The 288,358-nt window shown below is 39.3% G+C and overlaps 6 protein-coding genes across 15 annotated transcripts; 2 read left to right on the top strand and 4 right to left on the bottom strand.

The window, feature by feature from the left end:
* Positions 1 to 6,726: 6,726 nt before the first annotated feature.
* On the bottom strand, positions 6,727 to 13,644 carry spry4 (sprouty homolog 4 (Drosophila)). The gene is made up of 2 exons (XM_026329059.1): positions 13,408 to 13,644; positions 6,727 to 11,143 (listed from the first exon to the last, which is right to left on the bottom strand). Exon 2 carries the CDS (start codon positions 11,090 to 11,092, stop codon positions 9,965 to 9,967), a length of 1,128 nt encoding a protein of 375 aa, XP_026184844.1. The 5' UTR covers positions 11,093 to 11,143; positions 13,408 to 13,644; the 3' UTR covers positions 6,727 to 9,964.
* A 42,287-nt stretch (positions 13,645 to 55,931) lies between these two features.
* On the bottom strand, positions 55,932 to 60,131 carry LOC113142976 (putative fibroblast growth factor 1). Of its 6 annotated transcripts, none has more exons than XM_026328376.1 (4): positions 60,052 to 60,131; positions 58,403 to 58,619; positions 57,775 to 57,878; positions 55,932 to 57,602 (listed from the first exon to the last, which is right to left on the bottom strand). In XM_026328376.1, the coding sequence occupies exons 1-4, from the start codon at positions 60,091 to 60,093 to the stop codon at positions 57,417 to 57,419; spliced, it is 549 nt and encodes a 182-aa protein (XP_026184161.1). In that variant the 5' UTR covers positions 60,094 to 60,131; the 3' UTR covers positions 55,932 to 57,416. The 6 variants fall into 6 exon arrangements, with proteins under 6 accessions (XP_026184161.1, XP_026184163.1, XP_026184162.1 ...); XM_026328378.1 differs by having other exon boundaries at positions 58,403 to 58,674; positions 60,052 to 60,122; XM_026328377.1 differs by lacking the exon at positions 60,052 to 60,131 and adding an exon at positions 59,252 to 59,603 and having other exon boundaries at positions 58,403 to 58,674.
* Positions 60,132 to 64,501: 4,370 nt separating this feature from the next.
* LOC113142756 (rho GTPase-activating protein 26) lies at positions 64,502 to 127,692 on the top strand. Of its 4 annotated transcripts, none has more exons than XM_026327959.1 (25): positions 64,502 to 64,755; positions 64,915 to 65,101; positions 93,158 to 93,253; positions 94,965 to 95,026; positions 95,147 to 95,218; positions 99,920 to 100,021; positions 100,137 to 100,247; positions 100,781 to 100,885; positions 101,262 to 101,391; positions 101,994 to 102,094; positions 103,704 to 103,801; positions 105,767 to 105,845; positions 108,281 to 108,317; positions 108,552 to 108,617; positions 109,254 to 109,328; positions 109,412 to 109,496; positions 110,279 to 110,337; positions 113,588 to 113,693; positions 115,775 to 115,934; positions 116,852 to 116,984; positions 117,150 to 117,333; positions 123,037 to 123,072; positions 123,200 to 123,310; positions 124,310 to 124,401; positions 125,655 to 127,692. In XM_026327959.1, exons 2-25 carry the CDS (start codon positions 64,948 to 64,950, stop codon positions 125,741 to 125,743), a joined length of 2,343 nt encoding a protein of 780 aa, XP_026183744.1. In that variant the 5' UTR covers positions 64,502 to 64,755; positions 64,915 to 64,947; the 3' UTR covers positions 125,744 to 127,692. The 4 variants fall into 4 exon arrangements, with proteins under 4 accessions (XP_026183744.1, XP_026183743.1, XP_026183746.1 ...); XM_026327960.1 differs by lacking the exon at positions 64,502 to 64,755 and adding an exon at positions 92,703 to 92,774 and having other exon boundaries at positions 65,003 to 65,101; XM_026327958.1 differs by having other exon boundaries at positions 64,502 to 65,101.
* A 727-nt stretch (positions 127,693 to 128,419) lies between these two features.
* Positions 128,420 to 184,860, bottom strand: LOC113143022 (glucocorticoid receptor). Of its 2 annotated transcripts, none has more exons than XM_026328441.1 (9): positions 184,402 to 184,860; positions 181,445 to 182,694; positions 148,825 to 148,994; positions 143,695 to 143,811; positions 140,058 to 140,327; positions 137,955 to 138,099; positions 136,571 to 136,701; positions 133,249 to 133,406; positions 128,420 to 132,844 (listed from the first exon to the last, which is right to left on the bottom strand). In XM_026328441.1, the coding sequence occupies exons 2-9, from the start codon at positions 182,683 to 182,685 to the stop codon at positions 132,692 to 132,694; spliced, it is 2,385 nt and encodes a 794-aa protein (XP_026184226.1). In that variant the 5' UTR covers positions 182,686 to 182,694; positions 184,402 to 184,860; the 3' UTR covers positions 128,420 to 132,691. The 2 variants fall into 2 exon arrangements, with proteins under 2 accessions (XP_026184226.1, XP_026184227.1); XM_026328442.1 differs by lacking the exon at positions 184,402 to 184,860 and adding an exon at positions 183,604 to 184,347 and having other exon boundaries at positions 132,692 to 132,844.
* A 20,338-nt stretch (positions 184,861 to 205,198) lies between these two features.
* On the bottom strand, positions 205,199 to 210,410 carry yipf5 (Yip1 domain family, member 5). The gene is made up of 6 exons (XM_026329180.1): positions 210,294 to 210,410; positions 209,163 to 209,280; positions 208,861 to 209,033; positions 207,440 to 207,585; positions 207,058 to 207,239; positions 205,199 to 206,627 (listed from the first exon to the last, which is right to left on the bottom strand). Exons 2-6 carry the CDS (start codon positions 209,270 to 209,272, stop codon positions 206,465 to 206,467), a joined length of 774 nt encoding a protein of 257 aa, XP_026184965.1. The 5' UTR covers positions 209,273 to 209,280; positions 210,294 to 210,410; the 3' UTR covers positions 205,199 to 206,464.
* An 11,724-nt stretch (positions 210,411 to 222,134) lies between these two features.
* On the top strand, positions 222,135 to 281,477 carry kctd16b (potassium channel tetramerization domain containing 16b). Its single transcript, XM_026328800.1, has 2 exons — positions 222,135 to 222,966; positions 281,020 to 281,477. Exons 1-2 carry the CDS (start codon positions 222,135 to 222,137, stop codon positions 281,475 to 281,477), a joined length of 1,290 nt encoding a protein of 429 aa, XP_026184585.1.
* Positions 281,478 to 288,358: the final 6,881 nt, after the last annotated feature.

The following is a 288,358-nucleotide window of genomic DNA, read 5'->3' as shown; positions in this document are numbered from 1 at the left end:
CACACACATACACACAATTGCATATGTGCACATGCAAACATGCAGAGAACAATCTAACCACATACACACAAACATGCACACTAAAACAGCACACACTGTTATCACACGCATGCGTGGATGCGCACACACATTCACACATATGTATATAAAATATACAAAAGCCAGGGAACAAGCAAACACAAAATGGCACTGACTTCCTGTGAAGTCATACCTGTTACGTAAGTCTGTGGCTGCTTTGAGTTTGTTGTGACATAACAGAAACTGGAGCACGGACAGGGGAGCAGAAATGTGAATGAAGGACCTCACTAACAGATGTATTGCATGCACTGCATTACTTTGTATTGTGTTTGTATTTTACTCTACCACCCACTGTAGCTCACTAAGTTGTTCTGATGATATTTAATGACCCTTGATTGCATGAAACATTTGTTTTTTGTTTTTTTTACCAAAGCAAAACATGAGAATAGAAATATTAACAGATAGTTACCAGCATGTGGTGTCGTGGTTATACAGATATGGAACAAATTTTTTCTCTAGTGTTTTGACCTTAAGCTGTATTTCAAAGTCAGTTCATTTCAAGATTTGGTTTAATTAGACTGACATCAGCTTGGGTTGACCAAAAGAAAATGAATCAGTGATAGTTTTATTCTGAAAATTCCAAACATTTGCTTGTCAAAGCTTCTCAGATGTGATTTTAGACTGCTGATGAATTGAAAGGATTCAGTCTAGGAAATGAAGCTAAGAACATTTCATTAGATGTTCTGGCATTTTATAGACAGTAACTGCTTAATAAAAGTTTATATAATAATCAACAATCAAAATAATCATTAGTTGCAGCCCTAGTTGATTTGATTCAATTTAGGCTATTTGGGTTTCACTTTGCACAGCAGAGGAAAAGTAGGAATAATTAGCAACCGTTAACAAGCAGCAAATCAAAACGACTTCATAGCTCACAAGGAAAGAAGGGAAAAGGAAAGAAAAATGGAGAAATACATGTTTTTTAATAATTTTGTTCACCATTGTTGGTTTTTATTGTTTTATTTCTTATGTGGTATCTGCTGCAGCCTCAAAGACACCGACCTCCTATGAAGGAATTTTTGTCTGTGCTGTTCAGTGATGGTGCAGTCTTCAGCTTCAAAATCTTCAGCTTCACCCGCCTTAAATGAATCCAACCCAAGTCTAACCTTTTCCCATAAATATTTCACTAAATCAGATTCTTGCTCATGAGAAGTTTTTAAATTACTGATGAACTTATTTTTACAAGGATGTAGTAAATTTCTCAAACTGAAAAGTTTTGAGAGCCTATATGAAGAGAACAAATGATGCTGAGGATGGGATAGGATATCTGCTGTATCTTGGTGGTTGAAGGTGATGTTATTTTCTACGTGGTGAACTTGTGTGAAGGAAAAAAATTCAGTGTAACAGTTTCACAACAAAATTAGAGAAAGAACATAGATATGAACATGTACGCGGACAAAAAGTGGGATATATGAAAACAAAGTTCGGAATCAAAACAGCGTTTTGCAATACTGTTCACGGTACATGTGTGCACGCACATACACAGTTTCGTCCTTGTGCGTGTGTGTATGTGTGTGTGTGTTCAGTGTTTGTGTCAGTACTGAGTGTAGGACACTCAAGCCAAGAGATAAATGTATGAAATGTTACTGTGGTGGAGCTGGCTCTGCTCCATAGGAAGTGCTTGGCTTTGACAGTGCTCTCACCAGGAATGCACTGCAGGCCACCGCCAAGTGGGCGTGTCGCTGCTCTGGGGTCAGAAGCCAAGTTTGGTCGGTTCTGTTTTGGCCCCTTCGATGCCTCGGGGAGCCGTCCTGCTCGGCTGCTGTTCATACGAAAGGGGAAAGAGAGAGAGGGGAGGGAGGGTGTAGGTTTTTGTGTTCTTGTAAGCCTGGCTTGTTTGAATGAGTGCATGTGTGTTGTCCCTTTAAGAGGAGGATCTGAAAGGAATGCAACTGTTCTTTACACATGTCCACCCCCCTCAGGCAGCCACAGGGCCTGTTGAAAACAGACACGCATCCATGACACACACACACACACACACACACACACACACACACACACGCGCACACACACACAGAGGCTGTGGAATGGAAGGAAGTATCAAACTACACCGGCAGAATACTTATCAAGACTGAGGAGCAAAGCTGCCCATTAAGATTCCCGACTTTCACTGCTTAACTTCTGCAATAAGAAAATAATAGGATCACAGCAGAAGAGAATTAAATATACCACATTTTTATGTTTCAAATGTTTCTTCCTCAGTTGTAAATCCAAGACTGCAGTCTTGAAGCCAAACCTGAGGGAGAGAAAACATTTTTCCATTTTTATATATTTTGTAACATCGTTTTTTTAGAAGTGTACAAATATATGCACTTCTGTTAAAGTCAAGTGGACAATATTTCCCTGTTTTATGGATGTAATGTGTTTTCCTATTAAATACTACTTTTTGGATTACACCCCTGAAAACTGAAAGAAGAGTCTTCAGTAAAATGAGAGCAAAATGGGCAGTAAAGAGGCTGGTGTGGTGGAGGCCTTGGTGTGTTGTTGACTAGCAGTGCCTGGTGATAAGAAGCTGTGGCCTGGATGACCTCTCTGAGGGGAAATGATGCAAGACAGTAGCTCTTTGTTTAGTGGCATTACTTGGTCCCATGCCAGTGGCCCTGCTGAATGAAATAGACCGGTTGGCCTGTTTGCTGGGTGACTGGCTTCATGGTGGACAGGCTGACTGCCTGGCTGACTTGCTGGTAGGCAGGCAACTGCTGCACTAAAAATCGTGGCTAATCTCTCTTTTCTCTTCGTCTTTCTCTCTTTCCTCCTCTTTCACCTCCTTGGGCTCAAAAGATCATTTAAGCTGTGAAGTGGGAAATATTTTTGTTCCACTGAAAATGTGTGCTAGCTCCTCTGTTTTGGTTTTTGACTGACTGGAAGGGTAAACTGGATGTTTGACTAAAACCATCAAGGTTTAAATTATTCATGAAAATTTTCTAGACATTTTTATTTTAAAATCTTTTATTAGAAGCTCAAACACACTCAGGCTCTTACAGGCCATTTCAGCATGCGTGTACATTAAATCAAACAAGCCTCTCAGAATCCTGAACAACCACTCCTCCTTTGCTCCCTGTTCTCCAACTCCTCTGAGTGCTCCAGCAGCTCGTGTTCCTCTTCTCTCTGCTTTCTATACCACTTTCCATGTGTTGAAATGTGTGTTTTTCCTGCAGCTGAAGCTGTCCTATCACACTTAGGTTCATTTTACTTTTGAATTCCACAGAGGAAAGAGAGGAGGGGAAAGGAAAGGGCAAAAGGGGAGATACTGTGTTGGTTTCGAGTGCGTGTGTGTGTGTGTGTGTGTGTGTGTGTGTGTGTGTGTGTGTGTGTGTGTAGTGGGAGGCGACTGTATTTTGCAATCTGCAGGTCAAATTGTCAGGGGTTCCATTCCCAAACAGCGTGCACTTGCCATTTCTGACCCCTTTATATGACTGTGCATTCCTTCTGATTTGCAGTGGATCTCATCCATACAAGCAATTTGAACCCTTCCCATAGTCACATGTACACTCACACAAAATGCTTCTGACCTGTCACCAGTCACCTGCAGGCAGGCAACCAAGTGCATTTCCATCCGCCAGCGTGTTAACCCACCATTTGCACATGAACAGCCTGAGTAGAATTGCAGTGGAAATAGACTTAGTGATTAAATAATGTTTGAAGCACGTGTCTTAAATATCCACTGACACTTCTTCTCCACTGAAGAGATGAAAAGTTGCAGCAATTAAAAAGACCAGATCAGTGCGATGAAGAGACTATAACATTCCTCAGGTTAATAGATGAAACAAACATGATTTATTTATTATTCAATGTAATGTTGAAAATATGTTTTAGTTACATTTTTTATGTTATGTTACCTTTTTTGTTTCATCCTACTTTTCAGTGGTTTAATGGACCAGACTAGAGGATTAGCATCTCCAGCTGTTTTTCTGTTTGCAGCCAAATTGTAATATTTGCATAAATGCAGTAGATGGAAATTAATGTTTATTTGCATTTTCTTTTGCCAGTGTTGGGGAATTTGGTAAAAATGCACTAAATTTGAATGGAACCTAACCTCTGTCGACAGGTTTTTAAAGAGAAGCTTTCCTCCAATTGCTATAGTTTGATTTTGTGACTGAGACATTCAAATAACCAGATTTTAAGCACAACCAGTTAAAAACTTGGGCCCACTTTCTCTTTGAATTGAAATATCCAGACTTTTGACTGATAGTGTATATTGTGTTGGGGGTCTACCATGACCCATCAAAGGTTATTAGTTCATAGGAAACTTGTCTTATGACAGAGTCTTGTGTGATCTGGAATGCCAATAGTCGTTGTGCATGAAGCATCACAGTGAGTATTAAAAAAGAAAGCCCTGAAAATTTGTGTGTGTGTGTGTGTGTGTGTGTGTGTGTGTGTGTGTGTGTGTGTGTGTTTGTGTGGTGCACGTGAGTTCACCAGATGTGAAATATGTCATCTAAACAGCAAACTGCAGGGGATTAACCTGAGCTGTCTTGAAGCACATAAGTGTTAGAAAGTCAAAATTACAGTTAGCTTCTTGAAAATTTCAACCAGCAGAAAGAAAACATCGTTCACTGTAGGAACCTGGTGTGTGTCTTTCCCCATTGCGTCAGAACGTTAGTTTAACAATATGTTGCTGAAATGCAGATTCATACTGAAAAGTGGCCTTTCAGCTTTATCTCAGGTCCCATCGATGAGCAGTGACTGTTGTGAAACAAAGCAGATAAGAACACAAACATGAGATGGGTCAAGTCTGATTATGCTGCTTGGAAGTTTCACCTGCTGATCCCTTCGTCCTGTGTTATCGCAACACAACCGTACACACACACACACACACACACACTAGGTTACATGTGTTCTAACTGGAACAAAGTCCCTCCTGCCTGAGGGCCACTGAGACACTCTACAGAATGAAATAACCTCTCTGTTACTCTGTCCTCTCCATTTCTTTCTCTTTCCAACCTTCATTTTTTTTGAAAAAATAAAACGTATATGGATCACATCTTATTAATGTTTTCCACTGAGTTGCTCTTCTAGGTAATTCAAGTTATTTTTTTATCATGGACGTTCATGTAATGGTTTCATGCTTTAATTTATGAATGTCTACATTTGTACGAATTCACAGGCTCAACAGAAATACTTTGCCACAACAACAGCTGATGTGTGCATGTTGGGTGTGGCGACCTTATTCTTGACATTGTACAGTGGCGCTGCAAGTGAAGCAGAGCACAAACATGCAGCCACAGCAGTCTGACATACTAGCTTCTCCCCCACACGGCTTAGCAAATTTAAAAAAAGACAGTAAACATTTAAAAATAACTATTATTTTCAACCATTTTCTGGCTGGTGTTTGTTGCATTGTCTCCTGTGGTAAACTCAACTCTTTGGTAGCACAGCACGCCAAACCACAGCACAAATAATTATTTGCAGTTTTTGATCCAGGACTGGTTCCTCTGTGAATCCAGCCTGGCATTATACTAGCTGATAATAAATGGTTTCTTCTTCACATACCTATGCCAAAGCTTCCTGTGTTGATGATATGTATGTGCCCCGGTGGGGTGGAGATGACAATGTAGGTGTGGAGGAAGTCAAATGCAGGTGTTTGGCAGGTTGGTCTGTGATCTCACCTGTTGGAGCAGACACAGCAGTGCCTGCAGGGCTTCTGCAGCGGAAACCTGTTCTTTATGTGATGCTGGAGAGCCTGGTCAGCTCTTTTCTTCTCTTTCGTCTTTTCTTTCCTAACTTGCAGTTGCTTTTCTTCCATTTTCTCACACATTCTGTGTTGTCCATTTGTTGCCCTCTCCTTTCCCAGGTGTTGTTGGGTAAACACCCAGGAAACAAGCATATAGAGAGGAAGGAGGGGAAGGGCATGAGGGAAGGAAGAACGCCTTAGGGTAACAGCAGCACAGGTGGGCTGTAGGGTGGGAATGATGACAGTTTTGTGTGTGTGTTTGTGTGTGTGTGTAGCTGTGTGTGTGTGTGCATACACACACTTTGGAGAGAAAGGAATGTTACACATCCAGATTATAACAAACCACCCCTATAAACTAAAAGGAAGTCCGTTTAACCTGCAAGTCAAACACACACACTAACACAGCAGGCGTTGAGTGTACGCTTTCACATAAACTCAACATCCGACTGGTTTATGTCTCATGTTACATCATCCTGCGGAAGTCTGTGAATTATTTCCTATTACTTATGTAATATTTTCTTTTAGTTTAAGGTCAAGCTACTTTATTCAGCCTTCACCATCCTACCAGCGTTTTATTGAGCACTATCTATCCAGACACATGAAGAAAGGACCTCAGGAAGTTGAAGTGCTGATGTAAAACTATTAAATGTGCTTTTATTAAATGCTAATAGTTAAATAATTTGCATGTAACAAAGTTATATTCATAAAAATTAAATGTTTATTGTATATCTGTAGAAATTAAAAATAGCATGTTTTCTCTTCAGAAATGTACTTCACATATCTGCAGTTACTCTAGGATTTAAAGTCTGCTCAGGGTGTTGGCTTCTGAGGTGATTTGTATTACATGAAATGTATATACTTGTTCAAAATACCACTTAATATTTATCTGTATGTATCATCATTCTGATGGTAGTGTGTGTGTATGTGTGTAATCTTTTTATGCTACCCACAAAAATAATGACACAACAGCTTGGTATATTTAACAATATATATTTCCATTGTCAATGTACATTCCATTTCGACATAAGCTTTCTTCACAAACAAAAAGTTGGCATCTAAATAAATACTATATAAAATAGAACTTCAAAATAAATATATCTATAAAGGGAACCTTTTATATGAGAGACGTCTTTCTTTTTGTTATATCTAAAACAAAACAAAAGCACAGATCTCATTTCTTAATCTCTAACAATGATGTTGCAAAGGCATAAAGGAAAGGAGTAGCTTCACCCAGCTGTATGACACCTTTTGTCTTGTTTGGGTTGGAAAAAAAAATCTGTGCCTGCAAATGAGGGACACGAGGGGATAGAGGTGTGGAAAAGTCACAGCATTGTAGCAAAGAAAAAAAGGTTTAAATCATTCAGCTTTTGTTGGTAAGTATTTCATACCTTGAACAGGCTAGTGAGCACATGTAGAAGTGTAAAGCTAATTTGAAGTGAAAAAACATGACTCTTGCAGTGACAGAGCTAAAGAATAAATGAAAAGAAAGGCAACGACTGTTGAAGAAAGAGGTCCATTGGTTTAAGACATGGCACTAAAAACAAAGACGGGGAAAACTGTGAGAAAGGGAGAGAAAGAGAGACAGGCTTGTCTTTCTCTCCTGTCTCTGTGGTATGACAAGTTTATGCACAGCAGCTGTGTTTGTCAGTCAAGGCCAGGGGTGTTTGTTGGACAATGTCTCAGGGAAGAAGAGGGAAACAAGGAAGGGAGGAAAAGCAAGAAAGAAAAAGAGGGAAGAGGGTTGAGACACTGAGCAGTAACAGCAGGAAATGGGTTGATCTGGATAGGGGTAGATTGTGTTCCCTGTGTGGATTCAATGAGTCCACAGTCTTTAGGACTCGGAGAGGAACCAGGGAATTAGCTTAGCCTCTCGACTGCTAATGAGCCATGGATAGCATAAACAGCAGGAGTTTTTTTTAATTTCTTTTTTTTATTGCCAGGAACACTTTTCTAAATCAAGTGCTAGTAATAGAAAGACCTGTCATTTTTTTACCCCTTCCCAAACCTTCCTCTCACCACCCTCTCTCTTTTCTTTCTCACAACCTCAAAAACATCTTAATCTTACCCTCAAAATATATATCTAATAGATTCTCTATATATTTTGTACTGAATTGTAGTTATAATGTACCATGCAATCTTTCAAGGACATTTAAAAGTCTCTTCTAAAGAACACAAATTTGTGAAACTATTTACAGCAAATAACATTTCACCTGCATAGCTCTATTACTAAATATATTGTCAAAACATTTGTGATTTTTGCTGCCCACCTACACCTACTAGGCCTCTGCCCAGTCACACAATCATTTTCAGTTTTGGCACCTTTCTTTCGGACTGAATTGCTAAGTTTCAAAAATATTGCCTCATACATTCAAGACTAAGGACTCTGTTTTTTTTTCTTTCCTTTTTTTTTCCTGTGTGGTATCAGTTTTGTGCAATAAGACAAATACAGGTATGAGCAAAATTAGGCACCCTAATGGAAGTTAAGGGTCCAACATGAAAGCGAGGTGTGTGCCATGGAGCAACAGAGACAGTATGCCTTTATGCCAAACAGAAGAGGCCGTTTGTATTAAAGGACAGCATGCCTTTAAGAACCAACTGCCGTCAACTCCACTTGGCAAGAGTCCATAACAACTGTGATCACTCAGACAGTAAAAACATGCTACTGTAAACTAGCTTCCTTTGGCAAAATCCTAAGAACATAACGCAAGCCACAGAAGTAGACTTTTAAAGACTATCTGACTAACACATCTATGCAGCATAATGATCAGAATTTGATGATGATGGTGATGATGATGTGTGTGTGTATGAGCTAAATGTAGTGCACATCACCATAATGTGAGATAGTTGAGGTGGTTAATACTGTGCTTTAGTACATCCTTTAAGGGGGTTTGCGTTTTCCTAAAAAGGTTGTGCAAGTGGCAGATTTGATTGGACAAAGGCTGATGAGATACAAACATAACAACAAATTTGCTATGCTTTCTCTCCCCCTCTTCGCCGGCGATCACTTGCATCCTCTCTCTTCCAGAAATGTGTTGTTTTTTTGTTTTTTTTCCAGGTCAGTTTGTCTCTCACTTAACTTACTTGTTTTAAATGATTTACTTTTGCCTTTTTTGCCTCTAAATTTTTCTTTGCCTTGTTGTGCAAAGAGGAAGTACACCAGGCTCTTAGGCAGTTTAGAAATCATGCTGTAAGCCTAGTTCTAGAGAGGATCACTATAACAGTCCCTGAGAAGGTTGGGTGTACACGTTTCTCTACGACACATCGACTTCTAGCACTGTGGGTAACCATTACACTAGAGCATGCAGGTCATGACATGCATTACCTCTGAGGTGATTGGTGAACAGCATTCAAAATCTTTAAGAATGTCTGGGCTTCACCCCCCAAAAATAGAAAACACACAGTAAAGTGATTATCTCTCACTTGCAGCACAACTGCTTACATACAGAGTGAGAAATATGGGAAATTACTATTATTAATTACTATTATTATCTCAAAAGGTTTGTTTTTTCAGCTCCTCTATTGAGATAAAATGTGATAAAATGTTAGCAATACCAAGCTAGCATGTCAAAGCTATAAGAGGAACAAATAGCAACACTAATAGATGGTGATCATCATAATAGTGGAGTGCGCCAGTAAGTGTTGCTTTCACTTTGTCAGTGGTCTATCATAAAACCATAGTATATATATATATATCACTGTTGTTCAGACGGGGGGGGGGGGCTGAATGGGCTGTGCTTTTGCGGGTTGGAGGGGTTGTACAGATATTTATCTCCATCGTATCACTTCTGTTATCTGAGGATCAGCAACCAGCTTCTGGTTAGTTAATGTTACTAAATTAGCTGAGAAACACAGAGCAGCAGGGAGGTACAATGACTTTGTGCCTTCGGCCATCTTCACAAAACATCAGTCCCAAAATCTAGTCTCTTTTTTTGTGTCACCGCTTACAAAACTCAACACAAACATCACAGAGGCCTGTTAGCTTTTTCAACTGGCCAACTCTCTCAGATTAGGCCCATTAGGATCATCCAGCCTATCAAATATAGGTCAAGAAGCCATTTTAAGTACCTTTGTTATACATAAGTCATCTTCCAGCAGATTAATGGGGTAGTTTAAGGGGTTGTTCTTGGATTGTCCTGTCCAGAGAGCGAGCGTGTACGGTGTAGTCTTATCTGTTCATGTAGCAAGGCCACTGCCGTCCAGTTTGGTCCTGTATCATGAGCCCTGCTGCTGCTTCTCTGGCATCCCACCCTTTGCTTCCACACCTCCATTTTTACACACGCCACCTTGCAAGTTCTTGCAGCGGCAGCCTGGCCTGCTAACATTGTCGTAACACTTCTGTCCTAGTTTAGCCAAGCCCATAGCTGGCAGATAGCAGACCAGGCATGGCAGGACAAGGGAAAGGGCAGCCATGAAGGACCAGCGTGCGCAACAGTTGGTCTGGGAGCATGAACAGGGTTTGTCGGCACAGGAGCCCTCGTCATCCTCATCCTCAGTGCAGTGGTAGAAGATCCCTTTGACCAGGCACATGCAGGTGGCAGTATCCACCAGACTCTGAGCAGAGCACAGGCACTCCTGGTTGCAGACCCAGCAAGAGGGTAGGGTTCTGGGGAGAGTACACTCTGTGCAGCGGCACTTCCCACAGTGCTCACAGAGAAGGAGGTGCTTCTTCTCGGTCGGGGAAGAAGGGATCAGCACCAACCCCTGCTGGCCTCCAGTGGAGCACACACCTCCTGCAGGCATCTGTGTAGACTTGAGGTCCAGCTGTTTTGAGGGGCAGGAGGAAGTAGAGGAAGATGTGAGGACCTTAGATTCAGAGGAAGTGAAGCAGCCTGGAGTTCGGGTAGTGATTGTGTTGATCGGACCCTGGTTGGGGTGCAGATTTGGGTGGTGGTCCACTATTGGGGTGGGTGCAGCGTGGTCCAGCAGCCTTTGATCAGATGATGTGCTGCTGCTGCTGCTGATAGAGCTAGGCCTCCCGCTAAAGGAAATCCAAGGGTGGGTGGTGGAGTCCTGCTGAGGTTGGGGCTCACACCTGCCTGGCTGGAACTGCTGGTGTTGGTGATTGTGATGACGGTTGTGGTTTGCTGCTGGGAAGGCCTCCTGATTCTGACCAAGCCAGGTGATTCTTCTATTTATGGACTTCTGGCTTGAAGGCTGCTGGGACACAACTGCTGGACTGTCAATGTAGTCATTCTCCACATGTGAAGACTTTATCTGGTCAATGGGGTAGATGGTGAGAGGGTGCTGCAGGCGGCCATAGGGCACTCGACTATCCAGCAGAGGTTGGGATATAAGGGAGGAGGACACTCCTGGGATGTGGTGGGGAACCCTGGACTCCATATGTAGGCTGGTGCCTTGCACGTCTTCACTCTAAAGCTGCATTTAGCAATACTGCAAAAACAGGTACAAGAGAGACCGTTATGACTGGCTACAGCTGCTGTTATTCTTGCTCTTACTGGTTTAATCCTGTTTCATCCAAAAGTCTTATCTTGAACAACAAACAAAGTATATTCTGAAAAGGATTTGCTTTTTAATAAAACTAAATTTTAAGCATTTTACATGAAGATAATAAATTGCAAAACGCTTCAAATAATTACAACCAGGTAGGGTATGAGAAACAGAGTGTATGAATATGTTGCTTCTACTAGTTTGTGTTTGACATTCTTTGCATGTTTACAACATTGTACTGAATCACGTATTGGAAAGTGAAAGTTTAAGCCTCCGTGATAAATTTGGCTTCACTGTGGATAACTAACCACTGATTTATCTCATGATTAAACCACTATTTTCCCTACATCACTGGCTTTTCTATATGAGGCAATAAATCACAGGGCGACTACCCAAGAGCTAATTGGATTACTCAATTTCAAACTGACACATAGTGTAGTTCACTCAAAACCGTGTTTAAAAACTCATGCGTTTGAGTCTGTTAACAGAAATCTCTTTCCACACTGGATCTTAGTATTGTTTCCCAACAATCTTGATTTTTAGACTGAATACCAACAGGGTTTCAAACCTCCTCTATTCTGACTTTGACATTAGAACAATGGAAGCTGGGTTCTTTTAGCCTTCCTTCCAAGGAGCAGAGAGCACCAGCGAGCAGGGCTTGCATGCAAAAGACTCAAAAGATGCAAAACAAGGCTAAGCACAGAGGTGAAGGTTGCCAGGAAAGGGACTTCTACAAAAACTAAATAAATGCAATTGCATAGAATCGCATATCATAATTATTACCTAATACAAAGTACTATGAATTTTATGGATTTCAGATGTTCTCTCTCAGTTTATAGGAAATAGCTTAAACACTCACAAACAGCGCGACCTTTGTTTTTGTGAATGAAACTGATTTTGTGAACTCCAAGGTTTTGTGAACAGCTATTGGCTGTAGGCATGAAGCAATGCGCTCCAGTCATGAGCCTGAATGAAATCGGTTTCAACCATTTTATTAATGAGCGCTGGGCAGCGGCAAAGATCCAGCATAACCTACTTTACAGAAAACAAAAAGCTGATTGAAAACAAACTGCGCAGCATAACCGACATTTCCACTGACCCATATCTGTGGCGTTACGTTACTTTACCCAAACCTCAGTTTATTCACACCATAAATTGCGATATGTTGATGTTGATTATTTTTTCAAGGCAAATTTACAGCAACCTAAAAACTACCATGGTATGGTTTATTAACGCACATTAACTAAAGTGAGGACGTGGTCGACGCAGTTTTGCATTGCTCGGCCGTCGGCTCATCTTATTCTCGTATACCTCTAATGTGCAAAAGCCTGGTTGAGAAACCTGTTGCGACATTGCTGGCACCGACACACGGGCTTGTGATCATCAAATCTAGACTATTATGAGCTCCAAGCCGGAACTGTGCGTCTGTGTGCGTGCGTGCCTCCCTCCAATATGTGAATGGACTGAGTCATAAAAAACCGGAGGTGGCAGCTCAGCTTTCTCAAACAGCGTGTTAATCTAGACACTGTAAGCACATATATGACACCTCACTCTTCATATCTGGAAATCGACGAAGTATGCATATAACCTTGATAATAAAAAGAGTACAGTGTGTCATCACCACAGAAGATTGTGGTGTAGTATACTCGGCAGTTAAGTGCGTAGTTTGATGCGTAAACCTCGATGTCATCGCATGAGAAAGTAGCTGATTAAAGACAAATGTAAAAATGTTATCGCCCGTAGGACGGATAAGATAAAACATGGAGAGAGTTTATTGCAAGAACACCTGACACAACCGATGTGGGGTGTCAACCAGGCGATCGCTGCAGAGCGAGAACGAGACATGCAGCCGTGTGAAATAAAACATATAGAGGCTTCAGAGCGGACGAAGCTATAGGTGCCTTATAACAGGCGTTTCAGACTAGTTACTCTTTAAAGTACGACACCGTTTCCACTCTCTGCCCCATCAACCTCAGTTTTGGTTAAAAAAATATTGGTGGTTAAATATTGACTCAATGTGTAAACACGGATCGGGAAACTGCTTCTTGCAAAATAGAGTTTGGGGGAGCGTTTTTATGCCTGTGATCCAGAGGATTGAGAGGAACAGTTAGCTCAGGGATTAAATAAACTCCGCTGTGGGTTTGTGCAGTCACACGCTCAAAGTAACAAACATTCAAGAAGAGCAAATATCAGAGGCGATCACTTACTGTGGTTTCAGGATAAAATTCTCATCTCTTCATTGCGCACGACGTTTGCGCACAGTTTATAGTCCGGTCCAAGCGCACGATTATCTCCACAAATGTTGAGTAAAGATAAGTCCAGATATTGGGGAATAATATGAGTGACGTTAAGCGAAAGGAGAGCGGGTCTCCGACACTATTCTCCACTTGCTGATGCGTAAAAGGCGACTGCGGTTGTGGACGCAGAGCTTTGGATCTGATGTTGCAACCATCGAGGGGGAGGGAAGTGAGTTTTTATGAATGGGAGGGTAGAGGAAAGGAAAGGGACGGCACTGCGCAGATGCCTCGGCTTTTTTCTCCGCTTTGTGAATGGGAGGGCTGAGCGGCTCGGGAGGGCTGAAATGCGGAGGTTACATTTTTATGAATGGGGAGGACTCCGAATGGCATTGCGCATGCGCGATGTCGAGATTTTTATGAATGGAAGAAATGGCGAATGACGCGCGCGCGCGCGCTCGTGAGATAGGAAAGGGGGCGAGGGAATGAGGAGGTGGGGGCTGTTTTTGGTCACAAGGGCAATGTCAGGCCTGATTAACATAAATAGTCGGCTCATCGGCTGTGGTGCCACTCGCTTTATTTTAATCTCTTAATTTATTTATGAATGCATGTCCCGCTCCCTGCAGCATGTTAAAGGAGACATGTTTATGCCATTGTCTAATGAGAGACAGAGCGAGATGTGAGTGGGCTGAATCTGCAGTTTATTTATTCATTGCTGGAAAATCTTATCTCTAAGATGTTGATGAATTGGTGTCGAAATGTTAATGAAAAACACGAAGTCGTGGTCTGTGTTTTGGAAAACATGGCATCTTAGCAAAGCTATATAAATCTGCTGGAATATGATAGGCCCACCAGAGCTCTTAACAAATAACATATCGCGGAAGTCTGAAGGATATTTAATCATTATAATCACTATTCATCCTCGAAGAGGATATCACATGTTGCTGTCCAATCTGAAGCCATTTATTGCGAACAAGGACGTGCCCTTCCTCTCTCTGCAACAATGTGAGGTATGACTACAGCTCTATGGCAGTGTTAAAAAAAGGAGGAGGAGGAAGGGGAGGGGAGGAGAAGCCTGGGGTTGGATGTAACGGCCACTCTGAAACGCAAACCAGCATGAGGGCAGGCAGGATTCACAAAAGGACAGGATGTTGTTGATTTGTACTGAAACCACACGGAGGAAATAAGTGTGAATTTCCTTTCTCTCTGACATCCCAGTGTGTGTCTGTGTGTTTCCCTGCAACCCCCCTGCCACCCCACCTCTCTCAGCTTGGGGCTTTTAACCAGTCAAAGGTTAACAGTTGCCCCATTATCCATTTGCACACATCACCATGGCAACCACTACACCTCCAAATTGGGATTATTGTTTTGGAGAAAGCTTGAAACAGAGAGAAAGAGAAATTGGGCAAAACACTGTAATCAGTTTGTATTTGGATGGATCAAGGACAGGTTCTTCTCAATAAACTATAGCAGTGATGCCCATAAAACACTGGCCTACTGAAAAGAAATCAAGCTTAATGAACTGAATTTGAAAAGGCTTTTGATGGCAAAAAGTAAAAAGGCAACATTTGCACAGACTAGCCCTGTAGTTAAGTTGCATAATACTGAGTTTATCACATGATGTGCCATTTACCCTGCGGTGTTATTGTCAGGTTCTTATTATAATCTTGTAATATTCAGATTTTAGGTTTGAACGTCTGTTGTTCTCAAGAGTAAATGTCTGATCTCATGATGCAAAAAGCATTTGTTTGATCTGTTTTAGCACCTGTGATAGTGTATTGTTATGTCTTAATTCTAAAGTTAGCAACCGGACGTGCTTGAGGTTCTTGAACATCAACTCTAATTAGAGACGCTCCTGTAGCTCTGACTGACTAGTGGGGAGTCCTAGGTATTTAACATATGTAGAGTCTGTGGATGTTCCCATTCATCCAGGTTATTGCATATCTACTGCTAAATTTGACATCTGGGCTTGTCTGAGGTTTTTGAAAACATCTCACCTTCCTGTTCAACTTTAGCACTTTGGATAAACATGATGTGGATGAATAAGACCCTCAACAGACATCCTATTGTTATATTATTCATAATATAATTATATATTAATACAATAAATAACCAGTAAGTAAAAAAAAGTAGGGGATGTTATATGCTGACTGTGAAGTCCTGCTACAATATACAATATATTATAAAATTAAAATATGCCTGTACTACTGCATTTATATAGCAACTAAATGCTGTGGTGATCAAGAGATGCAAATGGCATTTTGTTTTTCTCTCGTGGCACAATTTCAATATCCTGTCATTACATCAGCAATTCTATCATTGTATATTAATATAGTAAATAAATAATCAGGAAGAAAGAAGATAAAGCTAGAGGGTGCTGCATTGTATTTTAAATAGTTGTACTCTAATTCCTGCCTTATTCTATCACAAAACAGTTTTGTACAAACACCAGTAAAAACTCTCTCTCTCTCACACACACAGAATAGAGATGCACACATACTGTAGATACTTGCAGATTTCTGTCCGCAGCTGTGTTGCTTGCAGGCATGGCCTACATGAAGTGCTTGTTGAACTGTAGATTTCTTGTTGGTGCGTTCATCCAGGCATACATGCACGAAAAGGGAAGGCCCAGATTTCTCTCCAGAGTCCTCCCACCCAGCCTTACTTCCTGCCACATCTGCTGGCTACTGCTGTGAGCTTGGGATTATAATGGACAGCCCCATCTGCTTCCAGAGCAGTTTGACATACTTGGTGTTAAAAGTATTTTTTCCACCCAGTTGAGCAAACCTAAGAAATTGTTTTTCGTATTTTAATACTTTGTATTTTAAATTCATACGTAAATATCCAGTTGAACTGTCATCCCTGCTCACAGGTTTTAGCTCCAGTCTAATCCACATTTCACTCTAAATCAAATTACAATGTCATTAGGCTTGTTGTTATCACTTAGGTCTGTCACCTCATGTATTTCACTAATCTATTGGTGTTCATTAGACAGGAGTTTCCTAACACTTCCCAAGACACAATAACTTGAGAAAAGCTGGTAATTGTTCAGTGTGTGTGTGTGTGTGTGTGTGTGTGTGTGTGTGTGTGTGTGTGTGTGTGTGTGTGTGTGTGCGCGCGCGCGCTCCTGTGAGCTAAGTGACTTAAATGCAAATCACTGATAGCTCTACAGAGTGCTTTTCAGCTTGCATCAAAAGCTTCCTGTTAAAGGTAAGTCATCATTTACTTCAACCCCCCACTGACGTTTTACAATAAGCATCTCTGACTAATTAACAGCTATCTGGGGCTGTGGTTACACTGTGAGAGGTTGAAGTGCATTTTACACAAGGTCACCATGTCTGAGTGACCCCACCTTTTCTCACAGACATGAAATAAGAGAAGTCTGAGAAGACAAAAACTGATTGTATAAAAGACTCATGAAAGAAGAAATCTCCTTTTTCCTTTTTTAAAAATTCTTTTGAAACTTGCGTCTATTGAAAAGTGCTGTTACTGAAAAGGTCTATATAATCTTGTCTTTCTTTTAGCAGAGTGCATTTTGTTTGCAGTTTACATGTTTAGCCATGTTTCTGCAAAGAAAACTTAACTGAATATACTAGAAAAAATTTGTATTTCAAAGTTCGTAAACACTTTTCCTGCTACAAGTAACTGAAGGTCTGTCACTGCTGGTAAAGATAGCTCTAGTTAAAAGTCAATGCAGACATTCACAAAACAGTTGCTATCCTACAGAAAACTCCATTTCTCTTTGGAGCTCTGTCCCCGACTTGGCAAGTTTCTTTTGCTTGCTTCCTGTAAATATTTGTGTTGTTAAGGAGCATTGAGCAATCCTATTCTACCTTCTAGCTCCGAGCGTTGGACCCTTTGGTCCATTCAGAAGGGTGACTGTCCCTACGTATCACAACGGCTCAGTCACGATGTTCTGCCTGATTGTGGAGCAGAATGTTTGTTAGTCAAATTACGAAAGGATGTTGATGGAGAGATGGATTAAAGGGAAGTTACATATCAGCGGTGTGTTTTTTTTTCTCTTTGTTTACATCAAAACTGAACGTGTACTGTTGCTGTTAATTTACACTGATAACAACTGCCAGTTAACTGCCCATCAATGAGTCTGTAGTTAGGAAGGGAGCATTTGAAATAGTTTCCTTAAAGGCAAAGTGAAATGGTTGTAATAATAGATAAATGTGATGGATTAGCGGTTTAAACAGGTTGCTATTTATGTACTAATCCGTTAAAAATTTTAGGCTAGCTAGGCAGTTGTAGTTCGCTAAAAGTAAACAAAACATTTGAAAGTTTTTGTTTTGCAAATATGAAGATATACCTAAAGTTAATGGTGTTGAATACAGTCCCAGTAATAAATCAATGTACTGTATGTTTAGCTTGTCTTAAAGGGCTGCTGTGGTAGGTCAGATGAGGAGAGGTCGTGAACCTGAACATCATCAGTCCTTGTGTTTTCGTGGAGTGTTAGTTTTCTTTCTAAGACTAGGTGGCTTATAGCCAACTGAAACATACATAGCAAATGTAATGACGTGTTAGAACCTACAGGAGCACTCAAACTGAACAAGCTGAGAGTTGCATTGTAGAAAAGTCTATAGTTTGTCTACAGTAAGAGGTGTATCTCGACCATGAGGCCAGGTAGCTTCAACTCCTCAAATATTGACTTCCTTCCTCGCTGGCGGCCTGGTGAGGAGGTGTGCTTGTGTGCTTTGGAGTCAGGAAAGGTGTGTGGTGAGAGAGGTAGGAAAGGGGGTGGGGGTGCATGTGGTTGTGTAAGTCTGTGTGTCCACATCCATCAAAATAAAGAGTCTGATGACTTTGGCCTGCCTCATTGCACCATAAAAGGATACATTAGACCTAATTCACTTAGAACCATTAGAGAGCTCAGAAATCTCTGTACAGGGAGAACAATACAGAAGCCAGAAGGGCCACACTGGCTCTGCTGCTGTATGAATTTTACAACAGGTAGTTTAACAGAATGCTAACTATTATCTTTAATCAATATGTATTTGTGGACTTAGGAAGATCAAATTCCTATGTAAAGTTCTTCATACTAACCACTGTAGTTTGGATTCATTATATGTTACTAATCTACCAATAAGTTTTTTATATTCAAGTTAGAGTGAATGAAATATTGGCAAAACAATGTATTCTAGAGATATTACTCTGATCATGTCAGTTTCTCCCTCTGAACGCATTACTAAAGCCTTGATTTTGGTTACATTTACAGTTTTCAGATGTTCCTTTTAACTTTTTTTTCTCTGAAATGTAATTTTGCTACTTTGAATTAATACATTTTCATTCTTAATCAAGGCATATGCAAAGAATACATTCAAAAAGTCATCATCAATATTCAAATATTTCCACTTTTACCCCAAACTAACAGTTGTTTGGTCAATCTGATTCCTGTGTATGACTATTTTATGTCTGTTTAAAAGGTTTCCTGAAGCATTTTATATTTTGAAAGGAAAGATTCTGATGGATAATTTGACACAGTTATACAGGAGGAGGCTTTTGTGGCTCTAGATAGACACACCCATTGTGAGAAAGGTCTTGAGTCCCTCAGTAGCAGTCTGTCCAGGTCAGTGGTGAGCCCACAGGATGTTGTTTTTGTTTTTTTTCCTCCTGGGCAAGCATCCCAGGAAATGTGGCCTCACCTGGTTTGGGTTGGTTATACTTAAGACAACATCAAGTGGCATATGCCATTTAACAAAGCTTTTCTTCACGGTATTGGCCTGAGTGTTACATTGTGCCCTCAAAATAGCGACCTTAAAATAACTACAAATAGGCTATAGACCCCTGCTAGGAAGTGTTTGTGAAGGCCTGCTGGAAAAAGAAGAATGAAAACGATAAAACTAGCAACTTTCACAAATGGAAAAATGCCTGGACATCAAATAAAAGTGACACTAAACCCCATCAGCTTCATTCTGCTGTGATTCTTAGGGACACTTGAAGAGCCCTAGTTTGGAAACCCCTGACCTTAAGGTCAGGTAGACTATATTTTCACAGGATGACCCAAAGTCAGTGTCCATGTTGACAAGTATCTGCCCTGCTGAAAAGCTTTCGAGCGAGACCCTGAATCCATGTCAGCTGCAGGGGTGCTGCTCTGTCACTGACCCTGACCTCTGAACTTCCTGAGTCTGGGGAAAAGTGATGAAAGAATTTCCCTGTAGGGATCAATAAAACCATCTCATTAAATGCTGTGAAACATTTTTAGTTTGGGTGGTCCCAGGGAATCATAGGATTGAGTGGGCCTAGAGTCTAGGAAAAAATGGTCAATTGTCTAGGCCCCAGACAATTGACCATTTTTTCTGAAGTTTAATATCATAACAATTGAACTCTAATGAACTTAGGGCTGTACTTGAAACCAGTAGTGTTGTTATGAATACATATATCTGTGTATACATCCCATTTCCTATTTACTCTAGTCCAGGGGTGGCCAACCCTGGTCCTCGAGAGCCACTGTCCTACTTGTTTTCCAACCAACACTCCCCTTCCAGCTTCTGATTGGCTGAACACACCTGGTTCAGGTAATCAGCAGTGGGTAGGGGAAAACAATATGATTCATCTCAAGGGGTTTATCCTCTTAATAAACAAATGTCTTCCTAAAACAAGCAGGGCAGTGGCTCTCGAGGACCAGGGTTATACAGGACACAGTATAATTCTTTGTGTTCAATGTTCTTCATCAACACCGGGCACCTCCATTAGGCTACCCACAATCTGAACCCAGCATAAATGAAGTACAACACGAAAGCCCCACATCAGTACTTCCATGACGTATATAAAAGTTATATGACTATAAATTAAACATAAGTATATTTACTGATGAATTTACAGACTGTGGAGCAGGGTGCCCAACCCATGTTCCTCAAGGGCCACTTCCCTGCTTGTTTTCCAACTGTCCCTGCCCTAGCCAATATTGATTACCTGGATCAGGTGTGTTTAGTAAATGTGAGGCAGGTCAGCGGTGAGCCCACAGGATGTTTGCCCTGGGCAGGGCAGTGGCCCTCAGGGAACAGGGTTGGCCACCCCAGCTTTAGAGGGTACACCAACAGCAGGTGTGACAAAGCAAAGTTAGCAGATCTGATGTAATTTTAATAATTTGTTCAATTTTCAACAGCAGTTCTGCTGCAATTTCCCAGTTGCACTGCATGTCTAAAATAAAAATACCACTCTTGACGTGCTGTCCCAGTCTTTTCCACATTTTCCTGCCATAACAGTTCCAGGCTCACACTTCTCTCTGTAGATGCCGTGGAGCTACTATAAAATACTTCCCTATGTAAAACACTGGAAACATGAAAACGTTGGTTGAATACTTGATGCAACACATGATGTATAACAGAACAGTTTATGTTGTGGCATCAAAAAAACTATTATATATATATATATCCTTTTATTATAACTAATAGGAAACTATTATATCAGTTTGCTTTCTAATCTTTTCCTTTTAAGTGCTGCTGCTGTTTTCACATTAGAGTTCTCATGTACAAAAACATCTATAAACATTCATGAACATACAGTACGTCTATAAGGCCTACACATGAGCACAAACACACACTAACTTGGACTTCCATCATTGTTTCCATAGTCAACGGGCTGGCTGATATTATGTCTAATTTCAGGCATGTAATTAGTGTGTAGCCTGGTCTGGTTTTGTCTGGGTCAGTGTCGAGACTGTGAGTGTGTGAGAGAGAGAGAGAGAGGGTAATGTGCGTATGACTGGTTTGTGTATGAGTGTATGACTAGTGTGTGTGTATTGAGTCTGATGCTAGCCAGCACCACAGGATGGGATATGGACTGCGCCACTCTAAGCCGAACCACAAGTGGAGGGCAAATTAAAAAAAACACATTACCGTTCAAACACACACTCTCACACATATGGACTAGGTCCATTCTTAGTACCCTTGTGCCACAGATACGCAAGTTGTCATAGGCACAAATACAGAAATAGCAAGAAAAAACAATTTGGGGAAATTCTTTTTACCAGGCAGCTGCACAACATGCACATCAGTCATATTAAAATGCTAGAATGTGCCAAACTAAGCAGACCGATGGGTGGCAGAGTTTGATTTTCAAATTTAGATTAAATGCTCATGATTTATGTCACAGTGAGTAGTAAGTGAGTCAGATGCAGCAAATAAGGTAGATCAGACAAAGAAGGGTGAAAAAAAACAGCATGTGTCAGCTACATGCATGAGCATTGATCTCATTTGGACTATTTTATATACTGTTGGGTTTCATATAATTTATATGGAATGTCTTAATGCGTAAAGTATCTATAACCATTACAGAAATCTAGTGGAGTAATACTGTGTTAGGAAATTGAATGGAGTAAAAGTATCTTGTAATTGAAAATATTTAAGTATAGTTACCTAGCACTTAGGTGCTTGAAAAAAATGCAGGTCACCACCAAACATTTATGTGCAGTACACATATGGTGATACGTGTTCACAGAGGTACTTGGAATGCCCAGAATGTGAAAGGTGGCAGGGAGAAGTGAGGGTTTTTGTAGCCGCACCTCTGATGGCAGGTCGTGCTTCAGCGAATGGTTGGTCTCTGAAGGTCGGAGTGCAGTCGGGGTCCTGTCACTTCTCTGAGGAAAGGTCGAAGGTCAACTTCCTCTGGTACTCTCCTTTCTTCCCCTCGCCCAGTGGGGTTCTTCCAGCTTAGCCGAGAACCATGAAGTCAAAAGTAATCAGTTTTTTCTAAGGCATTTTGAAGTGAACTGAAGAGAATGGCTAACAGCTATACTTCATAGATTTGTCTTAACGTTTGTTTTTGACTACATGTATATAATGTAGTTATACAGTCATAATACAGAATCTAAGAGTCATCACATATAAACACCTCACTTTGGTTTGAGTTTAAAGCATCAATAATAAAATCTTAATATGTGGTAATGACTAAATTATTCCCTGTCAGTGCATCTGCTCCATCGTAGGTGTTTCAGTGTTGTGTTATTTTCCAAAAGGGCAGCGTAGTTGCAGCTAATGTGCTGCTGAGGAAAGGTGGCATCATAGTAGTCACAGAACAGACAATTATCTGACCACAGCACCTTCTGTACAGCCTATCGCCAAAAATAACTCCTAAAATCTGGCCCTGTTCATTCGCAAATTCTGCAAGACAGCCGGTGTTAGCCAGAAAGCCAATAAAAAATCTGATGTATTTTATGTTGATGTCAATAAACACAGTATGTTAAATGGAACCGTTTTAATAATAAGTTCTGTCTTCCCAGGCAGTCATTGCCTCCCATTTATCACAGTTTAGTTTGCTCTTGATTTGAGATGTGTAAATACCTTTTATTTTAAGTTACAGTATCAGTCAGTACAGGGTTACAGTCTTTCTATATTTTACATAGCTTTCACTTTTTATTGGAATTCCATTGTTGATAAACAATGCTTTGACTGCAATTTTTATTTCTACATTAACTACTATGCAAGTTTAAACTCATTTAAAAACATATTGCACCACATTTGTATAAACTGATGTTTCAGCCTTGGCACAGCTGGTTTCAACTTGTTCCTGTTGTATGTCACATGATCAAAGAAAGCCATAGTCATCTGACATCCACTCAGTGTGAAAACCGGTGACACCTACACTGCAGAAAAATACGCATAAAGCACACTCGGCCACTACTGGGCTAAATTTAACTGCCCTATAATCAAACAGTATCAGTATCACTTTCTGAGCATGTCATTACATGTAGTTGTTTTGAGGTTTTTGGTATATTTAATAAATAAATAGGCAGACACTAGCCAGGTAAAGAGGATAGATTAGGTACAATGGCTAATCCTGTTAATAAAAGTATCAATTGGACAGAACATACTCAGCACAAGAAAACACTAAAATGTAAATGAAGAACAAACCACCAAATACAGACATAACCTGTAAATTCACACAGCACAAAGAAAAGCTGCAATTTGCATAGAACAAAAACAATTTCCATGGGACCTTAAAAACTGATGAGCATGCCCTGGCATGCAGGTTTCTGTCTAATAGTAACTTATTTAGTGAAAAAGATTGGATTCACACAGACACAGTCCAAAGACAAAACACTTGCAACTGTGATAATGGACCAAAGTTGTAAAAAGCGTATCAATATATATTACAAACCAATATGCTGTGTTATGACTTTTAATTAACTTTATATACATAAATCTGTTTCTCCAGCTGTACTCTATCATATTTCATTATCTCACAGGTACACAAAACAGCATACCACACAAATACAGCCCCTCGTGTTTATTCAGTGCAGGTTTCTTCTTTCAGTTTCTTCTGCTTATCTGGGGGAAGGTGGCGGGGGCAGTATTCTATAAAGTTAAATTACGTTTCAAAACATAATTTAACTGTTGTCAAAACTGATTGACAACAGTCAGTTTCAGTGTTATTTGCAGGTGTTTTGTACATTTGCATCCTTTTATATGCCATAAAAGCTGCAGTAGTGTTGAACTCATGAAAACCTTTCTTCATTGTCTGTTAATGAAGCAGTGTGATGACTTGCTATTGTATAACATTACCAGCAGTGAATTAAAAACAGACTCATTTAGCACCAATTCTGTTTTTGAAGTTTAATTTAGAGCCAAGTCTGTCTCAGTGCCATATAACACCTATGTGAAATGCACACTAAGTCTACAATATGTTTTCCACTTTTAGGTTAAACTGAACTAAATGTATTTTCTGTTTTTCACATATTTGTTTTTGCTCTCGACAGCCTAAAAAGGTGAGAAATAATCACTTTGTCATGTGAAACAGGAACAAATAGAGACCAACAGCAGTCAGGTTATCACCACATCACTATGGCAAGGGCCTCCATAGCATCCAACTTCTGCTCACAGATACTCTGATGACAGGTTTAAATTAAGCCTTCGGAGGAGGAACAATGGGACACGAGGAGAGACGACAAGACAAGAGGATCAGATGAGTAGAAAAAAGGAGGTAAATGAGAGGACAGGACAGGAGGCCAGAGGAGAGAGACGAAAAGAGGGTATGAGAGTGAGGAGATCAAAGAAAAGGAGGAAGATGAGATGACAATGAGGAGGAGATGAGAGGAGCATAAAATAATTAGGAGGAAGGAGGTGAGAACAGGAGCAGAGGAAGGAAACATTGCTAGATGAGAGAAGACGACAAAGGGTGAACTGCTTCAGTAGATTCCTGTGAGCCATCAGTCTGGAGAGGAACATGAGGAGGATAAAGTGGGTGGCGGACAAAGGATAATCAGTTTCATCTTGGGGACACACATTTTATTTCCCAGTTTGGTCAGATCTGACCTGGTCATATTTAGAGAAGCAGGATGCTGAAAGGAGGGTTAAACTGACATATTAGTCCGATGCGGGTGGATGCTGACACAGTAGAGACTTTATTTTTAACAGCTGCAATGAAGTTTTATTTTCAATACAAATTTAATTTCATGTTAAAGTGACCCTGAATCTGAATGAGCTGCCAGCTCAGACACAGCCCCACTAACATAGGTTTCAGTTCTAAGACTGAAAACAAAGTTTGCTCTCCTCTCTTGCCACTCTCATATCTGTGCCTTTGTCCACAGTTTGAAGCCAGAGTCAGGACACAATTAATTTATCGTAGGATAAAGACTGGAAGCATGAGGAAGCAGATAGCCCCCCCACCAGCAGTGATAGAGCCTCCGGGGCCCCAAGGCCCTGAAACAACAGAGGGTAGGAACTAAGGCTTGATGAGTGATAATATCATTTCTAAAATCTCTTCATAAAACCCACTTTTGACTGAAAACTTTTTTGAGTCCTTAAAACAAAAGTGCATGTAAGTAGTAAATCTTATTCTTTTACTTTCAGTAACTTTTTTTATTCAACTAAAGGTCTGCGTGTTTTAATCCTGTCTTACTCAAAGTCTGATGTCATTATTTTTCACCATCATAAAAAGTGACATTTAAAAAATGACAGAACATCTAAAGTCTCATGATATTTCTGTCCACTTATGGAGAAGTGTTAGTTTAGAATATTTAATGAGTTGATGTGTTTCATTTATGTGCAGACGTGAGTATAGTGTGTGCTTCACATACCTCTGATTAATGTAACAAGATCTCCTCGTGAGCTGAGAGGATCTGGCTCAAGAGGGATTCTCTGATTCACCAAGGTTCTTTTGTTGTGATGCATGATGAATTTCCAAACACAGACCCAGTCAATGCAGGATATGAATCACGATCTGATTCGGTATGAAAAAAGAAATTCACTATTAGATCTATTTTTATATGTTAGTGTTCTCACTAAAATGAACCATTTCAGCTTCAGAAGCTGTTGGTGATAATGATTGCACCCTAGCAGCCAGTTTCAGTATATAAAGAATATTTGACTGCATCAGTTTAATTTTAGCAAAGCATCTGTACATTCAGTGAATCAAACCTACATTCGAACAAAAACCCAAACTGAAACTGAAAAAATAAACAAATGTGCAGACATTTCCACAAAAGAACAGTAGACCGTACTGTCACATCTGGAGTCAGACCATATGCTCCAAACTGAAAAAAAACCCCCAGAAAAATAAAAAAGATAACAAATAACTACAATATACTGTGCTATTATAAACATGTTTGCTGGGTTAAGGAAAAGTGTTATACAAATCTTAAAGGGGCTTTGCTTAAATTACATTTTTATTGAAGTAACATACAAATATATGATAATTATTTAACATTTATACTTAAATTCTTTGTTTTTTTCTGTTACAATGAAATCAATACTGTTGCAACAACCTCCCTCAAACAACATTTATTTGCTACCACAAAGTTTACATGTTTCTTTCACCTTTGTTTTGTAAAAAGAAAAGAATTTGCATAACTGACCTGTTGAGTGAGAGTGAGATTTCATTCTGGGCCTCACCTTTCTTTTTGCCTCCTTCCCCACCCCTCCCTTTATCACCACACCTTCATTTCCTTAATTGATCCCCACATCCTGCATATCAGGCAGATTAGCCTCGGATTATCCAGGTAAACACAGCAGTGTGTGTGTGTGTGTGTGTTAAACCAGAGGGGGAAGTGGAGTCTTTGATCAGGCTAATGAGCTGCCAGTCCTCCCTCCAGGGCCTGCTTGCTGGCTGGGGAGGGGGGTGGGGGTGGGGGGGTATATGGACACCTGAAATAACATGGAGACCATGCATAGCCTCAAGTGGCATGCACACACTCACACCCGCGTCAATACAACACACCCGCATCCTGCCACCATTATTGTCTGCCTGCCACCTCCTGCTAGTTGTCTCTATCCATGTGTCACACCCTCACTTCACCTCCAATCTCCTTTGCAGCTTCCACCCAACTAACTGCACCCTAACCTTTCACAATGGTCATACCACCCACCCACAGCCTTGCCCCCTTCCTATCCTCTGTTTCATTACTCACATAGTCTTACATGGTCACTCACCATCCCCTGTTCACATTCATGCACTGTTTTTCCTCCATGAAGCTTAACGCCAAATGTCAAAATGTCTCTAAAGGGCATTTTGGTTTCTTGCTCTTGTTTGTTCTCTGTTGTTTTTTGGCTTGAATACACACATATGGGCTTTCACATATGTACGAAGGCATACAGTGATATGTAACCTCTCACACTAGGTTGCTTTCTTCCTGTCCTCCACCCGTCTCGTCTATGTTAAAATGCGGCCAAATGTGCCTTTAAATGTCACCCTTTCATTGTTTCCTGTCATTTCAGCCACAGGCATGAATCTGAAAGCTTTGCTTCCACTTAAGTGTTAGTGTTTTTGAGAGATGACCTTATTCCTGTTTCTCCACAATCAACACTGACTGCCAAAATTGCTAGTTTCAAAGATAAAAAGACACAAGGACATAGAAAAGAAAAATCTGCACTTGGTAAAATGAATATATGATGTAATTTTTTTTTATTCCTCAAAATCCAAGTTAACCAAAAAAATTTTCAGGAACTCAGGACTTTTTCAACTATGGGAGTGTATTGTCGTTCCAGTTTTGGTTATTGGGCTCCAGTTCTTGCTCTCTCCAAAAATGCTACTTCAAAATGCTGCAGCAGGTAGATTTGGCAATGCTGACAACTGCAAGCAAAGCTGTGTCATATCAGCAGAATACAAGCAGGAACTGGTTGACTGTGATCAAGAGAATTTAGGATAGGAATTTTAGTGTAGTCTAAAAAAAGAATGATGTTTTTTTATGTGGCAATGTTTGGTCAAGGAGGCGCAAACTTGTCCTGCAATCACTGCTTTTATTGTTCCTCTCTGAGGAAGTGTACAGTTTCTCATGCACACACACATATACATACATCACACGTCCTCACCCTGCTGACCCCCCAACCCCAATGTGTGTCACTCAAGTGGTGACTGTCAAAGATGGCGCTGCCAACACAAGGGCACTCAAGCGATAAGCATTTGTCTTTGCCTTCCTGCATCTTCTCTTCTCTCACTTCCTCTGTGGCCTTTGCAGCCTATTGGTGTAACCAACTGACCCATGACTTGATTGGTCACTGACGGCCATCAAAGCACTGTTTTATTTTACAATGGCAGATACAGGACAATATATGACTTGGATTTGTTTGCAATACTTAAAAAAAATAGAGTTTGAATCAAAGAGCAGCTGGGTGATCCATGTGGTCTATGCTTCTTTTTAAAGGTGTAACCTAGAATTTATTTGACCATCTAAAATTGGCTTGTAATCACATTATGCTCTTTGCCATGCGTTTATTATGTTATGTGGCCCATGAACTTCCTTAACCTATCATAACTCAAATTACAGGTTTATAATGATCAGGAGGAGAAGCTTAGTATTAAGGTTCAAAACCCCTGAGCCTTCAGTCCAGTGAATCACATGACTTCTTCAAATAAAGCCACATCGCCTGAATATACTTTAACTTAGACATCATCCCATCTGGAACCCGTCTAACAATAACTGAGAAGTTCACATTTTCACAGCCCACATCTCTGCAAAACGCTTATCTGCATGATTTCAAAACCCTCTTACCACAGATGTCTTTGTGCTATATTTAGCTCTCTGGTGTAGCAGCACTCTCAGCTGTTTGCCACTGACACAGGAAACCAGAAAAGTTTCCGATGTGAGGAAAGTGGAAACAAAACGCAGATAAACTATATCTGCGGTCAAATATCGTGTCAGGATGTGTGAGATAAAATGTAAAGGTTATCTCTAAATGATGATTGGTTGTGGTTTGTTGTACATTTTGTTCTACTGAAACACAAAAGTGTCACTTGACTCATCATTTAATGCATAAAAAGACTGATGCGTAGACGTACTTGTTAAAAAGATTAGCACTTATGCTAATTTAGATTGTAATTCTGATGATTCCTTCACTCCACTGGTTGAACTATTACTCATATTGCAAAGTTCAAGTGCTTGTACATGTGAGTTTGTGAGTGTGCCTGTGTGTGTGTGTCTGAGTGCACGTTCAGAATGTTTTCACAGTGCTAAGTTTTGACGGGGTGATTTATATCCTCTTAGACCTTCTTAGTGAGAAGACACACACTGACGCACACAAAAAAGCCACACAAACCGACACTCTACAGAACGGAGAGCGGAAGACATGCTCAGCAAGAAAACAGGTTGATGATCAAACTGGTTTAACAGAGGCCTTATGATGTTTGTATAGAGACATTGTCTTAGAAATCTGTTTCACATGCTCAACCCTGACAGGACTTCCGCTGTACTCTGAATGTGATGGTGATGGATATTTCAGAAGTTAGTGGGGTCCTGTCACACAAACATTTGGCTTTAAAGACTGATTTCTTGGCAGTAGATTAAAACCAGTTCTAAAGCAATATTTCACTTTGATAGCAAACCAATACTTCATTTAAACACACACCTTGACATATTTTTTGCTGTACCAGGAACACTATAGCATCAGTGGTATTAATAGCTGCAAAGGTTAATGCCTAAGGCAAATTGCAATTCGCAGAAATGATCCGTTTGTTTAAACTGTGTAAAATCAAAGCAGCAATCTTTAGATTATAATAGTTTTCTTGAAACATATCCAAGAAGCCCTTTTGCTTCCAGATCCAGGCATGCTACTGGGCTTTTTAACCTGGAGTTGAATGCTTGCACACCTGACCTGTAGTGCTCATTTGAAGCAAAGGAATATGACTTAACATGCATTTCAGAACTGTAAACTCACCAACTAACATGCTGATCAAATCTCCTCTATGTTTATATTCACTCCTCTCTGGCTGTCTAACAACCTGTGCCTGTGTTATCCCTTTCTCTCCCTGTTGTTCTCCTGGCTCAGGTGAAAAGGATCCTGGGAACAGCCAGGTTCCAGCTTCCCTAAAAGCCTCTCAGTGCTCACAGCTTACAAAGGAACAAAGATGCCCTCAGTGTTGGGATGCTTATGGGAAACCCAACCCAGATTGTAATGGCCAGAGTTTGACAACTAGGAACTAACATGCGAGTGGAGCTAGGATATATCTACTGAATATGTTGTTGTTGTTGAGAGATGATATTTTTACATCCTAGTGTTTCACACAAAAATAGAAAGTCTTGTTCTACAAAAACACATTTAGGATACAAAGTAGATACTAAGTATTTTCAACACACTACTATACCAAGGCATTACATTTTTGTGATAATCTGATAATCACCCACAGGTGAAATCCATTCAAAATTTGATTATCGTATACCCCACAGATCCTGTGCTACATATTCAATCAGTAGGAACCACAGCAGTGTCGGGTAATCCAACTTCTGTTCAATTGAACAATCTGCCAAGATAGAGGAACTATTTCTAGAAATTTAAAATGGGTCTATGTAGGTCAATCCATGCCATGATGGCTTGGCTTGGCATGGCACAGAAAAGCAGACTGACCCCAGCCTGTCATAGTAAATCATGCCATCCTATTCCTTGTCATACTGTTTTGCATACAGTGTTGTAATATATCACAATGGTACAGCATTTCAAAGTATGCTCACATTTCAGTGCACTGAGTTGTGATACTTAACAGCAAGTTTAATGCCAGTAAAAGAGAGCAGAGGAGAGCCAGTCAAATTGGACCATATTACAAGAAAGCCATGGTGTCAAGCTATTTTAACATAAAAACTTCAATATCAAAGATAAAGTGAATCAAGAGAGAACAGATGGTAAAAGTGATCCAGACCCATGGGTGAAAAAACAGGTGACGAAAGGCAGAAAGTGCATTATTCACAGGGTGTGACAACACAATAGAGACTCCAATGGTAAACATGTGTGGTGGTTTGGGGCCTAGTTCCTGCCCCAACTCCCAAACAGGTTGTCTGGTTTTGGGTTAGAAGCTAGTTCAGCATCTCTGCACTGACATTGATTTAAATATTTTAGTCAGTACACAACAGATAATGTACTTTGCTATCCAAATGCTACAGTTTGCCAAACTTATTCAAATTTTGTACATTTCACTTCCAGTGCTTTCAGTATATTCTGGTATACTGTGACTGCCTACCAGATAAATAGGCATGACAACTTAGAGATGGCAGTGTTGAGCCGTCCCCCCCCCCCCCCCCCCCACTTTGGTCTAAACTTAGATCGGTTGATATAAATCTGGTACATATTCATGTCTGCTTCAGAATTAATTGTAACTGTCATAAGGTCAAATTTTTATTTGCCCAGTACTTCAGCATACTTTATTATTCTAACATGCTCAATTAACATGTAAATGAACATGGGAGACATATTTTCTTTGTTTAATCAGCATCTTAGCTCTGCCACTGTGAACATCTCAGCATGCTGATGTCTGAATTTAACTTAAAGTAGCTTCCACTGCAAGAGGCAAGTGTCATAGGGCTGTTTGCTTCGCTGAAGGCACTTAAACTCGTTTAGTGTATTATGTCTGAAATTCTTACTGTCATTCATGGGATCTATGTGTCTGTCTACATGGGTGTGGTCATGCCTGTGTGAAGTTTCTGAGGCTCAGAGTGGAGCATTGTACAAAGTGACAACCCCATCAAAGAGACCGGGCCTGCATAAAAGGAAGTTTTATGACTGTGCCCTTCAAAAGAACAGTTTTAGGAGTTCAAAGCACACACACCAGGAGAGGAGGGCTGTGGATGGAAAGTTCAGTGCAAAACCAAGAGTGAGACAGAGGATGGATGAGTGAGACAGGGAGAGAGAGGGAGAGAGACAGAGAGAAACATGAAAGGCAAAAGAGGAAAACCCTCAAAAGCCATTTGATATCTCTCATCAAAGAGTGATACTAACCTGCCTCACTTTGCATTTCAGCTTAACGCTAAAACTTCAACATGAGGTTGTCATTCTCTCTATGCCCGACACACATTAAGCCCAGCCGTGCTGTTTGATCGATCTCACCTGTGTCTTTTTACATGTGTCTTTTTAGGGCACACACCTTCCAACCACATGCTGTGGATTTCTTCAGAAGACAGGAAATGTCTTTTATAGATTTACAGTGAGGTATTGATGGATGGTTAAAATAGGAACAATTGTCAGTGCTGATGGACTGCACCTATCGTCTGTGGTGCGAAGATGTAAAGCTTGTTCTAGTACAAAGGCATTCACAGTCACGTACTGTGTTTTGAATTAGTGGATTATCTGCAGTGTTGGAATTACTTTCATGCCAGTAGCAACCGCTCCATTATCTAATTTTGGAATCGAAGTCTTCATGTTCTTGTATGGTTTGTCATTATTGTTTTTGTCCACAATGCTTAGCACCTTTGCCTCACAGCTAGAAGGTGTTGGGTTCAAGCCAGCGGCTGACAGGGCCTTTCTGTGTGAAGTTTTCATGTTCTCCCTGTGTCTGCATGAGTTGTCTCCAGGTACTGACACTGCCCAAAGACATGCAGGTTTGGTTAACTGGTGACTCTAAACTTTAGATGTAAATATGAGTGGCTTAACTTCAAAGGGTATTATCATCATTAAAATGAAATTAAATTTACCTTAAATAATGAATACAAACTTTCAAATTGTGATACAATGTTGGCAAGCCCACATGGACTTACAAGACACTGACTTAAACACAGAGGCCAGTGAAAAAAAAACAAATTGTATCCATGTGTTATCTGATATTTCATATGTTGGTGATAAGGCTTTAATAAAATCTGAGTTAAGTTGATGCATATGGACTTGTTTACATTTATTGGAGTACAACTTTCCAAGAATGCAGAAGAGGGCAGGGCCACAGAGATCAAACACATTAATCTGCACATATTTATACTTCATATATCGAGTATTTAATATACACATATATGTGTGTATATATATATATATATATATATATATATATATACATATGTATATATATATATATATATATATAGGTTTTGTTTTGTTTTTACACATAAATCTTTTCATATATCATTGTTTTTATTTGCAAGACTAGCTTCTAAATCGATGTCACCTAAACATATAACAAACATTCAGCTCACTTTTCTAGATTGACCTCAAGCTAGGCAGCTGTTTCCTTCTTGTAAAAAACCTTTTGGCCCATGTATTAAGTTGGTTTCAGTCAGCTTTTGTTTAAATGTATTCTCTCATGTGGTGGTAACGCTAAACACAGAGTAACACAGTTGTAATTAAAGAATGAATCCAGTGGAAACTAATCAACACAATATAACAAAGAGGGAGAGAGGTTGGAGTCAGACAGCAAGTAATGGCTCATTCATTATTCATTATGAAGAAAAATGTTGCCTTTCTTATTGAATCAGTGTTGAAAACAGATGGTCAGGTGGTATAGTAACAGTCACTACAGTGATATAATGAATGCAAGAACTAATACTGATTTGCATATAAACCCCATCACTTACATCATATTTCTACTTTTCAGTCCTGGAAAGCATCTTAAAGGTGTGTGAAGGCAGTGAAGTGTTTTTATTTTAGGTGTGTGTCTGTGTGTGTGTGTGTGTGTGTGTGTGTGTGTGTGTGTGTGTGTGTGTGTTATTGGGTGTGTTTTACTGCTGGTGGTGATTAGAGGTGATTGTAAGGGGTACGGTGTTGGAGGTGGCAACCCTACCCTCACTTCCCTAACTAATCCCCCTATAACAATGGTCTGCTTCTCTGCTCTGCTGGACTCTCAGTCCTGCTGTATTCTGCCCCAGCCTCCAGGCCCAAAATCCTGCTGTTTACAATTTCCCTATTCCTGCTTTAAATGTTGCTCCGCTCTGAGAGAGGGGTGGGGGTGGGGGGTTAGAGAGATGGAAAGAGAGGGCCAGAGAGGCCACAAAGGTGCTGTTTTGTCCGGTGGGAACAAGGGAGCTATTACACGAGAGATGGCGAAAGGAAGGAAGGAAGGGAGATTCGGGGGGGTGGGGGCTGGAAGAGAAGGAGGAGGAGTGGGCCCCGTTGAGGATTAGCTGGCCAGCTGCTCCCTCAGGGACCAGACATAAGAGACTTTTATTCTGACAGGAAGAGTGACTTCAGAGAGCAATGAAAGAATAATCGAAGGACAGACATTGAAAAAAAAACAACAACAACAGAGGAACAACAGAAGCACAAATGTAGAAAAAAGGAATTGACCAGATGCCATTTACAGTAATGAGTGTACAAGAAGCCAAAATCAACCACCATCTCTCAAAAATTAAAGCACACATTTTATGCACTGTTCACCAAATGAATCAGTGTGTTAATTGTGTTAAATATGTTTAGTCTGATACATGAATATCCTGTAAAATGAACCACTCTAGAGGACACTTTAATGCTGTCAGGGGATTTGCACATCCAGTGCTAATAATCATTTAGCAAATACTCTTACTATCTACAATATCAGTGTATGGCAACTATGGTAAAGCTTTGAAATGTTGCAGTTAATCCAAATAACCCATGGTGCTGCGTTTAGGGTTACACAGCTAAAGATTTTTGTTGAAACTAAGGCTGAATGTTAATCGCAGGCCTGTGACAAGACACAAAGTCTTTTCTCTTGCATTGAAGTCGGATGCTCTACAGTGCAGTATTGATAATAGCTCCACCTGATCTCTGAAATGAGGGGAAAAAATCTGAGCGATCCCTATAAAATGTTTCATTTAGTCAAAATAGTAGCTTTACATTTATGTGCCATAGAAATGCATTCCTGTTGACCTGTGAGTGTGGTCATGGTTTACAGCCCACAGAGGTTACAGTGAGCCAATACTGATATCACCATCATCTCAATGAGACAGCAGGCAGCTCATATATGCATACTATCATCCATGTAGCACAAAACTGTCCAAGAGAAAATATTTAACACAGGCCAAGTAGTGTTGTCATAAACTGACCAAACTTTTTAAGCACCTGAAGAAAATCTCGCAAGGCCAGAGAGAAAGAAGATGCAGAGAGATTTTTTCTTCCTTCTTTCTCTGCCGTTCTGTCTTTCTTTCTTTCTCCATATGGCAGTAATTTGTCTGGAGGAGGTCTGTCAGACATAAATAATAGGTTATGAAAAAACAGAAGGAGGGAGGGGAATGCTTGCTTTCTTCCTGAGGGACAGGATCTCCAGAGGCCTTGTGTCCTTCACAGCAAAACAGGGAGAAAGCGAGTCAGGAGAAGAGAGAAGGAGAGCGATGGACTGAGGGAGAAATTGAAAGACGGAGAGGGAGGACATGCAAACTGCTAGCACATGGAATGGATAGTGTGTTGTCAAAAAACATACTGACAAAAATGCATGACAGCAACCACGGCTTTTACTTCAATGCAACATTCTTGAGTTGTGACCTCCATGACACTTCATGCAATGCCAGCACCAAAGCAAGATGGAGTTTTCTTAACTGACTGATCAGGTTGGTACAAAGACAAGTCAGGAAGAAAGGGAAAGTGATGGAAAGACAGAGAGGAGGACGGTGTTTTGTGAAGGGGAGATGTATAGCAGGGCAAAGAACATTAAGGCCTTCTCAAGTTTGTCTGCGCTGATTTTCATCTGAAACCAATTAGTTCCAAACCACGAAGACAACACCAAGCCTAGTTTTTAAAAACATCCTCTCTCTCTCCCAATCTTCACCCCCTCCTGTCCATTCATGTGTCAGGCTCTGCAGCTCTCTGCTCCATGTAGACTCCTGTGAGTGCATGTATACAAGCAATGTGTGCGTGTGTATGTGTGTCTGAGCGCGTGCACTTAAAGGCATCGTGATTAACATTCGCCCCAATTCGCTGAGGGACATGCATTCTAAGCCCTTCCTTCCTGCTCTGAGTGGAATTCTCATTAGCTGATAACTACTTTTCAAGAGACTGCTGCATTCCTCTGCTGGATACCAGGGGCCTTACAGGACTCCAAAACACACACACACACACACACACATGCACATGCATACACAACCAAAGCCACAGATACAAACAAACGCTGGCAAACTGACAGACAGAGACACAAATGGATACACTTGTTTAGCTTGTAAACCTGATTTTGGACTTGCTTTCATTTAAAAGAAAAGTTTTATGGGTATTTTGTGCAGTAACAGCTCCATAGCATCAGTCTCAACCCAAAAGTTTCCACAAGCACAGACAGGTAGAAAGGAAATAATAATGACTGATACTTTCCTTTATAATTCTGCCTTCCTGAGCTAGAGGAAGAGAGCACTTCCCTTATTAGATTCTCACAAGAAGTTTATGGTATCTGTTAGCAATGAAACCAAATGCTCTCCAGCATCTCTCACTCGCTTCCTAGGACTATGTGGCTGCCAGGCAGACCAGGTGGAGAGCCAAGCAGACCAGAGGAAAAGAAGAAGGAAAGGAAGAAAAGCAAGAGGTGAGTGTCTGTTTTTAAGTGGAGGCAGACAGAGGAGAGACAGGGACACCTGGTGCTCAGTTTTCTCATCATCATCACACCTCATTTGGTTTCATCTGATTTTGAACTTTGGGGAGAGCTGTGTAAGATATTGACTACAGTCAGAAGGATCTGACATTTATGATGCCTTTGGGGGCAAGAAACCTGTTGATGGTGTAAAGAAATAGGATCATATGTAATGACATGGAATAAAAAAACATATTAGAAGGGATGTGAAGGCCACAGTCATGCAAACAGTGGAAAGAAAAGTTACTTATGTCTTTAGTCAGTCATGACTGGCTGGAGTGTAAATGTGCAAAAGGTGCTTAGAGAGAGATTAGTCAACAAATGACCATCTGTCTCATATTCTTCTTGCTGTGCATATGTAAACTCATCTCCTTTGCCTCGCCATCTGCCTTTTTGCTTACAGTAATGTCTGCACGGACCGCTTTGTTTTACAACATTCAGTTCTCCAACAAACCCTTACATTTCTCTTGTGCTCAAGTGCACCACGTGGCCTATGCTTCATGTCAACACATGGAACTATTAATTTATAATGTGGAATGCAGAGTTGCTTGGTTATTACTGAGACTGGAGGGGGAACTATCTGTAATGATGGAGAACAGAGACTTTTAAAGAGGATGACAGTGGGGAAGATCAGGGCTTTGTTGCTTCAGATAAATCACTTAAAAATCCAAAATTAAATTTAAAAGCAGAAGCTTTGATCTCTGTGCACATGAATATAATGTAAGTGGACACAATCTATTGACAGAAAGCAAACGGTTTGGTGCGAGGTTGCAGCTTACTAACAAATATGAATCTAAAATTGTTTTTAATTATATGAAAAGAGTTCAATGTCTTTAAATGCAAAGAAAGTGATTCAGGTATTTTCATTTCAAGAGCGTGTAGACCAGTGCACTTCCCACAAACACAGTGGTAGAAGCTTAAATGCAGTTTATTTGGTGACTCTCAAGAAAAATGACAGTGTGAGTCATTTCAGCAAAAGCCCCAAAACAACACTTGATTAAGTGTAATTATGACTTTTGTCCACTGGAGTAAGGAGGAAGCAGTGTGACATCGTCAGAGCCACAAACAGGTGGTTGGAGTGGACGGATGGGTCAACAAAACACTGGACTTCAAAATGGGACACTGTGGTTCATTTTCTGTTTCAGTCAGAGTTGGTTCTTATTACACTGTGAGCCTAAACTGATGGTTATGATTGTATCCCTGATGATGAAGGTTTCCTAATTTTAACCAAGTTATTTTAAAACTTACCAAGTTGTTTTTTGTGCCTAAACCTAAGTAAACCATAACTATAGCAGTGTGTGATGAGCATGCCACCCTGAAGTTCAGTTAAGGCAGCTGTTTTACTGTTGTTCTGAAATAATAAATTGTTGACTATTTTTGCTTGACATGGCTCTCTGTGGGTATTTCTGTTTGGATCTTCACCTGTAAGTAGTAGTTTACTTCTGCGATTCCTGTTGTCTACCTGTAGGACAGATAAAGCCCAGTAAATCTGTAATAGGCTGGTCTTGCCACCCACTTTCAGTCATTTGTCTGGCTCCTTCCCCTCTACAGGAACACTTCCTCTCAGCCTGTAAAACGATCACCGGATGGCCACTTGATTTCCCTCTCTTTTTCTCTGTCTACTCTCCTTTCCTCCCATCCTCTCCTCACTTCTTATTTTCACTTGCTTGAGCCCTCCACTGCGCTCCAGCTCACCCACCCCTTCCAACCCCAGCACATAACCTTTTAGTCCTCACTCTTCTTTTCTCTTTCTCCATTATTTTGCCGTTCTTACAGAGTGCTCTTTTCCTCCCTAAAATGGATGCTGTTCCCTTGGGAGTGGTCAGTGGAGAGCAGAGGAAAAGCCTCTGGTGCATAAAAACTGATGCTCCTGTAAAAGGAGGCTGTTAATTTATTGAGGTATTACGAATGAGAGACGTGCTGGAATGAGTTCCTGTCTCTTAATTAAAACTGTTTAAAACAGCTTTTTGTATTCAGCTTGATCAGATACAGCGAAACTATCATGGTATGAAACCATGTTCTCATGTTCTGGTTTTTTGTATTTTGTTTATCACATCCTTTTAAAAATACTTCTAAGCTCTTTGGAATTATTTTTGCTTTTTATCAATATAACTTGCTTTTGTTGTGTTTTGGGGTAAATACAGATGTTTGAGTCACATTTCTGAGTATTTATAGTTATTATAACATATGAGATATCCAAGTGCACCTAATGTCTAACAAAACTGCAGGAATTTTGGCATTTGTTTTCTCCTCAGGTAAATTTTTTATGGAAGCTGGTTTGTGGTTTTTGCCAGGCCTCAAGCAGATGTTTATGGAAGGAATTGCACTTTCCATAATGCATGCTCTAAAGTAAACAGTAAGCATTTGTTTCCAGTAGTCTACTTGTGAGGGCTTTGATTTAAAATTGAAGTCTATCTCCTGGTAATTGCATACACACACATACTATATGTTCACTGTGGTGAGGTGAAATGTTCAGGGTGAACCTTTGTAATGTAATGTCATTTGTTTTTGTCTGTGTGTACTGGCTTGGGTGTACTGGTATTAATATATCTCACTTATAGGTAATGTCTCCACTGTAGGGGAGTTTGCACTCCAGAAGAACAGATGTGGACTAGCACAGAGGATATGTAGGCTGCCCTGTCTAATCCCAAATTATAGGCTACTTTCTGCAACTGATGACAAACCATATGCCCAACACATCCAGTATAGTATAAACACATCTGCAGGTATGTACACTGTCTGTTTTGGAATCTATCCAGCCCTTTATACTATGTTGGGTGTCACCATGTGCAGCTTGTGTGTTTGCAGACCTGTCTATAAATGTTTAGTTATAGATTTTGGGCTGATTGCAGACACCTGTTAGCTTACATCCAATTGACACACACTTATGCAGAAAGACTTATGAGAGACAAGATACATAAATCTGAAAATGCATGTTTATCTGACACATTTTCTACATTCAAGCTTTTCTAAGTACCTTTTTTAGTCTGTCACTGTATTCCTGTCAGTTATCTGACAACAGACACAGAAGAAGATGTCTGTCTGACAAGCTAAACTGTGAGTTAACCTGCAGACATGATAGTGTTAAATGTTACTGAAAAAGGACCGAGACAAGTTTTTGCAGTTTTCCTAATCATCAGCCATGCATTCCCCATACGTTTTTCATTTGAGGAAACAGTCAACAGCCTCTTACTCAAACCATACCATGTCATCTGGCTGCATTACATTTTAGCATAATCTACATGCAACATGATGCTTAAACAAATGCCCCTTTGAGTCTCCATTTATTGTTGATAAAGCTACAAGGAGACTTTCTGCCACAACGTCCATGCTGATCCTCAGAACATCCAACCAGCCAGCTCGGCACCAATCCTGAGCCTTTTGTGCCTATTGCAGTGTGATCAGACAGGCTCAGGGGCCCCCGGTTGCACTGGCTGACTCCACTTCTTTCAATGGGATCTTCCGCTGTTAGAGTCACCGTGCCCCTAAATTCCCTGCATACACACACATGCACTGTCCATACCCATACCCAAAATCAAGGGTGGTAGAGGCTGGAGCTGGAGCGGATGGGAAGGGGCGTGGGGTGCATGGGGATAGCCCTGACCGGAGGCACGCTTCTAGACTTGTGGATGAGGCAGAAAAGCCATTATGGATTGTTATGGTTGGCTGATCGCTCCCTTTCAGCTGCTAAGCTGCACACAAAAGCGACAGGCAGAAGCTAAAATAATGGATCTCTGTTCCACACACCCCCTCCTGAGCATATCTGAATTTATGTGATCTCAAATGCATGTTGGGTGGTGGAGTGTGGTGTGCATGTGTTTGTGTGTGTTTATGAGTGTATGTGCATATGTGCATGCCTGTGTATGAAAGGAAAACAAGACAGATTAGGGGATATGATTTTTATGAATCTTTGAATATGTGGATCAGCATCTGTTCAATGGGTACAGAAATGTTATATTTTCATTGACAAAAATGTTCATGAGTGTTGATGTGATAAAGGTATTAGTATAATCCTCAGGTGTTACCAGGGAAACAAAGCTATATTTAGCAAAACACACACGTTTGCTTCCTTTTCTTGTGTGGACTTTGCATTGCCTTACATTCATTTCCTAGAGATGCATCCTAAACCATAACCATAACTACTATTTGCCCAACCCAAACCCTATCCTTAAAACCAAGTTTCTATTTCATCCTTTCTGACCGCCAGAGGGCGGTGCTGTAAGCACTGAATGTTCCCTTCGCGCATGCGCAGTTCGAGTATTTATACCAACAAAGTCACGTGTGACCCTGGATGACCCCCGGAGGTGATATATTCCGGCGTCATCCAAGGAAGGCTCTTGTCCCCTTTTCTTCTCGCGCGCGGTTCGCATGGGGGCCGATTGCTTTGCAAGTGGCACATTCCTTACCAGTTGCTGGGAGCCCCGTGACTCGAGTGGTCGGAGAAGCGGATTCGCCCTCCAGGGGCTGCGACTGTGGATTCGGGATCTTCCCGTTGTTGCATTACCCGGGAGGTAATAATTGTACGCTCTTTCGCTGTGGGTGCACCGCAGCAGCAAAAGCTGCTTTCTTTTGGAGTGCTATTGCAGTGCTGGTGGTGACGGTAGCGTCTCCCCTCCCCTCTCCCACTGACTGTCGGCTGCATAGTTTGATTGCTCCGCCGCCATAGCGGTGTTTCATTTGCCAATATCAAGGACATTTACTTGTGTTTTCTGCTGCGGCTAAACCGCCGCAGTTGTTTTTCTTTAACGACGCTACGCCTGTAGCCTCTGCTGGTGACGGCAGCGTTCGCGCTCCCCTCTCCCATTCTTTCCTTTTGCTGCATCGTCTCTCCATTGCGGTCGGGATGATGTAGCTGGCTTCCTAATCATATAATAATATAACAAGACAGAGAAAAACGAGACAAGAGGAGGGACGGACAGACAGTATCTCCGACCTCTACTGGTGACAGCAGCGTTCGCGCTCCCCTCTCCCATTTTTTCCTTTGGCTGCATCGTTTCTCCACTGGTCGGGACGATGTAGCTAGTTTCCTAATTATATAATAATATAACAAAAACAAAAATGAAAAAAAACAAACAAAAACAAAAAAAACAAAAGACACGGACTTCTACTGGTGACGGCAGCGTTCGCGCTCCCCTCTCCCATTTTTTCCTTTGGCTGCATCGTTTCTCCACTGGTCGAGACGATGTAGCTAGTTTCCTAATTATATTATAATATAAAAAAAACAAAAAACAAACAAAAGAAACGGTCCCGCTCCCACATCGGCTTTGCCACATCATTTCTCTCCTGCAGGTGAGTTGTGGTACCTGCTCTTTCTGTGAAAACAACAAGAAAAGGACGGCAGTGCACCCGCTTTCAGCCTCTATTGGTGACGGCAGCGTTCGCGCTCCCCGCTCCCACATTGGCTTTGCTACATCATTTCTCCCCTGCGGGTGAGTTGTTGTACCTGTTTTCTTTGTGAAAACAACAAGAACAGGACGGAAGTACACCCGCCTTCAGCCTTTATTGGTGGCGGCGGCGTTCGCGCTCCCCGCTCCCACATCGGCTTTTGCTGCATCATTTCTCCCCTTCGGGTGAGTTGTTGTACCTGTTTTCTTTGTGAAAACACCAAGAAAAGGAGGGCAGTGCACTCACCTCAGCCGCCATTGGTGACGGCAGCGTTCGCGCTCCCGACTCCCAATTGGGTTGCTGCATCGTCTCTACCTTGCGGGTGGGACGCTGTGTCGGGGTTTTTCTTTGAAATAATAAAAAAAAAAAAAAAAAGGGGAGACATACAGTCAACACTCTCAGCTGCTACTGGTGACGACAGCGTTCGCGCTCCCCGCTCCCAGTTTCTGGCGCTTGGATTACTCCCCTGGGCGGCGGTTGCAGCGTCAGGGGCGTATCAGCCCTTTGGTACTGGGGCAAAGCCTCTCAGCATGGAGGGGGCTCACTGCTGTGTGAACTGTGGTGGCAGGCTTCAGCCGGACGATGGGCACGACCTCTGCCCGGCCTGCCTCGGCCCGGATCACCTGAGGGAAGGGTTGTCTGACAACCCCTGCATGAACTGCAGCTACTTGCCTCGGGCACAGAGGGTAGCCAGGTTGGCACTGCTGACACCGGGGGATGAGGGTGACCTCCCCCCCTCAGGACGAGTGGCGCTAGGGCCCCCTCGGCGGTCAAGGCGCCTGGCGGAGCCCGTGGTGACAACGGCCCCCCCTAGGAAGAGGGCAAGGATCGGACGTGGGATTTCCTCGAGAGTTGACAGGCTGTCAGCAGAATTAGCGGAGATGAGATCTGCGTTCTTCACTCAACACGCAGACCCTCCAGCAGCGGCGGCAGTGCCACCCTCTCCGCCTGGGCCCAGTTGGGCCCCGGAGGAAGATGTCCTCTCATTGGCTGCCTCAGCTTCTTAGTTTACGGATGATGCTGAGGAAGGGCCCTCTCAGGCTTCAGGCCCGAGTTCGGTATCCTCTGGTCACAGCTCGGCGAGTACCACAGGGGACACTTCAATGCAAGACCTCATGCGCATGGCGCTGGGGTGCTTGAATATAGAGATCCCACCTTCTTCGCCTTCTTCAGGCGTGGGCGCCCTCCTGCGGCCTTTGTTGTTCCTGCTCCGCCACTTCAGGCCGGGCAGGTCACTGCCCTACATCGTGTTTCTCCGTCTTCTGGGCAAGCTAACCTCTGTCTCGCAGATTGTTCCTCTGGGCCTGCTGTACATACGCCCCCTTCAGAGATGGCTGAACGGCTTCCACCTGGATGCAGAGCGCCACAGGCGACAGAGGCTCCGGGTATCAGGGCGGTGCCTTCGTGCCCTGGCTCCTTGGCGGAGCAGGGCCTACATGTCCAGGGGGGTCCCCATGGGCATTGTAGTGTCACGGAGAGAAGTTGTCTCTACGGACGCTTGCCCCACAGGATGGGGAGCGGTGTGGCAACACAGGACGGCACAGGGGCAGTGGCCTGTCAGGGAACGCACCGACCACATCAATGTGTTGGAACTGCGAGTGGTGCACCGAGCCCTCGAGTACTTTTTGCCATGTCTAAGGGGAAAACACGTGCTTATTCGGTCGGACAATACCTCGACCGTCTATCACGTCAATCATCAAGGGGGGACCAGGTCGGCGCAGCTTCTGAAGGCGTCCTGGGACCTTTTGGTGTGGGCCGCACCACGCCTGGCCAGCCTGCGGGCAATATACCTACCAGGAGAGAAAAACCAGCTCACAGACTACCTCTCTTGGCAGGTGCTTCCTCCAGGGGAGTGGCGTCTCCACCCGGAGGTGGTTCGCAACATCTGGGACCTCTACGGCAGGGCGGAGGTGGATCTGTTTGCCTCGCAGGAGTCGACGCACTGTCCCCTCTGGTTTTACTTGATGGGGCTGACAGGCCCCCTGGGCCAGGATGCTCTAGCCCATCCCTGGCCCCGGGGTCTTTTGTATGCCTTCCCGCCGCTATCCCTTGTGGTTCCAACACTCCACAGGGTTCTTCGGGAGGGTCACAGACTGTTGTTGGTGGCCCCCTTCTGGCCAGCACGGCCATGATTCCCACTGCTGTGCGAGCTCTGTCGCGGCAGGCCATGGTGCCTTCCGCACAGGGCAGACCTTCTGTCCCAGCTGGGAGGGAGGATCTGGCACCCCAATCCTCGACGTCTCCAGCTGTGGGTTTGGCCGCTGCAGGGTCCGAACTGCAGCGGACAGTTCTCTCGGACCCTGTCTGGCAGACCATCCTGAACGCGAGGGCACTGTCCACTCGCCAGCAGTATGAGAACAGGTGGAAGCTGTTCGCACAGTGGTGTGTTGAGCGTGCGGAGGATCCGGTATCTTGCCCAGTGGCCACGATCCTGGATTTCCTTCAATCCCTCCTGGAGAGGGGCCGTTCCCCCTCTACCCTGAAAGTTTATGTGGCTGCGATATCATGTCACCATGTTTGGGTGGGCCACAATACGGTGGGACGTCACACACTGGTATTTCTTTTTCTGAAGGGCGCCCGGTGCTTGTGCCCTCCGACACGCCCACGTGCACCGGCATGGGACCTGCCGCTGGTACTGGAGGCCATGTGCAGGCCTCCTTTCGAGCCGTTGCTACAGGCGGAACTGAAGTGGGTATCTTGTAAAACCGCGTTTTTGCTGGCCATTACCTCTGCAAAACGCGTCAGCGAGCTGCATGCCCTGTCTGTCAGTGACACATGCCTGAGATGGAGTCCAGACGGGTCCGGCGTTACGCTGTGGCCAAACACAGCCTTCCTTCCAAAGGTGCTGTCTGGTTCGCACCGCAATCAACCCATACGGCTTGCCCGGTTTGACCCCCCACCGGAATCAGGTGGGGACAAGCTGAGATTACTGTGCCCGGTACGCGCACTGCGGGCATACATGGCAGCTACAGCGGCGATACGAACAGCTGATCAGCTGTTCCTGTGCTATGGGGGACCTAAGAGGGGTCGCGCTCTCTCTAAGCAGCGCCTCTCCCACTGGATTGTCGAGGTCATCTCGCATGCCTACACGGCAGACAATCGCACCCTGCCGCAGAGCGTGACAGCTCACTCCACTAGAGGTGTCGCAACATCATGGGCGGCCTTGAGAGGAGTACCCTTGGCCGATATATGTGCTGCGGCTTCATGGACATCACCCAACACATTTTCCAGGTTCTATAGGCTGAATGTTGTCACTCCTCAGCCGCTGGATGTGGTCCTCCGGACGGAGGCCTGGGGGCCCTCTCCGTGAGAGGGATGCTCAGGATTCTGCGTGACTTCGCTGGTATAAGTCATTCAGTGCTTACAGCACTGCCCTCTGGCGGTCAGAAAGGATGAAATAGAACGAAAGTTACGCATGTAACTGCGGTTCTATGAATCTTGAATGACCGCCAGAGCTCTCTTGTCCCTCAGAATCCTCGCGTTCCCGCGAGAAGAATCTGTAGGGAATAGAGCCTTGGATGACGCCGGAATATATCACCTCCGGGGGTCATCCAGGGTCACACGTGACTTTGTTGGTATAAATACTCGAACTGCGCATGCGCGAAGGGAACATTCAGTGCTTACAGCACCGCCCTCTGGCGGTCATTCAGGATTCATAGAACCGCAGTTACATGCGTAACTTTCGTTTTATGCTAACATTCATTTATTTACATGTTGGGTACCAGGAAGTGGTCCTCAGAAGTAAGTTTAAATCCCCACAGTAATGCTAGGTACACACACACACACACACACACACACGCACACACACACACAATGAATGTGAGCACAAACGGCCACACAAACATGATAAAAGAAACACATCTCCTTGAACGTGAAGCTTCACTGCCCAGGTCACTTAGGGTAAATTGTGATTTCCAAAATACTTTAAATGCTATTAGGAAGAAATTTGGGTCATAGAAATGTAAATCCTGTAATTTACAGGGAACTCAACAAAATATAATAAAATATGAATATTATAATATCATACATATTATTGTAATGTTTTAATGTACAAACAGGCAGCCCTATTTTTTTGGAAGATGTTGTCCTTTTCTTGCTAACATAGTCACAGTAGCACACTGGCTCTTGTTATGTCCTTCGGCTTGAGTGACATTGAGGGGAGTTCCAGCCATCCATTAGCTCCAGATCTATAAATAGACCTGGAGCTATTTATAGACCCATGCCACGTGCAGCTTGGCATGTCTCTGTCCCTCTGTATGTTATTTTTTGCAGCTGTTCTGATGCAGAGCAACCACACCTTCATTCTTCTAGTGTCTTAGTGAGGAGAATAATGAAATAGTTACTCTTCACATGGCCTACATGCTTAGTTTGCCTGATAATGTTGAGGCCGTTCTGTTCAATCTGAACAGAAACATCAGAGATGTTCACTGTATCACTGCTGACAAAGTCTTTGTGGTTAATGCCACTCATTTACTCCACAGTCAAACACAAACCTGGGTGGTATCTAAAACTGTAGGCTGTGTTATTTATGTATGTGGTACATTCCCTTCTGCTGAATGTTTTTTCACCCACATGTGAAGCAGGCGGATGAGAAAGTGAAGCTATACAATAACTAAATCACAGTGGTAGAGAGCACTGAATTACAATTTAACAGGCAGATGTCAGAGTGCAGTTGACTGACAACGTTTACTGTCGGGGATTGTTGGATTTCAGCGGTGTTATGGTTTGGACCAGGCTTTTTAGCTTGTCCCCACCCAGTATGATAAAAGAACTGGGCTGACTGAGTGCTCCAACAGTTATTTCCTCTCATTGTGTGTAATTCAAACACACTCACTCACACAATTGAGTGCAGATGATGAATTTTCCAGTGAATATGTTTTTATGTCTTTTTACACTGAAATGACGTTAATCAAATATATTTTTATCCCGTTAATCTGTTGTCAGATCAGGGTTAAATATAGATATTTGTTATGCAACACTAGTTGAGCCTTTTAAATTCATATCAACAAATCTATTAGCAAGACATTTATTAATCACTATGAAACTATATTGACGTTCTGTACTAAACAAGGAAAATTTTATTTCCATTTCCCCAATTTTTTTCATCTCGTTCTGAAAGACACCATTTTAAAGATCCACTCAGACATTCACATACTGTAGCTTTTAAAAATGTTTTAAGAAAGATATTTAAGAAAATCTGCTTTTTACCTTTGAGAAAATGTGGCCTAACTGAAAGAAGTCATTATCACATTCAAGGCAAAGGAAGTGCTAACAATCTGTCCTTTCAGGACTGTTATGTAAGAATTGTAAGCCTGAGAGAGTCATGCCAGTTCTTGTTCTGGGCATTTAATGAGGTGTTTGATTTCAAGTGTTTATTGATTTCAAGTGTTTATTGATTTCAAGCAATGTAATGGTATGTCACATCATGCTGACACATCAGATAATAGGGATAATAGGAAAAGTGCTTAGATATATTGCACTTTATCCCAAAGTCAAAGAGCTTTGAAGTAGTAAATACGAGCAGCTTGAGACAGAAGGATGATCCAAACTTTTCTTTTTCTTAATCCTTTCATTTTAATATGGTTCTTGAAATAAGATGAATATTGTAGATAAATAAACATTACTGAATAAAATAATTTTATTTTATTTTATAATTTTTTAAAAAGTGAATCCTATCTATCTATCTATCTATCTATCTATCTATCTATCTATATCTATCTATCTATCTATCTATCTATCTATCTATCTATCTATCTATCTATCTATCTATCTATCTATCTATCTATCTATCTATCTATCTATCTATCTATCTATCTATCTTGAGAGATTAGCATTTATTGGTGGATTTCATACAACATAGACTTGAGCTCTTAAATTGAGTTAATTACTTCTGTTGCCAGTCTAACCTGTTATATTCAGTTCAGTACAGATCAAGGCTTATACAACAGGGCTCTCCATTACCACTTCTACAAGCTACTGATTCAGTCGTTGAAAAGAGAATAAATTTATAAGGATTTGTTTGTAGATGTACTGAACTTTTCCAAATGGCAGGGGATGATCTCCAGCATTCACAACAAAGCCAGGCGGTGGTACAGCCATACCTGGAGGACATTGAGAATAAGACTATATGTTGTGCAAGAACTTGGAATTACTTTAATTTACTAACTAATTTACAGTACAAAAACCTAAGATGGGAAAAATAAACAATCATACATAGTGCTTATACTGTGTGCTGCTAATTAAGATTATAAATGCTTTGCTTCAAGGTATTGGTTTATTCATTTCAAGAAATATCTCTTGTGGTTTGTCTTTAAGTGTGGTGTAAAAGAAAAGTGGTATTTTGGCATTGATTCTAATGACCTGAAGGTTAAACAACATATCGGTAACATTATTTTATCCAAGTGGATCCCAGTGTACTGTCAGTCCTGATAAGAGTGCACACAACTAGAATTATTTCTTGGACCACAGTGATTGTTTTCAGAGGTTTCAGAATCCAACACACATCATAAAACTTTGTACTTGTACAAATACATAAGTACTTTGTTGTACTTATGTATTTGTATCTGTGTGCATGCATGCGTGATTGACAGGAACAGCTTTGATGCAGCAGTTGTATAACAGGAAAACAGTTAATTCATCACATTTTACTGTGACACAGAATCCCCTTTGACACATTTAGAGACATCTCACCACTTTTGCCTCTTCATTTCCTTTCTTTTGTCTTATCTCTCGTCTGATATGTTTTTTTCTTCTTACACTTCATTCTGTTATCTTTTCCTTCCTTTCTCTCTCCATTTCTCAGCGCCCAGCCTCTCACAGTCTCTCTCCCCTCCGGTCTTCCCATGGGCCCAGGGGAATGATAAGGTGATGTCATACCTCCGCTTCCTGGGGATGTGAGTAACTGTACACTGTGTGCCTTGGGCAATGCCTGTGTGTGTGTGTGTGTGTGTGTGTGTGTGGATCAAGAAATTTGTGTTTTAGGGAAAATGGAGAGAAAGGAAAATCTGCTTAGACACAAACTTTTTGAGTGGTTGATAAAACCTGCTCTGATCGATATCTTTATGCATTATTAACACTGGAGCCCCTTGTAATGTGAAAAAGGATCTCTATAGTGATAGAGCCACAGAGAATAACACCCAGAGCGTTTTAGGGTTTTTTAGCTTCTTGTTTTGGTTTTTGGGGCTCTGTGACTTCACTGGCTCACTCTCTCTGCTATGATCAGAATCAGTTTTGGACACAATAGTCAGTTGTTTTTCACAGAAGAAAAAAAAAACAGCTCAAGAACCAAAAAGCTTCCTGACCAACATCAAACAGCGCACAAAAATAACACAGTGTTAGCATCTAGTTGGTATTTAGATATTTCCATCAGGAGTTGGTAGAAAGCAGAGATCACATAAGAGTGAATAATGGACTTAGACAACTGGATGATTTTAAGTTAATGCTAATGTTATTACTTTCCTGTCTGTTTCTCTCTATTTTTTAATTTGGCTCTTTCTCTAATTTGTTGTAGAGCTGTCCACTGTAACACGAGACACACATGTATGAACGAGAATGAACATTACCTCTGTTAGCTCAGTTCATCAGAATCTGAAATCTACTCTGATGTAGTGACTAACTTACATAATACATAATGAGATCAGTGGCTTTTCCACACAGTAACTCCAAAAGCTGGTCCCCATGTCTACAGCTCTTTTTTGTAGTTTATCCTGTTTATCCAAGCTTCTTTTGTGTTCCTGTCAATCCTGATAATCCTGAGGGATTGGAATAAGTAAAACACTGTAGCATTCAATCAGTAATGTTTCTTCTCAGCAATATTTATCTTATTTTACATTAATTGTAGTGACTCCACATTGCATATATGTTATGTGCTTATATATTAATTATATATATTATATATTATTATAATAAACTATTATAAAAACAGAATATCTAATAGTTTACACTATTTTAGATTGGTTTCTGGGTGGTAAGAAATGAAACTATAAATAAGTAAGATGCTACAATGGGTAGCACTGGACCAGCTACAATGAAAGGCAGTTAGGAAACAGGCATTTAGAATAAAATATGATAGAGGAAGCTGTGTGTTCTAGGTGCTTCAAATAAAACAGAGTTGAGTTCTCTTAACTCCTTGTTGTTGGACAGCTGACTAAACCTCCCACTGCTTTGTTACAGTAACAGACGCACTATTTTGAGCGAGACGTACTTGGCATTCATTTTTAGTAAGATTATACGAACAACATTACTGGGATGGAAGTGAAAAGAACAGGCTGAAAGGAGCCTGAAAATAACTAAAGGACTGGAAAAGGATTTCCTCCTCCTGTTTTCCCTGTAAGACCTGCCTGTGCCCTGAGCCCGGGGCAGGTACACTGGACACCAGCATGAAGCTGTAAAAGAGTGTGCTTGAAGCAGTTCCCTTATAAATCAAAAATAAAACCATGCTGGCACTACAGTCCGTCTGGACCTGGGAGCAGCACCGTGCACCACCATCACCTGGCACTTTCACTTCAAATGAGGGCAGACTTGCATTTAGTTTTGACGGTGCATTTAAACAAAAAGCTTGTACCCAAAAGTGCCCAAAACAGATAATTCAAATATTCTGAACTCATTTTTGTCATAGTTCCTTATTTTATTGTCTTATTTACTGGTTTTAATTGTGACTGTTTCTAAGTGTTTTCATGCCACTTTCATGCCACAAACTTTATCAGGGTTTTCCAATGACAGGTATAAGACAAGGTGTACAGACATTTTTTCCAGTCACAAATGGCAAAAAACAAGGAAAATAAATAATTTTTTACTTCTCAAAACTGTAAATCTCTTTTACATTTTTATACCAATAATTTACAACAGAAAATATGTTGTTTATCATTATAATGAGGAAATGATTATCATAGGTTTGTACTGAAAGTCTCTACAAAACACATTATCTGTGTTTGGCCACTATGGCCATGTTTAAAGTTAATTGTTCAATGTTTTATTAGTTTTTTTTCTCACATCTAATCAACAGTCTTTCCCTAAACCTGATCTTAATGCCCGTCATCTAGATTGAACTACACGTCAAAATGAGCAGTATCTGCAGGGGAACTTCCACCATAAGTTTCCACAGTAAATTACAGTAGTATTTCTTTTACCTTCTCACACAGCTTCATTTATTGTAATCTCTCTTTTTCTGTCCAACCTTTCCATTAATCTGTGCTTCTCCACCCCCTTTCTCCTCTCTCTCCACCACTTCCTCACCTACTGAAGTCAGCAGACAATGGGCTACTTCAAAAGGCTGGTTTGCTTTAGACATTCTTTTTGAAGAATGAGAGAGCAATTATAGCTACTTCTCCGGTCTGGGTTTGCACAAAAAAGGAGAGGAAGCTGGGACAGAATTAAATAGAAAATAAAAAGAAAGATAAAGAGAGGAAGCCACAGTATCCTGCAATGACATGGTCACGGCCACAGCCAAACAGTTGGAGATATCTGGGATGTGTGGAATGTGAAGCATTTCCCATAAATAGGCCTCAGCCATTTGTTCAGAGGTCTATTTTTCTCTCAGGTGGATATGTTGTTTTCTTTGTGTTATTTTCATGTTCTGAATGACAGGAAGGGGAAAAGGAAGAGGAAGAGATAAGAGGTTAAGGTTGGACGTTTCTTTCTCAGAAGGGAGACTGGGCAGCAACACAGAGAAGAGTGGGTGTAATGGCTTTGCTTACGCATTCACCACCAGAATAAGAATTATTCCATGATGACTTCCAGGGAAATGAAAAGAGGATTCTGTAATGCCTTTTGCATCATGTCCTTGACACAGTCAAGTACAGTCATGTCATCATTATTGTTATTTTTATAAAGAGCAGCCTGAAACCTGTTTGTACATACAAAAATACACATTCAGCTGTTTTCTGATTCAAACTTTTGTTTATTTTTTTTATTTTCAGCAACAAAATTTCAGTGGTATGACTTCACCGCTGTTCCATTCAGGATATTTTTGACCATCACAGCCGTCATCGCTGCAGTTGGTCTGTGTGTGAAAGTCCATTTGTGTATGTGAGACATCACAGCTGAGTAGACAGGCCAGTTTCCGGTCTCGACGAGGTGTGTGTGTGTGTGTGTGTGTGTGTGTGTGTGTGCGTGTGCGTGTGTGTGTGTGTGCCTACTCAACTAAAACAATGGATGATGGTTCTTCCATATTTCCAGACTCACAAGCAGTGATTTGGAGTCACATTGAAACCATGTGAGACTGTGTGTGTGGGCATTGTGTGCATGTGAGAGAGAGAGAGTGTGTATGTACAAGTCATACTGAGTGCAGGTGTCACAGAGGAAACAATTACCCCATTTATTATCCCCCATCCCCCACAGTTTTTAGGACATTTTTAGGATCCTTCTTACATTTTTTAAGTGCAGAGTCAATAGAGGTTCATCCGGGGGCACTTTCCTGTCTGTCAGCAGACGAACAATTCTCATTCTATGTCACCAAACAAGTACGTCAGTTTTGGGATGTTTCTGCAAAACCCTGGATTACATTCAGTGGTGTTTTGTCCAATGCTATTGTTTATAAAATCCCTGTACAATAACTGCAATAACTACAATACAAATAAGATCCTTGATGACATCCTGTTTACTGCAAATACAATAAAGTTAGGTATGACTGGGAACAAAACAACGAGTTAGGTTGATAAAAAACCAAGAATTAACAAGCAAACTCCTTTCTCACAGAATAATGTGCTACATACTCATACACAACGTTGACTTCCACTGGGGGCTAAACACCTAGGGAGCAGAATCATATGTTACTGAAGTAATACTGGGCTGCTCCACAAAAATGACCTAATTTCCCATCTAATGCACTCCCTATATAGTAAGAAATAAAAAAACTCAATGGAAGCGATGTGTCACATTTATTTAATTCATGCAGCTAGAAACATTAAGTTTTAGGTGTAGCCTAGTTATACTTGTCATTGAAATAACAGTATTATAAAACCAATAAAGCTCCTGAAAAGAGACAAGGGTTACAGTCTCCCCCCAGATACAAACATTTGTTATTATGTGTGTTCTGTACTTAGACTGGGGAGGACAAGTGAGCAAATTACATTCACTGAAGAAGAACACGCTGTCAAATACAGGGCAAAGACCTAGTAAGTGGATACTGAGTGTCGTGTATTTTATACTACTCGGGTTTGAACAAGCGCAATATTTTTTCTTCCAAGGATAAAAGAAAAGAAAAAGTAAAAACTGTTCATGGCAAGGTCTTATGTCTTAAGCAAACAGTTCCTGGAAACATATTTATCTTTCTTGTCTGTTTTTTAAATATCACCTTTCATTGCTTTGAGCACCACAAACAAAATTCCAACCATTTTGATTTTACAGTGATATCAGAGTTCTCAGTTCTTCAATTCCTCATAAAGTAAAACCAAAATTATCCACCTGATTTAGATACTTCATGTAGTACGTAGGATTTTTTTTTGTTTATTCCTTGTATATGTTTTGGAGTCCCTAGTCTGTACATATTCACGTACTGTGTGAGAACAAAAATAAAGCTCAAATCAAATCATCCTGGGAAAATACTAGTAAAAAGTCACCCAGTTATCACTAGTACTGTGATGGTGTAGTGATTACCTGTCAGAAAAACGGATTCAGCGTCTAATGTGGCAGCTTAAATAAATTCCTCAAAGTAAATTGGAGACTTAAAGCTTCAGCATTCAGTCGCTTCTTCATTTCTTATTTTGTTATGGCAGCACAGTGCAGCATCTCTCAGCTTACATACTTACAAGCCAGTCACATGCCTCCCTGAAATGGCAGCGATATTACCCAAATGAACGCCATAAAAAAAGTCAACCATTAAACATTACCAAAGAGATGCGTGTACTGTATTTCTCTTAGGACTCTGATTTTACAGGTATTCCTCTTCTTCTTCTTTTGTCATGAAGAAACAACTGTGTCTTGCCCTTTGCTGTGCTCTGTGGCCACATCTAAAGGGGTCTACTGGTTGACAAATGCCATTTGCTCTCTGAGGGGAAGCTGCATATCTGAAGCCCCTTCAAATGTGTCTATCCAGCACAAATCACCTATTAGAAAAGCATTTGCTTCAGAGCCAACCACAAACATCCAGGCAATTCTCTGGGTTGTAAAAATGGTTGCTCTGCCCCCCTTGTTTTTCTTCCCCACTCTTTCCCCCGTCTGCCTCGCTTCCCCTTGTGTCAGAGAGCAGTAGCAAATGGGGATACCAGTATTAGCATTTCCAGCTGGATCAGCTGACATATATGCACCCCCTGTTTCCGTTCCTGTTGGTGTTCGTGAGTACTTGCTGCGCGGAGGAGAAAGGTGAAAGGAATAGCATGCAAACAGTAACGTTGACAAAGCATCTCAGTTTTCATGATGAGGCCACCAGAACAGGATGAGAGTGAAGAGGGACTGCTGAAGAGTAGAGCAGAGCAACCACAGCAGTTCAGTGACTTCTGCTTTACAGGAGCTTTAAAGGAACATTGCAGTAGTAAAATGAGAAAGAAAATTTTATTTGGTGAAATATGTGTATTAATAGAAGAAAAGACAATGCTGTAAGATAAGGTGGTACAAAAAGAGGACCATAGTGGCAGAAAGGAACAAAAGAAGAGAGGAAAAAAATAAAGGCTAAATGATGATGAGAAAGCAATAAGACAGAAGTGGAGGAGTCTAGAAATAGAGAGACAAACAGGAAGAGTAAAAAATTGGAGAATTGAAGAAAGAGAGACGAGTAACAGATGAGAGAATGTGTCCCAGTTACAGGGTGTGTACACGTTGATATGTGTGTGCATGTGTGGGTCTGCTAGAGTGGTTTGTGTTGCATGGATCTTGGCTGCTGTCAGCCTCGGGGACTCCCAGAGGAAGCCAGTCCTTGTTCACTTTACAGTGAATGATTCCCTTCCTGCCTGCACAGCCATGCAGGCCAATGGCCAACCAGGGTTTGTGTGTGTTTGTGCATGTGTCGTGTTTGTTCATAGGTCGACCTGGTGGAAGAGGGAAAGAGACTCTTGTAAATGAGAAGCCACACGTTTCAAAAAAGTCACCGTTTGTCCACCAACATCCATGTGTCCGCTCCATGGCCTTAAGGTGGAGTCTCTTATTTGTTAGTTTGCTTTTTGTTTTTTCTTTTCTTTTGCAAACCAGATGATACTGGAAACAGGTAGTTCACTAGAAACGTTCTTGTTTTTATTCAATTGTATTTAACTATAAGTATTAACAAATACTTCATTAGGCTGAGGTACTAGCTACTACCACGGATACTTCACTGACAGCTGTAAATGTAAAACATAGTTCTTCAGCTGAGTAAAGGAGGAAATGAAACAAGCCAGGGGATGAAAAGCAGGATTAACAGAATTATAATTCAGCTCTGAGCTGACATTTACAGAAAGGGAGAGTAAAGAATTGGAGAATTAAAGAAATACAGAAAGTATTTTTTTAAGTGGGAAAATATAAAATTATTGCTCAATTTGAAACAGAAATTTGTCAGACTCTTGGTACTTGGAAAAGTAATAATCCTACTGTAATATTCTACGCCAGCTTTATTTAAATCCCACAATAATATGGAACGGGTTAGAGCCATGAATCTGGTCCAGTCCACCTCACCATGTTAAACCACGTTCCAGTGTTTCCTCCAGGATCTTTTTCCTGGCAGCGCAGCCTCTGAAACAGCATTTCAGGCCATGTTCTGTTACATAGCTACACAGTTTTTAAACTCAGATCACTGCGTGTCATTTGGTTTCTGTAATTTCATTTCTTCAAATTCCTACCACTAAAGTATAATATCTTCTGGGGTTTGCATTATTATGCACTGTTGTTATTTTACTTTATATTGCATTTGCAAGGTGCATTTTCAACAAATTACAGAAAGAGACCTGGTTGAGTTTTGAGTATCTGTACAAAATATAGTGAAGCTCAAATCTATAGTCTGTATTATGTATTTGATAAAAACCTATACAAAACACAGGTATAGGCACAGGAAGGTTTGATAATATCAAACTTTCATTTTTAATGAAAGTTGAAGTAAAGCAGAAGTTTAAAAAGTGAGAGCAGAATAGGTCCTGTTGTGGGGTCAGAATTGAGAAGTTAATAGATAGCTTAAAAAACCAGCCAGATAAAATTTTAGACTGTGACTTGCTGATTGTTTTTTATTTTCTTTGACATTACATTTTGTTCTTGTTTCCCATACAATGGGTTAGACTATGTGTGTTTTCTGGACATCACTCATAATACATACATATCCAGTACTTTATAGCTGGCTAAACCTGAAATAGATGGCAGATGTGTGGTTTCTTAAATTACTTAGGATTTATTTTTAGTTAGAAACAGGTGAGACCTCAATGTTAAATGATAGTAAACTGAGAATAAAACACTCAAAGCTTTCCCCTTAATGCCAGCCTGAATAAAAGCACTGCTGAACTTAAAGTAATGCTGCCATCTTGTGGTAAAATATTATGTTTGCGTCTTAGATTTAAAACTGTCTCTGGTAAACATCTCTAAGTGTGTAATTTATTAATATAGTACAAACACAACAGTTCACATACAGGGCTGGAAACAGACAGACATACACATACTTCAGGTTGATTAGGAACAGGTATTGGCCACTAGACACATATTCACTGTAAAATAAACTTTTACTTACTTACTTGCTACTTTTTAAAAATAAATTACGTATTATTTTTTGAAAATGTGACCATACTAACTTTGTGCTTTTTCGCAACATTCAGTAAGATTTCATTTTATTACAAAGAAAACATTTTAAATAAATAGTTACAATATGATTTAGTGTAGTTTGATGTTACAGTAACATGTTTTCTTCAAAAAGAAAATAAAAAAGGTTTGTAGAAACCTCAGGACCTTGAGGCCTAATCTCTGTGTGTCCCTGACTCTTTATAAGCCAAAACAAATAATCCACACTCGTAGATCCTGATGGTAAATCTGCAACCCAACACTTCAAAGATTACTGAAACAAAGTTTTCATATTTGTGAAGACTGCCAGCTAATGAAGGTCCATCACAACGATATAATAATACAGTATAATTATACATTCATAAAAATGTTTCACTGTTGTTGTGACTAACCCTAGAATAAACAAAGGTGCTGTTTTCAAGTGCAATACCTGACACATACTAAAACTAACTAAACTAAAAGATAACTCCAACCACTTTGATAGTTCAGATTTTAGATCCTCCAGCTGAGATTTCTCATTTTCCATGAAGAAAAGACATTTTTGTCTTGTCTGCTGCCGATATTTCACATAGAGCATGAATGATTACAGAAATGGGCAATAAACACACAGTTATTTGTAAGATTGACAGTCATTCAGAAGTCAATAATTTTCCACCCTGCTGTTGAACACAGCAGTGAAATTACATTGTTGTTATTATTCCATTACTAATAGTCTTCCCGGTACTGTAGACGCTGCATTTGAATTCAATACCAGATGGTCAGCATTTTTTCTTTTTTCTGCTTCGTTGGTTTCCTTTATGTCAGATGTGATCAATTGTGGAACCATTTCTTGTAAAAGCGGTGCTTTGCTGTCTTCCAGCAGTGGTATTTCATACCAGGGTTCAAAGTGAAGACTCATTTATCAACGCTGGCATGCACTGATACCACACATATTTTCTGTCTGCTGTGAGAGAGTGTACATGTGCTTAGAACTAGGAGGTATTCTGGATATTATCCCTGTGATGATTGTGTATAAGCTGTTTACATGAGCTGGAGCAGCCTGGACACAAACTTCCCGCAGAAACAAAAGGACTAGATACACTTTCAGGTTATTCAATATTAAAAGAGAGATTCTAAACTAACTGTAAAAAGAACATTATGCATTTGCCTCAGGCTTTACCGGCCTGGTGTATTGATTTTCACTGACCTTTAAATAGGATTCTTTGCCCAGTGTAACATTGCACTATTAATGTGCATTTAAAGACTTCGGTGAGCGTGTCCATGGTTCCTGGTGCTGTCTTACTTTACATGTTGCCTGCAGGCCTTGGCAGAAAAAAGATGGCCTTCTGACCTTGGTGGGTGTCTGGTCCTGCTTTGGGTTGGCCGTTCCTCTTCAGTGCAACATACCAGTTGTACTTCTGGGAGCGATATGTGCTGTAGTGGTTTTCTTCGTACTTCTCAAGGAAATAACATTCATCATTTGGTTCTTGCTGAGACAAGAAAAGGAAGGGGGAGAAAAGAGGAGGGAGCAGCAACATTTGTTTTATTGCAAGTCTTTTAATTGTTCATGAAAATCCATTTTAAAACTATTTATAAACCAAACCAACAAACTTTCTGTCTGAAATAAGTCATTTTGTCAAAGTTCAGAATGTAAAAACTTACTGAGCTGTAGAGGTGTCCATTTTTGTTCATAGCCAAGTACCTTCCTGTTTTCTCACCCATGATGACCACCACTCCCGTGCTCACTGCCTTCAGCCTGAGGATGTCTGCAACACAAACATACGATACTGTTAAACATTACACAACTGCATGATTTTTGTCTTGTCTTTCCAAAGGTAAAGTGGGCGATAAACATATGTAAACATGATGTAATCATCGATTCCCTCCTAAAATAAATATTTGGCTATTTTCAGGTCCTGTCAGCTAAATGTATACACATGATAGGCACTTATGATCACAAAGTTACTTCACTGAGCAGCTTTACTGCAGCTGCTGAATATAAATACCATGCTCAAGATGACATTAATAGTTTATTAAATTTCCTCTCCTAAAACTGAATGCTCTTCCGTGTCTAGTTTAATGTCTAACATCTTAGACTTGCTTCTTGTAGATTCATTAAGATTTTGAACAATCAATAAAGTTAAACTTTCTCTCAAACTTACATGAATTTGCTCAGCTTCCTATTTTTTTGCAATAAGGCTACGGCCAAAAGCTTCTCCTCCATATCGTTTAACTTCTATTTTGCAGCCAATTACACACCAAAAAGAAATACACATGTTTTCCTCCTCACCATAGGGGTCATTTTCCTGCCTCCCACCACTCACACTTCCATCTGGTAAAATCCTCAGGTGATATCCTCCATTCTGGCTGTAGAGCCTTTTCAGTGTCTGGGGTTCCTGTCTTGACAGGTCAAGAGGTGCAGATCCAAATGGCAGCAGTGTAACGTCTCCCTCAGACATCCTACAGATGCTTTGAGGCTTTGACAAAGCAGAGTGATGTCCCTGAGTCTGGAAGGACAGAGGAGATCTGCCATGTTCACTATTCATATCACCTGGACTGTGTCTGAGACACAAGAGAAAACAGGAAGACAAGAACATCAAAATGGTAAAGCTTCTCTCCCCAGGCTTCCTCAATCACTTTTTCTGTCTCTGTTTTTCAATGTCGTCCTTTTAAGATGCACTTTCTTTTATGAAGTGATGAAATGAGCCAGAGAATCAGATCTGGGTGGATGCCAGGTGGAGCCACAACATGACTGAACTTGTTTTTGACGGAGCATCACAGATTTTTTTCTTTGGTAAAACAACTTCCAGATGGCAGTGATGTAACTTTCACCTGAAATCAGTGGAAGGCCAGACAACTAAACAAACAATATGTGGACACAGAAAATTTGCTGTAATGGTTTTACTCTGCTGGAAATGATGCAAGTGCCAGCAGAAGTCCTGCAATAGCCAAACACGTATATCCAAACTGTTTAACGTGTGACATTGGTATCTACATGTTAACCTCTTTTCTTATGTATTAACATCCTGAATTCAGATGGATTTATCACAGTAAATCAGTCAAAAAATCCTCCAGCAGTCAAACACTTAAACTTGTTGCTGTTTCGGAACAAACATTCATCCATTTCTGTCTGTCTTACCCTGGCGCTGCCTGCTTCCTCAGCTGCTTATCCAAAGAACAATCAAGCCAATAATGTGACAATGTCAGTGTAATCCCAGAGCAGTATTAACTGTCATGAAGTCTGAACCTGGAAGCAGTGAAGGACCCAGTCAATGGTGGCACTGGGCAACTCTGGTCAGGCATAAAGATTAGAGGGAGGAAGAGGAGAAAGAGAGAGGAAGAAGGAAAGTGAAAGACAGAACAGTGTAAAGCCACAAGTGGAATGTGAAGCCTACCCCCTCTACTACCCACAATCTGTTTTCCTGACAATAGGAATGTTGTATTACGGGATATGAGAGGTTAGTTAGTGCCAGATCGGCCCACAGGGACCTTCGGACACAGCTACTGGGGGGTATGACGTCAAAAGTCCAACCAATGACCAGGTCAGAGTGCGGACATATTGGAGATTTGGGCTAAAGTGGAGAAAAGTCCTGTAAGGCCAAAAACATTGTTGAGTGAAATATGTGTTATTAAAATTCATTCAAATTAAAGTAAAAAAAAAAAAATGATGGAGGGTAAACAGAGGTCCAGCTTAGCTACATTTGACCCTTAAAACACACACACACACACACACACACACACACACACACACACACACACACAAAAGCCAGATCAACTGAATCAATTCAGTATCAGTATGAACATATTTTCCTGTCTTCCAGGTTCGTCATCTCTTATTAGTAAATCAGCTGCAGTGATTACTATCCAACTGGATTCCCACACAAACATCAGGGCTCAGCTTACCCAGTCAGTCAGTCAGTCAGTCAGTCAGTCACCTACCTGTGAGAAATTCATGGGACAGTGGCCCTGATGAGCCATCATGTCTTCCCCTCTTTTAACTGAGAGTTGGGTGAGCAGAAAACCTGTTGTGCCTCTTGTGCCTCACGCTCTTCCTCCTTTCTCCACCAGAGAAGTCGTTGGATTTAGAGCCATAATTATGCATGTCTGTATTTGTACTCCATGTACCCTCTTTCACCTCACTATTCATCCAACAGCGTCAGAAGACTCATTTTAACAGACCAACGTCAGGACTAAAATTACTGCGCTGGAACAGAGAGACGGAGCTAGAGAGAGTGACGCAAGTATCCAGGCCATGGGATCCAGCTAGAGCCTGGAAATGAGCAGGAGTGACTGACTGAGCACTGATACATTCTTACAGGCTGGTCCTGCTGGAGACACTGGTGAGCAATGCAATATAAACATTTATAAAAGACACAAAGACAAAGAATCCAATTCCCAGAATGAATCTTTCATAAAGCCGGTGTCCAAGCCAGGTCTCTGCTTAGATGCTCAGCCCATAGGATAGTAAGGACATTAGAGGACATGTTTCACATTCCTGCAAGTTTAAGCTACTTACTCATGAAGACTAAAAATACATATGACAATAAATAATGTCACAGGGAGGGAGTAAATGTCCTCAGTATCATTCAAAGCAACACTTCATAGCCAAAGGCATATTAGTCGTTCATATTTCAGAATTTTTCAAAACTCACTAAAAGCTTTTCCCAAAGCCCTGTGATCTACAACATGCTAATGCTCTAATTGCCGGCACTTGGTTGAAATATATATATTTAGATACTTAGTATGCAGTGCTGACATTTCTCAACATCGTGGAAAGAACAGCTAAGAAAGAATTATCTTTGCACATTTTCACTGTCTGTCTTACACATACATGGCCCTAACTAGCAGTAGTGTGTAGGCTCTGTAAATTATTCACAGTGGATGCCTTGTTTCAGTCTTCCTCTAATGGATACTTCAAGCTCGTCTGTCTGCAGATGTCTCCTGGAACACATCTGTAAAATCAGCCTTTTTAATTTTTATATCTACATTAGTCTATCAACAAAATGTGCAGCCCAAAGGATGACAGTGTCCGAACATGGAACATCTGACTCTCACCTGTTCAACCCTGAGTTTCCTGTGGTTTGGAAATATCTGCTTTTCTTCTGTTTACCACGAGATGGCAGCATAGTACAAAATCAGAATATAAAATGGGTGCCACTGCTTTGCAGTACTATAGTGCCTAAGACTCCAGTCCAAACTCACAGATAAAGTGGGAGTGTAAAATGAAAGTGAGAATTGATTTGGCTAAAGTTTCTATTGCATAATATGTGAAAAAAAGATCAGCTGTTGCTTCGTTGAGTAGCTCAGTCAGTGAAGAAATAAACATTTCACTCTCAGTTCTGCTTATGTTTACATTTAATTTAGTTTTAAACAAAGTTCACATTGTATTTTCCTGTAAAAAATCATATGATTGGGAAACAGTTGCCAATTTACATATCCAGCATGTGTAGAGTAACATTTGGAGTTTTGTTTTGGCTCCACTTGATGAATTCAAGTAAAATATCCACTCTCCTTTTAGTTGTGTTTTGCTCTGTGTTATCATAGAAAGGCCTCTCCAGCACATTCAGTCATGTGTATTACTGAGGGGAGCAGTTTTATTATTTGGCTCTGGACTGTTTTTCACCTTTTGTTTTTTTTTTTTTTTTCATATAATGGCTATAGTTTTTCCAGTTTGCATTACTCTTTAATTCACTTAAATATATACTGCATCATCACTCAGCATACTTCTGAGAAGTTCCACCTAAAACCCTAAGTAGTCATGTGTCTTACAGAAATCAACATCTAATATGAGTTTTGTGTGTTTTCACTCATTCCCATTGGAAGAATATTGTGCTCTGAATCAACTAGACATTCCTGTCCTGTTTTCAATCACTACCCATCTACCAAGCTTGTCCCACAACAAAGAAATGTTTTTTCTAACGTTTATATATCATAAGGTGAAAATTAAGGAGGAATCTGAAGTTTCAAAGGGCTAAAAATCCCAGTTGTCAGCTATCATTTGTTTCATGATTACAAATAGGATGAGAAAAAGTCCATGCAGATCTTTTTTTAGCTGTTTCATCAATAAATATGTTACTGTGTTGTCGACAGGAAGCTTTCTTCAGGAGAGGCTGATGCAATAGATGAAATTTGAGAGGACCAGGAAGATCTAATTAACAGCATCTTGATGCCCATAAAGCATCCTAGCATTGAAGCTGATTAAAACCACCCTCTGGTAATACATTCTCTAAGGCGAATGGAAATTCTTTTTCATCTGATCCCTACAGGGAAGTCAGAGTGATTTAAGAATGATTCTTTTATTTTGAAATGATTTTCTAATTATTGTGCTTATGGTGTTTAAACCATGGCCTCACTACGGACACTGAGACAGTTTCCTCAACATAAATCAACTGCAGTGCATGAGCTCACACAGAATGTGGTTGTGTGTCATGGTTAAACATGAACATGAGGTTTGTTTTCAAGTTGTTTAAATATTGAAATATTGTTGTATTATCAGTGACTTTGCAAGACTGACTCTGACTTTTTAAATACTGTCTATATTTGTTTAAAATAGGAGGAAATTCTAAACATTAATTCTGGTTGCTGAAGCAGCCTTCTCCATCTTAGACTATGTGCAGCATAAAGCACCACACTGTGACTTCCTGTTAGTGCCTATCTCTGTATACTATACTACTGTGGCAGATGGAGAAATGAGCAGTCTACCAGACGCTGTGCTCCGTGTTGGCTGAGGAAGTAACGATTCTAAATCTGAACTGTTTTCACACAATAACCGCAAACACAAACTGTGCATGTGTCAGTGGCACGCATGCAATGTTAAAAAATAAAAATTAAAAAATGGAGTGGTCACCATCTTAGCTGTACATGAACAGTGGGAGTGACCCCAGATTCACAAAAGGTCAACTTTGTGATAAATAACAGCCTGGTCACATGAGATAAAAAGTAAGTTAATACTTTAGGGCTTTTCTTTCAGATTATAAATCCCACTATAGAGTAATTTAGTAGATATGTATTGTTAAATAAGGACTTTTTACAGCGTTCTGTCTTAAAAAGCAAATACAAATATTATGGTTTTGTTCTGTTTAAGTGTGAAAATTAAACCAAATGGATTTAATCCATCATTACTTTGTTGTTATCTTCACCAGATCTTTTCTTATTGTTTCCATCTGAATCTTCAAGACGTCAGTGACTATGGACGGAGTAGCGCAGCATTGCGCCAACAGAGGGCGCCACAGCGTGACAGAGGCTTTAATCCAGGTCAGCTACTGCTCTGCAGAAATTCCGCGCTCAGGCTGAAATGACATCAGAGTCTCCTCCCACCAACCAGGTTGCAGGCTCGCTGCATGCAAAGCTTGTCTATACTACGGAGGATGTAATACTCAATAGCTCTTTGGTCCTACTCATTGACATACAAAACCTTTACTTTAGTATTTCTGAAGCAGTGCAACAGCTCATGAATGGGAAAGATCCGTTGACTTGCTGTGACAAATGTGCGACTGGTCTGTGTATTTAATTTATTTCTGTAGAAAGAAACACACTTTATTACCAATACAGATAAGAGTATTATATGGGATGTTGGCCTTCTGAGGAGGAACCTGTGACTTTAGCTCAAAATAAAACAATCCAGCCTCAAAATGGCCAGTGTGCATGGTGTATGATGGTAGTCCAAGGAAAATTTTATAAGGTCAGAAATGTAAAGGTTCATCAGCAGTAAGTTGCACTTTAACATGTAAGGAAGTGGTAAATAGAGTAAAAGTGGTAAACTACAATTGTTCCATGATAACTAGTTTTGGTGTAAGTTATTTGCAATGGTTTCTTCCAAAAACGTGGTCATACTATTATTTTTCCTGACATTTTTTAAATAGATTTGACTTCAAGTCTTTCAGACCAATAGATTCTTGGAGAGAGGTGAAGGATGGGTTGTCTGATGGTGATCCCCTGACCTCCTTGTCTTGTTTAGAAAAATACTTAAAATCAATAATTGAAAATAAAATAAAAAACAAACCTTTGGATAAATGATGGTTAGGCTCTCATTTAGAGGAACCTATGGACTGACAGAGATGACAGATGACAGATGACAAAATCAGAGATGATTTTCCAATAGTTGGAAAAACAAGCAGGGCAGTGGCTCTGGAGGACTAGGCTTGGAGACCCCTGCATCAGTCGAGCTCAAACTCTTTGCGGACATAGAGTTTCTAGAAAAATGATCAGAGTGAACCCTCTTCTGTTTTTTCTTCGGTTTGCTCTACAGTAACTTCATGTAGACCCGCCCCCAACGGTCAGCTCTCCTCTTCTCATTGGCCAAGAGAGACGTCAATCAGAGGATTATCCGTGTCGGGGTAGGTTGATTACGGTCTGCAGCGCTGGGCTGACTAGAGAGCCGAGCATTTAAAACCGCCCAGGGAAGACGCTGCGTTTACGAGCCTGTAGTTCTGTTTCTTTTCTGCAGCCTCACTCCTTCCTCGCCCCTGGTTGACTTTGTCCGGTCCACAATGACTGGGTGGACAGCAATGCAGCACCGGTCTACCTGAGCACCTAACGCTGCTGTGACTTTTTAATGCATTTCATTGGATGCCGTGTCGGACTCCTGCTTATGTCAATTTGAGTGTTTATTTTTACAACAAAAAAAAAAAGTAGAAAAGCAAGGTAATGTAGGAAGACTTTTCTCTCCCACCTCCGCCCCGTTGTTTACATGTTGTAATTGGATTTTCCATCATTTGCAGCAGCAGCGGTCACAGTACTATCTCAGGTTTTCTCCCTGCACCACCTCCTCTTTTTTTTTTTTTTCTTTGCCGGGTCTTCCAGGTTGTGTGGAGGCCTGTGGTGCTGCACAAGAAGATGGGACTACCTGCCCTGGAGTTCAGTGACTGCTACCTGGACAGCCCGCAGTTCAGGGAGAGACTCAAGTCCCACGAACTGGAGTTGGACAAGACCAATAAGTTCATCAAGGAGCTGATTAAAGACGGCAAGGCGCTCATCCAGGCTCTGAAAAGTAAGTGGAGGTGGAAATGTGTGTGTGAGAGTGAAGGAGAGCCCATGTTGCCCTTACAAACAAACAGAAATGTGTTCAGGCGCATGCAGCTTTGACAGAATGAGTCACAGCAGCCTCTGCCAGAGTTCAGAAGCCTCCAGGTATGTGTGTGTGTGTGTGTGTGTGTGTGTGTGTAAGTAAAGGGGAGATATCTTGGGAGTGTTATCTCAGTTATACTGGAATCATCTGAAAAGCTCTTGTGTGTGTGTGTGTGTGTTATTGATAAGACCCATAAGTTAAGAGGCAAGGCGGATGAGTTTGAGTGAGCCTTGCCTGCTGCAGTGCTCTCTAAAGCTGTCAGCACATTTGTTCCCATCAGCTTACATTATGAGCCATTTAGAGGGTGTGTGTGTGTGTGTGTGTGTGTGTGTGTGTGTGTGTGTGTGTGTGTGTGTGTGTGTGTGTGTGTGTGTGTGTTGATAGAGGCTCTGACTACCAGAATGTGCTGTTAAAAGTGACTTGATGAAGTGACTTTTTTCATGGTGTGAGCCAGAAAGTGAAAGCAGTTTATGTTGGCATGACAGATTTTCTTGTTTTTAGTGTTTGTTGTTACAAAATAAAAGCTTAGCAGGTGTTTACCCTTGGGGACCACAGTGTGACAGTGCTCAGAAATGCTTCAAGTGGCCCATTGAACTGAAGTTTAGGTTTAGGCATGGGAAATCAAAATTGTTATATTTAGAATAATAAGACTTGACATGGTTATGTTTACATAAAGTTAAACCAAATAGGTCCAAAAATACATGAATATGTTTACATCATGCCAAGGCTTGCTCCTTGCTTAGAGAGTTAAAACAACAATAAGCAATAAAAAACAAAATGTCCAATTTACAGTCAATACAGAATTAAATGTACCAGATTTTGGGGTGAGCAGTCCTATGGAGGCCCAGTATTTATGTTAAATGATGTTTTCACTTTTAACTGGGCCCCATAACAAGTGACACAATTCTCCACATTTAAACATGCTATTAGAAATGATTTTTACCATCTACCCTGACGTGAGTAGAGTAAATCCAGTCTTATAGTGTATATTACATTGTGTCTGCTTAAGCTAAACTGCAGCACAGTAGTCCAGCTTCAATTCTTACTGTTCTCTACTAGTCCTACTAGTTACCCGTTATATCAGAAATGACCAAACTCTGACCCTCTGCACCTTTTAAAGTCTTCTTAAGTCAAGGTGCAGAACTAGGTGTCACTGTATTTGCTCAGGTTAAGCTACTGTGGCTGATCAACCAGATCTTAGTCAACTTTGTCAGAGCCCCAGGCCGACTCATGCGTCAACACAATGAACCTCACATCAAGAATAACATCTTAACTAAATTTATCTCTGCTCCAAAAGAGACTAAACTAATTAACTATTGACTTAAATATAAAATATGTGGTTGTCTAAACTTTGCTGAGAATATGTCAACACTTCTTTCGGTTTCAAAAGTTATACTGCATTTTGGAAGTTTGTTACAAATCCGAATTAGAACATCTGCAAGTTACTGGCATCGTGTCCAGTGTAAAATTGTTTTATTTTGTTTTGACATAAAAATCAGTGATGGGAAGATACTGAATTTGTTTTCTCAGCTTTTAAATACACAGCATGTCTTTTCACTGTGGCAGTGACAAAAGTGGAAGCTGTTTTGACTCTAAAAAACTAAAAACAGTATGTATGTAGCTTCCATGATGCAACCCTGCACATACTGTACACGCCCTCATACTGTGGATACTATTGTGTTTTCGTAGCTGGTATATACTCATGGACAATACTCATATCCAGATAGGACAAATCCTGGAAAGTTCAGGACAGACCAGCGTGCCAGCTACCCTGAACTTTCCACCCCAGTGTTATCGCATGTACCTTTAAAACAAAATAGCTCAGTCCTGTCACCACAAAGCCGTGTCAGCTAATTTGCTGCCTTTGTCTATTGACGAGATCTAGAAATCAAACAGCGTTGCCTGTTTCACTGAAGCTGGGACGGGGGGGGGGGGGGGGGGAGTGCTTGTTCCATGTGATTGCAGCAGGGTGGTGCCTAATAGACAGCAAGTCATCAGATGGCTTTTGCTGGCCAATGAGATAAGTTGATTCAAACAGGTCTTTATACTCCAACAGCATTTTGAAGTTCTCTGTGCAGCTGCACTGTAAATCCTGCTGTCTCTTTTAACACACCTCCTCTGGATTTCTTGAAACACTGGGAGGTTTTGTGACTGACTTTCATAAGTATTTTTGTTGTAATGACTACATGAGTTTACCGCAGAAGGTAAAAGTGGCACAGTAACAATCACCATGTTCCGTACAACTCCAGGCCTACACGGTGTTGGACTCACTGGAGGTTGTTCTTTTCAGAGTAAAGACTTGTACGAGCGTTTTGACATGCCATTGCTCATGAGTGTAATTTTTCAAAAAGAGGAAGGTTTCACCGAGATGCCATCATCTCTGTTGCACACTTACACAAGCTCCGTCCTGTTTGTGGGTGTCAAACTGGTTTATTTAGCAATGAAATATGCAGACACATTCAAACAAATGCTTTCACACACACACACACACACACACACACATGCCTTTATACAGACACATACACACACACAAATGCATATACAAAATCTGTTTCAGAGACTTTGAAAACCACAAAACCCCCTTTGAATAAGCACTTACAAACATGGCAGATGCATATATGCACACTTGTGGATGCACAAACAAATGTGTTTGTGTGTGTTAACCAGATGTCATTTAAGGCCCGCTCTAGGTTGTTAGAGCCTGTAGAAATGTTTGGTTCAATCATTCCAAACAAACCCTAATTAGCAGCTGTGCATTGACTGGTGCTGTAGTGGAAAAGGACAACATGTTCAGACTGTTTAAATGATAGTCACTATGATGTGTTCTTTAAGTTCCTGTCACCTGGCAGAGCAGAGTGTGTTTATGTAAGTGTCTGAATGACTCCTGGTCTTTGTTTTGATGCGTTTATTTTACATAGCATCACTTTCAGTGTGCAAAGCTGCAGAAATGGCATAAAAGAGCAAATAAAACTCCTAACCAGTTCTGTTCTGGAGTCATTGCCATAGCAAATGAATTGTATTAACTTCAGTAAAGTATCAGTAGTAAGGAAAGGTTGTATTGTAACAGATACTATAATTGTTATTGTACTAGTATTATTCTACTGACAAATTAACTGAACAACCCATGACAGATTTTAATGAAACAATCCTTGAACCTCTAACTATAGATATCTAGTACGTATTACTAAATTGGAGTCCCAGGGCTCAGCTGTCACGGGCTATTTTTTCACAATGTGGTCATCGTCCGCTGCACTGACAGTACTGCTCCTGAAGTAAGGAATGTTAAACAAGTATTTTGTGTAATGACTGTGTGTGTGTGTGTGTGTGTGTGTGTGTGTGTGTGTGTGTGTGTGTGTGTGTGTGTGTGTGTGTGTGTGTGTGTGTGTGTGTGTGTGTGTGTCCTGACTGTTAACAAAGGGGATGAAGTGGTGGATGACCCACAGAAACAATGTGTGTATTCTATCATTAAACTTCTCAGATTCAGTCTTTATCATTGATTAGTAACATTTGAATGTCTGGAGGGAGACAAGGTACAATGGCAGTGAGAGTGTGACATGCAACAAAGGTGCCCCAGTTGGAAATCAAACTGTGGACATTGTGGTTAACCATTGGTCGTATTGAATAAAACTGTATTGGTTTATTGGTGGCTAGGTCATAAGAGGAAGTCTGATTTAGGTTGGACAAAGGACTGAACCATGAATTTCTTTTAACAAGCTTTTTATCTTCATGTAGTGTTAGATTTAGGCTGTAGATGTTGGGCCTTAAGAGAAATGGCTAATTCCTAAACTTTTACAAACCTGGACAAAACAAAAGTGACCAAGAACTACTGCTATATGAAAATGGTCTGAACGGCTGTCTGGCCTAAAAAGTATACTGTATATATCAGAGGCATGACCCTAAATGCACACACATTGTTCAGGCATGCGTGCTTTGTGTGCAGCTTGTTACTGGTTTAAAAACAGGCCTCCACCATTAGTGTCATCTTGATAATCGCTTAGTTTTAGGCATTTGCTCTGACTTCAAATTGAACCTTTAACTACACCTGGCAACCTCTCAAACAAGTTGCTGCTTCCCTGAAGGCTTGTCTGTAAATATCACATACAAGGAGAAGCAGGAATTCCCTGCAATGGGCAATGCACTGTTACAGTGCACCTCTCTGTCTTCTTTCTTCTTTTTCCTCTAGTTTAGTTCTTCTGCAGTCACCCACTGTGCTGTTAGTAGTAGTCATTCACTGACTCAACTGATAAATGAGGGTCACACACACACACAAATGCACATCAAACCACAACTAATTCTCAATTATGGCTGATGGTGGGACTGAACCCTCTTTTCAAAGGTCCAGGGCAAAAGGAGAGTATGTGCCAAGGGGCAAAAGAAGGAGGAAAAAATGTGTGTGAGAAAAAGTAGGAGGTGGGGGGTGTTGTCTTTCACAATGGTGTTTAAAAGCTGACATGACCTTATTTTCTAGCTGCCTATAGAGGAGCTTTGAGGAGAGCAATCTGGGTTGTGGAGCAATGAAGAGTAGGGAAAGGGAGGAAGATGATGGCAGGGGAGCAGAGAAGTGAGGATTAGGGGAAAAGATACAAGGCAGGGTGTCACACTGTCAGAAGGCATTCCTCTGCATCACACATGAACAAAGAGGAGAGAAGGGTGTGTGCATATAGTGTTTTCATGCATGCAGCATGTCGTCTACATGAATATTTTGGAATGTACATAGATATCATGCAACATGCATGTTTCCTATTAAACTCGTGAAGGTGTGTGTGTGTGTGTGTGTGTGTGTGTGTGTGTGTGTGTGTGTGTGTTGGGGGCTCAGTGAACATGTGGATGTGTGCATGTTCTTTGCACAGTGGGGGTTGGGGGTCTTCTGGCTGTGATGTAGTGTGGAGGAGAAGGAAATTAGGGCACAACTCAGCCCGGCTTTGATGGTATTGTTGCCTTGCCTTTGTTAGGCCAGACTGACACACACAAACACAGTAGCTGACTTTTAGCATCACACTGGATCAAAATGTAATATAGGCTCATATATCCTTAGAAAAATGAAAAGAGCACTAAAATATTCAGAATTTTGCAGGAATTGAACACATTTTATTTACTTATGTGATGATTTGTTGCAATATATTGAATTGTGGTAATAATAAGACAGTACAACTTAAACAGTTTGTAAAGGTTTTCTTGCACGTCACCATGCTGCATTTTGCATGAGCACATTTGACGTAATTGCAGAGTAACAGCAGGGGCACAGGGAAACTCCTAATGCTTCATCAATGGATTGCATTCATTAGAAATATCTGGTTATAATTAATACACTCCTGAAAATCTGTTAGGGTGAAATATCAGGTCATCAGATGAAATCATAATGCACTCCTAGGCAAACAGATTTGTTGCAGAAATTGCAGAAAATTAACATATACAGACTGAAAACTGAAAGATTAAAACAGTCCCCAGAGAAGTAGTACGCCAGCCAGTATGCTGCTTTGTCTCATTAGTTGATTCTTTGATGTGGAGTATTGGACTCCAGGCTGGACTGAGCCTGGTAAAGATTTTAGCTCAGTGACTTTAGTTACTCTGCCCAGCAGTAATATAGTGACTCCCACCATACTATGTGTTTCTCTACTGACTATGTTGGACTTAATTTGGTGATATGCCAGTTTAAGTATAGCCCCTATAGATGCATACACATGCAGATTTTATTTCCTTATGCCTGTTGCTATTACATGGCTAAAGGTTGCTCTTCTGACAGTGTTCAGATATTTTCAACTACATGTTTAGTGTACAGTATATCCTGGTTTTGAGACAGAGACAAGAGAGGGGGATGTAAATATACTCTAAACTAAAGTGATTACAGATTTACAGGTTTGATTTAGGGGAACTGAAAGAGGGAAGTAGGAGACCAGGTTATTTTCTCAGCAATAAATAATCAAGCAAAAAATAAATTGAGTCACGGTCACCATTTAACTGTACATGAAACTTCAATGAAGGAAGTGGAATTCACACATAAGCACCCCTGTATGTAAATCTGAATCTCTTACACTTCATCTTGAATATATCACCTTCTCTAAATACTTTGGCACTTACAGTAAGTTAATGGCAGAAGCATCAGCAGGATCTGCAGTGTAGTTTTGCATATGTATGCATGCATTTGTATCATCATGCTGCACATCTGCTTGGGTACAGACAAACTCTTTAAACAGTGAGACAATTTTAATGTATCTAACACCGTCATTGTACAGACAAAGTTGAAAGTTCCATAAAATTATGTTCATGCACACTCATCTTAAATTCAGGTAAATGTGAAAAAAAGAATTTATGCATGTACAGCACTCTGTATAGTGAAGGTCTTATATCCAAGTTAAGGTACGATAATAAAAGACATATTTTTGGGTGCATGGGGCCTTTAAGGAGAAGCTGTGGTTGAGTACCTGGAAGAAATGAATACTGGATTTTCAAAAGTAACAGCTTTTTTATGCATTGACTAAAGAAGAGCAAGAAATTTAAAAAAAAAAATGTTTGAGGAAGTGAAGTAGTATGTGTTACACCTTCAACTTTATCTTTACTACACCTTGTATCACCTGACTGTGGGTACTGAAGTCATAGTGATACATTCATAAATATAGTCCTGACATGATGATGTACTGAATTTACATTGGAAAAACAACTTGAATCAAACATTCTTCTTACGGCTGCTGCTGTTTGCCTCCGTTGCAGAAGGAAGCGACTTTGTAAAATCAGAAAATGCAGCAAAATGTGATTAGTTTCAGTCAAATATGACTCCAAGAGTAAATTTGATGCTTGGGGGCCAGGCATAGATAAGCTGGCTATGCATTAGTTTGATCACTTTACAGGACTCCAAAGACCATAAGAACAGGGAAAGGAGCAGGAAGAGGGAAAGTGCAGTCTGAGGAATGCTCTTTAACTCTGTTGCACATGGCTACCTGATCGCTGCTGTTGGGTCATAAAAGACACAGCTGCACTTTTCACAGCTGTTTAAAAACCACTTTTACTGCAGGTGGTTATAGGAGCAAATTGTTTGTGCTGAATTACTGTACCTGAAACCCTGAAACCCCACCCTCTTGCAGTGCTGTGGGTGTCATCAGGATAAATGTTGAGTTTGTGTTTCACTTGGAAATTTACATGGAGACAGAGAGAAGCAGGATTTTATGGTTGATTAGCACTTAATGCACCATATAAAAATGGGGAAAAAAAAGGAATTTTCCATCTAGCTGTTTCTGACAAGTCTGAACTCATTTTACTTAGAACTTGAATGAAGCAGAAGTTTGGAAACGTTACCCTGGCTAAATTATTATACCAGAAAATGCTTTTCTATTCCACTTGTGAGCGCAGCTCTCCTTCTGCCCTTAGATGTTTTGTTTGGCTGCCTGAAGACCCCCAGGACCGATCAATGGTCACATACATACTGTGTAGTACATCTGTGTGAGTGTGTGTGTCTCGGTATACAGTGTTAGACTTATCAGAGGTGCTTTTTATTGGTTTAGTGAGCTGTATTTGGAAGGATGTTGTTAATGTTCATATGGTGTCACATAACCTGAATGACTGTTTGGAGCATTTTATGATGGTTGAAGAGGAAAATATGCTGCTGTGAAACATTCCTCTGCCTCTCCACACACGAAGCTACTAACTAAAGTTAGTTGTGGACTATCATGGAAATGAATTCCAGGTCTCTCCTGTCCTACAGGACAGAGAAATGTCAGAGGAGGATAGGGAAATTTGCTTGCCCCTCTGGACATCTTAAAACTGAATATTCGGCTTAAGGTTATTTCTTAGCCTGCAGTATTGAGCTGTACGCCTCAGATTCAGGATCTACATGGTAATGAGCTAGAAACTCTGGAGAAAAGGTGTGGCTCTGAGTTGCTGCTTTAACAAGAAACCTTAGCCTTCTGTAGAGCTCACTGCCCAGACTTGCAACAGGTGTCGTATTCAGCAAACGAAAGATTTCTACTGGTATCTTTGAAATGTTACAAGAAGACTTTCTCTCTTAGGTGATTTAGCCTGTCATGTGTGGCTTAAATCAGGCAGAAATACATAAATACACCCACACACTCATACTCTCCCACGTCTACACATACATGCTAACACATGTTATTGATAAGATAGTTCACTCCCACATCAAAGCTGTAAAAGTGAGTCAGAGAAAAGCATGATGAGCCAGTGTTACAAGTTCAAAGCTGGCAAGGTGCTGCTGTCTTACCCTCCTTCCTTAAGGACCTGTGAGTGTAGAAGTTGTAAGGTAGAGGCAGGTTATTTTCCAGGGGGAGTGATACTGTGTTTGATACAATCCTTCCTTGTTGTGCATTAAGAAGCACCTTAGACTTGATTTCAAGTTCCAGGGTTTCAGAGCTTTGAAAGCTCACTGCTTTTGAAGACAAAGAGGTAAACAAGTTTGGTGTGCTGTGGCCCCTGTGGGTGAGGCCACTGGTTGAATATAACAAATGCCTCTAGTCAAGTAATGTACTTTACAAATTTGAGGTCAGCATTTTGTTCTTTACTTAAATATTCTATTCCATGCCACTTCAAGATTTTACCACACTGCAGTTTAGAGGGAAATCTTGCACTTTACTTCATTTATTTGCAAATTAATATTTCACATACAAAATATAAGATGAACTGCAGAAGTGTTGTTATCGTCCTGTCCCACTTAAACTCAGTTCGTCTTCTGAGTCAGTGCAGCTCTAGTAGAATGTAATAGCAAGAAAAACTGAAACCAGAAAAGTCAACAAAGTTAAGGAACTTGAATTACAGAGCAGGACATTTCATTTTTCCATTGTGTTCTATCAGGGTTCTGCTTTTTCAGTATTTTCCATGATCAGCAGTCTCAATTGCCCAGATTGTAACTCAGACACAAAAAATAGTGTTTCTTGACTGACAGAACCAGTCACTCCCTTCAGTGCTAATATCATTCCTTTATGGCTGAATAAAGCATGTTCAGGCATGATTCACTCATTGAAAGTAGTAGGAATAATCAAAGCAGCTTGAGGAGTACACCAGTATCAGACTGTAAATCACCAAGCCTGACATGAGTGAGACAGAGGCAGATTAGTGAGACAGAGGTCACGTGCTGAATTTCATTTTGATGACTTGAGATTGTGCTTAGTACTTATAGCCCGCGGAGCTGACACTAACATGCTAAAATAAACAGATTCGTTGGTGTGTTTCCAAAAACAATTAACAAGACTCCACATCAACATGATGAATCGTTGTGACCTTTTAATGGAAAGGTGAACTTACGGTTTTCCCATCCATGACTGATGGGATTAGAAAATACTATACGAACTCATATTTATGGGGTTTTAGGAACAACTATCTCCCTTAGGAAGCTTGATTTTCCTTAATAGCATATTTTGAAGAGCATTTAATTTCAGCAACCAGATTTCTCTCTAAAATGTAAAACGTATCCTTTCACCTTTAAATCCCAAGTATTTGCTCACCTTTTACTGGCACAGATATGACTCCCTCAATCCCTTTATTTCCTTTTTTACCAGTTTGAAATCCTTACTGTGTTATAAAAGTACCTGACTCTAATTGCCTTCACCAGGCCTCCCATATTACACACAGATGTGTGTGTAAGCAAAATGAAGCACTGTGTTAAAGAAGGTATAAATTAACTTGTAAAATGTTCTGTTGAAATCCCATGTTTAACCTTCAGAATGCCCTTTATCACAGGCTGATCTGCTGTCAGGATATTTAAACATATCACAAAGAAATGCTGAAAGCTTAAGGCTTTCATTGTTGTGATGGCATTGAAGGAGACAGTTGACCTTCCAAAACAATGATCCTACTTTCCCCTTCTCCTCGTCCTTCCTTTCACTCCCCCTTCCTCCTTACTTTTTAGCTGTGGTTGTGCATATTTTATTATAAACATATTAATCTAATCTCCGTCACCATCTTTTTCTCATCCTGCTGTCCCTTGTCATTTCCTTTTGTCAATCTGACATGGAAATGACTGTTACCCTTCTTCTTTCCTCCAGTCTCTGGCATCCTGCTTTTCTTTGTGAAGTAACTCTGTTTTGTGTTATTAAAATAGGATAAGTGCTTGCAGAGAAATCTGACTTGGCTGTTATTGGAAATGGCATGGCGGATGAGTGAAGGAGTGCATGTTAAATGAAGTGCAGGAGGGTCGAACTGATCACTCCCATTGTTTTGTTTTGTACCACAGCAGACACAGCTGCTTGCCCGGCCAGGCCTTATAAAGCATCTTGCCAGAGGTTGTGTTATTTTTATAACAATGAGACATGAGCAAACCTCAACTCTGGTGAAGTAATCACACTGGGCACAACAGACTAGTGTAATACTGTGATTCAGAAAACTTCTAGCTGTTGGTAGATTGCTTTCTCATTCTGAGACGCACATAGTGAAAAGTCTGTTTTCAATAAATGGTGCAAACTGATGTGTGATCATACCCAACCAGCCAGATTATGTTAAGTTATAATAGTATATAACAGTATGGAAAACTGTTCCGTTAGTCAGTGTAAAATGGTCTTAAATAGGAATGGATGCACTGAATTATTGAACACAATGCAGTGACCTGAGCTGTTGCTATTGTTGTCTTGTTTAGTGGAGATGCAGCAGTCTAGTGATAGGGCCTGCAAGCAAATACAAAGTATTTTCAAGACTCATGACACATTTCATTCGTGAAAGAGACAGTAAGGTTGTTTTTCCTACAGGCAGCAGTCTCATCCTACTATCTTAGAACGTGCAGTATACAGGAAAAACTCCTGGAGGTGGTGTATATGCATGTAAAGTCAGTGGAAGGCAAAGTTTCATGTTTCAGGTTTCAAGGCATTGAAAATGACTCAGCTTTTAATAGTTCATAGTAAAGCATGGATGTGAGTTAAAGTTGTTGACACTCTGCTTGTGTCTGTCGTTCTTAACCAATTTAAATAAATGTGGGTATTGGGTTCTGTGATGTAATGAGACAGTGGTAATAAACCTGTAATGTGTAACCCACATCAGCCTCTTTAGAACCATTAATCATTTTTATTTTCCAGCCTTCAAGCCTTTACAGTTTATTTCATTAGTACTACTCTCATTAGCCAATTTCCAGAAGTAGCAGGCAGTTTTCACAGTAAAACATACTGTGATTAACCTGGTAACTACTACCTGCCCAGCACCAAATGGCAGACGGATAAAGATACACAGTGGGACAACTACCATGTAAGAGACAGAAACAGTGCATGAGTTGATGGGTGCAGAAAGGAAAATTATTTTCAGTGAGTGGAAGTGAATGCTAATATTGCTCCATAATTTCCAGAGGTGTAAATAGGCAGTTATCTTTGGACGTGTTTGACAAATGTGGATTAAAAGGTGATAATAGATCGAAGTATGTCAGACAGGTTGTCCTAGATTTCTTCTGTCCCTGAGTGGCCAAAAAATAATTAATGCAGCTTTAAAAACATTTTTTAAAAACATTTTTAAAGTATTCTTTCTATTTGAGCAGTTAACATTAATGTGGTACACCAACTTTAAGACGTACTGCTCTTTCTATCTCTAGCTCTGAAGCCATTAAGCAGTGTTTGTTCGCGGAAGGAAGTGTGCTACTGTTCAGCTTCCACCACCTAGATTTTCCCAGCTGGTTGAAGGATTAGAGCTGGCAGCACTCCAGTCACAACCTATTATATATGTAATGCAATAATTTAAGACATGTCATTTATTATGACCCATTATGCTTCTTTACCCCATATTGATGTTCCATCCCCTTTTTGAAGAAGTCTAGACTATGCTTTCACTGGAAGACAGAATCATGTACTTAAAATTCCTCCTCTATCAGTGTAAGAGGCAGAGCACATGCAGGGTGGGCTGAGGAGAAAACTCATCTCTGTTGCTTCCCAAAGCCAACCCAAACAAACCGCAGCCCACTGGCATGGAGAGCAAAGGAGTGTCTGTATTTAACAGTGTGTGTGTCTGCTTTCAGATCCTATCCGTTTTGTCCCGCTTGCTCCAAAAATAACCCTCTGCTAAGAATATTTAATCCCCAGGTTACCACTCTCCCTTCCTTCTGTCTTGGTCTGTATCACATCCACATACATGTGCAGAGGTTGTGTATGTGGTGGGCCTCCTGTTTGCTCCCTGCTTAAACCCAGACTTAGTCGGGGTAATCTGGCAGGTGTGCATTTGCTTCGTTCTGTTTTAATGTGTCTGCTGTCATCGCTGGGGGTAGACTGGCATCGGCCAAAAAACTCGTTTATTAAAGAACCCACACAGGGTTCCCTTCATTTTGTCTAATATAAGGAAATATTAATATGAAATATTTTTTTCAGGAGTCTGTACAGACAAATGTCTTTTCTATTGTAAATGTAGATTCTTATATAAGCTGACACACTCCTTCCAGAACAGATTTGTTTTGCTGTTACTTTTTGAAGAGGAAAATGAGCACACATACCAAGCAAGGCTGCAAGACGATGTAAATAGAGGAAGTAAATAGTGAAAAATAAATATTAATCCAGCAGTACATTTTTTTTTTTTTTTTAAATTTCTATTTTTTTTAGTATTCACCATCACTACTGATTTTCACTTATACACTGAAAGGAAATGTAATATTATAGTGAACTTCTGCTCCATACATCTGCAAATAAGAAATGTTTTTAATTTAAGATATTGCATCAAGAGATGTTGACCACAGGAATGCTATAGAGAATCAAATGGTGAAAAAAAGCAAACTTCCCTGCCCAGAGCTGAAACGTCAAAACCACAATAATGTTAAGCTTGCTTGTTTCACTAAACTCTCTAGGTTCCACTAAGTAAGGTTCCTATCTACTTTCAGCAGACCATCACATTTTGGTCTCTTTATCTGATTTCCAGCCTATTGGAGTTATTCAAGATTCTTTAAGTAACTATTTATTAGACTGTTCAAAACAAAAAGACTGTCCTATTAAAACAGTAAACCAGACCTCTGTCTTATTTATAGGTTGTGCAGTGTCATTCTACAGGTTAACATTGAGGTGTTAAACAGAGATGCAGTATTTGGCCTTTACACAGTTTGAAGGTCTAGTTTCAGTACTAGTTTCAGAACAGCATTTACTCAAAAATTAATTTCTATTGAACAATGGACACTTTATGTTTGCAGCTGTCACAGGACAAATATGTTCTGCCATGTTATTCTTACATGTACACAAAGTCTGCCAGGCGTCTTGCAAAGAACAAATGTCTGATAGCAGGAACATTTTTTGATTTAGTTGAGAAATGTTCATCCTGGTGCATGCAGTACAAACAATAATGTTTTGTGTGTTCTATACCTGAAAAATCTAGCTACCCTTTGTTGACGTTGATGGCTCACAGGATTTTGCTATTAAACGTAGTGTGGCACCAGTCTCATTGTCATCTCCACAGAAAATTTCATGTTAAGTATCCCATGTTTTGGGATATAGCATGTTTTATATAAATGCGGATAAGGCTAAAATGCTCAGAAGTCTCATGAAGACAATAGAGGTAATTTCAGGGCATGAGCCTGTCCAAACTACTGGAGGGTGGAATTTGGAATAGACCGCTGCCTCAAGGCAAAAAGCTGTACATCATGTTTAGGAGGGTGCCGTTTCATTTACCATCTTGCTGTTTTGAAACTTCAGTCCTGTTTTATTTTGTCTCTCACGTCTCTTTCTCTGTGTCACACACTGACACCAGAGGAAAGACTTAAACTGACAGCCGCTGAGCATATCCCCTAGACTGCTGTGATCCATCCTGACAGTCAGAGAAAGACAGAAAGTACCAGGGTGAAGAGGGGCAGAGGGAGAGATGGAGGTATGGCTAAACTAACTAAAGACTGTAACAGATTCAGGGGAAAGGACATGAATGTTGATGGAAAAAAATATAAAAATAGTCAATGATGAAACGTTTGCAGCCCCTTTATAATCACAATTATATGTTTAATGGGTAACTTCTTTTATTTCCCATTCTTAGCAAACAGAGTAATGGTACAGATAAATGCTTGTCTCTATTTGAACAACAGCATGAACATGAAACTAAAAAAGTTATTTTAACACTAAACTTAAAAAGCCAATATTTAAAATGATTGGCAAAATGAAAAGATCACACCCTCCTTTGTGGAAACATGTGTCCCCATCAATCATTAATGCCAAATTATTGGCAATTTCAACAGACATTGTTTTATAAGGTGTTTGCAGTTATCCCAAAAAACTGGGAACAGATATTTTCTCTAGTTTGGGTTTATGTTCAGATCTTTTTCATTAGGATTATTTGAGATTTAGTGAAAGGTACCTCTATTGCTATATTGTGTGCAGGGGTGAATATCTTTTTTCCATGGTAGTGAATAACGTATTCCACTTTTTAAAACATTATCTGTCCCAGAGCCTCTGGGTGTTCTGTGATATATTAAATACATAGTACAGAATGTACTCAGTAATACATAGGCATTTCTATTAATGTGTCTTTTTGTCACAGGCTTGACTTCAAAGACCATAATGTTAATGCAGCACTACTCGATCAATATGTTGTGACTTGTCCCTCTGCCTTTCTTAACCTCACAGCAGCTTACCCAAGGTGGCAGCAGGTGTCAGAGACAGCTTGCTCACACATGCATGCATGCACACAGCAGCTTGAACACATGCACACTCAGACACACTCTTGCTGTATTAGTTTTCCTCGTGGTTATGGTCAGGCAAGGTTCAGCACTTATTCAGATTTGCAAATGATACCATGAGCCTTTCTTCTCACACAAGTAAAGAACAACATCAGGGCTTGGTAAATTAATAAAATTGCCCTAATAAACTGGTATTATCTTGACCAAAAGGAATGAAATGGGAGAACTAAGGATTAATGAGGGAAGAAATAGACGGAACAATGATTACATCTTGGAGGTGGTTGGTGTGCGTGAGGTTTGGCAGTCTGAGGTTTAGTTGGAGTCGGGTGGGGGTTGGGTGTTGATGGGAATGACTGAGGCTTATTTGTGGAGCCAAAAGAGTATTAATTTAAATGCATATCTCTTTGCCTCTAAGCAGGCGGTGAAAAGGAGTGGGGGAGAAAGAGCGAGAAAGGGGTTCATACAGTGATGTTGAGAGGCAGGCATGTTAGCTAGACTCCACATCCAAAAAAAGATCAAAGTGCAATATATTATTTTTTTTCTCCCCGATTCTATTTGAAGACGAATTTCTCTGAATGCCTCTGGTACCTCCAGCAAATTCCCTGAGCTGTAACAGATAAAAGGCAGTGTGGTGCAGGGAGGAGGTGGGGCAGGGTTGGTGAATGTCACTTGGTATTGGGTACACAAGCGGATGATTTCTCTGTCTGCTCAGTGGATAACTGGTCATTGGCCAAGTTAAAGCATGCCCGGTGGTGGCATTTATAGTGTGTATGTGTTCACTGACTGAAAAATAAAATGTGATCAGATCACACAGGTTTTTTTTTTTCTTGTTTAGAAGTAAATTATTATCCAGACTTTGTTTTTTTGCTTCAGGCATTTTACGGCTAGTGGGTTTATGCTTGTACGTTATACCTGTGAGGAAGAAGGAAGAAACATGTAGATGTTATTTGTTTTCTGTTCCATGCCAACTATATTGTTGATTGAAATGTTAAAATAATGCATCACTACAAACTGTAGCAGTTGTTTGTTACGCAGTCATTAGTTTATCAATTAGCTAATTGTCTTCAGCTGTATTTTATAATCAATCTTGTTAAGCATTTGCTGCTTCTCAAAAATGTGAATTAATTTTTTTGCAGTTTTGAAATGTCACCAGATAATCGTAAACTGATAAGGCAGCAGTTCATTCAGTTTGGACTGTTTAATTATTCCATGTGATAAATTCTGAATACATGTTTTGACACCATAGTACATGAGCTATTTCCTGTGCTACAGTATGAACAGAGTGTTCCCATGTTGGGGTTTGGGTCCAGTTTTTCTGGCTAGAAAAAAGTCTGGATATAGAACCTACTTCCTCTTCCTGTTCTTATTTGGCACTTCCTGTTTGAACTTCCCAGAGTTATGACAGAGAAACTATGGATGGTGGCTATAACAAGCCAGGGAAACTTTTGCTCCAGTTTGTCATGCAGCATGTCAAGATGCTACTATTTTGGTCAAATATTTAGGGCTGCAACTATTGATTATTTTCATTACTGTTAACACATAGATTTTCTTAACTAACTGAGCCATTATTTTGTGTAGAAAATATAGTAAAATACTGAGAAATGCCCATTATTTCCCAGACAATAACAGGGAATTTTTAAATGTGTGTGTTTTTTTTTGTGTGATCCACTTTCTAAAATCTCCAGATATTCAATAAACTGTCAGAAAAACCATGGAAATAATTCAATTTTGAGCAGCTATCACCACTGACTGTTAAGGATTCTGGTGATTCTGGCTTGAAAAATAAATTGTTTAAAATTATTAGGCAATCTAGTAATTGATTAATTGACCAATATGAACATGAAAAATAATCTTAATTCAGGTCTATTTACTGTCCTTCTCTATCTTTCAATCACTTCTCACAGTCTTCCTCAGTTTCTCCAACTGATCTTTCCCTTCTTAGCACACTTATGTTTTATGACCACTGGCCACATTATAAATTTTTCACTTTACTAGGAATTTTCACAATTGTCCAACCCTTTACTTCTTGGAATAAAACAAAAGTAGGACAGGATTTTCAGGACTAGTTTGCCTAATACACTGGGTAGATTAAAAATTTAGCAATACTAAAAACAAAGTATTTTCACAAACATGTCAAAGGTAGAAAATATCTTTCCCATTTTTTTGCATCACTTATCGTACAACTTTCAGTCCTTTTCTTATAATTCTTTTGTGTGTCTGTCTCATAAGAGTTGGTAAAATGAGGTCAGGGAGGATTTAAGCCAATCCTGTTAGAGACTGCTGATTTATTCCCTGGTTAATGTCTTAGAAACCATGCTTAGAGCTGCTGTCCTGTGTCATCTTAGATGGGGAAGATTGTATGAATGCCAAACATCTCCAGTACAGCCAACACTCACACTTAGACAGCACGTTGGCAGCTAATTCACTGGCATTTTATCCCAGTATTCAGTTGTAATGTGGCTGGCATCCATAAAAGGAAAGTTGCCACACTGTAGTGCTGGCATCTAAAGCATATTCCATTAGCCATGTAAAGTGCTTAGGACTGGCATGGCAGACATAATCGCAGCATAAAATACATGGCAACATGTTCCATTAAATCGCTTAACCCATTTTTTACTTTTATGAATCTATAAAAATGAAAGAGATCCAACCCAAAGTGTGGGCTTTGATCAGCACGAGTAACAAATAAAATGTATTTTCAGGAATATCACTTTATCAAAATTGTCCAGTGTTAAATGCACTATATATTCAAAATATGTTTAGACTTAGTCAGCGCATAAAACATGAAATGCAGGATGCTTTTCCAAGCTGTCAGACATCAGGGAGTTAGTGTGCCGCCAGCGTGAGAAATTTCAGTTTTGCAGGTTTAAAGAAACCAGCAGTAAACAATGCAGAGAGTAGCTTACAGAGAGCGTTCTAGGCAGCGTTTTGCTGTATGTTTGTGTTATTTTCTGGAACAGAGGTCAGGTTTGTGTCGGGCGTAGCTGAGGAAGTGGACGAAGGCTATTTGGAGACTCGTACTAATCTGGTTAGTGTGGTTTGCCTCTTTTCTTTCTTTCTCCTATCACCACTTTCGCCATCATGTGCCCAGCAGGCCCTCAGACCGTTAAGATGTCAAGGCAAATTTTATTTCTATATCACAAATTGCAGAAGAGTCTCAGGAGGCTTAATTTTAGAACACCAGCTTAGACAATGCTTAATAAGATATGGGCTCAAAATGTGTTAGTAACAAAGACTATCTGGGATTTAACATCTTGTACCTGCTTGGTGACCTGCAGAAGAAACTGGAGATCATGTTCTAATCTCATCTATTTTACAACAGAAAAGTCTTAAAAATTCAAGAGCCGTAACGCACAAGCAGCTGAATGACAGCTGCTTTTGAATCAATGTCAAATAAATCTGCTTCTGTAGATGAACATGTTTGTAGTTGGAGGTGGAAAGCTTCCAGTTTTGGCAATTGCTCTCATATATCCTGCAAGCCTGCTTAGAAGCATGTGTTTCCTCAGTACACCAGGGTGTATATCTGTTTGACTCTGTTTTTGGTAGAGAAAGCTGCAACTGAATGCAGGAGACTACACAGAACTGTGTTAATATCATTTGTGCAGTGTTCAACATATGTGATATGGGTACATTGTGTTATTGGGCAAGCTGTTGGAAGTTATATGTGGTCAAACTTGCTCCAGGGTTGTTGCTTTAATATGTTTTGTTCACAACCTCTTGCCATAATTTTAAAGACTAATTGTTCTTTTCTACTGTTTGTGTTGGAATGGCATTTAGTTTTGGGTTTTACCAGTGATGACCTCAAGTAGAACAGTCTCCCAGACAGCTCAGAACAACTGCAACAAGCCACAACAGAAAGAAAACCACTCTGTCATCTTCTGGCTCGGGTTTCCTTCTCTGTCTCTCACCTTGTTAATGAGAGGTTTGTTTTTCCCTTCTCGGTCTGTTACATTATGTGTGTTTTTGTCTGCATCTGATCTATCTTTTGATGCATGTTCTTTTTCACCCCGTGTTCTCTGCACGTGCTGTGATCTCTGTGTGTGAAGGGAAGGCCATATTTTTGCTAACATTTCCTGTTTTGAAGAGGAAGCCTGGAGTCTCAATGAAATCATGGTCTAAAAGTTCTGTTGATACCATGTTGGGAAGGGGAAGAAATGCCCATGAATAATTTCCCAAAGCCTGAAGTCACAGCTTCAGTTCTGTCGAATAATACAAAACACAAAGACACTGTGTTTATTAACACAAAAGCAACAAGCAAATGAGATGAAAATCAAAATGAGATGCTTAAACCTAATGTTTGGACTTTTAAAATATTTTCTGTCATAGTATATGTTCGCCAGAGTGTGATAGTTTATTGTAATCTATTTTAAAATGTGCAAAATATGTTATAAAAGTAAGCAATGGGAACTACTTTTTAGGGCTGCAGTTTTCCCAGTGCCAGCCTCGGCTGTCAGAGCTGTAAAGAAAACGATACTGGGGACACTTGGATGCTTGTGGTGTCTCTGTTCTCCACACTTCACAAGAATGCCATAAAACTAGCTGAAAAGTTGGTGTTTTCCCTTAAATTATGAGGTTTAGTCTTTTTTAGTCAGAGCAGGGCATTTCTGGTTCTTGTGTCCTCCACTCGGATTCCAAGTGAGATTGTCCCACATTCCGGCTGTGGATTTTTCCAGCGGCAGCCGGTGGTCCACAGGATGATTTCACCCCACAGATGCTCTTTAAAAATAAAAAAAATAAAAATAAAAAACAGAGAACCGAGAGAAACAGAGAGTGTGTATGAGAGAGGAAAACCTCTCTGGTTGTCTCTGTTTGCTGTGTCAGCAACAGGCGTGGCACTGCCAAAATGAGTGAGATGTTGAAAGAGGGCCACAGAGAGAAAGCAAGACAGGGAGGGGGGGGAGCCTTACAGAGCATAGAAGTGAGAGAAGCTGACAGGGAGAAAACAGATGCAACCAAAAAAATAACGAAAAGAGTGAGAGGAAAAAATTGAAAATCAAAAAGAGGAATAAAGATAGAAAACATAACGACAGGAAGAGCAGTGCATGAGACACTAAAAACAGACCGAAAGAAACTGGACTTCCTGCCCCTTGTAGTGGTCTGGCTTCTTTGTGCCTGTTGCTAAGATACGATAACTATGTGGCCTGGGACAAGAGGAGGGAAGGCGAACTTTAGAGCCTCAGTGATGGATAATGTTTCTCTCCTTTACCCCCAGAGCTGCACAGATAATTTCCAACCATTACACTTAATAATACAGGGAGTAATATAATATTATCCACGGTGTTTGAAAGTTTTGTTTCATTTTCTTGGTAAAGATTTAAGGTAAAATGGGGAGATATTTTCACAACAATAAACATGGTAGAAAAATGAAATGTTTATATCCACGTTTCCAATTTTTAAAATTTAAATAAAAAAAAAAATTAGTAAGTCCTACTGTTGTTTAATATGCCTCTTTAAGTCCTCTTCCTCTCAGAAAGCCTACACATGTATTTGTCTTACAATGGTTCTCAGCTCAGTTTCCTCTTTCACTATATGACTTTATTCCTTTTTTTCCTCCTTGTTTCCCCCAGTCTCCTCCTGCCCTCTCAGTTCATTCTAATTGGGACTTAATGGGTCATTGTTAAATTCTTTGTTCCCAGGCTTTATTTAGCCATTGTTCACTTTGTTGACCTATGAGCAGCCTACTATTACAGGGCACAGAAAAGCCACCCTAAACAGTGCTTCATTGACTCTGTAATTTCTGTGAGATTTGGGAGGATTTCTGTAAATTTGTGATTTGTGCTTTCTCTTTCTTGCACCTTCTTTTAATTCCTTCCCTGGGAAACTGTGATGAGCAGTTTGACTCTCATTAACAATGAAGAACCAAGTGTTTTTTTTTTTTTTTTTTTTTCAAGATTGTTTAGCTTGATGACAGACTGGATGTGCAGTAGTGTGTTGGAAAATAAAAAAAGTTCAAAAGGGTTTCTGGCTAATTACTGTGAACCCTTCCAATATAGAGACACACACACACACACACACACACACACACACAAAGCACTTACCCCCTCAGTTGATGCACTGACACATTCAGATGTGATGAAAGCCATCTGCTTAGATAGACAAAGGGAGACTTTCCAGTGTGTGTGTGTGTGTGTGTGTTTATATGGTGGGTCTGCTTTGTCAACACTAGTGCTGTGTCATGTGCTGGCCCATCTTTGCTTTTATAAATGGTTCCAAATGTGGTACAATGAGTGGCCCGGTTAGTTCGTCTGTGTGTGTGTGTGTGTCTGGTGTGTGTGCGTGTGTGTGTGTGCGAACGCGTGTTTACTGCCATGAATCCCACATGCGATGCAGTTCCATCACAGCTTTATGGCATTTACGGTCCACAGAACTGCTGCTGGCAAACACACAAAGGTTTTTACAACATTATCCTCGTATAAATAAGTCTTCAGAATCTGTTCTCGTAGAGACCCCTGTCTTGCACATAAAGAAAACATTACACATGTTTTGGGATTCATGAGATTGAAGTTGTAAGCTGAAGAAATATAAGTATGGCATTTTGTTTTAATCCAGTTTGCAATATATATATATATATAACTTATACTAGAAAACTGACAGTTATACAGCCAGTTTCATTGACTGTTTTGAAAAGTGGAAAAATATTTGAGTACTAAATTGTAGCTTTTAATATTACCTCATATCCTTCTGCACTGCCTTCTGTGGTTAAAACTGTGCTTAAAAATAAAATTGACATGGCTGGCATTGGGGGTCGATGAGGAGTATGACTGAAGTATTGGGTCTCAGGTCTGTGTCAGCCTATAGTAAAACCACCAGCAGGGATATTTATACAAGTGGTGGCAATTAGTGTGTGATTGAGAGGTGTGTAGGAATTGTGTGAGTGTGTGTTTTTAACAGTTTATGTGGTAAAGTATGTTTTTGCCCTGGATCACACATATGTGGTCATTGTGCTGGTAACAAGGAGTGGAGTTATGTTGGCAATAAACTGTTTTCCTGGATCCTAAATTACACTGAATTTCTGACAAATTTCAATATTGTGCAGAGAAAATAAAAGTTCAAAGAAGTATGCTGAGACTATTGTCTGGAACTGAGTACATGTGTTTGAGCATTGTTTTTACAGATGAGGTAGTTGTAGGGGGTTCAGGTTAACCTTGTAGTCAACAGTATTTTTTTTCTCTCTCTCTAACTACAGAGCTTTTAAATGCCTTGAAAATGATTATTGAAAAGAGTAGGGACACTGCATACCCTTTGCTTGTGTGAATCACGAAGTAAAGCAGTTTTCCAGCTTTTCATTTCATAAATTCAGTAAGAAAATCTAATGTACACTTGTAAGATGTGTGTAGTTTGGTCTTGTGTATAATTTGGGGAAGGAGTGGTAGATGTTTTAGCACAATGATGTGGTTTTGGCCACAGATCTCCAAGGCCTTAATTAAATTCTTACAGTCTATGACCAAAATGTCACTTCTTCAACAAATATTCAGCTGACAGTGCTCACTTCAAATTTAAATCATTTTCATGAATAATGATTTTTAACATTTACAATGGGTTTTTCCATATTAGACTAATCAGAGACTTCAGAAATTGTTTCAGCACTGCTTCTGGCAGTGTTATTTATTTATCATATAAGGGCTGTCAATTAATGGTTCCCTTTTTTATTTTAGCCATGGCGTCATGGATGGCAATGTCTGTCAGTCAGCCACTTTGGGCCAGACCAAAACATTTCAAAAAGTCTTTGTACAGCCATAAGATGGAGCCTAGTGACTCTGGTGATCCAAGTATGCAGCTTGTTAACATATTAGTAATACAACATACAGCAACAGTATTAAAAACAAATATAGTTTAGCACTAAAATATGTACATGTACTAACATGCATATTCAGTATGTGAATGCATGTGTGTAAGAAGTGAGGCAAGCATTTTGGCAGCACCTTGCCCTGATGATATATTTACTGTGCAGGCAGCCAGTTTAGCCCTTGGAAGGGGATGAGAAAATGCAAGTCTGAGCTGTTTTTCCTCTCTTTCTGCACCAATCTCTCACACTTCCTTTCGATCTCTGAGGTGACGTTATTGCTGTTGCATCCAATACAAACTTACACAGCCCTGAAACGATCTTGCGTGCGATTCCTATTGTGCCATAACAAAACTTTTAAAATTGGCTTTTTTTTTTTCTTACGCAGTTCGAATACACACTCACATACTGTTTTTCAAGCCAACCCTAAAATTAACGCCATTTGTGTCACAATATGTTCCAATGATGTGAAGAGGCTGAATTTGATTCCGCTCCGATTAGTAATCCACCTTTAACATCCAAACCCACTTTACACTGCCTGCAGGGACAGAATGATGAGGTATTGGATAGTATTGTTTTACTGGACAACAGTGAGCTTTTTTTTTCTTTTTCTGCCGTTATCCAGCTGTGTTGGTGGATTGTATTACAGACATGATGGTCCTGTAGGTTTGCAATGGGATCTACATTCATGGCCGATTTTGACCTGAATCAGTGTATGCTCCATTGTGGTCAGAGGGAGTGATGAGGCAGTATATGTTCTCCGTCAATTTCCACCAATGTAATGTGCTTCCCATAAAGTTGACTTAGCAGAATGGAAAGATGAGGGTGACCTTTGACCCATGCTTCGACCCATTCTGCACTCACCATGGCAACACTTAAAAGAAGGCATCTCCACTTTCTCACCTAACCCCTCTCTCTCAAACACACACACACACAAAAACACTTTTTTTTAGTAAAGCTTCAAAAATTCTTTTCAACAGTCATTATTAGACCCAAAGGGATTTGCTTTTGTGCATGATAATTTTTTGCAGCGGTTACAGAACTTGATTCTGCTTTTTTCTCAGTGACACAGCTGGCACTCGTGAAACCCTGTTTTGCTGGTGAAGTTGTAGCCAAATGTTTCATCCATATATAGATTGAGAAAAAGATTGGTCTTAGGCTACAAAATCTCACATTTTTCTGTAGATCCTGGATCAATGATAACCCCAAATCAATATTTATACTTGGCCATTAATTTCTTAAGGATCGATAGCATTAGAAATCATGTTTTCACAAAATAAATTACAATATGTAACTGCAGTACGTCAGTCTTTCACTATACAATTGAGTCCACAAAATCCTTTTTGCTTGGTTACTGGGTCTTGCAGAATTAGATGAGGGGACTGAAATCTGCCTTTGTCTCCACAGATGAATAGCATATATGCGTGTGTGTGGTGTGTGTGTGTGTGTGTGTGCGTTTGTCCCACTTGATGAATAAGGTTTCTATTCACATGCTTGTGGAACAAAGCTACTGCAGAGTTCAAGCTACTGCTGATATCCTGTTGATATCACACAGACCCATTCTTTCGGTTGTGTATATGTGCGTTTGTGAGTTAATACACATAGCAGCCGTTGTATAGTGCTGCTGCAGGGTTGAGGTTTATTACAGATTTCTTTTGTGTAGCTTACAGTGTTGTCTGTGTGTGTGTTTGTGTGTGTCTATGTGAGTTTTCCCTTGTGCTTTTGTGAGCAGGATGCCTCATTCCAGCAGTATCCAAGCCACTGTCCTGCAAATGCCATTGTTGAACTGAGGGCAGAGCATGTGACTGGTATGTTTAGGGTTGACAGGAGAATTACCACATGACAAAAAAACCTCTGTATGAAATATTTATGCAACTGACATATGATTAAAATAAGACGATTCCAATGACCTTATATATGTATGCCCTACTCAGCAACTCTGCTGTCCTGATATTACTGCATCTCTGTTCATTAGTTACAGAGGATGCTAAAGCACCTCCGAACACTTCTTGCATTGTGGTCTATTGTCCCCCTGTACAAAGGGCTGATCATCAGTCAATCATTTATGTAAAGTTTGATATATAAAATGTTAGGTATTTTACAGAAAAATAACCATTATGTTTTACTATAATTTAATCAATGCAGTCTCATCTCTGTCAATACGTTGTAGGTGAAACCCATGTTGTACTAAGTGGAATTTTCCTCCTTGGAAAGCTACAGCAACAGTGTGTAAATGTCCAGGTTCAGACTGATCCACAACAGTGTGGTAATTGATAATCATAAATGTGCTTAACGGAAAGCAAAAGTTGATTTGTATGCATATACTGTGGTGGAAGTCTTAAGTTCATGTGTCTCTATTGGTGTAGTTATGAACTCAGAAGGACAGGAATGAGAGAATAGGGGAAAATCTGAGAGGACAGAGAAGCGAGTGTCAGCAGGGTGACTTATTTTTAGCTGCCACTGTCTTCTGCTGTCCTTGAAGAACATGCACACACATGCACACGTATACAAATGCCTTAGTGACAGCAAAGCATCCGCTATGCATCGTGCATCTGGGTACCACCAACAATGCTTTTTTTGTTCAGCTCCAAATATAATATTGCATATTAAGAATATTTCAAATATTTTCCTTCCAGTGGTTGATCTTTAATCATATTAACAAGTGACCTACACACACAATACTAATGCAGGAATGCTGCTGTGTATAGCAGTGGGGGTCTTGTCTTGCAATTAATTTTTACTTGGTGTTTTATTTACACCAAATATGCACATTAATGAATGTACGACTAAAATGGCCAGAGTATAAAAAATAACCAGTGTCACAGGCAAAGTCAGATACTGTATAATTATTGCTCTTTATCTTTAAACATGCAGTTAGTTTTGGTTGGAGACGCTGGCTACCACCTCATCAAAAGAGGTGGATAGAATTTAGTTCGCAGTGTTTGAGTGTCTTGGTTAATAATTGACTGACCCCACTGTCAACAGTTTCCCTGTTGAGGGTCTAGTGAAACTCATACCATAAATTACTTCTTACCAATCAAAATCTTTTTTTTCTATTACTTGTGATACTGCAATTTACGTGTGAACCTTAGAGATAATCAGTGATGTGACGCTTTGATAACAAAGTCCTCAGTACTTCTGGTTTTAATTCTGTTCAACACAGAAATATGTTAAATATATTTTAAGCTGGGGCTTGAACTTGTGCATCAGTGTGAATCGAGTGTAATAGCTACCATAAAGGGTGAGGCGTCACTGATCGCTACAACTGTAAGTAAAGTAGACGTTGTCAGACATGGTGATAGGTGTGTCGTGACATGCATGCTGTATTCTCATATATGAGCCACAAAAAAATAGTACCTCATCACACTGTTTGTCAAAATGTACAGTGAGACATTCTTCAAGTACAAGAAAGCTAAACAGAAATGTTTCCTTTTCATCACAGTTTCAGTGATGCAACCTGAAGTCATTATTTCCAGCAGAATAAAGTACTGCCATCAGGGCTCCAAGACAAATAGAGATAAAGACTAAAATTGCTCCTGTTATGTAAAAACAGCATGGACCTCTAAGAGTAATCACAAGAATTTGGAATTAGATTCTTGATGAGGAGCCAGTCTAAATAGATCAGGATTGCCTACTTCTTGGCTTGTGGTTTGGTTTATGAAGGACCACTTGGAATGTGGCTGTAGTAGATAGGCAAGAATAAAAGAAACAAACAGGACATTGTGGAGAAAGTTTTAAGTTCAGTGGACATATAATCTGACATCGTTCCTGCCAGAGCTGGATTTGATTCCCAACGAAGCCACCCATGCTGAAAATAACACACTCTGCTACCACAGAACAAATTAAAGTTTCCAAAAATAAAAAGCTAGTGAAAATGTGATTTAAAAACACACACTTCAGCTGCATTAGCTCTGAAAACATAACTCCTGTCAATAATCTGTCATTTATACCTTAGAACTGTTGTAATTTCCAAATGTGTAATGTTGATTTTAATAAGATGATACGTCAGCCAAAATCAGCATAGTACTATGGTACATACTGTCTCTACAAACTGGTTTAAAAAAACATATAAAATAATGATTTATATGAGATTTTGCTGTCCTACAGCGTAACAAGACCGTGAAATGTAAATATGGCAAGTCAGTACAGTTTTCATTTCATTATAATGTGTCACAACCTAGTAATAATGGAGTAATGGGGCTGAATGATAGTTTTACTGGACATTGGCACTTTAGAACCGCAGTTTATCCTTGGTTGGAGTGTGGTCTCATTTTGGTCATACTGTAGTTATTTTGATGCTACAGAGCCCCTGTGACTCACTGCTAACTGACATCCTTAGTGTTTTTCTGAGTCGAGAGAGAGAGAGAGAGAGAGAGAGAGAGAGAGAGAGAGAGAGAGAGAGAGAGAGAGAGAGAGAGAGAGAGAGAGAGAGAGAGAGAGAGAGAGAGAGGAGAGAGAGAGGAGAGAGAGGAGAGAGAGAGAGAGAGAGAGAGAGAGAGAGAGAGAGAGAGAGAGAGAGAGAGAGAGAGAGAGAGAGAGAGAGAGAGAGAGAGAGAGAGAGAGAGAGAGAGAGAGAATTGTGTTTGTGTTTGTGTGCCAGCATGTGTGTGTTTCTGGCAGCACATGCAGAAGCTGCTAGGCCTGTGTTTCATTTCTCTGACTGGCAAACTACACCAGATCTTTCAAATCGTGCACACACACACACAGATCTGGATTGAAGACCTGTGGTATTTACATGAACATGGCCAATTACACTCTGTCTTCTCTTCTGTACTCACTGTCCTTTTCCTGACTTCCATCTGTCTTTCCAGGAGACGGTTGATCTCTCCTCACTTTTCTGTCTCTTTTTCTGCATCCTTGTCTGGATTCAATCTTAAGATCCATCCATAGTTTACAAAACATCACTGAAATACATGTTTGCTTGTGTATGTTTCATGTAATTTCTGTTCTCTGTATGGAAAAGTGGAGCTTGAGAATGACTGGTTGAATTGATTACATCATACTGGTTTCAGCCTTTCTAATCTAGTTTATCATGAAAGTTAAGGAATAATTTGCCAAAGCATTACTCAAAATTGTTGTTCCTTCATATCTGGAGCTTCTAAAAAATTATGAGAGATATCTCTGTTTTTGTGTCTACCTCTCTATCTGTACTCTCTTTCACGGTGATCCGTGTGGCTGACCTTAACCAGCCCAACATCAGGAAGAGTTGTGGTGTAAGTGACGCCTCCTTCGGTTTAAAAGAACAAGAAGCCAAACTTGCTGTGAGTGTCTGTCTCCTAGGAGCTTTTAGCGCCTCATGTATTATTTGAAAGGCATCCATTTGTCCGGGACTCACTTGGCTAATGGGACTAAAGTTTAATGGAACATTTTGGACTTTTCAGTGCACACACACACACCCATGTCCACACAAATTTAGGAGCAGTTAGCCTTCATCACAGTGCCACTGGGGATCCACTCACACTACCTGCTTCTCTGCATTTAGTTTTTTCCCTCTCACTGTCACTTTCAGTAACTGAAATCATGACAACAATATTCTCTTACATGGGTGTTATTGCATGCTTTAGGGCCAGGTAACCAGTTTTAAAAGCTGTGGCTAAAGCTTCCAAACATGATCGCCTCTTTTTACTTTTCCCCTTTCTCTCAGGTCTGTCAACAGCCAAGAGGAAGTTTGCTGACTCTCTCAACGAATTTAAATTCCAGTGTATCGGAGATGCTGAGACGGATGATGAGATCTGCATAGGTGAGCTTGCTGATATGAAATCCAAAACATGCACTGTATCGGCAGAGGAAAACTTGTAAGTAGACAATGTTCTGACTGAAACGGTCATATCAGTACTGATGCAAAGGCCAGCTTGGTTTTCAAACAGTCTCAAATTATGCCTTTGGTATAAATCTGTTCTGTATCTGTTTTTAGTATCAGAGCTTGTTTTTTTTTTTTTTGATGAATGCCATCAGGCAGAATGCATTGGCACATTTTGAAAACAAACACCCTAATAATGTGATCATCTGCCATATGATTTAAATTTTACAGTCTTTTCGTTATTGTTTTATTATATTTAGTGCACATTATGTATCTTAATCTTTAAATCCTAACATTTAATATAATATATACCATGGAAATTAACTTTATTGATTGAAACCAGACAAATTGTGGAAAATCCTCTTCTTCTTGTCTAAGAATCATTGTTTCATAGCTTCATCTCTCTTTCCATAACAAAGCGTGATGTCCTTATCTGGTATTACGAAAGCATAATAAAGTGTCCTACTTGAAGTGACATGTCTCATAACTCTTGTTCAAGCCTGTTTTTAAATATATTATTCTTTTCTGTGGTTAACTCTCCCTTCTCTAACCAGTTAGAAACCGCCTGTTGGCCCAAACACATTTTGGTTATCATGAGATTATAATTCTTAGCCTTGCACTGTTCATTTTTATCCAGGCAACCTGCTGTGAAACATGCAGTACTAACCACACCCTCTCATGCTGCCTGGCTCTGTCAGTGCAGGCTGCAGCTCTTCACTGGCCGGACCCACCCACTACTGTTGTTAAACTATCCCTAGCTATCTTTACTGAACAGCTTTCAGCTCATCTGGGCTGCACCAGGGCACTGTTGTTTTTAAGCTATTCATAGTCCTCGTCATGTCATGACAGATTGTTCTACAGTGATTATATCTCTCCATACTGATCTACATGTTATTTTATTTCTTTTTAAAAATGATTCCTCACATAACAAAAAGGACATAGCCAAAAATACTTTAACTGTTACTTTTACTGGTTCACGACAGTGTCTCATTGTGATTCTTTCTTGTTATTTTCCTTTATTGTGTGTGATGGATTAACAATGTGTGATTGATATGAAACATGAAATTGGTGACTGCTTTTTATGAGCATTGTTAAAGGGTTGTGGTGTTTTCTAATGCATTTCTTGCACAACCCTAAGGTGTGTCACTGTTGTAGCAAACATCCAAATACCTAATCCTGTATCTTGAAATTTGATGTTAAATAGCAGAGTATGTGTTCTCTCATGTAATGAATAAGGAATTAACTTGCCCTTAATAGTTTCTTTGCATGTGTGTATGATTTATTGCATGCCAGTGCACATGCTGCATATCCCCACTATGTATTTGCGCTCACTATGTCCGAAGAATGAAGGGCGTGTGAAGTGTTAGACAGGGACAATCAAAGTGGAAAATTTGACCTAAAACAATGTGGCTGTGCCTCTATTGCCAATGAATGACTTCAGAAAAAAGACAAACTTCCTTCATTACTATCACTGCATGCCAACGTTCTTCAAAGACTCTGTTTCTGTTTGCTTGTACTTGTTTGTGTCTCACCATTATTATTTGAAATAGTGTTCGTGTTAGTGTCAGTTCTCTCCCTCTTTGTTTCCCATTATGTCTTGTCTATTCTGACTTTTCTTATTTCCCTTGTCTACCAATGTGTCTGGTCGCAGCCAAGTCCCTTCAGGAGTTTGCAACAGTCCTACAGAACCTGGAGGATGAGAGAACTCGGATGGTGAGTTCTCTTTACCTGACTCAGTATAAAATTATACAGTAATGTATAGTTGCTCTTCTGTGACACTGTTTTGTGTGTGTGTGTGTGTGTGTGTGTGTGTGTGTCCGTGTCCGTGTCCAGATCGAGAATGCCAGTGATGTGCTGATTATGCCTCTGGAACGGTTCAGGAAAGAACAAATTAGTGCAGCCAAGGTAAGGGTGTGACAGTGCACAGCCACATTAACGATGACAGAAATGACTGTCCCTACATGTCTACAGTATTTATGATGTAAATAAAACATATTATAAATCATTAACCCATTAACATCACCCCTAAGGGGTAAAAAAAAAAAGCATCGGAAGTTTTTTTCTTTGCATTTTATATTTCCTTGGGGCAATGACAACAATCCATTAAAACCAACAAGCAGTTGTTTTTAGTATAGGCTCCTTGAGTTATGTTAAACACGTTTTTTTCATGTGCTCTACCAAACAGTTGAACAGAATGGAAAAAGTAAAAATCATTTTAGTCCTTCTGCAGTTTTTAGTAGGGGTGTTGATGAGACAATAAGTATACCAGAAGACAGTAGATAAAAAATAAATATATAAATAATGATCCTATCAGATTTTGGATCTTTGTTTTATAATGATGATTTTATAAGTTACACTTCTGGAAAAGATCTCAGCACACTGGCAGCATGACTTGAGAATAAGATAATAGAACAAGCCAAATACTACACACAAGCATAGTGTAGTCAGAAACTGAAAACAATGGTATTCTGTTATTTTGACCACACTGCAGACCTGTGTCATTGACATGCTGAGTCTTTACTGTGAAGTTCATTGTCACACACAAGCTTTCAATGAGAGAATTGGGTAAATCGATAGAGATTGGTTGTAATAAAATAAAATACATATACAAAATAATTAATTTATGTGTTAGGGTCCCCTCCTTCAATATTGAGTGTCTAGCAAGGTCTGTGCTGTCTTTACATGACCTGGATAGGAGATTAGAGCAACACAGTAATCCTGCCATAAATCACACTGGGGGTTCTCAGGCCAACAGTCCTCCCTCATGGCACAAGCTCAGTTTTTTTTTTTTTTTTTTAGTGTTTCAGTGTAAATCTTTGGTAGCTCGAGTGAGTGTACTATATGATATGGAAACACTGGTCATAAAAAGTAAGTGGCTAAACAGGAGGATGTTGTTACTCTTTTTAATCCTTGTATACCAGATCTGCGACAGTTTTCCCTCTGTTATCCCTCTGATAGTATTCAAAACTGAAGGACAATATCAGCTTAGAGAGTCTCATATATGCTGTTTCATTAAAATTAGTTTTAGCATTGTGGACCTAAAAGGATTATTGGCTCCCAACTCCCCTCCATCCACGACACATATCATAAACGCTGTACAAACAAAGCCAAGTCCATTGTCAAGGACGCCACCCACCCAAATCATGGTCTTTTCAGCCTACTCCCATCTGGCAGGCGATACAGGAGCCTGCGTTCCCGCACCAGCAGGCTCAGGTACAGCTTCTTTCCAGAGGCTGTAGCACTGCTGAACAAAACTTCACCTCCTGTCTAGCATTTGCACTTTAAGCTATTTCTAGTAACCTGTTTACATTTTACTATTTGCACTGTTACATGTTTACATTGACTGTATTGCACTGTTTATCAGTTTACATTACTCCTACACTGTTTCACCCAGGACTTGCACTGCTAACACCCCATACTATACATTATATATATATATATATATTTTTTTTTTTTTTTTTTTTTTTTTTAATATTCCATAGCCTGCCCATATACCCGGGCAATATATTGTACATATATATTAGTTATATTAGTTATATGGTAAACCTGTATTTATTTATCTATACACTGTACATTATTCATCTCTACTGTCTACACAACCATACTCTACCTGCACTTAGTACTTAATGCTTCTTTGCACTTCTGGTTGGATATCTACTGCATTTCATTTGCTCTGTACCTGTACTCTGCTAAATGACAATAAAGTTGAATCTAATCTAATCTAATCTAATCTAAAAAAAAAAAAAAAAGATAACCGCTCTAAGTTAAAAGATAAGTACTATCCTGTACAGTTTTTGGGTAATCCCTTACCCTGATTAATAAATATGCTGTCTTTCTATGTTGATAATCTCCTTACAGCTGGTCGTGGTGCATTTACCCTGTGCAGTCATTATCATGAGTCCTCTGATACATTTGCAGTATTATCAGTGCATACTCTCCTAATCCATCCCCTCATAGCAGGTCAATGTTTCATTGTGACACGGTGGCCAGATTAAGTCGTGGACACTAAATCTGTGCAGTCAGGTCACCATAAGTGATATACTAATCCCAGTTTAGCCCTAAAAGAACTGACAACATCTTCACTTGGCATAGTTTTACCTTGTTCTAAAGCTCTGTAGCTGGTGTTTCTCTAACAGGAAACTGTTGCACTGAGTGCATGACGAGTAATGCATAATAGATTATTTAACGAAACTTCAGGTCTAAGTTGTAATTTTCTCCTCAAAGAAATTAATGTTGTTGCAGAAAGATGGTCTCAAATACGAAACACACAAGTAATTCTTTAAATTCAACATGCACAGCAAACACAGCCGTCACAGCACTGCTTTAAGACTAAAGGAGATAGTGTGTGTTGGCAATGTGAGGCCAGTGTTCAATCCTGCAACATTAATGAATGAACATACTGGGGATAAATTCTCTGAAACTACTTAATGCTTCAGTGATTTTGGAGAGTTGTAATTTAGACCTGTCTGTAGTTTTCTGTCTGTAGCCTGTCTGTAGTTAGCATGTTTGGATTGAAGCAATCAAATTTGACCACTAGATGTGTCTGTAAAGTGTAAACTCATGTGTCACATCAGTTGCTGTAAGCAGGAACAAGCATGGGCAGTGTCTCGGTGTGATGTCATATTAACTTTTATATGACAGGCTAGGGAATGATTCTTGTGGCATCCTGAAACATTTCATTTGCTTTATTCCTCTGCAAGGACAGAAAACTCATCAGTTTTCAAACTGTGAAGACATTGCCACCTGCTGGAAGTGGACAGACGTACTGCGAAAGAAGCAGTTTTCAAATGCTTATTAACTATTTTTTTGAGCAGAGGTTCGATCAAAAAAAACAAATCTTTTTTTCTAGTTGGTACAAAGGATGCCCTTTATTTTGGCTGTGTAATTCTTTTCTTAAAGAAAGTAACACAGGCAGTTGACAGTTGATTTTATTTTTTTTTCTTTCTAGTTTACTTTCATTTGAACTTGTATCATGAAACCCGTCATAAGGGAGACAAAGAGAATAGCAGAAACAAAGATGATTTACACAGTGAATATGAAAAAGTCAAAGAGGCAAAGTTTAAACAGAGGCCTTGTTGTTTAAAGGAACTTCCTTCATCTCTGATGCATTCTGCAGCTGCTGTCTGTTCCTTCTGTGGCCTTGGGGACACTGATTGTTGTTGAAACTGGTTTGACTGGGGTTGATATCATGGACTTGTCCGAGTATAGACTGAAAAGGCAATATCTTGACCATCTTGTCATTTTCACTGATCTGGGAGTTGCACTTTCTTTCCAAATATCTTTCCAAAAGTAGTGGGAAGAACAAATTCACATGAACACCAGGCAGGAAGACTGCTGAAACCAGTAAATCACAGATTAAGCAATTCATCACACTGATACATCCTCTAAATGTACTATTGCCACATTAGGGCTTTTTCTCTGCATTTTTGCTTGTGAGAGGAGCAATGATCGTATTATTGAAACCTGTGCTTTTTTGTGACACATCAAAATCTCTATTAATCAGAGATAATAAAGGAATGGAGTAACTGCCCTGTGTGACGATGTCTCTGATGGCATAATCTTAGAGTGCGTAGACTAAATCTCCACTACACCTAATCAGGCGTCAGTAAAATCATTATAAAAACCAAATAATTGCTAAACAGTGGTTTGGCAACTGGTTTGATGTATGCACACAGCTCTTTGCTTTTGTTTAATAGACATTTTAAAATGATGGCCTTTTTTTCTTGATGACAAATTAAATCAGTTGTAGAACTAACAGATATTCAGATTTTAATATCAAACCAGACAATCAGCTTCCTTGTGGAGCTGAGGCCCTCTCATGCTACAGTATGACTTTGGGATAAAGAAAAGTAGAAACAGGCTGAGGCAGATAAAATACACTAATAATACCCTGCAGCCTCTCTGACAGAAGGAGACCCACCCTGATCTGCCTCTCCTCTGTTTATGTCTTCACTTATCTCTTTTTGTCCTTTCTGCTCTCTATACTTATATCCATGTCACATCCTTCAACTGATCTAAATTACTTTAAAATTGAGTGACTGTAACAAGCCTAATTATAATTATTGTAAAGCCAATGGAACATAGTCAGAAAAGAAACAATTTCTTGGTGTTTTCTTTTATCTTTTTAATGTCTCTCAATCTCCTTGGACACCTTTTAGTCTTTCACTGTATTTTTCACTCCAACATCCTTAAGTAATACACACCCTGCTCAATCTATCCCTGGTCTATCATCTATTCAACTGTCAGTCCCTTGTCAGTGATCTCACATTTGTTGAAAGAGCCTGTTGTTCTGTAAGCAGCTGTGTTCCCTGGAGGAGCAATTTCAAAACAGACTCTGTTAAAGGAAAATATTATGTGAAAGCTAAAAGAAATTCAGATCAAATGAAGTTTGCCTTGCTCTCCATTCTCAAAACCTTCATTTCAGTCAGTTTTTTCAACTACTCAGTGGCTGTGGTTGATAGCAGGTTGTAGTCATTTATCAAACTACTTTTTCAAGTTAATATAGTGAGAATTTGATTAGATATTTGAAGTGGAAATGACAGATGAAGCTTGATTATCCTGAGACCCAAAGAAACATTTATTCTCTTTTTGCTTAATCTGTTTCAGGAAGCCAAAAAGAAATATGACAAAGAGACAGAGAAGTATTGTGCAGTGCTGGAGAAACATCTCAGCCTTTCTGCAAAAAAGAAAGAGTCACATCTACATGAAGTAAGATATTGTGTCCATGTTTGATCTTTCTTATATCTCCCACCTGGCTGATCATATCTCTCATGTTTCCATGAATATCAGTTTGGCAGTTTCTTGGTTTCCTTCTCTGTTGTAGGCGGACAGCCAGGTTGATAATGTACGACAGCATTTCTATGAGGTTTCTCTGGAATATGTCTTCAAGGTTCAAGAGGTCCAAGAAAGGAAGATGTTTGACTTTGTGGAGCCTGTAAGATGTTTTGTAATATACCAAATTATTTTATTTATCAATTTATCACCCACACACCTATTAGCTGTTATTTGCAAGCAGTAGTTTGGAGGTTATGGTGTCTTGCTTGAGTTACTGAAGAAATAAAATCAATTTATCACTCACACACACCCTTATGATGCACTGCCTCTGTTTTAAGTTTTGTCTTTTTAAAAAGAGATTTCGCTGATGTCCACCTTTTCTCCTTTTCCTTCTTTTTCTTTGTCTTCTCCTTTTACCTCCTTCATTTGATCTTTGCCTTTACACGTCTCCTCTTCACTCTCCCTCATCTTACCCACCCACTTTCTCTCCCATTGCTCCAAATCCTCAAACCTTTACTCCTTCACATTCTTATAATTTCCTCTGTCCTCCTGGACTTATTCTCCTTCACACCTATGCTTTTATTCCCCCCTTTTTTTTCTAATCCACCTTCTTGTCTTCTTCTCTCTTTGACTTTGTCATCTTTATTCCTCCCTGTTCTGCCTTTACTTTCTTGCTGTTCTTGGTTTCCTCAGCTGCTGGCATTTCTCCAAGGCTTATTTACCTACTATCACCATGGCTATGAGCTCGCAAAGGACTTCAACCACTTCAAAACTGATCTCACCATCAGCATACAGAATGTAAGGTCCCGCACACGTCCACACAAGAATGGTATTAAATTAGAACCTGTCCACATAGATGGACACACACACACACACAGACCCAAATAAAGCACAAGTTCCCACCATAACCTTATACACTACATACAAATACACATTTATGAAATTCAAAAACAAGCTTTAGTCTTTCTGAATACAATAAAAAGCCAAATCAGAAGACACAAACATTTATTTTAGCATTTTTTGGTGGATTTTTCTCTCAGAGCCTTTTATGTTTTATCTTTTATCTTGGCTAAAAAGTAGGGAAGTAAAAGTTCTGCTGTTACAAGTTGGAACTTTCTCAGGAGCATTCGCTGAAGGGCTTAAGACATATGCACCTGTGTCTGCATTTGCACAGACAAGGAACCGTTTTGAGAGCACACGGTCGGAGGTGGAGAGTCTGATGAGGAAGATGAAGGAGAATCCACATGAACATAAAAGTGTCAGCCAGCACACCATGGAGGGATACCTGTTCGTACAGGAGAAGCGTACGTATCAATGCACCTCAGTGTGTCTGTGTCTGTGTCTGTGTCTGTGTCTGTGTCTGTGTCTGTGTCTGTGTCTGTGTCTGTGTCTGTGTCTGTGTCTGTGTCTGTGTCTGTGTCTGTGTCTGTGTTACACATGTATGTTACACTTTACAGTGAGGGCACAATTCAGGAAAAATGAACAGCTTTACAGGACTTAGTAAACATGAATGATGTGTGAGTGTCTCGGTGCCATATCCAGGTGTGGTACATGCACATTGTGTGGTTCTCACACACACATTTATAGAAACACACACCAGCAGAGCAGCAGAACAAATAAACCATAATGAACCTGTGGTTGATGAAGTCAAGTCTGATCTGCTGGAGACGTGACAGCAGCTCTGACCGCGTGCGGTTACCATGGTAATATATCTAGCACTAAAGCAGGCCTAAGACTGTTTTTTTTTTTTTTTTTTTTTTTTTTTTTAAGTACTTTTTCACCCTGTCTCCCCCTAATGGCTTTGTTTTTCTCTAACCCTTTTACAACTGCATTTACCTTTTATTCCTTTCTTAAACTGCTCTCAGTTCATCATTCTCTATGTTTTTTCTTTCTCTCTTTCCCACAGGGTCATTTGTATCTACCTGGGTGAAGTACTACTGCACGTACCATCGGGAGCCAAAGAGGGTCACCATGGTATTGTTTGACCCAAAATCCGGAGGGAAAATGGTGGGTATCTCTGGCCATCCAAACACAATATACAGATAAAAGTGTCACAAAACATCCAGGCTCTTCATTTGTCCAACTATCTCTATGCTTGTAATAGACAAACCATGAGACGTACGTAGATTCTTATAGTGGTAGAAATGTACGATGTCTTTGATTTGCAGTCGGTTCTCACCCAGTTCATTTGACAGAGCTGCTTTACAGCACTCATTAACACACTCTGCTCACTGCACAACAGGCTCCCACTGTGTGTTTGGATGTATTTTTATTAATCCCAGTACATGACATGGTGTCACAAGATATTTCCAGTGAAAATACAATGATTTTTTTGACAGAGAAGTGTTCAATGATTTTAACTCAACAGAAGATGCCTGTCGTTCAGTATCAGGGCAAAGAGAGAGTTTAACACACGTGGTACCATTTTACACCAGTCAGTTAGGAACATAGCAGTTTTAGGAGAATAAGTGATGTGTTGTATAAACAGCATTCATAAGCACTCCAACCATGTCTCCATGTGCTACTTCCAGGATGCACACATTCCCAGGGTGTTATACACTGAGGATTTGTCAGGTACATTTCGCATTAGATATCAACAAAAAGAGGTGGTTTTGGCATCTGTAAGAGACATGGAGAGATTTTTGGAGGAAAGAGCACCGGTCTGTACATAAATGTAATGACGTAGTTTTCTTTTCCCTAAACCTAACCTTGTCTTTTTTTTTTTTGCATGAACCCAACCAGGTAGAGTAGATTATGAGTATTTTTCTCTGAACTTAACCGCATAGTTTGCGTTTCTAAACCTTCCTGTACCTGTTGTTCATAAACCCAACCATGTATAGTTATAGTGGTAAAACTAACCATGTAGTTTCGGAGCTTAAACCTAACCACTGTTTCTGTCAAGTGACCTTTTGTGTCTCATCCCAAAGTCAAATACTGATGCTTTGTCAGGTTTTTTCCAAAGCGTCATTATGTCAGGCAGTGGGATGAGAACGCTATTGACATAATGATTGTTTTAGACTGAAACTGACAGCACCACTTCATGTGGTGACAAATGAAAATGAAATGAAGTTTAGTTCAGTTGTTGCATTTGCTTTGTCTATATCTTGTTAAGTAGGGTGTGTTTTGAGCTGAACAATGTGTAATGAGGTTCAGTCTGTGAGAAGACAATGCTCATGTCTTTTTCAAGTACCTTTAAATCTCCAAAACGGGACTGTAACACCAAAGTTCTTAGTTCCTATTTATACGTATTTTGATTTTACACATTTTTTGTTAGTCAGTCCCTGCAGAAATTTGTGTCGTTGCCAATCTCACACTACATTTTTGCCAAAAATAATTTCAATGTCCTGCCAATTGGAAGTTAAGCAAGTTGGAAAAACTGTTTCTAGATTCAGTCATTCTCCAGCACAAGAGGAAGGAGACCCAGTATTTTGTTTCTCGGTTCTCCATCTTGTCCAAAAAAACTTCCATAATCATCTTCAGTGTCATTCATTATGTTGTTAATATTTGCACTTGGCTATGAGAACATCTACAGTAGGGTTGCATGTCTAAATAATCTGCTGTTCTGCATGTAACAAACTGTTAGTAATAAAATATTTTTCTCTTATTCTGACTTTAGCAGGGAGAAGAGGAAAGCTTTATCCTCAAGTCGTGCACTAGGAGGAAGACAGACTCGATAGAAAAGAGATTCTGTTTTGATGTGGAGGCTGTAGACAGGTCAGTGACACTGTGATATGACTACGTGTCTCATGTTGAAACCATAGATTGTCACCGTCTTCATTTGATCCACCTCTATTGGTTTCCTTACCGTATTTTCTTACTTTATTCTACAGATCCTATACTTCAGTGCCCTGATTATTACTGCATCACTTGTACACATTTCAGTGTAATTTTTGTCAAAATCCCCTTAATATGGACCATTACTCAGGTGCTTCCATTGTCTAGCAGTTGATAGAGGTGTCCCTTAAGGATCAGTGGTATGCCTGCCTACCACCACTGTTTAATGGGCATAAGAGGTATTCATTTTAAAACACATTTTGATGCCTGTTTCAATGCTACTGATGCCCTAATGTGTCATATTGAAGTTGGAGGCAATGATTTCTCTGAAGACTTCAAGGCTTTACAAGGTTGCATTTCAAATACTATGTGTATGTGTGATAGTAGTGTTTAGTGAATAAATTAATTTGTTCTCAGGCCAAAAGATGAGAATTCTTTAACACAAACAAGATTAATGAACTTATAAATATTCAGAAGAATCATGACTTTACAATAAACTTTTGCATGTACACCAGAATTTATTTCACAAATTCAGATAGTGGTTCTCAGAAATATCATTTTTGCCATTATGGAAAAGCCTTAATGAAATGACTCAGTCATGCCAGGAAAGAAAAAATATATTTAGGGTGTTTGACTTAAGCACAACTGTGAACAATGTGTTGCAATACATTTCAGCTACATTTCTCAGATCAGCCATCAGGTCAGTACTTAGCATGAATTATTTTCATATGGTGTAATTACAGTTACCATCCACATGGGGGAGCTGCTTAGTTGATTTGGACCTGAGGACATTGCCTCTGTGTTCTCAGGCCTGGCCCCCTGCTGTGCTTTACTTCCTACACCCCTCTGCCTCCTCTTCTTCCCCCCCACCCTTCCTGCTCTTCCTCAACTTCAACCTTCCCCATGAAATCATCTCACATCGTCATCATCTCATGTTCTTATTTCCTGTTCCCCCATTGTGCGTTATTTTTACTCATGCTGTGTGTGCATTTGCTGGTGTGTTTGTCCCTGAAGTGCTGTAAGAGAATGCTAAAGCAAGCAAAGACATCTAAGGTGTGTTTCCATAGAAATGTTGTGTGGTTGTTGAACAGACTAGCATAAATACATTTGATTAAGTCACTTCTGGAAAAGTTTGTTTATTTGCATTTGTGTGTGTGTCTCCACATGTAGAGAATGTGGCTGTGCATGTGGATCTGAGTATGATTAGATGTTTGGTGCTTCATTATGATTGAAAGGCAGTGTGTAGATTGGTGTGTGTGGAGGGGGTTGTAGTGCTGCAGTGGTGACAGCTGAAGGTGAGTGTGGTGCCAGTGACAGACTGTTAGAACAGACTGAAAGACTGGGATGTGCATGACTAATGATGCTGTGTGCATCTGTGGTACCTGTATATGTGTGGAAATATTGTATATTAGGGTGATATATCTTAGCTGGCTAGCTGGATGAGTCTATGGATTTTCAGCCACAATCCTTTGTCTTTTTTCATGGGAAAGCCTGTTGGAACGTGATACTTTACTCATACCTGTGGGACACATCGATTAACATGATTTGCTTCTCAATAAGTGTGAGATTTTTATGCAGACATCTTTTTATGCAAACATCCTTTTATGCAGACATCCTTTTATGCAAACAACTGTTTTCACCTGAAGAAAAGCAACAAGCCTCTTAAGTTATGTGTGTTCTATCAAGTGCATTTTACAAGTAGAACTTGAAAGTTTACTCAATTTAATAATGTAACTGATGAATAAAAAAAAAAAAACTTTCTTCAGTCAAGTAGCTTTTTGTTTGAAGTGTGACATTATAATTACAGCTCTAGTTTGTTTTAAGGCTGTAGCGTCCATGTATTTGCATGTTTATCTTTGTGGTTGCTTGATATTTGATAAGCTAATATGTTTTGTTTGTGTGAAGGGCGGGCGTGATCACTATGCAGGCTATGTCAGAAGAAGACCGCAGGTTGTGGATGGAGGCCATGGATGGGAGAGAACCGGTAGGTTACCATGGTTACCAGTTTGTTGTTGTAACAGAAGCAAAAGAGAGACAGAGAAAGAAAAAGAACAAGAGAGTGAGTGTCGGCTAAGGAAAAACCAGAGCGCCAACATAATTATTCATTTATTAAATGTTAATTAAAAGGGCTGGCTAACACTTTCCATCCATCCATCCATCTTCTTCCGCTTATCCGGGGCCGGGTGGTGGGGGCAGTAGCCTAAGCAGGGATACCCAGACTTCCTTTTCCTGGACACTTCCTCCAGCTCTTCCGGGGGGACACCGAGGCGTTCGCAGGCCAGTTGAGAGACATAGTCCCTCCTGCGTGTCCTGGGTCTTCCCCAGGGCTTCCTCCCGGTGGGACATGCCTGGAACACCTCCCCAGGGAGGCGCCCGGTACACGACCGCATTACTGCTGCCGATGCCCCGATCAGTCTGTCAGTCTCTCGTTCCGTCCTTCCCTCACTCATAAACAAGATCCCAAGATATGTAAACTCCTCCAGCTGAGGCAGGATCTCTCCCCTGGCCTGGAGATGGCAAGCCACCTTTTTCCGGCTCGGACTTGGAGGTGGTGATTCTCATCCCAGCCGCTTTACACTTGGTTGCAAAATGCCCCAACGCACGCTGGAGGTCCTGGCTCAATGCAGCCAACAGGACAACATCATCTGCAAAAAGCAGAGATGAAATCCTGTGGTCCCCGAACTGGACTCCCTCTGGCCCCTGGCTGCGCCTAGAAATTCTGTCCATAAAAATAATGAACAGACCCAGTGACAAAGGGCAGCCCTGCCGGAGTCCAACGTGCACCGGGAACAGGTCTGACTTACTGCCGGCAATGCGAACCAAGCTCCTGATCCGTTTGTACAGAGACCAGATAGCCCGTAGTTAAAGGGCCCCAGATCCCATACTCCTGGAGCACCTCCCACAGGATGTCACGAGGGACAAGTCTACAAAGCACATGTGAACTGGTTGGGCAAACTCCCATGAACCCTCGAGCACCCTCGAGAGGGTATAGAGCTGGTCCAGTGTTCCACGACCGGGATGAAAACCACATTGTTTTTCCTGGATCCGAGGTTCGACCACCGACCGGATCTTGCTCTCCAGCACCCTGGCATAGACCTTCCCAAGGAGGCTGAAGAGTGTGATCCCTCTGTAGTTGGAACACACCCTACAGTCCCCCTTCTTAAAAAGAGGGACCACCAATCCAGGGGTACTGACCCCGATCGCCACACGATGTTGAACAGGCGTGTCAACCATGACAGCCCAACAACATCCAGAGACTTGAGGTACTTGAGATTGCCGCCACGACAGGCACCCGAGACCTTACGGCCACAGCTCCTAGCCACTGCGTCAACAATAGAGGTGGAAAACATGGTCCATTCGGACTCAATGTCCGCAGCCTCCCTCGGGATCTAGTTGAACCTCTATCGGAGGTGGAAGTTAAAGACCTCTCTGAGAGAGGGTTCGGCCAAACATTCCCCAAAGTGGCTAACACTTTAATTCTTAATTTAATATGTTTTTTGTAGCTTTGGTTTGAGTTCTGCTGCTTTTTCTAAGTACACAAACCTAGTACATACGTAGAGTCACTGCTTACATAAAGCTGTGGTGTAAAAGAATTTCCAAGATGACGTGGAGAACAAAAATGAAACACAGTTTAATCTTTTGAGTGAAGTAATGAGTTGTAAAAATTAAGCAACCTGAGAAGAAGTATCAGTCTTGAAGATTCTTGTAACTCATACAGTATACAGTGGGGAGTTGACATAGTGTTGTTTGAGGGTCACACATCAAAAAGGAAGGAAGTTGGGAAACACTTCATGTTTTCTCAATACAGAGCTCTTTTTCTCTCAGGCCAGAAGTGTGTGTTAGTGCTTCATTCCACTCACGTTTAACATTACACTCGTGTCCCAACACCTCTCTCATAGTCATGTCTGCATTGAAACAATCATAATCAGAATTCATAAACCCACTGCAAGCTGGGACAAGCAGTAGTTTGATTTGTAATAGATCAAGCGATGTTGATGTTTCTGTTGCACACTTAAGGTATTTACTATCTTTTGTTAAGACTTTCCTCGTGTGTGGTACCACTTTACCTTCACTTCTGTAGTTGATTTAGCCTCACCGTTTAACACACCTACACAATGCTACCTTTTAGAAAAATGAGGTTCATAAGAACACAAACACACACAATTTAATACCTTCTAAATTATCTCATTATCATGAAAAGCTGTTTTGTTTAGTCTGCAAAGACAGTAAAAACATGTCATCTGTACACGTTTCTCAGTATTGTCATAAATCTCAATTAATGTGTTGGTGGAAAAGGCAGATGAAAAGGCAGATGTAGGCTAACAGCCAACAGACACAGCTTATTTGTTTGTGTTAGCTACAAATGTAATGTATACACACCCCCTGCCCTCCTGATAGGTTTTATTTATTTATTTACAGGTGTACAATCTGAACAAAGACAACCAGGCTGAAGGCAGTAAGTAGTTTTAATGTTTTGCAATATTATGCGATTTATTAACCGTTGAATACAGTATTAACTATTATTATCCTCCAACTTTTTGTATTGGTAGGCTGAGATTTGCACTATCATCATTTTCAAATAGATCGTCATCTGGTTTTACAAATCAAAGCAAATGTAAAGCAAAACTCATTTCTTTCGGACTCATTTCACTCTGGTGGCTTGTGCTCTGTGCGTCTCATTGTCCATCAGTGGTCCAGCTGGATGTCACTGGCTTCAACGTGATGAAAAAATTTATCTATGCAGTGGACACTCGAGGTATGTTGTTCACTCTGGGGATTTCCTGCGTTTTTAGTTTGATGTACTGTCCTTTCAAATTAGATTTAGTTCAGACCTGACAATTGCTCGACTAATCAGCCAGGAACAGTAAAAACATATGTACAGATTGTGCTCCAACACAGAAATTGGGGAGTAAATAAAAGGTCCCTGTCAGTAGGTGCTTGAACACAATTCTGACAAAATGGTGGATATAATGATGCCAATTAAACAGCTATGGATTTGTCCCTGCAGGAGTTGCTACAAGCAACAAAAACTAATGGCTGGTGGCAGAATATACTGTGGTATTTTTTCTTACAAAACATGAATATAGTTCATTACCTTTAATATTATGTACCACATAATATGTTGGTAAAGTGGGTTTGTAAACTGCTACGTGTGTAGTGTCTTTACCTTTTTCTGTTCATCGGCTACACTAAGAGCAATCGTTACTACACACTTTCAATTAACCGACACATTAATATGAAGATTATGAATAAGAATGACTTTGTGTCAAGATTATTCTTAAAGGACATGTATGAAAATAAAATTGTACCAAAAATAAACATCGTTGATGAAGCCATAGGTTATCATTGCAGTATTACAGTTAATCTCTTTTCTCCACCCATCTCCATCTAGGTATCAATGAGCAGGGATTGTACAGGATTGTTGGCGTCAACTCCAGAGTACAAAAACTACTGAACCTTGCTATGGGTAAACACTGAAAGGCAGAGATGTAGTTAAAAGTAAAAAAGTTTATTTTCTTGACTCTAATTTTTTTTTTGTTTGTTGTTTAGATCCTAAGACATGTGCTGATGTGGAGCTAGAAAGCCCAGAGTGGGAGATAAAGACTATCACAAGTGCTATCAAGCACTATCTCAGGTTTGTGCGAAAAACTTCTCATCAGAAAAAGAAAGAAAATCCTGTCAGCTGTTATGAACAGAATGTCCCCTCTGTTCTAATCAGAAGTATTATTAAACAAATTTTGACTATTCAAGCATTAGGTTTTAACCTAAAAATACCCACAGTAAATGAGTGTTCATTCTTTCACAACTTCCTCTTATTCTGAAATTACATTACATTTCTCTTGTACTTCAATTAGTGCATACTGTTGTTTTTAGTCTCTGGTTCCTGTGCACTATTAACAGTTCTCTTTTTTATTCATACTGTTTGTAGTTTTTGCTCATAAATCGTTATTTGTTTTTTTTTGTTTGTTTGAAACTTTTAATCATCTATAGAGAGGTTGTTCTTAGGCCATGAACAGGCAACCTGAGTGGGAAAGAGCAGTTTACTGTGTCTGAATGAATCTGCTACACAAATGTTCATACATACACATAATTTAGCACACACACATCACTTCACTGGCATATGAATGAACAGATTCTCTGAGTGACCTACAGAAATGTCTACACACACACACACACACACACACACATACCACACTTGTGCACATCTACAGCTTCAGGCCCACAGCAGAAGCCATTTCAGCCTCAGGTTGCAGTGATGATGAAACTAATGTTCAAATGTGAGCTGGCATGGTGGAGAAAAGACACAAGAACGGTGTTAATCCAGAACTTTTCAGATGTATTGATTATTGTAAAGCAGCCAACCTAAAGTCAAAGATGACATTCTCCTCCTGACATTTCTGTCCTCTGTATTTTCAGAATGCTGCCTGCACCTCTCATGACATACCAATACCAGAGGAGCTTTATCAAGGCAGCCAGTGAGTATTTTACTTAATGTGTGTTATTTGCCTTTCAAATGTCAAGACAAACTCTTTGGTTTGAGGTTTTTTTGATTTTCCCAGCGGTTACCCATATAAGACAGCTATTCTGAAGATTAAAAAAAGCACAGACTACTAAATAAGGACTCATATGGTTTACAGAGTATATACAGTATGTTCTCACAACAACCGGCTTTGCAGTGGAACTCTTAAGTAATCCTTAGGTTTGCTATTGATTTAAGCTGGGTAATGTCAAATTGGTATATACAGTTTATGAATGGATTACATATTGATTAGTGGTTATTTTAAAAAATGTTTTATTAGGTTTGAAATTGAAGATATTTCTTAATCCTTTCTCCAGTTTAGTTTGGAGAATGAGGATATCATAGGAATTATTGTATCAGGGAGTTGATGACTTGCTATTAAACCAGTTGCCTGCAGTAAAATGATGGTTCACCTGCTGAGACACCAAGATACCCACTGTGCCACCCTGGTTCCTCCTGCGTGTGTGTTTGCTCTGGTAGTTGAGCCCACCAACTGTGCCACTTTATGTTGTGTGATGAGCACAGCATGTTACTGACCGGCTGTGTACAGTGAGTTCATCTAATTTGTATGAGATTCAAATTTTAATGTACAAAGAGGAAAACCTTGGGAGCGGATCTAAAAGCGATGACCCAATAAAAGCCACCACTGGTGTCATTGTACTGAATATTTGAAAACAGTATTCATTCATGTGTCGTTTAGTCTAATCCTGCACAGTTGAGAGTGCAGGCCTGTTTTGTTAGTTGCGAAGCCTCTAGAAAATGACAGAGGAATGAAGTCCAGGAAATGGCCTTATCTCCTTGCAACCCAGAAATTGTTCCATAGTGAATTTAACTTGAGAGAAAATGAGAAAAGTGTGTTCATGTGTGTGTGAGGACAAAGGAGCGGGGCGTAGCAGTTGCCAGTGCCAAGATAGGTGGTTTGATACCACATACTTGGATTACCTGTTTTATAATGCATGTATTCATGGTTTTGTAAAAAGCATCAACATGCTCTCCAGTTATTTGTATAGATTTACAGAATTATTACTCCCATCTCATGTTAGCCCTTTTCCTTGTGTTGAAATTCTACTTTTAGGTTTGCCCTGCCATTTATCAGCTTCAGTTTATGTTTGTGTGTCCATTTGATGTCTGAATTTTTGTGCGAATGCACCTCTGCAAGATTGTTTGTGTGTGTGTGTGTGTGTGTGTGTGTGCGTGTGTGAGTGAGAGTGCGCTTTGTATTATTTTCAAGGCAGAATTTTGTAGGAGCCGGGGTCCTCTGAGGACAGCGTCCTCATTTGAACTCCCTCCACTAACTCCTCCTCTCTTTCACGTGTCCTCTCCAACCCTTCCCATTACCATGCTCACGAACCTATCGTCTTCCTCATCTTATTTCATCTCAGTTTACTCTCTCCCATCTCGTGCTACTGTGGCTTAATATCTGAGCAAAGGTGAGGGTAGAAGAAAAGGAGGAAATGGAGTGGAAAAATGGGACAGTGTTAAAGAGAGAAATATGAGGTCGAGGAGGAGGGAGTGAGGGTGTGTTTCAAATACCTGCCTTAGGCATGTGTTAGCAAGAAAACACACATACACTAATTTCTGTCTGCCGGCAATGGATTACAGTATCTCTCATAAATACAGAATTTATTTTCTTCATGTCTCCATGTAGTTTGCTGTCCTGTCTAGTATGCAGATAGACTGGTAAATCGAGAGTTTAGGATGATACAGCAATGATTCTTCAGTTGATCTCACATGCCATCTTACCCTTTTATTTTCTCAGTTTTTTCTTATTATAACCTTTTGCATCACCACATTTTGTCTCTGCCTTTGACATGACTTTAGTGATAAAGACAAGAATGTCAACAATGCTCAGTGTCGACTCACATCATGGTTTGAATCAAGGCATATAATACATGTACATGTGCATGTACATATACATACAGGTACATGTGCATGCTGCACATTGAGTGTGAGCTGAGCTGAGAGTTTGGCCAAGAGTGAACTTTTTTCAGCTTAACAGAAAACCTGCTGTTGTTCCTCCCCACAACAAGACACACTGTAGTTAATAATTTAGACTGCTTCATGTGCACCAATGGATTTAGGCAGTGTTATGTTGCTGACAAATAGTTGGTGTAGTTTCAGCCTTCATCAAAAGAGTAGTCAAACATGATGTTTTCTCACCCTCTGCATAATAATTGTTGATTTCTGATGTGATGGCCATGCAGCCCTAGGCATCTATTCCAGCTTGACAAGAGAATTCAGAACACTGGAGATTTATTGTTGCTCCAAGGTTTTGTTCTGGGTATAATTAAAAACTAAGTCAAACACCTGTTGCTTACTCCGACTTCAGACACCTCCCCCTCATTATTTTGCTAACAGCTTATTGACAAATCCATTTAAAAAAAATAGTAAGTGTATTTGGTAAGTACTGTAGCATCTAATAAGACATCGAGTTTGACAACATCATAACAAGCCAGTCAGTTTCACAAGTGCTTCCTTTATTGTGCACATACACTAAGAGAAAAAATGTATCACGTGTCATTTTCTACTGTTGTGCAAATGAATCTAATGAGCTACCATGTGTTAGTTGTTACAATTTGCTATGGAAAATTAATAAGCCTTATAAGCCTTTTTTTTTTAACAGACAGGCTAGTTAAAGCATAAAATATACCACATAGCCAAAATGTCCAGTCTGTTTCCTGGCTGAGGAATCTTGGGGGAATGTCCAAACCTCTCACTCACTCGTTGTTTCAAACACCCAAAACATGACACTTCTTGTTTTGAGGGCTTCCTTGATAAGACAAATTGGTGCAAAAGATGAGATTAATGACGCACCCCACTAAGTCAGTGGTGAGTCACGTTCAATTTACCTGTGTATCTCTCTGTTAAATGTTCAGTGAGGAGTATGTGATCTGTGTGTGTGTGTGTATTGTCTGGTGCTGACAGCCAGGCCCCCAGGGTTGATCAAGTGTGAGTTTGCTGTCATCTCTCTATTGACTCGCTCTGTGGCCGTTACTTATTACAGGCATTCATCAGCAATAGTTGTCTCTGCCTGCCTGTCTGGTTGCCCTGCCTGTCTACCTGTTAATCACCAGAACACAGAGCTTCTCCACTCTGCAGCAGAATTTAACATCCAGTGACTAACACAGTATCTTTATCCATGTGTGCCTGACTTTGCCTGACTCTTTTCTCAGCCTCTCTTTCTCTTTCTGTCTGTGCCTGTCCAGAGCTGGACAACCCAGAGGCCAGGGTGACAGAGATCCATGCACTTGTGCACCGACTACCTGAGAAGAACAGACAAATGCTGGAGCTGCTGATAAAGCACCTGGCCAAGTAGGTCTTGGACACCAATGCATAATTGGTGTCAGCCTTTCATTGGCAGAATAATAATGTTTAACTTGATATTTAATTGTAGCACTTGTAATCTTCCTCTTCTTTCCTCTCCTCTCCTTGATTTTTGGTCATTTCAAATCAAGAAGCATACAGTACTGAAATGAGGAAGCATGGGGGTCAAATATTATGTTTTGATTGGTTCTATGGAATAAGAGTAGAATTTGTAACCTGACCTCTCTTCCTTATTCACATTGCTCTTATACCCCTTAGTTTGGTTGCTGTTTTTGTCTGACCCTAAATAGATTAGTGCTCTGTGTAATCTCATGCCCACGTGCAGCACAGAAGTCACCACGCCATGTCTACTGTATTTCTCGACTTAACCCTTAAAGAGAAAGAGAGATTAGTGGCCAGGTGCAGGTCTTTCTCTGGGTGATAGGAAGTGTTGGAACGACCATAGTTAAATCCCAGTAATGACCAAATCTGCGATTTGTCTTGATGTCTTGGTCCTGGTTACAATTTACTTAGATCTTTGCTATAGCAGAATATAAATGATTACGTTTCAGCCTGAAGCAACTTCTATCTTCACACTGAAATCAGGTTATTAATGCTGTTGAAATATGTAAAATTTTAAATCTTCAACCAATTTAACACCATTTGACACTGACCTGCAAGTACTGAATCACTCACCACATCACTGCTTACTGGGAGACAATAGGATGCTACTCACCCTTTTGATTTGACTGGACTTCAGTTCAACAAATCTGATGGAGGTTCTACAAAGCCCAGGATATTCATATGATCCATTCTCTGATAATTCACTCCTAATTTTCTTTCATGTCTTCAAATGTTAAGTTTGCCTCCACATTTTATTGTTATTACTGTAGGTTGGTAGCAAAATACTCTGTACACAAAAAAACTTGTGAATCAAACAGGTTGTCTGACTGTATCTTAGAGAACCGCAAACTGCTGCAACCCATAAGTAAAGAAGCGGCGCTTGACACTCTTGACTATGTGCTTTTATTCCTCTAATGCAGCCAGTTGGCACTGTGGTTTCACTAAACCCGTAGCTAAGCCTCCTGGCTTAATCAGACTATTCTTCAACAGCAGTAGCATGATATATATTGTGACACATTGAATAGGTTTATACAACATGAATGCGATCACAAATGCAGGTATTTTAAGAAGACTCTTTAACTGGGCTTAGAGGATCACAGTAAACATACTGCAGCCCTGCCTATGTTTAAGCTCCGATCAGATGAGGAGACTTATTGCCATTATTGCTAAGGTATTAAAGCAAAAGCATTTATAATCTAAAATAAACAGTTGAATATTTGGGTTTGGCTAAAGGAAAATAATCACATTGGGCACTGTGTAAAACTGAGACAAAGACAACTGTAAGTTAATAAAAATGGTTGGAGCGGGGAGTGTTCTGTGCTTTGTAAATGTTGGCATTTCCCATTAAAATTTCCAAATGTATTCCATTTTGATATACATTTTTGGCTTGTGTAACTCTTATACATTGCAATCACTTAAATTATTTGGTCAAAAACATTGAAAAAGCATATGTATGTAGTTAAACAGACGTGTATGACTGTGTATGATTTCATTATCCTAGAAAACACCTTTATGTTTTCACCTATTAAAAGTATATATATATAAAACTATATAAATATAAACTACTTTTGATTGAAAGGGTATTAATTGATTTTTTTTTTTCTGCTTCTCAGAGGCAGAGCAACAATGTGCAAAGATAATTAGATGAAAATACATCCACAACATCTATTGGAGCAACATCTACATTTACATTCTTGTTTCAGGCATTTGAAAATATCCAAGTCCTGGAAAATCCATCTTTTTAGCTTAGAAATGCATCAGTATTTCTATCAGCAGAATTTCTCTGCTGCTGTGCCGGACAGGTAGTGGTTTATTTGTAGTTTTTCTCTATAAACACCCTCTTGCTGCTGCTGTGTTGATGAGGCCAGAAATACTTATTTTACTGTACAGTGAAGTTGTAGGACTTTTGGATTAAATTGGTGCCAACCCCTGTCTCTGTTTCTTTCTCTGTCTAACCCATTAACTAGTGTGGCGAATCACCACCATCAGAATTTGATGACCATTGCCAATCTGGGTGTGGTGTTCGGGCCAACCCTGCTCCGCCCCCAGGAGGAGACGGTGGCAGCCATCATGGACATCAAGTTCCAAAACATTGTAGTGGAGATTCTCATAGAGCACCATGAGAGGGTAAGAGCGAATAAGTATGTATAAACATGCCTAAAATAGAGGTGGAAATTGGGAACAGACGTAAATGAATCCTTTGCTTTTGTCAGGGGAATTAAATTAAGTGTAGCTGTCCATTTTTCAGACATGTTGTTTGCTGTGTGAAGTGCTTTTTATTCACTTATCTTGACTTTACAGCTGTTTGGTAAAATTAATTTGTTGTAGACAGTATAGAAATGATTTACTCAAGCTGTGTGAAATGCTCATTTACTGCACTTATCACATTCTATTGTGCTTTTCTGCTTTTGAAACAAAAACTCCAGTGTGTTAAAATGAATTTTCTAGTTTATTCTGTTTCCCCTTCTTCATTTTTGGGTGGAGCATAAAGGCGATGACACAATTCTGGCATTATCTGCCTAACCCACAAACTGTAGGCTGAAGCCCACTGTTGCTAACTTTCTGTATATGTATAAGGCGTTATTCCCAGCTAAAATAAGTTTTAGAGACAAAATCAAAGAGCTTTGACACTATAAGACTAAGGTGCAAATGCTGTAATCCAATTGTATGAATCCAGAAATTAATGTTGAGAATGTTAGAGAGAATGTACCTGCTCACTGTAATATACCTGTTTCAGAGAGGATGAAGGCAGGAATTATTAGCTAGGTGATAATTATTTTTCTGTCATGCCTTTTGTTTTACCGTTTTATATGAAATCATAGTTCAGCATATTATTGCATGTATGTATATGCTTTTACATTCCAGTACAAGATTGTGACCTCTGTCTCTGCCATAAATTTCATCAGATAATCTATATTTACTACAAGTTGCAACAGCAGCCATCAAAGGCCATTTACATGTTGTAAAATTATATATTTTTCTAAAAAGTGTAAAATATTTTTGTGATTGTAGTCTCCATCTGATTATCTTACTGATGTGTGCAGATATTCAGGGATGTGCCAAGTTCTGCAGCCAGTTTGACCAACCTGTCCAGGAGAAAAAGCATTGAGAGCAAAGCTCCATCCTGCAGCGAGAGACCACTCACACTTTTCCACACACCAACACATTCCCTGAAAGGTGAGATGAACTAATTAATTTGCTTAATACAAATGGTAAAATGTATTGTTTCACGTATGGTTTAAGAACAGGAAATGGCAAATTTTTATGAAAGTGGATATTGGCGGGAAAAATTAGCAGCATTTTTCTGGCTAAAATTCTGTAAATCTTTCTTTATTCTTGTAGGTGAAAAAAGAAACAGTGTTGTCAATGCCACAGTCGGTGATCTGCAGCAGCCAGTTTCTTCTTCTGCCAACTGTAACAGCAGCAGCAGCAGTAGCAGCAGCAGCAGCCAAGGTCGAACCCCGAGACACAGCCTGACGAGCAATGATGGAGAGCAGGACACCCGGCAGATCCGACCCAGTTCACTGTGAGTGGGACAGATCGATAGCTCTGAAGTTATACTATGTAGTTCTCAGTAATAATAATAATAATAATAAATGACAATGATAATATATTGTTATTTTGAATAACAAAAGAGGACAGAAATAATATTTGCTGTGCAGATTATTGTAGTTATAGTATTGTAGAAAATCAGCACAGTATTTTATTTTCTACATTCAAAATATTTTCTGAATTATACTTGTTTACTATACGATGTGGAGTGTCTAGGAGGCCTGGCCAGTCATTCAATATATGGCAGTCTCTAAAATGGAAAGCCTTGTGCTGTTGAACTATAGCCATATTCTATTTTCATGCTTGAAAAACTGTGTGGTCAAAACTCCACCAGCTACTGAATGATTTCTTCTTAAACAATATAAGAAGATGCAAAATGCATAATCAAATTTTCTGTACAAACGTAAGCTAGAATATATTTGTACGGAACAGAAACCTTAAAAGACTGAAATCATTACAACTTGACAGCTGTTTGTAGATGCACATTACATCTCTGACAAATTGCCCTTGTTAAGAAATACATTAAATAAAAGCGTCACATTAATAATCACCACAAAGAAAAACTACTGAGAACCGTCACTTTACCTGAAGGGTGAAAATAAATGACATCTCAGCATTTTATTTACAAGGACAAGGATGGCAATCCTCCAGACAGTTTGAATTAATAGCTTTCGCCTGCATTAGGTCGCTATAATAGAAAATCTGAAAATTAGCATATAGTCCCTTCATGCATATTGACTGTGTATCCTTGAAGGATGAACCTCAGACAAAGGACAGGATCATTTGGCATGTCATTTTGCTAGATATGTGACACTTCAAATTTCTGCATGTTAATGTAGTTGTAGCTCTAATGTACTCTTTCAAACCCAGCAAAAAATAGTAAGACGGGGTAGGTGGGATAAAATGCAAGATGTTTGGGGCTTCTGGGAACGGTATCTAATCTAATTGTACACACAGGTGAGGGGGTAATCCATGTTTGCTGGTCACAGAGTACTGCAAACAGATTTGACTCCATGTGCTTTGAAGACATGTTCACATATGCAAAGACTGATTACGGATACGATTTTGTGCTCAGCAGTGAAAATAAAAAAGAATGACCACATACCATCCATAGTCATAATACTTGGCCCCAAGTGCACAGAATAAATTTTTAGAAAGTGTTACTATGTCATTACACTGAGGGAGATGTTAGTTTTGGCACCTTGACTACCTGTGAGAGTTTAGTGTTTATGGTTGGAAATGACTAGAGGTCTCTTCACGCTGCTTTCAGAATATTTATTTTAGCTTCTTTAAAATGCAAATTATATCCCCATGACTCTTTCTAGTTATTAGTTAAAAATCTATACACCCATATAGCATATGTGATGAATATAACTGGTGGTTCTGTGGACTTGACCTTGGATCTGATGTGCAAAGGTGAACGTGTAAATGGCAAATCATTGTTTTTTTTGTCTTCATTTTGTCCTTTGGGAGTCTGGATTTGAATTTATCCCTTGTGTCTGTTTGGCATTTGCAAGAAAAGGAAAAAACACGAAATAAGTAAGAGCACATCTTTGCTGAGAATGAGATAGAAACAAACACACACACACTGACATCATGCCCAGGCAGCTGAAAATACATCTCTGTTGTGACTAAAACATTTTGTAGGAAACTTGTCATAGAAATATTTACTCCCACACTCAAACTAATGGAAGCAAGCAGCGCCAGTTACTATATTATACAGTATGTGTCCGCTTCTGATGCCTTTATTGATATGCTGCTTGTTGATATTTTCTCTTGTTTTTGTATGTCTCTTGTTTTCAATCTCTTAGATCTTCAGATATTACACAGAGTACCAGTAGTTACTCATATGTAATTCGGTTTATGTTTTGCAATGCGTTTTAAATTAAATTAAATTCTTCTGTAGTACTGTATTTTTTTATCTTTATTGAGAGGCATTAACAGAGAAAGTTCTGTGTAGGCTTTTTCCCTGTGACATTTTCTGTTGTCTGCCTTCTAGAGCAACCTGATCTCATGTCTACAGTGCTGTAAATATCACTGCAGTTATGAGTCCCTGTAGCACTGACCACTATCTCATGCTGCACAATCAGGAGTGCAGCTGTGAGTTTCAACATGATTTATTTGATGATAATAATCAATGCCACATAGACAATCACAATAATAAATTGCTGCTTGTTTCAAACACGATAAATTCTCATATAAGTGAAGTCACTAATGTAGGAAAAGGAAAAAAAACAACTAAACAAATGTGCCTCACACATAGTAAACTTATTACTTTGTACTTTTCCACAGCACTATGATACTGCTCTGTACAGAGATTCCAGTTTCCACTGTATCACATTAAAAGCCTACCAATATGAGGAAGGGCATAACACCTTTATTATGAAAAATCTGGTGAGCTCCATTCATGGTAAATCAGGTAGATGATTTGGAAATAGTGAGGTTACCATTGAGGCTGATGTTTCTAGAATTCATAATAGTGCTCAGTTATATAGTAAAAAGATGTGACATGTTTCATAATGGCATCAAGCCTGTTTCATTTCTGTTCCTCCCTATACATGACTAATCCACAGCATCTTGCTCTCATTGTGAAAGCCAAATGTAAAATTTATGATGCACACCTCCACCCTTGTGTTATGTTCACTAACCCAGATTCGCTTTGAAACATGTTATTTTTGTTATTTTTGGTCTGATTACTTTTAAATGGAAAGTAAAGCAAAAAAGAGGTAAATTCGGTCATAAAACAGGAGAAAGAAAACATTGATTTTGTTTTTTTTGTTTTTTTTATAGTCAGTCAAAAGATGTTTTCTGTAAGCTCTACTTGTTGGAAGGAAAAGTGAAGAAAGGGTTAAAAAGAACTAGGTAGGATGCAAAAACTTGAAATGGAAAACAAGCTGTGAGTGACAAATGGAGAGAAAATGGTCAGATGCTTATACAATCACTCAGTGGCACTTTAATAAAAAATAAAAGCTTTTTTATATTTTATTTAAGTTGATATCTAAAATACCAAATAAAATTTTAAAAAGAATCAATCTGCTAATGTAAATAACTGACATGATCTATAGTGATAAAGCCACTTTCATAAATGTCTTAAAAGTGCTGTTTCAGCTAGTATATTGTCTTATTCAAACTTTAAAGTGCATAGTCATGTTTTTTTTTTTTTTACTGGAGCCTGTATAACATTAAAATATTGTGATTTGTCAAGGGCAAATATACACAGCATATCACTGAATTGAAAGGATTTCACTTAATTTTCATTTTCTGATCTATCTTAACAGTAAAGCATTAGAAATACAGAGGATTTCAAAGAAAAATATTCAGCTTACAAAATAAGGTTATGAAATTGATACTCTTCCCAAGATTCACAAAATATTGACAGTTGAAACTTCCATCATTCTGGAGTTGCGTATTACTGTTTATGTAATACAGTCAAAGGCTCCAAAACAGCCACTGGCTGGACCATGTGCTCAGACTGCTGTTTCCAAAGCCAGGAGAGAACTTAAATCTATTCTGTTGTATCAGTCTTCCTTAACTTGAACGTAGCTTTTTTTCTTTAGCATCTTTAAACACGTGATTTGCTTTTAAAATGGACTGTTTTGGTTCTGTCTCTCAGTGCAACAGGCAGATGTGATGAATAATGCTGCCTTTCAGTAGGAGTCAAACTTGGTGGCTGGGTGGTGAATGAGGTGCATGAAATCACTAAAGAAACAGATATAGTTTCCGGGGATTGGTGGAGGACAGAGTTTATAATTTGTCAATGCTGGACATAATTTTTTTCAGATGGTCAGAATTCCAATAGCTTTTGTAAGATGATAATATAATAATATGTTTACAGCCTGCTCTGTTGCAACCGAGTGGCCAAAAATCAATTGTTGCAGGTTTACCGATTCTTTCTAAATTTCACCATATTTCTTGACATTTAGGAAAAAAATCATGTTATAATGTCACCTTCTGTATCTGAACATTTCAACAAAACGACATTATTTTAAATGTCTTAGCCACCTTTGTTGTAAATTCCCTAGCATTTAATGTTATTAGATAGGGTCCTAGGCTTTTACATCAGGCATCTGATTGGACAGCTGCGCGGTCCTAAGGCGGGAGTATTGGTGTATTCGCGGGAGTCGTAGCTTGGCTCCGTTTTGGTCACTGTTTGTGGAGAAGGTGAGCTCGATAATTAGTTTTATTCTTATGTAAATGTTCTAGCGACAATTTTAGCGCGTTATACACGCTTTTGGTATTTGTTTAGTGCTATGTACTGTATAGTTGCCACTATAATAAGCTAGCTAGCTAGCTATGCTAAAGCTACCGAACATGTTACATGTTTGATTAGCTACGTTGTATTTTCATTTATTACAGAAAACCAGACTATAAAATAAACGACTTTAAAATATCTGACTTGCAAATAGCAAATTACATAAACCAGGCTCGTATGCTTCCACATAAAAGCAAAACAAATAGTTCTACTGCCTCACTCTCTTACTAGAGTATCTGTGTGGATGAGGTTTCCCGGTGAATAACAAACAATACAGTCCCAGCTCTCTTTATGTCTAGTCTTTATGCACCTTAAATTCAGTGATATGCTTGGTAGCTTTGCTAACTCGGGGCTTAAAATAAAGATTGAAACAGATCATGTGGGTCTGGCAAACTTAAAGGCAAGATGATCCATAATATAAAATTAGTACTCAAACTTCCAGCACTTTCTAGTTAACTACTTTCCTGGCTGCTGCATCATCAGTAAAAGCAGTCTGCGGCCACGCTGAGAAACTTTAAAATGCTGGAAATTTATACACATTTCATTTTCTGTCACTGCATTGTGCTTTAGGGTGGAATTGCGAGCAGTGAGGTGTGGTTAGATGGTTGCACTCTGCTTTTTGTTCCACTCCTTTGCTTGTATAAAACACTTCTGTGAACACAACTGAATGTCAGCACAATTAGCTGTAATAGCACCATTTACCTCACGTCTTGCAATAAAATGTCAGTGATTATAGGGGCAGTCCAAATGCCCTCAGAGTATTTTAAACTGAATAGACAGTTAAATCTATTCAGAGGTAGGATCCTCCATTTTACATCAGAAATTCCTGTGGATAGTAAAGTAGAAAAGGCCTGAAAAGTAGTTTTGTAGCCTTTGGAAAATGAGAAATTCTCATTGCAGTTCAGTGTACTATATGAACAAGAAGGCCTGTATACAAGATTACTTACAGTATACAGTGTTATGGTCTCATCTGCAAGTTTTTAGTAGCAGGCCATGTAGTCAGTGATGATGCACAACAATCTGGCTGAGTATTGTTGGTGCTGCAGCATGAATGCAATGGGGTCGATGTGGTGGGTGTGTTTGCTCCTCACTGCAGACTGTAAATTACTTCATACATTGACCAAGTACCAGAATATTTTTTTCTGTCAGGCAAAATGGAAGGTCTTCTCTGCAGACTTGTCATTTGTTCCTTATGAGTTGGAACACTAATGCATGTTAAGCTTGGTGAGAAAACAGTGAGATGGTTGAAAACCACTCCGTAAGAAAATCTCTCTTCAGGGATAATGTCTAAATGAATATGAGGTTGGTTTAAAAAAAAGTTTTCCATTGCTTTTCTCAGTCTGTTTAATAACTGTTTCATATGTAACCATGTGGCTCATTGATTTGTAGGGATAATTTTAGCTTTCATGTCATTTGTGTTGGCAGGCTCAACCCAAAGAGCCGAGGCAGCATACCAACCAGGTAAAAAAAAAAAAGTTGACATTATTCTAAGGTACTTGCCACAACTGCTAATGTCCTGCGCTGTGTACTATTCAATTTTATTTTAATGTGCAATGCTAAAATGTCATGTTGTGTATGTGTCCATCAGTGCTGCGTCTCCCAGCCCCACTTCACCACATTCTCCATCTTGGCCCATGTTCTCAGCCCCGTCAAGCCCGCAGCCAGCGTCCTCTGCCTCCAGTGACTCCTCTCCTGTCAGGTATGCCAGCATTGTTTGTGTAATCATTTCATCTTGACTTGAAGCATTGGAAGACTGTACTAGGAAACTCTGAGCTGTGAAGGTGTGTGTGCACAGATGACACAATGAAGTCAGAAAGGGAAAAAAGAAAGAAAGAAATGGAAGCAGTATATTTGTTAATCTTTCTTACAGCAAGTACAATTACTGTTGGATTGCCAGAAAATGTGATCAAGCACTGTTCATATATGATCTGAATGCTGCTAGAGAAATTCTTATACACTATTATTCACTCGAGTAGCTCCTCAAAATTCATCATACAAGATATGTAGAGTTTACTTTTAATTCATTGTCATGATTGCATCTACAAAACTTCCCATGAAAGGAAGAAATTTCAAAGCTAAATTACTATCAGCACAGTAAAATATGTACTAAACATTTTTTTTTCACATAAGAGACAGCAGTTAATCCCTCTATAAGGTTCCTTCTTAAATTGAAATTAAAATCTACCTTATTTGGATGAAGTTATGCACAAAATGGAAGACAAACTTAATGTCAGTGCTTCGGGTTTCAAGCTGTCATGTACTGCTGCAAAAGTTGCTAGCAGGTCATCTTCCTTGCCACTCCCCAGCCTGTCCTTCAGCCACCAACATCTGCAGTTAACAGATTGTTTGGCCCGATTTAGTATAAGATACAGGAATCTATAAAATCACTTGTAGGAAATGGTAATTTGAATGCAAAATATATAGCCATTATAATAACAGCACATGGCGTCCATGATGGTCCAAGAAGACCACATCCTTTAAATCTGACTCATGCTAGAAAACATTATTATGTGTGAATATAGCCATTTGGTACTTAACAGTTCGTATAAAGTAATGACCAATATGTGGTTTGTGTAACTGAAGGTGTTACTTTAAATCTAATTTGCGGTGTCTAAATGAAGCATTGTTTCAAACTCTTTTTTTCCCTGACCCAATCCAGAACCTACTGCCTCACTCTGACTTTCATTTATGTCTCCAGTATTGCAGGCAGAAAGGCTCGGGCACTATATGCCTGCAAGGCAGAGCATGACTCTGAGCTATCCTTCATCGCTGGAACCATCTTCGAGAACGGTGAGTCAGGCTCTTGACTTGCCAGCATAGAGGAAAAAATGTGGGTTGGTATTTGTATAAAAACAAACAATTACTGTCAAAACAAAAGTCAGCCTTGAGAATTTACCTGACTTCAGTTAGCCCTGATGATTTCCTCGTTGGGGTTGAAAATATGTTTACAGTGACCAATGGTTTTTGCTAATGGCTTTTAATACACTTTCCCTTAATTACAATTTATTTAGTGAATTTAATAGTTCACAGTCAAGCCTCCCCACAGCATTTTTCTTTTGTAACATGTGGTGATAATGTTAGAGGTAAGAGGAAGGTTTGTTGGAGCTGTATGAGAAACCTTTTTAGTTGGCAGCATTTACTTAATTACTGAGTCTGAATCTACAATGTGTCATATTTTTCCATTTAAACGTATTGTTATCCAGCATCTGCCTTGAAATAGGCTTGGATGTGTGCTTGGTCTTATAGCGTACAGAGTACAGAGTAGACTGTAACATGTGCAGTGCAGTGCATTGCTTTTGCACATCACTTTAAGAAGGCATGATTTTCTTTGTACCTCCCATGGTTTTAGGAAAAAACTGTAAATCTTACTTCCCACTAGTTTACCTCTGCTCTACTCTTTTAATGAAGACCAGATTTTCACAGATAATAAGGATAGTAGCATAAGCAATACAATTCAGCTGAATTGCTATTATGGTACGTTGCAAATCCCCCAGGATTCATTGGGATTCACCTTTTTGGTCATGTGAGTTAATACATAGTCTCTCCCAGACCCTAAATAGAGTTAGCTGCATAAAGACTGTTGAGTTATGTTATGCACAATCATGCCATCAGAGCCTTTTGGTTCCAATTATGACCTTGGGGATATGTAATCCCTACAGTGGTACCTCAGCACCATGGAGCATAGCCAAAGACAAAGTATCTCAGCTGTCCACATGGAGCTCATCCTGCATCATCGTAATGCTTTTTTAACACTCATAAGGATACTGTTTAATACAAGGTATAAATGTGCTTAGCTTAGCTGGTATATATGGTGTTACCACAGTTTTGATTCTTCAAAACTAACCAAGATTTAATTCAAAGATCAGGTACAGGTACTGTCAGTTCACCTTTGGTTTCGGTCTTTGATGTAACTGTTCAGCCCCATTCCTCCACTCTCTCACTGTCTTTGTGTGCTTCTCTACATGTTTAAGTGCCTCATATTTATGTACAGTTTTGACTCCAATCTGAGAACAAATTCATGGTTTCTTCCTCTGTTTTTCCAGTTCATGCCTCTAGGGAGCCAGGTTGGCTGGAAGGGACTTTGGATGGCCGAACAGGACTGATACCAGAAAACTACGTGGAGTTTTTATAGTCTGGGGCTGGAAAAAAAAAGAGACCAAGACTGGATAATATTGGACTAGAGGTGATCAGACTGTACTGTAGAGGACAAGATTTGACTGCACAAGACTGAACAAACTCTGTTTGCATATACTGTCCTGGATTAGACCATTGTTGATGAGGCCGCTTTGAAACTGGACCAATAGAAAACCATATCAAATGGATGTAACACATGAAAGAAGCAGAAGGGACTGAGCAGAGATGCGTCAATTGCACTGGAAAAAAGAAAAAAAGATGAGTCTCACTGTAGTTCTGACTGTTATCCCAAGTCTTGGAGAAAATTATGTTGTAATGAACCTGGAATGAGTGTGCTAGGGAGCAGAGAGAAAAGTGTGTGTGGTGGTATAAATTAGCTGATTTTTATGAGCTATGAGGTTTGGGATTTTTTTTCAGCCCCTGCTTTATTATTTTGAACTGCACTGCCACTGCTTCAGCATCTCCTACTTTTAGTTCTTCTGTCAGGGACTTTGGACTTTCTATTTGAAGCAAAGTCTAAATGGATGGAAAGCCAAAATGGGTCTGCTTTTTCCTGCCATTGTGTGTTTTGTACTTGTTTATAAATGCTGACTGGTGATATTAAAAGATATAAATCGCAGAATGGCAGGGAAAAGCAGATCAATTATGGCCCATTTGGCTTTCGATATGAATGATTGTGTTGTCACTGGGGGATTGAAGCTTCTAAACCAAATTTAAATGACTCAAAAAGTGTTTGTTAGCACCTGTTTGGTAATTCCCTAGGACAAGACTCAACCTGGCTCATGTTTCCAAGCTTCAGATCAGTAGCATGAGCCCCGAGGCAGATCAGCACCAGGTGAGGTCATCCTCCAGTTTGCCGAAAAGGTCAGCATTGAGTTTTTTTTTTTTGTTTTTTTTTTAAATAATACCCTTCACTGCAGACCCCTCACAAAATAATGTGAACATTTTCAAACCAGCTCCAATAGCAGATCAGCAGGTTACAGTACAGTTTAGGAGTGACAGCTGATTATTGCTGGTAAAAACAATCCCAGCTGTGAGTCCCTGGTTTACTTCCCTAGCTCAGAAATTATTTGATAATTTAATCCTGTGTCGAATATAGTGTCGATTCATGTTTGTACAGTTTCAGCCCATTCAGGGAATTTTCATTAACTAGTATGTTGTTTTTCAACAGAAGTGTTTTTTTTTTTTTTAATCATTGATGCTTCAGAAATTTATATGATCAAATGATGACACAAACATGAGATGACTACACTGTGTCATCTTCGTTGTTATTGTCATTAATTGCCATAAGGATCTTTCATCTGTGTTTGTGATTCATCATAAACACAGATAAAAGATAAACAATAATCTGAAGTGAATGGGGTCTTTACATTTGGATCCAGATTTTGTCATTCATATGTAAATGAAATGCAGATTTTTCAGAGAAAGAATTAATTTTTCAGACTTGTTCAGATATGTATATATGAAAGCTGGTCTGCTGTGGGGCTCCAATGAATGTTCTGATTTCACGAGTCTAAGCTGAACTTTTCCTTTAACCACTTGATGACCATCTGAATCAGTGTTTCTGAAAAATACTTTTTGTTGACATTTAAGATTTACTTTTAAAACAGCATTTGAATGGGAAAATTAAGTGGGAGAGTAAAACAGTATAAATGTGAAACAAGACTACTTTGTTCAAATCTAAACTTCTTATTTATGAAACTTTCTTAAAGACACAATCCTGAACTTCTTTTGAGGTGTTTTATTGAAATTGTAAATAATACACCTTTGATAAGGTATGAAATTTTATATTTTGTATGTTTAGCATACTAACTTAAATCCTTAATTTCTTCTTTGCTGCCCAAATTTTTGTATCATTAAAGTGTATCTACAGCCTTAAATATTCTTTCAGATATTTTGGTGAATTCATACGATTGTGCAGAATTAAACATAAATGTTGCAGCTGCAGCTTTGGTTGTGCGTTTTGATTTAGTACCTGACCTGAACATTTACACTGTGGCAGTGAGCACTTGTTGTAATGCCTACTTGTGTTTCAGATTGTTACCGCAAATGGAGCGTAGAATAAGACGTGTTTAGAAAAGAGTTGTGAGATCCGCATGAACTTGAATGAATTAGGTGAACATTCATTTCAGCCAATATGAACAACCAGTTTAACTTTGGGTGACCATCATGAATTAAAATAAACGCTACAACCCATCTCCAAAGAGGTATGTGCTTTAACTCTGATAAGATGGTAACAGTCACCACAATTTTTAGCTTAGAGCTGGTGTATTTTCCTGCCCTTGACTTTTTTTTGCCGATGCAATATTTTTTAGGAAGATCACATAGAATCATCAGCAAAAATATGGGCCAACCTGTTAATCTGCATATGAAGAATACAATCCTGGATAAAGGTAGGCTGACAGTTTTCCCCTCTTTTTATTCTAATTATTAGCCTCTTAGTTCTAGCTCCAAGCTTACCACACAGGCATGAGTGGCATCAATCGTGGCATCAATCGTACCATCTCATGCTCAGCATGAACAAGTTCATTTCAAGCATATTTCCCAAAATGTGTAATTTAGCCCTTTTAAATTTGAAACATTAACATGTAGTTCAGCATTAGTCTAACGTAATTATCATTTCCAAGGAAAATTGAATAATCTGAAACAAAAATAATACCACTGGCACTGAGCATTGAAAAACAGGATAGTTTATTGTGTAAGATGCTGAAATAAAGAGAAATCATTTCTTCCGAATTTCCACTTTTAACCAGTGATGAAAAAACATCATCCAAGTTGTTAACACAATGCCAAATCCAATGTCAAAGAACAACACAGATAACTTCAACATTTAATCAAATAGGTGAAAATATCGACACTGACTACAGAAGCGGTGTAATACAGGAGTAATACAAACTATTATTTTTATTTTAAAAACAAATATTTTATATTTTGTTTTTAGATTGGATTACATTTACATAACTGAAATACAAATAAAACAGACTTCATTAAAAGCCATAGCCATATATACCAGTGAAACATGATCTGCCCTTAATCTTTAAAGATAATATTTGCATTTATTTTATACAAAATAGACTTTTTCAATCAGTATGAGGGTAGTGCAATTCCATCAGGCTCTGGTAGATTTACTTGAATGCAGAGTTTCAACTTTTTGTTTTGTTTTCTATTTTTAAGTGACCAGTAAATCCTCACAGCAGTATACATGGGATCCAAAGCCCAGGCCCTTACAAAACATATCTTTCCAATAAAAAAAGAAGTACTATTAGTTAGATAAGTGCTACTTAAAATGTAACTGCCTGGATACCTCTTTTAGTTAAATCTTTTTTTCTCCTTTGCTTTGGTCACTTATATAGGCCGACAAAGGCATCTCCAGTCAGTCTCACCTTCCCTTCCTCCCTCTCCCTCACTTCCTTGTAATTTTAAAACGGTGAGCATTCATGTGGGCTTTTCCATTGACTTGTAGAATTTACATTTACTTCACAGGACAAACATGTTGAGCACTTCCCAACGTAGTTAATACATCTACCTTTATCAAACACAAGCCAGAAAAATATTTACTTTCTTAACACATTTGATGTATAAAAAAGGACTGAGTAAAATTATTATATCAAAGAAGATCAAGCTAATGTATTCAAAATCGCAGAAAATATTTTCAATATTTTACAACAGATCAATCTCCAAAAGCATTGATATTTTGTTAAGGGTTTATGTAATTCCTGATTTAAAATCTTATGTCTATGGCTCTCTGTCTCCCTTTCACAAGGCCTTTAGTCGAACATGAGGCTGAAAGGTAAAAGAAAACGTGAGAATAGAGGATATGTCTATGTAAAAATATTTGATACTCGACACTGTTAACATTGCACTGGATATGTCGGCGCTGCTATATATACCTATGGCCATTTAGAAATGAGCAGGGATATGATAACATCTACACGTTAAAGCTGGTTTTCTGAAGCACCACCACCTGGAAACAACTGTAATACTGTATGCAAAACAGTTCCCTGGAATAATTAACAATAAGCACACAAGACCAAGTTAGCAGGTGAGGCTAAAGCTTGCAATGCACATGTAACAACCCCGCTGTCAGTGACCATCCTTATTAAAAACATGACAGATCTTGCTGAAGTAGCTTGTATGTATTCAGAGCCTGCTGTGCTGTTAGCTGTTAACACACAAATGACCAGTCTCTATGGCAACCTGCTACCTGGTCTGTTAACTCCCATTCAGAGCTATGCGCTGCAGATGAATGAGTACCATTCAGAGTAAACAGCTGAAAATCTATATGGTCGACATTTTAGGCAGAGAGGGCCCAGCAGTTACAAGGAACAGGAAAACAGGAGGGGTGGCTGGGGGTGGGTGTTAAATCTACACTTCCAGCAGAACAACGAAATTATTAATGCAAATTTTTGCTTTGGCTATCACATAAGCTGGTACAATCACAATACAAATGTACCAAATCACCACCTGTTTAACAGCAGTAGAAATTACTGCTCACTTTGCAATTTCAAAAATACAATATTTTGTGTATCTCCAAAAGAAGTCTATTATACACACATAACAATCACTACTTTTAAGCTGGTGTTAGTGTGACACTATGTAAGATCTTTCTCGTAACTTTGCTTCAGCGTGCTCAGTTATAAGAACCACATAATGTCAAATCACAACTGAATAGTCACCCTTCACATCTCTGGAAAAAGAAAATATAAAACTTGCTATTACATTTGGCACTAGTGGAACACATCCAGGTGAAATAGTACTTGTAGCCTGAGCTTTATTTCACAAATTATTTGGACCAAAATGCATCTTCCAAAAATATTTATTTCAATATTTCATCTTTCCAGGTGAAAGCTTGTGCTGAGAACATAGGTTATATCATTTACTTATTTTTATATATATATTAATTTACCTTTTCACCCATGTTTAATAAGTTCCTGTTTGTGCAAACACGTGGAGATGAAGTAGATAAAAGGGTATACTTCTAAAATGGTATTTTGTGTGAAACAATACTTCTGTCACAAAATATACTATACTTTTTTTGGTTACCTGTCAGGAGAACTACCGTTAGTCACACCTGGAGAATTCAGATAGTCAACTAATGAAGCATTTAGAGTTTTGAGAATTGTCTAGCACTTATCTAAAACATCCAACCAGTTTAGCCCTGTTAGTTTACGACACAGCAGGAATTATATCCATTGACCTTGCTGTGTTTTCTGAAGTGTAAACATGCAGCATGGTTAAGTGGAGATCTGTGAAAGTACATTTTAAAATATAGCTAACCTAAGCATGAATTCAGCAAGGAATGAAAGGACAGTTTGACTTTAAGCAGGATTTACTTAAATCACTGTGACTATGTTATCAACACATAGACAGCTTGGAAATTTTCAATCTTGAATGTGTTTTTTTTTTTAAAATGCAAATTAATTCTAAAAATGTAATATTGCGATTGCGTATGAATAAATTGCAATGGTTCACCAACAAATTCCAGTCCAATTAGTAATTCACTGATTCTTTTAAGATCGAAAGTCTTGGAATGTTTGTCTGAACCTAAATATTACAAAATATCAGATGTGTCTTTTTTGTGTGTGAAGCCGGGTGCAGCTTCACACAAGCATGTGAAAGAGAGAATATTTTAACATTATATGTGTTGATATAATTTGGATACCATAACTTTTAACACTGTGATCCTGACTGAGAATTAAAATATTTTCTAAAAATATACTTTACATGTGGTAAAAACATGAAATGTTTCAGGACTTTAACAAAACTTTGTGATTATTTTTCAGTATTTTTACGTAATTCTTAAGTTTTACAAATTTTAACAATTCATACTGTTCTATACATTACTACTCTGTACCATACATGTAGGTTGTTTGCCTGTCTATCTTTCAGAACCGAGAGAGCTGCCCACATTAAAAACACCAAAATGGCAGTTTGGAAAGAAAACAGAAATTTCCAGGCAGGCAAAACTCAAACTAAAATATAATATGTGGTCGCTATGTCAAGCTTAGATTCTTATGCAAAAACAACCATTTAGAGATGACTATGAGGAGCTTTAAAAGCTAAAAGGCACTGTTTTTCCCTTCTCAGATGCATCTGTGTAAACATTTTGCTCAATGAATGGATGTGTGCATGTATATTTGTGTGTGTTAGCATGGCTTTGCATGTGTGGTTAAAAAATGTGTCTGTATATAATTCTGATTTTTGTTTTTTTGTTTTTTTTCAGTAAACTAAACTGAAAACCGTTTGTCCTCACTGTCCTTGGGTGCAGAGGGGATATAAAGTTTCTCATTCTCAAGTGTAGTGGAACTGGAAGGAGCAAAGGAGGCAAACTGGACAGGTGAGCAGAGAACGATAGGCTTGAACACAGGGCAAGCTTCAAGAGGCTGCTGCTCCGATGAGTTGGATGGAATATTTGATGTCATGATGGAGGAGGAAAAGGTGTTTCTAGGTGTTGGCTTGTCAGCAAAAACAGCAGTAAAACGCTGTAGGCAAGATAGAGTAAGAGGCAGGTGGCCACCAAGAGAAACAGCATTAAAAATGTGAGGACAGGGCTGAGGACGGAGGAGAGGACAAGAGCTAGAAAAAACAAAAAACAGAATGCATGTTGCCCACAAAACATTCAGAGCCAGAACATTTCTCCTGGATGCCAAGTCCATCTGTGTTATCCAAGAGGAAGGGCTACAGGTCTGTGTCACTTTGGCCACACCTGGGACCAGATGAGGGGGTGTAAGCCCACAGGTATTGTGCTCCAAGTTTCCACTGAAAGGTTGAGTTCTGTATGGGCATGGCAGAATTTCTACAGGAGCCCCAGGAATATCAAGGAATTGAATCAGAATGATGGGGGAGGCAGGTCAAGCAAAGGTTTAGGAGTCAGGGTAGGCTTGGGGCCCTGAAGAGGTACATGGGCAGGTTAGGATTTAAGGCATTGCTTCACAGTTTAAGGCAGTCATTTCTGATGAAACAGCAGAGCCTTGACACTCCCATCTCTGAATTTTGGTATCTGGTTTGTGATGATCTCTGCCAACATCTCTGGGAATTCCACACTGAGGGTTTTATTCACAAAAGTGTAGAAACAGATCTGGAGAAGACCCTCAACCATCTGAAGAAGCCATCCACAGGGGGATAGAAGAGATAGATTAGTGGCACTCTATTATATTGCAAAGCTTTTTTAGTTTTCAGAATTATCTTTAAATTAAATGTATGATGCTGCAGATACTTGGCCTTAACAAATTCTAATTAAATATACTTCAAGGGATCTTTGAGTGCATTTGTCAGGGTTTTACATTGGCATGATACAGGAAACGGGATGAAAATATGAGTTAGTGATGCACTTGAAGATATGAAATAAAACCCCTGGCTAATAAAAATTATATGAAAGGAAGCCATAATACACTTGTAAAATGCTACAGAAATGTTTTTGTTCCAATATATAATAAACTCTATATAACAAAGAAGAGGAAAAACAAAGCATACACTGTATCAGTGGGTGTGTGTTTCCTTTACCTCCTGCATGGAATCCAGTAGCTTAGTTAGCTGGTAAAAGCGCTGCCAGTTTTGACTTGGATTCTCCTCCCTCTTGACAATGGCTTTCCCCAGCTCCTTGATGTATGTCATCCTGATCTCATCAAACACAGCCTGGCTTTTTAGTCCATCTTTTGGTACTGCACGTACACACAAACACAAACACGGATCGAGTGACATATCAGTTTGCAAGGTAGCTGGTAATGGCAGGATTGTGACTTGTAAAATAAAATTGAGTGTCACCGAGTTAATTTGAACATTTTATTTGTAGTTAAAGCCTTTCACAACACGTAGGTCTTAAGCTGTTATTTATCCAGGTCTACGCTACAACAGCAGCACAGGGTATTAAAACTTCATTAAAGCTTACTGTGCAGGACCCCAGCAGGGACACAGGAGACTGTGTAATGACACAGATGCATGCATCTCTTAAACAGAATGGAGGCAGTGGAAAATATGCTAAACTAAAAGTAACATTAGTAGCTAATGTGTAGTGTGTTCTCTAATTGGTCTAGCCTGGATTAGAGTCTAAGAGGACCAGTACAATGTACAATGTACATAAATCATACACTCTATATGAAGAGATTTTTCATTGCACTTTCATTGCACTTCTCACTGCTAAAAAAAAAAACAAACTCAAATTGCTATTAATCAATATGCAGTGGTCATAATAGCCATGTCAACACATGGAGGGCGTTTTGTCAGTCTGGTGCCTGGCATTAAGACCGGGCATTGCCACAATCACTGACCTAGAGATTATGCAAAGCCAAAGAGGGCAGGAATAAAATGAAATACTGACTGATTTACATAATCAGATAAGTGCAAGTGCTATCTGCATTATACATTTGCAGGTCTGGCAGAGACAACTGTTTAGAGTAAAAACAGTCTGCCTTGTCTACTCTAAATTATTTATCCTAAATCATTGTTTTTTGTTTGGTTTTTGTTTTTTTTTTTTTACCAACTTTAAGTAGCAGACATGTCCCATTTGTGTGTACTTTAGCAATTATTCACATTTTGTAGAGCAAATGTAAAACAAAGTCTATAGTTTGTTTTTAATTTAACAGATACATGATAATAAATGAAGAAATAAATAAATAATACAAGAGCTCAAATCAAAGTTGTCCTGACCTAGTAGTATTTCAGTCCATCAGGGTACAGGTAGAAATAACTCTCAGGTACAAATATAAAACCAGTGCTTGCCAGAGAAATGACATTTTCTCTGCACAAGGATCAGGTGACCTCTAAAATATATCATTTTCTCTGCCGAGAGTGAGGCGTAAGGGAGAATGATCTTTTCTTGAGCAAAGGAAAATTTACATAATTGGGAAAAAGTCTGATTTAGTAGTACTTTTGTTCATGCTGTGCTGTGTTTTTCTAGTGATTTTAATGGTGCTAATTATGCCTTTGCTTCAGAGACCAGAGGCCCACGGCTTTCAAAGCTGTATTAATTTACCTTTTTCAGAAGCAAAGGAAAATTTTAGCTGCTTACACCCTTTTTTCCTGACTAGTTACCCCATTTTAATGACCTTCACCAACTTGTGCATTTTAAAATACCTCAAACAAATTACTACCAACAAATGAATTGAAAATACATTCAGAATGCAAAAACAACTCAATTTGCCTGAGTGCATGTTTTGACCCTCTTGTTCACAAAGATGGTACAACAAAGAATTTAGTTACTATTGTGCTATGTAGTAAAGACACACACAAAAAAATATATATATATGAGAGATTAAAGTAATATAACTAAACAATTAAAACTGAAGAAAAGACTTTTCAAGATCTTCTGTAAATGTAATTCTACAAAAAAGCATATTCTGAGGAAAAATATGACACCCTACCCCCTAAAAGCTAGTGATACCCTCTTTGGCTGAAATAACTGCAGTGAGATGCTTCTTGTAGCCATCTACCAGTCTCTGACAACAGTCTGAGGAAAGCTTACTCCACTACTCAATGCAGAATTCTTTCAGCTGTGAGATGTTTGAGGGGTTTCTTGCATGTACAGCCCGTTTCAAGTCACCCCACAGCATCTCAATGGGATTAAGATCTGGGCTTTGACTTGGCCATTCCAGGACGCTCCATTTCTTAGTTTTCAGTCCTTGGTTGATTTACTGGTATGTTTTGGGTCATTGTTGTGTTGCAGGGTCCAGTTCCGCTTCAGCTTTAATTTTCTGGCAGATGGTCTCACATGTTCTTCAAGCACCATCTGATACACAGTAGAATTCATGGTGGATTCTATGATGATGAGCTGACCAGGTCCTGCTACAGCAAAGCAGCCCCAAACCATGACACTTCCACTTGCTTCACAGTTGGTATGAGGTTCTTTTCCTGGAATGCTGTCTTTGGTTTATGCCAAACATGTCTTGTGTTCTGGTGTCCAAACAATTCAATTTTGGACTCATCTGTCCAAAGAAGTCCTGGTCTTTGTCAACATTCTCTCTGGAAAACTTCAGTCTGGCCTTGATGTTTCTCTTAGAGAGCAAAGGTTTCCTCCTTGCACACCACCCATGCAAGTTAAACTTGTGCAGTCTCTTTCTGATTGTAGAGGCATGCACTTTCACATCAACGGTAGCCAGAGCCTGCTGTAGGTCCCGTGATGACATTTTAGGGTTTTTGGAGACCCCTTTTAGCATCTTGCGGTCTGCTCTCGGGGTGAACTTGCTGGGACGACCAGATCTGGGCATGTTGGCAGTTGTTTTGAAAGACCTCCACTCGTAGACTATTTTCCAGACAGTGGAATGGCTGATTTTAAAATCTTTTGATGTCTTTTTAAATCCCTTACCAGACTCATAGGCTGCTACAATTTTTTTTCTGACGGCCTCAGACAGCTCTTTTGCTCTCACCATGTGGTGCTCACTCTCACTTCAACAGTCAGGAGCACACCAAACTAAATGTCTGAGATTTAGAAGGAGCAAGCCTCATTCAAAATGTAACTATCTACTAATCATGTGCACCTGGTGTGATACACCTGTGTGTGATTTGAGCCATTTTAAGTGGGAATAAATGTGAGGGTGTCCTAACTTTTGCATCAAGATAGAATATGCATTTTTGTGGAACTACATTTTACAGAAGATCCCCTCTTCAGTTTTAATTGCTTAAATATATTATTTTAATCTCTCTGTATTGTTAAAATTGAGATTAAATATCCATATATCCAAAAATGTTACAAAAATACACAGGCTTTCATAGGGTGTCCTAATTTTTCCACATGACTATATATGCTCAGTCTAGACAAGCAAATTAGGGCTGCAATAAACAAATATTGGGACAGACGAAAACAGTTTTAAAGTACAATATGTGCCATTACCTGTACTGAGCAGTAACAGGACCTTCATGCACAGGTACTCATCATAGGACACTTGCAGTCTAACAAACTCGTTACAGATCCTCAGCATTTGCTGGCACTGGTCGGTCATGAAGGGCAGCTTCATACGCTCCCTGGAAAGAGAAACAAAAGGTAAGAGGAAAAGTAGAGATGAGGGGAAAAAGGCAAGTGTAGAACAAGATGACACAGCAGGGAAAGAAACACAGGAAACCAGAGGAAATAGACACATACAGGACATGTTAGACTTCACCCCCTCATTCTGTTATTCAATTCTCGATAAATAGCCCCAGCAGGAAAGCGCTTTAACCCTGCAGGAGAAAACTGGACTGTGAAATCAGTCCTGATGGATTTTCACACCTCACTTCCACAAACACACAGCCCATATTACATTCTGCCTCTATAATCAATAAGGTAACATTCTGCAGGTACAGCCTTCAACAAGGCTACAACCAGTAATGACTTGTTTACCTTTCACATTTATTTTTACCCCTCTGTAGGTTTACCTGCCATTTGGAATGACAAGAAAAACACAGCTCAGGTCTGTGATTTTATCTTTCTAATAAAGAAAAGCTCTTTGCAGATTTTCAGCATCAAGAGGTCAGTGTGTTTGTTACACCTTAGCCATTCAATACAAAGTAAAAGAACACTGTACTTCAAACATCAGGCAGTGTTCAGGAGCCCTGACCAGAAGTACCACCAAGTATTTAAAAACCTGAAGAAATCAAGGTATGTTTCAATAGCACAAAGTATCAAATTAATTAAATATTCTGGAAAATAAATGTGTTAAGTAATCAGCAACAGTCCAGTGGGAGGTTTGACAGATTAATATGGACAATAAAGTGAGCACTAAATAAGACGACGATGTTTTAGCACCTTGGAAACACAGTAGCTAATAGAAGATGAGCATCAGCCTGATTCTGTTTCCTCTGGGGGCTACAAAGACTGCAGTAAGCACAGATCTCACTGTGGCATCAGTTGTAACGCAGGTTATTTACTGTACGGCTGATGCCTTCTCTCTTTGGAGAATGTGTTTTTCTTACTGTGCTTTTTGTGCATTACAAAAGCAGTGAGTTATTACCTATTAAACTATCTCAGCAAGTCATTTCTAACATTCTTCTGATTATTAAAATACATATTTCAGTTCACCCTTGCAAAAGACATCAGCAGTTGCCTTGGCTTCGGGGATTGAGCACATTTGTACAGTTATTATAAGTGTGCTATATCAACATAACACCAAAACAAATTAGACTTTACAGTAGTTATCTGGTACTTGAAATTGGCAAATACAAAACAAAACAGGCTGACATTTTATGTTGAAGAAAGCATAAGTATTCCGTAGAATTGCCGGGAATAAAATAATACGTACTTGTTGATGACGAGATCGGGGGCGAAGCAAAGCATGCTACCATTACACTGCTCATATGACCTCCAACCAAGACTGAAGGACATGAGAAAGAGCCAGGAGCACTGCAGCAATGTCATCTGATCATCAAGGTGCAGGTTGCGGAAGCCTGAGAGGGTCAGATAAGCATTTGAAAGAAAACATATAGTAGAGATAAAGCCAGGGACAGAAAGTGAGAGACAATCATACTTTCATAATCATGATAAATGAGTAGAATGATCTGACACTTAAAGGGATCATTAGCTTTGAGCAATCAGTTGTTCTTTATGGTTGGTCTACAGATTAGTAATGATCATACCATGGTGCTCATATAACAAATCAAGACAAGTTGAAAAATAATAGATTGACAGAGGAATGTTGCAACCTGTGATATTACCTAACAGACCACCATCTAGGAATTGAGATTATTTATCTAGGGCTATAAATGCAATGGTTTATGGCATTAGTAATGTTATATAGAAATATTATGTCTGTTTTTTTTAAATGCACAGTATCTTCATATCCTGATTTAAAGAGGCACAGCAACACTGAAGAAAGAAAGGTTATTGCTCAATACATCATCAAATTACAAAGCCAGTTTATTTTAAACAGGACCACTTAATTTAGATGATGTTCAAGCTGCAGCCCAGTTGCTTCCACATTGTCAAAGCCATAAAAACTGAACTGCAGATGAAATTCCTTTCACATTACATTTGTTTTAAACTATATCTATACTATTTATGTATCAGTCAATCCCTGAAGAGTTTTTCGCCTCATTGTCACATTGGCAGTGACAGTGGTGGACAGAAGAAGAATGGAGCCTGACTTGCACCTTGTCATAGCCAAAGAGAAAGTTACTGTTAAGCCTTTTCTGATCTTAAATCTATGGTGAGACAAACAGCAACATTTAGAGTGGGAAGAGAAAATCACCAAGCAAATACTTGGAGTGATTATGAAATCATGTGCTCATGATAAGAAACTAGAACAGGTGGTGAAAAATAACTTCGTCCTTCCATTTTGCTTTTTGTAGAGTGAAAACTGCCTTCAAACCAAGCTACTGTATTATCATTTTTCTTAATGTTTATACCATGAATTGAGATTATTTGAGACCACAGTAAATATATTCCTTTAAGAACCTAATTCCAAAGTTTTTGTTTGGCATTCATGATTTGATAGCAGCTCATGTTTAATCTAATAACAGTAATAATGATGTTTCATTTCTCACATTTTGACATCCTCTGCTGAGAAGTCTCATCATTTAATAGACCATTGTTAATGTTCTGCAAATCAAACAATCTGAAAACATAAACAGTTTCACACTGAAATAACTGACGAATGCAGTGATCTGAAATTGCTTTAGATAGAAGACAGAAACTTCCTCTCGTGGAGATTTACACTTTTCTTTACAGAGATAATGTCTTAGTGCGTTGTAAGAACATCATGCTCATGGACATGACATATAAGAGGATATTATTAAACTTGGCCATGTCCTGATCAAAACTAAACTACTCTGATGAAGCTGGGTGCCAAAAAATGCCCTGTTGTTTCTTAAGCCGCAGTCATTACATGGTTACTGAACATCTGTCATGTGGATATTCTTCCTGTCTTTTTGTACAGTCTGAAGTTAGAAGACAAGGAAGACTTCCACAATAGCCGTACTTTATCAACAACCTGACCATGATAAATAATTTTAAAAAAAGAACCTTATCTACACAATGGCTCCTTCTTTGCTTCGTATTACCTGTATAACTCCACTTTTTAGTTCCTTCACTTTAAATATCACATATTGTGAATGATTTTGCAAGTTAACCTGCAGCTACTACAGGATGTTCTTTAAATGGGGAATGGTAACAACTCTGCAAGCTCTGTTAACCAGAGGACCAAGGTCAAAGCTTTAGCGATGTGTGTAGACATTGCTCTGCAACACCACAAAAATGTTCTGTGTATTTTAATTGTGAGAAATTAGTTCATTTCCACTTCACTACACATTAAACTATATTACAAGCTGGTGATGCACACTTTACTCAGCAGAGTGGCATGCATCTAAACCAAAGCAAAGGCAACACATGGTAAGGAGCTTTTTATTACCTGGCAGTGATTTGGCCCACTTGACTGCAGAGATGACTTGCTGTCCCCCCAGCCTGTTGAGAGTGGTCATGAGCCGTGTGGAGGTGTCAGGCAGTGTGCCATCATAGCCAGAGTAGATGATCTCTGGCTCGATGGCCTTGAGCACCGACAGCATGGTGGGCACGAGTTGGGGCATGCACCTGGGGACGACTGGAACAGGTATGTTGCTGATGGTCTCCGATGGTCCAGACAACCTTTGAACTTTCTTGATCAGCTTTTTGTTTTTCCTCGCTGTGATTGTGAGAGACCAAAAGAAAAGGACAGAAGGAAGCCAGTGAGAATTTTTCATTTTTTTCAAAATATATTGCATCTGGAGTGAAAATATTTTTGTACGTTTGTTTTTTTTATAGTTATCTTTTTTTGATTGGTAGTCCTGAGGATTCTTGCCAGAACTCTATTTTTCATTTCCATTGCCCACAATGATTCAACTAAATTTACTTGGTTCTAATAATATCTTCCTGAATGAGACAAATTTAGAAGCAAGTACAGGGTGTGTTTCTTACTGAGTACCTTAAAGGAAGAAATAAATGTCTAAACGTCTAAACACAACCACCTCACTGTGGCATTTCCTCTAGGTAATAGACTCCCGCCCCCCATCCCCAGGTTAAACCATCCTTGTATTTTAAAATATATAAAATAACACAATATTGAATTACCATAGGTGGGAGAATAATTAAAGAGGGAAATCGAGTGAATGTACAGGTTATGATAGAGAGAAAACTTGCAGTGCGACATGGAGGAAGAAAGGGATGCAGGGAATGTTGCAGAGTCGGACGATGACGCAGCAGATTCGGAAAAGCAAGACATTCCCCATCCGTGGTCGTATTTAAAACAACTGTTCAACGTTGTCGGCTTCAAGAATGATTCATGGTGAATGTGTTGTGTTTTGTTCCCTGTACCTGCTCTGTGTGCAGGTTGATAATAAAAGAAGAAGAATTTACTTTTTTTGTGTCGAACTTCTTTAGTTTTGTGGAGTCATCAAAAGATGTATCGTGTATCAATGACAGCAATAAACATTTGTACTTTTAACTTTTTTACTTAAGTACATTTCAGACCCTGTACTTTCTTACTTTTACTTCAGTAAATGAGTTGAGTCAGTACTTCTACTTTTACCAGTCTTTTTTCACACAAGTATTTGTACTTCTACTTAAGTACAGAATGTGAGCACTTTTGCCACCTCTGTGAATTACACACTGAAGTAGGCAATAAACAGCTGTATTAATTACAGAAAATATTAGCCAAATGCCCCAGTAAATAAAAGTAACTGGCTTATATTTGAAGTTGAGTCCCATGAGTTCCAACAACCTCGCTAAACAGGAAACATGCTGGTTTGCAGCCAGTAGAAAACCTCAAACCCATTTCATTTATCAGAGATTTGATTTTTCATGCTTACAATTTGTTTCAGTTTCTCTAGAGTGTAAAAACAGCAAATACTTTATTCATTTATTTATTTATTTATTTATTGCTCAGAGAATGTAGATTATTTGGGCATCGTTTTGACATTTTCTCCTAGTAAATGTGAAAAACATGTCAGGGGTTGTGAGGTTACCATGAAAAACATGTTTTTTTTTTCCTACTCTACCTTTTGTAATTTCCTCTCCTGATGTTTCTATGGCAACCAAGAGACCTTCTGGTGGGAGTTAGTCTGCTGATGCACTGACGTCCATCAAATCCCTCTCTGTCTTTCTGTCTCTTCCTCTCTGTGAAACTGCCTTCACCTCTGTCTGATAAACTGCGCTGTTTATAGTCTCAACACAGATTTGCAAAAACTACCAACAACAGTTTCATGCCCTAAGGAAGCATCAGCTGAGATAACACAATAAGTTCCAAGCATTTAAGCAGTTGTTCCGTTTCTTCCATTAGCCATGTTCTCTAACCTAGACGAAGCTTATTTAATGCACGTCAGTAACATTTCTCCTCTGAAGGAGTCGGGTGAAACATGGCCATGTGATTTAAGGCTGTGGACAATGCACTGATCAGTGTGTGTGGGGAAAGTGCTCCCTCATCCTCTCTGCATAGCAGCACGCATGTACAGAACACTACATTTATAGACAACAGAACACACACACACATATTCACAGATGAGTGACTGATAGTCATTTCACACTTCGTACATTTCAAGAATTTTCAAAATCAATTTAAGAAATTGTTGTTTTTTAAACTGTTGTGTTATTTTGGAATATCTGTGCTTAGATTGAAAGATTCTCTGAAGAATACAAATTTTCTGAAAAACGGTGGCATACTGTTTGTCTTGGTGCTGTACTAGACTAAAGACTATTTATTCACTTTTGGTTTTGTCTCTCAAATCCACAGAATTCCAAACTGTCAAAACCACAAAATCAGAAAAATCCCACAGATGATCTGGTTTAATCTTTGTCTTTCAGCCAAAACTGAGAATCACAGATCACAGAGGACTAAAACCAAACAATATGGTTTCGAGATGAAAGAAAATGACAGTATAATGAGAAAAAGGAGATGTGAGAGACGTTACAGACAGTAGGTTTCAGTGATGCAGTATTTATATACAGAAATGGTCATGGGCTGGTAAGTTTTTACCTCTTTATTTATGCACACTGGTTTGTTTACGTCAGGCCAAAATGTGCAATTTTGCATGATGTCATATTCTCATCCACAGTTAAATAGTGAATAACAACATCTACAGTCTGTTCAGTTTCATCCCGCCAACAAAAACCTTCGGAGCAGCTTACAGCAACAACCATGAACCCAAAATATAATCATAGAGCATTGATTTAAGATTTAAGACTTAATAAATACAACCACTGGGAGCAGATGGAGTATGTCAAGTTTGCTATAATGTACAGTACCAACACGTGCTATGGTCCTGTAACAGTGCTGTCATCAAAAAGTCTTTTGCCTTGATTAATCACTGGAAAAGACCAATATTTAAATATAAGTAATTAGTACTGCAGTTTTGGCATTATTAGTAGTATATTAAGCACAATTTAGTGGTTTTTTTTTTAAGTATTAAGTTACACACTGGACTGGTACATTATCCCTGCATTAATTCTTAAGACTGTTCTTAGAATATCATTTCAGAAAGAGGTGTGGCAACATAACTCTTGGTATTGTGGTATTGTATTATGACCACAATGGGGCTTGCCCATTTTCCATTAAACCTGGGTGACGTAAAGAAACCAGACACACTGGAGCTTGAAGTGGAAAGTGTGCGACAGCGTCATGGTGCTACTGACATGGAAGCCAGTGAAGAGCCTATTGCGTAAGACTGCACTTTTTGGGGCCAGTTGGCAAAAGCTGTTTACATTTCAAACAAATGTGGCTGAGGTTTGATTTATTTTATTTTCCCCCTCATTCGCTGCTTCTTCATCAAACAACATGGGTATCAGTTCTATTTTATACTGTATTTGTGAAGCTGTGCTGGCATTTTGAATGATACGATTAAGTCTGTCAGTTCCCCGTTGTCATACACCCCACTCCAATAATCCATTTCACCCAGAAATACATTATATTATGAAAGATAAATCCACACTAATGTATTTCACTGTGACTTTAAAGCCGGTTTATGAGCCATTAAATGTATGAATGTATGCTTGAATTAAAGATGGACCAGACTGTTTACCTTCCAAGTTCATTCCAGCTTGAAGACATTTCCTGAAGCGGCAGGCTGGACAGTTCTTCCTGCGGATCTTATCAATGATGCAGTCATTCCTCCCTGCACACAGGTAGTTATGCTGACCTATAAAAGGACAGAAAGAGAGAAGAAAAGCAGGGTGAGCCAAACTAGCTAAGAAGGTTGGAGAAGGATTTGCCTTAGCTGTATTGTATTATGACCAAACTAACCACCTGTTGATTCTACATTAAGCCTTACATGTCTTTGGAATCCCTCTGGTGTCAACAGCTTCACTTCCTCAAGTCTGCACATGGAGCACATGGCTCAATCCATGACTGTAAACACAACTCTCACAACCCAACAATCGGACCACTTTCCCTTTCTCATAATAACTCTTTTGTCGGCGGAGTATTAATGCCTGTGTAATTGGGACGTGGAAATAAACCAGAGATAAAAGTGTGATTACATTAAATTCATATGAAAAAGACACAGCAATAGATAGTTTGCACCAGCAAGAAGAAATTATGAGCTGATACGATCAAACATTTTTAGAAGAAGTGCCTGTCAGGGATATTTGAAAAAACAATCCCAACAAAGTGTTGGGCAGTCTGTCTTTCAGAACTTTCTGACTTCCCTATCCTGTCTGTGGCTCTTTACCCCAACACTACTATTTCCTGCTGAAGACATAAATCTTCAGAGGTCAGAAAAAGATTTTTGTTCATAAAAATCAGGCACTTAGCTATTTCTTAGCAAAATGATACCCAAATAGTAGGGGATGTTTTTTAGCTGCAGAACCGGTGCTCTGGCGAGTATTTACAACATGTCAGCATATATGGGATTGAAAAATAAGACTACAATGGCTGTGTTTATAGTAATAATAAAAATGTTAGCTGTGCAACAGAGGGGTTCTTTCATGTGTTTTCAATAGTTTGAGAGTAACAACAAAGGTCTGGAATTTCTGATTAATCTATATCAGGCTTTGGCTGCACAGACAATATTTGTTATAAGGATCATTTTTGGTTGGTTGTGGTGTTTTCATGGGACAAAAATATCCAATATCACCAGACATTAACCTAATGTCTTTACGCCACAGGATTACAAGAGAAGAATTCATTTATTTTTGCCATACAAATAAATAAAGAAATAATTCAATAATTTAAGGGTGTACTACACTGGATCATTAACCCATTGATACAGTAAATATAAAGAACATGAAACTTAACATTACTGGCCTCATTTTATCTCCCATTACTGCAGTGATGTGAATGTGTAATCCAGGGTGTGTTAATAAACTGATATCTCTGTTGGATGTGGTCACAGGTGCAAAACAAACTGATCCTGTACTGTTTGTCTTTCAGCACAGAAGAGAACCTGTCTGTGGTTCTTCACCCATTATTGGAGAACAGGTGCAACAGAGCAGGCTTCTGACTATACCCTTTTTTATATTTAAAGCATTTTTTTCTGCTGTGAATACTGTCTGTTTTTATTTACCAGAGACAGTGTCAGAGGCTCAAGTTGATGTGATGATAACACAATAATGCTACAGTAAACTAAAAACCCTATTCACCTAAGATAATATACAGCTGTTCAGTACTACCATCAGGCTTTATAGCATGTCTCTGCTTTCCTCAGAAGGTTCATTATCACATTTGGTGGAAATATGGATGGGACACAATCTTCCCGGCTGATGGGATTTGCTGTTCCAGCCCTGTGATCTTATTTTCGGAAGCATTGAAGTAAATTCTGTTATTTGTTCATTGTGCCACTTCTGGGCAACATGTGTGCTTTCTCTTCATCTTCATTGCCCTGCTACTGATTAATGTCAATAGATCGTCATAAACTGATTTAAATTTGCCTTCTGATGAGTCAGCTGCACAAAAATACACCCATAACAGTACAGTACACAGTACCTCATGGTACTGTGTGTGAGTTCAGTGGAAGTACTGTGGTTTGGGCCACAAAACAACAATGTCTTGCATTTAGCGCATATTGTACTTGTGTGACACATGAATCTTATATTTCCAACATCAACACATTATGTTTCAGTCTAACCTCAAAATAATTTAAAAGATGAAATTTAAAAAAAAAGATGAAAAACACACTGTGAATCAGCATCATGGTCATCTTTTAAGTTTTACTGTGACAAACGTTCTACGAGATCCAACTGTGATGATTAACTAGAATCAGATCTGATGGGTTAAATGAGTTACCAGCCCAACAAAGAACTTCTCATCTGCTCTCATCAGGTAAAGTAATACTGTGGTAAACAGACTAATTATTCATTTAGAAAGACTAAATCTCAATAAATCTAATGTGCATGTAACATGGTTCTGCCATATCTTTCTCTTGCTAGTCACTGTTAACACAGTCAGCACAGTATTAAAACAATAATGGAATCTGAAACATGATTTTATATGAAGACAGCGATTAAAGCTGCCTCTGATGTCATATAATAAACAGGGTTTGAAGGTAGCTTCATACTATAGTCGATGTGCCTGCATTAATATGGTATTTTCAACTACTGGACTGCTTAAAAGCTTACTTAAATCCAAGTCTGACACAGAAATGTAGGATGCAATGACTACACGAGTCACCAAAGGAGATAAGAATAAGGTGAGATGCAATAAAAACAAAAAGAAAGAAAAACACTGCATCGCACCCAAGGCTGACCTATTTTCAACTTTTTCTGCTCAACCTCTACAACAGAAACTTATGACCATAGTTGTAATTTGTACAGATAATTAACAACAACTAAGATGTTAAATATTAATGTCTTATTAATGTGCATGTCCTCTGCTGGTTTTGTTTTCCCTTCACACCAAATTCTTTGAGAATAAAAGACCTGCCATAAATTCAAGGTTATGACTTAGCACCAGTTCCATCGAGGCAGATCTCAGTTCTGTACAAAGATGCACTTTCTGTAAAGAAAATAAACATTTTAAGTCTGTACCCACTGTCTGTCTGAGCTTGCAACTGCTGCTTATATTTGATAGACTGTCCATAAATAGTGCTACCTGTCAACATAACGTGAAATTAAAGCAACACTGAGGTTCCTCGTTTGGACTAATGGAACTGTAACAAAGCAGCAGTGTGTTACTTACCAAATCATATATCTACGCATAGATGATAATTATGTCAGCAGTTATGATAGTGGCAATGGAAATGCTTCTCTAGATATTTCACCCAACTGCAAGAATAACCATATTCCACATAGACTAGAAATTAATCTACTGGGTATGATGACAAGCTAGCAGTCTGGGGGGCTGCCAGATGAAGCCATCACTGATATCACAGGAAGTCATTGCAAACAAAAGCGTAACCAGCCATCTGTGGTGTCAAATGTGCCAGCTGAATCCCACTGATATCCTCTCTCCCTTATCCTGCCCTGATCTCTTAACAAGGGCCTGGCAGCACCCATCAGCACTGGCTGGGTTCGTAGCAAAAGCTGGTATAATCAGATAACATGTGAAATCTGTTACATTTTTAATTTACGCTAAGATAAAAGTAAAAGTAATTACCAACTAAAATACATGCTTCTGGTCTGCTTACTGTATGTTTTGTTACATTTAAAAACCTGCAGGTTATTTCTGAACAACCAGTTTGACTCATTTGCAGTCTTTTTTTTTTCCAGAGGACTTTATTCCTTCCATGCAGAGGAGCAATCTCATATAACATTGTTATTCAAGGCTGTTGATGGCTTCCAATGAGAAATGAAAGGTGAATGCTGAACCAAAATGCAATCTGTCAGACATAGATTCCTGTGTTTTTATTACTGATCTGAATGATCCCCAGGGTTTATTATGCAACATCAATAGCCATTTTGTGTTGTTTTCTGGTTACTCCATTTTCTGGAGCTCATCGACAACTGTAGCCATGGACTTACCCTGAAAGCTACAGTATGTTTGTCTGTCTATAGATGGATTTAAACAGGACGGTGACTTTACTTTCTGTAAACTGTAATCAGCATTTAAAGTTATGTGTGCCATTACTGTCATAATCATCATCATCATAATTACAGTTATTATTAAATGTGCATTTATTTATCATCTTGTGTTTTGTTGTCCTCTCCATGTTTCACCATAGAGACAGTGGCAGGGGGAGGGGGGTGCTAATAACAGTACTAATGTAGGCAGTACTTTTCAAAATAAACCTTACACTTCAGTTTGAGCGCTTGGCAATTTCACCAGCACCACAGAATCAAAAGCTGAAAAAGCAAAGAGTTCAAAATCATATAAGAGAGATATATTGAACCTATGAACCCAGGATGAAAGAAAAGTACAAGGCTGCTAATGATGGGACTAGGGCATAACAAATCAAGTTTACTGAGAATCATTTCTGTGCATTTACTGTAGCACCAGTATTCAATCAATAATAAATGGAGTGGTTTAGTTAATATTCAGCAAGGCATTACCTGACCAGTATTGATATTTGTATATTCGATAATTAATTAACAGTAACAAAGTCTTTTCAAACTAATGACAGATCTGTAGAGAGCTCTGGAAAAACAGGAAATAGAGAAACGGAAGCAGAGAGAAAAAGAGGGAGATGCACAGTAAAAAGCCTTTAACACAAATTACTTTGTTTGTCAGATGCATTCCTGCCGCACCCACCACAAGATTTTGTCAAGGCAATTAGAGTCAAGACAAGTGTCCTAATGTTTGCCAGAGACAATAATTGAATGCTCCTTTACAAGGTATCAAATGCTTGCAGAGAATGTCTGTCTTACAAGCTCTGTATAATAGTAGTTCTGTTTAAGGCAGTACTATCTTAGCTGATGCCATGGAAATAACATTTTCGGAAAAGGCTTTTTCATCTGCAATGTTTAGTTATTCATCTTAATTTAGTAAGTCATCTCCGATTCGAAAGAGGACAAACAGGAAAGGCAAAATGAAAGGAGAGGGTGACATGGTAGGTCAGGTCGAAGATCCAAAACTACAAAAATGTAACTACATCATGTGTCTATACTAAAAAAACAAACAAAACCCTATTATGACACTGGATTATGAGATATAATTATGTTTGTGAGTTAATCTGCTATTAGATGCACATGCATAAGGTCACAAATGAGAAATAAAGACACTGTGTCATGAGTGATCGAGGGAGTGGATGTGGTTATGTACAGTAGGTGATGAAACCAACCTTCGATGGCCCTCTTGAAGAACACCTTGCAGCTGCCACAGGTAACTACACCGTAGTGGCATCCCGAGGCCTCGTCCGAACACACCAAACAGATCTTGTGGGTCTGCCCACCGGGCTTGGATTGGCCTGGCAACACAGAATTGCTGGTCTCTCCAGTTCTGGGAGACGAGCTGTAAAGTATAGAGAGAGAGAGATAAAATGCCTGTAAAAACAGGTGACCTGCATATAAACATGAAGCTGATTGACAAATTAAAGGCATGCTACGGAGGATTGACCTATGGGTACGGACAGCCTCATGCTGTACTGTTGCTAGGAGACATGAAAATCCTTTGGAAGAATTTGGTCAGGCTAAGAAAAATACCAAAACAGAAAACTGACAAACATTTTGAACTGCTGGTTCACTAATGTGTGACGTCTTTTCCCAAGGGAAATGTAAAAAACTTAGGAGGTGAACAAAACCTTGAATGGCTTTAATACTCACAGATTGAAACTCGATTGTACAAGTTGTTCTCACAAGAACCAAGTGGTTTCAAAAGATGATAACAAATGTTGAGTTTCAGCTGCCCTATCTTACATGAAAGAGTCAAATAACTGTAACAACTCAAAAGACATTTCCTACAGTCTATACAGACTGTCCTCTTGCAATGTGATACAGTTGGCAATTTGTTCATTTTAAAGAGCTCACTCTGTCTTTTCTTTGTTCATGCTTAATGTGCAAGCAAATAGAGAACCAAAGTGAAACCAGAACTGCACTGACATTAGTAACAGCACCTTTCACAACCGTGTATGTGTGTGATTCACATCATGTGTTTAGATAAGTAGGATTTAGTAAATATTAGTAAACATGTCCCTTAAGCCCTATATGTCCATGGGCTAAATGCTGAGGGTTGACAAGGGGTTTAGGTTAGTTTAGTTTCTGAAAGAGCAATGGTTAGCTTTGATGAAACTGTGCTGCCACTCTTGTAGTTTTTTTCTGTGCTCACAAGACAATCATTGTTTACTTTAAATCACTATCACTCCTCTGTGCACTAACTAAACTAAGCCTGCAATTGTGTTACAAGGCCTTGTTTAAACATCTTGGGAAACTTTCACGCACACAGTTGTCATTATCCCTGACTGTCTATAATTAGACAAAGTATCTGAGGAACCTGAACTACACTGTGAAACATAACTAGGCACTTACACAAATTTGTCAGATCTATTGCAGACAAACTGCTAACACCTTAAGTGGGAGAGTGCCAGGATTAAGGGGGATGTTGTGGGCAAATTTATTTGGAATGTATATGAGTATTATGTATGAGAATGGTGCGATAATGGTTAATGATAATTTTTGATGGCAAGTTTATCATTATTTTCCCTGAATTTCCCTGCCTGAGGATCAATAACGTTTCATCTAATCCAATATAACATTCAGACCTATAGAAATCTTAGCCCTAGGGCTGATACTTCATCTTTATTTAATACTCCAAAGGCTGTTTCTACAGATTTTCTTCCCATGGCTGCCTAGTTACAGAGCAACGTTTGCGAGAAGAGAGTATATAAATGAGAGTTAGTGTCAATCATGTAGACCAGAAGACCCCCATGTGTCTTCCCAAACAAGTAAGACCTAATTTCACTGGGACTGGTGCTTCATGGATGTTGGAAAGACAACACTTGCTTATGTAAACTGGACTCCAACCAAAGCAGGAGTTAGAGGAGGAGGACCTTGGAAGACATCCAGGTAAGATGTCTGTCCATAGCTTCACGGTGAACTAACCATGGTCATTTCCAACACATGCGGGCAGGACTGGAAGTCATCAGGAAAAAATATACAGTCACACTGTTTCGCAGATGGCATAAACACAGGGAGAAGGGGGAGCAGGTAGCTTGACTCCAGGAGTCTGGAAGAGGGAGTGTGACCCTCACAGTGATAACATTATCTGTACTGTAAATGTGTTAAAATATATCTTGTCCAAGAGAAATTAGAAATACCTCCCCAATTGCAGTCTAAAAATAAAATCATACTTATTCATTGTTGTAAAATAAAACATTTTAAGAAAAAAAGAAAAAAAAACTACAGCGAGAGCTCCAATGTGGTGAAAAATACACCAACAAGGTTGCACTACTAGCATCTAAATGACTATGCATGGCTCATTCTGAAACTTTTTAAAGCCACAACCTGTAATTGTAAACTTTAAACTCTCTGCTGAAGACATGACCTAAATGTGATACCCAACTCATACAAATACATCAAAATATGTAACAGTAACTCTATAATGTAAGACATGGCTATATTCAAATGAATCAATTCATCAATTCATCCCAAACCTGATCTGTGACACTGGTTCACTGCAATTGTTGGCAGATGCTTTCTAATACAGACTGGTCCTAACTGTGAATAGTCAATCTAGCAGTAGTAGGATATTTATAGAAACTGCCCTCTGTTGTGAGGAGTGTCAGGTTATATGCTCATCTTTCTAGCTCTCTCAGTACTTGTCACATTAAAGAAGCTAAAGATCAAGTATAGATGGTGTGAACACTATTTGTTGCACAGTACTAGCCCTGTGATGGCTCTCTCAGGGTTGCTCAGATACTGTTAAAAACCGACAGACTGCCAGGGAAGCGGGGGATCACATGACACAACCACAAACCAGCCAAGTGAGGCAAAGTGTAAGCATTTATACTGCAGGCTTGATTTTTAAAAGTCTAGGCTCAGGTCATTAGTGTTTTAATTGCTAACAACTGCACTGCAAGACCTGAAGCATTTTGATGTTTTATTATTTTCTTTTTTCATTTATAGTTATTTAAATGTTAAAAAGCCCCCCCCCCCAAAAAAAAAACTACATATTTTACAGTTCAGTAACATGATTTAAAATAGTGGTAATGACCACAGGGTGGTGTTGGAATTAAACATTTACAACCAACCCCAACTATTGGTCTAATGCACATGCTCCTCCCATTGCTGAGCCAACAAGTGTGGCTCTGAGCCATGTAGCGCAGATTCAAGTCTCATTATGGACGCCTCCACACTGGAGCAGAGTGCAATAAACATGCTCAGTCTCACACACACACACACACACATTACGTGCAGACATGGATGAAGACACAAGGAAAGAAAATTCTGGTGCACAAAGTGTACCATAATCATTCAACAAATACACATATAATTAATACTTTCAGAAATAACTTGACCAGAAGATATGAAGCAATAACCAAGATTAATTTCCCCTATTTATTATGTAATTTTAATTTAATTTAACCATGTAAATCCCTCTGAAGTAAAAAGCTCAGACAGGACAAAATAACAACGCTAAAGCAGATAATGTATGAAGACTACAATTAAAGCTGACAACAGAGAGAATCACTGAGTAAAAGTATCATTCACCATAGCGTTTACAAATCTTACATTCAGTCTGGGACATCAGGTTCTGTAATTTCCCTCTGCAAACTAGTTCAAGTGACTGGAACGTAAAAGTTTCCTTTTCCCTCTTTGTCTCTATGTTCGGGACTGACAGGAGATAAGACTTACGAAAAGATATGAGAGAAGTTTGTCTAATAGCTTAATGAATACAAATATGCCAGTAACTCAAATGGTGCATAGACAGACAATGACAAACCAATTCTGGTGTACAGGCCACAATGATGAGTCAATTATTTTAAGTCGGTGACAAATCTGTGACGATCTGAAGTATCTCTATGAGCAAGGGTGCTGAGCTAAATAAAACAGTATTATCAGAGTAACACTGAGTATTAGTTCCCTTTGGATTAACCCCAAAATAAAGAGTGGACCAAGCCAAGATCCCCAAGGCTTAGTAGCATGAACTAAGTGCATTAAACTTTACAGCTGTACACAGAGTTGTACCTGATCTGTAATTAGTAAACCAGGCTACTTGGACAGACGACCCTGAATCAAGCAGACTTTGCTCTAGCAAGGCATCGAGCACAACATCAGAACATTTGGACAAATCAATAAAGCTGCACAGCTCAGATACTTGTCCAAAGTTATGCTATAAATGCTATAACTCACCACCTTCACTGTAGCTGAAATGGCCATATGCTTCCTAAAATCAGACTGATACTCCGACAAAATAGCATTAGCACATAAAATCACTTTCAGCTGGTTACGCGAGTGTTTCAAGAATTTTAGGCAGTGAAGACCAACTGCAGGCCTATAATTATTTAAAGAGGAAGCACAGTGCGGCCTAGCTGCTCTACCTCACTGTGTGTGTGTGTGTGTGTGTGTGTGTGTGTGTGTGTGTGTGTGTGTGTGTGTGTGTGTGTGCGCGCGCGCGCGCACCCATTTACACTGCATGTGTGTACTGAAAGAATAAATTTAATCTTGCTGTAACAGACAGTATGTTTCTGTAGGGTCTTTACACAGAGTAAATATTTCCAGGGTATAGAATCTACAACAGAAAATCATTTTTTACTTCTTTCCCCAGGCACTCAGTTCTAAACTAAACAGTGCTTCAATTCTACATTTTTTTTTGATTAGCAATTTGTTGATAAGGTTAATCCAATTATCAGGTTGATCTTAATTACAAGAAAACACCAACTGCTGCTTTTCTTTATGTCAGAACATAATTAAACCAAAAATAAACATAAATATGGTGTATATTTTCATAATGCCATAAACTTATTTGAAAAGGCAGTAAAACAAAAAGCCAGTCAGGACTAATGATACACAACTAACAGTCTGTACCAACCAAGAAAGGACCGCCTGAACCGGGCTGACCTGCTATGTCTCAGGGGAACCAAATACCAGTGACTACAGTGGGAACCAATGTGAACAACATTTTTCCAATAAGATCAAAGATGTTTTTCAGGCTAATGTGTGGGAGCAGAAGGTATTGGGCAGTGGGTGAATGAACCAGTTTCTTCCAGCAAAGTCAGATATAGAACATGAGAACATTTACAGTGCCGAGGCGTAATATAGATATGGAAGCTGAGTGAGTCGGCCAAACACATTATGGCAGACATTCGAGAATTGAAAGCATCAGAGTTGTTTCATGTTTGCTTTTAATAATAATTACAATCCACTGTTTGAAGATATTATAATTATTCCCTTAAAATAAACTTCTACATTTCTGTAGGAACTATGTCTAAAACCACTGGATAAAATCTAAAACATAACTTTTGGTTTGCTTCACATTTGACAACAAACACAGCTGCATTTCTCAGAACACAACTGAAATTCTCAAAATTATTAGTTCAACCCGGTCTAATCACCAAGTCACTTGTGCTCATCGTAAAAGCAGTTTCTCATCATTTTGAACAAACAGCGAATGCTTTTGTAAATTATGCAGCTGCTTGTGTACAATTGTCTGCTTTTTTTGACATTATCATTTGCCATTGTCATGACATTGTCTTGTTCCTTCGTTCTAGCAGTACATGCAAAAGTGTTGAACAAGTTATCATTAAGCCAAACAAATTTTGTACATTTCTATTACATTTTTTTTTTGTAAACACCATTGGGCAATGGTTTGCAGCACGACTGGATGCTGATGGAATTTCTCCCACCCTACATGCATTAATCCCATCGAGGAATTATTTTCTGCATGGAGGTGGAAGGCATAAGATCGTCATCCATATACTCAGATGCAAATAAAAATATGGTGAAAGACATCATAGCGGACTCCTGCAGAAGATGGCTACGACATGCAAGAAGATATTTTCTATGCTGCATCGGTAAATCTGTGGCCTGACAGACATGGATGTGAGGATGAGTGACTGTACAGACTGTACAGTAATTTGCATTGTACAATTCTGTCCAAGAGATGTTTCATGTGGTTTTTCTTTTGTGTAATGCAGTGCTGTAAAGCTCTTCAGTACACACAATACAGTAAAAACTTTGAATCACATCAAGTGTCTTTCGATCTCAAACAGTAAGATGTGACTTTACAGTTTTGAACACTTGACTGTTGCCTTTTTCATTTTCAGTCACTGTAAACAAAAGCCATGACACTTTTCCTTAGAAAATACTCACAGCATAAACTAATAAACTGTTCTATTGACAACACGGCAAAACATTTTGACGCTCTCATTCAGAAAGATGGCATAAGGACTCTTCATTCTGATGGCAGCGACAGTTTCATTGACATAAGTATTTGCCTCGGACACTTAGACTAGACATTTTGAGCAACTTACTTTTGCAGGTTTACTGTGTTTGTCACTTGACTGCATCATATCAACTACAAAATAAAATTTAGAAATTATTATCAAAATAGTTGCTGATTAATGTTCTGGCAATCAAGTAATCATAAATGTGATGATTTTATACTCTATTTAAATGAGCTTTGAGAGACTAAGGCAATAAACAGGCATTGTTGGCCACTGTGGTAAAGCACAGCAGGTCTTATTATGATTTTTGATCTCAGCTTTCTGTGAAAAAGCAGAAAAAAAAAAACACACATTCAGGTGTGATTAGGATCTGTTTTCAAATATTGTCAGTTCTTCAGTAACATCTGTGTTTATGTGAAATACTGTGCAGCCCCAAATGCATGCATCATCATTCCAAAACATGTCCAGCTCTGTCTTTTAAATCATTGTGTAATTTCACTGCTTTACTATAGTTGTCCACTCCTGCCTTTCCCTGCTCTCACTTCCTCTGTCCATCGCATCTGTCTCTCTCATCGACTAACTCACTGCTCATTCTGCCTCTTCCTCCTTCCTCTTCCCCTCACCCTACCTCATCTGCTAAGGTTATATAATATTTGCAATACTGCTGCTGAACACAGGCCTTCCACCCTCTGCCCCCTCTTGCTCAGCCTCTCAGCCAATCGAGTGTCACTTCTGGCATGGGATATGGAGGAGGTCAGGCGAGTCATGGGATTATCCAACTCACCTACTCAGAAAGAAGCATAAATTGCGTATGTGTGTGTCTTCTCTGTGTGTCATAGGACACATTTGCATGTGTGCGTGTGGATGTTTGTGTTGATTTGCTCTTTGAATTACTGAGTGGAGCCTTTGGTTGCTAGAGAGCGACACAGTTATAAAGCTACCGTTGTTTCAGAAATTATCATGTGATGGCTCCCTCTTTTTTTCTCTCTTTTCTACTGCTGAACTCCACTCACCCACCCACCCCTCCTCTCATCTGAGTGTCTACATCTCCTACACACTGCTGTCACTTCAATCATTACATAACATCTGCCCATTATTTCTTTTGAAGACTTTGTGAGTTGAACTGCTTCTGTTTTCTCCCTTGATGCACTTGAGGTGAAACTCGCAAGCAATATGACTGAAGTGAAAAAAACGATTTGTTTAAATTCTGTGTTTACATTCAGCTGATGAGGCCCTTGGAGCCATGTAATGCAAAGACATAAGAAGTTTTATTACGGAGCTACAAAAACTGAAAGTGAGGAGGTTCAAATGGTTGAATCGGTGGACATCGCTGTTAGCATCCAACTCTTACCGAGAGTGGCGGTCGTAATAGCGCTGGCTACTTTTAATGATGACCACGATCTTTCAAAATCTTAAGCATACCACCAGCAGATCAGAAGCCACTAGGAACACCAGATCAGAATACACCCGTAGCAATAAGCAATAAGAAATTCCCTGTTTTTACATTTTAGTTTAGAGGACATGCAAAAGTGTTGAACAAGTTATCATTAAGCCACTGAGCAAATGTTTGTCATTGAGCAAACATTTCCTCCTTTCAATTTTGCTTGCCTGCATTTCCATTAATTTCCATCCCCAAAAGCCTCAAGTCGTTTAGGAAATAGATGGAAATTAAGTCGTATAATCCAAACTATTCTGACATGAAAAAGGAACCTTTTTAAATTGAGCTGTGAATTGTCTGACGGGTCTTTTCAAGCCTCTGTGTGATAAGTAAAGGGCAAAGAGAGTGAGGTGAGTCAGAGCACAGGAGAAGTGAAACCTCGAATAAGGAAAACAAGCTTGTAATTCAGCCAAGCACTTCCTCTCATGCACAGAGTGACAGTTGATGCTTGTGCCATCCCACAATTTTTTCACATTTTCTATTTTGTCTTTCTTTCTCTGTCCTTCTGTGTTTTAAAATACACCAGCACAGATGCTCCAAAAGAATCATTAGCAGAGCCACAGTAGCATCACATTAACAGTAATTTCCACTGTGACTGTCAGTGAGCCAGGAAAACTTTTAATTCAGATTCTGAAATAAATTAGTCACCATTGTCTGCTCTGCTGCTGCCTTTTCATCGAACCTGAACACCATATTTCTCTTTTCTCCATTGGCACAATTGGCACAACTGGCACAATAGATTGCACTGTTTGCAGTTTATAGTATAGCGCATAAACAACACATACAAAAACTACAACAGCATACAACACAATGCAAAGTACTTATAGACTGTCTAATACTATACAGTATATTACAAATAAAGGTGCAGAAGAGCATCTGACGTGTGGTGCTTTTATGTGTGTTCAACAAAAGCACAAAATAGTTAAATTAAATTTAAACACCCCTGACACAATTTGAGAAGTACTGGCCTTTTTTTTTTTTTTTTTTTTTTTAAATGTAACTGAACCTGTTAAACATATGTAATCATAAAGACAACTGCAATAATTAAAAATCCTCTCTGACCACTTTCCTTATAAACAATAGTTTTGTGCATAACCACTTGTACATTTGGGGCTATTGCAAATATAGTATACACAATACATACACAATTACACAATTATGGTGTAATATATCCTGTCGCTGAATATGACAGACATCAGTTTGATTATTTAACAACTGAGTAAAAATCATTACTCTAAAATTGCTTTTAGGCAACATGACCAAAGTAAAGAGAGAATCAATTGTGAAGTGTATTAATAAGATATATGGTAAAGTTTTTATCTGTAACTTTGATGTACAAGATAATGTCCAAAACAAGAGTGAGTAGTTGAAAGCAGTTGAGTTGGGAGACAAGACTTCTAGTGTTTTTCTCTGAGAAGGTTACAGTTCAGGCTAGATGAGGTCACATGTTAAATCCCTGGAGCGTATATGCTGAACTGGAATGTGGAGCTTTACGGGAAACTGGGCCACATGGTGTAGACCACAGGGAACAGAATGAAGGGCAATGACCCAGTCTTTCAAGTTCACCCCTGTTAAACTCCATATGAGTTCCACATCATAATATAAGCATGTTTATCATAACATTTACAAGTGTCAAACTGATACCAAGTGTCAAACTGATACTAGTGCAGGAAACAAGTAGCTGCTGTCTTTTCTGTAGCTGAAACGTATACAAGCCCCATAACCATTTCAAGTATTTGTGTTGTGTTTATATTTTTCCTGATGTATGTGCCCCATTTCTGTCATCAAAATTCCATAAGGTTGTGTTCATGGATACTGCAAGACAACGCAATAAAATATTGTTACTTGCATAGCTATCTTTGAGAGGACACTCACAGACATAATGCTTTCCCTAACCCTAACCATCACAGCTAAATGCCTCACCCTAACCTAAACCTAATTCTAACCCTAACCCTAAAACCAAGTCTTAACCCTCAAACAGGAGTCTGAAAAAAGCGAGGACCAGGAAAATTAGGAAAATGTCCTCACTTTGATAGCAATATGCTAAAAATTGTACTCACAAAGATAGCTATACACACATACACACAAATGTTTGTTTTCATTCCTCATGGGGTCTTTTACATTGACTTCATTTCCTGGAGAGAGACCCTAACAATTACTTACCTAACCTTGAATTGTTCTGGAGTTTGGAGCAACACTGAACACAGTTCGAAGAAAATAAATGTTTCATTTGCTACTAAACACAGACTGTAACACCACTGAGCAAGGCCAGAATGCAGCAGGTCAGAATGTGGTTGTATTGGGCAGCTTCCAATTGCAAATTTACTCTCAGTAAGACATAATCCCCAAAGAGAAATTCAAGTAGCCCTGTAGGTAATTAGTATGTCTGTAGTGAGAATAGTAAGTAGTCAGTTGTCAAATGCCATTGGCTAAGGTGTTATGAAGCTATCCTTAAAAATACAGGTAAAAATTCACAGCCATAAACCCCTTCTTCCTTTTACAAAACTGCTACAACAAGTATACAGGATTACTTGTAGCTCATATGTGAACTATCTCTGATAAAGAAGATTAGGGGCTCTAGTGACCCACCCAGCCAGAAAGTGTGTGGTGACCCTTATCCACAACCTGTGAGGATGAGTATAACACTGCTGTAATAAACCCTATGTGTTATTGTTATTGTACAGCCTAACCTCAGCTTGGGGAAGTGGGGAAGTGTGTGTGTGAGAGTGTGAGTGTGAGTGTGAGTGTGAGTGTGTGTATGTGTGTGTGTGTATGTGCGTATGTGTGTGTGTGTGCGCTACAGGGGACCTTCAATTGCCTCCTGCAGATTCGATTTGCTGCTGACATATTGTGTGTCTTAAATCAGAGAGATGGCCAGGGCCTAAGGACAAACGGCACCCATTTCCCCTGGTGCCCTTATGTAATTAGCTTTCATTTAGCACCTTAGTGCTTTAGTCCCCACAAATTACCCCTTCTCCCTCCCTTTGCCCATTCTCTCTCTTTCTTCCTCGCTCACAACAGCAAGCTAACATGGAAAAACACTTTCTTTTATCACCAAGTCAAACAATCACAATGCTCGCACTATAATAGTGATAGTGCAACTGTCAACGTGTATTGTCGTTTTCCTTTCCATTGCTGTGAACAAATGGTTGTGACATGCATTAACCAGAATCAGATAACACAAAGGTAACCACAGTGGCATACATATTTACATAGACCATAAATGTGTTAGTAATATAAGCTTCTATTATTTCTAAAACTGAAACAAAGAAGCCAAAATACACTTTTTCCAAGACAAAATCCTCCATCATCAGAGATATTACATAAATGAAAAAGACAGCAGTTTAAAAAAATAATTGTCATTCTGCCATCTGTGTGTCATCTGATCTAAACAAAGAAGGAGGGAGTGGACAGCTGTGGCTTGACGTGGTGGGCTGCGGTGAGGTGAGATGAAAAAAAACAAACCCACAATTTATTCCAGTGTTTGGCTAACGTTTACTGGACTGGACACATAAAAGGTCTAAACATACAAAACAGCAGAAAATGAGGACTAGGGTTAACCAAGTGTTGAATGTCAGCCCATTATACATAAAATACAGCAGAAGCTGAAATCCAATATATGCAGCTAGTATCACATCAAGGTCTGGCCTCTCACAGCTTATGAAAAATAAGTGTTTGTGTCCAAGGAAATTGAGACAGAGATCTAGCTAATATTACTGCCATTATAGCCCCACTAGCATTCAGTGGCCAGAAGGTAATGACCTCAAACAAAGTTATGAATATCCTGTTTCCAGGTACCATGTTTCTGCTAAGATAACGTACTTTAATGGTGTCGCATCCTTGGAATTTCAGTTCAGTCAGTCTGTGGACGGGACTGTAGCCTACTTTTTTGATTTTCTTTACACTGATTGAGCAACTTCACAATGTAGCACTCGAAAGACTTGAAAAAGTGTTGTTAGAGATGGTAAGTCAGCTGAGCCTAACTAAACTGTAGACAGAACTGTGGTGCCCTCGCTGCCGACAGGCTGAGTGATGGTGGAAAACAGGTCACATACGCAGTCAGGCAGGAAGGCAAGCACAGTCAGTAGGCATGAATGCATAGAAAACATCCACAGCAGCATCAACATTAGAAGATCAGAGTGGTGACTAATGGAGGGTTAAATTTGCATACGCCCACAATCTCTGACTGCAAAAAGATTAATGAAGTTAAAGATGCAAAATGAATGCTGCTGACAGAGACTGAGAGTAATAAGAGTGCAAGGGACAGGCATGGTTTCTTAGGGCACTGTAAAACACTGGATATGGAGAGTAGCTCTTAACTGGAATGATTTCACAATTTCTAAGAAGCAGATATTCATTAAGGAATTATGTTTTTTTATATGCAGGTTCTGCACATATAAGTCCTCAAAATAAAAAGATCTACCTTTACCTTGTCATGGTGCATGGGTGCACTTATTAGAGTCCTGCTTTGGCAAAAAGCATCTTGACACACTTCATTTAAGAAAGTAAGTCAACAGGAGCATGAGAGTTCCTTGGAGTACAACACATTAACACAGTTATATCTTCTGGAAAGCACTAATGGTTCTGACAATAGAGGTGCAGCATTTTCGCCAGCAAGCATGGTAAATGTGAGATTCTCAAGAGTGTGTTAATGAACCCTGTCCTCATTTTAGAAGTATTTTAGCTTCACAAAGACAAACAGCTTCTGCACTGCAGCTTTGTGTTAGATTTTAAAATTTACACTGAAGTTCTGCAGGAATACTGTACTAATCTATCGAGCTACTTACTAATATGGTGCTTCCACTGAGTTGCAGCTACCAAAGTGGTGGTTAATTCTGTGTTCTCTAACTGTTCTGGTGTAATTTGTTTTGTTAGCTCATTAGCCCTCTCTCCCTGATCTCTCACACAAACACCAAAATACATACATTGGTGGTTTTTCTACAGTTATCAGTGTCAAGCATTCCCTACATCCTTATCCTCACTCAAACACACACACACATATATATATATATATATATATATATATATATATATATATAGACCTTATTGTCAGTCCTGGATAAAAAGGCATGCAAACTAATACATGCATGACTATTCTCAAAATTTCCCCTCTCAGGGATTAATAAAGTATCTGTCTACCTATCTGGTTTGATTTCACCCCTGCAAAAGGTGCATTACAACCTGACTTGGTTAAATATTTATCAGTTATTAGAAGCAAAATGAAGCAATGTTTGTTTTTAACAGCTGTCAAAGTAGCTCTAAAGTGAAGGAAGGAAAATGTAATCACAGGGATCTGCTGGAGTCTATCCCAGCTCTCTTTGGGTGAAAGGCAGGGGTACACCCTGGACAGGTCACCAGTCCATCACAGGGCCACATAGAGACAAACAACCTCACACACTCACACTCACTCCTATGGGCAATTTAGAGTCACCAATCAACCTGACATACATGTTTTTGGACTGTGGGAGGAAACCAGAGTACCTGGAGAAAACCCACACAAGCACAGGGAGAACATGTAAACTCCACACAGAAAGGCCCCTGATGGGTTTCAAACCAGGAACCTTCTTGCTGTGAGGCAACAGCGCTAACCACTAAGCCACTGTGCTGCTCCTAATCATTAATATCAAACTCCACCACTTACCTCAACTCTAAAATAAATTAGGGAGAAAAGATCACGATTGCACAAATTTTATCCCAGATTTCACAACTCAGATTCCACAAAGAGGACAGTGTCATGACCTTATTCAAAGGCAGTGAATCATGATAAAAGGGAAAGAGATGAGTAACAGACAGAGATAGGAGGGTTATAGGCTTCGGGCTACATGCCTCAATCAAGGATCTGTGGCCAGAAACCTTGACAGCAAGTTGAACACCCTCCCAGCATTTCAGTTTTCTATGAGAAGGCCAGTGGCATATGAGCCTATGTGCTGCTCTTTGGCCCTGGCTGATGGAGGACGGCATCCTTCAGATATCAGCTTTCACTAAAGATGAACTTACTGACTTTTTAAAAAAAAGAGCAGGGAGGGATAAAGAGCTTGATAAGAGCCATCTAGAGGCAATTCAGTTGGCCCAAGTCCTATTATTGTAATTCAAACAACCACAGACAGCACCAACAACAAGCTCACAGCATGTAGAAAGGAAATTACCTCTGTGTCTGTCAACAGCACACAGAATAGTGTTTGTCCAAAAAAAAAAAAAAAAACATGATTGGTTTAATATTAGATTTCCAAAGGTTGGTACTTCCTTGTAAAAGCAACGACAAGAGCCTTTCTGAGTTGTTACAAGAGAGAAAAAACAATAATTAAGTCTTTGATTTTAAATGTGTTCAGAAATAGTAGGCAAAAATATTGTTAACAGGGAATATTAGCAGCATGTGATCAGCACTGAATCTCCACTCATTTCCTCCTGTCAGCCCAGCAACTAAACCAGTATCTACAGCATTGACTTAATGGAGGTAAATAAAACCATTAGTGGCAAAAGTAGCTTTTTTTTCACTATGGGTTAACATTAATGGACCAACCACAATGAAGCATAGATTCCACAAAGCAGTGCCTCAGAGGTGTGCTCCAGAGAGCACTTGTGTACAAATTCAACACACACACACACACACGCACACACGCACGCACGCACGCACGCACGCACGCACGCACGCACGCACGCACGCACACACACATATTCCTCATAGATTTCATGGTAATCTCCCCAGGTGCTCCAGCCAGCTGAAATCACTGTGTGCCTTAGCTTTACTTTAGTCCTGTGCTTTTCATTTCAGTGCACAAGCAACATCCATGGGAAGATCTTTTAAGGACTGACCTCCCACTTCCCACTCCACTACCACATCCTCTCTGAGAATTGTTTGCCTGGAGTACCAACAATCAGTGGACTATTGTTTTGTTTTGTTTTTTTTTTACTGTACTTTAATGTAAAACAGGTGGAATAAAAGTTAAGATCCTCTTTTTTTAAAGTGTGCTTTATTTTTGGATGTCCCACGACCTCAGTGAGTGAAACGGACAAACACTGAACTGAAAACTGTAAAACATTCGCGGCATCAATTGTCGAACACTTTTGTAAAATGTGTCCAGATATTCAGTGAGACAAATCATCCAACCCATAATAAGCCTGTAGCTTAGAAAAATCCTTATATGTTTCTTCACATGTACAAAATTTAGCATCATCATTTAAACTGTAAACCAGACTCATCCACTGCCTGCAAGATGTGTCGTTATGGGCTGAAGCAGCATTGTCTTTCATATTGCACTGTGAAGATTAGGCTGCTGATAGAACGAAAATTTCTTGCTAGCAAGTGCATTGTTTTTGACATTTCAATATCTAGAGTTTCATCAGTCTGACAGTGTAATTATCAGCCTGTGCAGACCTATTTACAAGCAACAGTCTTAACAAGATGAGAGCAGAATAAAAATAAACGATTCCGATCTTTTCTCCTCCAGATAAAAAAAAACTTAATTCATATACCATTAGCCCTGTTGATGACAGCGTCACAAAGCTCAAAAAGGACATAAGCGATTTGAAGATACAGTGAAAGAAGCGATGCTTATATGATGGGAAGTCCTTGTACCCTATTTTCACTGCCACCAGTTTTCCTGTTATTGACGTTTTATTTCTGGTAATGAAATTTTATGATCAGATATTATTATCAATGTCAAATAGCATTAGCTGTTATTTCTTGTTTTATTCATACATTTCCCAAAATGCAAAAGCCCCAAGTCTCACATCTGGCTGATTACAGATAAGACAACCTTCTTTCTACCAGTTTCATCTGCCAAATAAAGTTCTTACTCAAAAAGGTCTCAGCTACAGAAAGTCAGGTTGATTCCTGGTAAACTATCAGCCTGGTAAACAGTTTTGCTGCACTACCAATGATTGGATGGACATAAAACTTTACCTGTTCAATCATCAGTACAGAACATGAGTAACCATGTTTGAAAATATTATTGCTGACAAGTGGAGGCAAAAGATTACACTTATACTTTGCAAAAAACTGATAACTCTTCTTCACAGGATGGTGTCTGTTCCCTTCACCTAACTTTATTAGACACACACAATATTCTGTGAAACATCCATCCATCCATCCATCCATCCATCCATCATCTATACCTGCTTATTCCTATTTAGGGTCACAGGGATCTGCTGGAGCCTATCCCAGCTCTCTTTGGGTGATAGGCAGGGGTCCACCCTGGACAGGTCACCAGTCCATCACAGGGCCACATAGAGACAAACAACCTCACACACTCACACTCACTCCTATGGGCAATTTAGAGTCACCAATCAACCTGACATACATGTTTTTGGACTGTGGGAGGAAACCAGAGTACCTGGAGAAAACCCACACAAGCACAGGGAGAACATGTAAACTCCACACAGAAAGGCCCCTGATGGGTTTCAAACCAGGAACCTTCTTGCTGTGAGGCAACAGTGCTAACCACTAAACCACTGTGTTGCCCCTGTGTGAAACATAGTTTCAAGAATTCTTGTGCTGATAGAAACGAATAATTGAAAACAGAATGAATTACAGGGAATGACAGAGGTATTACGTAGAGGGAGAAATGACTGGCATTCTTGTCCGTTTGTGCTGTAAAGTGCACTTAACTTTATTAACAGTGTTACAACCTAATACAATTCCAAGCATTTAATCACAGCAAGACGTGTCCAAGTATTTAGCATTAGACACTACAGGCTGAAAGCACTGCACTTATGTTCCATGCTTACTTCAGGCCCAAATGCATCAGATTTCAGAATAACAGTGAAAAACTTGACCCTAGAGTTCAGCTCTATAGCAACGGCAGTGAGAGAACAGCATGACTAAGTGCAGTGACGCTCACTCGCTCACAGTGTTGTGTTTTATAGCGGCATCGGCCTGCGGACCTCCACATCTCTGTAAACAAGACCATGTTTCTTGTTCGTTTCTGATTCCTGCCCACCAGCGCGTGACAGCGTCACTCAGATTAGGTTTTGCACCATATTTCAGGCATTTACCTCACTGTGATGTTTTAGAGAGGGACTTTGGAAAGCAGAGAGAGATTTAACGCCTTGCTCAGAAACACTTTGATGTCATACATGACTGTTGCCTTACAAATACTAAGGGTTTAAGCTTGGCTAATACATTTCTTTATATAACTGGGGATTCATGCTGTAACCACAATATTATCAAACAAAGCAGAAAGCTAACTGAAAGCTAGACAAGATGCGCTATAAGGTGAAGGTGTCTTCCTTACTTTGGCAAACTTTCATTAAGAGGGAAAGCTGACATTAATGTATAAGCTGTGAGGTTTTATGTGTTACTAAGTGCATGGGATGATTAGTCTTTAACTGATTAGTGAGTAGAATGAAAATGAATCAGAATTTGGATATTGAAACAGCTTGTGTTAATCATCTATCATGTCAACCAATGCTGGTGCCAACTGTAAATGTGAGGATTTGCAGAATTTTCCTTTCACATAAATAAAAATTGTATCTTTGGACTGTGGATTCTACATTTGGGCAAAACGAGCTGTGTTCACATGTCAACAAGGAATATGTTTTGTACTGCTCTACATACAGAATCAGAATCAGCTTCATTGGACGAGTTTGTGCACACAAGGAATTTGACTCTGGTTCACTAAGCTCTCTAATTACAAAAATTTTATTATTATTAATAATAATAACATGAAAGGTTAAAGTTTAGAAAAGAAGATAGGAAAATATGTACAAGACAATGAATATTTTTTATTTATATACAATCTGTGAGCTGTATAACTGTAAGTGTAACTGTAACAGTGGTGTGACAGCGTACACGAGGTAGGTACAGATGTGCAAATATGCATATAAAGTTATTGCACAGTGGTTATTTCTTCCATTCTATGACATTAGAAGTTCATGAGAGCGACAGATGGGGGAAAAAACTGTCTCTGTGCCGGGTGGTTTCTCCATACAGTGCTCTGTAGTGCCTACCACAGGGGAGGAGTCTGAACAGTTTGTGTCCATGGTGTGAGGGGTCTGCAGAGATGCTCCTTCCCCATCTCCTGACCATGGACCAGCAGAGGTCTTAGATGGAGGGAAGATCGGCCCCCGTGATTCTCTCTGCAGAACAAATTGTCCGTTGCAGTCTGTCTAGTTTGGTGGCTGACCCAAACCAGACAGTGATTGAAGTGCAGAGGACAGATTGTATGATGGCAGTGTAGAAGGTGTGGCAAGTTAAACTTCCTGAGCTGCCGCAAGTACAGTCTCTGCTGGGCCTTCTTCGCAATGTTGTCTATGCAGGAGTTCCACTTCTGGTCTCAGGAAATTGTGGATCCCAGAAACCTGAAGGTCCCCACAGTAGACACTGTGGTCTTGAGGATGGAGAGAGGGGAGGGCGTTGGGGGCTTCTCCTGAAATCATCTCCACAATCTTGAGTGGGTACAGCTCCAGATGGTTCTGCCTGCACCAGCAGACCAGCTGTTCCACTTCCAGCTTGTATGTGGACTCATCACAGTCCTGGACTGTGGTGTCATCCACATACTTTAGGAGCTTCACAGAAGGGTCCCCTGAGGTGTGGTCGTTAGTGTAGAGGGAGAAGAGCAGTGAGGAGGGAACACACTCTTGGAAGGTGCCAGTTCTGATGGTCCAGGTCCTGGATGTGATGCTCCTCAGTTTCACCTGCTGCCTCCTGTCAGTCAGGAAGCTGGTGATCCACTGACAGGTGGAGGCAGGCACTGTGAGCTGGGTGAGCTTCTGGTCATTAATTCATGTGATGGAGGGCTTCTTGGGGACTAGGATGATAGTGGAAATTATCTCAAGCAGGAGGGCACTTCACACAGCTCCAGAGATCAGTTGAAGATCCATGTGAAGATTGATGCCAGCTCATCAGCATAGACTCTCAGGCAGGAGGGGGACACACCGTCAGGGCCTTCCCGATCTGTTGTCTATGAAATAACTGTCATACATCCTCTTCACAGACCTTTAGTGCAGGCAGGGAGTCAAGGGGGATGGGGTTTGGGGTTGCAGGCAGTGCAATTACATAGGTGAGAGGTGTGCAGGGATTCTTTTCAAACCTGCATCAGAAGGTGTTGAAGATGTCTGCCAATCTAAGGTTTTCCTCAGGTTAGGAGGAAACACACAAAAACACACAAAGTACTAGAGAGTGAAGTGCTGTGGCTGCTATCTCCTGTGGCACTAGCACTTTTTCATTGTTATTATTTCAACTGTTTGGGATTTATCGCCTGAGAAAATGTACCATATTTCCTCTGCCTTTACAAAATCGGAGAAGAAATAGGTGACCTAAATGTGGTAAATAGGAAGCTAGTTAGATATTGCAACCAGAGTAGCCCTAGTCCACAGCAGCAGAACAATGATAAAGGTTGAGCAGGCCCTTATACAAGAGGAAAGCACTATTCACAAGCAAACTTTAGCTTTGTACAAGAGGTTTTGGGCAATCTTTGGCTACTGAGAGAAAAAGTCTGATACAAACTGTGCAGTAGAGTCACTGAGAGGAGCACACAAATTTTCAAAGACAGGGAGGGAAGAGAAGGAAATTAGAGTATGTTGGAAAGTGAAAAAGCAAAGAATGAAATAGGGAAAGAATAGAAAGGGATGAGCATGAGAGAAGGTATCAGGGAGAAAGCTGCAGACAGACGCAAATATAGAGAGACTCAGACCCAGTTGGATTATGGCCCATTTACAGTAGAGCTTGTCCTCCTCCCTCCTCCCCTTTTTCTGCTAGAGTGACGATGGTCAGAGTAAAATAAATAAGAATGGCCTTTACTGCGGCCAGATATTGCGCGTATGCACTCCTTTGCCAGTTTGCGCACAGAAAGTATTCAGAGCCCCTTTACTTTTTTCAATTGTCCTATGTTGCAGCCTGATGCTACAATTGTATAAATTCATTTTCTGTCATTAATCTACACTCAGTACCACATAATGACAATCTGAAAACAGTTTTAGAAATGTCTGTAAACTGATTTACTTGATCTTTGCTGAGATGTTTCTACACCTTGATATTGTATTATATTAAAAAATATCAATATACATCTAAATAGCGTTTTTTGGCATAGTCATATGTAGTAGTTTATGTACAGAAAAAATGATTAAAAGCAGATAAATGCCTGTTGTGAAAGAATAATAAAACTATGTGCATGTTCATTTTAACTTCTCTTTCAGCTAAGACTTTAAGTCAGTCTGATAAAGAGCTGTAGGTTCCACTTCAAAATACACACACACACACACACAGCTTCATTTATCTATATTTCATTTTGTCAGCATGCATTTGTCAGGACACTTAAACTTCCATCACAATCATCAACTTTAGTCAATAACCTCAAATTAAATGCATTCCCCCATTGCCCTGTGATTAGATTCAGATGGAGGTGAGTCATCACTGCAGCTATTTTGCAGGCTGGCTGAAGACCCTGTCCATATAATGTGTCTATTAAGTAGTACTAAGTACTCATTAGAAAGCAAACTCTTAACTGTCAGTCACCTACGTACAGTTACTGTGCTAATACCCCATTATTCATTACAAGCCATGTAGCCGATGTACATTTAGTAAAAATTAACTAACGACATGTGGTGTACAGTATGCACAAAGATATAATACAACTGCATGTATACTTGTGATTTATGTACTTCTTTGGACTAAAAAGGGTCATCCTTGGCTCCAAGCAACAAAATCATGGCCTTGCATGGTGCATTCAAGGTATGCATTACAGGCTGACAGCAGAACTCCAAAATTAGCTCCTACAGGCTGCTTGAATACAGCTGTGAAAGTTACATAACACTGCTGGCTGCCTTCCAAGCCTGAGCAAAAGGACATGAAAAACCAGATAAGGAGAAACTGTAAATTGCCTGTGACCAAATTCTTAGTAAACACATTCAACCAATCAGCAATATGACAGGATGCTATTTTATTTAGTTCTGTAAATGTCATGACATGACAAATACAGAATTTAATGCTTTTATATATGTGTTCAAACTTCCAAACATTCTATGTTTGCTCCAGTTGCTGCTTGCTGTTACAAATGTCCACAAAAAAAATATCAACACAATGAGAGGAGGATCCGACCCAAGCCTTTAAGAGTCCAGGAAAGTGGAGAAAGACCAAGCTCAGGTCAGAATTAAAATCACGCTAGTCTAGTGCACTTTTGCAGTACAAATTGGTATCCTTGTAAATAACACTGTGGAAGCTATTTCCACAAGGCAATCTGGTCAGACAGTGGATTCAGTTGCCAACTGTCTAAATAGCCTGATGTATGCACATCAAGCTACAGCTGCATTGCTGCTCAAAGAATAACAAAATTTAGCTATTATTTCTAGAACCTGAGGGGGGAGTAATGCAAAACCCACTGACATCCAGTCACATAACATTATACCTAACAAGCACATTAACATGTAGCTTTCATAATCAATGCTTAAGGGGGTTACCACCATTCTAGATGATTTCCATTGTAACGTGAAGGAGGTATTTCACAGTCATCAGATATGCCTGAAATATTTTAGAGTTTCACCACGCAAGGAAAGTGTATGCAATCCAAACCGGGCTTCTCCACAGAGAGAAAGCAAACTAATACACTGCCCCTATGTTGTAATGCTAGAATTTTAATCTCCATGCCAGAGAACCCAAGGTCAGCTACTGACTTATTTAGCAAGAGTGATGATGCATGTTTTTCCTGTCACAGCAGTGTAGTACCACTTCAAAGGCGCTCAAGATATATTTACTCTCATTTAAACTCTTTGAACAACAACCTGTACTTCACCCATCTAATGTGACTGTTGAGAAAGCTATACCAATAAACAGCAAAAAATGTAAAATTTCCATGTACCCACAAAACATGATGTCAAGAAAATCTGGCTTCTATTGAAGCCCAATTCACTGTTAGAACAATGACCCATAAATCCCATTTTTAGTTAGTGTCCCATTTAAATGTCCTATGCAACACAATTTTCTCTTTTTTCCTCATCACATAAAATTATAGAAAATAACAAATATTTGCTGTTGCACATTGACCAATTAATTGATAGCAATTAGGGAACTTGCTCTACATGTAAGAGAATAATAAATGTTGGAGTGACTGATGAAATAGTCCCTGCTGCACTTACTGCCTTCTGCTGGGTCATTTTCTTGCAGGCCAGTGTTCAGCCGCCTTTCGTTTTGCAACTACTCTACTGAGAACAGGTAAGTCTGATACAGACAAGGTCATGGGTCACTATCCTTTTCTGTTGATTATGAACATTTCAAATTATTACAGCTGGACTGAGCAGAGAGAGAGAGAGAGAGAGAATGCAATGAAACAAAGATACACCTGAAAGATTTATTTAAAAAAAAAAAACACAGTCAAAACATGAGACATCAAAGAAGACTGGAGGAAAAGGAAGTGGGTAAGATGTGTGGGTGGGTGTTGGTTATACAGCCCAACACTTCTCTTAGTTGTCCTCCCTTCTAACATGCAGAAAACTAAAATGTTCTTTAGTTAAGGGCAGGAATGGAGGATTAAGTATGTTAGGTATGTAACTCTTGCACAAGGAGCCTTAATCCTAAAATAATTTGCTTACAACTTAAGAGCTGATGCAAAATGTTCTTTTTTAGAGCTACAGTCTGTGACCTGGGACTAGAACAATCCCAATATTTCACTTTTTGTACCTTGATGCTGATGTAATGTCAGTACCAAATATGATACAAAAAGTTGACGAGTAATTTTACTCAAAACCACACAGGACAACCTGCTGTCAGCAGCTTGCACCATCACCAAAGTCATCAACTAATAGAAAATGTGAAAATCCAGCCAGTAAAATCAAGTAAATTGGTGATACTACCAATTGAAAGACATTCCAGTGCTGACACTTCCTACAGGTGCCGCAACCTTTGTTGATGGCCCTCTATCTGTATAAAAGCAGTGTTGGAACAGACTGTTACTATACCCTATTAAGCAACATGTGGACAGTATTATTCTGCAGCGAGTAGTATATTGCTCTCATAATGGTGAGAAAAGGGCAATTTAAGAAGGTAGACAGACAGTACGGTGTAACCCTTAAAAGTGTAGGACTTTCTTTTAGAGAAACTGCAAAGAAAGCCAAGGTGTCAGTGAGGTCAAAAGGCATTTGGAAATTGGAGGAGTCTTCAGACTTAAACTCCATTGAGCTAGTTTGGGATGAACTGGACAAAAGGGTAAAGCAAAAACAATGTAGAAGTGCAACACATTTTTGGGAACTTCAGCAACGGAGTTAGGAAGAATCTTCCAAACAATATTTGATATTTGATAGAGAGAATGTCATAATTTGGCCCTTATACAACTGTGTTCGTAAATTCACATACCCCTGTCTGGCCATTTTGAAAAGCTATAAATGTTTATGCAAAACTTTTCCTTTATAAAGAAAGTCACTTGATAGCATCTTTAGTAATTGCAGTTATCTTTATGATTTTAAAGAGGCAGACATGTTTTGCATGTTTGCATCCTGAATTTCCATTTGGAGATAATAAAGTTTGTCTTATCTTATCTTCAGTTATATTTTGCAGAACAAATGGCTAATATTTCTCAAATTATGCCTGGGGTATGTACATTTATGAGCACAACTGTGTAAATTTCAATTTTAAAAAATGGAGGTGACCAGCGTATGGCTGGCATGTTGCATTTCCTCCACACCAGTCTATTTCCAACATTGGCAAGGCAAAACCTGGCACACTGCAAATCACAGCAAAGCATTACCATCACAAGCTGAAGCGCCGTTAAAAATAGTAGTAAGACCTTAGCACTAACCGTGCTGAAAATAGACTAGCTCCAGACAGAGGGGGACACAGAGGGGCTTCTATTTTAAAACATGACTGTATGGTGGCTGAGAAATAGATCCATGTTCCCATACAAATTTTAATAAATCTAAACAGCAAGAGGGGCAGGGTTACTTGCATTTCAATAAATACGACAACGGAAAAGTTCTTTAACCGATTCAAACCCTGACAGTTAGATAAAGAGAATGCAAAAAAAAATAGACTGAACAAGAAAAAGGGGTAATGACAACCAGATCTACCACAGTTTCATCCCTGCAACTAATCCAAGGCATCCTGCATACACTAGTTTGTGCTAAATACAGTTGGTAACCAGCCTGCCAACCAGCTATTTGCTTGGTCAGGATGATAAACACATCCTATGCTCCTCCAGCCCAGACACATACACCCACACACACTATTTTTCTCACCACAAACTTTACACTGACTGCTGCTACATGCTCTGTCATGATTCTTCAGATTGTAAATTTCATTAATAGTGTTTTGAGTGAGTCAAAATCAGGCCATTTTAACTTAAACCAGCTGGAATCCATATGACTACACCACGTCTAAGTCTATACAGCAGTGACGAGGGCTGAATATGTGCATCCACGTGTAGTAACCTTGGTCAGGTAAATCATTGACTGGACTATGGCAGGTGACAATGCATATCATGGGCATCTGTACACCTACAACCATTAGAGCTAAAAATGCATACTGATAGTTTTACATACATGCATCTCTACACGCGCTCACCAGTAGGTCTGAGCCAATAAAAAAGTAATACGTTGTAACAGTAAACATACAAGCAAAATATCTAACTTAATTTTCTGTACAAAATGTCTTAAACTCTTCACCCTTTGAAGTACCAAAGTACATTTGAACTTTTTCATCTTTTTCATATTGTGGTTTGGAAAACTTGTAAGTTTAGTAATTGTAATATTTTACATTAGCTTCCACGGTGAACAAAAAGAACCACAGTTCTGGGACTGGACAGATGCATCAACTCGCTCGCACTTTAATAGACCTTGATACCTGAGGGGTCTGAGCCTGTAACCTGCTGCTTACTCCTCCTGGGTTACTCTGCCACCCTACTGACACACAGGGTGTCAGGTGGAGGGAAAACTACTAACTCAGTAACTCAGTACAAGAGCAAAAAAGAGAACAAAGGCCAGCTTTGAATCAGTAAAACAATATGGATGTCATACCTACTGTATTATAAAGTAACACTAAAATAAACCTTGTAATTGACAGATTTTTTTTTTTCAAATTTGATCAAACAAACATAACACACACCATTAAAATTACTGATAACCACAGACTTCCCATATAAACAGAAGTGGAAACCAAACTCCCCTTAATTAAAATAAGTTCTCTTTATGTTTGAGTAATATAAATGGATCAACCAAAACCAATCCCTTAACCTCGGTAATCAAACCTTGGTGCACCCACGACTACTTTTCCTTTAGTCCAATCAGAAACACCCACAGGGCAAAGGATGTACATATTGCTTTTACAGATTAAGGCCATTCACCTTCTTGCTGACTCAGGCAGAGGAGATTAAATGTGATCAGATCTATATTAGATGACAGACGGAGAGGGAAGAAACAATGACAACCTGTGCTCATGCAGAGAAACTGCTCGACACAAACACAGCAGCCAAATTTTTCACAGTTTAGGATGCATGCAGACAGAAAAACAAACCAGCACTGCAGAGTACAGAAAAGCAGGGAATGGCACAGTGCCCAAGTGCTTTTTGAGTTTTTACAGTGATGGGCTATCACTGGAAAGTAGTCAAGGCAGGAAATTCCATCAACTTGAATCATCAATCAGAAAACAAGTCATGACAGAGATGATACAGAATTTGCAATGAAACTCAGCACTTACAAAGTCCTAGTATAGGACTGCTTGTGTTCCTGCTGAAGTTTTCTGTTTTTCTTTGCACCAGCATCATGAAAACTTAACAGGTTGTGCCTGTTAATTTCCTTGAGTTTGTGAAGCAGTTCAAACAACACACAGAACGAAACACATATACAACGCAGAGAGGAAGACAGAAAGACAGTGGATAGGAAAATGACTGTGGTCTAACAGTAGCAGGAACATGGGATAAGAAGATAAATCTCTGATTTAAAAAAAATACACACCTGCTTTGATTATTTAGGGGCCTACTCCACCTCCAAAGCCATTATCACTGTGGACCTTTGTCACCTGGTCACAGTAGCAACTGTGAGAGTGGGACCACGAGCAGAGCCTACCAGGTGGAGGCTCAAAAAGTTCTTAGGTTTATAACAGATCATGGTTTGAGTTTAAAAAAGTACTTATGTCTTAATATGTGCCTTCTGGCCTACTGGCAAATGTAGTTTACTCTTCCTGAAGCATTATTTCAGGTGTGATAATAATGTGGTGGTAAATACTGAAATGTCTGTTAGAGCAAATAAATGTATCCTGGATTTTGAATTTAAAACAAACAAGGGACATGTTTCTATTCAGAAAATGTAGATTTGCAATTCAAAACACTAAAGACTTTACTTGGATTATATATCACAACTGCAAAATTATTGATCACTTATCAATTTCAGCTCAACCATGTGCAGACAAGTGACAGACTAAAATCAAAAATGGGAGGAGCAGCATAGCAAATATACACAGTGTTTCCTTTACCATTCATTTCCTAGCCTTGCCAACATCCTCCACCTGCCAAAAAGAAATGCACAAAGCAGACATCTTATATGCATTTCATTTCCTTGTGCTATGACTGCTAAGTGATCATGTGGTGTGGCCTATCCATGCTTCTCTCACACTCTGACCTGATTTGGTGCCGGTGAAGAGGGAAAACTGCAGGCTTGGAGTAACAAGTCCCCCGATAGCTTGGCTTGAGAAGTCGATAGACAACAACTGAATAGGAGTTTCCATACTCTAACTTTGTTCTACAGCTCTAAACTTCTAAACTAAGTCAGGTCTCCTTGGCACTACAGTCACAATCGCACATGAACTGTAGAAAATATTAATAAAAACCTGCACCACCGGTTACTGAGGAGAGCACATCTGAGACAATTGTCAGACCAGAACCGTAGTCATGGTACACAGCATTCAACTCTAGTCCCTCCCACAACTAAAGGAAGCGTCACCCTGTGTTACAACCGACATTACAGTAGAACCACATTGTTGAACTGTCATACATGCCAAAGTTTAAGAAAGTGAACATTTCTAAATGTCCATTGCCAAATGATTGTTGCAAGAAAAGCTGGATGTTACTAGTAAACCCTGTTACATATTACCCACTCTAACAGGAATCAGCTATGTATTAACAATGTTCAGTAGCCTATTCAGTTCACTGCCATAATAGCTGCACAGCAACAACAGAATTAAGGAGGTGTGTAAAGAATATTACCTTGTGCAGCCAGTGAGGCTGATGTCCCACGTGACCAGGGCACATATAAAAATATTTCAATTTGATAGAATACACAAAAGGAAGTTATCCTAATTTTACTTTTCTGACGTGTAATGATAATAAGAGTTAATAAGCAAAAATGTCTGCTGCTTGTACAAACATGCACAAATAAATTACTTGCTGCGCTGGAACAAATCAGAATGGTTATTAATAACCTGCCATCGCACGATCAAAGAGGCACAAACAAACTAAACCTGTGCACCTCACCCTGTATACTCAAATTATAATTTACTTCTCCGATCATTTAAAAACTGGCTGATTGAAAAAAGGATGATGGTATAAGCTAGTCACAGTTTTTCTTTTGTGTGTAAATCCTTGGCAGTAATGAAAAAGGGAGTGAATAAATCTGCTGGTTCTTACAGGTTGTTACAAGCTAAATGTTTAAGTGTTGTTCCTTTAGTAGACAGGAAGACAGGTAGTACAGGGAAGTGGGTGAAAAGACAGATGACCAGGGAGAAAGACTTTGAAATCAATACTGTTGAAATTGCAGGTAAATGTAACTAAATCAGCCACAACCTTTGAGCAAATGACATGCAGAATAAGAAAAGTAACAAAAACAATAATATTTTTCCTAACTTAGAATGGCACAGAGGGCTACTATAGGCACCAGACTCCACACATCCTGTTTCCTGATTGTATTGCTGCCAAACAAAATAAGCTCAGCCCTCTGTTTATGAAGCTAGACCAGTTGGGGCTATATTTAAGTTCACACCTGTCTTATCAAGAGCATTGTTTGCTCACAAAGATTTTTCAACATGAATGTAGCTGAGAAGTATCAGCAATAAAGAAACAGGCCACTGTCATCACAATCAGACCCTATTGCCCTCATGCTGTCAGTTTCCAGTCCAATTGCTACAAGGTGAGCTGGGTTAAGCTGTTCACTAAGCCACCAAGCACAGGGGGAGGAGATTTCTGACATTAACACACATATGCAGACAGGAACTTTGTATTTCATTAGACAATAATGAGTATATGTAGTCTAAACCAAGAAATTCCCATCCCATACTGCACAGTGTAGCAGCATAACGTATATACTACATATAATAAAATGTGTGTGCATGAAGAATATGGTTTACATATAGTGCAACTTAAATAAACCATTGTGCAATCTCTTTCATGATTATTATGCTGCTAGAACAGAAAGTTTAGCAAAAAAGATTTTCTCACCTTGGTCTGAATGAGTAATAATGTTGCACAAAATCAGGACATTAAGTTTTTAGTGTGGCTATTTATAAAGCCAGCATACAATAACATGTATGACCACCTTTCCATATTTGGCAGTGAATTAAGACTTGCCTTTGTCCTTTAAAAAAAAATAAATAAATAAATAAAGTTAAATCCGTCTTGTGGCACAGGACTTGGATTTGTTCACAACATCTAACACCAGCGTAAACAAGCCAGCAGCCACCCAAACAGCCTTAAAAAAGAAACAGCTTGGCTGCTAAGAGCCCACACCTCCTCTGGCTCTCTGGACTGCAGTGACCCCAATTGAAGCCTACTTCAAAGACTTAGTACAGCAGGGCCCAGGGGGAGCAATCAAGACAAAAAAGAAAAGAGGGAGGAACAGTTACACGACACAGTGAATGAAAGAGCTACTTGCTGGGAAAAGCGTTTTCACTTTGCCGACATTTACACTGTGAGGCTGCACACACAAAGCCTCCAATAAGGAATCAGCTTGATCTAACAGTTTGTGAATGACAACCAAGTTAGAGATACTGCATTTGGAAATATGCCTTTTACACAAGTGTTCAGGGCCCATTGGAGTATTCATGTACAGTTTGCAAAAACTGAGCAGGTTTCACAGTAAGAGCGCCTCACTCCTCTATATACAATGACAGCATTATGGTAACACCACATATTGTAAGCATCACAGAACACCCTGGACATTTGAGTCCAACATTAATGTGTATGTGCCTATCCCATTAATCCTAAAAACAGAATAAAAAAGTCTATCAATGTTCGCAACTAATGATGGCTCATCAAAAGACACTATGAAGTGGTGATAAGATGCAACGAACAGAAAAGTGCAGTGATATGCAGCCAGCAAAGGTTATAAGGGAGCCTATTAAGCAACAGGAACTTAAACAATGTGGACTGAGATTGGCATAATCATAGAGATTACAAATTTAGGAAACTGAGTCAACAGACATGAGTCTGGGCCAGTTTGCCTTTAGTTTGTATTATCTGCCTTTTTCCTGTAATACCTGCTGAAATAAGCAGATTACTGTACATTGTAAGACCTGAAATTTCTTATATGCAGTTCATATAATTTATTGGTTCTACAAAAAAAAGTGTTATTGTTCTCATGTTGTGAAACTTCTGCAGTCATAAAATGAATAGTACAATCTTAATTAGAATATTTATTTGATACAGATGAATATTACATATATTAACTACATGCAAAATGACATGCAAAGAATCAAATTGTTTTACTATTATTCATTACACCAAACATAATGCTCAGTAGTTCATTAAGATAAGTCACAGATTATTATTTCATTAAATTCAGTTCAATTATAAACAAAACCCTAAAATACAGTCACAACTAAAGATGATATCTCAATTAGAAATACGGACAATATTCCCGAGACAACCAGAGAGCTACACTCAAGCCAAGTCTGAAGTGCAATTATAATGATAATCATCCTGTGCACCATCATAATGAGCATCATCATTAACTTTCTAATGCTCATGTATGGAACAAAACCCACCAGTGCTGAAACACATTTATGCTGCCTATGCTTTCCCTGCTATTGGCAACTTGAATTAGTTTCTAAGGTTGACAACAACCTGACCACTTTCTTCAGAGGCCTTATTGTATTGCTTCCCTCCAGGACGGAGGCCAGATGTGAACTGTGTACACACTAATCAGTGTGAACAAGCTTCTGGTTACAATAAAATATTAAAGTCAGGCTCTTCCTTAACTGTTGTGCCCAGTGAAATTCCCTGTGTAATGTTAATGTATACTACCTCTTGCTAAGATGCTACCATCAGTGTTATGTTATGCTCTGATTGAAAAGTTGTCCATTATATCTAAAGGTAAGCAAACAGCATACAGTCCAAGTGCAGAGAGGTATGAAGACCACTGAACCACCAACACACCACCCAAAGCACCAGCAGTCTCAGGCCAAGCATAACACAGATGCACATTTGCAAAAAATGTGTCCTTAAACACATATAAACATGAAACAAAAGCACAGGTTTTATGTAAAAAATGATGTGCAATTGTGCATCTGCACTGACTTCTAGACTGCAGCACACTTTGATAGCTTTGATGGGACTACCAGGGGTTAATAGGTGAGAAGAAAAAAGGGACTGAGTGACAGTCTAAAGAGGAAGTCAGCAGCACACCAGAGCAGATCTGTACACGTGGCCTCCCAGCCTCTCTGTGTGTACACAGAAGCACACACACACACACACAGTCTGTCTTGCTATCCACGCCTCTAATCTGATGCACACACTGATGCACACAGCACAGCAACAGAGAAGAGTTTACATCAGCTGTTTAACCCTTTTCATAGCCAGCATGACCCCGAACAATGTATGTTGAGATATTAACTCACCATTAAAAAGACGAAGATTAGCAGGTGTGCTGCAGAGTCAAATGCTATCTGTTGCATGTAAAACAGATGGTATGTAGTACACAAAAAGCTACAAAATAAACAGAGTTCATTAACTAAACATCTACTTTATGACAAGGCCATCATGCTGGTTAAAGAATTTTAAACAACATTTCAAAGGCCTTATATAAACCTGGGCATGAAGCAACAACATTTATCCATTTGATTATCAGTCCTATAACACAACCCTGGAGCCCAGCAACACCATTCAACCAAACTGTGGCCAACTGTGCTGAAAATTCCCTTAGACTGACAAGGTGGGCTCTGTGGTATACAGCATACTATACGTTGATTCCCGGACAGCATTACAGGACAGCATCTTAAATGTTACTGACAGCTTGTCAGAGAGATCCATGAGTCATTAGATTGGTAGTTTGCTCCTGATGTTATCATTTAGGTTGTATTGAATTGCATTGTATTGTGCACCGCTCCTACGTGTTTCCCTCAAGTAATTATTTGCACTGGAATAATTCCCCATGTACATGTAGAGAACAACAATCATGTGTCTATAATTAAAATGACAGAATCACAGGCTGCAATGAATAGTACTAGGTTTTTATCATGTTCAGTTGAAACAAACCAAAGGTAGTCAGTAATTATTTTGATAATTAATTAACTATTGACTTCACTTTTCAAACAAACATTTTCTTGATCCAGTTGTGAGGAGTCCTGCTTTTATTTGCCTTATGTCGGTGCAAACTGAACGTGTGTGTGTGTTTTTGACTGTTGGCCAAAGAAAAGATCTGAAGATGTCTCTGGAATTTACGAAGTTGTGAAGATTTTGAAATCAACCTCCCACAATAGGAAACAAGTCTTAACAATAAATTCTTATCATGGCATCATCTGCAAGTAATCTAATTTTGTGAGTTACTTGGTAATTGGTAAATCTAAAATGTTATTTGCTATTAATCTCAATGTTTTGATCATTTGTGTATCTTGAGCATTTCAGAAACTAAGAGCATGGAGACCAGAGAGTACTTAATTATTGCCCAAAAGCTATGATTGCTTGGTGTTCCAATGTTAAGTCATTACATTTTTGCAATTTGTTATTTGTATTTTAGGGATTATTGTATTGCACTGTTTAGGCCCTGCATACCGTCAGCGCTGTGTATCAGAGAAACACATTATGAAAACACAGCATGCTGGTGCAGCAGGCAGAAACACATCATGAAGCAGCTCAAGTACAAAGACACTGTGGCACATGTTATTGACATTACCAAGTATTGGAAAACAACAATGGTTATTATTTGATCAAATTAACAAGAGAGAAAACATATTTTGTGAAGTAACTTCAATAGCAAAACACTAAGTTTCAGTTTTTACAAAAGCCTCGTCATCAGTGCTTCTTGTAGAATTGAGTTCTAGTGTTATTATTTTGTGTATTGTTATATGTATAAACAAGACTTTAAAACAAACAGTGACTAGGGGTGATTAGGGTTCGCACACATGAATCACAACAGAGACTTTTCCACAGTTTAAATTGGTTAGTATCACAAGGAGCCTATCATTGTGACAGTAGGGAGATAACAGAAGCTGACAGCCATGTTCCTCTTTGGATTGTTTAGAAAGCAGCCTGAGCCAAACTGGCACTTTCACGACAGTACTGACTTACAATATTAACCCACATTAACCACACAACATCTTGGGATCTGCCCATTCAAGCCATGATGACAAAGAAGCTCATACACCAACAAATACATCTCCAGTGCAGTTTTCAGATTCATATTAAAGCAAGGTGGGTCCACCAAGCATTTCTCATTCCCGCAGTGTTGCATGTACACCACTTACTCAGGGCTCATTTCCATCTCATTAAACATGACCATACTGCATCCAAAAAGATGCACACGTCTTGTTTTCTCAATGAATCATTTTCTGTGGGATTACACACGTCTTTACTGTAAAGCAAACATGGACAAACTATAATGATGTAATGTACACAGAATAGATAATATCCCAGTCAATAAAAAAAATAGATGGAATCACCAACGCTGCAATACTAAATCTAAAATAATCTAAAAATAAGAACCTTGTTCTGTCAATGCATACCTAAGGGGATACAATGTGGATGAATATATTGAGGTTTCTCTTGTCGAAGACTCACATGGGGAGATGTGAACCTACATGCTGCTTTCAAAGACATAAAAAAACAACAGGTCACTGAGTTTAGACGCAGCTTGTTCTTCAGCTCCTCATTTCCTTCACAGTCATGTCAAATCATGTTTATAAGGCTCACCATTCTTAACTAGCACTGAACAGACAACAAGCATACCACAAACGCAAACAACAAATTTGCCACCAAGACAAAAGAAAACAAGCCGAGATAAGTAACTTATGAGACCCACCTCACAGAAAAAGCGTTCAAGGTTGAAGTAGAGGGGAGCCCATTGTCGCCTCTCTGCATCCCAGATGACTCTTCATACCTGCTCCCCCTGGCCCAACTCTCCCCTGCTGGAGGCAGGCTTGAGTACATGCCAAAAGGCTTCTGGTCTTGTAGGCCAACTCTGGAGGACTGCGTGGCTCTGTACTGGTAGCTGGGTCCTGCGCTAACACCTATAGTCGTGGGCATGGCAGCTCCTCTGTGGAGGGAGCTCATGCTGCTCTGGAGACACTGTGACTGACAGAAAGCAGCACTGTCCTCCTTCTCCTGCTTTACCACACCAGGAGTACGGAGGTGGATGAAAGAATCATCAACATCCTTCTCTTCCTTGATCATAACACTGGAGAGAAGTATTGGAGGCTGTTGACGTTGATGGTGAAGCTGATGTTGCTGGTGCTGTAGTAAGTGCTGTTGCTGCTGGTGATGATGTAAGGGTTGGTGCTGCTCGTCCGTGCCATTCACACTGGTGCAGTTTCCTCCGTTACCCACCAGAGACTTTGTTTCTTTCATGAAGCCACTGTCCAGACCACCACCACCACCACCACCACCGCTGTCTTGAAGGATGTTATCCAAGTGTGCCACTTCAGAATCCAACTCAAAATCGCTGATTTCTGGCAGTGAGCTTGAAAGGTCCAGGTCTTGCCAAATCTCTGTATCCTCGAGTAGGCGATTGCTGTTGGCATCCAAGTCACAAGTACCAGCTCCAGCATGTCCACTGTAAGTTCCCAAATCCTTATCCACAGAAAAATTCCCCTCCTGTTTGATGTGTTGGGGGAAAAGGTCGGGCAGAGGGAGGTTACCCAGGACAGAGCTGGCTGATGTGTTGATGATAGAGGTGGACATCTGGTCAAGATCACAAATGCTCTGATTCAACAAAGGCAAGTTGTCTTCTATGCTGAACATCCCAATATCCTGTTGTTTCTGCATTCTGCTGGTTTTTACTTCCTTGATGTCTGTGCTATCACTCAGGACATCATGCTGAGGCGACTCAAAGAGACCTCCGAACTCCCCCTGGACTTTGGTTCCACTCCGTCCATTTGGGGCCACTGTGGGCTGGGGCAGAGACCCGGGGCCAGGCAGGTGCATTGAAGACTGCAGCAGTGAACCAGCTGTGTCACCTTTATCTCTGCCCACTTCAACTCGTGCCTCCCCAAATGTCAGGCTGTTGTCTCGATTACCGGTGCGCTTCAGTCCACCCTGATCCATTTCTTTATCCTAACAGGACAGTGAGTGACAGGGTGCAAAACAGACAGAGAGAGAGAGAGAGAGAGAGAGAGAGGAGACTTGGTTAGCTTATCAAAAGAGGGCTGATTTACAGGAAGACACACATGCACCGACTGCAAAAGAGAATATTAGAAAGTTTAGTGAAATATTTATATTTCAACGCAGTAGGTGTTTTAAAGCATCTGCAATAAATATGTGTGATGGCGCAATCTGAAAGCACAGTCAGTGGAAGACTCATGTCTCCTTGTATCCGTCCGCCTACACTATTCCCTTATTTATTTATTTTCATTTTTCAAGAAATGACAGTGACTGAATAAAGCGGTCGGCTCCTTCTCTCACACCCACACTGGAACAGAGGCATGAACAGCAGAAACTAGGCCGATAGATGAATAAGGAGAGCTCTGCCAATGTACGACATGAATGACTGTAATGTTCACGTTATTTCATTGAATGCTCCAAGACATGCCCAGGCACAACCTGTGTTACAAGCAGTGCCACGGACGGTTCCACAAGCAGTAAGCATGTGGGCAACCACATACATCTGTTCAACGAGATTAGCCCACTGTGGGCCTCTGGGCTTTACAACCAGTAATTATCTCTATTTACAAGAAAGTGAAAATTTACAATTCAGTCAATAGTTTATTTCCAAAATGAGCTACTTGTATAAACCGAAGTAGAAAATGAAGCAGGACCTAAGAAAGATTTATTATTTATTATTTATCGGTTGATCATTAATAGTGAGCTGCCAATGTCATATCTGGAGGGGCAGAAAAAAAACCAACTAAGCTGTGACTTAGTTTCAAACTCTGTGCCACAGAATAAATATTACAACACAAACAGGCGCTGATCGCTCTGGACGTCGGTTGCCATTTATAGTAAATCTCCAATAAAAGCTGTTACCTTGAAATAACGTAAATCCTGACGTCTGGATCATTTTCTGTGTGTTCTGATCGACACAGGTCACCACTCGGTCGCATGTGATCTGTTTATGCCTCAAGCGACGGTGGTAACATTATTTCTAAGAAGACATCAGTCCATCTAAGCTACATGTGCGCTGTGGTCCTCAGAGTGAAGCTCTCCCAGGGTCCTGTGGGGCTCTCAACGATTTCTCTCCAGAAACGGGGATGTTTTGTCGTTTTTATCGCACTCCCTGGTGGGGAATTAGAAAGATTCTTGTTTTGGATGCAGGTTTCACCACTTTTCCGCGCGCACAGTTCGGCCACAACAGATGGCTCAGTGGCGCAAGCCCCTAATCTTCTCAAACTGAGGTGCTTGTATAATGCACTTCAGTGAACCCAAATAAGGTCCTTGGTGTGTTAAAGTTGAAAAGTTTGGGGTTTTTGAAGCTACTTTTCCGAACAACACAGCTCATCATTGCAGCATTAGTGCAACCTGTTGGCTGCGATGGGAAATTACACTGACCACACGCCTACAGCCGGAGAGCCCGAGAAGCACTCGGCCCCTTGAAGTTTATGCAACATTTTCTTTTTTTGGTACAAAAATAAAACGAGTCCTCCGAGCGCTGGTGGTCATGTCGTGAGCGAGTCTCTTGGCAGGGCTGTCAGTACGCCTCCAACCCAGCACCGGAGACGTTCGTCGGAGGCCTACCTCGGCGGAACAACCAGTTTTACCTCTCTCTTAATATTTCTGCAGCGATATAATTAGAGGACAAGTGAGTGCGTCTGGAAGTGGACCTACCTGTAGTGACAAAGGAATGCGCTTCACCGATTAGGTCATCTCCAGCAAGTCCCAGTTGGACAGACATCTGAGAAATGTCCACAGAGTTGAGCTCTCAAATAACAGCCCGTCCTTGCAGTAATGTTGCCCGGTGAAATGTCAGCTGGGGTTGTTGCTGCCTCTCGCCCCGTGTGGCACAAAAATACTGTCTGCAGCGGCAACTGTTTTCTAACTAAAGTCAACAACGTCGCTGACGATCCACCGTGTGCGCCGTTTCTCTGATCTGTCGATAACTTTTAACGCACATTGCCGGTAGGGGGAGGGAAAAAAGTGATCGATCGGTCACTTGCTCGCGATCTCAGGATAAATCCACAACAAATCGACAGATCTGCGGCCCCATATCCTGCTGCTGCGCCATTAAAGCCGTCGGTAAATTAAAGTTATGTAATTCAGCAGAGCTGCCCTGGCGCACTCAACTGCAAACTCGGGAAGGGCAGGGTGGACGCGTCAAGCGCGCTGGAACAAGTGGAGCGCTTCCTTTCAGAACAAAAGCTTTGCTGCTGCTACTCACATTATAAAGGTGGCACGAGTCTTCTGCATTTGCAAAACTGAATGTTAAATCAGAAAATGTACAATAATGGCCGGTTTTCCAAAACATACGGCATAAATAACCTTTTCTCTTTATTTTTTGCTTTTAGCTGAATGACTCCGCTTCCTGTCACTTGTCCATCTGTGGTGCCTTGACGCAGCGGTTAGTTTGACACTTGCCGGTGAACGCCCCTCTCCCTGCTGAAACGCTCTCGTGGGGAATCTGTCAAAACGTGTCTCGGTCTCCTGCTGTAAAACATAGTGTAGTTGAGGAGACATTTAGTTTTGAAAATGACGTTCTGTTACAGCATCTGCAACCAACAAACTAAACATGGCTTTGTCGTTTTCTACATTTCCAGTTCCATATGTGGCTCATTGTAAGGCGCAGAGAAAGAAACCTGTTGTAATAACGATTTGCATTTAGTTTTATTGTTTTCTGCTCAGGTCAGGTGCGTCTATGCCGCAGCAGACAGGTCCCATCTATTAGACACACACGGTATTTGATGTAACCAGGAAAGATAAAAACATTTAGTTTTGACAAGTGTCATGGATCCAGCGTTCAGGCCTGGTAAACAGGAGCCAGTTCAGCTGCCTGAAATGAAAGTCGGGACTGAGACTTGAGACATAGGCTGCAGAGAGTTGCTGAAGAAAAGAGGAAGCCAGACGTGAAACACAAACCGGCTCAGAGTTAAACCATGTCCCTGTATGCAAACCTCCAAGCAAACCTGCCTTCAGCACTTTCAGACAGAGGACAAAAATCAATACAGCAGAGCTGACGCCCAGGAGCCTTCAGGGCTTTTTGCTAGAGGAGAGAGTGAAGAACCAAAGGGCAGGTTGAAAGTTAGTAGCAGGCAGGAAACCTGAAGCTTAAACCTGATTCCTAATCTTATACAACCCCAGACACAAATAAGTTGTGGGTAGATATGAACTCTGCCTGAGGGGCCCATGTGTAAGATGATGTTTTTCAGAAGGTGCAATGGAGCAGAAACAATCAGTCGCCTTCCAAGGGCTGTAATTACAAAAAACAAATAAACAATTATTTATTTTTGCCAAAGACCCTAATTGAAAATTGACCTATGACGTGTTCATATGCTTTAACTTTGAGCAGAGTGGTTATCACTGATCTTATCAGTAAAAACTGAAGAGTAAACTGACTCTATGCTATTTTCTCATGGAAATCTGTCAAGAGCAATGCACTGTAAAGAAAACTGGACAAGCTTGTTTGGCCCAGGTGTAATTTACATAAAATTTAGATCTGAGATTCAAGAATAATCTACTTTCGTTTTTTTTTTATACGTATTTTATACCTGTTACCTATCCTGCTAATTTTTTCAGCAAAAAAGAAACATATCTTGTTTGTGTTAAACAGTGTTTAAATGTAGTAAAAATATTTTCCCCACAGGAAATGTCTTCAAATAACTTGTTTTGTCTGACAGCAGTCTAAAACACACAACTAATAAATTTACAGGGCCTTAAAACACAGAGCAGCAGAGCAGCCTACATTTTTCAAATAACTAATCATTTGTTGTGAAAAAATATTAGGTAAAAAAAAAAAAAAATTGTTTCAAAATGATAAAATAAAAAGATAATTCAGATGTATGAGGCCAGACATTGTTCTTTTTAAACAGACTCTACTACAGTGGTTCTTTTAATGTATTTAAAGGGCCATCTTGACTACTACACAGACTACACAAGTGACCTTTCAGTGACTATATCCCTGTTCAGCAATTCTGTTGTTCACTAGCAGCAGACAATGCCTTTTCCGTTCAGTGTGAAGAGGAAGAAGAGAGGAGAGGAGAGGAAGTGGAAGGTCCAGGCTGTGCAGACAGGCGCAGACGCCCATGCTGTTCCATCTGCATGAAAAGAAGTGCAGATGGGCAGGAACAAACCAACAGCTGGAAGAAGAAGAACGGAAAAGGAAAAGGGGCGGAGGGAAAGAGGGACATGGTGCTGGGGGAGCAGGTGTGGCCTTACATGCAAGTCATTCCATTAGAAGAAGCAGAAGTGTGTCCTACGCATGTAGATGTCTCGTTAAGAGCGAGTATGGCTGGAGAGAGGCCGGAGCTCCCCAAGGGCTGAGAAAACCACACTGTTCTCAAAACATCACAGGGAACACTGTGAGTTTTTAAAGCTGGGTAACAATGGGTGATCCTATTTACCACTGATTAATAAAAACTCTGGACATGTGGTGCTCTGTGTGCAACTGGGATCTCATGGAGACATACTGTACAATACCATGGCTGTGTGATACACCTGCTCTGTAGGTTACTCTAGTTTCAGTGAATGTGCTGCTGTAGAAACACCAAATTACTTATGCTCCCATGAGCTGCTGTGGACTAACAGAGGCGAAGGTTTGGGTTTGCAAATTTCTTAACCTCTAAAAAAAAAAAATGTACACACACAACCATGAAGTTTTGCTTCAAGAATTAATGGTACCAAACAGAGTAACATGTTGGTAGACATGCATACATGCACACACACACACACACACACACACACACACATTGGTTTTCTTTTGGCTGCTCCTGATTAGGGGTCACCATGGCAAATTAATTGATCCACATGATTTGTTTGGCACAGTTTTTTATGCCCTTCCTTATGCAACCCACTCCTGTGGGGCAATTTGGGATCACCAATCAACCTACCATACATGTTTTTGGACTGGGGGAAGCTGGAGTACCTTTAGAAAGCCCACGCAAGGACGGGGAGAACGTGTAAACTCCACACAAGCTCCTGGCGGGTTTCGAACAGGAACCTTCTTGCTCTGAGGCAATAGTGCTAACCACAAACCACCACACACACACATATATAAACACTGGAAAACAGAGTTAGAGAGATGTTGGGGGGGGGGCTGTTGGCAGCCAGTTTGCATTCATAAATATCTGACTAAATTGCAGGTAAGAGGCAAGTTAAAAGGTCAGTGCATTCAAATCAGAAACACAGTTTCTCATTTAACCCACTGGTATCTGGCCATATGGATGTCGCAACTATTTAGCTTTATCTGCTTTATCTCAGGTTCTGAAAAATCTGTTTCTGAGCTGTTTCAGTGCAGGACAAACAAATTTAGTTTGTGGAGCTCAAAGTGCAAAAACTGTCCAGAAGAAACAATGTCTCAAATCTCACTCAGTGACAATGGTTTTTATTGTGAACTATGCAATGGAAAGTGAAAACATTACTTTAAACAGCAAGAAGTGCTTTTCCTGGAAGGGCACAAAATTGTTGAGCTTTTCAAAAAAAAAACTGTTGCAAAATTATGATCACTTCTTTGGGATACGGAGGAATCACCATCACATAGCTCAAAATTTCTACAAGTCAGACCAAATGTCACTGCCTGGGTAGAGATCCCCTGGGGTAAGACTGAAAATATGCTCTTTTGTGGTTTAGTCAGTGCTTTTGGGTTAATATGTTTAGGGTAGTCCATTTCAATTCCAAATAGGTCTTGGACAATTTTTAACTTTTATTAAAACTGGGTCGACATATAAGAGGAAGAATATGCACCAAAGCTTCCTTTTGATGCTTGAACCAAGCAAGCTGCAGTTCACTGGTGATGTCAGTACATACTGTCCTCAAAGAATCCACAAAGGCTCATCTCCAAATCTTTTGATTAACTGGTGTTAATGTTAAAGATGATAAATTGAGTAAAATAGTGCCAACAAGTCTGTTATGTTAGAGGCTGCTCCGTTTGCCAAAATCCTTAACCTTGTGGACATGCTGGACTTTGTCCAGTGAACACTCTACTGGTGAGTCCACCAAACTCTGATTTGTAACAGGGCACAGGGTTGTGCCATGGGTATTAAGGCTTAAGTTATCGCTATGATGTCAGGGCTCAGGTCAAAGACATAAATCAAAAGTTGAAAAATCACATTAGCGTAATTAAATCTGTGCCTATCGTCTCAAATTGCATTCAATTGCAATTGAACAGCATTTAATTAGTGTTAAAGTGTTAAATATGTGTTTAATATTAAAGTGTTCAAGTGACAGTTCTGTCATTTCTCTGTATCACGTTATGACATTTGCACTTTCCTCAAAAGGATTGGTAACAATCAGCCAGCAGGACGTAACTGACACAAGTTATGTCAGACTGAGGAGAAAGCAAGGAAGGAAGAATTTCTCTTAAGAAGGAAGTACAGAAAGGAAGAAAGGATTTCTTTTTGAAGTTGAACCGGCAGCTCACACCCTTTGGTAATTCACTGTGTTAGGCAATGAGTAGGAGAAGGGAAGGATGAAAATGACGCAGCAAGGAAAGCTTGCTAGAAAGAAAACAAACATGCTATGTCTTTGTGTGACGTGGTTCTATCAGCATGTGTCTGTTAGCGGCCCAAACAACCCAGAAGCAAAGGTGTCTGGGGTTCATCCACAGTTTCAGTCTGACATGAAATATCAGCAGCTCATCTGACACAAATATAATCAAGGCCTTGGGGGAACTGATCCATGCAATGACCTGTTAGTTATAGAGGATGAATTACTGTCTGTCACATGCCTGATTTAAGAATAAACTGAAATGTGAATAGAGAAATTCACAGAGGCTTTGAAATAGTCATAATAAAACAGTTACCTTAAAATAGGGTGTGAGCCCATCCAAGTCAGGGTTCATTCTCCACAGTAGAGAGCTATAAATCCTACATGTGTCTTGCTTTGCTTTGAGGTTCCACCAGGACATTTTTAGTAACTTCAGATCTACGGTTGAAGGAAACATGTTTAAAGAAATTTCTGTGGAACCAAACAATAAAAACTTTACATTTTTTCATCTTGACTTATGTCTTCATTGCACAGGAACCAAATATAAACAGGAACACGGTGGTGTGATGTGCAGCACTTGGAATCGTCATGTAGGTTTTCAGGTGATAATTAATTTAATAAAGGCACAAATTGAAAATGTGCTCTACATTGCTGCTCTGTCACTTTGTGGACAAAAAGTGTAATATTCTGCTTCATGTTACTATCTGCTCCTTAACGTCTTCTGTGTGTCTTCTATGATGTGACTGAGCTAAGGTTAACTAATTATCCACCCCACTGCTGAGTTACTTTGCATTTAGCACAGCTGCCTACTAAGTAGCTGCATATATTTTTATTGTCTCAAAAAGAACTACTTTCCATGTCATCATTCCACCCACACATTATTCTGTTGGCATTAAAGTCCTTGACACATGCATCTTGACCACAGTGGCAGAAATGCTAAAGCACAAGCTGCCACCATATCTGCAGTAAAGATCTTTTTGTTCTTGACTTCCCGCATGAAAAACAAGTCTAAAAACTTTTAATCTTCAGCATCAGTATCTGCTGTGCATAGAGAACAAGACAACAATCTTCTAGTCATGTGACCACGGTGACCTTTCGATCCAATAGTTCAAAAGGCACCGTGACCTATTAGCAGCAAAAGAGGGTATTAGATGAGATCAGACTTACAAACCACTCAACAGCATTAAACAAAGTGATTTAAGACCAACAGGTTTGTACACAATCTGTTTTGCTTTTTGCTGGTACAAAACTCAGTTCTGATGATAAAAAATGTAATCTGCTCTTCATTAATCTTTAGAAGGGGACTCATCCTTTAATAAGATGCTCTTACTCACTAAACTAAATCCAAGCCACTGATTTTGTTAGTGATGCAGAAGCTGTCTAACCCATAGCTCCATCTACATATGCAAAGAGGATTTGTCACAGTTGAGCAAGGCAAAAAAAATATTTTGATTGTAAATTAGAGTCGCAAAGATTCAAATTGTAAAACCTGTAAAGTTCTTACATATGTGCAAATCAAATCAATTCAAGAACATTTGAAGTAATTTTGTGCTTCTTCAACACAGCAGCCAGCTTTTTAAAGGTTATATTAAAGGTACGATGAGACTGTTCTTCTTCTTCTGCTCCTGAACAAAAAAAAAAAACTCCTAAAGTTTAATATCTGGATGTTAAAATCTGATGTTAAAAATATCTGATGTTAAAATAAAAATGGCGTGAGCTGCATGTGGTTGTGCAAGTTTTCATGTGCGTGTGTTCCTCATGTTACAGAATAAATTCTGCCTCACTAAAACCACTCCCTCATTTCATTCTCGCACATAGCTGCAATTCCCGCCTCCATCTAACCCAATTATTTTGAAACTCAGCAACTTTCTAAACAACAACAGGCAAAAGTGTGTAAAGGGCAAATGTAACAGAAGCACTACAGATATATACCCACAGGGTGATGAGACAGAACAGTAAACTTATGAGTGTGTTAACATAACAAATGATAAGAATGCGTCTGGTACACTTACTATTATAAATATCCAGAGGGGAAAAACAGTCAACTGCCGCAACTGCTGTACAATCAGAATGGGAGTGACTAAGAGACTTTACTGTGATTTCCCGGCTGTACTAACCCCAGACAGAGAGTCAGTGCAACATTTAGAATCTATTAATACATATTTTTTGGTTACACAAGGTAAGATAAGATGAGATAAGATTTTAATAATCCCCAAAGGGAAATTCAGAAATATTTAATTACGCATTAATGATCTATTAACGAAAAGTAAAAAGTATTTCAGTATTTGAACTCTTAACTTTTTACCTAGTAAATATATGATGTGAAAAACAAGAGAAGCAATGAGCATTAATTCTAGTTCAGACTTTTGGACTGTGCTTGCCTGTACTTGCTCCGACACAATCAGGCCAAGTCAACCCTTAACAACCATAGTAGTTAATACTAGTACTACTACTAGCTAATACTACTACTACTGCTGATGTGGTCACTTCAATAATATTCTGCTTATACATTTAGAGGTTCTTTCTGTGCCCATTGCTAGTCTGTACATTAACAGTCTTCCAGTTTGTGCCCCTGATTTTAATCTACACAGACAGAGTCATCTATGTCAGCTATCAAACTTCAGGGAATAAATTAATATGAATTGTACATTTACAGCTTTCTTTTAAAAAACAAGTAAAGAAATTTGTGAACACATTGTGTAATATTTAACTTGACTGACTTAATAAATAATTTGACAACAGAAAATGTAGTTGAAGGATTTTGACTCAAAGCCAAACTGTAGTCATTATGACATTTTATCAAACTATAAAAGGGTAAACTGGGACAGTTTAGTAAAACATGCGGATGCTATACTGGTTTTTAAAATACATAGTGGTCTAGCTACCTTCATCTTGACTGAATGTGTGAAGAACAATACCAGCAGGCAGACAGAAGTGACTGCATTATACAATATAGGACAAGTTATTTTGGTCAGGCAGCTCTTTCTTTTTGAGCATCATGTAACTCTAATGCATTCCTGGCTGATTTGACACAGTGCTAACTAAGAGTATGGTACTGGAGGAGCATGATATTTGATGGGTTTTGTTTTGTCTTGGTGTCTGGAATTTGAGGGTTGTGGTTGCTGTCCGGTGTTGGCCTGTTCTTCTGCAGGTGTTTGAATGTTTGAATCTGTAATGTTACTCTGTACAGTTTTCTGTATCTCCAGACTTTTTCTATGACTTTTTCTATGTACACAAAAGGCCTATTTCTCTCAAATATTGTCCACAAATCTGTCTAAGTCTGTGTGTGAGCACTGTGAGCACTTCTCCTTTGCCGTGATAATCCATCCACCTCACAGGTGTAGCATATCAAGATGCTGATTAGGCAACATGATTACTGCACAGGTGTGCCTTAGGCTGGCTGGTTACGACAACGAACTGCAGTCAGGTCGAGACCCCAATGAGGACGATGAGCATGCAGATGAGCTTCCCTGAGATGATTTCTGACAGTTTGCGCAGAAATTATATTATATTATATAGAAATTATATAATTATTATAATTTTGGTCAGTGTAGCTTGTATCTTAAAGCAACGATTGCAACAGTGGAATGTGAAACCAACCCTCTTTGAATTTCTTCCTTATTTTAAAATGTCTCTAGCTTAATAATACTCTTTTCTTGAGCTGATGACCTTTTTGGACCAGAATTTCTAAGAAAGAAACCCACATGGTTTTATTGCAGGTTTAGAGGTTTTGCATTTACACTACTCTTCTGGTAATATTTTTGTATTGTTATTCAATTATGTTTTGGCATGGTGAAATTAGTTGGCCAAAAATCCTTTAAGTCATCCAGGGAAGAGCATCTTATCAATGATGCCTTTAATGAAATGGATCACATAAGGAAAAAAATGTTGTGAAGTTAATAAAAAGATGAATTTCCAAATTCTACCTAACATGAATGACCTGAAGAAGTGATTATTCCTCAACACCTACAGACAGTTAATATAATGCAACTTTATGCCTGAACAGGTTTATAGCCTGTAACACCAGCTATGGTCTCTTCAGGATTTACAGTGGCTACTTCACCAAAATACGACATGAAAATGAAACTAACCGTTGGGTTGTGAGTGTGGCAACATGCACATCAGCCAGTACGTTAACCAAAAGCAAATTATGTGTGCGATGTGTCACTAGTTTGTTATGACTTTCAGGCACACAGCCATTTACTGGAAACGTTCATGCCGAATCCAGACCTACTGGGTGCTCTGTTCCCTGGAATCAGATAGATAAATCATATTTCTGTTCTGAAAGCTCCAATATCTCTTACTTGAAGTGTCAGTTTGTACTCAAAACAAGACCAATAGGTCAATATGGTAAGGTCAGTGTGGCAACCAGTATGCTGGCTAATAGTAAACAAACTGGCATCATGTAACACTACATATAACAACAATGTATTATTAATGAATTAATTTTCAAAGGGAACCATGTACATTTAACTGAGATGTTGATCAATAAGGCACATTTCTATTAAGACAGAAGATATAAGATAGAAGAAGATCTTCGCTTATTTTGTTTTTAGGGTTTAGCCAGTTGTTGTTTTCACAGATGACAATGTGGCACACAGATGTTCTATTTAACAGGGTGACTCATTCGCTCACCTGGCAATCAGAGACGGAGAGACAGCGAGAGACAGTGATCCCACTCCCTTGTTCTTTTATGCAGGAGAGAAAGACGGTGAAACAGAATCAGGTAACAAATCCTCAGTTTGATGTAAATGGATTATAGAGGTTTCCCAGTCTTTGCATCTAAAATCAAACAATCCTTTCAAAACACCTACCTCAAGAAAATGACAAATTTGCTTGAAAGCATATAGTTCAGATGGACCATTTTACGTATTTTGTAATTTGATCAAAGTATCTAGTGTGTCAACTTCTATCTATACTCACAGAAATCTGTATCATTTTGTCCTGTTAAGGTGATTTTATTAGTTTAAGTTAAAAGTGTTGGTATATTAATACAACACCTACTACTTTTTTTTCCAGTGCTGGAGAACAAATAGAAGCAATATACTTCAGGCAATACAAGGGGATTGACAGTGTTCCACATTCAGTGAGGACTGTAGAGTCTTGTGATAGGGTGTTGATAGCTGGTGTTCAATTGCTGCCAATTATCTGCAGAAAAAAAAGAGAGAATTCAAGGGAAATTGGGTTATAAATATATATATAGTTTAAAATAGGGCACAAAGCCAGTATTCAAAATGAATATAAACATAAACAACAGATCAATATTTTTAATAACAGTTAATTGTGATGATGGCAACATAATGCACGATCACTGCAAAGCAAGCTTGAAAAATTAGTGTCTATTTTTGTGACTCTGTTTTTACAGCCATTTACAGTATTTATCCAGTCTGATGACTAAGCTTGCTCAGTTGCTGAGACAAATCTGTGCTTTTGGCTGACAGAGATTTTCAGTTATCGTAAAAAACATGTACAGTATACATGATGTGATCATGTATCTTAGTCTCTCTGCTCTCTGCAGTTCAGTGAAGATAAAAATAAATAGAGGACCCCAATAGGTTGTTAAGTTTAAACCATCTTCTCCTGTTGTTTCCAACACTCTTCCGTTCTCTCAGCATTGTGTGTATGTATTTATGTATCTAGTTAGGTTATTAGGTTGTGCACAATGATTTGTTTGCTAATTGAGTTTAGTTTGCAGCTCTGAGGCAACTCATTTTTCTACTGGCAATGCTGTCACCATGGATACATGCTGTGTTGTGACCTTTCAAGGTCGACCTATCATGTGCTAAGTGGTTGGTATACACTAAGCACTGAGGATACGGCTTAGTGTGGGGTTGTGTTCACACAAAAAAACACACATGAGCACACACACTAACTCAGCAGAAGTGTTAGACACATGTACAGACAGATCAGGCTTTATCCTTTGTCAAGTTTTAGTAGTACTTACATATTCAAATCATGACACTACAGCAGCATCCTGCCAATCCTTTTGTAGTAAATTGATTCCAGTTAGGCCAGTTGAGGCAACAGGATGTCGGTGGATGTTGTTTTAGAAAAATCCAACCTTAGGCTCTGCAGATTTCACAACTGATTAATGTATCTTAAAGATCTTAAAGCTTTTAATAGCAATTATGTATAAAGTGCAAAGGGCCACTCAGTAACGAACCCATGGAGAGCTATAATGAACAGCTTAGCTTGATGTTTTTGTTTTATGGGTCATAACCTAATGGTTTTGGTTCAGTATTTAGCAGCTGAAAAGCCAGATATTGGGTTAGGATCCCTGATGCAGGACTTCATTTGGCCAGAAAAACAACGATAAATGCTACTGTTTTCTGTGTCTGCTGGATGGGTAAATAGGTAACTGTCTGCTAACATGTTCGCTATGTAAACTTTATAAGGTATTAAGAATTTTGTTAACACCTTATAAACCTTGTTATTATTAACTTTTATATTAACCAAAAGTAGCCAAAAATATATCCAATTATCACATTAAGCAATTATTTAAAAAAATAATCAAAGTCTTAGCTAATAATGAAAATAACCACTAGTTGCAACCCTATAAATTTGTCTGAACTTGTCGTTGTAAATCTGTATTGGAACTGGGTTATCTTGCATTGGTTGTTGCCCTCCCTATTCTGACCACCCACTCTAACTTATTCTTTTCCCTTGCTTTTGTATTCTCCAGTACCTCACTGCCTACATCTGATGAGATAGCAGTCAGAAGAGTTCAGTGCAGCAGAAGGATCCATTAAAGGAAATGAGGTGGGCGTCAGGTCCCATGCAGTACACTGCTTCAAAAAAATAAAAATGAGAAGTGATTCATGTAGTAGTGAGTCAGCCACAATCCAGGCAAATTCAGGAGCTTTCTCAGCAATTCAGAAGTTGGAAGTAAAAAACCTTAGGCTACGCCAGGCCTTTGTTGTGTAATAATTATGTACAAATTCCTTCTTGTTTCATTAATGTATAATTATATTTTCATTGTAGTAGTTTTCAGGAAATATTTGGATTTTACTCAAAAAAGTCACTGGCAATTAGCTTGACTAATCACATATGTAAACACAACACAGTCATGTAAAGAGAAGACATCTCTATTTGTTCTATAAAAAAATCAAATAATAAAATCTATGTGTGCCATTATTTGACCACACAAATAGGCTCATACATGCAAATGGGAAAACAGTATTCTGGGATGATGACGATGCAATATCATGAGTCACACAGTGGCAAACCCATCCCTACTGAAACTGTACAGCAACAGTTTTTGATAAAATATACACATTTTAATTTATCAGAAGCAAAGCAAAGACTGGATATAATAATACATTTTTGGGTTCAACATCTATGGCAATATGGAAATGTTATTTTTAAATGATAGTTTTGGAAACAACGGAGTATATGAAAACAAAGGTTCATGTCAATCTAGGATGTGATAAATTGCCTACCTGTATCTGCACTGCCCACTGTGGTGAGTCACCATTTCCTAATGCACCAATGAGTTTCGAGTGTAGAGACTTAAACGTCACTGAAGACACTATAGATCTCTCTGAGACAGAAGACAGAGCCAAAGTTCAACTGACATCAATGTCTGCCAAAGTGGAAGAACAATAAAGAGTGTCACTTAGGAAAGAAAATCAATTGCTGCTAACAACAATCTATCTAGCTATCTGTCCATGTACATGCTGCAATATACAATATCCCACTGACAAAGTCACTGTAATGAAGAATAGTTAACAAAATGATATCTAAGTCATCAAAATATGCACCAAGACTATAGACGTCTTGCTGATATGATTATAGACTTTCCAATTTTTTCTGTCAAATGAATCTTATCTTAACTCTGAGTTCCTCTAGTGACTGAACTGAAACAAAAAACATCCAAAGGCTGTTAATTTTTCCTGAAGATGAACAGGTTCATAACGCTTTGCTTTGTAATTAAGGTGTTCACATGCAAAGAAACAAATCAGCTTTTCAAAATAAAAGTCCTTTACAGTGTCATGACATCCCACTCATGTGCCCATTGTTCAGAGATGTCCCTGTTCCCTAAGTACTGTATTTTATCTTGATCTGTCCCTTTTCTTTTATCAGTTATTACTCTGAGAAGTCAACCGAAAGCAAGGGTTTGATTACTTGGCTAATTGTTGCACTAATGAGAAGCTTGTTTATCTAGAAGGAGTAATTAGATGTGTCAATTAGCATCAATTACACCCATGGTGTTTTAATATGCAATTAAGATGCAGTCAGAGAGAATGTTCTCATGCCTACTCCAGGTTGGACACAGCTATTATGAAGGATGTGTTGCACAATTTGCCCCAAGATAGAAGAAGGAGTGCTTATAATGTGAGTGTTTATTGGACAGAGAAGATATTGTAGTGCTTAGTCCAAATATTAACAGAGACAGGGTTTTGAAAGCATGTAAATAGAACATAATATGCATAGAGTGAACATTTGGCACTCCTCACAAACATGCACCCAACATGGCAATGACAATGTAAGTTTCATTTCTGAAAAAAAAAAAAAAAAACAACGAATAAAAGGCCTTAGTCAAGCTATTATGTGAAATGTATTATGGGCAGGCTCAACACCAGGCATCATGTGGCCACTGTCCAGCAAGACAGCTCCAATAATGGCAGGAATATACACAAAGTGAATTGAGGACACTAACTCTGTATCAGTATGATGCTGTGTTGACATTTCTAATATTTATACCACAAGATTATATCTTGGATTCAGTCAGACAGTTTTTACAGTTACTTTTACTTGTGTTAAAAACTGCGTGCAAGACAGCAGTCACGTGCATTACAATAATATTCTTTAATTATACAGAACTTATTTCCCATGGCTACTGTCAGTCACAACAATACAAACACCAAATAAACAGAGCCAAGGCATTCATTCACAACTGAATAGTAGGCCAAACACCATACATCAACACTTACAGTAGCTTTGTGGAGTGAAGCAGTTGGTCCCAGCAACTCAGCAAAGAATAAACCCTTTGTCACTACAGTGCCAGATTGCCCACAGTAGAAAACAAGAGGCATTTGAGGTCGACAACAGATATGATGAACAGAGTTGGTGAATACAGGCATGACTCCTTTCTCCACAGAGCCTTTCTGAAATTATGTCATCAGACTGTTGGCAGGAAAATATACTTATGAAACGCAACAAGTATTCAGCAGCAGCTGCAGCAACTTTTTGCTGCAGTGCTAATGCAGAGCTAAAACAGTAGCTGTGCAGCACGACAGAGAAAAAGACCTGGCAGGGCCTTAAGGTCTTAAATAGTGCACTTTAAGTAATGCTTGTGTTGGAAATAGGTTACAAGTATGCCAGCCTGCATATGTCATGGCTCCTGTTTACTTATGTTCACTTATATAAATATAAATATAAAAGTATAATAAAATAATATAATAAAAAATTAAAAAGTGCATTAGTACTTTAATATTCAGGACTGTTTACTTATAGCTTGGTGAAACAATGGCAATAATGTATACTACTTTTCCTCCCCTGGACACATGCAATAGCATACTTAGCTCTTAGAGAAGCTGCAATTCTCTACTCTGTGTGATTAGTACACTAACAATCAGAGCACAATGATCTAATTTGCCATTAAGCTGTGTATCATGCATGCGTGTCTGCAGACAGAGCCACTGCCTCTACAATACTTCGAGGACAGAGCAGTATCACACAGTCAAATATTCCTACCAGGCTGTGCATATACTAATTCTGTGTCTATACAAATTTGACTGTATTATCTTATTTTTTCATTTCTAAAAAATAGATGTGTTGGTTAGATCAGTGCTTTCATATGTCTTTATTCAAATACATGTACAGTACACAACAGAGTATATCTGTATGTTCACTACATGATATTCATATTGTAGATTATATATTTTAAATTCACATGTACAATTAAACATACAAATTAAGAAGAACTGTGCAAGTCAACTAACCACAAACTGCTCAGCAGTCTGGCAAATGGCAACTGCCTGGCACAGTAAGCTGTTTCCACTACAGTCTGGAAACTCTCCATTCATTGTGCAGTATCTGCAGAGCCACAGAGTACATGCTTTGATTGGTTGTCATATCTGAATGCCTAACGCCCCATATTGGAAACAAACAGCTAACACTAACTTGTCACTGTAGCTTGTTACATTTCACTATGAGGTTTCCAGAAATTATAACACACACACACACACACACACACACACACACACGAGAGAGAAAGAGAGAGAGAGAGAGATGGGGATATGCCACTATATAGGTATACATTTATACTGTACCCAGTTATTTGGCTATATCATCAATATAACAACAATCTGGATATGAGACATGTTAATGACAGCCATAAAGAGGTCCTGTTTGCATAATATGCCAACAAGACTTGATAGAGTCTTGACTCAGGACCCTAATGTGTATTATGTACCACCCCAATGAGTTTGTGTCATCTCCCTGTTTTCCTCAGTTCAATGTATGGTGACAGGAAAGGAGCCACATAGAAAATGTTCTTTTTGCAGTTGATAAAGAAGTATTTTTTAAGTTTTTCATGTCTTTCACACACACTTTGCTTTCTGTCAACGGCTTGTCTTTGTCCTGCTCAGTGTAATCCAGCATTATGCTTGCTACCACAGTGTAATACAGGGCCCTGTCAATATTTTTCTCCTCCTTCTTGAGCTCTTCCCTTTGAGTTACAATAAAGTTCATCAAACCCTCTGCAGCTCCCCAACACAATGCCAATTACTTTGATTTTCTAGAAGAATAGCAAGTACTGCCATCGTCTGTGCTACTTCTAACTAAAAACTCTTCAAGATGATAACCTTATGATATTGAATGTTGTAGTGTACTATGAAAAGAGAGAAAAAAAAAATCTTTTATTTTTCCCCTTGTGGAGAAGGTCATATACTTAGAATTAAAAGGCACAGTCCTTTCTTACATACTAAAAGAAATATAAACATTATAGTGTTATGTGTACAGTACACTACAGACTCTTTGTGCTATAGTGCATTTCTAAGTCATCACAGAGCTCATGCTTTTTACACTATTTGCTACATAGATTGTTGAGAACAGGGTCCTATGGATCGAGTGAGCATGCCCACTGAGTCTGTTTGTTCTCTCTGTGTATACCTGTACAGCTCAGAGTGTTATCATTCAACTGTAACTGGTATGGGTTGCTTACATATTAAAAAAGATAAACAACCCTGTCTATAAGTATGGTGAATAATTTTCATTCATAAATAAGTCAAGTTGATTTAGTAATGCTGGGTACTGAAAGAAAGTGGAGAGAAAGCCCTCTGGGTACTCTAGGTACCATAAACATCCAAGTAAAAGTCAGAAGAAAAACACTATAAAAAATGAGTCACCTTCTCCCTAAAGTTTCTTCCATTTGTTAACATGCAAGATTTTTTGTTTGCTTTTTTGACAATTTCTTCCACATCCATTTCAAGAGTGTAAGGAGAGAGAATATTTTTGGGCTGCAGATAATTAAGTCCCTTCAGACAAATTTGTGATATTTGATTATATAAATAAATAAATAAAAAATAAGTACATTACTCAGTTAGTGCTTGCAGCTTACAAAGCCGATGTTCTGAATTATAAATCTTATGTCATTAATATTGAATACAAACACCCCCAGAAGAAACCAGATGGGTTTCCAGTCTTTGCAGCCGCTCTAATCTGAAGCTGCACACAATTCTGCTGCCCAATGTGAACAGTGAAATCATTTTATAAGGCATTCAGAGAGATTAATGACGTTAAACAGAGAATACTGACGAAAGAGCTTCATTCTTAGCATTGAGCATGTCAAAGATTGATTGCTATGAGTAAATATAAATAGAAATTATTATGTAATGTGATGTAGATTATCTTTCTGTGTTTCTCTGTTTGGGTTTTATATCTCATGATCCCTTTATAACTCATACCTTCTACTACACTGAAAACTAATTTTGGCACAATCACAGAGACGCAGACTAGATACTGTACCAAAAACACACAAGTTTTGAAGAATCAAGAGCAGGCAGCTGGTTAGGCAATCAACCTCGAGGGAGTAACTGGTTCTCAGTAGCACAGGGAAGAAAAAGAAAAACTTTTTAAGTGAAATGGAATCTCAGGAGTGAGTTGTCACACAGTCAGTGTGGAGAAAGAGAACCTGAAATTAATCGCGACTATCGGTCCATGACTTCACACCTGGGCAATATGTTTTCTGAGAATGTTTTTTGCTCTAGTTCCATCAAGCATCTTTATCCTAAATTTCTCTTGAGAATGAAATTAAAAATTTCACGGTACAAATTCCATCCTGATTAACCCCACAAAACCCTTAAGTCTGTTAAATACTGTACTTACAATAAGAAAAAATGAAAGCATTTGAAGAAACTCTGATGCAGATAAAGTTGTTTTGATCTGTTCCTGTCACCCTGGAGACCTAAACTGAATGCAGCCATTAATAAATTTATTACTTACACCTTTGTTTTTCATGCTGTGAGATGCCACACTCCTGCTGTGGCAATATCCAATTTGTAGTCTGCAGTGTCAGCTCAGGAATATAATCATAGTAGCATGTTTTCTTTTCACAGTTTACATTTAAAGGTTTTACTCAGAGGAGAAGTTGCATGACTGTAGATTTGTGCATGTGTGTATGCATGTGAGAAAAGCAATTAATAAATTAAAAACAAATATGTGCTGTGTGGACTTTAGCCTTTCAACATGTAAGATTCATTCTTTTTTGCACACTGCAATAATTCAAGGCTTATTTTTAGCAACAAAAAAAAATCAGAAATGTGCATACAGTGTTTTAAATGATCTATCAAGTAGGTTATTATCATTATTACTTCCTGTGCACATCCCAATCAGAAACATATAATATGCAGTATGTACAAAGGAGAACATAGAAAAAAAGGAATGATTGTAGGCCAGTTCATGCACACACACATTAAATTCACACCCACTCATAAATACACATGAGCATGCATTCATATATGCAAACACACACAAACACACACCACTCATTTCCCCTCAGCTGGACTCTGCTCATCAGCCCTTGCAGAGTTTGCGTTAGTTCATTGAGTTCTGAATCAACTGTTAGAAGAGTCCGCAGTGCCATGAGGGGGGACAATTAGCCTAATGAAGTGCAAGAGCAAATCACTCAGGGCTGTGCTAACAGTTGCTCGGTGAATATTCATGTGCTGTTGGCTTTGCAAATGCATTAAAAGGCGGCACCACGTTGCTGAATACCAATTGTTACATTTCCACCTGTCGCTTGTCTGATCCCTTGTTGAAGATAACATCCTAATGAACCTCACTGCTGAGCATTTTTAAGCTCATGTCAGACTTTTATATGAAATAATTGTCTACTTTGTCCTGCTGATGTGATATTTTTAATAGTAAAGCCCTTGTGTGTGTATTAGGACATCTTTAAAATTTCTAAAAAGAAAATCAGGTTGAACTTTTTTAGTCATTAAGACAACTTCTCCCCTCCGCTCTTTCTCTTTGCCTCAACCCCGACAGCTCTGTTTCTTTCTAGGGGGCAGGAGACGCGTTCATCACTAGCTGCTAGCTGGGTCAGACAGACTGTGGCTCAGGCCTGCCAGATGGAGGTGAGATTATCCTCCATTAGATAACATAATTGTACGGTTGCCCTTGTTCCTCCGACACGAAGAGACCAGTCAACTTGTCCACTATTACCAAAACAGCCTGTAAGATGCTACTGATGAGTTTTATGATTAGTTGTATTTTTATTAATAATTCATTCCATTTGTCTCCTTCATCTCATTTAAATGTTCTACACCAAAATTATTTCAGTTTGGGAACGGTTATTATGATTATAGTTCAATACTGTACCATAGATGTTTTCAGGGAAAATATGAGGGACTATAAGGGCCCACCCACATTAAAATTACTGTATATATATTCAGAATAAATTACGTATTCAAACAAATGTTTGCAAATGACATGTTACAATATGTTATATAAGCAGATAGTCTACAAAGCAGCAACCAGACAAAGAGCAAACAAATGTGTAAACAAATGAGCAATAAAGCAGCTTGAATCTGAGCTACAGTAGTCAGCGTGACGTTACTCATACGTACTAATCCAGTCCAGAGGGAGCCATATATTTCCTGATAATGACTGTAAGGAAGTTTGGGGAAAAAAAGAAAAAGATTTGACATAGTCAGTGCTAGAGGGAAAATGTCAGGCTGTAGCCAGTGAACACAGCAAAAACACTACATTTAGTCATCAAGAGGACAGATGATTCGTAACGCTACACTGTCATCTGGAGGCGTATGGGTGTAAATGTTTCAGGAGGTGATGAAAAACAGGAAGAAACAGCTCTTCTTCTACATTGGTGCTTATTTTGTCATTTCAACAGCCACCTGGCACCCATCAAGATTTCCAAACTTTTACTACATGGAAAAGGAATAAACATCCCAGTCAATTAGTCTAATTGACAAGAGCAATACTTGTAAAAACAAGCAACCAAAGATCTTTACTGACATTCAAAACAGCAATCATGTTTGTCTTAAGACAGACAACGCAGCCCTATATTTTTCTTTCAGTAAAATGTCTGTAGACCTAGTCAGTGCATAAAAAAAGTCCAGTATATTTTTGAACGCATCATAAATTTGAGTGAGTGTCACTGCATGGTTTAAATCAGCTCTCCACACAGCCAGTTACTGTCGTCAAATCTTCCACTTCTATTTTCTAATATTATGCTCACTTGTATCATCCAGGGTATTAACTGTTTCAGAGAGAGATCCCCATGGGTGAGAAGACACTGAACTGCAGATTAATTCATGCCACTGGAGACACTCACCATAGTGCATATGCATAAAATGTGTAGAAAAAGAACCTTATTACATACACGACACTAATTTGGAGAGAAACCAAAGGCATGCCAGGGAAAGTGTGGCACCGAACACTTTATAGGCAAAATAATTCGGCAGAACTTGATTTGATCTTCTTTTTAAATCAATATACAAAACAGTTTATACACAGTATATGCAAATATAATCAATACCATATGAGAATGTGGCCTATGAGAGCAGACTGACGCTGGTAGCGTTGCTTGAAATGCAAAGTATCACCTCAGTGTTGACTTTGTTCGAATAGAAAAAGCACAGCAATTTCATTTTTGAATTATTCATCCCTCCTAAGTAGGTTATCGTCATTTTAAAGGTTTGTGTGTTTTGTGTATGTTAGTGCAAAGAAAACCCAGAGGAGAGAAGAAAAAATGGAAGACTGTTCTAACCAGACATCATTCCTTCTTGTCAACCTTCTATTTAGACTGTAAGTTTCTACATTTTAAAGATTTCCTTAAGAATGAAGAAGCAATTACATGTGATTCTACGTAAAGCTGACAAGTTCAAGAACACATTTTTTTTATTTACCAAATTTAACTAATCTTGGTTATAGCTTCACTGATCAATATGACACAATCACACAAATTTCCATGACTACTATAAACAAATGTATGCTCTCTGTCTTTTAATTGTAAGTAAAACTTGATCCTCTGGTGCTAAAATTCAAGCAATCAAAACTGCAGAAATTTCATATAATGGCACATTACAATTACATCGCCCACCAGAAGAATCTTAGTACCTGATTAAATGTGCCAGGATGAAAAGAATGTCACATATTTACTGAGAAACATGCTGCGCATCAGTATCTGCTTTCCAGCTAATGAAATTAAAAGTAATAATTGATCATCTGAAATTTAGAAATCCCAATAATCAATCCATCCTCGACACACGACAGCTAATGAGCTTTGAGTATCAAGAGTACGACGACGTGGGAGAGAGATGTGGTTAATTCTGTTGCTGGTTAGCCTGATCACTTCCAGCTCTAATAGGTAATAGAAATGACAATGGTGTGGATAAGCTTATGATGATCAGCAGTGTGCAGCTGTGACAAAATCACCTCAGGATGTTTAAAACTGCCTTTCTGTATTATACACCCACTTCTTCCAGTACAGTATTTTTCAGCAAACACTATAGGTCCACAGGTCAAATACAATCTATTAGTCTATTTAATGGACATTTTACGACTTTTTACAATTATCTGTTTGACCTGACAATATACCTTTTAACATCACAAGGCAGATAAACTTTAAGGACAACTTTAATGTGTATGAGAAGACATGTACAACAGATGACACATCAAAGCATACAAAGTGAGCCGATTCTAAAATAAAGATTTAACAAAGGGATGCAGCCTGTAGCAACAATGTGTAGGGACATGTCTGTATCTAGATACATACACTATTTCTCAGACTCTTAATTCTCAAAATCTAATCAAATTTGTTTGGTTTTTAAACTGAGAACATTTTTGTGCTGTCTTTGTTTTTGCCATCTAAGGCAGTGGTTCCCAAACCTGCCCCTCAAGGAACACTGCCCTGTTTAAAAATAAGCAAGGCAGTGTTCCTTGAGGAGCAAGGTTGGGAACCACTGTTCTAAGGCATCAAAACTAAAATAAATCTCAAGTGAATATAATAAATCCATATGTGTGAAATATATCAGGGCTGCTGAATTTTACAGCAAGGTTCAAATCACTTCTGTGATGAGAAGATGATGAAATTCATGGCATATCAGCCTAGGAAAAAAAGAAGACCTTGAAGAAGTCACACTGGCTTTTATTCCTGCTCTTTCCAGGTAGAGAAGTAGAAACAGCTCATCTAGTCCTATGCAGAATGAAAATGGGTGTTTCCCTTAGTCTTGCAGTTGTAGAATATAAGGATGTGTGCCAGAAATGGCTCAACAGATTCTGCAAAAATCGTGATATGTGATGTTTCCACTGGCTCCAAATTACACTGCAGGATTTGCTGAGGATTGCTTATCGGTCCTTCTTGGGAACTGAGAACGTTTTCCTGTCAAATTATACTGTCTCGACGGGTTCCACTGTGTGAACTAATTGCTCGCTGTTTCCCCTTCATGTCCTTAAAATCATAGAACTGCACTAGGCCATTTAAGGTGAACAGGAGACTTATTTTTCACCTGGTTTATTTGACAGCTCTGTCCTTTAGGATGCATGAAGGAAGCAAAATGCAGGATAGACAGGAATGGGACCTTAGACTCCAGCTTGCAGGTGGTCAAGTCATAATGCAGTGAGAGGTGGATGCTTATAAAAGAAAAGGAACCTTGGTGTCACTTTAGACAGCTCCTATTTTTTGTAACAACAGTGTAATTGGCCAATAATTACAATAATTACACTGACGCTAATTAGACTGAAATTACAGAAACTGGGGAGCAGTTATTTTAAAGTGTTACTCAGCGATTTTTTAGAAGACGGAGATGAGTGCAAATACCCCATACAGGAGAGCACAGGGGTAAGCAACCAATAGCTGCTGTCCATCCATGGCCAATGCTGAAATGAAGATCTTTGAGGCTGAGAAACTGCACCAGCCAATGATTGCTGCTGTTAGTATAATTCCCAACATGCCCCTAAAGAGGACAGGAAGCAGGAAGTTAGCTTTGATTGTTTCAACAATTACACTCTCAGTGAAAAGTTTGGAAACGCTTTACCCCCACCACTGTTTGAACTGAGTGAGAAAGTTTGCCCAACATTTTACTGTTAATGTACCTGTAGAATATCAGCATTTTTCTAGTTCTAACAGTTGTACAGCTATCAAACATGCTAAAAAGTTATACTGACCTAAACATTATGGGAAAATATCATGATTTATGTGATGTTATTAACCTTGAATATATAATGGTTGTACTATGATAATGCAGTAAGGTTTTATTGCATCCATCTGAGACGTTTACACTACAAGACAGGGCCTACTAATGTGGGCTACATACAAATTTAAGTCTTTGCTTGCTCGAGAGATTAGATCGACATGTAAAAATGTTCACTTTCTTGTGTACTCACTGTAAAGAGAAGAGGACTCCAAAGCTGGAGAGCAGGATCATTGGGAGGAGGCAGTATCCCAATACACTGGCAACACAGCCAAAGGAGACGCCCGTCATACTCATCAGGTTCAGTAGGCAATACATGCCAAGGCAGCCAATTGCACTGATGCCGTATACGTAACCAAATTGGATCTTACCTGACTGTAAATGGAAGAGAGAAAAAAATACATTCACACAGTCATATATGGATTTATGTGTATATGGTTACAGATATACAGGTTACAGTATTGTGTGATTGTACCAACAACTGTGGAAGAATGTCATTGCAATTTTTTAACCAATTTAAGTTCTTCACAATTAATACAGATTTATAAGTAACTAATAATAACCAAATTATTTACCAGGAGGAGTGTTGCTCCAAAGGCCAAACAGAAAACCATGGGGCCAGCCAGGTCTGTCTCATTCATGATGCTTCCATCTGCTGCTTTCATTGGATGGAGCACCGTCAGGGTCTTCTGCCAGATGTGGTCAAAATTGATTCCTAATTCTAAGACATGGCAGAGAAAAGAAAAAACACACATCATCCATACTAGTCTCTATTACTGTGAGCAGACATATTCGACTAAATAAGCATGCTAAGACTTGTATTCAAAAGCATAAGTTCAACAGAGATGCATTAACATACAGTATGTAAACCGTTCTCTTCCAAAAATACTCAAGACTTAACACGTTTTTCTTAAGGGTGTAGACTGAAAAGAAGTGACATATGTCATCACCTTTACAGGGCACACTCATTTCAGTCTAAAGACTCTGACTTTGCTCTGATCAAGCCTCAACATTTTCATTTTCAAGGGCCTCAGAACACTTACAGGGCTCTACAGAATGAAAATTACCATTTAAATGTGAAAAATAATTACTTGTGTACTGTACTGATGTGAGTGACTGATGTTGTTGTGATGCTGCCTCTGAACTGGTTCTCAAAATATAAGGACCAGCAGCATTTTATCAGAATGTGGAAGACAGCAAAAAGTGAATTTAGTAGATAGGAAAAATGTTTTTAGTGTTCATGCGTAGCTTCTCTTTGTTGACTACGGTTGGTGCTTTGCTCCTCAACACAGAGTAGACAGCACCAGTGCCCCTAAAAATAAATGTAATCAGAGAGCCCTGATTTACTGCAGCTCAGCTGCTTTTGAAGCCCCTATGCTTTTCTCTAATGCAACAGTATAAACAATTAGTATAAAATGGGGAAACAATTAAAGTAAATTACTATTTTCATTTGCTGTTATCTTTTGCTGAGTTTCATTTTAAATTAAAATTGGCTTGTAACTGTGCTGCATGTATGCCAATAATGTGTGGCGACAGAGAAAAGACTGCAACATTTTGGAAAAGAATGGACTTTGTTACATTGGTAGCTAGCAACTGCAACAGACAAATTAAACTTTAATTTCACTTCTTAAGATGAGATCATTGACTGATACTGCAGAATGATTTGACCTTCTTGAATTTCAACAGATGTTATTGTACAAATTGTAATTATTCCAAAAAGTGGTAAACAATGCAACTAATGATTTTTTGCCTTCGCTGACTATGTATTTTACTTTCCAAATTACCCACCCAACATATTACTTCAATTTACAATAACATCAAAGAGTGAATACAACTAATCCTCCTTTTGAGAAGCTGTGGTCAGCTCTGACTTCAATGAGTTTCAGATATAAAAACAGCAATAGCAATCAAAGAATAACAACCACCTAATAACTTTAGGACAGTTAACAATCCTGAATGAGACTGGTAAGAGTAATAGTAATTGTGGTTTACCTACCTTCTAGCAGTGGCGGCTCATCATCAAAGCTGCTACTATACATTGATTGTGATGGGGATGGTGTGTAGGTCTGTGTGGGCTGGAAGATCTGTCCTGTGTATGGTTGCTGGGGCTGCATCATCCCTGGGGAAGAGTAGTTCATGGGCTGGGAGTAATCATACTGGTCATATGGTCTGGAAAACATAAAAATAATGCTCAACAGGACTAATTTTTAGGATGATGCTTCAAGAAAAGCTCAGTCTTTGGCAGCTGACGCAGCACTTAAATGAGAAACAATGTTGATCAACAGCTTCTTCACGTACTTGTTGTAGGGGTTTTCAGTGTTGCTGTAGCCATAGCCGCCCTGGCTTTGGTCATCTACACTGTAGCTGGACTGGTAAAAGTCTGTGTTAAAGTTGTCAAACCCCGACATCTCTCACTCTGGGAGAAAAACAGGAAAATAAATAGGAATTATGATTAGCCAGGATGATTATTTTAAGGGTGGTGGTATTTATTTCAATTCCTATATACAAACACAGTACTCGTATATATTACACATTATACACTCTGGGCTAGCAGGGTTCATTACCTTTTACAGAGGTTTTGTCTGCTCTGTTACTAATCAACAAAATATTAGAAAATGTTTTATTGCTGTTATGCTGAATAACTATGCTATGTGATAGAGAGTCATACAAACTAAATCCTTTAAAGAAGCGCCTCAAAAAAAAAAAAAAAAAAAAAAAAAGCCAACATACAGTTAAATCCAAGGCTTTGAGACAGATTCTGCGCTGTTGGATCAACACATTGTCGAAGTGCTCAGTGTTTGCAACCAACTCCTTGTCTGCTTGATTAACATTTGAACAGCCGTGCTTAGTTTACATTTGTGATGAACTAGCTTAAGACTGAATTTACCACAACACTGTTATCAAACATCAACGAAAGAATCGTGTTATAAATAAATCGTTCACCAGATCAGGCTACGTGGCCGTTTAGCTGTACGCATATTTAATACAGCTATACGCATATTTACTAGGCTAAGTTAAATTACCTTGAGTGGAAACGTCAGTAGTGGTTAGTTACTACTATTACCTACTAACCTACCCAGCTAACTAACGTTGCCATAATTAGCATAACGTTAAAGATTTGAACACTTTAACTAACATAGCCCTCTTCCGCAAAACCAACCTAAAACTAGCCTCTATACTATCTTCCAATTATTAACTGCACTAACTCCCAGTGCCTCATCAATCTTAAACTTCTCACAGATCAACTAATCTGGCGAAAACACAGCAGAACCTGCTAACTAATCGTTGGGTGGCTAACGTACCGTTACCTCTGAAAGCTAGCTTAACTATGTTCCGCACAATGTCAGCGGTGGTTTTAACAGGCCATTTAACTTCGCTTACATAAAAAACACTTTTAAGCTATAAAGCACCGTAAACACTATCACCCACCTGTGCCAAACACACCCAAAGCCCGGCCAACTTGGTTGTAGTTGCTAGGTTGCTACGTGTCAGGAGAAAGGTAAGACGTCCGGGATGATACGTGGTAGACGGGAAGCCGTTAGGGACAAATTGCCCTTTGCGGAAAAATGTTGCGCCTCCTACGGGAATTAATTGGTATTACCTAATAATCAGTAGCTGCTGGTTTTACACATGAAGGGGGGAAATGCTAAGGAAGCATAAATGTTATCATTTTAAAGGTCAATACAACTTCCCAGTGTTAACAATTAGGCTATCTTGGTAAAAACAGCGGGTCCTTTAACTAACTATGATTAATATAAGACAAGAAAACAAAACCATGTTGAATTCACTAAAAGATATGGTTAGATATCTTAAATATGGTCTGTTTAGCTCACCTCAGTTAGGACCCTATTGAGTTCAGACTGAAAACAAGAGTCTAATGGTACCAAACAGAGATGGATGGTAGAAGCTGATTTAACAGGACAAGCTGGGCTAGGCAAGAACAAATGTAGTCTCTTTCATCATGAAGCAGAGCAGCAGATCAGTCACTCTGTCTGTGCAGGAGACTGCACTACCACCAAATACTGCAGATCCAACTGCTCTGATGACCGATACCGTACAATAATTGGCTGATGACCTCTGCTGAGGAGAAATAGGGAGAGGATGGAATAACAAGCAGAAAGAGCCTTGACCTGTAATGTACCATGTTACAGGGAAGCTGAGGAAGATTAATACACAAAAAAACAAAAAACACAACTTGATTTCCTCTAGAGTACAATACTCTTTTTTTTATTTCAAAAGGAGAATAGATGAGAAATAGCCAGCAGCAGCAACAGACTGAAAAACTAGGAAATTCCTATTAACTTTCTCTAATATTAATTCATACTAACTCTCACTATTACACAGTGCTTATTAAAACAGAAACACCTCATAGCAATATATTGTTTGAATTTTAGCCATAGATTAAATTGTGCAGTATGAAAATAAATTCAGTTACATAAACCTGTCTACCCTGGAGTTATAGAAGGAGAAGTGGCAAAATAATATGGTGGGGAAAAAGCATAAAGAGAAAGTTTCTCATTATTTGTAGGAGACATACTGAGCCTCTTCTGTCTTAGACAGAGAAACTCTGATTGAGTTATTGATCTCATGCAAAAATATACAAAAACCTTTTTGGGAAAAGCTGCACAGTGCAGTCGCTGAAGGTTGCATAAGTTAAGAGGGCATTTTCAATGAAACTGTATAACAATTTGTTATATTTCGTTTCCTGTTGAAGGAAAATTCTGGCAACTAGATACAAACATGTATGGCATTAAATTATCAAAGGTGTCTCTTTATGCAAGATGACAGGCAAATGAAACTCAAACATGAAATTTAGGTTATATGATAAAATACAACAAAAGATTATAAATAACAAACCTGTAAGCTATGCAGGCCTGACATAGATAATTTCTCTGTCTCATGATTGACAAAATCAATTTTCTGCATGAAACATGGATTCATATAGAAAACATCCATGACTAATCGCAAGCAGAAATGAAGCACCTCTTTTTCATTGCCTCTCATCTTTCTATAGACTTTTATATCATTTCTAAACTTAAAGATCGTGTTTTTCTTCATAATCCACTTAATGAAAGAAAATTAAAAAGGGCCACAGAGGGTAATTTAATTTAGAGCATGTATTGCCATATACTGTCATAATTGCCTTTTTTTCAATGTCTTTTCTGTAATCCTGCTGTCACTGCCTAGGCGGATGAGTGGATTAAAATGACTGAATTTCCTTTATTAGAGCAACCTTTCGTCTCCAACCACCTACGGTAGCCTCAATTAAGATTTCTTCACCTCTGCAGGATCAAGAAGTAAAACAAATGCAACATATTATATATTGCATGATCTCCTGAACAAAAATAAACAAATAGGACATCATTCTACTCCTTCTGCACACAGTGAGCTTGTGAATGAACACAAAACACACACACAGCTCTATATTTAGCAGAAATGGCTGCACACATCTTCATCAACCGTTTACAAGATTAAAGTCCTTTAATTCATTCAACTCAGTTTCCTGCTGCCTCACTGATATGACTGCTGCACAGATCATAAATTAGTAGGCATCTGGTACTTGTGTGACTCTTTCTCTGGTGCATCTTTATTCACTCTGTGAATGAGCTATACGAAAATAACAATCAGCAGCTGAAGAGTTTGTCAAGTTTGTATTTTCCAAAATGAGGTTTCTACCCACTCAAGATTTAACAGCTTTCAACTAAATGATAACATGAAAATACATTCAGGAATAAACTGATTATATTAATAATACTAAAAACATTTAAACAGTATAAAAATATAATATCAGGGATTAATTGCTCTTTATGAACTACAATTGGGAATCAACTATTTTTCAAAATGAACCTGGATCGTTTTTTTTTCATAAGGAACTTAAGCTGGAATAGAGGTATATACACTAAAAGGTGAGTGATATAAATGTGTTCATTTGAGATAGTCATGCTTTGTTTTTTAGTCTACACTTTATGAGTAAGCAACATTTAATTTAAAGCGTGGATTCTGAAATGTTAGGTAAGCTTTGCTACAGGACTGATGATTTCTGGCAGAATGTATTGTGGAGTGTTGTCATCCTTTTCTAATTTGCCAGTGGCTGGGATCAGGGACAGCACCAGTCGACCCACGAGTGTTCTACCTGTCAAAACAAATTTAGAGCCTTCTAAAATAAGTCTTATATTATAAATAGTTGCATGGCCTTTTCTTTCACGCCATCCTTACAGCCATGCTGCCATGTTAAAGGATTTTATGCTGGCCATAAATTAGTGGGTTAATGCTGCAGTATTTTGTTACTGCAGAAGCAACGTTTTACAGCTAAAGACATATCATTCAAGTGTTTACCTGTGATGCATGGATCCGTTTAGATCAATATTTATGTCAAGGCTGAAGCCAAGATCAATGTGTTTTGATAGAGAACTGCTAATACCCAATATTTTGTGATATCAGTTTTCAAAAAGTTTAGGTATTCACATATTTTCCTCACAAGCATATATACACTACCTCTATTGATATTAATTATGAAGGAAATATTAATATAACATTTCCATATAAACTGCACACATACTGTAAAATTAATATTTAGGTAATCTAATAAAACTGGTTAAAAGGTCTATACTTTTAAGTCTAATTGTAAAACTCACCATCTTCCTGAGTCTATTTACCCATCTAACTGAAAGAAATGATTTCATGTAGCAATAAAAGTCAGTTCAACGCTAAGAGGCAGATTTCTTTGGGGACTCCAATGGAAATGCCAACTTACATTATCTGATCATCAGTCTGGCCACTCAATGCCAGAAAATCCTCCCTCAGATCCTCTCGCATGGGTTCATATGATCAGTTTATGATGTTTAATGCATTTCAGAAGTTCCATAAGTTGTGATGAAGCATTGCAATTTCTTTTGTTTTTGTTTGAGGCCAAACCCTCAAAGTGTCTCTATTTTCTACTTCCTCCTATATTTCCCCAAATGCTTTTTAATGGTCCTATGAGAACAGGTATGATCTTGTTGCATTTGGATGCGCTTTCCTCCTGTGGATTTCTCTATGACTGTTATATACCATTAAGAAAAGATGAGTCTAGATGAAACAAGTTTTATAATTGTATTATTTTTGTTGAATAACATTTCTGCTAATGAACAGCAGCTGAACTCAACATATCAGTAATTTCACACCATTAGCAGGAAGGAGATAAAACAAGGAAGTAAGAACCCACAAATGCAAAGACCCCTGTCAATATCCAGAGCCATTTTTCATTGTAGAAATAAAAAAGACATGAATACATACAACTCCTAACATGGACAATAAATGATGTGTATTTTAAACTGGGTATGATGTTGCAAACAGCCAAGATTTGTGAGTTCTGTTGTCTCTGATTCTGTGTTTGGGGTGATTCCCCACTGGACATTCTCTGCTAAGGAAATCACTGATGACAGGAGTGAACAGAGATCCACCACATGCTCAATTATACATCTTCTGCACACTATCTGTCACCTTCATTATATCACACTGACAGAAATGATTAATTATCAATGTGTGAGCAGAGAGGTTCATGCAGTTCTTGAGTGTTCATGTCATTCATCTTACTTTATAGAGTATTTCAGTTTGACAGTGCTGTAACAGATAGAAGTATCATATGCTGTATCTACAGTCTGTGCACAAGTTGTATATAATTTCTGTGCTAGAGAGAAAAATAGCAAAATTCTTGTAATTTAGATATATATTTGCAGGATTAATAACTAAACATCTTTGAACCATTTTCAGCATTTTGCCAGTGGTATTAGCTGAAGAGGAAAAGTGGATACTACACCTTTAAATGAGTTTTACAGTTCAAAGAACATATGGAAATTTGGCTACATCAAGAGATTTGTCACACTTTGAGGACCTCTGGAAACCACCCCTTTAATCCCAGTAGTAATGCCCAGAAAATACTGAAGGGAGAGTTAGAGAGAGAGAGAGAGAGAGATGTTGTGCTGTGACACACTCCACACATGCATGCACACACACGCATGCACACAACACACACACACACACACAAACACTCTTCCACACACTCAGAGACAGAAAGACACAACACAGGGGAGCTGACTGTGGCACTAAACTATTGCTCAGCTATCTACTGCTCCACAGTGTTCCCACAGGACCTTTATGCTGGCAGAAGGATGCTGGGTGCTTAGCAACATCTCATCTGCATCATTTGCCAAATCAACAGGGTCAAGATCCCTTTAGGCTTGGAGAGCTTCAGTGTGCTGTATATCGCCAAAGAGTGGCCTCAGAGATGTAGAGGATGGCACAGATATGGGCTCACTCTTTTCTTGGCAAAAATCCCTTTTTAAGATGCTAACTCTCTTTAGACTTTATTGTTCTTACAACAGAGAAAAGATTGCCAATGTGGAGTAATCAGTACACCTGTTTTACGTGCAGTTTCTCTTGTTTTGGGAATTTTTGTGCCAAAACTGGAGGCAGACTACTGCCTGTATCATGAAAAATGCACTTGACTTAAAAAAATGTGAAAATAAGTGAAATTAATAGAAGGAGATAGACTGATTTAACATCAATTATATATTTTTTCATTTCAGTTTTCATTCACCAAATGTCTGGTACATATGTTTTTCCCCTGATGAGTTCTTTCTCCTTAATTATCTTTTAAGGTTATTTAGAAGCTGAATTCAGACAGAAACTGGAAGAGACCAGCACCATCCAAAGTCATAGACTGATTAAATTCCCAAATTAAGACTGAATATGAGACACCCGATAGTAAACAATAGTCTAAAAGCGCATTACTGTCTTAATAGGATATCAACATCACATTTACTCAACATCATCCTAGCTGATATGCTGGCATATTAAAAATGTGCAGCCCCCCAGAATGTAATTTCTACTTAAACCCAAGCAGAATGGATATTTTACAATTCAATACCAAGCATTGTTTAAGATGCAGCTAACACAACTGCAAGTTCAATAACATAATGCTTCATAATGTTAAATGCAATTCATTAACATTAAAACTGTTTTTTAAATGAACTGTTAGATGCTGCAGAAATGTGAAGCACATTCTTCTATATATGTCTTTTCAACTTTCAATAGGGGTTCAATGTGCAGTGAGAATATATGATTTGACAGATCTGACAGAATGGTTACTCTGTACATGCTCATCATGGCTCATCTGTGTCTGATATAATCCAGATAGAAAGATAAGTCAGAATACATTTACACACAGTCTGACTCAATGGATGTTTTTTATTCAAGTAAATGAACAGAGATTTCTTCCATTGCCATGGAGCTGTCAGATCCTCCACCCCCTCCCATCCTTTCACTACACCCACAACCTGGTCCTGGCCAACTGTTTTCTGAGCCTCACATGGTGCAAATTGAATAAAATACCATCATCACACTAAGAGACACTCAAGACCTCCTGGTTTTAAAACTATGAACAATTTTAATTATCTCCATGGGTGAAAATGGGCCATTTCCATTTTAACAAAGAAAAAAAGAACATTAAGAGAAATCTTATCACTTTTCAGCAACATTACTGTTTGTCCTAAAGTGGAAATTAAAACGCTGTATTTCTAAAAAACCAGAGTTAGAAATAAAGACTAAACCTCTCAGATATTGAAACCCTCAAGTTTAAGCATTTTTATCTACTATGTAGAAGCTCAGGACTTCAAAGGTAAAAATCACAACATCAGAAAATACTACAGAACAATCCATCTGCAATGGGAATTGCAATCATTACACACAATCACGCTTCTGTTTGTATACAAAGTCATTGACTCTCCCCTTCAGCTTCGTAACCCACAGCTGGAAATTTCAATGGTGAATGCAAAAACAGACATTCCACTTTAAAGAAAACAATAATTTGGCTTTATATAAAGCTATAATGTCATCCGTCCATAGTTGAGAAAGGCTTCTAGAATGAGGTTAATGTGTTCACACTACATGTGGATCTATTTTGGGGTCTGAACTTGACAACAAATGCTTTATAGAAATAGTGTGACCTACAGTTAGTATAATTATCTATCAGCTTTCTTTAACAATAACTCCTGGCTCAGCTGGCTGTATCTCAGATAACTTTGAATCCATATTTCCCTGCTCTGTTTAGACTTGACTCCAAGGGTTTACTTGATGCTTTTACCAGTACACTATAACACACACACACACACACACACACATACAACTGCAGAGTCAGTGTTAGTGAGTGGGATGACAGCTCTGCTGCTGTGTTGCTGGCCAGAAGACAGGCTGAGATGTTTAACTTTCCAGCTCTCTGTGGTGTCTTGGAGGCTTCTACTTATTCTGGCTCCAGGAGTCGCTTGTCTGTCCCTTAACATCCTGCTCTACTTCAGCTGCCAAAGCCCTTAATGTGTAGTGGGCTTTCTGTTAAATAGCCTTGTCTCCAGGGTAAGCTGTTGGACCTAGTTTATCAGGGAAAACTGCCTTGGCCTGTGTAAAGAGTGGATGATGAGAGAATTGAGGGACAGAGAGGCAAAATGACACAAAGCTTGAAAGAATAATTTTTGAAAAAAATCCAGGTATATTGTAATATTATTGCTCAGTAGCCAAGTGAGTAACATTCACAAGAAATATGCCCTCAATTTGTCACTCTGCTGGCATTTAGCTTCCATTTTGAGCCATGCAGGACTTTTTTCTCTAATAACATTGATGCCATTATTTAAGATGTGAGGAAGCAACTAGATCTACTTACTCAGTTCAACTGACTTCAGTGGGGAATCGGGCTGCAAATAGAAAGCATCTATTATTCTGGAATCAGCGGAAAAAATATATTGTTTTCTTGTTCTGATAACAAAGCTGGGGAATTTGGACTTCTTGTTGATGCCCACAAGGACATAACCGAGCTTAAGTTTGACGATCAATATTGCAGACACAAGACATTTCTTAATTATAATGAGATAATCAACAGACTTCTATAATAAGCAAAAACTTTGCTGAGCAAGTCTTTGAAAACCCATTTGAAATTGATGACTCAATGCATTAGCAGCCAGAGGTGCTGGGGAGTGTATCTGCTCAGTAAGGCAGTAGCGGTTCAGCCCTATCACCAGTTTGCTAACAACTTATGATTGCACTGGGATGGAGCATCAGCAGGCTATTTTTGTGTAGGCATAATTTCATCAGCACTGTCTTTTCTATGATATCTATGTGTGCCCTCACACCTAATCACCCAAACAACGTATTCTGCCATAGTCTTTGGTTTACACTCCCCCTTCTCTAGCTGGTCAGATTGCTTTCTTACAAATTCAAAACTAAGTTATTGGCAGTTGAAACTTTTCATATTATGAATAGCTGACCAAGTTTAAATAACAAATAATAAACATCCAAGTTTAACGGATGGCTGAGGCTTACATAGAAACTCATTTCGGTAAATACTCATCCTCTCTGAGACGGTTGATTTTATGCATTGAATATCTGCCTGCTGTATTGCAAATTTCCCATCTAAGGCCAGGCATCATTCAGTGTGACTGTAATGAGGGATGGAAGTGGAAGTACTACGTTGTTTATTTCAACCATCTGTGACTGGCCTGAAAATTCCCTTTCATAGTTTTCTCTGCACAGCACAGGAAGAAAATGGCTGTGCTGTGAGTTGATCTGTGTCAAGGAATGTAAAAAGTGGATTTCCTTTGCAAGTCAAAAATAGCGCTGATATTTCGTCTTTCTTGGCAAAATAATAAATCACAAATAACTGAGAATTGTTAAAACATGATTTTAAATGGTCTTTCCTGAAATTCCACTATTAAACTACCATGAACTAAGATGTGTTCCACTTCATGGGACATATTCTGAAACCATGAAAGCGAGTGTCATCTGCTCTGGTGCTTGTCTGACTGTGTTTTAAATGCTTTTATGTCATTAAACCAAGTGCTGTTTGGGGAGCTGAGTTGAAATGAATTATGATAGCCCAAACAGGTTTAACTCCTTACAGGTGGTCAGTCATTGATCTTTAAATAGCAGCACAGCAGGGAGCAGTGTAGTGGCTACATGCATTTATGATGAAGCTACAGCCATGGCCTACTTCTGGGTGACTGCTCAGGTCCCAGTCAGGCACACCTCCTCGCTCCCGCTCTGTCTTTTATTCACTTAGTTTTTATCTTGCACGCTCTTGTCCCATTTCACTCCTATAGTATCAGCTCTGTCTGATTGAATGTTAGTACTTCTTAGGAAGACTCAAGCTATAACTCCTCAAACTGATCTGACATTTTCATTCAAGAAACACTGTCAATATGATCACACTGACTAACTTAATATTTCTAATTCAATCAGTTATTTTGTCTGTACTATTCCTCACAGTGTGTGCTAGTAAGCAAGATAATAATGTGTTCATATATGTTCATATATATGTAAACATACATACTTGGAGTCAGCATGTTCAGCTGCAACTTTGGAAAAAATACAAGTTTTTGATTTGAAAATTACACAGTGTACGTGAAGGATTCTTTGAAACACCAGCAAAGCATATGGGAGCAGAACTTCCAATAAGCCCAAACTGAACAGTCAGGAGATTCTAGGATGTTATTTGCATTTCAAAATGACCATTTCATCATATATACTTTTAAAACATGGGTAAATTTAAAATTACAATGTAATTTGGAAACATGGGGAAGAGTTATTCATAATTCAGGCTCCTGTACACGCAGGAAGGACTGTGTGAGACACTACATAGGAGTTGTCTGTGAAGAATCTCAGTCGTCCAGGTGATGTTATCTAGAGGTTGAGTCATAGCCACTGGACTTGTAGTTTTTAGGTCAAAATATGAGTTGAGTGTCCCAGTAAAAACAATAATTACTTAAGTGCTTTTGATGCTGCAAAACAAATCCTACTGATTCCTGCACCTTCACCATGCAAGTGCCTGCATCAGTTTCTCTGTTTCTGTAACTATAGTCAATGCTTGTAAACAGAATAATAATAAAATTTTAAATTTTAAAAGAAAAGTGGTGACATCATTGCCTAAGAGGAAAAACACATGCAGTGAAGAAATGGACGAGAAATGCAGTTTTGCCCGAGGCAAGTTTGTCTATAAGCGGACTGAGTCAAAGGAAAATAAAAGCAGTATGCAGGCGAAATGATGTAACAAGGGCTCTGTCTAAATGAACCGCACTTAATGCAAACCTGGAAACTATTTACTATTATACTACTTTTTTTTTTTAACTGCAATTAGACTGTTAGTACAAGTCCTGATATTTGTGAAATTATACATTACACTACAGTATACTCATTTTCATTACTAACTGAATTTTGTAGAAATCTAATGCATAATGTCTTTTGGATGACAGGATAAGGTGGATTTGAATTATAATGGCAATTTTCAGATTTGGAAAAGAAAAAATGAAAACAGCTTAACAACTCTTGTTTGGTGTGAAATGCATGAAAACACAAATAGAATAGTTGCAGAAAGAGCAATAAATATGAGAATATTAATTATAAATAATCTTATTACACAGTCATTCTCTTACTTTTCCATGGGAGGATCTGCCCATGGAGCTGAAAGAAACAACCCAGGACATGTCCTAATACCAACAGAAGGAGGCGCTGTTGCTCATTTTAAATGCGGGATATAAATTTTCCATAATGTTACAACTTTACAGCTGTAAATATACTTTTTGCATTATAAGATATTAATTTGTTGGAAGTTTCTTAACTAGAACTATAAACATGTTCTAGTCAAAATATCAAATAGATCAGCAGAGAACAGAACACACAATTTGTTCCACAGGGGAACCATAATACATCTTAAATGCATTCAAACTAAATGTCATGCAAATTGATTTAAGCTGGGGGTCAAACGGAAACAGTGTAAGCTTATTATAATAATGACACAAAGATGAATGCAGCAAATTCACGACAGTGCACTGTAAGTTGCTGGGAGGGTCTAAAGCTTATTTTTCAGACCCCATCAAATAGTTTTTTAACCTTTGAGAGCGTCAAGTCTTCACATTTACGTGAAGGGCAGCGTCACATAAAACATTACATCGGTTTTAGTAGGTGATCACACTGATGTGTGATGAACACGAACACGGGCCTGTTATAACAGATCTTTTTGCTCTTCGTTTATTTTAGGTAATATGACGTTGACTAACAAAACGTGATCATTAGACACTTTTATTTTTCCTCCACCTGGCAGCGAAAGTTTAAATCCACCCAGAATCCTATAGGAGCTTGCGTGTATGTGAGTATATAAGGCTTGCAGAGGGGGGTGTAGGGTGGATGGGGGTAGCCGTGAAGACACCACCCAGCTAGGAGGGGGGGAGGCGGTGTGGAAAGGGGCACAGGGGAGGGGGTGGGCGGTGAGATGCTCGTTTCAGCACCGCGGACAGCTCCCGGTAAAAGCGACCAGCAGCGGGTCGGTCCTTTCTGCTGCTCTGTAAAAACACCAAGAAAATCGGAACTGAGATTTTTTTTTTTAAAACCTCTCGAGTCCAGCAAACAAAATGCATTTTTCGAGGATGATGTTTTGTTTAATTCAATCCAGAACGATATATTTCTACTGAGAGTCTACAGATAAAACCCTAACAGGAAGCGTGTCTAATCTCTGCCAAGTTTCTCGACACTGAAAATCGTTTTGCCTCCTCCTGCGAGTCTGCACTGCCCGGAAAATCTGGTGGTGTTCAAGGGATGATGAAGAGAAAACAAAAGTGACAAGATTAAATCAGCACCTTATTCTGTTTGGACTGCATCCTAAATGAAGTTGGACTATATCCTAAAAGAAGTTGACTTTTTTCATTTACTCACTTCCACTGCGTAAATTTATGGTTGTTGTTGTTTTTGCGTAGAAGGATTTTTTTGTTGGATAAAGCAAAAAGGCAAGCGAGACAAGTTTCTTTTTTATTTGGTGCAATAGGTTTTTCTCAGGCTCCAACGGTTCCGCCTGTAATGCTCTCTCTTCCAGCAGCGATGGGAGTCCTACAGCCACTGAAACAAGCCACTGAAACAAGCCTCTGATGCGCCCGGATACGTTTCTCCTCTCTGGCAGCACTGATTCTTTCCTCCTTCACATTATTCATCTCAGTCCTGTTCATTTAACATTGACAGAAGGACGCCTCGGACTGCCATCTTTCCCCCATTATCTGCAACTGCTAAAGACTGGTAGGTGATAATGGCCAAGCATCGATGAAAAGGGCTTAGTTAGATTATAGTGAGATGAACTTGAAGGTCCTGCATCGCAGAATAACAGGGGACACTGCTTAGGCAACTTTTGTCACGGGTCCATCGTATTTTTGGTGTTTTTAAACTTGCTGTAGAAATAGGTGTGTAGTCCGTCTGTAGCTGTTGATGACGGACACGATGGCGCTGAACTGTAGGACTAACCCCAAAGACCAGGGATCAGTTCAGAACAGTTTCCCAGATGTTGTTGAATTAAACGTAGGGGGGCAGGTTTATTACACACGTCACTCAACTTTGGTGAGCACCCCGAATTCATTACTTGGTAAGCTCTTCTCTTCCAAAAAAGACGCATCTAATGACTTGGCGAGAGACCCCAAGGGCCGGTATTTCATCGACAGAGACGGGTTTTTATTCCGGTATGTGTTGGACTACCTCCGAGACAAGCAAGTCGTCCTCCCGGACCACTTTCCGGAGAAAGGGAGGCTCAAGAAAGAGGCGGAGTACTTCCAGCTGCCCGACTTAGTGAAGCTGCTGACCCCCGAGGACATCAAGCACAGCCCAGACGACTATTTTCACAGCGATTATGAAGATGGGTCCCAGGGAAGCGACCACCGGCAGTGCCCACCGCCCTCCCTCGTCCCCGCGGATAGAAAGAGTGGTTTCATCACCGTAGGGTACCGGGGGTCGTGCACTATGGGCCGAGAAAGTCAGACCGACGCCAAGTTCAGGAGGGTACCTCGGATACTTATATGCGGGCGCGTGGCACTGGCTAAAGAGGTTTTTGGGGAGACGTTGAACGAGAGCCGGGACCCGGACAGGACCCCGGATCGGTACACGTCCCGGTTTTATCTCAAGTTCAAGCACCTGGAGAGGGCTTTTGACATGCTCTCGGAGTGTGGCTTCCAAATGGTGGCCTGCAACTCCTCAGTCACTGCCTCGTTTGTCAACCAGCACACCGAGGACAAGATCTGGTCCAGCTACACAGAATACGTCTTCTACCGTAAGTGACACATTTGTTCAACATTCACGCGCATGCACGCCCACGCACGAGCTTGGAGTCACCACTAGACGGCACACTGGGGTTTAGACGCGCTAGCGTGAGAAAACTTGGTAACGGGGGTGAAAGGGCCTTTCTGGGAACGGAAACTCTCCTCTTCTGAATGTGCAGGTGTAGTGAACAGCTCAGGGTGGTGAAAAACACAGATCAGAAAAAATGGCTGACATGTTTCACTGCAGCCTCAGTCAGTTGCTTGAAGTTTTGTCTGCAGCCTTGTGGAGCAACATATCACTCCTGTTGCTGTCATCTCTCTCTTGAAGCCACGAAGTCTCAGCAGCAAACACATGAGCGACACGTTGGTTCATGATTTCAGTGCGTTTGAAGCCATTACAGTATGTTGCAGCATTCACTACACTCTTGCAGGCTGGCATATATTTCATGAGATTGAACTAGATTTGAATAATTTCATGCCTGTCTGAGAAAGTGAAATCGTCAGAGCAATGATTCGGTGATGCTTGCCATTTCTCATCATGGTGCGATTTTCTCCAGCGCCTCCTCTCTGCTTTCATCCAGCCCCTTTCAGCTTCTTGCATTTCATGTCTGTCTTTCCTGTTCCTTCACCTCTCCATCTTTGCTGCTCACTATCTGACATGAGTGCTAGTAAAGAAGAGCTCATCATGACTTTTATACTGGCTCTCATAAGATTTTATGATGCAACAAAATAATCGACACTCTGTTGATAGTATATAATTTATGACAAACTCTTTGATCACTGGCACAATGAAGATGTTCTTAAGTTCTTAGAACCACTATAAACTACTTGGATGATATAAGACAAAGCTTTCCCTAGAACAACTCCTGAATCAGGAGTAGTGGCTATTTTCCAGATGCTGCCATGTACAGGACTATGAATAAGCACCACATGTAATTATGGATTGTCCATCACAAAAAGCTGATTTTTTTGGATCCAAAATATATTTCTGCATCACTTACGCCAAGCTGTCACGAATATTTGCAAATATATAATAAATAAAATCTTGGTACATAAGGGATATACAACAATGTACAATATGGTGACTGTTGCTACAAATAAAACAAGAGAAGCTGCCAGCAAGTGTGATCAGTGTGTCAAGGCAGCTACAATGACAAACACAAATTTCTACTCTCGAAGTTACAGTAATGTGACCTTTATTTAAGCAGGTAAATTAAGAGTATAAACTCCTTTTTTAGGGGGAGACGTGGCCACGAAAAAGGAGGTTGCTAATTTTAAAGACTGAACAGGCATGGCTCTCATTAATATTTAAATCCTGCAGAGTTTTTTGTCACACCCACCAGGATCCCAACCTGACTTGGCAAACTTCAAAACACAAAACAGTAAATAATACAAAACAAACTGGAGTTCTCAGCAGCAGTTGTCTTAGTTTTGAATTGTATCTCCAATTTCTTCATTTTTATTTTTGGCAATTGCAATAAAGTGTTAGAAACTGTTTCATATTCATAGGAAAATCATAGCTCAAGAAGAAGGTTGTTTAATCAAGTTATTACACCACTGGTTTTGTCCATTAATTTCAGAGTCCAATCTTCCAGTTTTGGCAGGTAAAAACATTCTTTAAAGACTATTTTTCCATCCATCGCATGACACAAGAAAGCTCAAATAGTCTCTTATGACACTTCACATCCTAAAAATATTTGTTTTTCATCTTGTTTCAAGATTTTCTTATAATAATGGGGATATAGACCTTAAGAAATACCACTGTCAGCCTCATAAATCACATCATTCAAATGGTCACAGGGTCACATTCAAATGATCACATGGTCACAGAACAAACAGGACTAAAATAAACACATTATGAGCCTTCTCTGGGCAGGTCCAGGCTAAATAAGCTCTGCATTAATGGCCTGCATGAAGCAGCTACAGTGATTGGATGGCTCTTGGCTCTTATAACCCCCAGAAGTAGCACTAACAAGCCAAATCAAGTGGTGGCGGGGGCTGCTGACACACACAGACACACACAGACACACACACACACACACACACACACACACACACACACACAAACACACACACAATGCAGAGGTGCACACATACTACTTATGCAATATTTGGCAGTGTGTCTGAGCGCGTCCGCAGACCTCTTCTTGTCAAACAACAACTGCTTCCTGGGTTTGTTGACAAATGTTCACCTTATTAGAAGGTGCACACACAAAGGCAAGGGCACAAACAGTGGCAGATGTGCTGAGCCTATACCTCAACACACAAAAGCCTACATGCAACTACACATACAAAAAAACCCAGTCCCACAGAGGCAAGAGATTCCACACAAATGCAGGTAACCAGGCACAATAAGAGAGGCAGATGTGCACACAGGGATGCACACAAAGATGTGCATGCCCACAGTTCAGCATGCATACCCACCAAACACAGAATCAAGTAAGCAGTTTGTTAAATGCTACAGTCACCCAATGGATTAAATGTAGTCACTGACAGTCCCTGGTTTATCTGCCTGTCACATTTTTGGTGTGCTCATCTTTCCCCTTCTCCTCATCCTCCTGCTTTTTCATCTTCCTCATCTTTTCTCTCCCTCTGCTGTTTTCATGCCTTCTTATTTCACTCTAGTCCATTATACCCAGCCTTTCCCCCTTGTCTCAGTTCCCTGCTTTCCCCTCCCAGCTTCATTTAGCTCTGTGCTTTGGAAGGGCAAGGAGCAACGCGGTGGCTCCAGTTGCCTTTACATGCCTCAGTGCACCGTCACACCCTCCTGTCTCACTTTGTATTCATATCTCAGTCTGTCTGCCTGCCCATCTCCATTATTGTTTATTTACCTTCATCTTCAGCTGTCACATTCTACATTTTTGGTATTTTGTCTGCCTCCTTATGCCCTGTGCCTCTCGATATTATACATCGCCAGTGTGACTGTTTTTCTTATATATATCCCAGAAGAGTGGAAACTGTAAGGCATCATATTATGAAACAACAACATAAGGGTGTAATATTCATCTGTCTAGATACTTTTGTGTTCAAACGTTGCATATCTGTCCGTTATGGTAGTGTTCCCTATGTGACTGACATAAGTTTGCAAATTCACTTACCAGACAAACTTTACATTTTTCTTACCAGAAGTCTGAAACTCCTTCATCTCTTTCAATTCTCTTTTTGCTTATTATCTGTGTCCCTGGTTTCTACATGCCCCTGATTGTACCTATCAGTTTCTTCTCTGTATGTGGCTATTCAAATCATGGATGGCTTCTGAAACCCCAGGAGGCAAATGTATTTATGAAGTTGTTGCATGGCTGGAGTGACTGATAATTAGTCATCTCTGTTGACAGTTCAGTTGTATTCACTGCAGGGTCTGACAGAGTCAGTCCACAACACACATTGTCTGTGTGGCAAGAAAGGAAACATTGCTAAAGTCTGTCAAGAGGATGGGAAAACCATAGATGTTTCTTTATTTTTTATTTTTTTGCTCTGGATACATTTCCCAAGGGTTTATTTTCACCTCAGCTGAAAATGCTTGTGTCATTACAGATGGCCACTTTAATATGACCATGTGCACTGCTGTGTGGCACACAGTGCCATTAGCCTCTTACACACAGATGGGTAACTCCTTGTGTGGCAAATGTGTTTTAGCAGGTGGGAAAAGAGGGGTTATGATAATGATTATGGTGTTTGTGTATGTTTTAATGCGTAACCCATGTTACACTTCCTGAGGCATTTGCACACCCATTGAGCTGCTAGCTAAACACACCTGCACTCCAGTGAACCCCCCCACACAAACACACTTTCAAACTCACACACATTACTATATGAAACTACCTCACTTATCCTAAGAGCTTCAACCAGCCCAGTTGGTGATGATATTAGCAGCAGCAGTCCCATGCTGCAGGCCTGTAGGAAGTGATTAGCTGAGGATCAGACAGGCCGTGACAGCTCTGAAGAGAGTCTTGACAGGGACAGCTGCTACCCTGGCCTCAGCTTTGCAAAACAGTCCACAACCATACACCTCAGCTTGGCATTATTCAGATCAAGACAAAAAGGATGAGAGAAAGCAGGTGGAGAACACTGATGTGTGACGGAAGAGAAAAATACTGCTTCTTACCAATGCCCCTGTTACTATGAGCCTTTAACTACCTTTACTACTACTGTATTATAAGTCACTACTAAAACTGTTACCAGTATTGCCATACCACAACAAATCAAAGTACTACTACAGCTAAATAGTGATATAGTATATTTAAAACCAATACAACCACTATTTTGTTGCAGGCACTGGTACTGCTACAGCATGATTAGTAATGCTATTGCCTACTGCAACCACTACTGCTTATCTTTATTTGTGTTGTGGTTGTTAAAAAAAACTCTAAAAGCACCGTGGAAGGTAGTGAAAAACAACAGGAAATGCAAAAATCAAGGTTAAGAGTAAAAAGCAATTTCAAGGCTAGAACCATAACAGTGACACCACAACTATTAATTTCAGGCTATTTACAATGTAGGAGGCTTCACAAGAATTACAATTTTGAAAATATGACACATCCTTAGACTTGTGTGCTGACCCTGCATTTATCCCGGATGATCTGCTATTGTTATTGATGTTTGCTATTAAACTTTAAGAAATTCCAGTTGAACTGTGCAGTCAGTTTATTAGGTACACCTAGGTAAAACTAATGTAACACAACACAACAGTCCTACCATAAATCCTTTGTTAGTAGGATTTTAGAGTTCTGATTCAACTGTATGAGTATTTTGGAAGATGTAGTTTATAGTTTTTTGGACTGTACTGCATTATACAGAGAGGTGTTTCTGGTAGTTATATCATTGAGGCTATAGTCACCTGAATAGGGAGTCAGTACACCTTAATAAAACTAGTGTGAGATTGATAGATTTTTTTTCAACTAAGAATTCGAGCTACTGAAGGCTTGTGCCTGAGACTGGTACAGATAAAGCTGTGATCTGACCCTTTTCCTTTCTCATCTAAAAATGAGGAAAAACTTTTTTAAATTGTGACTATTTTTCAAATAACAGAAACAAAAGTGACTCCAGTAACTGTTAAATGCCTGCAAAACTATCAAAACAGCAAGAGGAGGTGTGAGAAGACCTATGATCTGTGGATGAGAGCGGTGGAAGGAGTGAGTGTCCGACATTAAAACCCCGAGTGTAGCTGAGGATAAACAGGAAAAATAACCTTAACTTTCACTTTGGAATTACATTTTTCTCAGTTATCAAGATGAGAAAAAAATAAGTACAACTTGCTAAATCAAATCAGTTAGATGAAAATAGAGTTTTTTTAAGAAGATCAATACAGTCTAACACTATCCTGAGATATCACTATTTGCATTTATATTACTGGTTTTTGATTGATTTTATGTACGAGTGGACATGCAGGTGGAGTTATGTATGTTAAGTAAGGGGAAGACAATATACTGTAGAAGGATGCATGAATAATGGGTAAGATGGTTACATGGAAAGAAGATAGAGTTTCTTGTTTGTCTACCCTCCCCTTGACCTTCTCCCCTAGAAGCTTAGCGTAGCGATGTGGTGTAGATTCCCATAATCCCCAGGCCCCGGAGGATATGGGGAGTAGTGCTCTGGGAGAAAGAGAGAGAGGGAGGAGGAGGAGAACAGAGGAAAAAAAAGAGAGTAAGCACAGAAGTGTCGTCATCAAGCTCTCTAAACCCTCTGTGACGTTCTCCTCTCCTTCTGTCAGCCCATTTTCTCCTCCTCTGTGACTCTTGACTCTCTATTCTCTCTGCGGTGGTAGACACAGTTGATATAATAATGATGCTTTTCCCCTGTTGTGTTGAAATAAGTTCTCTGCGGTGCGACGAGGTGTGGAGCGTTGCTATAATGACAGAAACTGCAGCTGGAGAGCCTCTTCACTCACTCAACTCACCGGCTGGCTGCTGCAATGCATCAGTGCTTTAATAGCCCCACTATTTGTGAGCCCAGATTGGCTAAAAACACAATGTAAAGGATGCAGAGAATTCCAATCAGATTAGTGATTGGATGCACTATTGGAGCACATGTCACAGCTCAGATTACAATACCTACTGCCATTTGTTGAAGGTGCTGATGTTTCTGAATTTTTATTCTGCTGCACCAGTATTACTCACTTGTCATTTTAACACGTGTACCTTTGATTAGAAGAGGGACAGTCACATTCAGAGATACCTTTTCTTGTTTGCACGCTATTACAAAAGGCACATGAGGGCACTTACAAATGTGTTTTGGTGACTTTCTAACCCTTAGTGTCCATAGTAATCATGATCATCATCACTTCTTTCAACTAACAGTTTCTGTCTTAATAATATTTTCTTGCTATTTTCTTTCCTTTCTTATATATATATATATATATTTTTTTTTTAAAGTTGATCAACTCAACACTATAACAATATTACAATATTTTTCAGTCTTAACTAAGAACCTAGAGTTTTCAAAGATGTTATTTTTATTCCTTTTGCTACATTACTCATTTTTAATTGTAAAAAACTGTTTACATCATGAACATTTACATTAGGTACATCTGTCAGGATGTTCTGGAGAGCATGAAATAAACTACTGCAACTTTGTTTTCTTTGAAACAAGGCTAAAGTGTAACTCAGCCAAATTATTGCGAACAGTGGACACTTAAATAGTAAAATTTTAAATATTTATCTTAAGTCCTGAAGAGAGGACAAGAGAGGTCTTGTTCACATCAAAGTTGTCCACATGCCAGAGTGCGAGTCCATCTTAAACCACTGGGGGTCATGAAAAAAATGCTGCTGTAAATGAACATATGAAGTTTGCAGGGTACATTTGTACCAGCAGGGTGGTTTAAAGCTATGTCTCTGGGTTAAGGTTATGTATCTTCCAGGTGTACCATCTCACTACTAAATTCTTATTATTAGCCTCTTGATACCAGAGACAACAGAGTTTTTATAAATCAACATGCCAAAGTCAAAGACACACCTTTCAAAGTGAGTGTTTTGGTCTTTGCTTCACTGGTGTGTTTCTTTTCTTGTTACCTCAGCTCCTTATTTTCCTATACCTGCTTCTACCTCATCATCTTCTTCGGCCTGAATATAACGTGTTTGATGAAAGCCATGGTCAATATTCAGACTATAAGCATGTAAACGCAGTGATGAAACTTAACAGATGGATCATATTTTGGATGAATCCTTATTCTTTTGTGCTCCATTAGACACAGATTGTCACTCACACAACAGTGGTCCACTACTTGATTGAGCACATGGTCATGTAATTTCATTCCACACTGCTTTAGAGCTTCCTAGGGCAGAATGTCAGTGGCATTTCGTTTGTAAGTGGGAATGAAGTCTTTATGTCTATTAAGACAGCTAGAGGTGTGAATGTAGCAACTCCAGAGGAAATTAACTGGAGAAAATGACTGAAACTACCAATGGTAAGGTTTGATAAAAATGAAAAGTGTTTTGATATTTCATGAAAATATCATATCACAAAGAGTTTGGTTCAATTTCAATTTTATTTTGTACTAAGAATAAAATTAATAATTTTGCCAGCATGTACTACTCTTCTCTTATTGAGCTTGTGCTGTTGCAGTGGAACTGCAAACATAACCAACCGTTACATGAGATTAAATGGTACATACACTTCCAGCGAACAGTGTTTGGGACATCATTTTGGGAAAGATTTTGATAATTAAAAAGGATTTTATACTGTGTTGAAATAGTTGGGAGTTATGCCACTGCAGAGGATGATTGCAAATTCCAATACTGCAACTCATTAGTAATCCCTCTGTGCCGTTTCAAAGTATTCAGCTGCTTGCTGGAGCATACTGTCATCACCATTTCGTAGGAAGCTCCTTGTCCATTAGAACACACACAACACCTCCCACCCCCAAACACACATTTAGAGGCTAACTTATACAAGCAGCTCAACAATGAAAAACGACTCTCATTAGAATGAAGATTATAGATCAGAATGCCTACTTAAACACCTTTACTGTGTCTACAGATATCCACAGTATCTCCCTCTGTGATCCTGAATCCCTTCTGTCTATTAATGTGAAGCAGGGGGGGGTTAAAAATTGATATAACAATTTCACCTTGATGAATGTGAATAATGAAGCAAAGGGAGTAATGCTGAAGAGATACACACCATGTACACACAATATTAGGAACACTGGTTCTGAGCTACACCTTAAGCCGCCTCATGGCCTGAAATGTCTCCTTTCACTGGTTTCCTTTGCTTTCATCAGTAGCTCTCTTTTAAGACTGAACAGGATTTACCTGTCAACTGTATCACAGCAAGATCAGAGTTCTCACTTGAACCCCCTGGCTTGTCCCTCGAAAGTAAAGACAGTCTTTTTGCTTTATAACATGGACTTTCCTATTTTGGAAGCAGCCATATTATGGTTTTGAAAAAAAAAAGCCTACCATTCCCATAATGCACCACTGGACTTAGAATGAACACTTTTAGGAGAAAGAAAACTGATGCAGCAATTTCCTATATTTTTCTCGCTCATCAAAATTTGGTGCTACATTGTATTACCCATAAAGCAACTGGAAATTTAGACATTGCACTTGGAGCAGCTAATGTAGCTTTGAGCCACTATCCTCACGCTAAGAGAAAGTGTGGGCTACAGTGAGCTCACTCTCTTTAACTCCACACATCATTATATTTTTGAACTTATAGTCTTCAGGAGCAACCCACAAAAATAAACAAAATCTGACAAATTTCCTCAAATAAATTAATTTGGTAACATTAATTTGTAATAATATTGAATTTCATGCAGCTCCCTGTTGCAGAAAAAAAGGTCTTTATACAAGTTAAACAGGAACAAGGCTGGCATAGGCTACAGTCTGACTGCCCCAAGTGTGCTGGAGCTCTTTTTGGCTAGATTTAAAAAGACTGACTCTAGCAAAGTTGTATTTTACAAGTTAGAAAACAGCCTCACATTTATTCCAGTTTTTTTTTCATCTATGGCACTGAATCCAAAATGCTTCTATCCATCACTTAGTTTGGTGTTTGGTGTGTTCAGAATTACACACTTGTTTTCTGCATTCAGCTGCTAGAGTGCTAGTGCTAGTGCTTTAGCACAAGAGATCGTTTTGCTCGGCCATCTTTATTTAGAAGCTATTTAAGTCTTTTGCCTCACATTTGAACCTTAACTTGAATTTCTAAATGTTAAGAACGTGGAGATACTTGCAATCACATGCAAGTGATGCAAGCACTCAAACAAGGAAGGGAAATATAAAACAAATTTTTGAGTAGATTTTTCTAATACACACTGATGATAATCAATTTAACAGAGCTGTGGAAAAAAAAGCATTATACATACATAGGAAGGGAAAAATATGAGCATGGCAATACAAGAATTGAGTCTATAAGAAATAAACGAGGAACATTCAGCATCAGACTGGTTGGTGGAATTTGACTGTGCTTGATTAAAAAAAATCCAGTGGATTTGGAAAGTTTTTGTCTCAATGTCAACATAATTTATAGATAGCATCCACTCGCCTCATCTAGTCTGCAGTTATGATTATTATTCAGTGTATTATAAGTGCTGTGGCAGCTACACACAAAGCCCTGCTGTTTGTTTGCCACAGTAATGGCTTGCTACCTCGGCTCCTATGTACACATACTACCTGTATAATGGTCTCTTAACCATACAGCCATGTATTACCTGTTTGTAGATAATAATTTGCAGGCCGTGAGCCCGTGTGATTACTGTCTGCATACAAGAGGACTTTTGGTAAATTGGTTTTGCAGGACAAAAGCAAATGCATCAATAAACATTTGACAGCACACATGCACACACACATACATAGACATTTTATGCAGACAAGATCAGACAGCAAAGTCTAGCCTAGAGACACATTGTTTGCTACAAGATTAACCTGGCCAAAGCTTTAGAGGGGTTAGTACACATTATGTCAAAACAAAATACACAAACACAAACCAAGAGTCCAATCTGCAGACCTGTATTTGAGTCTGCATGCATGCTCCAGCCAGAGTGAAAGTCCTGATCCAATCACTGTGACACGGTAGGCCTCATTTGTACATGAACACGCTTGCATGTGATAAGAACAGAAGCCAGCAAATGGAGCAAGACAATTATCAACATCCATCACCTCAGAATCTCATTTAGCCAATTAGAGCAGTTACAGGCTGACATTTAGGTGCAAAGATTCCCTTTAATCAATAATGTTCTTTCTTACACACACACACACACACACACACACACACACTCATACTAACACACACACATAAACAGTACACCTCTACAAAAAGTGTTACCTGATCAGTAATGTAGCTGTCTAATAATATGATGCCATGACCCTTGTTGAAGATCAAATCTCATTCATCTTGATTGTGTGTTGCAGTGTTTTTGAAGATGTGTGTATGAGGTGGGATAGAGGACACTGGCCTTTTCACTATCAGCACACTCCTGTTTTCATGCAACACCCAATAACAAATGTCACTTTGCCTTCCATCCTCAGACATCACTCACCCTCTGGAGAAGCTCTTTGTACCGCCCCCCCCCCCCCCACCTCATGAATACACTAGTCTATTATTTATGTTTTTAAATGTATGTTTTTTTCCAGGACAGATTGTATGGCTGTAGAGATGTGCCAGATTGTGCAGACAAACAGACCAAAAAAATGGCTTGAAAACAAAGTCAAAGAAAAATATGCATAGTGAGTCAATCAATGAGACAAAACTGAATAAATAAATATTCAGGGTGTGTTTGTCGAAGCAGGTTTGCTTTGGAACTCAGAATCTTTTTAAAGTTTTTTTTTAGTTCATCTCTTAATACCTCGACTCCCCCAGGGCATTAGAAGGCTTTGCCCTGTTTGGTTTTTGATTCCCAGCAAGATTTACTGATCAGGTGGTTTGTGTTCTCACTGTAACACCCAGAGCATCTCAGCTCTGTGCTGCCTACTGGGGCCTCTGGGCATTTGTTAATAAAGTACCCAGTATTTAACATGTAAAATACTGTCTGATGCTAAATGTGCTATGAGAGAATAAGCTTTTAACAAAAGGGACACATGATAAAATAACACGTACATACCTGTACACATAATGTCAGAATATGTATTTGGCCTCAGCTTAATCTTTAGTGATGCATTGCTATGCCTACTGGGCCTTCCCATTTTAAAGCTATGGGCAGCAAAGACAACTGAGTGCGAACAAATCAATCACAAATAAGCTTGTAAAAAATACAAAAACATACTTGGGATTTGGTTTATACACAAATATTATTAGATCAAAATCACCAAAAGGGCATCAAGTATCTTTGAGTGTGTTTTTCCAGTTTTTTTTGTTTTCTTCTTAGGTTTCACCTTCCTGTTCTGTATCTGCTGTTGCTTCGAGCAAATCTGATATTTTTTGGTTTCTGTAGCATTTAAAACATTGGGTTGTTGTGCCAAGTGCTCAGCCTTCCGTCTTTTGTAAACAATCGCTGGCTGGTGTTTTGCTGATTTCAAACATCCTACTGGGGTGCAAAGACACAGAGTGGTATAGTTGCCAGCACTGGAACTGATGGCAGATGTTTTGATGTTGCTCACGCTCCTGTTACTGCTCTGAGCCTATGTCAATCTATAGCCCGTTCCCTTATTAACTCTCTGCTATCCCTCCTTCTCTTCTGGACATACAACATGTGTGGAGCCTTTAATCAGTGCTGTTTTTTACTACCTCAGGACTTTGCCTCTTTCGATCTGTCCTTTCTGCAGCTGCCATTTCTCTGCCATTTTCTTTCTGTTAGAGCTGGGGTTATCTTTAGTTTGGCTCTCATTTCATTTTCTGTGAGTGTTGTTACAGTGAAACTGCTTTTAATGCTCTGTCTTTATCTTCTTGTTTCTTTTAATTTGCTTGGGTCTCCATCTCTTTTTCTCTACAAATGCCTGCGGAGTAAAATAAACAGCAGCCAATAGAAATGACCTTGCTGCTCCTTTTTATATGAAAGTGTTTTATTTTCTGTTCCCCTTTCACATTACACTATTGGCTTCATGTTACTTTTTTGTTATACCAGATTGTCATTGGTTACTACAACATAGCAGAGAGAATGAGAAGTATGCAGCATGCAAGAGAAGTTGAAACAGAGATACTCTCAGCACAGGAGAGATGGCATTTCTTGGCTGTTTGCTGCTTTAACACTAAACCTATATAACATAAATATTCATCCTAACTGACCTTAGATTTTTGTTGTCCGTGACACCAACCAGAAACAAACCACTAAAGGTCAACACTAGAAGGATGAGTGGGACTGGGAGTTATTTTTAAGTGAGGCTGGATTCCTTGTTACAGTAGGTGTATTTCTGCACTCAATTAACAGCCACCACTGCTCGAGTGTGAAAAGGGAAAGGTTGAAGGAAAAGGGTCACATTTTGAACAGCTCTCAGGTCCCTTTGGCGACTGTTAAAGTTCATCTTATTGTATTTTAGCTTATTTGCAACCAAAGCCACCTTTAACTGCAAAACGTCTAATAGCTTTAATCTCTACTGCACAAAGCTTTGTTTGAGTATAAAGAATTTTGATTTTAGCATCGTGTGACCCTAGTGTGATCTCTGAGGCTCTATTATCCATAATTTAATAAAATCATTTACAATTGCAAGAGGTTGTTTACCACCCCTAGTCTTTCCCCAGTGGAAGTCCTGTCACAGAAAGCAATTATTTATAGGCCATCTAATCCTGTTGGATATTGACCTCTGCCAGGTTATGACATCTAACCTTTGACATGATAATGATAACCCATGTGTCCTTAGTGGCTTCTGGCCTGAGGATAAAAAAAGACTTTCTACATATTAGCAGGGATGAACAATATTTTGTCTCTCTCTCTCTCTCTCTCTCTCTCTCTCATAGACACACCCACAGACCATTTGCAGAACTAATACAAGAAAACCAAGCACATATTTCAATAGGTCCCTCCTGGGCAGCTGAAGCAAATTACACACATAGCCCAGATGCCCTTTCCCCACCTCTGTCCTCCAGCCCATCCGGGTGGATCCTGAAGCCAGATTCAGTCCAGATGGGAAATGTAATCCCTCCACCATGTTCTGGGTTTGCCCCAGGGTCTCCTGGCAGGACAATGTACTGAGAATTTCTCCACAGCGTGGTTTCCTATTGCATCTTGATCAGATATACAGATGCACAAGTAGTTGTGCATCTGAAATTGGCTTTTTGTTTGGTGAAACGATGCAGTAGTTCTACTTTGAGCTCCTTCCAGATACTCAAGCTCCTCACTCTGTTCTGAAAGGTAGGCCCCAGCATTCTGCAACATAAGGCAGTCACGCCACAGATGCCTCTGGTGTAAGGAGTCATTTATAGATCAGCATTGGATTTCCTCCACTTACAGCACCACTGCAACACTAGAAGGATGTGCTGTACATTGTCAAGCTAACCTTTCTTTTATAAGCCCCCAAATAAGTGTCTGTAGTCTGAGAGTGAGTTTGTGCTTTCAGCTGACAACAAAATGTATCTGAAAAGCTGATAACAAAGTCTTTCTTCAAGTTGGTTGACAGTGTCACTGCTCTATCAACAGTTCCCAAAGCAAGCGTAAGAACATGTAAAAGAAAACACAAGCAGTCCAAATTGATCATTTACAGTTTTTTCTATCCATATCTCTGTAGACACATTGCTCCTATGTGTAACTAGGCGTAGGCACGGCTGGCTATTCTACAAGTGCAACCTGTAAAGCTCCAGTGTGGCTCCTTAAAGGAGAAGTGTGCTGATTTAACATACCAATGTTTATTTGCATGTGTCAGATGGAACTAGCTGTACTGCCTAGCTGTTGCTTGCTTTGTGAATTTTGTTCAGTTATTGAGCTTATGATTTGGAAGTGGAGGATTTTGGATCGTTTCACTTCATGTGGTTGTTTCTTCTATTCTGTCCTTGTGACAGTGATTTATTCATGTATTTGCGCTAACAGATACAAATGCCTCCCACATATTTCAGGATGAAATTGTCAGGCTATGCGTTTGTGTGGCTTTTGCATGCGCTAAATAACTGACCACATGTTTCAGGTCAGGCTGTTTCTGTTTGCTAAAGCTGGATTTGTGTATCTGTTTGCATCTGTGTCTGCATGTACACATGCACTTTTTCCTTTCAGTCAGATGCTGAATGACCACATGAGAAATCATCCTCACTTTACACTGTCATCCAAGCATCTAGAATGTGAGCCAGGACATTTGGAAAGACACTGCTTTACTGACCACACACACGTCTGCACACACCCTAAAGCTTACGGTAAAACAAGATTTCCATTACATGGAGCAGCCCGGGGAAAAGAGTGAGTGATGTTTTATGAGTGGGTGTGGTGCTAATGTGAATGGATGTTTCTCGTATGCAGTAGCTGCAAACCAACTGAAGTGATGACCTTGTGCATTCACACTGAGCAGAGGACTTTCCATGATCAGCTTGGTTACAGTGTGATGAATGCGAGTCAGTATGATTTCATTCTGGTGAGCTGGGGTGCTAGACGCTGTTACAGCAGGATGTGATGAATTTATTCAAGGACAACTTGAAACTGACATAGAGTCTGCAGGTTTTAAGTTATACTGTACATTAATGCTTTATTATGTCATGACTTTGATATTAAATTCCATTTTATTTGTTCAAGTATTTTAAGTAAAATGTTTTATTTTTAACAAGGCAGATATATGAGGATTCAGTCATACTGTAATGTTGATAGCAAGTGGCTACTACAGTATGTTCTCTACAGTATTACTAACTCTGTCACTCAGACAAGGGAAAACGAGTTTGCTAATTGACCACTGTTTCTTAGCTTCATTGCTAATGGGATAATCATTATTATTCAGAAGACATTTGTACCATTGAACAATAGCTTATTGTTGGTCAAGAATGAAAATGTGCTATTTTGACTTAACTTCTTTGTAGAAGATTCACGCTAATTTAAGTTGAGATCCTCTGATTGCAGCAATTGCATTGGCATTAATGTAAAAATATTAGCTGTTTTAAATCATTGTGTGTCCAGGCATATAAAGCACCTCGGAACTTGACCTGCCAATTTTTGTGAGCTTATTGGGAATATAAATGTTTTGCCAAAACAAGACATACAATCTATCTGTACAAATACAGTCAAGCTATATAAAACAATTGTCAAATTACTCACACTGGCCAAAGGCCAAAGTACAAGGTGCTAAACAGATATTTTCTCTTATAAAGGAAATATTCAAATGTAACAGTATGTCTGTTACCCACTAAATCAGACCTAGCATAATACCACACCAGTATGTTTTTGCAGATAATTAGTTTGTGGGCCTTTCTGCCTAGTGGCAAAAGTTAAAAAACTCACCTACTGAGTACGTAGCCTATTTGACTGACAAAGTGTCAGAATTGTTCCTATTTCTGAAATGGATATATTTCCGATTTTGCTGACTTAACTGTGTTTTACCCTTTTGTCCTGCTATTGTTCTAAACATCTATCAGCGTCTCATCCAGTAGCGTTTTAGTCACCTAGCAGCATGTAAAGTTTCTGTTCAACTACGGTTGCTTGGGATTTCTTAATGTTGCCATGTGGCTTGTAGAAAGAAAGTTGTGTATAGTTTTCAATTCGATACTTAACACCAAACTTGTGACAAGATGGGTGACTCAGTTTAACAAGAACATGATGTCTGTTTGTGTTATTAGCACATTTACCAAAGCAAAGTTTTACTTTTTATTCACCGGGAAAATAACTTTCACTAGATTGCTGTTTTATTAGCTGCTGGGTGCAAACTTTTTTTTTTGCTATTTGCATCTAAGACACACAGTGGGGCAGTTATAAGTTTCTCTACATCTCTCAAAAGTACCTTAGCAGTGGGGGAGAAAATTGCTCATTCACTTATAGTAGTTTTTTCTAGGGGACACAAACATAATCTCAAGACAACCTGTAGAATCTCTGTCTTATATGGGCTTTTCCCCATACATCTTCAGCATTATATGCAGCATAAATTGCAAGGTCATGCACTATAAAAGAGGGCATCTGATCTGGTATCATCAAGTGATATTTCCACTCCTTGGGTGGCTTTCATTGCTGCTTCTCACACTCATGGATCATCAGATAAGGCAGCACTCTTGACAGGGAAGCTATTGGCTGGCAGTGCCTCTAGAGACTCCACCACTCCACAGCTCAAACTGGCAGCAAAAATGGCACACATGCTGTATACACACACACCCACACCCACATATTCTCTCTCCCTCCCACAGATGCACAGATACATGAGGATTTCACATGCACAGCATAGAAATTCAGAGACGCAAAGAGAGAAAGACAGCGATGTAATATTATGTAATAATCATTTTACAACACATTGTACATTGTTTTAAATTGTCAATATAATGTACATTATATTTCAGGCCATATATTAATCACATGGTTTTATGACTCGATCTCCAGCTCCTTCTTTGCATGTGCTAAAATGTGTTGAGCAAGACATTGAACCCCACATTGCTACTGATGTTTAGGCCAGCTGCCACTGACACTGGTGAATGAGAAACTAATTTTAAATTCACCAACACTGCACATATATTTTATTTACTAAGATAAGTTAGGGGGTATAGAGCATCTGGAAGCATGCCATCTTAAAAATGTCATATGGTAAATTGTAAAATATTCAGTAGGTGTGAGTTCATCTAAAAAATGTACTCTGGAACTGTGTAATAATAAGCATGAGTTACAGCCCTAGTATGTAACCCAAGGAGTTGTTGGCAAATAGCATTTGTCAAGTAACCACAAAGACATGACCTTTATAGCTGCAACATTGCATTTGAAACACAGAATTACAGAGGAGAAACTCACCAAATTTGAAAGTTACAGCTTTCTCAATGTGTGCCTTGTTGCTCAGAGATTTAAAATGTTTTTGGATTTCTTATTGTCAGAGGCTACACCACATCATCAGGGATCCAGAGGGACATTGTGAAAAGAGAAAATGAAAAGAGAAAGGATGGATTCTGTTTTCACCAGTGTTCATTTTAAGGCAGTCTCAAAGCATCCAAAAGAAACTCTTCAGTTTCAGGGACACATGACCTTGAGCTTTACTTGAAAATGATTTTTCACAGTGGCTGTTAGGGTGGAGGCCTTTGAAGTCATGATTGTTCTGGCTGAAACATACTGGGTGTATTTTGTACTTTATGATACCCATGCTGATGTCTTGAGGAAATGTCTGGTCCCAAATGGAATTCCCTATTGAATTCAATTTATATGTGCCTCAGTGTGCTCTGGGGCCCTCTAGCTTCATAGCATACAGTGAAAGAGATATATATATAGTACGCATGTTTCATCCTGATTTTGCAGTGCCCAGCTTGGGGGCCAGAATTGAAATGAACTAAAAGGTAATTGTCTGGTTTGTAAATAAGCACATTGTTAGAAAGACTTGTTTTATTAAGAATTTCACTGCAAAGATTTAGCTTACTTTAAATTATTTGATTTCCCTGAATGCATCATGATTAAACATACATTTATATGTTATGAGCATTAGGTTATCCAATCTTCCTATGATTTCTCAAAATTGTCTCTATCTTTGATACTAGCAGTGTCTTAAAATATTTAGATTACAAAACAAAATAGAAATAGACAGCAAATAAAGGATGTGATACATGTAAGCCAGTCACACCCATGTGATGCTTTCAAAGTTAACAAATTTCTGGGCCTAATGTGAACATCTGCTGCAGGAAGATAACAGCGGGAATTCATGCTGATAGTTGATAAATCAAGTGAGGGAAGCTGCAGATGCCTGAAATGAAACACTCTACATGCCAGTAAAGTGCATGTTTAGCAGTCCAAATTCACTCTATGCCTCTTAATAATAGTTGAAGATATTTTAAATGTTTTCATATAAGGTTCAATAGGGACACATAAGCAAACATTATATGAAGTAATTGCTCTGTGAAAAGTTTGAGGTCCTTCCTTATTTGTTTAAATATGAAATAATTCTGCTCTTGATAATTCACTGAACTGTTTTGACCTGCTTTGCATGGAAAAGATGTGAAAGAGACATTCAGGAAAAGTGACAGATGTAGCATTGAGAGTGAGTATTGCATTGGATAGTCCTGTAGACACAGTGCCATACCTAACCCTAAAACATACAGCTGTAATCAGTAAATTGTTAAGGTAAAATTGAAAGCTATTATGCACTCTGACTGCACTCATGTATTTCCATATTTCAGCATTTTCTTCACATGGACTTTGCAGCTGATTAAGTAGGCCATTAAATTCACTGCTTGTCTCGTAAATTAAAGAGTTGGTGCTGTTTTTTAAAGAGCCACAGGGCACTTAATGCACTGTATGCTGTAACCTATTGCCTCAGTCATTCAATGTCTAGAAAAACTCTAATTACTGCATGTGTCCTCACGTCTGTATTGGGTGTTTGTCTGATGAACTATGAGGTGGTTTGACTTATGAATTTAATGTGACATTGATTTGCATAAAATCACAAAGATGTACAAGTTACTGCCACCAATGGAGAAGCTCATTTACATATAAGTACATGACTGAATAAGCACTGACCGTCTGTCTAATGGCAGTGACTGAATGACTGGATGATCACATTTGATGAACGCTGGCCCAAAGTGCAGGTCTATAGAGGCAAGAAAAGACATGATTGAGATACTTTGTGCAATTACCTCACCCTCCTGCTCTGAGTACTCATGTAAGAGGGAGTTTAGAGAGTCCTTTTAGCCACAGTTAGAGTTAAAATGAGGCTGCATCTTAAAAGGAAGTCTAGCCACACTGTCAGCTTGTCACTGTGATGTAAGGGAAAAAAGTGACAGCAGCTCAAACTCTGTCAAAGGTGCATTCTGAGGTTTTACCTAAAATTTGCAGTTTTGCTTCTTGGCTTCTTCATTTAATTGTGATACAATATATGATGTTTACTGCTCAGTCTGCCCCCCCCCCCCTTTTCTTTTTTATCCCTTTCCATGAATATTATCAAATCACAGTCAGGAATTATCAGAATGTCATGCAAATTTTTTAAGAGCAGTCATATAGACTATATAAACTAGAATCATTACATAAGAAATGCAAAGTGCTGCTATTGAAATCAGTCAGTGGTGGACTGCTATGGATCCAGCAAAGACGATAATGGTGATTGATTTTGTATCAGAGATTCTAAAGCGAAGCCTGAGCTAGTTTTATAGATGCTGTAGCAAAACATTTTGTACAAAAGGTTAAACCTTTGCAGCACAAGAAGAGTGACAACATACGTAACAAGCTGATGAATGTAGTGGGGCATTTAGAAGCTCAACAAGCAGTTTCATGTTCACCAGCACCAACTGTTTAAAGTGATAATATGTCAAGTCCCAGACTCCTTTCACATATACAGCACACACATATTGTTTCACGTACACGGGTGTGCACATGCATGCACATACACCCACGCACACTTGGCATAATACATAATAAAAATGCTCCAAAGATTACTTGAAACATGTAGAAAGAAAGTAGCTAATATAACAATCCTGTAGCTAATGCTCAGTCATTTCTCTAACAATAACACAGAAAGTATAATTGCCACAGGGACTTGGCATTGCACACAATAGAGAATTTTGGGTCGAAGCTATTTTAAAGTCACATGCTATTAATTAATTAGAGATTGCTTTCAATGAGAAGGAGAGAGAGACACAAAGACACAGGAAGAGATTAAATTTATTTTAACCAAAATGCCGCTGATAGCCTTTGTGACTGGAGGATGAATCGTCTCTCTAGAAACTGAAGCATGAGTGAAACTGTTGTCCCTTTATAATCAGCAACCTTCATTTATCCAGGAAATTAATCTTAATTTTGCTCCTCAAGCATGCTCTTTACAGCAAAACACTTTATATTCATATCCTCACCCCAGGGAACTTTCCAGAACAACAACTTCCTTCTGAGCAGCTTCAATTAGGCAATTGGAGGCCACTGTATGTACTTTTCTTGAGGCCACCTTGAGCATAACCAGTCATCTAGCCCTTAGGCTACCATTCCAGGTAAAACAAATTAAACTGCAACTGGGTGGAAAAAGTTGAAAAGAAACAAGGACCTATTGAAAAAATACATCCCATGTCCTGCAGTCCAAGACCAGACACCTCCACTTTCATTCAGAAAACAATAAAGCTTTTTTATTTCAACTTTTGTTTATAATACACTCTGAATTATGAAACTTCAAAGACTTGGACTTAAAAGACTATTTTGGTCTTTGAGGCTTTATTTGATATATTGCATGTCTTGGAATTTGTTTCCCTCGCTCTTCATGCACAGAAGAAAAATTTTGGAATTTGCTAGATTAGAAGGCACAATGAATGAAGAATGAACTTATATGTCCTTTTCTAGCTGTGCTTTGTAAGAATTTCCTCAAGTCAATAGACTCTTGTTAACACATTTTCCGAGGGGCTTTGTCTTGGAAAACTGCATCTATAAAACAATAAGACAGTGGGACTGATGTCAGGCTGTCTTCCTGTATTAATGTACAGTCTCTAGTTTTGTCAGTGGTAGAAAAAGTCTTGGAAAGCCTAAGTACAAGTAGCATAGCACGTTAGTACATTACCATAGCAAAATGTTTATTGGAAATGCTAATGACAAAAAACAATAAGGTGATAATAAATTAGAACATTATTAGTGCTATTTTTGTTGTGTAACATATAATTTACAGACCTTCAGCCTCACAGCAAGAAGGTCGTGGGTTTGCAACCCGGCCTTTCTATGTGGGGTTTACATGTTCTCCCTGTGCTTGTGTGGGTTTTCTCCAGGTACTCTGGTTTCCTCCCACAGTCCAAAAACATGTATGTCAGGTTGATTGGTGACTCTAAATTGCCCATAGGAGTGAGTGTGAGTGTGTGGTTGTTTGTCTCTATGTGGCCCTGTGATGGACTGGGGACCTGTCCAGGGTGGACCCCTGCCTTTCACCCAAAGAGAGCTGGGATAGGCTCCAGCAGGTCCCTGGGACCCTGGTTAGGAATAAGTGGGTATAAAAAATGGATGGATGGATGGATGGATCGATGGATGGATGAATGGAAATTGCTCAACGAATACAAATTAGTTCTTTAGCATCTTAGGTCATTGGGTCAGTGGACTTCAACTTCTCTTAGGACACAAGGCCCCAAGTCTTATTTTGAGCTACGGGGATACTGGTTACGTAGTGATAGTTCAGTACATTCGGGGATGTTGCCTACAAGCCGATGTCTAGTAAAGCAAAGGGGTGAGGATGATGACAGAGAAAATACTAAGCTGACCCGAACAGGAGAGTGCACTCACTTCACAGAGGGACACTGTGCAGGACGAGGGCATTATGAACTAAGACATATGTAACCTGGCAGGGTTTCTTTCCAGTAAGCAAATATTTAGAAACCAGCAAACTGGTGATGATGCATCTAAAGAGAGTGATTCTAAATATTTTCTTTGACTTTTTCATTTCTACATATGAGCAAAGACATAAGCTCATATAAATGACAATGCATCATTAGTTTCGTTCTGTTTTATGCACAGATAATAGCATTTTTTAACATTTCCTTGAAAACAAAGCTGTTGTTTGGATAGTAACTGGAATGTACTCCAGACCATTTGATTTCAAATGAGACTCTGACTATGAAGTAAAATGCTGTTAATGTTTCACAATAATAGCCATTTTTATATGTCACAGTCTAAATATTAATGAAAATACTAATGGACTACACTGGATGTAAGAACACAAGTATTAGTTTTCATCTTTTTTTATGTAGTTCTGATGTTGAGAGACCATTTATTTGGTAGCAATTTGTTGCACAGTTTTTACAAAATTTGACCCTTTGGCAGTTATTCTCTCTATTTTCCATACAGAGAATAACTGGTGAGGCTTGCAAGTAATGCCCAAACTCGCCTTTTGAAATTCTACAACCTTGGTTAGCCTGTTTTATAAGCTAGAACCTAATTCAAACTTCTTTTGGACTTTGGAAATGTTGCCACCTTTGCTGAAGTGTTATGCTTTTTACAGGAGTTTAATTATGAGACTCACTGGCGCCTCCTTTGTGGTGGGTTATGTCATCTACAACATTACTGACATCACAGAATCACTGTTTTACCAGTGACTAGAGCACCAATTGAAATGACTTTGTAGTTTGGAAGTGGGGCACAGCTACTACCTCTCTCTCTATTGTGCTGAAATATTCAAACTGTCTCTCTTCATGGTGCTGAAACATTCAAACTGTCTCTCTTCATGGTGCTGAAACATTCAAACTGTCTTTTTCATTGTGTTGATACATTCTAACTTAGTCTCTTTTTCTGTGCCTTGGTGTGTGAATATGTGTGTGTGTGTGTGTGTGTGGAAGTATGCGACCACACACACATACACACACACGCGCACACATACATTTACTGTTATATTTAATCATTGTGAATATCACCCATAATGTTAAATAAAAATTAGTTTCAGATGAGGAGTACAATTATATCATGAATTTCACTGTGTTTATATTACACAATAAAAATGATTTGCTTTTATAGCCAGGATCTGTGCTTTCAACACACCCACACACCATTAGGCAAGTTTGCCTTCTCTCTTCAAACGTTTCTTCTCCTGTTTGAGGCCTTTGGAAGGAGCTGAAGTTTTTTCCTCTGAGTCTCATGCACATCAAAGCAGTCAGGTTACGCACAGAAGAAGTGAGAGAAAGTGAGAGCTCAGGGAAACGGAGAGAGAGAAGAGAATGTACTGTAAATCTCATCAGTTGGCTGTATTTCTGTTTCCACATTCACTCACATGCTGACGAATGGCACACCGCCTCTTCATTCTCACCATCCACTCCTCCACACACATGCAAGGCAAGCACACACATACACACTTGTTTTCATTTCTTGTGGGGACACTGAGTTACATTAATTTTCTTGCGATTTACCCTGAACTTTGCTACAACCACTGTGTGCCAAACCTGAACTTCACCTTAAACTTAAGTCAAGTAATCACCCTAAAATTCAATGATTGGCATGGGCCAAACCCCAACACTGTCTCTCACACACACACACACACACACACACATGCACACACACACACATCTTTAAACAATATACTACAATGTAGCTGTATCATCACATAACCTGTTGTAGAGTGGAAAGAAAGCAGGGTAAAGCTCAGAGTCAACTTTTCCAGCTATCTTCAGTGATAAGAACTAACAAGTTATCAAGGATCACTTATGTTGCACACTCATTTGTGGTTATTACACATTTGCTTTCTCTCTTACGACAGCATTTCTTTTTTTTTCTTTTTTTTTTACTTCCCATTTACTGTATGTGAATGGAGAGGAGGATGGGGTATCCCAAACCTCCTCTCCATTCACCATACTATCCATGATCCATTTTTCCATCTCAAATCTGTGTTTTCTGATATTATACTCCCAGTTGGACCACCTCTTCTCCAGCTCTTTAGTACCCTGTCACCCTCTCTGTCCATCTTTTCTTGCCAACCTTTCTCACTGCATCTGTCACCTTATTATCATTTATTCCTCTCCATCACCCATAACACTTAAGTTCAGCCCACTACTCCAATTTGCCCTGAAATGCCCAATGTGTTGAAAATATTTCTTATTGCTGAGCAGCCCATCCTAGGCTGGTCTTCTGACAGAGAGGACTTGGTGGGAAGGGTCGTCAGTCTAGAAATTGTGCTCCAGGGAAAACAGAGCCAGTACAGCAAAAATAATTACAGCTAGTGATAAAATACTGTACATGCAAAAAATATAGTATACTGCACAAAGGCAAATGTTAAAGTAGCTTTACCTTGCTTATTATTGATTCTTTGTATAAAGTCTATTAAGTGCCAATTGAACTTTAAAGTAACATATCTGTTGCTTTATCAAAAGTAGCAATAAAACTGTCATGGTGCCTATTTTTCATTTATTGTTATTGCTTTGATTGAGTCCTTCACAGAAATCTGTACAAAATTCTCTTTTATAATATTAATAATAAGATGAATACATTGAATTCTTTGTTATTGTGGGTTTTTCCTGCATGTATTCCTCAGTTAACATCTTATCATTTTACAGCACAAGCATTATGCTACAGTAGCAGTTCAAAGAGCTTACACTCACATGTACAGCACCATGTGCATGCACAGACCATACTGTGGCCCATACTACATATACAGGGTTTGATAAAGTTTAACGTAGCTTGTTGTAGTTGGTACCTGTATATTTATGCATCCACAAACGGGCTAATAGGTTTTGTGACACCTGCATGTTGGATATTTCTAGCCCTGTGAAGGATTAAAACCACTGCATTCCTCACACAAAGCCACTGCCAGGGCATTGCAAACACCCTTACTTTGACTCGCTACGTCTGTGAACTCATTTATATAATCTGCTAATCTCTCCAACAGTGTTTTCATGTCACAACACACAAATACAAAGCTGCTCACATGCATGCACCCACTCAGAAACAGCATGGATTCACCTGACGATGCTTCATGCATCCTCCCAAATTCTTCTACTTTTGCAAACACACATATAAAACTGGTTTATGGACGTTAGCCACTGTGTTGTCTGGCTGACACAGCTCCAACTGTGCTTTGGTCTTGGACACCGAGTGTGTATGGTCATAGCCAAGATAGCTTCAGGGCTAGAAATATAATTCCTGTACATTCAAACGCAATCTGATTAGAGCTTTAAATTGCTTTTCCGCTCAACCTCTTAGCGCTTTAACAGTTTTTCTCTCCCCTAACGCCATCTCTCAGTTCCTTTCACCCTATCTCTCTTTCTCTGTATCTGCTTCACCCGCTTTCTATCTTTATAATTACCATTTGCCTTTCTATTCTCCCCTCCTTTCATTATCCTTCTCACTCTCTCAACTGCTACAATACTACTAATACTGCTACAAATCTCACATAATTTTTTCCTTCCAAATCTTTGTTTCTTGCCCTTGTCGCTTCATTTGGCTTACACTGTTTCTCTCTCACACACTTATTTTCTTTCTCCAGTTTTCCCCTCCACGTCTTTTTTTTCTTTTTTTTTTTATCCACACCAGTCAGATGAGAGGATGTTCGCCATTGTTTTCCACACTAACCCCATTAGCCCATTAGAAGCTTTAGCAAGATGCACATTATTCTGGTCCCATGGGACTGCCTATCACTTCTGCTATAGCTAGAGAGCCAAAGAGAATGGCGTGTACTCAAGGCAAGGGGCACGCCTTGTTAGGTGTGTCTCAAGCCTGAACGATTAGCAATTACACTGTCTGGCTAAACTTCTTGGGACTTGGAGTCAGCACTCTTGTCCAATCAGATAAGAGAATGAGAGTGACTAAGCATTTATTTGATGGTGGATGTTTGATAGTGAAAGTGCGGATCTGCATCCAAGACTGGATTATGTAGGTTGTTTTCTGTTTTTAACACAGAAATTAATCAGGGTTTGCCTGAAGAAAACTGGCTTTATGCTGAATGTACTGGTATAAAATGATTGTATGTAAAGGTGAGGGACTTTTATACTTATATGGGCACATCAAATGTCACATCTCTATTATATTCCATTATGTGCCTCCTGTAGAAACTGTACAACACATATTTCATAACTATGATTTGTAAACCATTTCTTCTTCATCTAGCAATGTACAGAGAGTAACAAGAGAGTAGGTGTGAGAATGGTTAAAGAAATTTAAACCAAAGGAGATATCTTCTTTCTGTAACAATGTGATGTCCTGATGGTCTCAGTGAAGTTCTCCTTTCAACAGCTGACCTCCAGCAAGATCAGAGCTTAAGGTTGTCTGCACAAACTGTAGAGATGAGGGCTGTTGTTGATCGACATGTACAACACATATTCTCTGTTTGGTCACAACTCACAATTCCAGGAATTTATTGAAGGGCTAGAACATCTAAAATGTCCTGTTGTGCACAGAATCCCTGGCAGGAACTCATTGCGCTGGCTTGAGCCACAATTGGCATGTGTGATGCCACCAAACCTTTTGGCAGCTCTAAATTGTGTGTCGTAAACCATTTGGATTTTGGTTCACTATGGTGTGAGTGCATCCATCTAACCATTCTATCTACCACTTAGTCCAATTCAGGGTCACAGTGGGGTCTAGAGCTGACAGTGGGAAGAGGTGGAGTACATACTGGACAGATTGCCAGTCTATCCCAGGGCTGACACATGAACAAACACTCACACATACAGGCAATTTAGACTTACCGATTAGCCCAAACTGCACGTCTTTGCACTGTGGGAGGAAACAGAAACATGTAGAGAGAACTCACTTTTTACTTCAATCACAGCTGTGACAAATGTGTTTCTTTGGAGTTGCAGTGTATGTTTGTTGTATTTAAAAATGTGTTATATTTCTTTCTTTTTGCCCCAGACTGTAGATGACAGAGAACTTTGACAAAAAAGGCTGACCTGGCTGTAATAATCTCCATCCCTCTTCTTCTCTGATTTAAAACATCCACAGTCTGCTGACCTTTCTGGCCAACTTGGCATTATTTAGCATCATCCCACCTCCAGACAGACAGACAGACAGACAGACAGACAGACAGACAGACAGACAGACAGACAGACAGACAGACAGACAGACAGACAGACAGACAGACAGACAGACAGACAGACAGACACACACACACACACACACACACACTCCTTTCAGTCCTGTCTATTCCTTCCTCTGCCTGTGTAACCCAAAACCCTTCTGCACCCCTGTAGCCCTTCAGCTCTCTGACCTGTTACCCAGGCAGCAGAGTGATGGATTTGTTTTCATCAGACCCTGTGAACCCCCTCTGGCCATGCACTGGCTACACTGCCCAGACTGTGAATGACATTTAGCCTTCACCCTCCCATACCTATCCCATCTCTGCAAGGACCATAGATGACCTTTAAACTCTCAATCGCCATCGGCATATTTCCTCTGCTGATACATCCATCCATCCATCCGTTTTCTATACCCGCTTATTCCTTAACCAGGGTCACGGGGATTCACTGGAACCTATTCCAGCTCTTTTTTGGGTGGAACACAGGGGTACACCCTGGACAGGTCACCAGTCCATCACAGGGCCACATAGAGACACACAAAGACAGACAACCACACACACTCACACTCAGTCCTATGGGCCTGCTGAAACATATACTCTCTCTCTCTCTCTCTCTCTCTCTCTCTCTGTGTGTGTGTGTGTGTGTGTGTGTGTGTTTGTGTGTGTATGTGTGTATAGGTGCAAAGGGAGGGAGGAATGAAGAGCAGAGAAGGTGGCAATTTTAGAGACAAGGGTTTATAAGCTAGGGCAAGTTCATGCGATACTCATTGATCACTGTCAGCAGTTTGCTGACATGATAGTCAGATGGCTAAACATTAACAGCAACACAGCTATCAAAAACACTTTAGCATCAAGTATAAGGGCAGTAGGCCTTCATGTTGCAGTCTTAAGATCTTTATAATTTGAATAGCTTTATTTAGTTAGCTTGCTATCAATTGACGTATCTTAAGAGCCCTATTGTGTTGAGTCTGGCATCCAAAGCAATTACATATTTATTCAGTTTGGACTGTAAGCTGAGACCTTTGAGCACTGTGGTCATTAAACATAAGCCTCCCAGTCCTGGTCTTCTCCTATTATCTGTCATCCAGCTTCCACAAATTGTCTTGAGAGCATCTCTTCTCTAACTAGCTTATAGTTTAGATGTTGATGAATCAGTATTCTTACCAATTTATCGGTCACAGAAAATTTTGCTGCATTACTGACACAAGGAGACCACAGAGGAATAGATACAGTTTGTCTGATCTGTCTCATTTCTTAATAGATATTTCCCAAAACATCAAAATTTCAAGTCAGAGAGAATGTCACCAGGGTCTAAAAATTCCTAGCACATAGCCTGTGCTATAAATTGGGGGGCATGAAGTTTGAAAATGTGCACTTTAAGCTTTCAACAATAGATGCTTTTAGGATACATTATGTGAAGTGGAGTTTGATACTCATGAGACACAGTGACAATATTTGTTTCTGAGTGCAAGTTACTTCAGTGCAATGCTACATTTTGGAGGTGTTACTACAAACAGAGAATTTAACATTTGACATTTTGATTTTATACTAAACCAGGATCTAACTAGGATTTCAAAATAATAGAAATCAAAAGAACAATAGGACACATAGCAATGACAATGCACAGCAGAAATCCAAAGGCAGGACCACTCTCTATAATGGATGTTGTAGTAACAATGCTCAAAATACTTCTCAGACTTCTTGTACTGTACTGTACTCCATGTAGTTACCATTGACAAGAAAGCAAATTTGACCCCTGCAGCAACACGATGCGTGTTTCAACATGACAAGCCCTTAGACCCTTGCAATTCTTCTGCCATCATTTCCACTATCTCTTTGTCTTATTGTGTCTCCTCCCTGTCTCACACTGTTTCTCACTCTTGCTTGCTCTGTATTTCTGAGCCACTCTATGACAAGTCCACACCCCTCACCTCACTTTATTGGTCCAGCCAGGTCATTGCAAAGATGGCCCAAACTAATGTTAGAGAAGGGTGTGTGGGTGCATGGAGGTGGAGGAAAGGCATCTTCAATTCCACACTCTCTCAAGTCTCCTCATATAGCAAAATACCAGGACTAGAAATGTCAGACACTTACTGCTTTCTCTCTTATATTTGCCTGGTTCTCTCTACAGAGGCACAATCCCTACTCCCTTTTACCACCTCCCCTTCTCCCACTGTTCGTGGTTTTGACGTGCACCAAGCTTGTTTAGGCTATTGATAAGGAGGCTTGTCACTGATGTGTGGTCAATGTGTTTCCCTGTGAAAGTTAAAGGCGACTGTTTTGACAGCAGATAAGGTGGAAGGTGGGTGTCTGAATGCTAATGCATGCCAAAGGAGTCAGAAGCTCCCGTCATCTATGGAGAGCAGAGACGAAGCACAGGAGCTGAGCTGAGGCGTCTGGTACAACACAGGGCAAGAAGTTCAGCTGTTTTTTCTTCCAACATCTTTCAGCTACTCTTTGACCCATTTATGTTTGCTTGTATTCTATAAGTAATGCCTAAGCTTTTAAACACATGTTTGTAAGCCATGATCAAATACAGAACTGCTGTATTTGTCTTCTGTGCACATAAACATACATGCAGAATGCAACTGAATTCCCAGTGTTTTTGTGACACTGCACATTACACACAAGTTAATTACCATAAGCAGTCCTATTATTTTTTCTTTGTATTTTAATCAGCTTTCCCATTTCCTTGTAATATTCTGAGAAGGGAAAGCCAATTACAAAGGAGCACTGTTCCAATTACATAAACACTGATATCTAGCTTTGCAGTGGCAGCTGAATGGTATTCTTGTTATGCTTAGCTGTTGTTTCAATCCTCTGCTCACTAATTGCATCCCCAGAAAACAGGAAATTACATTAAAGTCACGTGACTCCTAAAATAACCCCTAAAAAGTCACTATCACTGGTAAGTCATGGCAAGGAGCAGCGTGGATCAAGTGAACTAACAGTAAACTAGGACCGAGTAAAAAGTGAGAACAATAAAAAGACAGAGAGAGACACAAATGGACTAAAAGAGCTGCATGGTCCACTGAGTCACCACCAGCCACCCAGCTGGTGTGACTTTTCAACACTTACCATTATGACTGCAACCTTGCTTTCCCAGGTCCACTGCTAGCTTCTTGAGGGCAGCATGCTGGGGTCAAGGAGGATGTTGTAGCAGCAGTGGAGGCAGTGTTTATAGCCGTAGCCAAGGTGTGCTGGGCCAGAGATGAGCTCAGGGCCTGGCTGTCAAAAGGGCTGTGGAGAGGTAACCAAAAAAATAACTCAGAGGAGACAGGATCAAAGTGGCAGGTTTATTCAGTCTTATGAAGCCAGTCAATTGCCTCAGTAAAATCATTATAACCAGCAGTAGCCGTCTCACAAGAATCAATTTTCACGTTAAAGCCAGGTGAACAAATGCCTCATTCCATTTTCCAAATGTTCTCCTTATTGATCTGGGTCTTGAGCACTTTCTGATAAATGACCCATGCCTCTACACACATACACTCAGATAGAGCTCCTATTTACCATGTATTTGAGTACTGAAAGCATAGTTAGCCTGAAAAACACTGAAAGTAAATCTATTCTAATTAAGAAACATCCATCCATCCATCTATCCATTATCTATAGCTGCTAATACCTACTTAGGGTACAGGGTATTTGATCCAGTATCCTTTACTGGTTTTCTTTCTGTCTTTTCACAGGCAAACATGCTGCAGCTAGGTTTTACATTAGCATTTCCACAATGATTGAATACAGCTAGATGTTAGTGAATGATGCTATCAGCTACAGTTTAGAAAATGCTGTTAATTTTCACATTAGTGGTTGTATGTCAAATTTCTAGAATTATGAACCTACTATAGTTTCACCTGAGAAGAGAAATAAGATCAAATGCTAAAAAAATCTGATGTTTAACAAAGCAGCAAAGGAACAGCAGCCTTAGTAACAATGTCATACGTCTTCATGTACTTAGTCAAGCCTTTGCATGAAAAATAACCTTTTTTTTACTGTGCTTCCTAAACACCTGAAACATATCTACATGCAGATCTATCAAATCCAGCTTGTTTATCACAACTAATTCATTAAATACATTCTAGCAGAGAAAGACATTCATTTAGCAGCTCAGACAGTGTCAATATCAATGTCAATTTATTTATAAAGCACATTTAAAACATCTAGCACTGGCCAAAGTGCTGTACATAGCAATATAAATAAACAAGAAAGTAAATAATTCGAAGCAATTATTAAGAACAGCAAATAAAAGTACCACACAAAATAACGTGTATGAAGCGAAGCCCAACAAACAAATGATATTAGTTATATTAACAAGTTCTATTAAAAGCCAAGGTATAAAGATGATTTTAGCAACAACTTAGCAGAGCTGACACATATGGCCATTTTACACAAACTGACTCCTGAACATGTGAGGGTTTGCAACATTCCCGGTTATCGGTTTGTTGAAGCCCCCCTGCAGGTAGAACCTGGATTTGACTGGAGTTTAGTCATGTATATTAATTTTCTCACTAGATTTCTCAAAAAGTTGAATTGCAGTCACTCATATTAATATAATTAATATCATACTTGCTGACTTTAATTATGGGGCATAGAAAATGGATGAATGGACATAAATTAATACAAGCACATATAGAGCAGCAAGAGTTACCATTATAGAAGAGAAAGAGACCAGTTGAAAATCACAAATATACATAAGGGCTTTAATCATACAGTATGCAGAAATGCAATTACACCATTACCTAGAAAAAGAAAAGTAGATTGCTGTAATCATAGCCCTGGCCTCAAAATTATAGCACTATTGTACCAGGGCCAGTTTGATCTGGCTGAATCACTGATAAGATGGCATACATGCCTCTAAAAAATGGGATGAGCACTAATATTATCTAAGCTTCTGTGGATGAAGAGAAAGTGTGGAAGCCGCTATCTGAGCATCAAATTGCCATTTGCAACAGCACTTATAAACAATGATCCATATAAAAGAGTGTGCGTGTGCGTGTGCGTGTGCATGTGCATGCGTCCCGGCATTGCAGTGGCTACTGTAATGACAATACTGCTCCACAGAGTAGAGTTCACTCGGGCTTGAATCACAAAACTGACAGCAGGGTGAAACACATGAATACACAGTACATTAAAATGGAAAATACCTTGAGCAATTTAAACTAGTGCCACTGTATCTCTACAAACATATCTATGCTCTGGCTCCAAGCCACTTTCTCTGTAAATGAACTATTTTAATGCTGTGTTAAAGTCTATGTGGGGAGCTTTGCCTCACTCCTTTTTTCATTTTCCCCCTTTTCCCTGTCATATGCTGGGTCCTTTTTGCTACCTCTGTTTATCCATTTTCTCTTCTTCTCTCTCACTTGACACATTCTGTTTTGAATTAATATGAAAATGCCTCCTCACCCTCCCTCCTTCTCTCAGTCCTCAGTGTAGCTGCTGGAGTGAACCTAAACTTATTTGCATTCTTAATGAGTGCTCTTTGAAAGGCACTCTGCTGCAACAGCACAGACAGGGGCAATAAAATATACAGTATAAACAAAAACATACACAGCCTGCTCTTTTTAGGAAAGTCCATTGAGCCACATGGGGAAGGGGCAGTGCCAGGACACTCTTTTCCAATTGCAAATTTTAATCCTTTTTTACTGCATAAAGAATTACATTAGCCGATCTTGCTGCCCATTGTACCCTAATTATAAACCTCCAAACTTTACAATCACATTTAAAATATTCTGTGACAGAAACATGAAGAACTATGTGGCAAGCATACAAGATGCAAGATGTTCACATTGTCCTGGGGAAAACTCAATTTTCTGGCCTAGCAATAAACACAGTGAGATAACAGTGAGAGTCATATGCAGTAATTGACAACAAACACTGAGCTGAGTAGTAAATAACATTCTAAGATTTTAGTTTAGTATTTCCAGCTCTCTGCTAAGCTTATTTTATATTCTTCATAAAATTCCTGTAGACGTTGTAGTAAACTCACCTTATAATTGTCCTACACTTTATCACATTTATTTTTATACATTTGAAATAGTAGCAATACATACAGGCTCAGATGCAAATATTGCTCTATCTTAAAGTATACATAGAGAACTGTTGGCAGCAAATAGCATGTAGATGAATAATCTATGTTAAAGAAACTAGCATGAGGCTATTTAGTGGGAAAAAACAACAATCAAGCATGTAAATAGTACTGGCAAGATGGCAACCATCCCTCCATTTTATCATATTATCTGGACAAATTTAATCATTATTCTGCACAAATTTATTTCTCACTCCATTTCCCAGAGCCCAACCAACCAGGAAGGAAGCCTTGGCCTCCTTTACCTGTAATAAATCAAGAGTGTGTACTCTGGAGGATCTAAACATGCATTCTAATGAAAGTCTGGTAATGACCCAAAATGTGAAATAAAATATTTTTGGATTGACTGATTTGATAAAATGATGCATATTATTATTATAAGACCTTTCTCTATTTTCCTACTTTATAAAGCATCAAAATGCGAAGGAGAGGAAAGGGAATTGTCCTGCTACAATTTGTCTATTTCTATCACTATGCATAATTTAAAACACAGGGCTATTTTAGGGGCATTGTGTGGGCTGGCAAGAGTGCAGGCAGAGGGTGAGCCAAGTGAATCTGAGTACAAGACTAATGATGGTAATGGCTGCAATTATATATATGGCCATGTTCTAATTTGGCTCACAAATTCACTCCCATCTCCATCTCTGTCTCAGCGTATGTCCTTTTATCTTCAACTCACATTGAAAGACAAGCCACCTTATCTTTGCCTCCACACTCTTTTTCAATTTTTCACTTTGTCTCTCTTTCTCTTTCTGTTTTACCATCTGCATCTGTGCTTAGAGGTGAGGAAAATGTTCAAATGAGCTCAGTTCTACCACGCTTTCTACAGCCACAGTGACACTGTAGTTGCAGTGACAAAAATACAAGTGTCTAACATCAATCAGAGCTGCACTGTCATCAACCATCACTTGGCTTCATGTTTCACATGTTTACTTTAGTTATTTCAAGATTTTACAGAAAGCACTTACCAGAGATTTTCTAATTTTCAGCCATTTCATTTTATATGAGTTGACCTTTAAAACTACACAGAATTTCTGTGGAAATATACAGACTTGTTATAAACCTTAATCAGGAAGTAGAGTTGCAAAAAAGAACTTTAATATCTACCCTAAGTGAAATGCCATTTGTTCAGCACCTTTAGCTAAACATAATTAAGTTGTTGGGCATACTAATCTGTAGCTAAATTAAAGAGAGGAAATTGAAACAGAAAGTCTAACATTGGTGACGGTAACAGCAGTGAGACACACCTTTGTGAGTTTGCGATTTCATTTGTATTCCCAACCCTGCTCTTTGTACAAAACAATTATGTGGTAAACATGAACGTGAAGTTGCCATTGCGGTTCACTCTTGCCTTGAAGTTCTTTAATTATAAAGAGACATGCACCTTTGATCAATATTGCGCATAGAGCAACTGTGATATTCCTGCTTTGTGTTTTGGCTGAGCAAAGCCTGAGTAACATTGCTCCTTTTTCTCTATTCCGTCCACTTTTTCCCTCTATCCATTCATCACAGTAGTTATTCATAAGTAGTTTACATATTTAAAACTCTTATGTGCCCCCAGTACCCCGATGAATTCATTACTGTATTCTATATATAAATATATATTGAAAACTGTCAATTTTTCACATTTGGCCTGAATATGCTTTTCAACATGGAGGCTTTTCTCTAGAGGAAGAGGTTAACTCAACACTGAAGTTAACAGCCCAGATGTCACACTGTTGTAGAGGGAAAAACCCCTCTCACGTGTGTTCATATTTCTTGCATGCTCGTTCAGTAGGCATCGCATGCTTGTCAGAATGACATGATTTATAGTTTTCCCTCTGAATAAATCCATTGCTGTACAGGGGAATCAGGGATAGGTGATGCATAGGTTTACTAGAGTGATGGAGAGAAGTGGGAATGGGACAGTATAAAAAATGGGATGAAGAGAGACAGTGGACTGAGGAATGAAGGTGAAAAGAAGGAGAGAAGATAGAGGCTCGACGAGGTTGTTTGTTCACTTTTTAATATTAGTTTGTCAGCCTGTTACTTATGCGTGACATTCTAGTATATTAGAGAAATAATCTTACATGTAAATGTGGTTCTTCAAATGGATTTTGAAATGGTTTTCCTTCATAATCCATAAAATATTTGGCTAGATGGTTATTCTGAAACAGCTTTAGTAACTGTTTAGCTTCTGTGCATAATATTGACCCATACGAACATCTGGCTAGTTTAAAGATGGCTATGTGAAGATAGTAGACGCGACAGTAGTAACAGTGAACACTTCAGACTGAGGCCTCTATTTGACAAAGACTATTTGTCTTTGATGTCAAATAGAGGCCTTGAACTCCATAATAATTTACATTGCTAATAAACTCAGCACAATACTGGACAGGATGCATGCAACATATAGTCTTGACCAAATAAAGTAAATAATTGTATGTCAAATTTTCTGTGCAGGTTTATACAAACCACCAAAATAAAACATGTAACTAAAATACATATAAAAGTAACCTGGTAACTGATCACAGCCAAAAAAAAAAATAATAATAATAATAAGCTAACACATATAAACCTGTGAAGCTGCTAAATGTTATATGAAGATTAAACAAGCAAGGTGTGAATTTATGAGCTTTAGAGATGCTGCTGAGTGAATTTTGTTGCACAGAGCCAGGTTAGAGCCAGTCTTTGTGCAAACTAAGCCAATTAGCTGCTGGCTGCAGCTTTACCTTAGAGCCATGAGAGTAGAATCCACCTTTTTATCTAATGCTCCACCAGAAAACAAGCAAATCTCTCCAAAATGACAAACCATGGTGGCAGAGCTATGGAAGATATATTGGAAATGTTATTCAGAACCAGAGCTTACTGCTTTCAAGCTATTAAAAGTTTTTAACCTAACATTTTATTACTACTATCAAAAATGGGTGGCCTTCACCTTATACTTGTATTAACTTTGTGCTGAATATCATGAAGTTTAATGCCATATCAACTGATATAACTTGTGATCAGACATTTATCTTTTAGGTATCTTTAAGTAAGTGACATAATTCAGCGAATCTACTGTATGTTTATATATGTTCACATCAAAATAACATTTGTGCTAAGAGGCTGGTTCGGTATCCCTGTGGATCCAGCTGTTTGATGTGAAAACCATCACTTGCTTCATCAGCAACTGTTGAAATTATGTAAGGGCTTGTTTTATGTGATCAGCCTTCCCTTTTCAAGATTTCTGCTGGGATCTCAAAAATCTCTGAGTCGGTAGGTAAAATTGTCAAAACATGCTGTTAGCTCTTCAGTGAGTCCAATCACAGTTGTTTCAGGTATTTTATACTCTGTCACTGCAGTGATGAAAGATTGGACCAATCTCTCTGTCCCTGAGATTATTATCCAGTCAATCTGATTCTGATGCTGCTACCACACTGACTATTGAGAACAGACGTGTAACTTATCTCGCCTCTAAAACTTTGGTTGCATCATTACACTTCACAGTCATTTGGTCAAATGAGTACATTTCAAACAAGTCTGGCATTTCATTTTCGTCAGGCTGTGTAGATTTCTAAGGACAACCTTTGAAGACAGTGTTGTATCACATCCCAATTAATATGCAGCCCCTGCCTGGAGTTTGGAAACAGTTGGTGCAGAGATGTGAGAGGTGGGTATGACTTGTGAATTTTTTATTCAGAAAGCATTACAAAGTGTATATCAGTCAGAATTTTATTCGTGTTTTCTCCTGAAAAAAAAAAAATACAGCTCACACTGTAGACTGTAACAACTTACATCCTGTATTGGCAGGCTAACCATGGCCTGCTACTACAAGATGTGTTTTGAATTCCTGAATGGTTTACCTTATCTGTGTTCCACATTTGAGTTGTTATTGGAGAGGGGCAGTAATGCATCACTGAGAACCAATGATATGTTGACAGGGAGTGCTGGAGCATGTTAATGTTAAACTGAAACCACCCACACTGACTGAGCCTAGACAAAGCAGAGCAGAAAGTCAGGGAAACAGACTGTGGTCCAGAACAGATATGATGTGTTCTGGCTGTTCTTTTATCTCCCCTTTAGGAGAATCCAGTGTTCTCTTTGATATTCATCCCACATGTTCTTCAGATGTGCACCAGAGTGGAGTGGAGTGTGTTCAAGAGTCCTCTGTGATTGTCTGTTCTGCCATTTCCGACCCACAATAGCCAACGTGTACACATGGACACACACTCGCTCTCCTCTTTCTCTCTTTCTCTCGATTGATTGCTGTAATCAAACGGCGGGTTGTAGCAGGGTCGTATGAGAGTGCCACGCTATTTTCCACTTCTACAACCCATGCTGGGTGGAATACTCTCATTTTCTGTACAACCAGGTCATGCAGTGGATGAAGTCACAGGGGAAAAAGGGGAAACAAAAGGCAAAAACTGCAGTTTCAGCATGGAAAACACTCTTCCCTGTAATAAAAGAGCAGGCCAGATATTTGTAGATAGAGTTTTTGTGGCTGTCAAAGAAAACGATGCAAACAGGAACGAAAAGGTAAACTGTAATACTGTAAGAATAATTAGGCTGTGCTGTGGTTATTTTTTTCCATCACATAAAGGAATGGTTTTTTTTTTCTTGTCTGAAATAGAGAAAATATTCCTTGTTGGCATGAGCAGAGGAAAGTGACAGTAAGTGCACACAGGTTAATCGGCTGGCAGAGAGACAAGCTGGCAGACAGGCAGCAGATTCAAAGTCAGAGTAGACAAGGTGCTTCACAGCAGAAACAGACAAAAGCTACAATCAGCCTGCAGACCTTCAGGCTTGGTTCAGATTCAAGCTAATGACTAATGCTTTTGGAAGACTATGTGTGCCTGTTCTATAATTTAAACCACATCAATATAAAGAGGCAAGTAAACAAGTGGGTCAAAAAACTTTAGAAATGAACTGTTGTCTCGTCCCATTTACCCACCTCTTTTTATGCACATTTTCCATTTGTCCATAAATCTCAATGTAAACTATAATGAAAAGCTTGAGAAAAAAACATCTAAATAATAAAAATGTTTTGTTACTTGGCTGAGGTGGGGATATGGGCATATCAATAAAAAGAAGACAAATAGCAGCAGATGGCAACACAATGTTACATCAAGACAGAGGAAACAAACTGCGGTAATTAATAAAGGTAACAGATGGAAAGTACCAGTGGCAAGCCATGATCTGCTGTATGAAGTTACAAAAGAATTAGTTAAACAGGCTTTTTGTAATTTTTACATCTGGTGGTCTGAATGCTGAAGCAACCCAACATTAATGTGTGTTGTCTTTTGGCAATTTCTGTTAATTAATTAATTTCTTTTGTGGCTGAAATGCATCACAAACCACAAGTCAAAGAATTTTCTTTTGAGGACTTTCTTTTAGGTTTTTCATTCCCTTTGGTTCAATAAAAGTGCCAACAAGCTAAACGGACCTCTGACATAGTCTTATAAAGCATGTGTGTGTCTGACACAGTAACACTGACATATATTTAGGGTCATCTGCATCTGATGAAAATCTCTAACAATCACTTCTTTGTTTTCCACCAACTCTTTACTTGACTCAACAAATTACCAAAGGATAAAATGTTGATTAGTACAGTGTAACCTTAAAATATTAAAGAACTTTTTGTTAACTGACATCTCTAAATATCTCTTAAAGTACCTAGTATAATATAGTATATAATATGGTATAATATTGCTGTATCTCCCGTCCTAGATTTGAAGTTAAACAATAATAAGCACTTGCATTATGGATGGAGATACTGTAGATTAATAGAGAAATACAGCCAGGAAGGAGCACAAGTGAGACATGACTTTTCAGTACAGGGAGATGACTAGGTAGACCTATGGTACTGAATTATATTTGCACTCAAGGAAAAATATGCTACCTTTTATTGTGTGTGTGTGTGTGTGTGTGTGTGTGTGTGTGTGTGTGTGTGCGTGCGTGCTTCCATTTAGAGTTTACTGGCTAACATCTTTCCCCTGTGTCCTTCGCACAAAGTAGGGGTTTTTGATCTCTAGAAATGATTATAGGAATCGTGTGTGTTTGTGAGCATGTTGGTATGTGCAAATAAAGACAGGGAGAAGCAGCAGAGTAAAAGAAAGAAACACAACAAAAGAGAGCGACTGAGGCACTAAACAGTCAGAAAACAAAGAAATGAGACAACACAAGATAAACGAGAGAACAGAGACGAAAAGTATGAGTCAGAGCAGAAGTGAGAAAAGAAAGAGGGAGATGGAGGAGTGAGAGGGACATAGAGAAGTGTGTATGTGTGTGAGTGGATGTAAGATTAGGGAGGCAATATCAGACTGTCCATCAATGTCACAGTGCTTGTGTCCTCTGTAAGCTTTTTCATCCATCAGCCTGGAAGGCCTGGCAGCGTGCAGACAGGAGTCCCTGCCTGTTTACCCATTCTACATGGTGACACTTAAATCCCCTCTTCTAATACCTGGTCTAGATTAGAGCTGTTTGAATTTAAGCAGCTGATGCTATTACTGATAAAGTACTGAAAACATCCAAAACCAAAAAAATCCAAGACATTCATATTTTGGCTTTGGAGAAACAAAATATGTAGTTTTAAGTCTAGAGATCTTTGGAGCTTTTCGGTGAGCAATATTTTACACGTCCACACTGTGGTTCTGTGCAGTGTGGCACAGTGGAGACTAAACTGGCAACATCTCTGTGACGAAGTTAGAAAGCTGTATACAGTCACTGCAGCTGTGACGCACCGACATAGTGCACAACTCTCCCTAAATTCTTGAACTGTTGTTTTGACAATTTCTGTCTGTAAAATCAAGTAAATAGTGAGTTTTAGTCCAAGCTAGCTGTTCCTCTCTGCTTCCAGTCTCTGTGCTAAGCTAAACACACCATGTGCTTTACACTCAGACTGATATCGATCTCCTCTCCTCTCAGAAAGACAGCAAATAGGCATGTGCCTGAATGTTGAACTATCCCTTTACTAGTAACAGCCTGTATAGCTCTGTTGCATGGTATGCTCATTGTACAATTTTTACAATAGACAATAAAGTACCAAATACTCAGTACATAATAGAAAATTTAAAGCAGGATGACAATTTACTGATCTACTCTCTCCCCAGCTCAACATTTTTCCACTATTAAGCTTTGACAAGGTGATTAGAGCATAATTAACATGAGCTTAAATGACTGAGCTGCAGATTCTGTCAGCATGTCCTTAACACTAAAGCAAAAAAAAAAAAAAAATATTTGAAGTACTTCTGCTACAAAAATCTCTCGTGTACTGCGACACTGCTCTGATATTTGAGCAAGGGCTTTTGTAGGTTACAAGTGTTACAGAGTGAGTCTAGCTGCTGTGATTAACCCCTCTGTCCACATTAACACAGAAGGACTTCATCAGCGTCAGTGTAGAATCTGTTCCTGTGTAAAATGTGTAAATATTTTCTGCTTCTCTAGACAGTTTTGACAGAGGAGCTATCGAGCAAAAGGCAAGACTACCTAAGGGGCCTTTTGAGGCTGTTTTGTGCGTTGTATTTTAATTGGTCTGGAGAACAGTAAGAGCTTTTCAGGAATATTCACAGATTACCAGCCTGAAACTCAGAAAATGTCCTAATTAAAAGACAACATGCAAGCAGGAGTTCCAGCAGATTGTTCCAAATAAAGGAGCTACTATTCTTAGCTTTCTGAGATATTATACATGGTTCAAAAGTAATTTTAGAAAAGTATATATATATATATATATATATATATATATATATATATATATATATAGTATAATATTGTAGAAATCTGCTGCTTTTCACTCATTGTGTTTTATGTGATCTCTTGTTTTTTTTACTCCTGTTTGGTTCCCTGCCATAAGGAAAAAAATCTCTGATGAAGGTTTAGTGTTTTTGTCATAACATGTAAAATGTCAAAATGTTATGTTTAGTAAACAGGGACCGAATAAAACAAAATTGCATTTCTAATTCAAGGGCTCGGGAGCCTCAGCTTGTCCACCTCTATTAGTTTCAATATTATTTCTGACATTTTTTTTTCATTTGTTAGATGCTAGAAGTTACACACCACAAACAGTTAGCTTAAGATTTCAAACGCAATGACACTGACAGATATTGAACACAGGATAAAAGCATTTTATAAACTTTATGAATTTCTCCCTCTCTCTTTTTTCTTGAACTTATGTGTGTGTTTTTCATTTTCTACCATAAAAGAGAACATCCATCATGTTTTTTTTTTTTTATTTGTTTGTTTACTGGTATTTGGTCGACCATGACAGAGCTTTATGAAGTTCTGCCCTGTGCAAGAAATCACTGATTGTGACCATTTTCTGGCACCGTTAGGAGAATAATCTGGTGGGACTGCTCACTGCGGGCTTCAAATAAGATTTTCAGCCCTGTGTAATTCTCTCCAGGGAATTTATTCAGTTGCTACTCTGTATGCATACACATATTCGATAAGCTCAGACGTGACAATGGTCCTAAAAGTTCATTCTATTCACACAGCTTGGAGTGAAGGTGCCTTTATTCAAATGGTGCATGTAAATCATTGCAGTCCAAAGAAAAGACAGATAAATGTTTACTCAGAGTAAGATGCTGCTCTGTTTTTAGTAGCAGCATTCATTTAGAAGCAGTAAGTGAGTACTGCCAAAGTGTCTGACGATGGTGATGATGATGATGATACACATTTTCTTGTGATAAGGAGAAACTCTAAAAACCAGCACATACATTTTTTTCCTCATCACTTGCTTGTGGCACAAACTAAGAGAAACATACTTATTTTGCTAAATTGGCCACCTGAGCCCTCTCTGTCCTACAATATGCTGTTCTGTACTTCTCCAGCAGGATGTTCCCTTCATTTAGATCTGTCATCAGAATCTATTAAAGGACTCTTCATCAAACAGGCCGTTCTATGTCATGCAGTGACACACAGTGAATAATGCATCATTTGAGGCCAGTGGGTGCTGGTAGGGATAAATTAGTGGCATTGATCAGAATCTGCTTTCCACTGATTACTAAGCTGAAATATAGTATAGAGAAACATTTTATGAAGCTCACTTGCGATCTCACATGGTTAGTATAAAATATGGAAAGAAGGTGAAGAAAAGAACAATGAGACAGTAATAAAGACAAAATTAAAGGAGTGTTTATTTCACTGCCATGTTGAGATTGAAAGGCTGTTGCCTTGGATACCATGAATTTAAAAAGAGAGGGTTATAGAGAGACCAAAATGGGCAGAGACTGAGAATAGGCAGTGTGAAATAGAGAAAGAGAGAAACAGCAGGACACATCGTTTAGCATTGTGCCTCTTATCGATTCCACCCTGTCATCACTCAGGTAATGGCTGAGACTACCTACCAATTAGAAGATTAGGGATGTGCTATATCTCACCCAGACAGCTGCATGGCTCGAGACTGTAGAGATAGAGGGAGACTTGTACTTGGTATCAAAGCCACTAAGAGTCCTCAAAATCCAATCCAATATGAAAACTAACACATGGTTAGCAGAGCACAACAGTTTAAAAAAAAAAAAGAAAGGTGGGAGTGATTCAGAGACATGTTCTCTGTGTTGTCCTGCTGAGCTACAAGTTTTTCTAAAGGGAGCTGACATCTGGTACATGAATTCCACATCAGGCACACATGCAAACACAGCCACCAACACCTGCCTGCTGAAATCAACATCCACGCTGCAATTTTCTGATGAGCCTTCAAGCTTCAGCTTTCTCTCTGACACATACTTATGTGACAAATGACTGTATGAATATGGTTTCATCAGTGAATCCATTAGTGAAACAGAAAAGCAGATAAAATAGACACTAAGATTAAGACTTAATAAAGACAAAACATAACATATTAATAATCATTTTCAAAGATAATGTTGGTGTTAATAGTAACGTCACCAACAGCTCTATTCATTTTAGATGTCCTAGCAATGACTGTAGCAAAAGTCACATCCAAATATAGTGCATTTTAAAAGTCATATCTTCAGGGAATACACATAATATGAATTAATACTAAATCTGCTACCTTTATGCAAACATTAGAAGTTGGGTGTTTTGTAACAAAGAGTTGATGGTCGGTACAACAACATGAAATGACTTAATAGAACACTAGGCAGACACAAACACAGGACACTAAAGGAGCCAAGTGGAATTCAAACATGGTCATTATTATTTTTATTTACACCTCAGGTTTTTTAACTGGGATGTGCGGAACGCTTTTCCATGAAAAGGCCTATATATTTCAGCCATTGAAAAGTTATAACTCACACTATTGTCATTCCAATAAAATGACCATAGTGAAGAAGTCTCAAATTCCTCTTGATAACATAGAAAAGCTGGTCTGCTTGTCTGCCTCCCCTCAGAGTACATCAGTGCTGCCAGATGCATGGTATACTGTAAATTCATTTACTCCTGGTGGGAAGGAAATGAATAGAGACTGTCCTACTGCACCATCTGAGCTCATTACAGAACTGTTCTCTATGTTATCTCCATGTTACTGAACTGTACTGTGGGGGTTTATCTGAGAAACAGGGAACAAGCCAATATACACATGTGCCTATTATAAAACACATCATCATATTCAGCCACTAACTTACAACACCAACAGTTTACATGTATATTTTAAATAGGACATTTACCCACAACAGAGTTTTGTTTTAATGTAGGGATTACATTTAAGACTGCATTGTGTTCCATTACAATCTCTTTTATAAATATCTATTACAGTGATATGACTACTTGAATAAATAAAAACGATGTTTGAGTGAATACTCTAGTTCTGTTAACATGTTTTGTTGTTTAAAAAATAAGTACGCCAACCATATTGAGTGTTTTTTTTTTAATTTATAGAATTACACAACATTTCTCTGTCTTTTACTGCACAGATGCAAGCGGAGAGTGACAAGAGGTATACACACGAGCAGATGTAAGTTGGCAAAGTGAGCAACTGGACTATCTACTATCTATAGAGGAAGGTTGGCATTTGCGTACTTGACTGAATTCCTCAGCTGCAGCAGTCTTGACTTTACATATGGTCTCCTTTTCAATGATCACTACTAAAATGGTCACTTTTAGGCAGGGGAAGTTACTTTTTTGTATAATCAGTAAGTTATGAGCGTTGTCTGCATGTGCATGTATGGGAGTTTTCATTTTAAAAAAGTTATAACTCTCACTGAGAGACACCATATGGACATCTGTCAGTGAGCTGTAGAGCAGCTAAATGTAGGGTGTCGGGAACACAGCCAGCTTGCAATATATGCACATCACCCCATACACACACAAACACAATTTAAACATGCTGCACACATTGAGACGCACACTCATGCTCACCAGCTGTGTGAAAAGAGTAAGTTAATGACACTTAGCATGAGATCAATTCTAGAGATGCTCTAAAAGTCACAATGAGGCAAAGCTGTTGTAGCTAATGGGCCAACACACAGACACACAAATGTATACACATCTTCACTAATGAACACACATGCAAACACATGAAATTAGTTAACTAAACTGCTAAAATAATGTAGCAAACTGAACAGATATATAAATTATTTTCTTTGGCTTTAAAATGGAGACATTTGAAGTGATATATATTTTTCCCTCTCATCTGTCTAATCTGGTTTCGGCCATGTACATGACACTTGGCATACACAGGAGTCCTGACACGTCACTTTACTGCCAACTATGTTTGTGCTTGGTCATGCTTCAAGGTTGTTGCCCCTTGCTATCTGTCTACGAGTATGCATGGGTGTGTTCATGTGCATACATGTGTGATAAGATTTGTGATTTGTGATTTTGTGTGGTGTCTGTGTCTTTGGTGGCTGTGACCCACTTCCTCCCTCTACCCATCATGCATAGTCCCTAATGAGGCCCCTGGGAAGCTGTCCAGAGCTCGTGGTTCTCCGCTCCTCTGCCAGCTCTATTACAAAGCTGCTGCCTTTAAGGCTGTATGGCCTTTAAAGCCCCATGGTTGGGAACCAAGTGTCCAGATTGTCATTGTCCTTACTGACATTAACAGCATCAGTTTTGGCCTATATACACTGATGGCATCATTTAAAATCATTTTGTAAACCCAATCATAAACACATGCACATTTGCACAAAGCAAGAAACTTCACATCCACACACAAACTGCTCACAGCTCCTTGCATGATGTATATTTTGTTTGCTGGAAGCTGTTTCTTTTTTATTTTTTTCTCCTGTTTGTCTGTCATCTCATCATGAGTGACTCTAGAAGAACAGCAGTGGCGACTGAAAACACAGCAACCATACAAACAAAAATAATGTCCCCACTTTCAACAAAATGCCTGAAAAAAGGCAACACAATAGATGACTGGCAGAGAGGTGGGAATGAAAAAGCTGGGAACTGTATGAGAAAAGGATGGAAAAAGAGGGTGCAAAATGTGCCGGCCATAGAGACAGAACATCAGTATGTGGAGATTTACTGTAGGTTAAGTTAAAGAATGTCATTTCCCCTCAGGGAGTATCCTATTTCCTTTGGTTCACGAACCGTGCTTTTTCTTGCACATCCTGTAAATCCTCCCTGCTGGGAATACTCCAGGTGAAATGGGACAACTGCAATGAGCCATTTACAGATGATGCTCCAGACTGAGGCACTTAACTTGGAGTAGATGCTTGGAGTGGAGTGTAAAGAGGGAAAAGCAGTACTCAAGTTCACGGACTGTTTTGTTTTCACACAGTTCATGGGGATGAGATGTTAAACTCTAATAAGCATGCACTCTCACAGCCACCTGCACAGAGAGAAAGCATCAAAAAGAGACATTCATAATACTGAAAGATGCTGTAGTGCTAAAATCCTGCCTAAATGGCTAAATTGAAAATTATCCTTGTTGGCTTCAGACCAAATCTCTCCAGCGCTCATCGCATCTGTTTCCTCTCTCAGCTTTTCCTCTCAATAAAGAAAAACAATTCTGGACCATGTGGCCCCCTGCTTAAAAAGAGAAGAGCAGATCAGGTAAAAAAGGGTGATGGAATCAAAGATAAAGAGACCATTTGCAGAAAATCCTGCCGGGACCTGAGAGGATTTGACACCATGATAAGATCGTATTGATCAAATGCCTTTCGGTCTGCATACCTTTCAAAGCCAACAACAGCCTTTCTTAATGTTTTTATTCATTTACGTTTCAGTCAATCCTTTCATCACAATGACCATCCATCCTGGACAACTGCATTGATTTTCTCTTAAACCAGAATCACTCACGCTTGCTTTAAAAGCTTATATGGTATTAGGATTTTTTGATTGGTATTGTACAAGCATATTTGTAATCTACAGTCATAATATTCTGTAATATTTCAGACGTCAGCCTAGACATTCCCATCATTATTGATCAGAACCAGCGAGCATCCTGGGATTTTCCTGCACCACAGTTTTTTTACTCTCCCGAGAATGAGAGTAAACATGAACAGCAGCATTCGGTAGCAGGCTTGTGAATGAAAACAAGAATGAGAAATGTCAGAAGTGGAACTGTGGTTCTTGTTGAATTGAAGGCTTAAAAAAATCAGAAAACAGAGTTCTGCTAGTATATATGTGTACTGTAACTGATATATGGGTCACTGAGGATAGTAAGAGACATGAATGTTTTATAAGTTGAGGTGGTTTGGGACTGACTGCAGTCTTGCTGACGCTGATTGTTACGGACATACAAAAAAGGCCATGACATCCCTCCTGCTGCATCCAGTATCACAGCAAACACGCTACTGAAGCTCCACCATCAGGATAGCTATAGAAAGGTCAGTTAGACTTACTGATACATGCTAAACAGCTGAAAGAAAAAGAGTGGGAAAAGACTGAGACAGACAAAAGAAAGAGAAAAGAAATAGCGAGAGAAAAGCTGCAAAGATTTCATTATCTTTAGAGAAAGGGGTAAGAGAGGTCGGAAGACACGTCAGGGAGACAGAATGGAGATTGACTATGAATAGATGAAAAAAGTGGATGACAGAAAATTTGACCAAAGGGAAGAGAAAAAGAATAGAAATAGGAAAAATTAAGGCTCAGTGTTGTAATGATAAAAATTGCCATCTATTAAAAGAAGAAAAATGAATGCTCATTATTGTAAATGTAAAAGTGGAACTAAAATGAACTGAAGTGTCATTTACCACAAATGCCAGAGTTTATGATTAGTAACTGAAATCATCACAGATTCAGCACAGTGACAGGATAAATGCAGTCACAGCGAAACATGAGGTCATTTATTAGCAGCTGCATCTTGAAAGTTAGTCTCTTTATTTTTGGACTAGAAAAAAAGACAATAGTGTATTGTGGTGGTTACTGTGGGAATATGCAGTACCAGCCATCCAGTCCTTGCCTAACCAGAGTGACAGTTGGGTACTTATTTTTGGCAGGAAGTCAAACATGTTTCCAGTTGGTGTTAGCCTCTTTCTGGGTTGTCCCATTTGTGATTTTCAAGGGGCAGGCATGGGGAGAGGACTGTGTCTGGTTTGGGGACTTCAGAATTGCTTCTCAGCTCTTTGCTGACAATGTGGTTCAGTTGGCTTCATCAGACCATGACCTTCAGGACTGGAACAATCTGCAGCTGAGGGTAAAGCAGCTGGGACATGAGTCGGCACCACTGAGTCTAAATCTGTGCTTCTCTGTCGGAAAACGGTGGATAGGTCCACTTCAGGCTGGGAGTGAATTGCTGCCCCAAGTGAAGGAGATTAAGTCTTGCTCACAGGTGAGGGTAAGCTTGAGCATGAGATTGACAGATGGATCGGTGCAGCATCAGTAGCAATGCAGGCTTTGTAACAGAAAATGGTGGCAAAGATGGAGCATAGCTGGAAGGTACGGCTTTTGATTTAATCCAAACTCACTTGTGGTCATCAGCTTTGGGGAGACACCAAAGGAATGAAATTGTAAATAGAAGCTGTCCAAACAAGTTTCCCCACCAACAGAAAAAAATCCAACTTTGTGTTGGTAGAAGCTAGTGCAGGTGGTTTCAGCATCTCATTTGGATTCCTCCTTGACACCTTCCACTGGAGATTTTCCACAGACATCCAACTGGTAGGAGACCCCAGGGCAGAGCCAGAACATGATGGTGAAATCATCTATCTCATTTGGCATGGAAATGCCAGAGTACCCAAGGAGGAATTGCAAGCCATTGCTGGGGATGGAGATGTCTGGATTAGCTTGTTTAGCCTGCTGCTACCAAGAAAAATGGATGAATGGAAGTGGCCTTCCCAAACTTGCATGTGTATGTAACAGATGGGTAATGAAAGAAAGTGTGTGACAGAGGGATGGAGATAGTGGCTGGTGAGCGCTCTGCTGGGCAGCGATAATGCCCCTGGAATTGTTTGCTGATTACAGCATGTTTGTTTATGTCGACATCATCTGCTGATAATTCATCTGCAGACACTGCCAGAGCAGTTCTGTTTGACGGGGGCAATATGTAGTGTTCACTTTTATTACCACAAATGTGTCAATATACATAACTGTTGTGTTTGCACATCTTCACATGTTGTACAAACGCTCAAATGTGTAAGATCTTATGCCTTATAGTCATTACAATAATACACAAGCCTGGACATCTACATTTGCCTTTTTTGTGAAATATTTTGTTTTAGTTTAAATCACAGTTATTTTGCTGCGTAGGCCTTTGAGAAGCTGCCATTTCTCCTTTGTCACTGCTCAGTACACCTTCCACCCTCCAACTGCAGAGTTAAATTGTTTTATTTATTGTTCACGCAGCGCTCTACTGTATGTGTGGTCTGTATTTTTACCGCAGGCTGCATGGTGCCAGCGTCTCTGCTGCTTCAGGTTGCTCACTCAGTTGCTTTGTCATCAAAAACCACTGTTTTTTTTTCTGACTGTAGAGAATCAACTGGTCATAGGCTACCATTAATCACTCAGGTAGACCCACAAGAGCCACAGCCATGTACACGTGAATATTGTAAATCAGTAAATATATAATTTCTATTTGTAGTGCAACTGCTGCTAGTATTATTACTATATATAGATGTTTTTCTCACCCCACTTTTTGAATTTGTGAGCAGTTTGATAACAATGGGCCCTTTTAACTGTCTGCATCAACATTATGTTGCTATTTACTGTTTTCATTTCACATTTTTCATAAACAACAAAGATCTGTGCTGTCATAACAATATGAACCTCTAAATCTACCTATTTGAGGATCAGTGGATGAGAGGTAAAGGTAAAATAGTAATGGAGCTATAGATGTAGGATCATTGGCTTGATCAGACATTTTTCAGTATAAACAGGGTAATTATAGGGAAGTGGCAACAATAAAATCTAACAATATGAAGAGTGACTGGCATTCAGCATTGGATGTGAGAGACAGAACCAAGTTCATTGTTTGTCAGAAAAGGATCATTAATTTGCGTCATTTTGTGTTTGTTTAAGAGAGTAGTCTGAAAATGGGGTTGTGAAAGTGATCGTTTTCACAAGTATGATTAATGAAACAGAGGGTGGTTCTTCTAAAATGGAAACCTTTTGGACATTTGTAGAGCAGGCCTGATTAGTAATCAGTACAATTGGTCTTCAAGTGGAAAGTTCCACTGTGCATGAATCGGGGCAGCTACCCAAGTCCCATTGTTACAATTAGTTTTAGTGCATGTGAGGACAGGGCCCTACTGGTCTATGTCAGACATTAATTGGTCATTTTTCCTTCATGTTGAAACTTTCCACCATACTAAGAAAAATTACACTCTTATATATTATATTTTTATTCTTTCTGCTTCTTTGAATTTTCCTGCTCTCAATCTCTCCCTACTACCAGTAATTTCTGCATGCTGTAGTGCTAAAATCCTGCATGCAAAAATGATATGAAAATAAAAGCTAATTCCAGTGGTATCAAATTTGTTCTCAGAAATTGTGCGAATTTGCCCAAGTATAGCAGTATACTGCAGTGTAATCTTTGAGGTAAGCCTGTCAGTCTGCTTGTAACATATGGCGAATTACATGTGGCATGTGTTATACATTTTTAGTTTTAGATTAGTCTAACTTTTAAAAAATGAGAGCTATAAACTATGTGGATAAGAAGAGGAGGGAAAACAGGGAAACAGAAGAACGATAGAGAATACAAAGAGAGTATGAGGGTAAGACGTGCTGCTAGAAATGGAAACTCCTGTCACCGGGTAGTGTCACTCTGAAGCGAAATGTAACACCTGCTTGTGGGGAAGAATGACATTTTCACTGAGCAAACGCACAGAACAAAAGCATGAGTGCAAAAACACACTCACCAAGGCATACAGGCTTTAAATACAGGGGTGAGTAAATGCTGGCAGGAAACTAACTTGGTTTAAGCTGAACAGTCACACATCACTGTGAGGGACTAATTACGCTGCATCAAGAGAAGACGGGGAGAAGAACAGGAGACAGGGAGAGGAAATGTTTCATTCTTGTTATCTATTATGCCAACCCTGCAAAACACAGCTCAAACTGCTAGAGATTACACACCTCTTCCATTCTTAATATATGCTGAATCTTCATTTGACATCTTTGTCCAGAACTCATTCTCAGGGCCAAGGACAGTTTAATCAATATCTGACCAACCAAGCTTCTCCCCAGAGCTAAAAACCAGACAGCTGAGATGTAAAGCAGGCCACAGGTTCAAACTCCAGCATGACACATGCTGGTGATGTCAGAAGTGTCCTTGGGCAAGACGCTGAATTACTGCCAACTTTAATTGCTATTCCTCTGACCTCTTCATGGAGGAAGGCATGTGGAAAAGGAATCTCCTTGTAGGTATAAACACATTATCACATTTTCATTACCTTTAATCTGTGAAGACATCAGGATGTGCCATAGCGCTGGGAGCTGCTCGGCTGGTATTGAAAAGACTGACTTTGTGGATACAAAGAACGTTTGTCTGAGCTTCTCAACTAAAGTAAAATCCATTTTATAGCAGCAATATCAGCTCTGAACCAGAAAATAGACTCATACGCCCAGAAAATCACACAGAGTACAGTCAGCGTCTCATTTCTCTCTTTTCTGATTGATTTTCTATGGTGCTACCATCGGTCTGATGCTCAAGGAAGGAAGAAACTCTCTTAGCTTTGTTTTTGCCAGGGCAATCTCAACACTCAGTCATTAATCTCAACCTTTCCTGGGACTGTAGTGATAGCATATTATGTGAGTTGAGCTCCATTAGTATTTTAGTGTTAAATTGCAGTTTGGTGATCAATCAAAGCCATTAGTGTTCTCTTTGTAAAATACAATAAAAAGTGCATCACACTGTAACTTTAGGATTGAGGCCCCATATATATATATATATATATATATATATATATATATATAGAAAAGCATGTATAGATGGATAGATGGATAGAAGTATCTACCTACCTATGTATCTATCTATCTATCTATCTATCTATCTATCTATCTATCTGGCATAAGTTTGGCCCTTGTGGTTTTGTGTTATGGTACCCCTTAACAACACCATAAGTACTGTAGTCTGATCCACTCATCCACTGACAGTGGCATAAAAAGAGAGAAAACATGGAGCTTACACTATCTTACATGAGCATACTCTATCTCGCATGCCATATTGTGAGATCTCCATGCAAATTTGCTTTAGTGAGCTGAACTTTTGTCTGTTTAGTCCTAATTTACTAAAACATTTCACTGAAATTATGTATTAGTAAGTCTGAAGAGTTGAACAGGTTATCACAGAACATGCCCAATCTTCAGTCTGGGCTGTCTGCTTGTCAGGATGGAAGGAAATAAGATGGACACAGAGTTAGAGACAATAATAAGGTAAAATATGGAAAGCAACTAATGAAAGGAGCAGAAACCTTAATCTGAGAGAGAAAGACAGATGAAGATGAGACACACCGAGGAAGACAGAGGAAGGCGGGAAGAGATGAGGCAGGGAGCGAGACACAGCCTCAGAAAGATGCAGATGGCAGAGTTGAGGTGAGGGAGAGGGTTATAGATAGAGGAGGTTTATTTGCTTTTGTTGTGCCAACATCATTTATCTCTGGTGAACAGCCTCCCAGTGCTGAGAGGCTGTATGACAGAAATCAATCAGAGGGCAATCGTCCATACACTTCCACTGATGTGCCAACCCATCAATACAGGCATTAGGAGAGGAACAGAAAGGGAGGGATGCAAGGAGACAGGAAGAGAAAGATGAAAAGTGCAGACCAAAAAAAAGAGATAGTACAAGAAAAAAATAATTACAAAATGGGACTGAAAGTGAAAGAAGCTTTGTTTTAGCCCAGAAGAAAACATAATTATTTCTTTTTCCCAGAATAAGACAACATGTGAGCTAAATATCTGAGTCTGTTGGACTCACCATGCAATGAGAACAGACCAGATGAATCATGATGCATGAGTTGCTTAGAGACATCAGATTGTTATGCTTTTTGGATCTTTTCTCTTCTCTTGATTTTACAAACTTTAGTGGCATTTCATATAAAAAGGAGACAGAAAAAAAAAGAATTCAAGACACAATCAGTTCACGCTTAGCTCCAGGGGGTGTACTGCTGTTCACAACTTTCATAAACAAAATGGTTATGTTTAATTGCTAATATGCTCTGAGCTGGACCATTAGTAGACAAAGTCTCACTTAAGAGTCCAAAATCAGTGTGCTAAAACAGAACTCTACAGATATACAAAGTGTAATGCACTAACTGTCAGCATCCAACTAAACACAAAAAGTGTTGGTGTTGAGGCATAAAGTATTGATGTTTTTCTTTGCAGCACAAAAATACTTGCATGACCATCATGAATACTGACAGTTTGAAACTGTCTACATATACTGTATATATCAAATAACATTTTCTACAACTCATCATTGAATAAGACCTTTAAGCAATAGCCAATGTGAGGAAATGATAGATGGATGACAGATATATAATATTAGGCTTGTATATATGTGTGTGTGTGTGTGTGTGTTGTTTTTCAGTGTGCATTATGTGTGTGAGTTCTGTGTAATTGTGAATGTATTGTGTGTCAGCCAAGTCTTTTTACTGACCAGAACTAACACAAATTGGGGAGGTCCCTGCAGAGATCAATGTATCACCTGTCACAAAGCATTGTTTGTGTTTGTGTGTGTGTGTGTGTGTGTGTGTGTGTGTGTCTCTAATAGCATGTGACAGTTATAAGACTTCAGTCACACCTCCTGTCCATCTTCCCGGAAAAGAAACAACACAAGATCAAATGAAGTGACTGCTGGACACACAGTGTAACGCAACACACACACACAAAGCAACAGCGGGTGTGTTGAGTGATGCTGGACAGAGGCATGGCCGACAGTCTGACACCTCCAATGACTTGAATGGAAACCCCACCTCACACACCACCTCCTTTTGTCTGCCCAGTGGTACTGTATACAGATAATAGTTCTGAGGCCAATGCCACTTACTCACTGAGGGATGGAGATAGGCGTGTAAATGCACATATCACACACTCATGCACTACAAGATGTATGATGTATGTGAAGGCAGGCAAGCTGCAAGGAAGCACACAAACTGACCTACATCACCGACCCACACAAACATTCACTCAGCCCTGAAAGAAAGTATGGCTTTACCATTACATGTGAGTACAGGATGCCACAAGTGTCTACGTATAGAAAGGATCAACAAACACACAAAATAACTTATTTCTAATTTTATGAACACAGTGCTTTTTTTTGGTAATTTATGACTTAATTTGAAAAGTGGACATAAACACATTATAACAAAGTCTATAGCAGTCTTGCCTTCGTTAATCTTGAATCCTTGTTTTTCCAGGGTCCTATAGGCCTGATAAGCAGGATAATGCCACTTCAAATTTATACAATGAACATAATCTCACAGGAGCAGTTCAGTACAACTAAAATTGTTTTCTTACTTAATTAAGGGCCTTGCTCAAGGCAAATGCTCCTGAATCGGTTCCTTGCCCAGTGTTATCCTGGGGGTCTTAGTTTGAATCAGCTAAGCCCACTTCTTCAACGTTTCAAGCTTCTGTTTTTCCATTAATCAATGTAGGAGATCTGTCAGACTCTGCTCCAACGCCAACTATCAGATGATATACACTGTAGCTATGCACTGTCTAAATTGATCATCATTTGTGAGGTTGCTATCTGTCATCACAAGATCTGTTTACCAGCGTTATTCTGGTAACCGTTGTTGTTATAGGTCTTAGCTTGTCAATATTTCCATTTATTTGATAAATTATCCAACACCATACTAAATAAGGTTATAATAGCAAGAGGCAGAAAGCTGTTAAAGAAACAAGCTCTCTGCTTTAGGAAGTGTACTGTACCATGAATGTGGTCTGCCTGCAACCATCCTGTCTCCACTGTGCTTTCCAAAAAAAAAAAAAAAAAAAGAGTGACGCCCATGAATTAAAAATCAAGAACAAGGTTTTTTATAACAATGATTCATTTTTTGGTAAAAGAACCAGGATCTCGTCTGATTTAATATGGTCGTTTTTTCCTATCCTGCTAGTAGACTTACATTATATCCTTCCTATTGTTTTACTATTAGTTTTTTCCCACTATTATAAATACTCCTATAATTGTCATTTATTTGACGTGCAGTATCTCAAATAGAAAAAAAAAAAGTAATTACATACATCTTTACTTTTATTCTTCTGCAATGTGACCAAACAAGCAATGAGTTGGTGTCAAGACTTTATGATTTAAATGTCACCTTCTGTGATTTATTCTACAGCTTTCCAAAAATACTGACATGCACGTGAACGTGATGGACAGAAATGGGGACATCGTCTCACCAAGACATCACCTGACTGATATGAACAATGAACCTCATGTTATTTTCTGAATGAACAGCTCATTCAACACAGTTTCCTAGCTGTTGTAGAGAAAAACTGTCAAATGCAAATACAGAATATTTGCCCTTATACTAATTATCTATATTATGTATACTTCTTTCATAGGAAGAAATGAGATATTCTTTGATCTTAAATCTGTACAAACGTGCCACCTGTTATACAAAGCATCCACCAACATATTGTGCCAAACCACTGACTTATAAAATATATCGACAAGATATTGCCCCATTAAGCAGGGTGCTCAGGCATGATACAAGGAAATTTATCACATTTCCTGCAGTTTAAAAGGACTCAGGTGCAGAAGTACAAGCAAACCTTCAATTATAAATGTCCACCTGAGTGAGGGATACAGGCGTGCTTTAGGCCAATCAGTAGCAAGATGCATCATTCCTCCCCATTTTAATTAAAATCAGTTTGTGTAGCAGCTACAGCCTTTCAAACTTTGAGACCTTGACCTTTAATTATGGCAACTCTGTCAGTGTAAATTGTGGCGCTCCAGAGCACACTGCCAAAATGCATCATTCAGCTATGCTTATCTGAGCTATCAAAGGTTTGTGGCAAATGCTAAATTTCTTTGCATTGGACCAGCAATGGAAATCACTGCACCATTTATTTCAAAATGAAATTAGCAGTGTTATTGCAATATTACCTGACATTTTACAAAGTTACAGCATGAACTTTAAGGCACTTCAGGTGGACTGGTGTCAGTCAACTTTGGTCAGTGGTTTCTTTTTATTAGAAGGAGAAAAGGGTGTGAAGCTGTTTGTTTATATACATGTAAATTCAGGGATTTGGCTTGAACATAACATAAAAAGTGGCTTAAATTTCACCTCAACTAGCAAATAAACAACAGACAATAAATTCCAATGAGAAAAGCAGGTTTACACATTTGCACATTTTTTCCACCTCAATTAGCAGAAGAAATTGGTTTTACTACTAAGATGACGATGTGCTACAAAGCTGCAACACTGCATACTGATACATCTTTTTGGTATGTAATTACAGTATCAGTGTAGGTGAGATGAAGAGACACCACTCAGTGAAGTTTCTTAAAATGGAGTCCTTAGTTGAATTATTTGTCAGCCAGGTTGTCATTAAACTAAAGGTGCGACTGGAAACCAGCCAAAATAATAAATCAGATTCCTCCTGGTTGACTTCAGTGTTAGCAAGGCTAATAGCCACTTACAATACCTGTAAATTAAAGCAACATGTCACTGTCAAGATGTACTGTATGTAGAGCTAAGTGGAGGTGGATATCATTACTGAATGCCAAAGATTAATCCAAATGTCGTATATCAAATGCACACACACGTCTAACATATATGTGCATGCAAACACACACACACAGTTAACAAGGCTCTTTAAGTTACTGCAGCTTTACCAGTCTCATTGTGTAATTTTATTTAGACAGGCAGATTGGCTACTGGCAAATATAATGATTCACCAGAGTCTGGGGGCATATTTTAAAATACCAATTACGAGTCTATCAGAGGGCTCCCTCTTCACTCAGAGTGACATCAATGAACTTGTGTCCCTAAAGAGGTTGCATGGAGTTTTGGAAGTAATGTTATTGCACCCATCGTGGGTTTAAGCGCTCTATACCGCATTTGTAGAACATCTAATGTCTGTGGTTAATGCATTTTTACTTGTGTTTGTGTCTTTGTCTCAAGCGGATGTATGTGTGAATAGTGTGTCTGTGCATGTGGAAGTTGTAAATGTCAGCAGTAATTAAATAGATCCGAAGCTGGTAAGGGTGTCAAAGCGTGTAACGCTCCATTTCTGTCACAGCCTTTGATGGGTGATGTGTATTTCACAGAAAGTAGGCAGAAGTGTGCATGTGTGTGTATATATTTAGTTCTGTACTGAATATTGGTCCTCCTCCCATTTAGACTAACAGTGGGAGTGAGTGTTAAAGCCATCCAAGAAATATTTCTTCTATTTATTCTCACATAAATGTAGTTGCGATACATGGTAGCTGTTTATGAGTGGTACTTAGAGGAACAAATATTGGTTGGATGAACTGACTTTTCTTTTGCTGCTTCTCTATAAACAAGTCTGCTGAAGACAAAGGGAATTAAAAGAGGGGGCATTAATTTTAAATAGCATTTATTTATAGTCTTACTATTTTGTCCGAAGCAGCACATGAAAAGAAATTATGGTATTATTGAATTTGATGAATAGAAGATGCATGAAAAGCTAAAGCCAGCACTTGCGTGTGTGTGTGCGTGTGTGTGTGCGTGTGTGTGTGCGTGTGTGTGTGTGTGTGTGTGTGTGTGTGTGTGTGTGGTAGTATAGCCAGTAAGGGGTGGAGCTCAAAATCTGAATCAGCGGGGGGGGACATATGTATTTGCCTCAAGGGTTTTGATCTCTCTCCTCACAAAACAGAGAGTCCATCAGCAACAGATATCTCTTCAATAATTCAGGAGGTTAGCATGAAAAATAAATGGCTGTTTCCTGCAGTGTGAGGTTAGTACTACTGCTCTGCTTCCACCATATCGTTCAAGCCTACTGTAAACCCAAACTGAGGTTAGGCTGAGCAGCTGATACCTTTCAGCGATGATTGTGGATCATTGCTTTAGTGTCATTAGTTGAAACCACACGTACTGTGTAACTGCCTCAAACACATTACTGAGATTTACTGTGAGATGGTGGAACCTTTGGACACAGATTTCCTGGCCAGTGTAAGCTCCAGATCAAGTGAAACAGCTGTGTTTCTGAAGTTTACTGTCCTACTGAGGGTATGCAGCTCAATATAAACTCTGATCTCAAACCCCATCAATTCCAAGCTTTGCACAGAATGGTTTTTTAGAGGGTGATAAAAACACTTCAGAAGTTTAAAAAAAAAAAAACACACTTGTCTGCCAAGTCTGGCTTTTCAGTACTGCTGACCTTATTTGGTTATTTAGGTCAAATGATGTCTCAGAATCTCAATATTTTTAGAAGACTAGGTTAATTAGAACCATTTAATTTACATGTAGCTAGTAGCTCAACTTTACAGAAATAAAGTCATTTAGTTGCTGCTGAAATAACATATGTAACCTAGATATATTTAGTCAGTGTTAACCTGGGCCTCCACATGTTTTGACAACAAATCACTAAATCAGTACTGAGTTTTCTGTTCCAGTGAGTCATAGAACTCCTCTTGGTCTAACACTAACTTGGTCTTGGCTCTTTTCTAATAACCTGTTTAATTTAACCATATATGTGTAATAGATTTCTACTCTATTAAAACAAACAGCAGGTTTCTGAGAAATCCTGCTGCTTGTACTTGGAGAATTGAACATCTGTTCATTGGACAGACATTTCACAGTTTTCAACAATTTTAGTCTGTAACAATATTGCAATCATTTCTACTTAAAGGCTACAGTCAAAAAGGATTTATAATGTTCAAATGTTATTCATCCTGCAGTAGCTTCTCTTTTATTAAGTCCAAAGACAACAGCCTTCAGTGTTTCATAGTAAATACATGTACAGCATGTAAACCTGGACCTTCACTGCACATTTACAAATGGTATTAGCTCTTCCACTTGTTTCATGTGACAGCGTGGCTGTGTGAGGTTAGTTTTCTGAACAATACAGGCTTGTCACAGTCACCCAGCTCACTTCCATGATGAGACTGGAAGTGAGCCAGTTGTCCCTCATGTCATGTCACTTTGTTCTAGGTTATAGTCATTTGGCATTAGCTGAATTTTCTTCTTTGTCCACTGTCAGTGCTTATTACATTGCCTTTCTTCTCCTGTCTGGCTAATTTGTGCATCTCTTTGTGCCCCCAGTCTCTTGTTTTTTTTCTTGATGACTGGCACAGAAGAGAGAAAAGGTGTAAAAAATAGCTCTGCATGAAATATGTTAACACCCTCTCTGCCTCTCTCCTGTTCCAGGTGGTCCATCACGTTGGTCCTCCCCTCCGTGTGACTGCTGCTGCAAGAACCATAAAGGCGATGGTGAGAGTGGCACCTCCTTCAATGAGCTGTCCACCTCTAGCTCTGAGAGCCAGTCAGAGGCCAGTTCTCCCCAGGGAACAGTCATCTGTGGCCCGGTCAGCCGCCAGCCACACCCCCATGCCAACGTTCAAACCCTGGACAGGCCGCTAAAAAAGGGCCCTGTTGCCATGCTTCAGCAGTCCGAGCAGCGACGGAAGAGTGACTTGCTACGCACGCTTACAGCAAGCTCCCGTGACACCAGCACCTGCAAGAAGAGGCCGGCGAAAGAGAAGCTGACGGTCGAGGAGGAACTGGAAAAGTGCATTCAAGACTTCCGCAAGATCAAGATCCCAGAGAGGTTCCCTGAGAGGAAATACATGTGGCAGGCCGACCTGCTGAGAAAGTACCGCCTCTGAGCCAGGAAACAGGACAGAGGGAGAAGACATGAGGCCAAGGATCAGTTTACAAGTTTTTTGATCATGACCTTTGAAACACAAGGGAGATAACACAAAACTCATTGGAATTCATTTTCTGGAGGAAACCTCACCGTTATGCCAGGTTGAAAGTCTATACCGAAGCTAAACAGAAGCATTAAAAACAGACCTATGTAGTATGTATGTGTGTGTATGTAGTTTAGGCTTACTGTATGTACTATATGTATGTGTTGTACCTTGCTGAATGCTCTAGAGCTTTGAATAACCCATCCCTGAGGGTGAATCAGAATGGGTGAAAGACATCCTCTGTGGACTGATCAACCAACCGAAGGATTGCAGATGGCTATGCTGGGGATTAGTGATGGTTACAGGACTGCACACACTGTCGTCAGTCAGCATTTTGCTGAAAAACCATCATGGGAACTACAGTTTAAGTCCACAAACATTGATTTTGTATGTGAATGTGTGGGTTTATGTGTGTATGTGTGTGTGTGTTTGCACTGAGGTGGCCTAGAGGTCACAGATAAATCTGCATCAGGATCCATTAATAATTCATGCTGTCCCGACAGTGCTTTCACTATAAATACATCCAGAACTCTCTGCTGCCAGATTGGTGTAAACAGCTGGGTTGATTACTTTACTTTTAGGCAACATTTGGGGACCTCTGAGGTAGGAGGAGGCACAACTTCAACAGCACCACGATTAATTTTCCCTTCTACTATATTACAAATGCACCCTCAAGTGAATCAAACTGCACAGGGTTGCAGTGATTTTTGCCAAGTGGGCTGGATGTACTAGATGTAGAGCAACAACCAGGTTGCTCTGTGAAGGATAAGTGGGAGAATGAAAACCACAAGGAAATACAGAGGATCAATAAAAATAAGTAGCGACTTAATACAATTATACACAATCTTCACACGCACACATTTCCAAATACAAACACAGAGTCATCAGCCATCAGGACATTTAAGGCATGTTCTGTGTGTGTTCTAAATATAGAACATGGACAGGATTGCTACATTTACCAACCCTATCAACACAGACTGGTGCTTTCTGAACGGACAGTTAACATAATCAATAGTTATTGATAATGGGGTCTGGTGATAAAGGTCATAGATGTGACCCTTCTTCACACTTACTAGACATTGTGTATTCATTTATGTATTCCTGGCTCTGTCAGCTAGAGGGATGTATTGTGGCATGGATACTGAAACAAACATGGCAGACAACTATTTAAACTTCCAGGTATGTTGATAAGTATTTATTCAAGATATTTCACAGAGAAAATGAAATTACTGACCAACAGTAAATGGCAAACTCACATTTGTTTTCAGAGTTATGAAGCTCAGCTTTTAAATAATTGTTTATGGATTGTTTATTTAAACAGGTAGTGTTATTGACATCACAATTCTGTTTTAGGAGAGAAATATATAAAAGAGGAATGAACAAATGATACCATTAAAACAGTCAAAGGGAAAAAAATTGAACCGATTTATTTTGAGTTTCTATAAAAGTGGAAATGGTTGTAATAGATGATTGGTAATCGACTGCTTGTTATGCATATGTTTGTGGATCACAGCTTCGGGGGGCCAAAAGTCAGATATTCATGACAGACAGCTATAATGAGATATGTATTTGAGTTATTACACTATAAATATTTATGAACTGACTTGCACAGATGAAAGTTCAGAATAACCTTGTGAGTAAAGAAAAACAAAATCAGAAGGAGTGCAATGCATTTTCACAGACAATTTAATTTCTCATATATTTGTTTTTAGAGTTGAAAGTTGAAAGAATAGGTTCTAGTAATAACCACAGCTTTTTTTGCAAGTCACAGTAAGTATACTGTTTAATTAAAGCACACAGACAAAATATGCACAATATATGCTTATTCAAAGATTAGCTTATTTAAAAATCTCCCTGATATGTAAAATTGATCATTAAAAATGTTTTATTCTACTTATTTTTCTATTCAAAGGTGTTTAAATAAATATATAATCAAATACCCTTATATTGCCCATAACATGTATTTCTTGTGAGAGAAGAGGTTCAGAAATTTACAGTTATATTTAGTAGTATCCATATGCGTGTTATGGTTTAGTATAGGTTGCAATAATATAGTTGAAATTGGTGCTAGATACAAACCAACCATTTTCTTTATGTGCAATGAATGTGACTTATTTTTCTACATTGCTAGAATATTACATTTTCATTTAAGTCATTTATCTTTATTTATCTATCAGTCTTATCTTATCCAGATTACACATATGTAAATAAACACCATAAATCACACATAACCAGAATAATGTATTATACTCTGTATATAACATGGAACTCCATGAGGCATAGCTGCTACTCTGCTCTTAGTGATGCAGCAGCCTGACACTAATACAGCAATTTTATTTTCATCATTTGACTGCTGGTCAATTGGGGATATGGGGAAATAGAACACACACCTGCAACATATTATTTATTTATACCAGTTTAACAAATGATAAGCTAGTTGCTTTTCAAGACAACGTGTCAAAAACGAACTGTCAGCACATTTGTCTGACAACACCACAGAGGCAGTCACTGGTGACTAAGATATTTCAGTGATGCTGAATTGCAATCAACAGATCTTCAGTTCTAAAAATCAACCAAAAGAATAAATAATTATCTTTTACTGATGAAGCCCAGCAGGAAGTGACGAGAGCTGCAGCAGAGGTCTGGCAGTGTGGGACACTGACTGCAAATGATCTGTAACCAAATACTGAATATGACACTTTATTTAAGGGGCTTTAGGAGCTTCAGTTACAACACTGGTGAGCTCATTTGCAAATGCCCTCAGGTTAAAGCTAAGAAGCAGAGTTAGACGTGCTGCAGCACAGAACCAACACAACAACTGACTGCATTGTGTAGGATATAAATCTTTGACTTGCATACAAACAAGGAGAACCTATGGTTGCCCACAAGTTATACAGTAAGATGCAGGCCAGAAAATACCTCGCATCATGTTAATTTTTCTATATATTTCTGATTGTTGAGAAAAATTGTTGCATAGCTTTTCGCATGTTTTTGCTAAAGGTAATTTTGACATTCGCAGTAGTTAGCCCTGTGCTGCTCATGTTTGCCAAGTTTAGGCAAGAAAAGCAAGTTGACATTACTGTAGGGACTGCATTAGCTGCACTCTGCCTGCGATTTTTAAAATGTGCTGGTTGGTTTACTTTGAGATGATTCAGCAAATAGGTGGATTAGTCACAGATATGATTAGACATCTGACATGGTTAGAAATGCTGTTGAACAGACGGATTGAAAATGAATATCAAGACACCTGGTGGCCTTCTAGAGTAAACTACAGCTGTTTTTGCACAATGTATAAAGTCAATAGAGAAACACAAGCAAGAAAGTATTTGAAAAAGAGATTAATATATTTACAATCACCTTACATGCACAATACAGCCACAGGTAACGTGTCTGTTAGGAGAGAGAAAGATTCAACTATTTGTTATATTGTAGATCAAAACGTCCGATTTTCACGTTCAGAGCACATGGGATGACATTCAGTTCTTTGGGCCTGATATAAACGACAGATGATGTAAATTGTATTGAAAAGGAATTACTACAATTTTGTTTTTAAGTCAAACGTGATGTATGAAATGCAAGCGAGACTGTGAAGTGACGTTAAGTTTATCAATTTCTGTTATTTTGGAGTGCCCAATTCCAGTCTGTGATTTTACAGTCATGCCCTGCAAGTGTGGCCTGTGTATATAACTGCAGGCTCTGTTACCGTCCTCCCGCCTTTGATGAGCCTGTGATCCACTACGAAAATCACACAATTCTGATAATACCACGGTTGACCTGGCACATGCTGTTTGAAATAAAAGGATGTCTGTTTTGATGTATGTTCTGACACAAAAAAGAAAAAAAGAAAAAATGGTTGAGAAACATTGTGAGCATGTTGGTATACAAAACGTGTAACAGATTTAACTTAGTCTGTTCTTGTGAAAAAGATTATGTCAAAAACTGATATTTAACAGAAAAAAACAAAACTTGTAAAAAATGAAAAAAAGATAAGCACAAATGTGTTGATAGTGTCTGCTGTTCCTCCACAGGTGTATAACTTTATCAGATAAAAAGTCAACTCTGCAATGTGACCGAATTCCTGCAAAACAGAGTGATTCTCACAAGAGGCATCTAGCACATGGAATATTTCAGTGTCAATCTAGGAAATACTGACATTCAAAATTAAATACATCAACGTTTTAAATTATATATAGATTTATTTTCAGGATAAATAAAAACATCAACTGTCAACAGCCAAATGTTCTTTGTGAGAATTTCCCTGTGTTCCAGGTGTGACGTCCTATGACTGCATCTGCATTTAGAGACCGTACAATTCATCTGAGAGTCTTTAGATACGAAACATATACTAATTTTGAAAATGTATGAGTACAACTAATAAACAAGACATTCTGTACAGTGACCCAATGAGTTGTGTTCATTTTCTGTGTATTATGAAGTGGAGTTTTATTAAGTAAGGACATTTGTTTGGATTCTCATCACCTTCTGCCATGACAGTTACTTATATTCTAGGGTGAAGAAAGATATTATGGAATTATTATTGAATTATTCATAGTTCAAGCTACAATATATTTATATTTATAACTGATGACTGAATGATAATAAACTGGAATTATTCTCTTCTCTGAATTGTTACGTAGTAATGTCTTTGGCATATAAACAACCTTCTGCTACCAATCCCACAAAACGGGTGATGATATATAATCATTTTTAAAAGGTATTATTTTTTATTATTTTAATTTTACTTTTTACAGGAAAGTCAGTTACTGCAAGTTTATTACATTACACAACAAAACTGTGCAATATCCAAACTCTGTAACCTTACAAGAAATCGAAGTGTAGGGTTTTTGATGTTATGTATAATCAAAGCAAACAGGTTACACAGACTGCACTGAAAATATGGGGCAAACCGCAAACAAAAGTGACTACACCTGTGATCACTGCAACAAAAGTGATCCGGCCTGTGATTTCCAATTAAGGGTAACTGCAAGAACACGTTTATCAAAGAACCTGTGAGCTTTCTCAGTTTAGGCCTGGGTCAGGAATAATGCAACAAAATAAGAAGCCAGATTGTCAGATTTCATAAAGATGGGAGAGGGTACATAAGCAACACACAATGGTTTAGGAGTTTAGAAAGAAAAAAAAAATTACACCACACAGTTTGCTATTTACTCAGCATTACACTGAAAAGCAGACAAGTGTGAGCTTCCTACCTGACACAACGATTTTCTGTGGAAACAGGTGTTTCAGTGACAGATCAGAGAAGGATATTGCATAAAGTCAACCACTATGGATGAGATCCATAAGGAACATATTACTAAATATGTAGATTAAACTTTGGTGAAGAAGCTGGATGAACAAAGGCAGAATGAATTAGTCTGGATCAGGTGGGGTCCAGTATGTTTGGTGTGGACCCGACCAGGACCACCAGTGAGGGGAAGAAAAAAAAAAGCAAGACCTATGACCTGGCCTAGTTTGTCCACTGGTTTGAATCCAACCAAACACTTTCAAGTAAGATCAGTGAACGAGTAAACAAAAAGTGACACATTTCATGTATATCCCAGAATAATGAGTTGAGCTTGGTGTTCTGTTTTGGTCACAGGTTAAAACAGAACTTGGACCTCCAAGTAGACTGTCTAGACAGCGCAGGTACAAGTAAGAGCCTTTACTCAAAGGTCAGGCAGGTTTATAAGCTGGCAACAGGTAAAACTAAAGAAAAGACAGCAGATACATTTTAAGCCAAGTTAGACAGTCTGATACACAACAGAAGTAAATGTCCACTATATGAATCGAAAGGCTAATGAGGCAATGATAGGCAACCAGAAAGGCGAGTAATTCAATCAGGTGATCTGCAGGAAACCAGAGGCAATGGTGTCTGCTGAGCAAGTGAGTGAGGCAGCGTTGGAAACGGCTGGTGAGTCAAATGTACAAAAGCACAGGCTACAAGTGATTCTTGATTCATCAGTAAAATGAGAATGACAGAAAAAAAAAAAAAAAACACTAAACGTGGGAGTGTTCAGACATTTTTCCAGAGTGGCTGGCTCCACTGCTAGGTTTGTAGCATGAGAGCTCATTTCTTTTGGTGACCACCTGGAGAGGCCACTGACTAATCAGACACATGACAAGGGAATGGAGCAGGAATCACGTTGTCCTATTTCTACTTGAATGACAAAGACACAACGCTTGAGAAAATCCATATAAAAATGTCTACATGTTTCTCAACAAAACTTCAAGACAATCATGTTGACCATTTAGCAGTGGCATATGGAGTGAAATCTGCTATTTTTGTCAGACTGACTTGTCCCCTGACAATACAGCTAATTATAACGATTTTGAAGTCACAATCAGGAAAAGAAAGTCTGGCTGTGAGTGAAGAATGCATGTTTCATGTCTCTCTCTGTTGCTGCCAGCTCTCTGAGGAAGGAAAGAGGAGGGAGAGTATGCAGGGAAGGCTTAAAATAGCATCAGTGGGATCAGCTATCTTCTCAAGATCAGGCAATGGGGGCTGCATGTGGCTCTTAGAGCTGGCCTGACAGCAAAAAGAAGGAAAAAAGAGAAAGTATTGAATTAGGAGCTACAGATTGAATGTAAGAAAAGGGTAGAATTAAAGAATAAGCCAGAAAAATAATGGATAAAAATGTTACTGTGTAGGCAGAGAAGAAATGGAGAAGATAACAAGAAGCGTGCATAGAGTCAGGTGGAGGGGTAAGGGGGTAAAGTCATGAGCAAAAGAAAAATAGCAATGTGAGAAAGGCGCAGAAGAGAAAATAATAGAATAAGAACTAGGAGGGAAAAAAACA

This window comes from Mastacembelus armatus, chromosome 14, assembly GCF_900324485.2.
Source record: "Mastacembelus armatus chromosome 14, fMasArm1.2, whole genome shotgun sequence".
NCBI lineage: Eukaryota > Metazoa > Chordata > Actinopteri > Synbranchiformes > Mastacembelidae > Mastacembelus > Mastacembelus armatus.
The sequence above is the reverse complement of the archived record's forward strand: the minus strand, read 5'-3'. Positions and strand labels throughout refer to the sequence as shown.

Excerpts from the sequence above, each read along its gene's own strand:
- spry4 (XM_026329059.1), bottom strand. The coding sequence starts at position 11,092 with ATGGAGTCCAGGGTTCCCCACCACATCCCAGGAGTGTCCTCCTCCCTT.
- LOC113142976 (XM_026328375.1), bottom strand. The coding sequence starts at position 58,709 with ATGTTCTTGTCTTCCTGTTTTCTCTTGTGTCTCAGACACAGTCCAGGT. Across the intron at positions 57,879-58,402 it reads GCAGGAAAATGACCCCTATG|ACATCCTCAGGCTGAAGGCA; the intron begins GTGAGGAGGAAA and ends TTTGTGTTGCAG. Across the intron at positions 57,603-57,774 it reads ATGGACACCTCTACAGCTCA|CAAGAACCAAATGATGAATG; the intron begins GTAAGTTTTTAC and ends TTCTTGTCTCAG.
- LOC113142756 (XM_026327959.1), top strand. The coding sequence starts at position 64,948 with ATGGGACTACCTGCCCTGGAGTTCAGTGACTGCTACCTGGACAGCCCG. Across the intron at positions 65,102-93,157 it reads GCTCATCCAGGCTCTGAAAA|GTCTGTCAACAGCCAAGAGG; the intron begins GTAAGTGGAGGT and ends CCTTTCTCTCAG. Across the intron at positions 113,694-115,774 it reads CTGATAAAGCACCTGGCCAA|TGTGGCGAATCACCACCATC; the intron begins GTAGGTCTTGGA and ends CCCATTAACTAG.
- LOC113143022 (XM_026328441.1), bottom strand. The coding sequence starts at position 182,685 with ATGGATCAGGGTGGACTGAAGCGCACCGGTAATCGAGACAACAGCCTG. Across the intron at positions 138,100-140,057 it reads GTGGGCCAAATCACTGCCAG|GCTTCCGCAACCTGCACCTT; the intron begins GTAATAAAAAGC and ends TGACCCTCTCAG. Across the intron at positions 136,702-137,954 it reads CCCGATCTCGTCATCAACAA|GGAGCGTATGAAGCTGCCCT; the intron begins GTACGTATTATT and ends TTCTCTTTCCAG.
- yipf5 (XM_026329180.1), bottom strand. The coding sequence starts at position 209,272 with ATGTCGGGGTTTGACAACTTTAACACAGACTTTTACCAGTCCAGCTAC. Across the intron at positions 209,034-209,162 it reads ACTGAAAACCCCTACAACAA|ACCATATGACCAGTATGATT; the intron begins GTACGTGAAGAA and ends TATGTTTTCCAG. Across the intron at positions 207,240-207,439 it reads TTGGAGCAACACTCCTCCTG|TCAGGTAAGATCCAATTTGG; the intron begins GTAAATAATTTG and ends TTCCATTTACAG.
- kctd16b (XM_026328800.1), top strand. The coding sequence starts at position 222,135 with ATGACGGACACGATGGCGCTGAACTGTAGGACTAACCCCAAAGACCAG. Across the intron at positions 222,967-281,019 it reads CACAGAATACGTCTTCTACC|GTGGTCCATCACGTTGGTCC; the intron begins GTAAGTGACACA and ends CTCCTGTTCCAG.